The 288,358-nt window shown below is 38.5% G+C and overlaps 1 protein-coding gene across 1 annotated transcript; it reads right to left on the bottom strand.

Annotated features, from left to right (window-relative positions):
- Positions 1-56,899: 56,899 nt before the first annotated feature.
- Positions 56,900-226,586, bottom strand: fstl4 (follistatin-like 4). The gene is made up of 15 exons (XM_041051793.1): positions 226,437-226,586; positions 216,201-216,234; positions 166,662-166,904; positions 115,754-115,944; positions 112,130-112,250; positions 84,781-84,947; positions 81,407-81,527; positions 77,951-78,112; positions 74,201-74,335; positions 72,789-72,815; positions 71,340-71,458; positions 69,470-69,619; positions 64,017-64,124; positions 57,811-57,920; positions 56,900-57,602 (listed from the first exon to the last, which is right to left on the bottom strand). The coding sequence occupies exons 1-15, from the start codon at positions 226,584-226,586 to the stop codon at positions 56,900-56,902; spliced, it is 2,541 nt and encodes an 846-aa protein (XP_040907727.1).
- Between the last annotated feature and the right edge of the window lie 61,772 nt (positions 226,587-288,358).

The following is a 288,358-nucleotide window of genomic DNA, read 5'->3' as shown; positions in this document are numbered from 1 at the left end:
CATCAAACTCTAACCCAAAATGTTAAGAACAGAAAAAAAATAAAACAGTGCAATTTATCTGTAGAAAATAAACCATATATATTTAATATGACATGTAAATACACTATAATGGGCTTCAGTTGACTTGACATGTGCCTTTATGAAGTGGAAATGAAATACAGCTGTCTTTAATGTGAGTACCTGCTGCCTGTGACTAGCGAACTGTTGAAGAACAGGTTAATGTGCCAACACAGAGTTTCTCCTGTCAAACAATTTAGACTCAAGACTACTTCATTATCAGTGGCACTGAATAGACAGGATAACAGTTTAATGCATTAACATTGGCTGGATTGCTCACTATAAGCGTGACAAACCTACCCCTGCACCATTAGAAAATGAGGCTGGCAATATTATGGCTGTTGTACTTCCAATTTGGCTCTGTCATCAGTGAGCAAACATGAGTTACCTGCCCATCTTCCATTACTAATAATACACCAAGCAACAACATAGCACAGGAAGGTTGCATTTTCTACCCCTGTCAGTTAGTTCTTGTTGTCAACAAACTGTTTAGCAGCCACATATTATTAGATTTTTCATTTTGACAAATGCAATCTGTGGTAACACCTAGAAGATGCAAGATGTGTAGCTCGGTTTAGTGCAAAGTGATAATCCAGTTCTCTCTGAGCAACTTTCAAGTCTTTAAATACCTGTCAGAGCTGTTTGAGGGCAGGTGAGGGCTTCACTGTCTGACGGTGACGTCCAATCAGCTTATGTCTGTTTGCTGTAACATCAGCACAGAGCTCTACAATTAGCATGAGACCGATTGATAATGTGTGATAATGTGTGACATCTATTTCTGTTCCGCTATTTCTGTTCAGCTATTGAGTGTTATATTCACTAGATTAAATAAACATGAACCATCTGGCCCTCATGATAGTGATGCTTTGAAACCAATATCTAGCTGTCACACCTTTGTATAGAGGAGGTAAAAATGAAGTTTAATTAGTTTGCTCAGGTGCTGAAAATATACTCTTTAAAGCGGCACAGAAGATTTTAGCCTGCACTGAAAGTCACAGTTTTCCACTTTCTTTTCCTCGCTGACATGTTAAAAGACTCAGGGGTGTAATTGCAGCAGGATTCTCTTTGAAGATTACACCTGCTTATGCTGAGTGGTCTGAACTGAAACATGCGGATGAGATGATCTTGACAGGAAGACGCGCTACGGATTTTCTTAGCTGCTGCACAGCTATCCACAAACTAGTCAATTTCTGCCAGGGAGATGGAACAAGATTTTTCTTTTTGGCAGCTTTGAGTGCTTTTGTTGGAGAGCTTCTGACAAATTCACGGGTACTCAAGCACCACTTTATCCTCACTTTTTAGACATGGTTGTTGCAGCTGCTGTGGAGAGTTTCTGTCAAGAGACAACATCATCATTAATTATCTATAGTTTTTTTCTTCTTCTTTTTTCAGTAAAACTCTTTACTCTTCATATCCTGAAAAGATGAAAAGAAATGCAAGAAAATCTCAAGGTATTTGATGCTTCGTCTTCTCATTTCAGCTTATAACCCACAGTATATCCCTTTGAGCATCTTGGCACCGAGTGTGATGAACAAATAGGACTTTATAGAAGTGTTGAGAAAAACTATATTACACTTCCTCCACTTACTCATACCCAATTAAGTACTTTGCTTCTAATTAAAATGTTTTTTTTGTTGTTTTGTTTTGTTTTGTTTTGTTTTTTTACCTCATAGCTCTCATAAAATGAACAAAATTTTAAAAGTACACCTCTTTACCTCCCTCTATGCTGTTTCATTACATCCTTGTTTGGATCTAATTTCTCTTGATGCCACATGTACCTGAGGGTGACTTACTAGAAAGCATGAGTAGGTCAAGGCTTTCAATTTTTTCACAGACTTTCTGAGCTTACCCGCATCACCCTGCTCAAGTGAACTCTTTGGGGATATCTAAGTGCTACACCTCAGCGGGCCCAAAATGCAATACTTTTCACAAAATCCATTAGAGGACACGGCTCTCCTCTGCCTCCCTCTCCTAAGCTGTTCCACTCTTTTGCTGTTGTACCTTGTTCCTCTATCAGAACTGGTGAGATTAAATTTGAAAATGCATTTTATGATTTCTTTAACTCTCCAGTGGTGGCAGATGGGCAGTTTGCCGTGTCATAGAAGCATTTGAAAGTTGACAGTTCTATGTGACTAACAGCTGGTCTGACACTGATTAGTTCTGACATGTTATTATTTCTATGTGTGCTGTTGTTTGTTTTCTTACACTGTGTATCACATCTCTCTCTGACATGTAGCTCCAGTTCCATGGAAATTCAGTATGGACGTGAACAAGACGTCGACGTGCACTTTTAATTGCTTTTAATTGTTCTCCCCTGTCGCTAGGGCAAACAAAGCTAAAGTTAGCTCAGTTTGGACAAAAACGTGGCCAAGCATGATCCAGGCGATTCACAAACATAACACCCCTCTTAGGTTCTACATGGATCACTTGAGTGCCATATTTTATCAATCAAAACTCTAAATTTTGCTGAAAGGGGACCAGTTTTCAGCTATGCCTCTATACTTCTTCCCACTACTCATCTTTCTGCCTTTGCTTCTTCTGCATCTTCCTCAGATCTATTTTAATCTAAAATTGTATGACTCTAAACGAGTCCTTCCATCACCCACTAACACTTCAGCCCATTCCATTATAGAGGTGTATCACCAAGCAGCCATATCTAGTACCATTACAGAGGGCTGTGTGCAAATGTGCTAAATACTATTTATATACCAACCACAGGAAAAAAAAACAGATTGAGTTTAACGGAGTGTGGTGAAAGGTCAGTTTACTGATGTAATGTAAATCTGATGAAAGTATTTAACCTATAGACTTGTAGTCCCTTTGGGTCCATGTGCAAGAACCAGCAGCTGACCCTGCACAAAAAAACAGTATTGTGTTTGTTTACAAAAGCTCGAAATGCCATGTTTTTAAAGGCTGCCCCCCAAATGTTGATGATTCGACTCATCAGTCACAAGCCCCTGAGTCATGCCATTTTTCATTAGAATTATTGTGCTGTTTTTTTTTCCAAGCTTTTGCTATTTGTATACATAGCAATACAGGAAAACACTATAAACCTTTACAAATCAAATCATGTTTCAAAGTTACAACCAAAAAATGGATGATGGGTGGTAGAAATGAAGGTTGGTGTGACGCAGGGCAGCTTTACTCATTCCTGTTTGCTGCTCTGACAGTCTCTGCTCTGTCGATGAATTTTAGTGAAGCTGGCAAATTACTCCTGAACTGGACACTGGTACAATCTCCACTGCTGCCATCCAGTGTAATTGACTCTTTAGCTGACAGTGCTGTCAGGAGCCAACCAGGAGAGACCCTCCATGGTGAACTAGGATTTTATATCTGAACTATGACCAGGACTCACACTTTGAATTTCTCAGACTGTGGAAATCTGAACAAAGACTTTAAAATGTCAGTTTTACAGGTAAAACTTAGGTTGAAATAGTGGTTTGGGTATGCTGAGGATAAGATCTAAGTATTAATATTAAAAGTAAATACATTCGGTAAAAACAGGCTTGGAGTCATGAAGGAAGATTGTGCCTCAGGTACAGCTCTCGTGTTTCTTTATGTTCAGTAGTAAACCAGTGTTTATGAAATTTGATAGAAATCAGTTAATGTCAGTAAAATCCTAATCAGAGAATTGCTTGAAAGAATTAAGAAGAACAGAGTTAGCTAGAATAAGCTGTTATATTATCTGTGTCGTCCCTTCTAGTTTTCCATAATCCTGACTTTCAGACTGGGGTTTGTGTCCTGTCTCCTTTCAACGGTCAACATTGGTACCTTTTAACCAACACCACAATCTTTCTGAATCTTTTTACTACCCAAACCACATCATCATTCCCCGCTTGACAAAGGCTATTTTTGTGCAGCTCATGCAGCTCAGTCCATGTCTTTATAGCTCTTCCCCTTTAATTCAGTTGCGGAGTCTGTTTTAATTAAGGGCTTAACAAAGTTTATTATCATAATTATCCAAATCTTCTATGCAAAGAATTATGCTTCTACTAATGCTCAATCAACTAGCTTGCCGATGTGCAACAAAACGATCTCCCCTTACCTCTAAAAAAAAAAAAAAGTTCCAAAAAACTCCCCAAAAACTCTGCTTTCCTCTCTCCTGTCAGCAAGGTGGTGCAGACTGTCAGATTTGGAAACAGAGTTCCTGGAGACAGAGTTCATATTCTGCTGGCTGGTTATTGTTCTTTTGCGTACCCAGGTTCAGTGGGGCTGCAAAGGGGTGATCCTTGGCCAGAGTTCATGTAGCCCAGCTAGATCTCTCAACAACATCACCACAGACATCCTAGTTAAAATGTCATTTGCTAATTCCTTTCAATACTCATTTCCACCTGGTTGTCCCTGAAAGATTAACATGTCATTTATTGGGATGTGGAAGAAAAACTCAAAGATGATTCGCAAGGGTAAACAAAGAGAAAAGGAAGAGTGATGGGATAGGGAGGGGAAGATGGAAGTACAGTTTCCTCATTGATTACAAATCCATGGCAGCCCTATCTAGCTGAGATGTCTATACAGGAGACACTAAATTGCCAATCCCTCTGTTTTTGGTGTATTATGAGACATGATACATCATTACAGTCACTGTGCTGAGGAAGGGTCTGAACATGAATTAAAGTAATCAGAATTTATTTGTTGTGGAGGCATGTCTTCCTGACAAGCAAGAACAAGATGCGCTTGTCAAAAATATTCATTCCGCCAGGTTGACAAAAGTTGCATTATGCTTAGTTTTGTGAGGTAGGTGGATTGTGTTCAGTTACGATAAATGAGTATGGCACTTGCTAGGAGCTCTGTACTAATAAGAGTCAAAAGTGTTTCTTGTACCAAGGAAAGAGTGTTGGAAGTGTCAATAAAAAGAACATCATAACACAGCACATTAAAATGTATGATTTTCTGCTCTGAAAATAATGTCTTATAACTCAAAGAAAAGTGTCCAGCTGGGAAGCTCTGTTGTTGTCATATCCCTCTCACTCTCTCTCATTGTTTGTGGTCTGCCTCTCTGCTATCAGCTGCCCAATAAAGGCAATAATCTTAATTTTTGCAATTGCATAAATTGCCATTGCATTGCAAACACACTGTAGTAGAGCATTTAGCAGTACTGAATTAAAAAAAAATGGGAATAGCTCAAAATTCAGATCATCACCACCATGAATTCCTTTTTTAAAACTAGATTGGACTAGATTTGACTATTCTGTTTTAGGATGCTTCTTGTTCATCTACCTGTTTTTCCAAGTAGCTCTGAGTGTATGTATTAAATCCATCGTGTCTGCTCTTTCCTGCCTACGGAGCACACAGTAGACTGCTGTGTATAAAGACGCTCTCTTTCTGGATCACTGCGTATTGAAGAGGGATAAGCCAGAAGCCTCAGTAGTTCCAAATAGGTTTGGGCCAGTGCCACAGCAAAGCACATTTCAGTGTCTGCAGGAGTCTATAACTGCTATTTTTGAGTTTTAGCATAAGCGGAAAGCTTGCATATAAGCTTCTCAGACTGTAAATCCAGAAAGCCGCTTCAGGTTTCACATTACTGTAACCCCCTCTGGGTCTTTTTTTCTTTTATTGGTATTGATAAGTTTATCATTACCAATAAAAGAAAAATCCATTATTGATTTTTTGGCCTCCAAAAACAGCTGACTACTTGGTGTCTTGGTGTCGTCACCTGGCCTGTAAGGGTATAGACACTGATGATGTAAATGTAAAATCCCCTGATTCGAGTCTGACAGGGCACACTTTATTGCTCGGCATCCTCTCTCCATCCTTATTTTCTGTCACCTCTCTACTGTACTTCATTTAATAAAGTTCATAAAATACCAATAAATACTTTTAAAAAACTGTTTAATAGACAGTCATGACAAATTTTTGAACTGCACCGTTGAAACATCTGTAACTGACTGTTAATCGTTGATTGTAATTGCATAATATTTTACAATATATTCACTAAAATGTGAAGATATACATCATCTCAAGATGTTGTCATGATAACACCTCATAACGTTTCAGCTGAAACGGAGAGCAGTTCTGAGCAGTTGAACTTGATTGTATAGTGCTCTTAATGTTATTATAGGAAACTATAATTCAGCTCACTGATACACCGACTTGTGTTTAAATTGTCACTTAGCCATTGTCCCGTAAGCTGTTGCCTTGATGGAAAACATTTGTTGTGTGTGTAAGGCTGTGAGGGATAATGGATGCAATTTAGTTTCCATTTATTATAAATGGTTTTTGACAGGAACATTAGGTACAAGCCTAAAAAGTGACATTTTGAGATCTTACTAAAATATGACTTTTTTTGGCCGATTTTGACGCCTTACTATACTATGACCATTCTTATGACATTTTGAGGCCGAAAAAATTTTTGACTTTTTTTGTCCGATTCTGACGCCTTACTATACTATGATGTTTTTCATGACATTTTGAGGCCGAAAAAATTTTTGACTTTTTTTGCCCGAAAAAAACGCCATACTATACTATGACGTTTTTTTATGAAATTTTGAGGCCGAAAAAATTTTTGACTTTTTTTGCCAGAAAAAAACGGCATACTATACTATGACGTTTCTTTATGACATTTTGAAGTCAAAAAGAATTTTGACTTTTTTTGTCCGATTCTGACGCCTTATTATACTATGACGTTTTTTATGACATTTTGAGGTCAAAAAGAATTTTGACTTTTTTTGTCCGATTCTGACGCCTTACTATACTATGACGTTTTTTATGACATTTTGAGGTCGAAAAAATTTTTGACTTTTTTTGTCCGATTTTGACGCCTTACTATACTATGACGTTTTTTATGACATTTTGAGGCCGAAAAAAATGTTGACTTTTTTTGTCCGAAAAAAACGCCATACTATACTATGACGTTTTTTATGACATTTTGAGGTCGAAAAAATGTTTGACTTTTTTTGCCCGAAAAAAACGCCATACTATACTATGACGTTTTTTATGACATTTTGAGGTCGAAAAAGATTTTGACTTTTTTTGCCCGAAAAAATCGCCATACTATACTATGACGTTTTTTATGACATTTTGAGGTCGAAAAAAATTTTGACTTTTTTTGTCCGAAAAAAACGCCATACTATACTATGACGTTTTTTATGACATTTTTAGGTCGAAAAAAATTTTGACTTTTTTTGCCCGAAAAAAACGCCATACTATACTATGACGTTTTTTATGACATTTTGAGGTCGAAAAAAATTGTGACTTTTTTTGCCCGATTTTGACGCCTTACTATACTATGACGTTTTTTATGACATTTTGAGGTTAAAAAAATTTTTCACTTTTTTTGCCCGAAAAAAAGGCCATACTATACTATGACGTTTTTTATGACATTTTGAGGTCGTAAAAAATGTTGACTTTTTTTGTCCGATTTTGACGCCTTACTATACTATGACGTTTTTTATGACATTTTGAGGTCGAAAAAAATTTTGACTTTCTTTGCCCGAAAAAATCGCCATACTATACTATTACGTTTTTTATGACATTTTGAGGTCGAAAAAAATTTTGACTTTTTTTGCCCGAAAAAAACGCCATACTATACTATGACGTTTTTTATGACATTTTGAGGTTGAAAAAAATTGTGACTTTTTTTGCCCGATTTTGACGCCTTACTATACTATGACGTTTTTTATGACATTTTGAGGTCAAAAAATTTTTTGACTTTTTTTGCCCGAAAAAAAGGCCATACTATACTATGAAGTTTTTTATGACATTTTGAGGTCGTAAAAAATTTTGACTTTTTTTGTCCGATTTTGACGCCTTACTATACTATGACGTTTTTTATGACATTTTGAGGTAAAAAAATTTTTTGACTTTTTTTGCCCGAAAAAAACGCCATACTATACTATGACGTTTTTTATGACATTTTGAGGTCGAAAAAAATGTTGACTTTTTTTGCCCGATTTGACGTCTAATGACTTTTTGTTGCCGAAAAAAATTTTGACTTTTTTTGCCCGAAAAAAACGCCATACTATACTATGACGTTTTTTATGAAATTTTGAGGTCGAAAAAAATTTTGACTTTTTTTGTCGGAAAAAAACGCCATACTATACTATGACGTTTTTTATGACATTTTGAGGTCGAAAAAAATGTTGACTTTTTTTGCCCGAAAAAAAGGCCATACTATACTATGACGTTTTTTATGACTTTTTGTGGCCGAAATTTTTTTGACTTTTTTTGCCCGAAAAAAACGCCATACTATACTATGACGTTTTTTATGACATTTTGAGGTCGAAAAAAATGTTGACTTTTTTTGCCCGAAAAAAAGGCCATACTATACTACGACGTTTTTTATGACATTTTGAGGTCGAAAAAAATGTTGACTTTTTTTGCCCGAAAAAAACGCCATACTATACTATGACGTTTTTTATGACATTTTGAGGTCGAAAAAAATTTTGACTTTTTTTGCCCGAAAAAAACGCCATACTATACTATGACGTTTTTTATGACAATTTGAGGTCGAAAAAAATTTTGACTTTTTTTGCCCGAAAAAAACGCCATACTATACGATGACGTTTTTTATGACATTTTGAGGTCGAAAAAAATGTTGACTTTTTTTGCCCGATTTGACGTCTTATGACTTTTTGTTGCCGAAAAAAATTTTGACTTTTTTTGCCCGAAAAAAACGCCATACTATACTATGACGTTTTTTATGAAATTTTGAGGTCGAAAAAAATTTTGACTTTTTTTGTCGGAAAAAAACGCCATACTATACTATGACGTTTTTTATGACATTTTGAGGTTGAAAAAAAATTTTTGACTTTTTTTGCCCGAAAAGAAGGCCTTACTATACTATGACGTTTTTTATCACATTTTGAGGTCGAAATAAATTGTGACTTTTTTTGCTCGATTTTGACGCCTTACTATACTATGACGTTTTTTATGACATTTTGAGGTCTAAAAAAATTTTGACTTTTTTTGCTCGAAAAAATCGCCATACTATACTATGACGTTTTTTATGACATTTTGAGGTCGAAAAAAATTTTGACTTTTTTTACCCGAAAAAAACGCCATACTATACTATGACGTTTTTTATGACATTTTGAGGTCGAAAAAAATTTTTGACTTTTTTTGCCCGAAAAAAACGCCATACTATACTATGACGTTTTTTATGACATTTTGAGGTCGTAAAAAATTTTGACTTTTTTTGCCCGATTTTGACGTCTTACTATACTATGACGTTTTTTATGACATTTTGAGGTCAAAAAAATTTTGACTTTTTTTGCCCGAAAAAAACGCCATACTATACTATGACGTTTTTTATGACATTTTGAGGTCAAAAAAATTTTTGACTTTTTTTGCCCGAAAAAAACGCCATACTATACTATGACGTTTTTTATGAAATTTTGAGGTCGAAAAAAATTTTGACTTTTTTTGCCCGAAAAAAACGCCATACTATACTATGACGTTTTTTATGACATTTTGAGGTCGAAAAAAATGTTGACTTTTTTTGCCCGAAAAAATCGCCATACTATACTATGATGTTTTTTATGACATTTTGAGGTCGTAAAAAATTTTGACTTTTTTTGTCCGAAAAAAACGCCATACTATACTATGACGTTTTTTATGACATTTTGAGGTCGAAAAAAATTGTGACTTTTTTTGCCCGATTTTGACGCCTTACTATACTATGACGTTTTTCATGACATTTTGAGGTCGAAAAAAATTTTGACTTTTTTTGCCCGAAAAAATCGCCATACTATACTATGACGTTTTTTATGAAATTTTGAAGTCGAAAAAAATTTTGACTTTTTTTACCCGAAAAAAACGCCATACTATACTATGACGTTTTTTATGACATTTTGAGGTCGAAAAAAATGTTGACTTTTTTTGCCCGAAAAAATCGCCATACTATACTATGATGTTTTTTATGACATTTTGAGGTCAAAAAAATTTTGACTTTTTTTGCCCGAAAAAAACGCCATACTATACTATAACGTTTTTTATGACATTTTGAGGTCAAAAAAATTTTTGACTTTTTTTGCCCGAAAAAAACGCCATACTATACTATGACGTTTTTTATGACATTTTGAGGTCGAAAAAATTTTTGACTTTTTTTGCCCGAAAAAATCGCCATACTATACTATGACGTTTTTTATGACATTTTGAGGTCGAAAAAAATTGTGACTTTTTTTGCCCGATTTTGACGCCTTACTATACTATGACGTTTTTTATGACATTTTGAGGTCGAAAAAATTTATGACTTTTTTTTCCCGAAAAAAACGCCATACTATACTATGACGTTTTTTATGACTTTTTGTGGCCGAAATTTTTTTGACTTTTTTTGGCCGAAAAAAACGCCATACTATACTATGACGTTTTTAATGACATTTTGAGGTCGAAAAAAATTTTGACTTTTTTTGTCCGATTTTGACGCCTTACTATACTATGACGTTTTTTATGACATTTTGAGGTCGAAAAAATTTTTGACTTTTTTTGCCCGAAAAAATCGCCATACTATACTATGACGTTTTTTATGACATTTTGAGGTCGAAAAAAATTATGACTTTTTTTGCCCGATTTTGACGCCTTACTATACTATGACGTTTTTTATGACATTTTGAGGTCGTAAAAAATTTTGACTTTTTTTGTCCGATTTTGACGTCTTCCTATACTATGACGTTTTTTATGACATTTTGAGGTCGAAAAAAATGTTGACTTTTTTTGCCCGATTTTGACGCCTTACTATACTATGACGTTTTTTATGACATTTTGAGGTCGAAAAAAATGTTGACTTTTTTTGCCCGAAAAAAACGCCATACTATACTATGACGTTTTTTATGAAATTTTGAGGTTGAAAAATTTTTTGACTTTTTTTGTCCGAAAAAAACGCCATACTATACTATGACGTTTTTTATGACATTTTGAGGTCGAAAAAAATGTTGACTTTTTTTGCCCGATTTTGACGCCTTACTATACTATGACGTTTTTTATGACATTTTGAGGTCGAAAAAATTTATGACTTTTTTTTCCCGAAAAAAACGCCATACTATACTATGACGTTTTTTATGACTTTTTGTGGCCGAAATTTTTTTGACTTTTTTTGGCCGAAAAAAACGCCATACTATACTATGACGTTTTTAATGACATTTTGAGGTCGAAAAAAATTTTGACTTTTTTTGTCCGATTTTGACGCCTTACTATACTATGACGTTTTTTATGACATTTTGAGGTCGAAAAAATTTTTGACTTTTTTTGCCCGAAAAAATCGCCATACTATACTATGACGTTTTTTATGACATTTTGAGGTCGAAAAAAATTATGACTTTTTTTGCCCGATTTTGACGCCTTACTATACTATGACGTTTTTTATGACATTTTGAGGTCGTAAAAAATTTTGACTTTTTTTGTCCGATTTTGACGTCTTCCTATACTATGACGTTTTTTATGACATTTTGAGGTCGAAAAAAATGTTGACTTTTTTTGCCCGATTTTGACGCCTTACTATACTATGACGTTTTTTATGACATTTTGAGGTCGAAAAAAATGTTGACTTTTTTTGCCCGAAAAAAACGCCATACTATACTATGACGTTTTTTATGAAATTTTGAGGTTGAAAAATTTTTTGACTTTTTTTGTCCGAAAAAAACGCCATACTATACTATGACGTTTTTTATGACATTTTGAGGTCGAAAAAAATGTTGACTTTTTTTGCCCGAAAAAAACGCCATACTATACTATGACGTTTTTTATGACATTTTGAGGTCGAAAAAAATGTTGACTTTTTTTGCCCGATTTTGACGCCTTACTATACTATGACGTTTTTTATGACATTTTGAGGTCAAAAAATTTTTTGACTTTTTTTGCCCGAAAAAAACGCCATACTATACTATGACGTTTTTTATGACATTTTGAGGTCGAAAAAAATGTTGACTTTTTTGCCCAAAAAAAACGCCATACTATACTATGACGTTTTTTATGACATTTTGAGGTCGAAAAAAATGTTGACTTTTTTTGCCCGAAAAAATCGCCATACTATACTATGATGTTTTTTATGACATTTTGAGGTCAAAAAAATTTTGACTTTTTTTGCCCGAAAAAAACGCCATACTATACTATAACGTTTTTTATGACATTTTGAGGTCAAAAAATTTTTTGACTTTTTTTGCCCGAAAAAAACGCCATACTATACTATGACGTTTTTTATGACATTTTGAGGTCGAAAAAAATTGTGACTTTTTTTGCCCGATTTTGACGCCTTACTATACTATGACGTTTTTTATGACATTTTGAGGTCGAAAAAATTTATGACTTTTTTTTCCCGAAAAAAACGCCATACTATACTATGACGTTTTTTATGACTTTTTGTGGCCGAAATTTTTTTGACTTTTTTTGGCCGAAAAAAACGCCATACTATACTATGACGTTTTTAATGACATTTTGAGGTCGAAAAAAATTTTGACTTTTTTTGTCCGATTTTGACGCCTTACTATACTATGACGTTTTTTATGACATTTTGAGGTCGAAAAAATTTTTGACTTTTTTTGCCCGAAAAAATCGCCATACTATACTATGACGTTTTTTATGACATTTTGAGGTCGAAAAAAATTATGACTTTTTTTGCCCGATTTTGACGCCTTACTATACTATGACGTTTTTTATGACATTTTGAGGTCGTAAAAAATTTTGACTTTTTTTGTCCGATTTTGACGTCTTCCTATACTATGACGTTTTTTATGACATTTTGAGGTCGAAAAAAATGTTGACTTTTTTTGCCCGATTTTGACGCCTTACTATACTATGACGTTTTTTATGACATTTTGAGGTCAAAAAAAATTTTGACTTTTTTTGCCAGAAAAAATCGCCATACTATACTATGACGTTTTTTATGACATTTTGAGGTCAAAAATTTTTTTGACTTTTTTTGCCCGAAAAAAACGCCATACTATACTATGACGTTTTTTATGACATTTTGAGGTCGAAAAAAATTTTGACTTTTTTTGTCCGAAAAAAACGCCATACTATACTATGACGTTTTTTATGACATTTTGAGGTCGAAAAAAATTGTGACTTTTTTTGCCCGATTTTGACGCCTTACTATACTATGACGTTTTTCATGACATTTTGAGGTCGAAAAAAATTTTGACTTTTTTTGCCCGAAAAAATCGCCATACTATACTATGACGTTTTTTATGAAATTTTGAAGTCGAAAAAAATTTTGACTTTTTTTACCCGAAAAAAACGCCATACTATACTATGACGTTTTTTATGACATTTTGAGGTCGAAAAAAATGTTGACTTTTTTTGCCCGAAAAAATCGCCATACTATACTATGATGTTTTTTATGACATTTTGAGGTCAAAAAAATTTTGACTTTTTTTGCCCGAAAAAAACGCCATACTATACTATAACGTTTTTTATGACATTTTGAGGTCAAAAAAATTTTTGACTTTTTTTGCCCGAAAAAAACGCCATACTATACTATGACGTTTTTTATGACATTTTGAGGTCGAAAAAATTTTTGACTTTTTTTGCCCGAAAAAATCGCCATACTATACTATGACGTTTTTTATGACATTTTGAGGTCGAAAAAAAATGTGACTTTTTTTGCCCGATTTTGACGCCTTACTATACTATGACGTTTTTTATGACATTTTGAGGTCGAAAAAATTTATGACTTTTTTTTCCCGAAAAAAACGCCATACTATACTATGACGTTTTTTATGACTTTTTGTGGCCGAAATTTTTTTGACTTTTTTTGGCCGAAAAAAACGCCATACTATACTATGACGTTTTTAATGACATTTTGAGGTCGAAAAAAATTTTGACTTTTTTTGTCCGATTTTGACGCCTTACTATACTATGACGTTTTTTATGACATTTTGAGGTCGAAAAAATTTTTGACTTTTTTTGCCCGAAAAAATCGCCATACTATACTATGACGTTTTTTATGACATTTTGAGGTCGAAAAAAATTATGACTTTTTTTGCCCGATTTTGACGCCTTACTATACTATGACGTTTTTTATGACATTTTGAGGTCGTAAAAAATTTTGACTTTTTTTGTCCGATTTTGACGTCTTCCTATACTATGACGTTTTTTATGACATTTTGAGGTCGAAAAAAATGTTGACTTTTTTTGCCCGATTTTGACGCCTTACTATACTATGACGTTTTTTATGACATTTTGAGGTCGAAAAAAATTTTGACTTTTTTTGCCCGATTTTGACGTCTTACTATACTATGACGTTTTTTATGACATTTTGAGGTCAAAAAAATTTTGACTTTTTTTGCCCGAAAAAAACGCCATACTATACTATGACGTTTTTTATGACATTTTGAGGTCAAAAAAATTTTTGACTTTTTTTGCCCGAAAAAAACGCCATACTATACTATGACGTTTTTTATGAAATTTTGAGGTCGAAAAAAATTTTGACTTTTTTTGCCCGAAAAAAACGCCATACTATACTATGACGTTTTTTATGACATTTTGAGGTCGAAAAAAATGTTGACTTTTTTTGCCCGAAAAAATCGCCATACTATACTATGATGTTTTTTATGACATTTTGAGGTCGTAAAAAATTTTGACTTTTTTTGTCCGAAAAAAACGCCATACTATACTATGACGTTTTTTATGACATTTTGAGGTCGAAAAAAATTGTGACTTTTTTTGCCCGATTTTGACGCCTTACTATACTATGACGTTTTTCATGACATTTTGAGGTCGAAAAAAATTTTGACTTTTTTTGCCCGAAAAAATCGCCATACTATACTATGACGTTTTTTATGAAATTTTGAAGTCGAAAAAAATTTTGACTTTTTTTACCCGAAAAAAACGCCATACTATACTATGACGTTTTTTATGACATTTTGAGGTCGAAAAAAATGTTGACTTTTTTTGCCCGAAAAAATCGCCATACTATACTATGATGTTTTTTATGACATTTTGAGGTCAAAAAAATTTTGACTTTTTTTGCCCGAAAAAAACGCCATACTATACTATAACGTTTTTTATGACATTTTGAGGTCAAAAAAATTTTTGACTTTTTTTGCCCGAAAAAAACGCCATACTATACTATGACGTTTTTTATGACATTTTGAGGTCGAAAAAATTTTTGACTTTTTTTGCCCGAAAAAATCGCCATACTATACTATGACGTTTTTTATGACATTTTGAGGTCGAAAAAAATTGTGACTTTTTTTGCCCGATTTTGACGCCTTACTATACTATGACGTTTTTTATGACATTTTGAGGTCGAAAAAATTTATGACTTTTTTTTCCCGAAAAAAACGCCATACTATACTATGACGTTTTTTATGACTTTTTGTGGCCGAAATTTTTTTGACTTTTTTTGGCCGAAAAAAACGCCATACTATACTATGACGTTTTTAATGACATTTTGAGGTCGAAAAAAATTTTGACTTTTTTTGTCCGATTTTGACGCCTTACTATACTATGACGTTTTTTATGACATTTTGAGGTCGAAAAAATTTTTGACTTTTTTTGCCCGAAAAAATCGCCATACTATACTATGACGTTTTTTATGACATTTTGAGGTCGAAAAAAATTATGACTTTTTTTGCCCGATTTTGACGCCTTACTATACTATGACGTTTTTTATGACATTTTGAGGTCGTAAAAAATTTTGACTTTTTTTGTCCGATTTTGACGTCTTCCTATACTATGACGTTTTTTATGACATTTTGAGGTCGAAAAAAATGTTGACTTTTTTTGCCCGATTTTGACGCCTTACTATACTATGACGTTTTTTATGACATTTTGAGGTCGAAAAAAATGTTGACTTTTTTTGCCCGAAAAAAACGCCATACTATACTATGACGTTTTTTATGAAATTTTGAGGTTGAAAAATTTTTTGACTTTTTTTGTCCGAAAAAAACGCCATACTATACTATGACGTTTTTTATGACATTTTGAGGTCGAAAAAAATGTTGACTTTTTTTGCCCGATTTTGACGCCTTACTATACTATGACGTTTTTTATGACATTTTGAGGTCGAAAAAATTTATGACTTTTTTTTCCCGAAAAAAACGCCATACTATACTATGACGTTTTTTATGACTTTTTGTGGCCGAAATTTTTTTGACTTTTTTTGGCCGAAAAAAACGCCATACTATACTATGACGTTTTTAATGACATTTTGAGGTCGAAAAAAATTTTGACTTTTTTTGTCCGATTTTGACGCCTTACTATACTATGACGTTTTTTATGACATTTTGAGGTCGAAAAAATTTTTGACTTTTTTTGCCCGAAAAAATCGCCATACTATACTATGACGTTTTTTATGACATTTTGAGGTCGAAAAAAATTATGACTTTTTTTGCCCGATTTTGACGCCTTACTATACTATGACGTTTTTTATGACATTTTGAGGTCGTAAAAAATTTTGACTTTTTTTGTCCGATTTTGACGTCTTCCTATACTATGACGTTTTTTATGACATTTTGAGGTCGAAAAAAATGTTGACTTTTTTTGCCCGATTTTGACGCCTTACTATACTATGACGTTTTTTATGACATTTTGAGGTCGAAAAAAATGTTGACTTTTTTTGCCCGAAAAAAACGCCATACTATACTATGACGTTTTTTATGAAATTTTGAGGTTGAAAAATTTTTTGACTTTTTTTGTCCGAAAAAAACGCCATACTATACTATGACGTTTTTTATGACATTTTGAGGTCGAAAAAAATGTTGACTTTTTTTGCCCGAAAAAAACGCCATACTATACTATGACGTTTTTTATGACATTTTGAGGTCGAAAAAAATGTTGACTTTTTTTGCCCGATTTTGACGCCTTACTATACTATGACGTTTTTTATGACATTTTGAGGTCAAAAAATTTTTTGACTTTTTTTGCCCGAAAAAAACGCCATACTATACTATGACGTTTTTTATGACATTTTGAGGTCGAAAAAAATGTTGACTTTTTTGCCCAAAAAAAACGCCATACTATACTATGACGTTTTTTATGACATTTTGAGGTCGAAAAAAATGTTGACTTTTTTTGCCCGAAAAAATCGCCATACTATACTATGATGTTTTTTATGACATTTTGAGGTCAAAAAAATTTTGACTTTTTTTGCCCGAAAAAAACGCCATACTATACTATAACGTTTTTTATGACATTTTGAGGTCAAAAAATTTTTTGACTTTTTTTGCCCGAAAAAAACGCCATACTATACTATGACGTTTTTTATGACATTTTGAGGTCGAAAAAAATTGTGACTTTTTTTGCCCGATTTTGACGCCTTACTATACTATGACGTTTTTTATGACATTTTGAGGTCGAAAAAATTTATGACTTTTTTTTCCCGAAAAAAACGCCATACTATACTATGACGTTTTTTATGACTTTTTGTGGCCGAAATTTTTTTGACTTTTTTTGGCCGAAAAAAACGCCATACTATACTATGACGTTTTTAATGACATTTTGAGGTCGAAAAAAATTTTGACTTTTTTTGTCCGATTTTGACGCCTTACTATACTATGACGTTTTTTATGACATTTTGAGGTCGAAAAAATTTTTGACTTTTTTTGCCCGAAAAAATCGCCATACTATACTATGACGTTTTTTATGACATTTTGAGGTCGAAAAAAATTATGACTTTTTTTGCCCGATTTTGACGCCTTACTATACTATGACGTTTTTTATGACATTTTGAGGTCGTAAAAAATTTTGACTTTTTTTGTCCGATTTTGACGTCTTCCTATACTATGACGTTTTTTATGACATTTTGAGGTCGAAAAAAATGTTGACTTTTTTTGCCCGATTTTGACGCCTTACTATACTATGACGTTTTTTATGACATTTTGAGGTCAAAAAAAATTTTGACTTTTTTTGCCAGAAAAAATCGCCATACTATACTATGACGTTTTTTATGACATTTTGAGGTCAAAAATTTTTTTGACTTTTTTTGCCCGAAAAAAACGCCATACTATACTATGACGTTTTTTATGACATTTTGAGGTCGAAAAAAATTTTGACTTTTTTTGTCCGAAAAAAACGCCATACTATACTATGACGTTTTTTATGACATTTTGAGGTCGAAAAAAATTGTGACTTTTTTTGCCCGATTTTGACGCCTTACTATACTATGACGTTTTTCATGACATTTTGAGGTCGAAAAAAATTTTGACTTTTTTTGCCCGAAAAAATCGCCATACTATACTATGACGTTTTTTATGAAATTTTGAAGTCGAAAAAAATTTTGACTTTTTTTACCCGAAAAAAACGCCATACTATACTATGACGTTTTTTATGACATTTTGAGGTCGAAAAAAATGTTGACTTTTTTTGCCCGAAAAAATCGCCATACTATACTATGATGTTTTTTATGACATTTTGAGGTCAAAAAAATTTTGACTTTTTTTGCCCGAAAAAAACGCCATACTATACTATAACGTTTTTTATGACATTTTGAGGTCAAAAAAATTTTTGACTTTTTTTGCCCGAAAAAAACGCCATACTATACTATGACGTTTTTTATGACATTTTGAGGTCGAAAAAATTTTTGACTTTTTTTGCCCGAAAAAATCGCCATACTATACTATGACGTTTTTTATGACATTTTGAGGTCGAAAAAAAATGTGACTTTTTTTGCCCGATTTTGACGCCTTACTATACTATGACGTTTTTTATGACATTTTGAGGTCGAAAAAATTTATGACTTTTTTTTCCCGAAAAAAACGCCATACTATACTATGACGTTTTTTATGACTTTTTGTGGCCGAAATTTTTTTGACTTTTTTTGGCCGAAAAAAACGCCATACTATACTATGACGTTTTTAATGACATTTTGAGGTCGAAAAAAATTTTGACTTTTTTTGTCCGATTTTGACGCCTTACTATACTATGACGTTTTTTATGACATTTTGAGGTCGAAAAAATTTTTGACTTTTTTTGCCCGAAAAAATCGCCATACTATACTATGACGTTTTTTATGACATTTTGAGGTCGAAAAAAATTATGACTTTTTTTGCCCGATTTTGACGCCTTACTATACTATGACGTTTTTTATGACATTTTGAGGTCGTAAAAAATTTTGACTTTTTTTGTCCGATTTTGACGTCTTCCTATACTATGACGTTTTTTATGACATTTTGAGGTCGAAAAAAATGTTGACTTTTTTTGCCCGATTTTGACGCCTTACTATACTATGACGTTTTTTATGACATTTTGAGGTCGAAAAAAATGTTGACTTTTTTTGCCCGAAAAAAACGCCATACTATACTATGACGTTTTTTATGAAATTTTGAGGTTGAAAAATTTTTTGACTTTTTTTGTCCGAAAAAAACGCCATACTATACTATGACGTTTTTTATGACATTTTGAGGTCGAAAAAAATGTTGACTTTTTTTGCCCGAAAAAAACGCCATACTATACTATGACGTTTTTTATGACATTTTGAGGTCGAAAAAAATGTTGACTTTTTTTGCCCGATTTTGACGCCTTACTATACTATGACGTTTTTTATGACATTTTGAGGTCAAAAAATTTTTTGACTTTTTTTGCCCGAAAAAAACGCCATACTATACTATGACGTTTTTTATGACATTTTGAGGTCGAAAAAAATGTTGACTTTTTTGCCCAAAAAAAACGCCATACTATACTATGACGTTTTTTATGACATTTTGAGGTCGAAAAAAATGTTGACTTTTTTTGCCCGAAAAAATCGCCATACTATACTATGATGTTTTTTATGACATTTTGAGGTCAAAAAAATTTTGACTTTTTTTGCCCGAAAAAAACGCCATACTATACTATAACGTTTTTTATGACATTTTGAGGTCAAAAAAATTTTTGACTTTTTTTGCCCGAAAAAAACGCCATACTATACTATGACGTTTTTTATGACATTTTGAGGTCGAAAAAATTTTTGACTTTTTTTGCCCGAAAAAATCGCCATACTATACTATGACGTTTTTTATGACATTTTGAGGTCGAAAAAAATTGTGACTTTTTTTGCCCGATTTTGACGCCTTACTATACTATGACGTTTTTTATGACATTTTGAGGTCGAAAAAATTTATGACTTTTTTTTCCCGAAAAAAACGCCATACTATACTATGACGTTTTTTATGACTTTTTGTGGCCGAAATTTTTTTGACTTTTTTTGGCCGAAAAAAACGCCATACTATACTATGACGTTTTTAATGACATTTTGAGGTCGAAAAAAATTTTGACTTTTTTTGTCCGATTTTGACGCCTTACTATACTATGACGTTTTTTATGACATTTTGAGGTCGAAAAAATTTTTGACTTTTTTTGCCCGAAAAAATCGCCATACTATACTATGACGTTTTTTATGACATTTTGAGGTCGAAAAAAATTATGACTTTTTTTGCCCGATTTTGACGCCTTACTATACTATGACGTTTTTTATGACATTTTGAGGTCGTAAAAAATTTTGACTTTTTTTGTCCGATTTTGACGTCTTCCTATACTATGACGTTTTTTATGACATTTTGAGGTCGAAAAAAATGTTGACTTTTTTTGCCCGATTTTGACGCCTTACTATACTATGACGTTTTTTATGACATTTTGAGGTCGAAAAAAATGTTGACTTTTTTTGCCCGAAAAAAACGCCATACTATACTATGACGTTTTTTATGAAATTTTGAGGTTGAAAAATTTTTTGACTTTTTTTGTCCGAAAAAAACGCCATACTATACTATGACGTTTTTTATGACATTTTGAGGTCGAAAAAAATGTTGACTTTTTTTGCCCGAAAAAAACGCCATACTATACTATGACGTTTTTTATGACATTTTGAGGTCGAAAAAAATGTTGACTTTTTTTGCCCGATTTTGACGCCTTACTATACTATGACGTTTTTTATGACATTTTGAGGTCAAAAAATTTTTTGACTTTTTTTGCCCGAAAAAATCGCCATACTATACTATGACGTTTTTTATGACATTTTGAGGTCGAAAAAAATGTTGACTTTTTTGCCCAAAAAAAACGCCATACTATACTATGACGTTTTTTATGACATTTTGAGGTCGAAAAAAATGTTGACTTTTTTTGCCCGATTTTGACGCCTTACTATACTATCACGTTTTTTATGACATTTTGAGGTCGAAAAAAATTTTGACTTTTTTTGCCCGAAAAAAACGCCTTACTATACTATGACGTTTTTTATCACATTTTGAGGTCGAAATAAATTGTGACTTTTTTTGCCCGATTTTGACGCCTTACTATACTATGACGTTTTTTATGACATTTTGAGGTCGAAAAAATTTATGACTTTTTTTTCCCGAAAAAAACGCCATACTATACTATGACGTTTTTTATGACTTTTTGTGGCCGAAATTTTTTTGACTTTTTTTGTCCGAAAAAAACGCCATACTATACTATGACGTTTTTTGACATTTTGACGTCGAAAAAAATTTTGACTTTTTTTGCCCGAAAAAAAGGACATACTATACTATGACGTTTTTTATGACATTTTGAGGTCGAAAAAATTTTTGACTTTTTTTGCCCGAAAAAAATCGCCATACTATACTATGACGTTTTTTATGACATTTTGAGGTTGAAAAAAATTTGACTTTTTTTGCCAGAAAAAATCGCCATACTATACTATGACGTTTTTTATGACATTTTGAGGTTGAAAAAAATTTTGACTTTTTTTGCCCGAAAAAAATGCCATACTATACTATGACGTTTTTTATGACATTTTGAGGTCGAAAAAAATGTTGACTTTTTTTGCCCGATTTTGACGCCTTACTATACTATGACGTTTTTTATGACATTTTGAGGTCAAAAAAATTTTTGACTTTTTTTGCCCGAAAAAAACGCCATACTATACTATGACGTTTTTTATGACATTTTGAGGTCGAAAAAAATTTTTGACTTTTTTTGTCCGATTTTGACGCCTTACTATACTATGACGTTTTTTATGACATTTTGAGGTCGAAAAAAATTTTGACTTTTTTTGCCCCAAAAAAATGCCATACTATACTATGACGTTTTTTATGACATTTTGAGGTCGAAAAAAATGTTGACTTTTTTTGCCCGAAAAAATCGCCATACTATACTATGACGTTTTTTATGACATTTTGAAGTCGAAAACATTTTTGACTTTTTTTGCCAGAAAAAATCGCCATACTATACTATGACGTTTTTTATGACATTTTGAGGTTGAAAAAAATTTTGACTTTTTTTGCCCGAAAAAAATGCCATACTATACTATGACGTTTTTTATGACATTTTGAGGTCGAAAAAAATGTTGACTTTTTTTGCCCGATTTTGACGCCTTACTATACTATGACGTTTTTTATGACATTTTGAGGTCGAAAAAAATGTTGACTTTTTTTGCCCGAAAAAAACGCCATACTATACTATGACGTTTTTTATGAAATTTTGAGGTTGAAAAATTTTTTGACTTTTTTTGTCCGAAAAAAACGCCATACTATACTATGACGTTTTTTATGACATTTTGAGGTCGAAAAAAATGTTGACTTTTTTTGCCCGAAAAAAACGCCATACTATACTATGACGTTTTTTATGACATTTTGAGGTCGTAAAAAATTTTGACTTTTTTTGTCCGATTTTGACGCCTTACTATACTATGACGTTTTTTATGACATTTTGAGGTCGAAATAAATTTTGACTTTTTTTGCCCGAAAAAAAGGACATACTATACTATGACGTTTTTTATGACATTTTGAGGTTGAAAAAAATTTTTGACTTTTTTTGCCAGAAAAAATCGCCATACTATACTATGACGTTTTTTATGACATTTTGAGGTTGAAAAAAATTTTGACTTTTTTTGCCCGAAAAAAATGCCATACTATACTATGACGTTTTTTATGACATTTTGAGGTCGAAAAAAATGTTGACTTTTTTTGCCCGATTTTGACGCCTTACTATACTATGACGTTTTTTATGACATTTTGAGGTCAAAAAAATTTTTGACTTTTTTTGCCCGAAAAAAACGCCATACTATACTATGACGTTTTTTATGACATTTTGAGGTCGAAAAAAATTTTTGACTTTTTTTGTCCGATTTTGACGCCTTACTATACTATGACGTTTTTTATGACATTTTGAGGTCGAAAAAAATTTTGACTTTTTTTGCCCCAAAAAAATGCCATACTATACTATGACGTTTTTTATGACATTTTGAGGTCGAAAAAAATGTTGACTTTTTTTGCCCGAAAAAATCGCCATACTATACTATGACGTTTTTTATGACATTTTGAAGTCGAAAACATTTTTGACTTTTTTTGCCAGAAAAAATCGCCATACTATACTATGACGTTTTTTATGACATTTTGAGGTTGAAAAAAATTTTGACTTTTTTTGCCCGAAAAAAATGCCATACTATACTATGACGTTTTTTATGACATTTTGAGGTCGAAAAAAATGTTGACTTTTTTTGCCCGATTTTGACGCCTTACTATACTATGACGTTTTTTATGACATTTTGAGGTCGAAAAAAATGTTGACTTTTTTTGCCCGAAAAAAACGCCATACTATACTATGACGTTTTTTATGAAATTTTGAGGTTGAAAAATTTTTTGACTTTTTTTGTCCGAAAAAAACGCCATACTATACTATGACGTTTTTTATGACATTTTGAGGTCGAAAAAAATGTTGACTTTTTTTGCCCGAAAAAAACGCCATACTATACTATGACGTTTTTTATGACATTTTGAGGTCGAAAAAAATGTTGACTTTTTTTGCCCGAAAAAAATGCCATACTATACTATGACGTTTTTTATGACATTTTGAGGTCGAAAAAAATGTTGACTTTTTTTGCCCGATTTTGACGCCTTACTATACTATGACGTTTTTTATGACATTTTGAGGTCAAAAAAATTTTTGACTTTTTTTGTCCGAAAAAAACGCCATACTATACTATGACGTTTTTTATGACATTTTGAGGTCGAAAAAAATGTTGACTTTTTTTGCCCGATTTTGACGCCTTACTATACTATGACGTTTTTTATGACATTTTGAGGTCAAAAAAATTTTTGACTTTTTTTGCCCGAAAAAAACGCCATACTATACTATGACGTTTTTTATGACATTTTGAGGTCGAAAAAAATGTTGACTTTTTTTGCCCGAAAAAAACGCCATACTATACTATGACGTTTTTTATGACATTTTGAGGTCGAAAAAAATTGTGACTTTTTTTGCCCGAAAAAATCGCCATACTATACTATGACGTTTTTTATGACATTTTGAAGTCGAAAAAATTTTTGACTTTTTTTGCCAGAAAAAATCGCCATACTATACTGTGACGTTTTTTATGACATTTTGAGGTCGAAAAAAATTTTGACTTTTTTTGCCCGAAAAAAATGCCATACTATACTATGACGTTTTTTATGACATTTTGAGGTCGAAAAAAATGTTGACTTTTTTTGCCCGATTTTGACGCCTTACTATACTATGACGTTTTTTATGACATTTTGAGGTCAAAAAAATTTTTGACTTTTTTTGCCCGAAAAAAACGCCATACTATACTATGACGTTTTTTATGACATTTTGAGGTCGAAAAAAAATTTGACTTTTTTTGCCCGAAAAAAACGCCATACTATACTATGACGTTTTTTATGACATTTTGAAGTCGAAAAAAATGTTGACTTTTTTTGCCCGATTTTGACGCCTTACTATACTATGACGTTTTTTATGACATTTTGAGGTCGTAAAAAATTTTGACTTTTTTTGCCCGAAAAAAACGCCATACTATACTATGACGTTTTTTTATGACATTTTGAGGTCGAAAAAAATGTTGACTTTTTTTGCCCGAAAAAAACGCCATACTATACTATGACGTTTTTATGACATTTTGAGGTCGAAAAAATTTTTGACTTTTTTTGCCCGAAAAAATCGCCATACTATACTATGACGTTTTTTATGACATTTTGAGGTCGAAAAAAATGTTGACTTTTTTTGCCCGAAAAAATCGCCATACTATACTATGACGTTTTTTATGACATTTTGAAGTCGAAAAAATTTTTGACTTTTTTTGCCAGAAAAAATCGCCATACTATACTATGACGTTTTTTATGACATTTTGAGGTCGAAAAAAATTTTGACTTTTTTTGCCCGAAAAAAATGCCATACTATACTATGACGTTTTTTATGACATTTTGAGGTCGTAAAAAATTTTGACTTTTTTTGTCCGATTTTGACGCCTTACTATACTATGACGTTTTTTATGACATTTTGAGGTCGAAAAAAATTTTGACTTTTTTTGCCCGATTTTGACGTCTTACTATACTATGACGTTTTTTATGACATTTTGAGGTCGAAAAAAATTTTGACTTTTTTTGCCCCAAAAAAATGCCATACTATACTATGACGTTTTTTATGACATTTTGAGGTCGAAAAAAATGTTGACTTTTTTTGCCCGAAAAAATCGCCATACTATACTATGACGTTTTTTATGACATTTTGAAGTCGAAAACATTTTTGACTTTTTTTGCCAGAAAAAATCGCCATACTATACTATGACGTTTTTTATGACATTTTGAGGTTGAAAAAAATTTTGACTTTTTTTGCCCGAAAAAAATGCCATACTATACTATGACGTTTTTTATGACATTTTGAGGTCGAAAAAAATGTTGACTTTTTTTGCCCGATTTTGACGCCTTACTATACTATGACGTTTTTTATGACATTTTGAGGTCGAAAAAAATGTTGACTTTTTTTGCCCGAAAAAAACGCCATACTATACTATGACGTTTTTTATGAAATTTTGAGTTTGAAAAATTTTTTGACTTTTTTTGTCCGAAAAAAACGCCATACTATACTATGACGTTTTTTATGACATTTTGAGGTCGAAAACAATGTTGACTTTTTTTGCCCGAAAAAAACGCCATACTATACTATGACGTTTTTTATGACATTTTGAGGTCGAAAAAAATGTTGACTTTTTTTGCCCGAAAAAAATGCCATACTATACTATGACGTTTTTTATGACATTTTGAGGTCGAAAAAAATGTTGACTTTTTTTGCCCGATTTTGACGCCTTACTATACTATGACGTTTTTTATGACATTTTGAGGTCAAAAAAATTTTTGACTTTTTTTGTCCGAAAAAAACGCCATACTATACTATGACGTTTTTTATGACATTTTGAGGTCGAAAAAAATGTTGACTTTTTTGCCCAAAAAAAACGCCATACTATACTATGACGTTTTTTATGACATTTTGAGGTCGAAAAAAATGTTGACTTTTTTTGCCCGATTTTGACGCCTTACTATACTATGACGTTTTTTATGACATTTTGAGGTCAAAAAAATTTTTGACTTTTTTTGCCCGAAAAAAACGCCATACTATACTATGACGTTTTTTATGACATTTTGAGGTCGAAAAAAATGTTGACTTTTTTGCCCGAAAAAAACGCCATACTATACTATGACGTTTTTATGACATTTTGAGGTCGAAAAAATTTTTGACTTTTTTTGCCAGAAAAAATCGCCATACTATACTATGACGTTTTTTATGACATTTTGAGGTCGAAAAAAATTTTGACTTTTTTTGCCCGAAAAAAACGCCATACTATACTATGACGTTTTTTATGACATTTTGAGGTCGTAAAAAATTTTGACTTTTTTTGTCCGATTTTGACGCCTTACTATACTATGACGTTTTTTATGACATTTTGAGGTCGAAATAAATTTTGACTTTTTTTGCCCGAAAAAAAGGACATACTATACTATGACGTTTTTTATGACATTTTGAGGTCGAAAAAAATTTTGACTTTTTTTGCCCGAAAAAAACGCCATACTATACTATGACGTTTTTTATGACATTTTGAGGTCGAAAAAAATTTTGACTTTTTTTGCCCGAAAAAAACGCCATACTATACTATGACGTTTTTTATGACATTTTGAGGTCGAAAAAAATGTTGACTTTTTTTGCCCGATTTTGACGCCTTACTATACTATGACGTTTTTTATGACATTTTGAGGTCAAAAAATTTTTTGACTTTTTTTGCCCGAAAAAAACGCCATACTATACTATGACGTTTTTTATGACATTTTGAGGTCGAAAAAAATGTTGACTTTTTTTGCCCGATTTTGACGCCTTACTATACTATGACGTTTTTTATGACATTTTGAGGTCGAAAAAAATGTTGACTTTTTTTGCCCGAAAAAAACGCCATACTATACTATGACGTTTTTTATGAAATTTTGAGTTTGAAAAATTTTTTGACTTTTTTTGTCCGAAAAAAACGCCATACTATACTATGACGTTTTTTATGACATTTTGAGGTCGAAAAAAATGTTGACTTTTTTTGCCCGAAAAAAACGCCATACTATACTATGACGTTTTTTATGACATTTTGAGGTCGAAAAAAATGTTGACTTTTTTTGCCCGAAAAAAATGCCATACTATACTATGACGTTTTTTATGACATTTTGAGGTCGAAAAAAATGTTGACTTTTTTTGCCCGATTTTGACGCCTTACTATACTATGACGTTTTTTATGACATTTTGAGGTCAAAAAAATTTTTGACTTTTTTTGTCCGAAAAAAACGCCATACTATACTATGACGTTTTTTATGACATTTTGAGGTCGAAAAAAATGTTGACTTTTTTGCCCAAAAAAAACGCCATACTATACTATGACGTTTTTTATGACATTTTGAGGTCGAAAAAAATGTTGACTTTTTTTGCCCGATTTTGACGCCTTACTATACTATGACGTTTTTTATGACATTTTGAGGTCAAAAAAATTTTTGACTTTTTTTGCCCGAAAAAAACGCCATACTATACTATGACGTTTTTTATGACATTTTGAGGTCGAAAAAAATGTTGACTTTTTTGCCCGAAAAAAACGCCATACTATACTATGACGTTTTTATGACATTTTGAGGTCGAAAAAATTTTTGACTTTTTTTGCCAGAAAAAATCGCCATACTATACTATGACGTTTTTTATGACATTTTGAGGTCGAAAAAAATTTTGACTTTTTTTGCCCGAAAAAAACGCCATACTATACTATGACGTTTTTTATGACATTTTGAGGTCGTAAAAAATTTTGACTTTTTTTGTCCGATTTTGACGCCTTACTATACTATGACGTTTTTTATGACATTTTGAGGTCGAAATAAATTTTGACTTTTTTTGCCCGAAAAAAAGGACATACTATACTATGACGTTTTTTATGACATTTTGAGGTCGAAAAAAATTTTGACTTTTTTTGCCCGAAAAAAACGCCATACTATACTATGACGTTTTTTATGACATTTTGAGGTCGAAAAAAATTTTGACTTTTTTTGCCCGAAAAAAACGCCATACTATACTATGACGTTTTTTATGACATTTTGAGGTCGAAAAAAATGTTGACTTTTTTTGCCCGATTTTGACGCCTTACTATACTATGACGTTTTTTATGACATTTTGAGGTCAAAAAATTTTTTGACTTTTTTTGCCCGAAAAAAAACGCCATACTATACTATGACGTTTTTTATGACATTTTGAGGTCGAAAAAAATGTTGACTTTTTTTGCCCGATTTTGACGCCTTACTATACTATGACGTTTTTTATGACATTTTGAGGTAAAAAAAATCTTTGACTTTTTTTGCCCGAAAAAAACGCCATACTATACTATGACGTTTTTTATGACATTTTGAGGTCGAAAAAAATGTTGACTTTTTTGCCCGAAAAAAACGCCATACTATACTATGACGTTTTTTATGACATTTTGAGGTCGAAAAAAATGTTGACTTTTTTTGCCCGATTTTGACGCCTTACTATACTATGACGTTTTTTATGACATTTTGAGGTCAAAAAAATTTTTGACTTTTTTTGCCCGAAAAAAACGCCATACTATACTATGACGTTTTTTATGACATTTTGAGGTCGAAAAAAATTGTGACTTTTTTGCCCGATTTTGACGCCTTACTATACTATGACGTTTTTTATGACATTTTGAGGTCGAAAAAAATTTTGACTTTTTTCGCCCGAAAAAATCGCCATACTATACTATGACGTTTTTTATGACATTTTGAGGTCGAAAAAAATGTTGACTTTTTTTGCCCGATTTTGACGCCTTACTATACTATGACGTTTTTTATGACATTTTGAGGTCGAAAAAAATGTTGACTTTTTTTGCCCGAAAAAAACGCCATACTATACTATGACGTTTTTTATGACATTTTGAGGTCGAAAAAAATGTTGACTTTTTTTGCCCGATTTTGACGCCTTACTATACTATGACGTTTTTTATGACATTTTGAGGTCAAAAAAATTTTTGACTTTTTTTGTCCGAAAAAAACGCCATACTATACTATGACGTTTTTTATGACATTTTGAGGTCGAAAAAAATGTTGACTTTTTTGCCCAAAAAAAACGCCATACTATACTATGACGTTTTTTATGACATTTTGAGGTCGAAAAAAATGTTGACTTTTTTTGCCCGATTTTGACGCCTTACTATACTATGACGTTTTTTATGACATTTTGAGGTCAAAAAAATTTTTGACTTTTTTTGCCCGAAAAAAACGCCATACTATACTATGACGTTTTTTATGACATTTTGAGGTCAAAAAAATTTTTGACTTTTTTTGCCCGAAAAAAACGCCATACTATACTATGACGTTTTTTATGACATTTTGAGGTCGAAAAAAATTGTGACTTTTTTGCCCGATTTTGACGCCTTACTATACTATGACGTTTTTTATGACATTTTGAGGTCGAAAAAAATTTTGACTTTTTTTGCCCGAAAAAATCGCCATACTATACTATGACGTTTTTTATGACATTTTGAGGTCGAAAAAAATGTTGACTTTTTTTGCCCGAAAAAAACGCCATACTATACTATGACGTTTTTTATGAAATTTTGAGGTTGAAAAATTTTTTGACTTTTTTTGTCCGAAAAAAACGCCATACTATACTATGACGTTTTTTATGACATTTTGAGGTCGAAAAAAATGTTGACTTTTTTTGCCCGAAAAAAACGCCATACTATACTATGACGTTTTTTATGACATTTTGAGGTCGAAAAAAATGTTGACTTTTTTTGCCCGAAAAAAACGCCTTACTATACTATGACGTTTTTTATGACATTTTGAGGTCAAAAAATTTTTTGACTTTTTTTGCCCGATTTTGACGCCTTACTATACTATGACGTTTTTTATGACATTTTGAGGTCGAAAAAAATGTTGACTTTTTTTGCCCGAAAAAATCGCCATACTATACTATGACGTTTTTTATGACATTTTGAGGTCGAAAAAAATGTTGACTTTTTTGCCCAAAAAAAACGCCATACTATACTATGACGTTTTTTATGACATTTTGAGGTCGAAAAAATTTTTGACTTTTTTTGCCCGATTTTGACGCCTTACTATACTATCACGTTTTTTATGACATTTTGAGGTCGAAAAAAATTTTGACTTTTTTTGCCCGAAAAAAACGCCTTACTATACTATGACGTTTTTTATCACATTTTGAGGTCGAAATAAATTGTGACTTTTTTTGCTCGATTTTGACGCCTTACTATACTATGACGTTTTTTATGACATTTTGAGGTCGAAAAAAATTTTGACTTTTTTTGCCCGAAAAAATCGCCATACTATACTATGACGTTTTTTATGACATTTTGAGGTCGAAAAAAATTGTGACTTTTTTTGCCCGATTTTGACGCCTTACTATACTATGACGTTTTTTATGACATTTTGAGGTCGAAAAAATTTATGACTTTTTTTTCCCGAAAAAAACGCCATACTATACTATGACGTTTTTTATGACTTTTTGTGGCCGAAATTTTTTTGACTTTTTTTGGCCGAAAAAAACGCCATACTATACTATGACGTTTTTTATGAAATTTTGAGGTTGAAAAAATTTTTGAATTTTTTTGTCCGAAAAAAACGCCATACTATACTATGACGTTTTTTGACATTTTGACGTCGAAAAAAATTTTGACTTTTTTTGCCCGAAAAAAAGGACATACTATACTATGACGTTTTTTATGACATTTTGAGGTCGAAAAAATTTTTGACTTTTTTTGCCCGAAAAAAATCGCCATACTATACTATGACGTTTTTTATGACATTTTGAGGTTGAAAAAAATTTTTGACTTTTTTTGCCAGAAAAAATCGCCATACTATACTATGACGTTTTTTATGACATTTTGAGGTTGAAAAAAATTTTGACTTTTTTTGCCCGAAAAAAATGCCATACTATACTATGACGTTTTTTATGACATTTTGAGGTCGAAAAAAATGTTGACTTTTTTTGCCCGATTTTGACGCCTTACTATACTATGACGTTTTTTATGACATTTTGAGGTCAAAAAAATTTTTGACTTTTTTTGCCCGAAAAAAACGCCATACTATACTATGACGTTTTTTATGACATTTTGAGGTCGAAAAAAATTTTTGACTTTTTTTGTCCGATTTTGACGCCTTACTATACTATGACGTTTTTTATGACATTTTGAGGTCGAAAAAAATTTTGACTTTTTTTGCCCCAAAAAAATGCCATACTATACTATGACGTTTTTTATGACATTTTGAGGTCGAAAAAAATGTTGACTTTTTTTGCCCGAAAAAATCGCCATACTATACTATGACGTTTTTTATGACATTTTGAAGTCGAAAACATTTTTGACTTTTTTTGCCAGAAAAAATCGCCATACTATACTATGACGTTTTTTATGACATTTTGAGGTTGAAAAAAATTTTGACTTTTTTTGCCCGAAAAAAATGCCATACTATACTATGACGTTTTTTATGACATTTTGAGGTCGAAAAAAATGTTGACTTTTTTTGCCCGATTTTGACGCCTTACTATACTATGACGTTTTTTATGACATTTTGAGGTCGAAAAAAATGTTGACTTTTTTTGCCCGAAAAAAACGCCATACTATACTATGACGTTTTTTATGAAATTTTGAGGTTGAAAAATTTTTTGACTTTTTTTGTCCGAAAAAAACGCCATACTATACTATGACGTTTTTTATGACATTTTGAGGTCGAAAAAAATGTTGACTTTTTTTGCCCGAAAAAAACGCCATACTATACTATGACGTTTTTTATGACATTTTGAGGTCGAAAAAAATGTTGACTTTTTTTGCCCGAAAAAAATGCCATACTATACTATGACGTTTTTTATGACATTTTGAGGTCGAAAAAAATGTTGACTTTTTTTGCCCGATTTTGACGCCTTACTATACTATGACGTTTTTTATGACATTTTGAGGTCAAAAAAATTTTTGACTTTTTTTGTCCGAAAAAAACGCCATACTATACTATGACGTTTTTTATGACATTTTGAGGTCGAAAAAAATGTTGACTTTTTTGCCCGAAAAAAACGCCATACTATACTATGACGTTTTTTATGACATTTTGAGGTCGAAAAAAATGTTGACTTTTTTTGCCCGATTTTGACGCCTTACTATACTATGACGTTTTTTATGACATTTTGAGGTCAAAAAAATTTTTGACTTTTTTTGCCCGAAAAAAACGCCATACTATACTATGACGTTTTTTATGACATTTTGAGGTCGAAAAAAATGTTGACTTTTTTTGCCCGAAAAAAACGCCATACTATACTATGACGTTTTTTATGACATTTTGAGGTCGAAAAAAATTGTGACTTTTTTTGCCCGAAAAAATCGCCATACTATACTATGACGTTTTTTATGACATTTTGAAGTCGAAAAAATTTTTGACTTTTTTTGCCAGAAAAAATCGCCATACTATACTGTGACGTTTTTTATGACATTTTGAGGTCGAAAAAAATTTTGACTTTTTTTGCCCGAAAAAAATGCCATACTATACTATGACGTTTTTTATGACATTTTGAGGTCGAAAAAAATGTTGACTTTTTTTGCCCGATTTTGACGCCTTACTATACTATGACGTTTTTTATGACATTTTGAGGTCAAAAAAATTTTTGACTTTTTTTGCCCGAAAAAAACGCCATACTATACTATGACGTTTTTTATGACATTTTGAGGTCGAAAAAAAATTTGACTTTTTTTGCCCGAAAAAAACGCCATACTATACTATGACGTTTTTTATGACATTTTGAAGTCGAAAAAAATGTTGACTTTTTTTGCCCGATTTTGACGCCTTACTATACTATGACGTTTTTTATGACATTTTGAGGTCGTAAAAAATTTTGACTTTTTTTGCCCGAAAAAAACGCCATACTATACTATGACGTTTTTTTATGACATTTTGAGGTCGAAAAAAATGTTGACTTTTTTTGCCCGAAAAAAACGCCATACTATACTATGACGTTTTTATGACATTTTGAGGTCGAAAAAATTTTTGACTTTTTTTGCCCGAAAAAATCGCCATACTATACTATGACGTTTTTTATGACATTTTGAGGTCGAAAAAAATGTTGACTTTTTTTGCCCGAAAAAATCGCCATACTATACTATGACGTTTTTTATGACATTTTGAAGTCGAAAAAATTTTTGACTTTTTTTGCCAGAAAAAATCGCCATACTATACTATGACGTTTTTTATGACATTTTGAGGTCGAAAAAAATTTTGACTTTTTTTGCCCGAAAAAAATGCCATACTATACTATGACGTTTTTTATGACATTTTGAGGTCGTAAAAAATTTTGACTTTTTTTGTCCGATTTTGACGCCTTACTATACTATGACGTTTTTTATGACATTTTGAGGTCGAAAAAAATTTTGACTTTTTTTGCCCGATTTTGACGTCTTACTATACTATGACGTTTTTTATGACATTTTGAGGTCGAAAAAAATTTTGACTTTTTTTGCCCCAAAAAAATGCCATACTATACTATGACGTTTTTTATGACATTTTGAGGTCGAAAAAAATGTTGACTTTTTTTGCCCGAAAAAATCGCCATACTATACTATGACGTTTTTTATGACATTTTGAAGTCGAAAACATTTTTGACTTTTTTTGCCAGAAAAAATCGCCATACTATACTATGACGTTTTTTATGACATTTTGAGGTTGAAAAAAATTTTGACTTTTTTTGCCCGAAAAAAATGCCATACTATACTATGACGTTTTTTATGACATTTTGAGGTCGAAAAAAATGTTGACTTTTTTTGCCCGATTTTGACGCCTTACTATACTATGACGTTTTTTATGACATTTTGAGGTCGAAAAAAATGTTGACTTTTTTTGCCCGAAAAAAACGCCATACTATACTATGACGTTTTTTATGAAATTTTGAGTTTGAAAAATTTTTTGACTTTTTTTGTCCGAAAAAAACGCCATACTATACTATGACGTTTTTTATGACATTTTGAGGTCGAAAAAAATGTTGACTTTTTTTGCCCGAAAAAAAACGCCATACTATACTATGACGTTTTTTATGACATTTTGAGGTCGAAAAAAATGTTGACTTTTTTTGCCCGAAAAAAATGCCATACTATACTATGACGTTTTTTATGACATTTTGAGGTCGAAAAAAATGTTGACTTTTTTTGCCCGATTTTGACGCCTTACTATACTATGACGTTTTTTATGACATTTTGAGGTCAAAAAAATTTTTGACTTTTTTTGTCCGAAAAAAACGCCATACTATACTATGACGTTTTTTATGACATTTTGAGGTCGAAAAAAATGTTGACTTTTTTGCCCAAAAAAAACGCCATACTATACTATGACGTTTTTTATGACATTTTGAGGTCGAAAAAAATGTTGACTTTTTTTGCCCGATTTTGACGCCTTACTATACTATGACGTTTTTTATGACATTTTGAGGTCAAAAAAATTTTTGACTTTTTTTGCCCGAAAAAAACGCCATACTATACTATGACGTTTTTTATGACATTTTGAGGTCGAAATAAATTTTGACTTTTTTTGCCCGAAAAAAAGGACATACTATACTATGACGTTTTTTATGACATTTTGAGGTCAAAAAAATTTTTGACTTTTTTTGCCCGAAAAAAACGCCATACTATACTATGACGTTTTTTATGACATTTTGAGGTCGAAAAAAATTGTGACTTTTTTGCCCGATTTTGACGCCTTACTATACTATGACGTTTTTTATGACATTTTGAGGTCGAAAAAAATGTTGACTTTTTTTGCCCGAAAAAATCGCCATACTATACTATGACGTTTTTTATGACATTTTGAGGTCGAAAAAAATGTTGACTTTTTTTGCCCGAAAAAAACGCCATACTATACTATGACGTTTTTTATGACATTTTGAGGTCGAAAAAAATGTTGACTTTTTTTGCCCGAAAAAAACGCCATACTATACTATGACGTTTTTTATGAAATTTTGAGGTCGAAAAACTTTTTGACTTTTTTTGTCCGAAAAAAACGCCATACTATACTATGACGTTTTTTATCACATTTTGAGGTCGAAAAAATTTTTTGACTTTTTTTGCCCGAAAAAAACGCCATACTATACTATGACGTTTTTTATGACATTTTGAGGTCGAAAAAAATTGTGACTTTTTTTGCCCGAAAAAATCGCCATACTATACTATGACGTTTTTTATGACATTTTGAAGTCGAAAAAATTTTTGACTTTTTTTGCCAGAAAAAATCGCCATACTATACTGTGACGTTTTTTATGACATTTTGAGGTCGAAAAAAATTTTGACTTTTTTTGCCCGAAAAAAATGCCATACTATACTATGACGTTTTTTATGACATTTTGAGGTCGAAAAAAATGTTGACTTTTTTTGCCCGATTTTGACGCCTTACTATACTATGACGTTTTTTATGACATTTTGAGGTCAAAAAAATTTTTGACTTTTTTTGCCCGAAAAAAACGCCATACTATACTATGACGTTTTTTATGACATTTTGAGGTCGAAAAAAAATTTGACTTTTTTTGCCCGAAAAAAACGCCATACTATACTATGACGTTTTTTATGACATTTTGAGGTCGAAAAAAATGTTGACTTTTTTTGCCCGATTTTGACGCCTTACTATACTATGACGTTTTTTATGACATTTTGAGGTCGTAAAAAATTTTGACTTTTTTTGCCCGAAAAAAACGCCATACTATACTATGACGTTTTTTTATGACATTTTGAGGTCGAAAAAAATGTTGACTTTTTTTGCCCGAAAAAAACGCCATACTATACTATGACGTTTTTTATGACATTTTGAGGTCGAAAAAAATGTTGACTTTTTTTGCCCGAAAAAAACGCCATACTATACTATGACGTTTTTTATGACATTTTGAGGTCGAAAAAAATTTTGACTTTTTTTGCCCGAAAAAAACGCCATACTATACTATGACGTTTTTTATGACATTTTGAGGTTGAAAAAAATTTTGACTTTTTTTGCCCGAAAAAAATGCCATACTATACTATGACGTTTTTTATGACATTTTGAGGTCGAAAAAAATGTTGACTTTTTTTGCCCGATTTTGACGCCTTACTATACTATGACGTTTTTTATGACATTTTGAGGTCGAAAAAAATGTTGACTTTTTTTGCCCGAAAAAAACGCCATACTATACTATGACGTTTTTTATGAAATTTTGAGGTCGAAAAAAATGTTGACTTTTTTGCCCGAAAAAAACGCCATACTATACTATGACGTTTTTTATGACATTTTGAGGTCGAAAAAAATGTTGACTTTTTTTGCCCGATTTTGACGCCTTACTATACTATGACGTTTTTTATGACATTTTGAGGTCGTAAAAAATTTTGACTTTTTTTGCCCGAAAAAAACGCCATACTATACTATGACGTTTTTTTATGACATTTTGAGGTCGAAAAAAATGTTGACTTTTTTTGCCCGAAAAAAACGCCATACTATACTATGACGTTTTTATGACATTTTGAGGTCGAAAAAATTTTTGACTTTTTTTGCCCGAAAAAATCGCCATACTATACTATGACGTTTTTTATGACATTTTGAGGTCGAAAAAAATGTTGACTTTTTTTGCCCGAAAAAATCGCCATACTATACTATGACGTTTTTTATGACATTTTGAAGTCGAAAAAATTTTTGACTTTTTTTGCCAGAAAAAATCGCCATACTATACTATGACGTTTTTTATGACATTTTGAGGTCGAAAAAAATTTTGACTTTTTTTGCCCGAAAAAAATGCCATACTATACTATGACGTTTTTTATGACATTTTGAGGTCGTAAAAAATTTTGACTTTTTTTGTCCGATTTTGACGCCTTACTATACTATGACGTTTTTTATGACATTTTGAGGTCGAAAAAAATTTTGACTTTTTTTGCCCGATTTTGACGTCTTACTATACTATGACGTTTTTTATGACATTTTGAGGTCGAAAAAAATTTTGACTTTTTTTGCCCCAAAAAAATGCCATACTATACTATGACGTTTTTTATGACATTTTGAGGTCGAAAAAAATGTTGACTTTTTTTGCCCGAAAAAATCGCCATACTATACTATGACGTTTTTTATGACATTTTGAAGTCGAAAACATTTTTGACTTTTTTTGCCAGAAAAAATCGCCATACTATACTATGACGTTTTTTATGACATTTTGAGGTTGAAAAAAATTTTGACTTTTTTTGCCCGAAAAAAATGCCATACTATACTATGACGTTTTTTATGACATTTTGAGGTCGAAAAAAATGTTGACTTTTTTTGCCCGATTTTGACGCCTTACTATACTATGACGTTTTTTATGACATTTTGAGGTCGAAAAAAATGTTGACTTTTTTTGCCCGAAAAAAACGCCATACTATACTATGACGTTTTTTATGAAATTTTGAGTTTGAAAAATTTTTTGACTTTTTTTGTCCGAAAAAAACGCCATACTATACTATGACGTTTTTTATGACATTTTGAGGTCGAAAAAAATGTTGACTTTTTTTGCCCGAAAAAAACGCCATACTATACTATGACGTTTTTTATGACATTTTGAGGTCGAAAAAAATGTTGACTTTTTTTGCCCGAAAAAAATGCCATACTATACTATGACGTTTTTTATGACATTTTGAGGTCGAAAAAAATGTTGACTTTTTTTGCCCGATTTTGACGCCTTACTATACTATGACGTTTTTTATGACATTTTGAGGTCAAAAAAATTTTTGACTTTTTTTGTCCGAAAAAAACGCCATACTATACTATGACGTTTTTTATGACATTTTGAGGTCGAAAAAAATGTTGACTTTTTTGCCCAAAAAAAACGCCATACTATACTATGACGTTTTTTATGACATTTTGAGGTCGTGAAAAATTGTGACTTTTTTTGCCCGAAAAAAACGCCATACTATACTATGACGTTTTTTATGACTTTTTGAGGCCGAAAAAATTTTTTGACTTTTTTTGTCCGAAAAAAACGCCATACTATACTATGACGTTTTTTATGACATTTTGAGGCCGAAAAAAATTTTGACTTTTTTTGCCCGAAAAAAAGGACATACTATACTATGACGTTTTTTATGACATTTTGAGGTCGAAAAAAATGTTGACTTTTTTTGCCCGATTTTGACGTCTTACTATACTATGACGTTTTTTATGACATTTTGAGGTCAAAAAAATTTTGACTTTTTTTGCCCGAAAAAAACGCCATACTATACTATGACGTTTTTTATGACATTTTGAGGTCGACAAAATTTTTGACTTTTTTTGCCCGAAAAAAACGCCATACTATACTATGACGTTTTTTATGAAATTTTGAGGTCGAAAAAAATTTTGACTTTTTTTGTCCGAAAAAAACGCCATACTATACTATGACGTTTTTTATGACATTTTGAGGTCGAAAAAAATTTTGACTTTTTTTGTCCGATTTTGACGCCTTACTATACTATGACGTTTTTTATGACTTTTTGTGGCCGAAAAATTTTTTGACTTTTTTTGCCCGAAAAAAACGCCATACTATACTATGATGTTTTTTATGAAATTTTGAGGTCGAAAAAAATTTTGACTTTTTTTGTCCGAAAAAAAAGCCATACTATACTATGACGTTTTTTATGACATTTTGAGGTCGTAAAAAATTATGACTTTTTTTGTCCGATTTTGACGTCTTACTATACTATGACGTTTTTTATGACATTTTGAGGTCGTAAAAAATTTTGACTTTTTTTGTCCGATTTTGACGTCTTACTATACTATGACGTTTTTTATGACATTTTGAGGTCAAAAAAATTTTGAATTTTTTTGCCCGAAAAAAACGCCATACTATACTATGACGTTTTTTATGACATTTTGAGGTCAAAAAAATTTTTGACTTTTTTTGCCCGAAAAAAACGCCATACTATACTATGACGTTTTTTATGACATTTTGAGGTCGAAAAAAATGTTGACTTTTTTTGCCCGAAAAAATCGCCATACTATACTATGACGTTTTTTATGACATTTTGAGGTCGAAAAAATTTTTGACTTTTTTTGCCAGAAAAAATCGCCATACTATACTATGACGTTTTTTATGACATTTTGAGGTCGAAAAAAATTGTGACTTTTTTTGCCCGATTTTGACGCCTTAATATACTATGACGTTTTTTATGACATTTTGAGGTCGAAAAAATTTATGACTTTTTTTTCCCGAAAAAAACGCCATACTATACTATGACGTTTTTATGACATTTTGAGGTCGAAAAAATTTTTGACTTTTTTTGCCAGAAAAAATCGCCATACTATACTATGACGTTTTTTATGACATTTTGAGGTTGAAAAAAATTTTGACTTTTTTTGCCCGAAAAAAACGCCATACTATACTATGACGTTTTTTATGACATTTTGAGGTCGAAAAAAATGTTGACTTTTTTTGCCCGATTTTGACGCCTTACTATACTATGACGTTTTTTATGACATTTTGAGGTCGAAAAAAATGTTGACTTTTTTTGCCCGAAAAAAACGCCATACTATACTATGACGTTTTTTATGACATTTTGAGGTCGAAAAAAATGTTGACTTTTTTTGCCCGATTTTGACGCCTTACTATACTATGACGTTTTTTATGACATTTTGAGGTCAAAAAAATTTTTGACTTTTTTTGCCCGAAAAAAACGCCATACTATACTATGACGTTTTTTATGACATTTTGAGGTCGAAAAAAATTGTGACTTTTTTGCCCGATTTTGACGCCTTACTATACTATGACGTTTTTTATGACATTTTGAGGTCGAAAAAAATTTTGACTTTTTTTGCCCGAAAAAATCGCCATACTATACTATGACGTTTTTTATGACATTTTGAGGTCGAAAAAAATGTTGACTTTTTTTGCCCGAAAAAAACGCCATACTATACTATGACGTTTTTTATGACATTTTGAGGTCGAAAAAAATGTTGACTTTTTTTGCCCGAAAAAAACGCCATACTATACTATGACGTTTTTTATGACATTTTGAGGTCGAAAAAAATTGTGACTTTTTTTGCCCGAAAAAATCGCCATACTATACTATGACGTTTTTTATGACATTTTGAGGTCGAAAAAAATTTTGACTTTTTTTGCCCGAAAAAAACGCCATACTATACTATGACGTTTTTTATGACATTTTGAGGTTGAAAAAAATTTTGACTTTTTTTGCCCGAAAAAAACGCCATACTATACTATGACGTTTTTTATGACATTTTGAGGTCGAAAAAAATGTTGACTTTTTTTGCCCGATTTTGACGCCTTACTATACTATGACGTTTTTTATGACATTTTGAGGTCAAAAAAATTTTTGACTTTTTTTGCCCGAAAAAAACGCCATACTATACTATGACGTTTTTTATGACATTTTGAGGTCGAAAAAAATTTTGACTTTTTTTGCCCGAAAAAAACGCCATACTATACTATGACGTTTTTTATGACATTTTGAGGTCGTAAAAAATTTTGACTTTTTTTGTCCGATTTTGACGCCTTACTATACTATGACGTTTTTTATGACATTTTGAGGTCGTAAAAAATTTTGACTTTTTTTGTCCGAAAAAAACGCCATACTATACTATGACGTTTTTTTATGACATTTTGAGGTCGAAAAAAATGTTGACTTTTTTTGCCCGAAAAAAACGCCATACTATACTATGACGTTTTTTATGACATTTTGAGGTCGTGAAAAATTGTGACTTTTTTTGCCCGAAAAAAACGCCATACTATACTATGACGTTTTTTATGACTTTTTGAGGCCGAAAAAAATTTTTGACTTTTTTTGTCCGAAAAAAACGCCATACTATACTATGACGTTTTTTATGACATTTTGAGGCCGAAAAAAATTTTGACTTTTTTTGCCCGAAAAAAAGGACATACTATACTATGACGTTTTTTATGACATTTTGAGGTCGAAAAAAATGTTGACTTTTTTTGCCCGAAAAAAAGGCCATACTATACTATGACGTTTTTTATGACATTTTGAGGTCGAAAAAAATGTTGACTTTTTTTGCCCGATTTTGACGCCTTACTATACTATGACGTTTTTTATGACATTTTGAGGTCAAAAAAATTTTTGACTTTTTTTGCCCGAAAAAAACGCCATACTATACTATGACGTTTTTTATGACATTTTGAGGTCGAAAAAAATTTTGACTTTTTTTGCCCGAAAAAAACGCCATACTATACTATGACGTTTTTTATGACATTTTGAGGTCGTAAAAAATTTTGACTTTTTTTGTCCGATTTTGACGCCTTACTATACTATGACGTTTTTTATGACATTTTGAGGTCGTAAAAAATTTTGACTTTTTTTGTCCGAAAAAAACGCCATACTATACTATGACGTTTTTTTATGACATTTTGAGGTCGAAAAAAATGTTGACTTTTTTTGCCCGAAAAAAACGCCATACTATACTATGACGTTTTTTATGACATTTTGAGGTCGTGAAAAATTGTGACTTTTTTTGCCCGAAAAAAACGCCATACTATACTATGACGTTTTTTATGACTTTTTGAGGCCGAAAAAATTTTTTGACTTTTTTTGTCCGAAAAAAACGCCATACTATACTATGACGTTTTTTATGACATTTTGAGGCCGAAAAAAATTTTGACTTTTTTTGCCCGAAAAAAAGGACATACTATACTATGACGTTTTTTATGACATTTTGAGGTCGAAAAAAATGTTGACTTTTTTTGCCCGATTTTGACGTCTTACTATACTATGACGTTTTTTATGACATTTTGAGGTCAAAAAAATTTTGACTTTTTTTGCCCGAAAAAAACGCCATACTATACTATGACGTTTTTTATGACATTTTGAGGTCGACAAAATTTTTGACTTTTTTTGCCCGAAAAAAACGCCATACTATACTATGACGTTTTTTATGAAATTTTGAGGTCGAAAAAAATTTTGACTTTTTTTGTCCGAAAAAAACGCCATACTATACTATGACGTTTTTTATGACATTTTGAGGTCGAAAAAAATTTTGACTTTTTTTGCCCGAAAAAAACGCCATACTATACTATGACGTTTTTTTATGACATTTTGAGGTCGAAAAAAATTTTGACTTTTTTTGCCCAAAAAAAAGGCCATACTATACTATGACGTTTTTTATGACATTTTGAGGTCGAAAAAAATTTTGACTTTTTTTGTCCGAAAAAAACGCCATACTATACTATGACGTTTTTTATGACATTTTGAGGTCGAAAAAAATTTTGACTTTTTTTGCCCGAAAAAAACGCCATACTATACTATGACGTTTTTTATGACATTTTGAGGTCGAAAAAATTTTTTGACTTTTTTTGCCCGATTTTGACGCCTTACTATACTGTGACTTTTTTTTATGACATTTTGAGGAATTACTAAAATATCATGTTTTTTTTTCATATTTTGAAGCCCTACAGCTTTGTTTACTTTACTTGTTAACTAGCTGCCACTGGTCCTTTCTGTGTTATTTCAGGTAACCTAATGTCACCGTCCCCCACAGCTATTCTCTCAGCCAAGAAATTGCGCACACAGGCCAAGGAAAAAGATGATGCAAAATCCAAAAAAATTGAGGAGTTGACCAAAGTGAAGGAGGCCCTGATGGTAGAACAAAGAAACAATTTTTATTCTGTATTAAATGTGTTTTGAATGTGAGGGTTTTTGAAAAGCACTTCAATGTTATTGCTATATTGTTTCATGGCACATAGGTTGCTGTGTTTGTCTTAACAAAATGTTATATACTTTTATACTCTGTACTCCTAATTCTGTCACTGTTTGATGTCACAAGGAAGGGTGGATCCCAAAGTTGTCTACAACATTTATTACGTGATGAAAAAGTCTACAAATCTTTAGCAAACATTATTAGATATTTGTTAATGATGAATATGGTTCACTTTAGATTAAGGGACATAAGAACATATGCAAATGACGTTCCTAAGAGGTGAGTAAAAGGTCCGCTAATCATTTATAAACATTAACAAACATTTGTAAATAATGAATAGTCTTCACTTTGGATTAAGGGACATAATAACATCTGCAAATCATTTATAGATTTTTTCATGAATACCTCACAAAGCATCTGTTAAACATGAATAAACAAATGGTGGCACATTAACAGACATGTAAATAATGAATTGTCTTCACTTTAGATTAAGGGACATAATAACATCTGCAAATCATTTATAGATTTTTTTATGAATGCCCAACAAGTCATCGGTTAAACATGAATAAGCAAATGGTACAGTGGGGGTTTTTTTTAACACATCTACACTATTTCACCAATAATTTACTAATAAGATTGATCATGTTGAAAATTAGTTGATGATGAATAAATCATGTACAAACAATGTTGACACAGCACTTTTAATAAGGTTGAAATCATATATAAAAGTTGTACAACTTTAGGTATAAATGGTTTTATAATCATTTACAAATGTAAATGTTCATGAATTGTTAACTATCTACTAATATCTACTAATAGCTTATAAATGTCTTATAAAGGATCGTTATTCTAAATCCCTCTACCTCTACTGCTAAAAGGAAATTTAAAAAAAAACACACTTGCTGTTTTTCCTGTGATTTAACAGCTATTACTTATCCTTGCCTTGCACCCGTCTATAAAAACTTGTTATTGTGTAAGGAAGAGGGATTGCAGTCTCAGTGGTTACACAGGTTCACTGGTGCAAATTTCATCTATACTCCCATCAGTTGGCTCGAGGACTCAGTGTGAGGAGACCAGCGTCTGCCTGCAGCAGCTGAAGTGATGGATGTTTTCACGAGGAGATGCACACAGTGGCACAAGACAACATATCAATTATCCCTGTGCAGCTGTGGAGAATCAGGCGCAGGGGACCAGAAAAATCTTAAAGGAGGACAAGGAGTTTGTGCTTGTGCTTGGTGTCCAATTGAGGGCCAAACATAGAAAGCAGCACCTCTTAAAACACAGGTGGAACTTGATACTGGAATTCTCACCTGTTAAGTTGAACTGAATTTACAATAATATAAGCAGAAGAACTTAGAATGTACAAGTGTACAAGAGGTCACTGAGTGTATACTTGGATCTTTGGTCTCAGTTTTCTGCTGTGATAACACTCCCTTTATTAGCGTCCTCTACAGGGTGCAGCTACTGTACTGTCATTTGATGGTCCCTGTATCTGTGTAGGCAGTCACCGATTGTCTGAATTGCTCTCCCAGGCTCCCAGGTGATGTATTTTCTTGTAGCTTGGCATCTTTTGTTTTGTTTTTTCTTTTTAGCCTAGCAGGTAATGCTTGTCTGTCTGTCGGTTGGTCCATAACTTGTTTAAGCAGCCTGTATGCTGTAGCCTTGTAGATCCACGAGTATGGCTGTAGACTCTTGGTCTTGTTTTTTGGTGTAGGATTCTTTTTTTTTTATAGGTGTCTCTATTATTTTGTCCACCTTATTTATAGCAACTGGGGAGGCTAAATAGTAGAGACTCAATTTAGCAAACTAGATCCTACCAAAATTATACAGTTGAGGGCTGGATATTTGACACTCAGGCACACAGGTAAATTAAAGCCTTGCAATGCTGACGTCTCTTGTGGCATCTCTGATCTAATCGTTGTGGTTTTGCACAGGAATGTTTCATCAACCATGAGAAGAGGAAGATTGTACTATAGGCTTCCTCATGTCTTCCTCTATTTCATCACTGTTGTTTATTTATTTATTTTTTGATGACATTGATGACAGATTCCTTGCAGAACCTGCCAGGATTTCTGATACTCTGCACTGTGAGAAGCAGCTATAATGATGAGAACATCACGCCACAGCAACGATGCACACAAACTGACTGTCAAACTTCTCCCCATGTCTTGTTACTGTTTCACTGTTTTATTTTTGTTTGTTTTGTTTTTTCTTTTTTTTCCGGACACTGTGATACATGATGGGATGTTCTGGTGCTGTGTTCTCCACAATCAGCCTGAAGTATCAGACTTGATGCAGACCCCTGTTCCTTTTTTATTTTTGGTTAGTTGGTCTTCTGCTTTCATCCAGACTGAAATATCTCAACAGCTATTGGATAGATTACAATGACACGAACTTGACAGCATTGTCAGTGTGAGCATGTTAGCATGCTCATATTAGCATTTAGCTCAAAGCATCACTGTGTTTAAGTACAGCCTCAAACAGCCGCAAGCATGGCTGTAGACTTTTAGTCTTGTTCTGTAACAATGCCCTCTAGTCTCGGTTTTATTCTCAAAAGAAGTTTGGACCTTGGCTCGCTAAAGTTTAATCATAAGAACACACAGCTCCCGATACTTGCAACTACTTGTATTGTTATTCAGATGTTTTCCTGGTTGTCTGAGGAAAATCATATCCTTTGAGATTTTCCCACTTAGTTCACCAGACATCTTGTTTGTCAAAGAAGCCCGATATTTTAATAAAATTAAAACGCGTTCTCAGTGCACAAAAAGTAAGAAAGCACCACCACAAGAAAAATAACAATAGTTTGATGTAGAATCAGCAATGAGACTATTGTGATGTACTGGTGTTTAATTTGCATACACTCTACCCTAGATTTGATTTATTGTGAATAAAAAGTCATTTTCTGCTCCCAGAAAAATAAAACATTTCCAAGCTTCCTTATTTAATCAAAAGTAACATCTTTCCAGTCACCCAAATCTAATCGTAACATTAATCCTGCTTTAACCAAAACCATTTACTTGCTTAAACTTCACTGAAATTCAATCTTTGCATGTGTCAAGCAAGTGAAAGTGGCATGTCCAGTTCTTTCCAGTTTTTTTTAATCACATAATCTTTTAAAGACAGTAGTTAAATTAGTGATTACTTAATTACTTAAAACTTAATCCCAACACATAATCACTCTCAGAGTTTGTGTTTATTTAATGGTATTTTATGATCGTTGAGGTAACACTTGAGAATACAGCCAACCATTTACTGTGTAATTTGTTTGTATAAATCAGGAAACTAATAAAATCCTTATTATCTCCTGCTGGTGATTAAATGTAGGTACAGTGGAAGAGAACATGACCCCTGGGAACAAAGGACAATTAGGCATTTTAGAGGAAAGGAGTAATAAAACACAGAACAGAACTGAAGTTTGGAAAAACGGAGAACAACGTAAATGGGGAGGACAGTCAAGACTTTTTGATTCTTGCTTGCAGATCTTATTTTTTCAGTGTAATGAAAAGATTAGAAGTAGTAATAACAAGATTCCTCATTAATGATGAGTGTAGGAATTAGTGAACTCAAATGATATGATTTGAAGAGGGAATTATGGATAATTATTGTACAAAAACACTTATGAAATTATTTGTCCAGTGAAATAATTCGTATCAGAGTGTTTATAATAACAGGGGAATGGTCTTTTTTGCTGGCTAAACAAAAGAGGTCGATCAAAGTTCTGATCTTTATTGTTATTAAAAAGGATTTTTATTTAATGGATGTAAGTCCCCTTTATTATATTAATTATTGTTTGAGAGGGTAGGTCTGCAACTGCAACAAAGCCAGCACACAAAAGGAAAGGTGAAGCTGGAATACAAAGCTACATGGCTACTGAATGAATGAACAGCAGAGTTATGGCTCTACTGTGGAGATGGTATGAAAGAGCTGATGGACAGATGAAATGAGTGTTACCTGAGAAACGCTGAGTGGAACGAGCAGGTTGAGTTCTTCAGTTTTTTATTTGCGTCCCAAAAATCTCAGTTCGCTGTAACATTGAACTTTGGGGCCAAATGATCTCTGTGGCAGACCGGCTCTCAAAGGAAGCTCATGGTAGCAAATGGTGATGGTAAGTTGTGTTTGTGACTCACAGTACTGTGGGATTTGGTCTTCCTAGGTCTGCTGGGTCTTGTAAAAGGCCTGAAAAATCAAAGGTGGCAGGATCAGCGTCCTGGGGGGTCTGCTTTTGAGAAGGGCGCAGTTCTCTGGTGCTGGCCATTGCTTTCACTGTTTAAAATGACAGTCGCTAGTGGATTGTATCGGCTATGTCAGTTAGTTAGTGTCCTTTCTCCAAGAAGCCGGCTGTATTCTGTCAAAGAGTGTTCGTGAGTAAAAAAACCCTTTGTAACATCGTAGGAGAGTCAGTTCAACTTGTTATGTAGGGTTATGTTCGGGTTTTGAGCTCATTAAGCCCGTAGTTCTGACTTCCTAGGACCTCCTTTATCTGGATCAAATAGTTTATGAAAAATCAACAATCAGCTTTTCATGTTTTCTGCTGCTCAGGTTGGGAAAAATTAATTCGGGTAGCTCAATTAATGATAATGTTTGTTAGTTTTGTTTGTTAGTAGCTGCAACTAAGCACTACAGTATTTCTGGCTTCTCTCCAAGCATCAGGTGAACATATATCTAAACTGAATATTTGACTCGTAGTTATTCATAAGGTTAGTCACTTGCAAATGACGAAAGCTAAAATTAATGAAATTTATAAGGAAATTGAACCTCAATTTTTTATTTGTTTAGTTAGTGTTTTAGTGGATTCACCCAGTAAAATGACACTGTAAACCGTGGACTGGATTGTAAAGTGTTACCGCAGTTGTTTATGATAGCGCATCCCCATATTTCATCATGCCTTTCTGAGGTCAAACTAGCCCCCGTGATGAAAACATCACGAGTGTGTCTCTGCTTAAACGGGCCTGGTTTAGCTCCAGTCATGCTTTCACATGGATCTTGTTCATTAGCGGCATAAACAACCCAGATAAAGCAGCAGCAGTACTTCAATGTGAATGTCAACTTTGTTCTGTTGAGGGTGTCTGTTACCCTGACCTTTGTCTGATTTCCCTTACGACCGGATAGTTCTGTGCATATTAATTGTCTGGTTTTAAACTTCACTGGAGTATTAGATCTCTGTAGTAGCGCTGTATGTTGTTACTAATAAAATATTTATCCAAAGTTAAATTCTAAATTCTAAATTTTTTCTTTTTAATTTCTGTGACTTCTGACCGTTACTGGCAGAAACATGTATCAAACCGCACACATCTATTAAATCAGAGTGAGAAAAAACACATTTTATATTAGTATTTGACCCAGGTCTGCTTTCTAGTGGGTTTGCTGCTGGAGTTTTGCAACCTTGTTAGTTGGTGTGAGATTCACCCAAATGAGCCTGCTGAGGCAATTTAAGCTGGTGAGGGCACAGGGTGGATTCACACTCTCCCACACAGAAGAAGAAGCAGCAGACAACCAAGGTTATAATATTTAGTTCTTCTGTTAAGGTGACTGTGTGTGAGATATTTTGATTGTCTCATTTGACCAGGTTACACTGATTTGTGGTTTTCAGAACTCATTTTCAGTCCATGTTGTTTTGCATAATGTGTTTGTTTTTGCTTAATTATAAACTCTTTTTGTACCAGTAATTGTTCACTTTCCAGCACCATAATTCATACTGAAAAGGGACATTTTACTGTTTTACTTTCTTACTGTTTTAAGGTTGATTGAGTTTAAATGACAGCTGTTTGGATGCTATGTGAGTAGAATAAAAACTATTTAATTTCTGTTTTTCCCCTATTACAGCATTGCCAAAGGAACTGTAATTCTTCCTGAGGCTCAAATGAAACACTAAAACCTTTGTGCTGAGGGTCTTTCCCATCCCAACATGGAGAGTTTCACAGATTACTCCACTCTATCAGTACGGAAGCCAAGAACAGCTGCACTTGCAATTATTTTTTTTATGCTCTTATCCTGAGATCACAAGCTAATTGTTTAGTTATCTTTGGTTAACAAAGCTCGTTAACTTGTGATAACGGGTTAATTTATCTTGTTATCTCAAGAAAATGAGCTTTATTATCTCAAGATAACTAAATAATTAACCCAGGGCTTAATTTGTCCTGGGTCCTGTTCCTGCAGGATCCGGGACAAATTAAGCCTTCCAGATTAGGACCAGCACCGATTTGATTGGATCCGGCACCTCCCTTGTCACTACCAAAATCTATGAATAAATTTTGTGTAATATTTATTTCCTGTTGAAGTTACTCATAATGACTTGTTTGCGTATTTTAGGTGCTTTTTAAGTCTGATTTATAAACAGAGAGAGTGAGACGTCAGAGACACACATTGTGATGCATGCTGCCTGCTATGATAGTATAAACCGGGTGAAGGCGATCGATAGGCAGAACATGTCACTTAGTTTGGTTAGCCTGCTGCTTTTTGTGGTTGTAAACAGAACTTTTCACCCTAATTCAATCCCCCCTCCCCTGGAAAAAAAGGAGAGACAGAAGGAAAACAACTGGGGAGTGAAGGAGAAAGAGAGAGAGACAATTGCAAACCATAAAATAATTAACTTGTGATCTCGAGAGATTTCCATTAAAAATAATTGCAAGTTTGGCCCTTCCGTACTATCAGTCTGAGTTTCGATCACCCTAAGGAATAAGAAAAAGACTGACACTCAGTCTTTTTGTTATTCCTTAGGGTGATCAAAACTCAGGCAACTTTCACACTACAGATCCCAAATGTTTAAAATCTGAATCCAAATTATATTGTTCTTCTAAATTAAATGTGACCTACTTGCAAACCGAACTGCATTAATTGAGGCAGACCTTTTTCATCATTCTTTTATGGGCTTTTCCCTTCACAGTTTTAGCCACATTATTAGTGAGGCTCTAGGGAATGCAGGTCAGTTGTGTCACTGCTTTGGTCCAGACTGAGAGACTGAGACTGAGCGTAACCACTATCAATGGCATTATTATATTTTTTTTTTCCAAACCCCTCTCAGGATAAAATTTAATAACTTTGGTGATTCCCTGACATTTTATCCAGCACCACCAGGTCAAAATTTAAACTTGGTCATTTATGATTAATAACTGACATTTACAGCTGTGCTTTGTGTTTTGTGCTGCTTAGCAAATGTTACCATGCTAACATGATAAACTAAAATGGTGAACATAGTGAACATTATACCTATTGAACATCAGAAGATTAACACTGCCATCATGAACATGTTAGTGGAGGATGTTAGGCTGTAGATACTTAGTCTTGTTTATTTAGAGACCATTAATCTTAACGAGGTTTGTACCATGGCCATGTGACATTCTATCAGTGGTATTAGTCACAAATCCATTTGTCTGTGTGTCTTGTGTGGATTAGGTACCGGTTGTATATCAACAAAGCTGAGTGTGAGTGCTTCCAGGAAGCTTTCGAGAGGGATCTGGTTATTCAGTATAAATATGATGTGGCTTGAAAGGATTCTGGTTTAGCTTACTGGTTTATTAAATTGATTTGTCAGGGACCGTGGACAAAAAACATCCATCTCGTACAAAGAGATGTGTTGTACCAGATTTAGCCTCTAAATCATTTCCATTTGCAGTCCCTGGACAGGGAGATACAAACGCTAATACTGCGTTTGTATCTCCTGATGCAGCAATTGTGCTGCATCAGTTCCTTCAACAAGTCAGAGGTTGGAAAGGTGAAAATGCACTTGTTTCTCCAAGACACATACATAATCTTTACTCCGCTGAAGCGTAACTGTGTCGGTTAATGGTCTGTGCAAATAGCCTCGACAGAGTCTGATCCCTGATCATTTTGACTATTGATTGATTGTTGTGGGGTGAGGAAGCAGTGTGAGTGAGAGTCCATGAAGATGATCAAACTTTTGACACAGTTGTAGTTTATAAATGTGGTTGAGTTTGAGGACAGTTGTTAATCCTTATGCTGGTTCTGCCAACCCTGATTTCCATGTAGCAAAACCAACAAGGATTGGTCTGTGGCTTAGAGTGAACAAGTGACTGAAATCTTATCTGGATTTTCTGGATCTGGATACGACACACTTGAAATGATGTGTGAAAATAGGGCCAGCTGTGACTATCTCCCTCAAAGTTTTAATTTGGTGATGCTGAAATAACCGTTTGAATGAACTACTTTTACATCAATGCAATGAAAAGCAGTAACCAATTTGATTTCTATTCAGGGAGGTACCTTAATTCAGTCACAAATCATATTTGTTTGGCATAATTGAAAAGTGGTGGAAGTGATTGAGACTGTAGATACAAAAACAGCAAAGAAAGCACCTTTTCAATTCACTGTTGTCGGGTCATTGGTATTAGATTGTGAAAACTGATTTATTTCCACCAATTCAGTGGGGGAAATGATGACTTAAAGTGTGATTGTGTTGTGGCTGCAGTTTTCTACATATATTTCTCTAAGTTTTGAAGACTGGATGAAGGACAGTGTCTTCCTCTCTCTGTTCTGATTCATTGGAAATTGGAGCCAACATGAACAGGACGGAAACTGTCTGCGTGATCACATTCTCCTACTTCACTGATGTTTGGCTCCTGGAAGTCTTTTATTCCCTCTTTCACCCCCTTCTGTCACTCTGACACTGATGGAGAGTGTATTGACAGCGTCCCTCAGCAGTACAGTGTTGTAAATAATAGTCATGGATTGTTGGAGCGTGTTGAGAACAGAAACACAATAGACTGTAGGAGTGAAGGCCAGCTCGATGCCAACTCATCAGCGGACTGAGACCATAAATGACAACAGCTACGACACGGACAGGGACAGGGGATGAATGCCACGCCGCAGAAAGGGACTTGTCGCAAATATCGGGTAATTTTCCAGATGCTAAAATTGCCGTTGTCTCACCTTGTCTGCTACAACACTTTCAAGGTAGACTGACAAGTGTTAGGCGTGTGTTTTTCGAGGTCTTGTTTGAAGAGTGTGATTAAATATCATCATCTTTAGCTTGTAGAACATTTCAGGAGACCTGTTATACTTCAGAAAAATGTTAGATCAATAGATTCATACACAGCCGTATGCAAATGTTTCACAGGGAAAATTACATACATTGTTGATTTTTCTTTGTGGAGTGAACAGCAGTGAACACAACCCCTGCAGCAAAGAGACATTAAAAAAGAGCCTTTATTCAAATGTTAATGCAGTGTTATTTTTTAATGACCTAAAAAATAGGGGGAAAAAAATTAAACCGTAGCTGTAGCATGTTCCAAAGTCTGTTTGTTGCCAGCTAAGAGCCTTTCTATTCCTGATTTAGAAATTTTCACCCCTCTTCCTGCAGATCGCTTCAAGTTCCGAGATATTTTTAGGCTGTCGTCTTGCACACACGCCATGTTTAACATCTACCCACAGATTTTCAAGGATGTCAGAGGGCCACGAGGGCTGTTCAGAAAACCTTAAGCTTGAGTTTTTTTGAAGTGGATTTTTTAGGTTTGCTCTGGATCATTGGATCAATACTAAGCACCGACTTAGTATGGTGCCCAGTCTTTTACACGTGCCACAGAAAATTCTTTTCTATTTTTTACGTTTGTGAGATAAAAAGTAAAAGTACATTAACATTTGAGGAAAGACTTATTTTTAATGTCTGTAATCAGAACTGTGTGACTGGTGCATCGATTGACAGTTCAGCTTAATCTTCATACATCGCATCCTCATATCAGAAAATTATCTTTTAAATATTCTATTTCCAGCTTCTCAAACATGAGGACCTGCCACTTTTCTTTGTCATATATGGTAGTACATAAAATATTTTTGGGGTTTGGGACAAAACAAGTAATGGTAGAATTCACCATTGCTTGTTTTGTCCCAAACAATGGTAGAATTCACGTTGACCTCTGAGAAATTGTAATCAGCATTTTTTTTTTTACTCTTGACTTTCTGAGGTGTAATTTACTCAGTGACTTTTTAAGACACAGCAACATGACTGATTTTTACAATATATTTAATTAGATTTTTTCTTACAAAACAATTCCCTCATAAACCAGAACACACAAAATGCATAAAGAAAACTGTACAGTCAGTTTTGTAATGTCGGAACCTGTTCTAAACATGAACAATGTTATCTACAACAGTGGTTCCTATAAATGTCTATCACACCAAGCGGTTCAGCTCTGCAGCCCCTTATTTGGAGGGTTAAAGGAGAGGTACAGAAATAGTCGTGTGAAACTGAAGGTAGATCCAAACAAACAACATGAGCTAGCCAATAACGTAGTTATATCAGCAAGCGCAGGTGCGATCTCTTTGTTCTTGCTCTCCTTGGCTCTAGTAGCAATGTCATACTGCTGAATCGACCTTAAGGGATAAGCTGACAGACGTGACAATGAGAGGGCAGAAAAGTGACTTTTTCCACAAGCAAATGTAAACTGTAAGTGACTGTGAGAGATCACTGAGAGGTCAATGATAATCATGTCGAAGATCTATTTTCATTACATGCATGTCTCGGAGCTGTCAAATACTGTAGATTACTCATTTAGAGCCATTGGGGAGTGACTTTGGATGGGACAGTGATTTTTAGGAAGCGTCAGAGCCTGAATCTTTTCACAATAAGATGTTTTTTTTTCCATTGGTACAGTGAGAAAACTGGGCTACCAATTAGATAAATTCAGACAACATAAATGTTTGTCAAATATTATATTTCTCTCCTCAGTGCAACAGTGGTCTAGGAAACATGATCAATATCATTAAGTCATTGCCTTCAAAAAGTTCGTCAGACAGGCTTTCATGCCAGAACGGTTTTCATGGCAGATTAGCAGCAAATACCTAAATCACAAACACAAAGGACAAATCTGCTTCCCTCCTGTATGTACTTTTTTCTTTTTCTTACATGACTTGGTTTCTGTCCTATACATTGCATTGGGGAGTTACAGGCACAACTAAATATATTCGGGTAAGATGATTACTATTTGATTTGAGTTGCTGTTTGTTTGTGTACACATTTAAATTGGACTTGGACTTCTTGGTCTGTGGACAACCTAGGCTTTCAGAGATGAATGTGAGTGTAATATCACTTGATACTGACATGCCAAAAAAGATCAACAACTACAACATCCCAAAGGCTGTGAGTATTTGCGCAGCAATCAAATTTTTTTGGGTATCTCGGACAATATAAGTAAATATAAGTATTACACTTAAATAACAGGTTTAGCCTTATAAATCTGGCACACCTTAGATTGGATAAACTACTTGATCTAAATACTGAAGGTCTTGGTTCAAAACTGTGAAGTTGGTAAACTTAAATTAACAATATGATAAAAGTTGAACTGGGAGAATGTGATCCCTGAAAATGATGCAATCAGTTAGAGCGATGATGTGTCACTGATGGAGTTGGGACAATAAAAACACTTGTAGCTGTACAGTGCTATTACAGAGTGACGTTCCTCTTACCTCATAAACAATCTTTGGCTGAGTACAGACAGCGGCATGCAGAGAGTGCACAGTTCAACAACAGCCAGGTTTTATTCTGGCCAGTTACTCTGTTCAGCCATTTCATTTCATTGTCGTTTTAACTGGAGAAAGCAACAATCTGTATGCTAACAAGAATGCTAATGAGAAAGAGAGAGAAGAGGCAACAGATCTGTTACTGTTGATGGTTAGTGAATTTTGCCAATCATTGGTTTGACCAAATAAATTTTCACGTTCACACACTCACATTTTCAGTTGCGTTTGCAGTGAAATGCTGCACTGGGGAGCCTGGCTGTATTACGGAGAGCAGTGCTGCAACACTAGCAGAGTACACTCAAGAAAGGATCCAATCTAATCTGCTTTATTTTAGCCGATACTGATCCATCAAAACGTGCTTAGATTGACCCCGATTACAAATTCCTAAGATCAGCTTGGGTGATTTCTAAAGAAAATATTTTCCTGTTTTCATGCAGTGATTGAGCATTGGTGCTACTGTTTCTAAAGTACTTTACTTTTTAGTTGGTTTCATTTAGCAGCAACATGGCATTGTGTTGCTCTAGAATATAGACTACTTTTTTTTTTTAAGCTTCTAGCTGTTTTGTGCTTGCTAGAGAAGCTGTTGGACAGGCCATCTATTTGCTAAAACTGGCAAATTTTACAAATACATAGTGGGAAGTACGATTCCTTAATTTTCTAGTTTAAGCTTGACTTCTAAGTGATCTAAATGCGTATTTTAAGGAGAATCCAAATCTAGGCTACAAGAAGAAAAATAGCTCCCGATTTATGTTCTCATTTACATTATGAGAAAACAAAAATATCTATGGCAGATGAGAACTGAATATTATTAAATTCACTCAGTTTTCAGCTGTAGTTTGAGACCAGGAGGTACAGAGCAGGGCTATACAGCGTAAAATATATAAAAAAAGAGCCATTACCTCAGGACTGGCACCCATTTTAACCCAATGTCTAAGAGCCATCAAGTGTCTTGTCCCAGCTAAGTGTTCAAGTAAAGATCTCAGTACCGCTGTCAAGAGGCAGGAATGCTTAAGAGACACTATGGTCCCAGTAATTTCTAATAACATTATCACGTCAGCAGAGAAGCAGAAGCGCTATCTTGCTGCTAATGGTTCATCATTATGATGATTAGTGCAAATGGCCAAAGCAAATTACACAGAAGATGATAAAGTTCAACCACAGAGAGAAAATATCTGATATTTTGATTGATGAAGAGTTGCTGGTGTTTATTCAGATGCTGCCTCGACAGATAATACCGGGTTTTTCAAAAGTAGTAATGCAATTTTTGACAATGATAAACAAACCTGTACATTTTAGTAATTTAGCAATCAGTAAGTATTCCTGGAAACAGGAAAAATGTTTCATACACTACGTATTGCTAATTTTTATAAAAGTGTATCACTACTTTTGAAAGAGGCTGCTAGGTTTTGAGATACAGCATATTTTTTCCTGTGCGGTTGTGGTTGCAATCCAAATACAAATGACAAATGCAGAGAGGAGTTTCTCTCATGGACTAGAAGGAAACTAATAAAAAATATATTCTTTCTGTTACAGTCCTGTAAGTAAAGCTGTATAATTACCACATGGGAAGTATAAGTCTACCTGCCTTGGAGTTTGATCTTGACACACGGCTCTCTGGGAGTGATGTACAAATGCTCACAGCCAGTCAGATAGCGGAGTTGATGCGACTTTGGCGTGGCCTCAGCATGTGGGTCAGCGCAAACTGAAGTCATTACCCTGAGGGAATCTGCTAAGTGGCATTTTCAGGCTCCACAGCACAGAGTTGTGCTGCAGGCACACAATAACTGTGAGACACAGCGTGGGACAGATTATACCATTGCAAGAGACTGCAAGACGTACTGTTCATTTCTGGTTGGGCCTCCTCCGCGAGCGATCTGGCTCTTTGGATAGACAGTGTAAATAGAGGGTATAACATATGTGCATAAAGCCAACCACTGCCGGTAGTGGGGTGGGGGGGATAAAGAAAGCTTTCAGTGGGAGGATACGGTACGATACCATGACAAAGGCAAGTAAACAGATGATTTGGTAGCTTTTAAAAGGACTCAGAACACACATACACTAAAGGCAGACAGGACAGACAGACAGTTCGTGGTGATTATATGCAGCACTGGTGAAAACGACAAACATCGTAGAGATAAACAAAATTGGAAAGCTTTTTACTCTAAAAAAAGTGAGCATTGTGCATAGTTCATAGTTTGTTAATAACCCCTCTTCAGGTACCTATTTGCTGTGATAACATGGAAGGAAGTGCAATAATGTACAATTCTGTATAGTTAAGTGCACATAGATCACTGTTGCACTGAACGGCATTGACACTTTCTCCCAATAGAAATATCACAACAGGGTTTCTTAATGTTTTCTCAATTACTCTATTTTTAAGTGTACTTTTGTTACAATAAACCCAGGCATGTTTCCCTCTCGCTCAGTCCCAGGGTTGAGTCCACAACTTATGTTCATGTAAATCTTTATAATAGGTAATTTGGCCTGATCGTTCCTTTTTTTTCTCTCTTACCTCTTTCCCTAATCCTACGACTCCTGCTTTTTGTTTTTTTTTTTCCCACTCATACCTCGCCGACCCAGACAACTGTGTTCCCTCTCTTGATGTCTGACACCTCGCAGTGTGGCGTTCTCTGTTTTCCGTTCAGGACAAAGAGGGACTCGGCCGATGGCGTCACCAGGTACTGTCCGAACAACCCGCTTGAGACCACCACTCTGTTGGGGCCTCCCCAGGGCCAGGCTTGGGCAGCCAGGGGCTCCTTGAGGCTCCGGAGAACCTCAGTGTGGCCCGAGGACAGATCGGCAAATAGCAGGTCCGTGCCTGAGCCTGAGGTGGCCACCACCACATGCTGGTTGGACTCCGTGAAGGAGGGCTGGAAAACCAGATCAGAGACAGCTACAGGCTCGTCAATTTCCTGGTTCAGACCCAGCTCCCCCTGGAATGACACTGTCTGAACTATCAGCTTTGAGCTGAGTGGGTCAGGTGTCACAATGTAGCGGCCGTCTGGTGATACAAAGGGCTGACCTGTGACATTCAGGTTCGGACCGGTCACTGTGTCCGTCACGCTGTCGATGAGAAGCTGGGGCGGGGCTTGTAGGTGGCTCTTGCTCTGGCATTGGATGAAGTAGAAGCCGCTCAGATGCGTGTAAGCCATGCTGACTGGTATGCAGCTGTAGTTCTTGAGGCTGATGGTCTTGACACGGTGCAAGGTCTCCAGGTCAATCTTGTGTACCGCAGGTTCATTTTTGAGGAAGACAAAGGCAAACCTGAATCGGCAAAGTTCAAAGGAAAGGTTAATAGCCTTTCTAGATTTTTGTGGGCAGTGATTAATACCCATCTAGATTCTCATTAGAATTCTCATTTGCTCTTTTCTCCTTTACTCCAAAAGGACAGATGTGATGAGTGAGCAATGAGATCGCCTGTGTTTTAAGGTCAGAGGTGGCTGAATGTGTGCATGTGTGTGTGCTGCTTTACCTCACGTGAGTGATGATGAGGTTGGTTGGAGGAATGAAGAAGTCATTGACTCTCTGGAAAGTTGTGCGGATGGCATGATGTACTTCTCCCACACTGGCTTGAGGAATTACCTGTAGACAATGCATAGAACGGTGTGAATACCAAAACAAAGGTACAGGGTTTTCAGAGTTGCATGTCCCCCAGAGGGCAGAAGGAGAACTGAAGGGAAGGCAAAGATAGGGACATTGTGATATTATCCAGTGTCCAGTGCACGAACAGATGTCTATAAATCCACTTAGAAATAATACTCCTAGATACTAATAGATACTTCTTTAACTGCAGAACATGCCTGAGAATCCTCATGTTTTTAAGTTTCCTTCAGTATTAAAGTAAGTGACAGTTATCTGTACATCCATGGTTACACTGCAGAAAGGAACTACAAGTTGCTAATTCGGCATACTCTCCATTTCAGCAAATTGACAAAAAAAATGAGACTCAACTTGAACTCCACAGCAAAGTGACTCCATGGCACCGTTATACTTAGTTTACATCCTGCAAACCTCCCAAATTATAGAAACTTTACTTTCAAAACTTAATAGAACAATAGAATGGCTGGGTCTTAAAAGGCTGATTAATAATGATACAATTTATGTTAAAATAGTCAGTTTGGACAAGTCCTTCACCGTCCTTCATTGTAACATTGTCATTTGTAAGGTAATCAACATTTACAAAAAACAAAAATCAAAACTATATGAATGTCAGAAGGGAAAAGACTCAAAACAGTAAATAAGCCGAAATGTCAGGCTGACATTAGCTTGTCCCAGATGAACTGGTATTGGTAAATATGTCAATAAGTAACAAGAAGTTGTATTTCAGAAATGTCAAAGAAAAGTTAATTGATTGACGGTGTCTCAATTACATGTTATATATCAGCCTCAAAAAGCCAGTATTAGTGGGCCTACAGTTCAGTGTCCTCAAGATTCTACTTTATTAAAAACAAAAGAAAAAAAATCTCTAAGCTCTTTTACTGTAACACAGACTTCACTTTAAGTTACTTGTTTAAAAAAGGAAAACACAATTTTGGATGATATTAAGTTCTTGTCCTTGTGTGGTTTGAATGCATTTACTGCAAGTTGATTTGGGCAAGAGAGACCGTCAAATCAATGTAATGTGACTCTTGTTATAACCAAACCTGTGACCTTTTAGCTTCACTGGAATGCCCTGCTGCTGTTAGTCTCTGTAAATGAAATAAAGCCTCATATCTCAGGTCTTAACAGCTGTAGCTTGTCCAGGTGACATGCCCATATATCCTGGAACAGATAAACATCTATAGTATATGACTTGAGCTGATGAAAGGCGGCCCCGCCTCAGTGCTGTGATAAAGCATCTTATTCAGTAACGGTTGTCTTAGGAGCACACACCACAGTAAAAGCCCCATCTCTCATGTCACACACCTGGCACTGAATCAGCATGTTTGTGAAGTGCAGGGAGGAGTGCATCCACTTTTGATGGGCTCCCGACGCACAGCGTTGTCCCTGACACATGCTTCATCATGCATGCCTACACGATCAGGTCACAGTCAAGGACGAGCGAGGTGGTTTATGGGACCTGCACATGTGAGACTACACTTTTTTTTTTTAAAAAAGCAACCAGTCAACTTCTGCTCTGAAATGCTACATCTAGAGTAAATCCAGCTATTTTCCCTCTCATTTAAAACCTTCATATTCTCAGAGAAACATGGCTCTGTGAAGTGGTTCTAGGTTTAGACACCGGGGTAAATGATGCTAGAGAGCATATAGAATATTCTTTTAAAACGAAAGAACAGAGTGTAAAATCTGTTTTGATGTCTACACCTACACCACTAAAGCAGAACCTTCACCTGATGCCCAGTGGGGGGCCAGACTCCACACTCCTTTCTCAGAACCATCAAATGCAAGGAAATAAAAATAGCAGTTTTAAGTTGCCGAGTTGTTACCTCTGCTGCTGTGCTGCAATATATTTTTCCTGTATATTTTATCCTTTTTTAACAAAACAGATCAGCTTGTTTCTCAGTGCTTTCGAGACACGAAAAGAATTCTCGTTTAAAAGTCATTACAACTGTTGTAGAACACAATGACGGGAGTTAATGAGGTTCAATGTAGTATCGCTCATGTATTATTAGGCAGCTGCTGTGGTCTCCAGGGCTGCAGGTGCTCTCAACTTAATGCCACTGGCTTCCCTTTGTCATTGCTCATCCTTGGATTTCATATCCACACATTCAGCAATGAGACCCAATTGAGTTTTACTCTGCTCTTGCCTCGCTGGCTGTCCTAATACCTGAGGGGGATTTGGTTCTGACTGAGTAGCTTTTGCTTTTCAACAACATTCAGTCTCTAGAAGCCTTGAGTAGCTTTTTCCCTCTTTTAACTACAATACGTTCCTCAAATGCTTTTGATTTGTGTCATTTAGGAATTTCAATAAATCTTACAAGACACTTATTACATTATACATCATAACCACATGCAGAGCGTGTAACGTGGGTACAGAAATTGTTTTTTTTTTTAATATACTGTCAGAATTAGTCATCCTGTTACTCCTGGGGAGCAATAAAGCACATTATGGATTCTGTGGAAGACTCAGAAGCTTGTTACTAAGGATCATTGCTCAATGCAGAATTTTAATTTTAAATTAATTCTTCGTATGTTTTAATCCCTGAGGCATGTATCATAAATTGGTAAATGTATGCATGGTGATATACAGATTAGATATTCATAGCATGTATTTTGGATACCAGACAATGGTCTAAATTCAGTTTCAGGCTCTCCTTAACCTCACCCAGTACAGATAACTGTCAAGTACTAAAAGTTAATGAACAAGTCCTTCAAATTAGACAACTAAAAACATTGTTTGTAGCAGCCATCCAGAATGACAAATTTCCTGCTCTGATGCCCCTATAAGCAGAACTTTCAAAAAGCTTTGCAAAAGATTTCCAAACAATGGTTTGGATAAAGGACAACTATGACGTTTTGTTGGCCCATTCATCTGTATTTACTGTAAAACAATCACCAGCTTGATTTGAAAATGAGGCTGCAACAATGACGAACTTCCTGTACCTTAATGAACAGCTTCATCAGATACATTTGGGAACAGCACACAAACTGATTGCATCAAAATATTTCCAACCATACCCAGCCCTACCTGTAATGACTAAAATTTGGGTTGATACAGTGAGAACTAATTTACAAAAATAATGTCTTTATATGATACTTTACAAAACATAATGATACAATGATAATGAAGTGGTATTACAAAAGTAAAAAAGTGCCTTTTATGAAGCTATTTAAAATATTACACTGTAAAAGATGGAGATGATTTTCCATGTCTGAATTGAAAGTTTATAATTTCCTGCTGTGGCAAATTGTTGTTTTGCTTTAATTTATAATAATAATAATAATGATGATGATGATCATTCTTAAACATACATTCAGCAAACCTAATATAGAGATAAATGAGGAGAAAACAGATGGGAAAAACAGTAACCCCGTGAGTTAAATATCTTCATGGCACGTAGACACAGACTAGACTGACAGTCTGAAAGGCCATGTCTCTCTCAGCCCGGTAGAGATTCCTCCATTTGTCTTCTCTAATGAATTGACAATCACACTCCCTCTGATGTTTACACAGAGATATTGAGCCATCCTAAAATTTAGCTGCTTAAAAATACCACGCACACTGAGCTGAACGCACACCACCCACACAAATTGACATGCACAAACACAGACACACACTCATACACATGTATGATCCGCTGAAGCGAAGCGGTGCCTGTGGTAGTGACAGGCTGCTGCTGAACAGGTCAATTACTTTCGGTCCAAATGATAATGACATTATCAGGCCATTTATTTGTCGTGTGATCCACGTGGCCTCCAATCCATTATGCGGTCTCCCCGCAATTGCATTTTTGAGCGATTCATGCCCTGCTCTCTAATTATTCATTACTCCTGAACGACTGCGGGAAGAAGGGAAATGAATAAAATGAAAAACAAAAAAAAAAAGCAAAGCGTTTTCTGCCGTTCGGGCAGCAGCCATAAAAGGGAGAAATGTTATGCAAAGCTGCTTTCAGCACTCTGATTGTTTCAAATTATATGAGGAGAAAATTGTTTTGTCTGTGATGAAAACCATCTTTTCATAGAATTTTCTGCTTCATTTGAGACTATAACCTCAGACACAAGTTTAAAAACAACTCTGAAACAAATCCCCTGCTAGTACAAGTACACTCTATGAAGAAAAGGTTAAAAACTGAAGCACAGGCAAATGTATGTACGCACACACAAAGTCTGCTTGGCTACGCAGATTGTAAATCAGCAGAAAACTGTTACAACCCACACACAGGTGGTTGTCTTGTCACTACTTTTTGTTGCCAGAACATAGTGGCACCTTTAGATCTAAAACAATAAACCATCACTGTTAAAATTTCTCTTTAAAAAATCTGGAAATAATTGTGGAAATAATACAAAAACATGAGAAAGTGTTATTTATAGAACCATTTGACAAATGGCCGCAGCACCATTAGCAGCAACACAACCACTGATTAACTATTAAAAATTCACATGAAACGACTAGTGTTCAAAACCAATAACAGCACTGAACAAAATAATTTATGCATTCAAGTGATTTTCTGAATATAAAATTAGTCATTTCATTTCAAAGATCCTCCAAAGAATCATAAATTTGAGTGTATCATCCCCATAATGAGTAGACACAGAACATCCCCAAACAGTAAAGACTGAACACAACACCTCACACGATTATAATGGGATCCTTCCCTCCAATGGGACAAAGAAGAACAATAAACATGTTTGTGTCTATTACAGAGATTACAATGGGATCCCTTGGTGGCTTTACCAGTGGCACCGTCCTCCACTGCTGCGCAGGCAAACAGACACACATATAAATACTGGCCCCATAAAAACAGCATCATACCTCTCCCACGGGCACCAGCTCTGCTCCCTCTCCCTTCCCCTCCACCTCCCCGACCCTCTCTGAATCCTCCTCTCTCTTTGCTCGCCTCACCCAATCCCCCGAGGTGGATTAAATACAACCACACCTGTGATCATTTCTCATTTGTGAAGCCTCCAACACCACCGGTCCAAAGGGACGCCAGCTACAAGACAACAGCACCGCAGCTGTGAATTGCTGTTTTGCTGGTTTGGTAAATGCTCTAAAACATACAGAGATTAGATGTTGTCACGCAAATACTTATCACATATACAGGAACACAGGTACACAGAAGAGCTCAATTAGTTATGAGGTGCTCTTCTTCTTGCTCAGAGAACTTTCTTATATAGCCTATTCAGATTAATTCTCCCGGGAAGATAATTGCTCATCAGAGTTTACAGATACATAAAATACACAAACACATACACAGCAAAAGGAGGTGAATTGCGGTGTAAAAATGAGACTAACAAAGAAGGGCTATTTGTACTTTTAAAGCTGCTTCGGGTAAGATTTTATGTAAGATAATCACCCACCTTATTTAAAAATGATGCTGCAAGAACGATGAACTTCCTGTACCTTAATGAACATCTTCATCAGATACATAAAGTAACAGTAAAGGAAGTGACAAAATAAAACTCAAAACCACAACACAAAAATTACTTCCAAACAGTAACAAGCAAGCACTGAATTTATGTGAAAGTTGTCATAAGTTGTGATGAACTTAAAGAAAATTATCACCTGAATCTGTAGCACTTTGTTTCACTGAACTTTATAGCAAGTTTCAGCTCACAGTTTAGTTGTCCAGCTCCCAGCTGTACTGCTTTTTTTCAGTGAAAAAAACTGTAGAAAACCCACTGTAAAATACCTGCTCCACACCAAATGGTAAACAAGCACAGTTAGTGAGTAGCCACTGAACACAGGGTTTAGCAACGAACGAGCCAGATATTTCCTTCAGGAATCAGTAGATACTAAACACAGAGATAAAATAATAAGGAAATATTGGACTTGACTTCAAATGAATTATACCATTGATCTGTATCTGCTGGATGCGTAAATAAGCAGCTGTTTGCTAACAAGTTCACCATAACAACTTAAAAATGCCAATGTTGTAGTCACAACTCAATTCCACTGCCCCCAGGTAGCAAATAAAATCAGTTTGGCTTGTCTTTGTGGAGTTACCACTGCAAAAAAATTTAACTGCAATTACCCAAGACAGCTTGTTAGCATTTTTAAATCACAAACACACTTACCTGAAGTGTTGGGTGTGTTCTGTCCATATCTCCCCATGTCAGGACCCACACCTGGTCATGTGATTTGTCATAGAGCATCTTCACTGGAAAAGGATCTGTTGCTACTGCCTAGAGGAGAAAAGAAAGACAGAAAGGCAGTATTTTACAAATACTGATGTATTTGTAAAAACAAGAAAAACATGTCCAGTGTATGTTACACTGAACAGGTATTAACATATCAGAGGCATTCTTACAAGAACAAACCATTGCCGTTAGATAATAACAAACATTAACAAAATAATGATATATGTAAGATCAGTTTATTTTGCTGATAAACTAGAGGAATACTCTCCTCAATAGAGAGAGTCAGTCAATGTTATTGGGCATTATTAGCTTATCACAGATATATTAGTATTGGCTGGACATGTTTGAAGTTATTTAGAAAGTGTTGCCATTACTGTTTTTGTTCACTAGACTGCACTGAAGAATCAACAAGTCATATTTTTAAACTATAGAATGTAGCACTCAGTACATATCGTGGTCATAACAATTTCATAATCATCTTTAACAGCTGTTAGTGTTACGCTATGGACCAAACAAACTAACAGATGAAAGCAAAAACTGTGGACAGGCACAGACATATGCTTGAAAAATGGATATATAACAGACTTTCTCACCATATAGTGTGTGTATATCTTTGCATACACTGACATTTCATCCAAATAAACAAAATAAAAATAACTACAGGATTTAAGTTAAAAAGACAAGACAGGTAAACACATTCAAGTACATTGCTCTGTGTAAGATTTTGCATACATTCAACCAGGAGTTGTCAAGCTAGTTGTCCAAGATGGCTGAGCCGCTAAATAAAAATTTAGGAATACAGTAGTGACAGGATCTGCCCGTTCGCTGCCAAAAATAAAATCCACTCACAAGAAAGCAGATGAAAGTTTTGAGAGCATTAGATCAATGATAGTGGTTGTGATCTCGGGAATAACAGTCACGTGCTGCTTGGGACTTGTGTGTGCTTAAGGCATAGTTTTCTCCTCACAGACTACAATATTGCTCACGCGAACAGACATATTCTGCCCGCTAGTGCTGTGAAAGCGCGCACAAAAATAATAGCCGTGTTGTACGTGACTCCTCTGTATCTGCATGCGTGGATCTCATTTGCGTTTATGGATTTTGGCAGTGTAATGCCGTCATAGCAGAGACAATAGAAGGGAATGGAGAGGAGAAAAAAGGGAATGTGGAGACAGGAACGAGAGAGAGAGAGAGAGCTGGAGGGTGTTGGGCGTATTCAACCTCAGGTCTGCTGCAATGTCAACAACAAGGAATAACACAATCCATTACCCTGCTTCTGGCTGGGTGGACAGGGAGCTGCTGACACCCTCACCAGTGGAGCGAGACCACGAGCTCTGTGTTCAGTAATGGGAGGTCCAGCCCTCTGCTCTCCACTGGTCAGGCAAGTGTCAACTCAGCATGCGTGTATGTACTGTATGTGGAGATGGTGGGCTGCTTTTGTGTGAGTTTAGCTTCCTACATGATGGGAGCAGAAGGTAAAGCTGAGGTCAGGCCATTCAGAGGACTGGGCTCTGTGTCCACCTCTAACAGCCCAATGTACTGTGACTGTTCTGTTAAAGTTGGAATTATAGAACCAACATCAGTGTTGGTGTGAACTGAGACAACATGAGCAACCTTTTGAGTTCATAAAGGTTTTTACATTTGCTGTTTCTGAAAAGAGTTGTGTATTTGCTTTGTACGTTAAACGGAAAATAAACTGAGCAGTAACAGCTGGGAGTTAGGTCTTGATTTAATATCTGTTGACTGTATGATTGTTATTCAATGTTTTTTTTTTTATCTGGTTTTGGTTTGGTAAACTACAGAGAAAGTGAAAGTAGTCTCTCATTTTATTCTGCCGCTCTGCCCCAGAATCAATAATGGCTCATGCTGTATGATTACCGCAGTACCAGCAGGGGGGCACTTAATTTAATTTGTATTTTAATTCTAACATGCAGGATTTGTGTTTACCAACAGCCACCAAGTGGCATCTGTAAGTGAGGTGGTGCCCATGAAAATGCCTCTGGGATCCCCACTTACTGTACAATGGTGGTTCTTGATGTGTTATATTAAATGCCAAATTCACAAGAAGGCACAAATAATTAAAAAAATGTGTAGACTGCATTTCATTTCAAGTACATTAAATTCCCCCTAAAGCAACAAATCAATAAAACTGCACAATTTTTTAAGGGAGTCTGGGGCTGAGGATGAAGGAGTGTATTGCACGTACTGTTTACTGTTCATGTATTTGTTTGTATTCTGATCATGTCACAACAATGTCAAGAAAATATTCCAGTTCTCTTAATAATCTGAGTTTAGATACATATTAGATATACATTTACACATCTTGTTTCTTCTGCTGTGACCACTTCTTCCTTGGATTCAGATTCAGTAGAAAAGCAACTGAACTCTAAGACTAATGAGACCACCATAAGTTAATAGTGAAGCACTCTGACTACAGAAAGTCAACCAAAAATTTAAGGTGACTGACGTTAAAGGGTTTGATCTACTGTTTGACTGTCAGGTGATTTCATGGAGGTCCAGAGTAGATAAACCACAGCAATAAGAGATTTCTTTGTGACAACAGAAATAGAAATGTCATCCTTCAAACTAGAATATCTCTGTACTTCATAAAACAGAACACATTTTTGTAACTGCTTGCAAAAAGATTTTCATTTGAGCTCAGAGAAAAGATCAAGTATAACTGACGCCTACTTGACCACTTCATGCCGCCTCACATTGATTTACTGCAGCTCAGAATGAAACTACCATAGTAAGTTAACATGACTACATAACCAGAGGTTTTGTGCCATCTGGGTTTCTTTATAATTAGCCAATCTGCCATTTGTTTTCAGACTCAGTCAGACTTAGGTGGCACAGGTTTGGCAAATCAAAGTCAAGGTGAGATCCCGTTGTGGAGCAAGATAAACAAAGGTGCCATTTCCTCATGTGCAACAGCATGAAAACAAGGAAAGCCTTTATTGATGCAGCTTCTCCAAATATTTACGGCCTTCATCTAGTGTCTGGTGGTGTTCATGGCTGTGCCTGAAGAGTGAAGGTCCTTAATGCTTCAATATTATACTTGTTAAGGAAAGGATGCTTGCTGTCTGGACATCTTACATACTCCCTGTCCTCCTGTGTTTAGTTGCCTTAGTGAAGATGAAAAAAGCAGTATTCTGACTTTACCCTTAAAAAATAAAATCTGTTGTTTTGTTCATGCATTCCTTCTGTCAGTAGATGAAGAACATTCATTGCAGTCTGGTATCTTCTCTCTTGTTCTCAAAGCAATGGTTGAAAAGATGCTACAGATATGCTTTTAAGAAAAAGAGCCTTGAGATAACAGAGAAAGAGAAGAGAGAAAAATAGGATGGTGCATTAACCTCCTGCACCCCGAGGCCACAGAGGGTCTTCAAGTACGAGGGATGGGGGTAGGAAAGAGAAGGATAGGGCAATGAAGAGAAAGAATGCAGTTTTACAGCATTGGAAGGAGAAAGAGGGAGAAAGAGAGAGAAAGAGGCAGCTGGTGGACGGCAATACACAAAAGGTCATGGTCATGTACCTGAACTTTACATGTTGTGAGAGCATCTTTTGTGTCAGAATTTAGAGACGAATAAGTGACAGGACTGATAAAAGTGAAGTGGTAGGTAATTTCACTAGTTTTCAGACATGTCTCAGCAGAAATGTGTGTTTAAATATCTAACATTTCATTGCGTTTTTTAAAAAAATATTATGGTTACGTTACAGGTTTTCTATTGACATTTTTGCGCTGCTACCTGCTCAGTTGACCATCTAATCTCATTCTCTCTACTCAGACTTATTTCCCTTCCCCTCTCCCGTCCCCTTCTCCTGGAGTTAGGCCTATTTCCTCTCATCCTGTATCACTGTATAAATGATGCTGACCCTGGGAAGAACCCCTGAGGGATTCAGTCTCTAAACAGCCGTTACAGGCAAGATGAATGGCGAAGCAGCCAGCACCCACCTGGGCACCATATTGTTTCAAGCGCTTTAGGTGCATTTGATTTATTTTACCTTGCATGTGGTCTTCTTACATCGGTGGCAGATCACATTGCTGATGCTGTTTGACACATAGCCAAACACTGGTTACATGGAGGAATATTGACGAGATGTATATACTTAAAAATGTTAATGTGTTTTGTGTTTTTTCCTACTGTGATGGCCAAAATCATATCATTCTAAAAGGCTGATGCTGGAATTGTAGGTCCAATGCAAAAGGCAGTAATATAAGAAAGAATATAATGTCAGACCACAATGCTATTCTAACCCTGTTTGGATATGTACTGTAGTAAGCAAACTTGAACCAGTAACCCTGAAGTTACATTCATGCTTCACTGTTTGTACTTTCAAGCAATATGTTTCATTTTTACCAGAAAAGCCTTTAAGGATGAGGATTTACTGATGTGTAAATGTAACGCTACCTCGGATAAAGAGTTTGGCTGGGGTTGCAAGAGTATAAACTTAGTAAAATCCAATAGAGAGCAGAACAGAGCTGCTAACATTATCATAAACTCTGATACAGAAGCACACAGGACCAGCTCCCACGCAGCAAGGAATTACTACACAGTCGATGTGCCAGCTGTGAGCACAGTTCTAATGTAACCCATAACCTAATAAAATAATGTAGTTAGTTAACAATCGACTCTTTGGCTTTAAAAGTGATGCTAGGTTAAGACTGTTAGTTATGCTAATGCATGCACCTTACCTCGGAGCAGATAAAAACACTTTTGCTCTTGTGCTTTTGGTTTAAGACACGCTTAAAAAAAATAAAAAGAGAGAGAAAAAACTCCACCACTCTCTAAACTCTTTAAATGCTGAGTAACACTGTTACTAGAGCTCAGTGCACACTGCTTCATCATGCTGAGAAATTCACAGCTTGACAGGCATTTGATGACTAGTTATGGTTTCTAAGCTGAGACTGGGAAACCACTGTTTAATAAAATACTGAATGATAAATGGACTGCATTTCTATAGCCTTTTTATCCAAGGTGCTTTACACTTTGCCTATCATTCAGTGCCACCATGCACGGTGCTGGCCTGACCATCAGGAGAAAACTGGGGTTCACTGCCTTGCCTCAAGAACACTGTGACAAGAGGAGGACAGGGGGAGCCGGGGAAAGAAACAATGACCCTGTGATTAGTGGACATCCTGCTCTGCCTCCCAAGCCAGCCACCCAGAATAAAAGATATTTAAAAAATAAAATCTTAAATTTGAATTTTATTAATCAGCAATAATTGTGCATTTGCCCTTGAACTTACCCACATCTTCTTCCAGTTTACTAAAGTTTTCTGCAGAAGTTTTAAAATGTCATTCACTAACTTATAGATAGATCATTTCTGAAATTATCTGAAACTAATCTTTAGTGTGTTGTGACAGGCCTGATACCTGCTCCACCCACCTGCACCACCTTCTGTGCCTGAATATCAACGACCAGCAGTCGGCTCTGGAGGGGCTGCGTCACGTAGATGTACTTATCCCTGATGTTGACTGCTGAGGACCACACGCAGTGCTGGGGTGACACCCCCTCACCTTTAGGGCACATCTCCTCCTGTGAGGAACCAACAGAGAACAGAGGGGATGATGTGGGTGGAGAAGAGCAGCGGAGGGAGGAAAAGGTTGGCAGGATTTACTAGTGTGTCACAGATCATCAGTGAGGTGTTTTTTTTCCATTATCATCCATCACCAATGATTATTGCAGGGCAAAAATCCAAAATTGTGGGTGAACTATAAATGCATATTTTTTTTTAAGAATCAGAATCAGAATCAGAAAACTTTATTGTCAAGTATGTTACACATTCAAGGAATTTGCCATGGTGTTGTTGGTGCAAAAACAGAAGATAATAATAAAAATATAAAAAGAAAAAAGAAAGAAAGAAAGAATTAAGAGAAGGATAAAAAAGAAAGAAAGACAGTACTAAGAGAAGGACAATCGTTACAAATGATGTGCAAATCTGTACAATAATGCGCAAAACACAAAAACACAAAGTACGATCATTGAGGTAAAGTGTGTGAAGTGCAAAAAAAGAGGAATATTGCAGTCCACAGGAGTGTTAATATAACGCATACAGAGTTGTGAATTATGTAAATTATTTTAAATTAAGATTTTAAATTAACAACAGATTACAAGACACAATGAAGAGCTTTAAGACAATCAAAAATACACAATATAAGTAGACACTTGAACAGAAAAAAAATCTAAAATAAAATAAGACAGATTTAAAAGAACTATTAAAAATATAGCAGTTCCAACCATGATTCCCAGGCTTATCAAAGGTGCATACTGATGCCTTTTCCAGTGTGTTTCTTTCCAATAATAATTTCATTACTGATGCTCCTAATAATAGTCATTTCACTATTGAAACCAGTGTTTCTACTCATAAGGTAAAAATCACACTTTGCATCAGTTTGAAGCAGACATCAACAAGCTCATATACCACTGCTGACTCAAGTAACACATCACCTCCACAGGCCCCGCAGCCTGCTGTCTTTGCTGACTAAACATTTATGCACACACTCCCTCACACATATTACGTATGCTTTTATGTAATTACTAATGCACATGCACACACCCACAAGATTGTGTTTCAAGAGTTTCCACCTCCTCTCCACCTCACCAAAGTGGAGAAACTGCTGTTTACAGCAGGAACTGGCTAACACATGGCTTACTGGGTTTGTATTGATCTCTAATACAATTACAGGCTCCTGTAAAACCCAAATCCCTCAGAGGAACAAGCAACTTTTACCATTTAAAGCCCATTGCTCTGGGAGAAGGATGTTCTCCAGTGGATTAAAAACCTTGGGACGTGTAGTATAGACTCTATAGAGTCTACTGGTGCGAACTGTTGACTAATGGACACAAGTAATCCCATTATAATTAGTAAAGTGAGGAACCCCTCTGTGACACAGGGAATGGAGAAAGGATGGCCATTTTAGTTGTGATTTCTTTTCATGGTGAAACGGCAAAGAATAACTATAGAATAAAGCAGACATTCTTTTTTCCTTTTGAAGCACACAACTGGTACAGCTCAGTTCAGCTTGTTTGGATTATGGTACAACAACCTAAAAGACATATTACTTACTGGGAGTAAGTAATAGTGCTCTTACCTGATGTGATGGGTACATGCCACTGCTTATGTAAAGACATACACTAAGTGGCATTATTCTGCATTACACATAATTTGATTTTTAAAGGCATGTGCTTCGCAGTTGCAAACAGCACTATCCTGAAATCCATTTAGTGAAATAACCATGACATAAACGTTACTCACATAGGTAGCAACAATCCTCTCTGTCCGCTTCATATGTCTTCGTATCTCACATTCGCTGGGCTGGAGAACTGTGATGCCCTCATCAGAAAACACATAGAACATGTTCCCCACACTCAACCCTGAAAGACAAAACAAGTAAACAGAGGCTGTCGATAAAAAAAAAAACTTTTTAAAAATCAACAAATACAAATTAAAACAGCAGAAAATCCCACTCTCCTCTTATCTGACATTTGTGATGGACAATTCAATTTCCCTGCCGGAGGAGACACAGCAAGACTCTTGTTAGCATGCTCTCATGTTAACGGGGATGGGCAGTTTGTGGCTGCCAGCCATTTTGACAATGCCTACAAAGGACCCTGTCAGCAACATGTCCACAACATACTGCAGCAAGAGGCATCAAATTAAAGGCACTGTCTCTGTGAATAAACGTTTCACATTTTGTCTGCTTGTAAACAGGTGTAAACAGCTGCTGATGAGCTACCAGGGATCACAGTCTAACATTAAGGCATTTGGATGAGCAATTAACTATTACTGCTTTCAGGAATACATCACACGAAAAGAGACGATAAGCATAAGCACATATACACACTAGGCATTCATCAACATTTAGAAAATGCATCCATAGGCAAAAACTATGATGGTGATTGATTTGTTTACTGTTGCTTTTTGCACTATAACGCTGTCAGATAAAACACAGCGCACCACAGAAGGAGCGCTTCCCAACAGTTTGAAACTGTGTCAGAAAAACACAAAATATACATGTAGATGAAACACTGACAAATGCACGCAGACAGACACAAAATAAACACTTGCTCGCACGTAATAAACACACTGTGTTAATGAGGAAAAATAAGCTCTGAATGATGATAAATGCACACAAGTAATCCAAATGCTTCCACTGTGTTAAAAACCCCACTGGCTTCTTTTGGTTCTGTGGTAAACCTGATGTGGTGATATATGTATATTAAAGAGATCGTATTTGTATTACACTCTAAACCGCAGTGGATTTTCCAGTGCAGTAGTAAAACTGTACCATGCTTGTGTGGTAATAATATATACAGCATAAAGACAAGATGGATTTGTACACTGCTGAAAACCACAAAGTTATTTTTCTTGTAACCACTTCACTGGGTCTGTGGTGTTATTTGCAAAATACATAAAATTTCTGCTTGTGTGTAAATGCCCCCCGCCCCCTTAGGTGATCTGAAAAACAGATTAGAAAGCACATAACAAAAGGATGAAACACCTTGGGCATGCAAGGGAGAAAAGCAAGACTTGAAGAAAAATTTGCTGGAAAGAAAACAACTTTGTGATTCTTCTGGACAATATGGCAAACATCTTGGAAAGTGTAGATATCCAGCTGCAGGCAGCGAAGAGCTGCAAAACATGCTCGCCACATTTTCTTATTCACAAGAATACAAAGGCATTTTGTGAACTGTGATACATTACCTTCTTCTCTCCAAAGAATGTTTGCAACTGCAGAATCAGCCGCCGCGCAGTAGGAATGCAAAGTGGGGAAAAAAGAAAGAGGAAAAACATGAATTCACCTTAAGAAAAAAAGTGAACAAATCTTCCAAGAAACAGAGGAGGTGATTTCTCTTTTGCCATTTCAAAACAAAACATATTTGACAGCTACAAAATGTTCCTCACTGCTATTGACAGGACCATATTTCTTCTTAAATCCCTTGATTTAGAAGGAAATATGACTTGTCTTGAGAGAAGACAAGTAATTGATTATTCTGTTTAATTTCAGCTGGCCTGATAAGCTCTTTCTAGATAGGAATGGTTAACTTGCCAAAATGATGCAATCTAATGAAACTATCACAGAAACATAAAATATGTGATTTAACTGTCTAAAACTTAGCATTTCAGTTAGATCGCCACATAATGAGGCCTCTTACACTGCCCACAGTCAGAATAAACAATAGAGTGACTCATACTGATCCTCTTCCATTATGAAAATACAGAGAGAGATAACTCCAACTTCTGGATTGTCCTGTCAAATTGTGTTTTTTTTTGTTCACACCACATAAAGGATGAAAAGGTTTCTAAAAAAGTGATTGCACTTGTTTAATCTTTGTTTTTTGTCCTGTTCTCACTGTGTTCCTTCTTCTGTATTATAAAAGGAATAGACCTTAATAAACATGATACTGTATATATTTTTCTGCTCTTATGGGTGTCAGACCTGAATGCCTGTAGAGATTTAGACTGTGTACCTTATGCTGGGATCAGAACAAAATATTTCTGTCTTTTTAGATGTTCAGTGTTTCAGATCAACCCAGGGTGTGGTTAATTTCGTACAATGTTCCTGGAGGGGACAGCCATTGATAGCCACAGAGATTTGCCATATGTACAGCTGTGCATTGAAGAATGATGTTTGCTATGGGCCAGGGGTAAACAACACATCATAGCAGTAGTCAAACTTAAACAGAGAAGTAAAAAACAATCTTTTTTGTTTGTGGGATGTCATGAGGCCTTCCAGACGCTGCATTGGTTTTCTTCCACTCTGACACTATACAAGATTAAAAGAGCAAATGTCATGCCTGATGCTCACTTTTGTTCCTGATGCCTGACATCTGTAGGGTAAAGACATTATCAATCTGATATTGTGTAGTCTGATCTTGACATTAGTGAAAAAGATGCCAGGCTGTCAGATACAGTTAACGTAAAAGCTCCACTCTCCTCAGGAAATGTGCTGCACTGCCGCTTCACAGTTAATATGTTATTCAGCCATCTGCAGGCATGAGGAACCACCTCCCGGCCAATCATTTGACATGAAGCAGTTGAAGCAGTTGAAAAGTTACTGCGTTATTGTTAAAATCTCTACAGGAAAACGTGAAAGCTGGAAGTGTGTGACTTACGGGTCTTCTTGGCTGAGTCTTCAACAAACAGAGAAGAGATATCCTCGTCCACTCCAACTTCGTTCTTGGCAATGCATGTGTAGGCTCCAGTGTCCTCGTACCGGACACTGCCAATAAAGAGCTCGCTACCGTTTGCTACCAGAAGAAAGGAAACAAACAGAAAAGGAACAAGTGTTACTCTAACAGTTTATTAACAGCTTAATTAGAAAATCTTTATGAGGTACAATGCCATAAAGAAAATTCATTAAAAATGCATTAATAAGACAAGGCTTAACAACCAGCTTATCTGCTCTGGACTGGTCTAAACTTGTAAGGTTTAGTTCTTAAGTTATTTATTACTTTCATTAAAAAGCTGAACCCAAATCCATTTAAATTCAGTAAGCAGATTCAATACTGGATCTCTGGTGTAATACAATACTGTTGAACTTAAACCCTGGAAGTGTGTGGGAGTAATCTGACAGAAGACTCTCACACACTTAAAAAATGTACTGGTATATCTGTATGGATGTTGTGATCTGATGTCCAGCAGTCACTGATTCTCGGGAACCAAAACTGATGTTCATAACAAAACTAAGCAAAATGAATGAAAGGCAAATAAATAACAATGGACCCAAAATGGGTCCTAACAGGGCTGAGAAATGGATGTTATAGACACCTGAGAAAGTAAACAGCGGCAGGGCACACAAGTTTACCATGCTCTGCTTAGGGCACAGAGTGGGATTTATTTTGAGCTGGGTAAAAAAAAATGAATATGGAGGAATGAATATGATGCAAATATTACTTCATCTTGTGTCAGTAAGAAAGGTGAACAGAGAGAGATGAAGAGAAACTTGAAATGTAGTCATAATATGTGCTATCAGACTCTTTTTGTCACGACCTATATTTAACAACTGTCTCTGAAATGTGACGAAAGCACAATTTCAAATAAATGATTTTGATAAATTTTGATCCATAACTGCTGGATGTGTACAACTTCTTTGAGCTGTTCATATGAACTTTAAAGGTGATGATTTGTTAAAGTTGTGTTAACAATTTTTCACAATTCGTTAAAAAAAAAATGAAGGTTTAACTTCAGTACAAAAATTAATATTTGCATTTGTTACATTCAATAGCCTTTTTGTCTTTCAGTACATTTTCCCACCATGTACAATGCTGCATTGTTTGCCTCAAGTTGCAGCAGTGATGTCAGATAGTGGTGACAGGTGATGTTAAGACACAGAGGTCATCATCAGAGGCAGACTCTCTGATGGTTGCTGTAGCATCAAGCTCTGTGATGTACAGCTGCACTCTGATCCTTGAAGTACTACATACATCACACAACACCACATGCTCTGTAGCATGGTGGGAGCTGAATGATGTGTGTCACAGAGAAGCTTTTACAGACCATGTTGTATAAGAACATTAAAGGAAGCTTCAGTTTTCATCCCATTCTGTACATCTCTTGAAGTATCTATAGCATCTATGCTCTTCTACAACATCTAATGTTCACCCTCTTCTCTGTTAGTCCCTCTTTGCTGTTAGAGTTCTTCCATTTGCCTCACATCTATTTGCTACCTGTTATATCTTAAACCTAGCATACTGTAAGTGTTTGTATTCCTGCAGAACCAAATATTTACCAAACAGCAATAAAGCAAATACTCGCTCAATTTTATGTTGAAAATGATCTGTACCTTCTGATTTATGCCTACTGGGTCGTAAAATAACAAGACATTACAGAAAGCTTTTCGCATTAGCAAAATGTCTTTTGGATTCTGATAATAATTCTCTTATCGTGGGAAAAGTGTGTCATTCTTTGAAGAGAAAACTGCCTTGAAGCAGGCCTTCACAGGATGAGACACCAATTTAATTACTTCTAATACATAATCATGTTCAGATCAATTCTTATAGAAAACCACTGAATCAAATACTCATTAAATTAGACTTTATATCCTTATTTGCAGCCTTGTAGCAGTTCATAATGACAGGGGTTGGAGTGATTTTGTCTTAAATTATGTAATAATTAGTCTCCTTTATTGCTCCCCATGGGTGTTTTACTACAGCAGCAAAAAGGGCATGTGCCCAGGTCCCAAGAGTCAACAGGAGCCCCTGGCCTTAAAACAGCTATAATCACTATTTCAATATTAACAACAGACCACATGACTAATTTTATGTGAAAAGGGTCCCTCGCACCGACAAACCCATAGATAATTAAAATCTGACTCTGCAATTCCCTTTAGCTCGATGAAGGTTTAAAGCATCTTTCAGCTCATTGCTTTATTTTCCTGGCCCAAAACTGTTTTGGATCATTGTCACCAATCTCATAGAGTCATTTTCAGCTGCACCAGGCAGCTGTTTACATTGGAAAAAGCTCTAAAAACCTACTGTAAACTATCTGCCCAGCACAAAACAGCAGATAAGAACAGCAACTAGCTGCTGGATAAGAAAAAGGAAAAAGTTACATTAAGCTCACTGAAGAGCCACATATGCAGCTTACATCCATCCATTCCCCTTGATTAACGAGGGGTGTGATTATAGTGATTTATGCAATTGAAACTTGGCAGTAAAAAAAAAAAATATGATGATGAGCATTCTTCCCAAAATGCATTTGGGTCAGAAACTACAATGCCAAACGTCAATGTATCCCTGTAGATATGTTGGGACGTTTTCTCAATAACACACAAAGCAACAGGGAATATCTGGGATGGATCTAACACAGGCTCAAGTGGTTTCAGCACTGCAGACAGTTCCTGAACACGGTTTCATTTACTCAGCAACACAAAGAAGTGTCATTATTTCCTGTACAATTGTGGCTAGCGCTGATGCTCCTCACTGTCAGTATGGGACTGAGATTTTACAGAATTCAGCCAAAAAAAAAAAATTAGGATAAAGGCAAAACTTTGACAGTGCCGTTATCACATTCCTGACACATGACATGTGGAAACAAAATGGCAAATCTCACCTCCTCTGTGCTTTGATCTTTTGTTGATGGCTAGATGAAAATGACAATCTACACTACCTAAGTCACTTTTCTACTCTTTTCCTTTCTCTTTCCTTTTTTAATGGAAAAAAAGACGCAAATTATCATTGCAAGAAGGACTCCTGCCCCTTGTCATTTCCCACATTAGTTAGCAAATGTGGAACTGTAGCTACCACAGTGTTTATGTGTTGGTGAACCTTGCAGAACCTCCCTTGTTTGAGTGTTTGAGGGTTGATAACAGGCTATTACCACAGGTAATGACCCACACACAGCCAATAAACTCATCCTTAATGAGAACTAGGCCATAAAAAGAAAAGTCATGCTCCATTCTGCTCCTTCTCTCTGATACTGAGAGTGTGTCTTTTAAAACACTCTTATAGCCTGGATAAGTAGCTGCCATCTCCTGACACACAGTATATCTCATTTTTATTTCCATGCTTTTGATCTCCCTCACTCATAAAAAATGTTTATTTTGACAGAGGAGCAAAATGAAGCCAGTTGAAGAGGGTGACCACAAACTTTGTTTCATCACCTTGGTATGAAATGAAGCTAAATGGACATATCAACAAAATGTTACTGCTGACAAGTGACTTCTACTGACTTTTCAATAAAAAAGAAGTTTGTTTAACAGAACGATATTGATTTTCAAGCTGTTTTTATTGTCCACATGCATTGTCTTGGTTTATAGAGATTTCTGCAGTGTTGGCACACAACAAGATGTGACACACAGTATCTTCTAAAATGCATAATATGCTGACAGCACTTCCCAAAATAATGGAAAAACTCCTCTTCACCTATGAGAGACAGCTGCTTGGAGGATCTGGGCTGCAGGTCCATGCCGTTCTTCAGCCAGAGGAGTTTGGGATTTGGGATGCCGTCAGCGTGGCAGTGGAGGCTGGCAGATACGCCGGGCTCCTGGGCCTGCGTCTCCGGATAGACCAGGATCACTGGAGGGACTGGACGCACAAACACAAACAAAACCAAAGACACAAACAGGCAGAGAGGAGAGGGGCGAGTGAAAACATAATTACACACTGTTTCATGGTAGACCGTAATTCCTGGGGGAATACAGCACAAACACCCACACGCGCAGTGCGCATTGAAGACTTTGTCTCACCCCAGCATGGAATATATTCACACATAACAAGAATCCAGGAGCTCTGGGGCTGCTTTATTACAGCTCAAGTCCTGCATGAAATAGATGTTGGACGTATCTACCACTTACCGCCTCCTCCAGGGAGAAGACCACAAATGAATGTGGAGGAATCGAGGGGGAAGAAATGAAATATGAGGTAATAGTTTACATGAACAGGTAAGATGTCGTTTTCTGGTTAGGCTGCTGGTGCACGCTCTCAACCTTGAGGCTGCTGCCAGGTTTTGATGGTCCCTCCTTCGAGGAGCTCAATCATCTTTTCCATTCAACTTACAACCCTGCCCCTTAACCCTAATGCAATATTCATTTTACATCTGTTGCTTGCTTGAGCTTTTTCTTTCTTGAAGTCTGTCTTTCACCTTATTATTACTATTTTAAGTTTATTTTGCGTTTTTATTTTTTTATTAGTGGTGTAATGTAGCTAAGTATATTTACTCAAGTATTGTACTTGAATGAAAGTTTGAGGTACTTGTACTTTACTTATTTCCATGTAACTGTAGATAAAAAAACAACAACTTAAGTTTCTAAAAAAACAATAAAAAAAAATAAAAGACTAAATCTGTTATTTCCAACAATTTTGACTTGTGACCCCTTAAAAACAGTTGGGGCCATGTTTAAGAGCTCTGTGAATTTTCATCCTAACAGACAACTGCACTACACCTACAGAAATTCTTACTTTCTTCCCTTTTTAATATGTATGCACATAGCATTGCAGAAACATTCTTGAACAGCACTGATACCATATTTTAAGGCACCATAGTACCACAGATGGAGACTGCGACTGTGGCTACTCCACCGATACTGAAGCTGCAGCATCGTCATCCTTCTCATTACAGTATAAAAGGAAGCACGGGTGTTATTGCTTTAATAGCGCAACAGGATGCAAACCGCCCACTTAGTTTAATGTGGCACTTGGCTCCCCTTCATTCCACCTTATCTCACCTTGTGCTATCTCGCTTGATATACCTTAAATCCCCAACACAAACATTTGGTAATTGCGCTCTCCTGATAACTCACCCTTCAGGACCCTAGTCTGTCTCCATGACTCCCATCCCATCAATCCCTCTCCCTCTTTAGTTCAAGGTCTAAAATGCAGCTGCATTTCTTTTCACTTAGCATCTCAGAAAAGCAAAACAATCACTCTTATTTCCTCTCTTAACTGACAGAGGCTCAGTGGAATATTTTTTTTCCCCTCCTTTGTCTGTCACCCTCAGACAAAAGTGCAGAAATTAGGGAGGGTAGTGTCTTTGATTTGCTGTTACATGTGCAGGGCTTTTAAAATTCTTCCTCCACAGAGTTTCTTTGGAAAGATGCCTAGTAATACAAAGTGAAGGTAGGGGAGACGAAGGCCCTTATGCATATGATTAATATGCAAGACTGCGTGCTTTGAAAAGTTCAGTATTTTAGCTTAAGTTGCTTTTATCCGATGTATATAATCAAGTAAATATGCATCATGCAAACACAATTACTTTCATGCCTTATGTAAGTAATTATGTTATTTTCCATGACAAGAGAGTCACTTTGATGCAATGCTTTGACAGTTGTGTTCTGTGAAACACATGTATGAACAGCACTGCTTTATAGATACTTTATCCCGGGAAACAAATTGTTTTGACACGCAACTTCTGAAACACTGAAGCATAACTTCATTATAAAGGAAAGTCTAGATAATATGGAATTAAACAAGATAAACAAGTACTTGTTTGGATAAAACAAGGACTGACATGATTAACTGATTAGGTGAATGACATAAAATTAATATGCAACTGTTTTGATAATTGATTAATTTGTTTGTTAGACAGAACAATAGATTTCACTTTTTTCCTGACATTTAACAGACAAAACAATCAATTATTTAAGAAAACATTGGGCAGATTAATTAATAAAGAAAATAATTAGTTGCAGCCCCACACAAAACAGACTAATAAGAGACAGATAAAAAGATAATTTACAAAAAAAGGAACTGCCTTTGACGCTTAATCCTTATAAACTTTGGTTCTTGCCAAAGACTGAAAAACACAAGGCAATTTTGCATCTGTTACTAATTCTAAACCTGCAATTATATTAGTCACTTTCTGTTTAAATTATTCATTCAGCACATTAACACTGCAGCCCATTTGCCAATTCTAGCAATTCCCTTCGCATTAGTTTCACTGAATTAAAGGTAACAAATTGTCAAATGTGTCAAGGCAACATATAACAGCTGAAAAACTGTATCAGTAGAGAAGCCCCATGGTTCAGTTTTATATGAATGATGCTTTTTCTGCTGTTGCTCCTTGTCCTTGGAAAAGTCTCTCAGAAAGTCCCAGAGAGGTCACACTGAAACTCTTAAGTGTTTTCTTAATGTTATGACCTCGTATTTTGCAGTTTGTACATTTTTTGTTTTGTCTGTCTTCTTTTTTTATTTCTCCCTTTGCTAAACCACTTTAAATTAGTTACTGTTTACTTCCTTAACTTACTGTTTGTTCTTGTATGACCAGTAGTTGGAAACCACCCAAAAAAGAGGTACATTATTTGTATTTATGAAGAAAATTAACAAATAGAATTATAAATTTCTGTAAGCCCGATCTTTAGTATATTTACTATCACAATTACCACTAACATAAAATGTAAGTTGAGGGAGGCAAATGTTCTGTAAAATCTTTCTTTGCATGTGCACAAAAAAAATTCCATCAGATCCGCTGTTTTCTCTGTGGTGAAAAAAACAACAACAAACAATTCCTTGAAGCCATCTCTTCCATGTAAGAGACACATTGACTCGTACTTGAGCCTTTATGCTGGGGAGCTGTGATGGACAAAAAAAAGTGTGGGAACCACCTCTTATATGACAGTGCTTCACTTGATGTATTGGTGGTATCCTTTCCTGACATTTCAAGAGCAGGTTGGATTAATTGGTTTTGAGACTGATCTTTAACCAAAAGGCCCCAGGTTTGGATTGTCACTGAATCCTTACCATCCCTATCAATGGACCTGTTCTTCGCTGTAACCAGGGCGGCTAATATCCAAAAATCCCCTCACCGAGGAACCACAGAGTAGCACAAACAAAACTAAAGCATTTTGTCCCAAAATTGTAAGTAAGAAATGAGCCACTACTGACCATTCACCTGCAGCACATGTGTCTGATAGAGGTCTTCATAGCCATAGGCATGGCAACTGTAGTTCCCCATGTGAATGGTTGTCACCTTGGTGATGTACAGGGAGCCATCGTCCCCAAAGTCCTGTAATACAGGGAAGAGATGGAAGAGGAAAATTAAGTAAAGAATGGGGAGGCAGTGGTAGTGGTGAAAGAGCGCAAGAAGGAAGGGGGGGGGGGCAAATGATGGGATGGGAGAAAAACAGGAGGAGTAGGAGAGGGAAAAGTGGTGAAGAATGGGGTGCAGGAAAGAGCCACAGGGAGTGAGGGAGAAATGAAGATAGCTTGATAGAATACATAAGGATGCGTGGAGAGAGCAGGGAGAGGAGAGAGGAGGCACACAACAGCAGGGAGTGATGGGAAAAGACAAGAGAGAAAAAGAGTGATGTGAAAAGGAAGAGGGACCATGAATCAATGGTTTCCCTGTTGAGCTGCAGCAGACGTTGGGGAATTTGATCCTCTTCTCTCCCCTCATCACGCTGCCTCAGCCTGATAAATGGCAAGGGTTAAAAATATAAAGCCCATTAGGTTGATGAATGGAGCTGGTTGTTGTTGGTGCAGCATGCAGCAGTCACCAGGGGGTTCCAGCCACTGCTTAGGGTGGATTAAGGCATTAAATAGTTTGCTGTCCCACCAAGTGGCAGAGCAGATGTCCTGATGCAGCTCTGTCATGATGTGGAAATCACAAACGACTGCTTTCTTTCTGAGGGCCCAAGAAATTAATGTGACCTGACAGAGGGTGAAAAATGTGAAACAATTTATTTGTAAGATGGACGGCAGAGTTTAAGCAGACTTTTAAGTTCAGAATTTACAATTAAGGTGAACCATACAACTACACCAGGGAGGGCACTTAACACAGAATAGGCCGTTTGGGTTAAAAAGTATGACTGTAATATATCCGGAAATTTATGCCAGATATATTTTAGCTTAAAATCTTAACTGTTGTGGTTCCTGTGGGGGGGAAAAAGGGTATCTAGTGAGAGAAGTTGTTAACCTTTGAGTAAAAAAAAAAAAAAAAATTAAAAAATCTCTTAAATTATGTTATTTTGTTTTGATTCAAGGAAAATTATATTCTTTTGTAACGGAAAGAGCAGTGGCAGAATCATGGCGAGTGGCCGCACTGAAATTAATCAACTTAAATTGCTATGCTGCAATAGTAATCATCATTGCTTTTTCATAATACTCAGAACAGTACTGATGCAATAAAACCTGCATATACTTAAGAGCCACATTCATGTTGTGTACCAAGTGGTTGCAATGCACATGCAAATAAAACCTGCTGTGTAATAATGGTTTTTAATCAAATAAATATACATTATTCATTTAATTTCTGAATTAATGAGGATCAATTTCACCTCAGACATACAACCCTTTGTATTATACTGTGGCTTATACTTATACCGTGGCTACAGCAGTAGCCATAGTCTAAGTAGTTGCAGCAAAATGTATTGTTATTCCTTCTGTTCCTGTTTGTAGTTCTGCCTTTTTATTTTTCCTCTCCTGCAACTACACCTGCTGAAGCACGTCTGAACCCTGCAACACACAGAGTGCAGTTACTTTTTGGAGGAAACAGCTCTACTCAAAATGTTAAATACCCAGTTTTGATTGAGAGTTAAAAAAAAAAAAAAAGGGAGCAGGCACAGTGAAAACAGCGTAGTGGAGAAGACAGTGGACAGAGAAAGACAGATGGAAAACAAAGACCAGAAAGAGGATAAGAGAGAGCAGATAAATGAGACTGACTGTAATGGAGGCTGAGCTCTCAGGTTTAGGGGTTATGTGCCAGAGTGCAGAAAGATTTCAATCACTGTCAAATGAAACTTTGAAAACAAGCCTGTTTCCATTCAACACAGTTCAACAGAGGAAAATGGTGTGCTGAAAGGACCTTGACAGGAGAATGTCTCCTCCCTTTTCTTACCCAGTTTCCTCTTTGACCTACAGTACAGCTGACTTGAATAAAATGTTTAATGTAAAAAAAAAAAATAAGAAAAAGAAAAAAAAACTCCAAAGAGGAGAACCAGTCCTGTTAAATGAAACATGCAGTACAAGCTTATGAAATATAAATCCCAGCATCCACTTGGATGTTTATCTTCTGCCCTTTATGGACTTTGGGTAATTAATTTCAATGTCTACATTCTTATTCCTTAATGCTTGATTAAGTCTTACAAAGTCTCTCAAAATACTAAATATTTAATAAAACAGAAAGCTGTCCCAACTACCTAAATTGGCCAACTAGCCATTAGAACTTGGTATTTTCCTTTAAATATCCTATTTCTCTTGTTCTTTGCAGCCTACACAGAAGGTATTGAAATTATATATTCCTCACACAACAAAGTACTGAGGTTATCCCTATCATTCAATTAGGGATTTTGTTTGTTTCATCTTTGACTTGACTCTGTGAAAAGAAAGTCAAACACAGCCGGGGCTCCACTCTCCCTCCTCCACACGGATCACTGCGCTCTGTGGAAATTCATTATGCACGGTCAAGAGCCTGTGGGACCTCTGTTGCCATCACCTCTCCTTCAGGCTCCACCTTAACACACTTGACATTGTTTATCGGCTCATCATCGCAGCAGACCAACAAGGCCTCTCATTAACATGGAATTAGTGAATTGTGATCCGGTGGTGGGTAAAGCAAGGCCGGCGCTGTGCTGTCACCCGTGCAGATGTGTCTAAACAGGAGCATGGTCACACAGTTCATTAAGCACTGAGCAAGCTATAATTTTACTGTTTCATGGAGTGGTCTGGGGAGCACATTTTTCTTTGCTTCGTTCCTTAGATCCTTTTTTTCTTGCTACTATTTTTCTGCCACCTTTCCTTCGTCGAGTCCTCTTTTGCTTACTTTCCAGCTGGTTGATCGTCAGGATATACACGATGAGAGATTTTTTAAATCAGTAAAGTAAGATTCTCTGCATACCCCCAAATATCTCCTAACCTATTTTTATAAGTATTGTAAACACAGTGAAAATACAAAAAAGTGATGCTCAACTTGTAATGTTTCTTAAAGTCTGGTAAATAAACGGCTGTTAATGCTAATATTGCCTATGTAGCGATAGCAAAAACTTACCTATAGCATCTTTAACACTTTGATAGCAGCAATGCAATTTTCTAATCTTAAAAAGGTGTTCATAGACTGTTTTCAGAGAATGTCTGCCAACCTCTCTTAGTTCACTGCTGTAGTTTTGCAGCAAATTTATAGCCTTGTAAACCAACCAACCAACATGAGTTATTTGTAATTCAGTGCATGTGTTTTGTGAGATAAATAACCACATTCTGGAGCCATTGCCATCAACATCATCACCAATATCAACAAAAAACAGTATCAACCAAGACGCACTCACATTGATATCCTCCAAGTCCAAGAAGTTTAATATGATGCCGTTCCTCTTCCAAATGATTGGTGGGCGCAGCGTCCCCTGAATGGCACAGGTAAGCACGGCACTGAGGCCCACTGTTACCGTGGAGACACTAATGCGCTGGTCTTCCGCCAGGCTCAGCTGGACAACCTCTGTTAGAAAGAGGGTATGAAGGAAGATGATTGGTATTGGAGAGAGAGAGAGAGAGAGAGAGAGAGAGAGAGAGAGAGAGAGAGAGAGAGAGAGAGAATGGATGACAGAGAAGCAAAGAAGAGACGACAGTAAGAGGAAAAGATTGAGAAAAATGAGAAAATGGAGAAAGAAGGAGAAAAAAAAGGCAGCAGAGAAAATCACAAATCAGAATAAGGGTGCTGATGTAGTGAAACTGTAGCCAGGGTTAATACATTTCTAAGCATCCATCTCATTATTAGTGGACCAGGGAGGATAAACAGCTGTCCGGGAGTGAGGGATATCCAGTATGAAAAAAGACCACGTGTCAGAGGACACATAGCTAGCCAAATATCATTCTTCTCATTAAGGGAAATTTATGTTCATTGAAATGGCCATCCAATTCAATTCACCTTTACGGCAAATTAAGAATTATTCTTCACTGGTTCCCCTTGGCGCCATAAATAGTATCTGTCGCCAAGCCATGTGGCCAGGCACCAGATCTACACAGTCACAGTCGCAGTTACAGTCTGAAAACTTTGTCATGTACTGAACCTTTTCCTTGTCAGTGTGAACTTACACTGAGCCCAACATTTTTAGTGGGCCTTGCAATGTATACAATATGTACCATGAATTCTCACTATGACATTTATTTAATGACCTTTATTGCAGTACAACTTCACCTAATCCTTTGTTTTACTCCCATTTTTCTTTCCATTTTCCCTGTACACAATGTATAATTTTTCAAAAAAAAAAAAAAAAACCTTCAAATGTGGTATATGGGTATAAAATCAGATGAGAAGCATAAGTATGCCAATGGCAGTGAGATATTGTGTGAATGTGGAGCTCAGGCATGCCGGCACTAACATGATATATGTCAGTGTGCGACCCTGGGTCAATATTGGCTCAGGTACAGGATATACTTGGTTCAATAAATAAAGACACACAGACACCTGATAGAAATCTAAATGGAGCCAACCAAGCGTAACACTGAGCAAATCACATACACACACAGGGCATTTAATGGACTGATACTCTTAACTGCCTTTCCTTGCTTCATGACCTTTCATTACTGAAATATTACTGAAAAGAAAAGATACACCATTAAGGATCTAGATAGAACAAGAAAAAGAGCAAGGAAATTGAAAGCATTCAATATGTTAGGAAACTGAACATCCATAAATGAAAATGGTGTGATTTACAAAATAAATGCTAGTAAATTCAGTAAGCATCACTACAATAAACACTCTGATACTCATAAAGTACTGATTATTATGGTTTTTCAAAGAAAGTCAGCCATTCCCTTAAAAACAGAATTAGCCTCCATTTAAAAAATATAAAATTGGCATAGAACACAGTCATTGTGATGGCATCCTTCTACTTAGGTAGTTTCAGATGTTTTAAATATATTATGCTGATTTGGGTCTTATTTTGCCAGAAACTATAATACCTTGTTGTCTTGTTACTGTCAGACTTTAACACTGTCCTTCCACAGCAGGCGATGCTCATTTCTTTCAGCTCCTATAATTAGCAAGGCGGTGTAAAATTAACACATACAAAGCATGACATATCTGTCTGACAGGGAGATGCTCTCAGATCACAAATAAAGATACAGAGATGTTTCAGAATAAACTGCTCTCACGGTGTTGATATATTTTTGATGTGGTTTATTATCTACCACCAGCATGTTTGTGCTGAGAAACTTTTGGAAGTTTTCTGATTTGTGTCTCCTCACTAGGCACAACAGCTCTATCAAATCACAACCCAAAATGGTACACAAATATATTTGAACAAAAAGATTTAAACATAAACATAGACTTTTAAGACCTGCAGTGATGAAGCCAGTATCACAACAAATCTTCATTTGAACATTCACAGAGGACAATAACTCATTGTCCAAATAGACTTCAAATAGATGGCTAACGGATTTTGAAATGTTTGTGGGGAACTTCCTATCCAGATCCAGACTATAACAAACAGTGTTGTAAAAGACCCCTGGATATTAGCTGTCTGTTTCACGTAGCTCTCCAGGTGATAGATATATTCAGGCTGACAGCTCGGTCTGTCAGTGATATTTCAGAATGCCTTGGGTACAGTACACTGCCAGGTCCAGCAAAGTTATAATTCAGAACAGCAGTAATTTGGGTGGAAGAACAGGCTCTGAGTGCCATGTGGACAGATGAGGGATGAAGTGCATTGATCTGACATGGCTTGGAGGGGCGGTTTCAGGGTGGTACTTTGAATTTCAACAAGACTGCTGCTCAAATTGACTTTAATACAGTGCATGGAAGTGAGACTGGTGTGGTTTGCTGTCTTCATGCAGTAGTTGACTGTTCAGATGGACATGTAGTTCAACTTTATATTGATTCTTTTAAGGTAGAGAAGTAGGAATGCTTTAAAAGTCTGGTGGTGAGGTCTGTCTCTTCAAGTTCAGTCAGTGAGCAAGTAAAAACTGTAATTAATAGATTATGGCAGATAAAACACTACCTACTGTGAAGGATGGTTGGGCTTTTAACAGCTACCGCAGGTACAAATACGCAAGTGATGGTGCAATGAAGTTGGGATGGTAATCGCTGATTTGACACATGCCAAAAAACAGTGGAGGTAATTAATCACAGGCTTGCAATTAATTTAATTCCAGACTCAAGAAACTGATATTAAAAACTGTTTGTATGAAGCAAAAGAGATAAAGCAAATTAATTAACTATTAAAGGTATGAATCTTCTTGAGACTTTTGTCTACCTAATACTTACATTTTTGATGACTGACTCATGTGTGGCTTGGAAATACTTACTGGTGATTCTAGGACAGCACTTTGATGATTTGGTTTTAGAATGAATACTTTCATTTTACTTGGTTGTGCAACAGTACTGACAGCAGTGAAAAGATAACCTTCAGTCCAAAGCCCCTAATGCAGGGCTGTAACACTGCTGTCTACATACCAAATCAAACAGAAAATACTTGATCAAGTCAAAAGCTGTGTTTAGATATTTCGAACAGCAGTCAGCCAACCCCTCACGAGGTCACTCTGAACTTTCAAACTTTCTGCTGATGTATCAGCCCTCACTTTTAATGTCTAGCAGAAAGGCCATGATATAAAAATGTCTACCTTTGTGAAAGATGGACCAGTTGTGAAATTAATCTTGACACCATGAAATTAATCCTGATGCCATCCAAACACAACCCACTGGGATTATAGCTGTGAGACCAAGAGAGGACAGAAAAAAATGTTGTGGCTTTATATGTTATCAAAAATAGATATACAATATTTGTTAGAAAATTTGCTGATTGCAGTTGATGACATCTTTCCAGAGAAACTGGGTCTAGGACAGTTCCTATGGGACATTAAGGGAAATTTTAAAAGTCAAGATTTTCCTGTTGTACAGTTACAAACCACCTTCAGCTGATTCCTGGTTGATCTCTAAAATGTTAAAACAAACAGAAAACTTTACAAATAGTACATAATGATGCTCATACATTGCAACATTAATTCTATGGCTGGAGACAGAGCCCACTAATCAACACTTCTTTTATAAAGAGGAAACATGCCTCTCATTCATTAAATCTTAAGTGACCCGTAAATAGCTATTTATACTTAAAACCACATCTATTCCTGACTGATCAGAAGTTTTAGGGCATTTGACATTAGTTTGCATATGAAGGGTGATTGATAAGTTTGTGGCCTCAGGTAGAAGGAGATGAGTTATACAGCTCTCGTTACATGTTGAGTGATTATGCAGAAAGTCTTAAGTTGTGATAATTCTGTTTCAGGTAATTGAAAATTGCAAGTCAGCGCTGCAAGAGAAAATGGACAACACCGGTATTTGTACAGTTCTCTGCTTCCTTGGTCTCAGTGGCTTATCACCCAAAACAATCTGAGCTGGACCCAGAAAGTATTGTAAAAGTGTTTTATCTCAGCACTAGTAGCTACATCTGTGTTTAACTCAATCACAAAAGATTCTTTCCACTTTTAGAGCAGCTCTACATAAATGTGTCTTCACATCGTCCTGTGATCTGTCCAGTTCTCAGGTGACTCGGACAAACAGCATATCCACAGGCAGCGCCTGCTCTGCTCTGGCTGGCTGGGGAAGGTTGTCACGACATTATCTAGTTAATGATTCCTACAGCTTCCCCCCTTCTCCCAAAATAGCACCGATGTGTAAGTTAGTAATTGACTTTCTGGGGAATTCAAGTGCTCCACTGATCGATCAGCGCTGCTAACTGAGCTATGGACAGGCTGACAGGGCCAACGGGGAGGTTTCCTGTATCCAACTCTGGAGGGGTATACAGTACAGCATGAGTAAGTGAGGAAAAGAGGGAGCGAGAGAGATATTGGAGGAAAGACATAATGATAGAGACAAGGAGAGGTCTTAAACAACATAAAAATAGGGTGTGCGTGGACAAAGAAAAGACTGAAAAAGAGGAAGAAAACACGTAGTATGTAAAAGAGTATGAGCAAATGAAAGAAAGAGAGACTCGCAGGGCATAAAAGAAGTAGTAAAAGAGTGTGCGCGTGTGTGATAGGAGGAGAGACAAATTTGATTCAGAGCACGTAGACGATCTCCCAGGGAATAACTAATGTGGTGAGCTCAAGACTGCGGCTTAGAGTTGTCCCCTTCCACTTTTATGAGACCAGCCCCTCGTGAGCTGGAGTAAGACATCAAGCCACAAAGCAGAGGAGCAGAACACCATGACTTTTTTTTTAGAGGGTAAGCCAGATAACATCCTCACTGTAGACTAGAAGAGGGAAAGAGAGAGGTGGTGAGAGGCAGAGGGCAAGGAGTAAAAAGAGAGAGACAGATGGAAAGAGGGTTATAGGTGAAGGAGTGGGATGTGAGGAGCCATGTGAGCAGGGCAAAGAAGCAAGAAAACAAGATGACAGGCACCCAGTAAGCATAGATTGGGTGATTTGTGGGTCAAAAAATGTCAAGGCATCTAGTTCATCACTGGGATAAAGTGTTTTAGATGCCCTGGTTTCATTTAACCATAGTTTCAACAGCATTAAAATGACAGTATTTCACAATTACATGTAGTCATTGAAATGATGTTGAAATGACAACCGGGTTTCTCCTGGTTTACACCTACACATCTTTTCACTTGAAAATAACTAAATTCATGCTTAATGGCATAAAAGCTCTATTAACATTTAAGTGGCACAAATCCTGTGAATGAAGAAACATGTCATTAAATTACATTAAGTTGCTGCTCCTGACAGACAGTGAGTATTTAAAAAGAAAATAGAATACCACTTGACTCTTCTCATTGAATCTCCATGTATTGGAAGTTAACAGACTTCAAGGCAATATACTGTGCAACACATGGTCACTGTGACGTAAAATTATATTTATGGATATTTGTGATCCAAAGCAGACTAAGGCATTCTGCCTTCCCTACAGTGACTAACAAACTCAGAATGTGTTTTCCTTTGCATCTTACCAGAAATACAAAGGGAGGAAAATATTTAAAAATATAGATCTCTTGAGGTTAACAATCTTATATTATGACATTAATGTATGTACAGTATATTGTAATACACAGCAATAATTTTTGGGGGAGAAATTTAATAATTTCTTCCTCACCATCAATCCATTCTAGTCCAATATAAAACAGCTCCATGCTCTTTATACACAATCTGTGGTTATTGAGGATCGCTGAGTCACGTAGGGGGTGCAGAGGGAGGTCGATATAACATTTTGTGGGTGTTTGTGTGTTGATTGTTGTGTCTGTACAGAGGTGGAGGCGGAAATAATCAGACTAATAAGGCTGACAGAGAGCGAGACTGATCAACTTGAGCAAATGGTAAGAAAATACATGAAGATTAGTTCAAACTGCCCAGCCTGCAAATCTTTCACTGCGACATCAAGTTAGGAGGGTCAAAGCAAACAATTAGCTCACCTGAACTAGGTTGGCAGAAAGTCAGTAAAAATTTAATATACTCATGTTCTAATTTAACTGGCCTGACCCGTTGTTTCTTTATGAATTAAATGCATTTCCATCACCATTTACTGAAAACATATCTTTAGACAAAAACCTTCACATAAAGCATAAAGACATTTAAATATAATTTATATTCTTATTCTCAAACTTTGCTATTTTATAATTCACTAAAATAGTTTGATAGAGGCCAATCTCTAAAGCCTCTCTGTATTTAACTAAATATTTTATTGCTCTTCTTAGATCCGTGTCTCTGAAGTAATGCATGTGTGATAAAGTCAGCCACATTACTGAATATGGCAAATGTGCCTTTAGCAACAGACCCTGTAGCTATGGAAATCTCTTTATAAACCAGTCCCACGGCGTAAAACAGCACTCTGTATGTCAGGAAACATCTTGTCCTTAGCTCCCCTCAGATGACTCTCTCCATACAGACTCACCTACCAGTTGATTCATGTGTCGTCTCTAGCGAAACAACTGTGATCACTGTGATTGCATATTCACACTGTAGTCCGTGTCACTGACAATGAAACCACACATTTGGTTTTATCACAATCTGCAACTACCACCTCTGACAGATTGAGGTAGTCTATGTGAATGTAGAAGTTATTCAGTACCACTACTCTCATCTGCATTGGTTGTGACATAAGCTTTGGGAGAAAAATAATAATGTTGACCACACAAAAGATGTGAAAGTGCTGTGTACTAAGTTCTTGTTTAATTGTGAAAATGTATTATTTAATACAAATCTGCAACATATAAAAATTGAAAAAAAGAGTTTCTTCTTTGTGCCTACAAAGAGTATGGTTTTGTGAAGAATGTGAGGATTTCACAGGGCTGAGGAGTCTGTATTTTGCATACATTTTTTGTTTTTCAAAAGTTAAAGCAACTGGACTAAACTTGGATAGAAGGTTATTTTACATATATAGCAGTTGTTTCAGTAGTATTTCAGTGACTGTATACTATCCGCAGGCTTCATGTGAGATATCACCACAGTAATGGCTGCTTGTTTACTTCCACCTTCTTTTCTGGATGTGTGTGAGCCAATGTCATGCCTCTTACTACACCTGAGAGGATACACACACACACACACTGACGCATATACACGCAAACATGCACACACACAGCAAGAGCGACACGCTTACAAACACATGCTCTCTTGGTGAATGAAGTCTTCACTGCTTTGGGCTGGTGACAGTGACATTTCAAACACCCCACATTAGAAAACCAAAGTGCTTTCTCTCTCTCCCTGTCCCTCTTTGTCACACTGAATATCATCTGTGGTGAGGGGTCGTGTATCACTCATGTGACATGTACATCCTCCTCCCTTCATATGTCATGTATGCAGGGCACTCTTGATTATTCATATTTGACCCTCATGAAAAAAATATTCTCAGCTTCATTTGGTAAATTAAGATTCAGGCATTAATGATTAAGCTCACCACTAAGTGAAAAGCAGCTGCTACAGTAAGTGGGCTTGATTTGCCAGCCTTCGCACTTCCTACATGTTCCTGCAAAGCTGCCAAACTACTTAGCAATGGAGTCTTGAAGGCTTCAAAGCAACCTCATGCTGGTGTCATGCTTGCACTTTGGTAAGTCCTAAACTAAAACTGTGCTTTTTTAACAGGCAACAAAATGGATTTTCTCAATGATTGTTGCTATGCAACCACCAAAAAGTCATGACAACAGGCAATCTTAGACCACTGGGCAATGTAGCACAAAAGTAATGTCTGTGAGGCTGTGGATAAACGCAGAGTACACCTCCAATCACAAGGACACATGCTGGCATCTGTTATCATCTTTCATTGTGTTGTAATATTAGGAAAAATGTTTGGAAATCATTAGCAAGGTAAAGCTTCTTTGAACATTTGCTCATTTATGAATGTATCATATAATGTGTTTTTTGTGTGGACAAGGCTGAACTACGAGTGGATTATATGAATAAAGTCATATGGTAAATGGACTGGACTTACATGGTTTTCTATATTGAAGGACAAAGTGCTTTGCATTCACACATTCTCTCACACACACATAAAAAAAGAAAAAAATACTGGCAGTGGAGATGCCATGAAAGACACTTGCCTGCTCATTGGAAGCAGCTTGGAGAGTGTCTTGATCAATGATGCTTTGACATGTGGACATGTGGACAAGACCAACCCTGTGATAAGTGAAAGATGCGCTCTACTACCTCCAGATGAAAATACCACATGGGCATGTCTGTTTTTGTAGTTCATCAAATTAACCTTAAATTGTTCACAATGCAATCTTATACAAACTTTAAACAGTCCTCTTCACTGACATGCAAGATTTCCGACACTGGACTAATAAAACCATAGATATTAAAATGAGCTACCACTACCACTATATAAACTGTAAAACAAAATCTCTGCTGGCTGAATCTTACGCATATATTGTTACATCACCCGGTCCCAGGCTGATGCAGAGAATAACTCAACCTAAACACACTAAGTGTACACACAGTTTTATTTATACTGAGAATATTGTCTCTCCTTGAAATCACTGAAACTAACTGCACGCACCACTATGTGACTGCATGTGATAATGTCCTCTGTGACACACAATGACACCGGCAGGTTTGTACAGTCCATGTAGGGAGACCGGACTCCCACTGGGAACCCATAGTGCGTACAAACGATCTTGATGTGTCACTGTGTACTCAGTATGAGGGCTGCTCTCTGCAGGTGGGCTGCAGCTATTAGTAAATATATCATCCATATTTCAAACACACTGAATTAATGTCATGTTGTATATTACACTGTAGATGTACACCCATTTTCCAGGAAATCAATACCTATGCACTCTTAGTTAATTTTATGCATACACTGCATATCACTGTCATATATTGTACATAATGCTCATTTTGTGTCTCTCGCACACACACGCACACTCTTATGATCTCTTTTCTTCATCTCTATGTGCACACAAGCACTTTTTCTCTCTCTCTCTGTCTCACACACACACACACACACACACAAACTTGTGCTGGCGTGGTGATTATTCATGGGAGGGAGATGGGGATGAGCAATCAGCGGCCAGCTCATTAATCACACTGGATGGAGACCCTTAATCTCCTCCACAGGTACAGAGGAATCCTCCGCTGTCGCTCCTCATTGCTTCTGTAACTTCCCCTTCTTCTCTATCTCACTCTTCCTCCCACCACCTCATTTTCTCTCTGATGCTTTGTTTGCATCCTTGGCTATTTCTCTTTTTGTCCTTCGCAGCGCCTCTCACCCTCATGATACCTCTCTGACTCTGTGACTGCCTGTCAGTCTTCCTTTCCGTGTTACTCTTTCCTTTTCTCTCTGGTTTTCATCTGCCTCTATTTCTACCCTGTTGTTTTACTTAAAGTGCTTTCTTGCCTGGCAGTCTCCCAACTTACTAGTAAAGCCAAGATGCTGCTTCTTCTCCAGTGAGGTGCCTTAACTAGGCAGCGAACAAGCCTTGTTAGTATCACAAAGAGAAGACAGGGAACGAGCCAGTGGAGGAAGGGTATGGAGTAGGAGTGTGTGTGCAGGAAAGAGCATTTTAAAACAGTCTGTTCCAAGCTAAACCGTGATCAGCAGGTTGGCAGGAGATCTGGTTTTGCTTGCTCTCCCTCCTCAGCTGTATAAGTATTTAAAAAAATAAGGTTGAGGATACTTCACAGCAGCTGCACCCTTGCTTTGTGAAACTCTGGGTGTTTTGTGTTGGCTAGAAGTTGATGAGAACCTTTCATGCCGTTCTGCCACTAAATTAAAATAAAATAATAAGAGGTTAGTTTATGGTGAGTGCATGATAATTTGACAAAATTGCTACCTCTTTCTTTATGAAAAATGACCTCTGGCATTACCCAGAACAGAACACACAGTGTGAGAAGATGGACAGTTAAATTACAGCCCTGTCTTTTGAAAAATCACAGGTTTAAAAAGCCAACAAAAATTAAAATGCCTTCACAGGATTATAATAAGACATTTCTCCAGTTTACTGACTGATGTGAGGGCCACTTTTGGAGTTAATGCTTACAAAAAAAAGCTCTAAAAATAACCCTGCTGCTGTCAACAATATGTATTACTCAGGATATCTACCACAGTGCTTCTGGAACTGCACACTTTCCAGGCCATTTAAAGGGAACAATTGTCTCCCCTGCATTATTTAATGACCAATTTTGCAGGAACAGGCTGCTTACAACAGGACCCATTCCTAGGGAGGTTTTGCTGCTGGGCACTTGAGTGCACTGCAAGGTGACAGTGGATTTACAGAGGACGAGGTTCAATAATGAATCGGCATCAGTTTGGTAATGACAGGGCAGAGCTGTCTTTAAAGTTGTATTCAACCCCTAGGGGAGGGAGTAACGTTGGTAAAATGAACAGATTGATTGCCTGTTGGGCATGTTTACCTAAATGGAAGACCTCCAAATTTCACAGATACTGATACTTTTACTTTGTTACTATACATCCAGTTAGTTTGTTGCTTTATAATCGTGTCTGTAACTAGAGAGAATCAAAAACCGCAAAGTCCCTTTAATTAATACCAAGCCTGCAAATCGCCATGTCACATGATAATACAGTTAAAAGGAAAGTTAAACCAATATTGGCTATTAAACTTATTCCACTGCAAGTCATTTTTCCACAGCTTTTCCAATATTTCTAGTGTTATGACTCCTGAAGTTCAAACATGCTGTGACCCTCTGGCATTATTACATTGCATAGACTGAGATGAAAGTCTGTAGGCTGTCATGTTTTTCATGACATTTTTCTTTTAATAGAGCTACAGGAACACATCTGTGCTTTCTTTTTCAGTCTTTTGACTTGAAAATTCCTTCAAATTGAAATTTTATATGGTGTAACTCAGAAAATGTGACAGTGTATAACAATTAAATAAAGTCAGTGTGTTTTGACTTTCATTTTAAACTATTTTAGCTTGTGGCAACAAGCTAAAAACCAAATCTGACTATGAGCTACATGGGAACTATGTGTTAAAGCTAGTACCTGCTTCAAACTAGTATATATCATGATTGTATACAGAGGTTGAAATGATCCAGTTTGTTTTCTAAAATACATTAAACATTCTTAGTAGAGAAAAGGTGAATATTTCGTTTGCTTGCAAGCACAAACATGAAGAATCTTGTAGAACTTCACAGTCGGCTTCATGATCATTTAAAAATATGCAGTCTGACAAAAATGGAAAAAGAAGAATGGTACACACGCAGCATTTATAGAAATCAAGTTAAAGACACAGCTTAGATTAAATGTTATCTTCACACCCTTTGATTTGATAAAACTGAGGACATTTTAAATCTCAAAGGCCAAAAAAGTCATCCTGCTCTGAGGGGCTTAATGGAAACAAGCTGACAGTCTGGAGCTAATCTCCCATACTTCATTTGGCCGGATGAGACCCAATTCATTAAAGCGATACTCTCATCTGATAGAAGCATAAGATCTCTGACAATCTGGATAATCTTTCATCTTTATGGAAAGAAAAGACCCCTCACCCTCCCCTCTCTCTCCCCACCAGCTATGCCTCCTACTGTAAACTGCAAAGGCATTTTCTGACAGGGTTGGCTAAGTGGTCTTTCTTGTTTTAAAAGCCTTTCAGCCTTGTGGAAGAGGAGGGTAAGAGAGATTAGTAGCCGGCAGCACAACCCTATACTGCAGGAGTCACAGCTTGACCTGACCTGAGGGTTCGCCTTGATAGAGACAGAATGAACAATGATATGCTGAGAGAATGTATGTGTGTGTGTGTGTTTGGGTGAAAGCATGCTTGCAGGATTGCACGTGTTTAAATGCAATTGCCGGCATCAGGGAAGGATAAAATCTATGTTAGTTTTCTGATGTAGACAAATGCGCACGCTAACCAACAACTGTCTGATCAGAGCTGCAGAACAGAGGAGTAGAAAGACCAATAATTTCCTTTCATGTAGCTCCCATGAGGGCTGTTTGCCAGAGAAACCATCCAAGGTTAAAGAGGTCAATAGACCCTTGAATTCATACTGGTGAGAGCGTACCACTAGGTACTGTATTTTGAATTTGATTAGTTACAGTACAATTTGAAGAGGTTATGTGTTTTTCTTCATAGGGAAAGAGAGAGGTCAGTGTCTGACAAGACTAAACACGAGAAGAAAAACAGAAGCTAATGAGACTCTACACCTACAGAGACAAAAGAAACCGTGAGGAAATAACGCTCCCTTTTATTTAATCTAATGTGAAGCATTGGAGACAAGTTATTTGCTCTACTTCTGCACTGATAATATACCATAGCATTCCGTCAGAACTAATGAGTGCTGTTTTACAGTATGACAAATTGAAAACACTTTAAGGATAACAGTTCTGCGTGCTACTAGATATTTTAAGATCTCTAAGCAGCTTTTCTATAAAGTATCAAAACTAGGTTGCCCATGCTCATATGCGTTTAAATAATCCATTTGCCACTTAAGATTCCAGCGGTTTTTAAATCAGAGGCCATGGTACTAAAAACGCAGTTCATCTGTCCTCCCTTGGTGATAAGTATCACTTGGGTGAAAAATGGCACAGGTTTGGCTGTTTTCAACAAGAGCAAAAAAAAAACAACAATAAAAAACCAAAACAAAACAAGGTACACCTGTGTTGAATATGCAAAAACGGAGGTAGGTCATTTCTAGATGATGTTACGTTTGACCTTCATTTCTTCTTTTTATGTGAGTGAACCAAGGAAGGTTTGCTGAGAACACATTCTTTTTCAACAATCACAATTTCAACAATCACATGTCATATCCAGTTCTACATGTTCACACCTGAGAACTGTCAAGAACAATCAACATATTTCGCTGCACCAAATAAGATGGGTTTAGATGCCTTGCTGAACAGAATCTTGCCCAATTCAGGTACCTCACTAGATTTTGGTTATAATAAACAAGTTGATGCCTTTGGCCAGTTTGGTAAGTATCTGAGTCACTAAGGATCTCTGATGTAGCCACCTCTGCAACTGATGATACAGGCTGGGAGAAATGATAAGCAAGCCATACTGTCACTCTCTTAATACTGTGGGGGCTATTGCTTGAGTGTATGAGGCTATTATGGGTAGAGTTGCAATACGTGATTTTTCAGTAGAAAGTCTGTAGTATCTTCTGTCTGTAGTATATTTTTGCTATACAAAAAACAAAAACAAACAGCATTTTGTACTCTGTACTTGTGCTTTGCACTGTGAGAAATGTAACACAATATTAAACAAGCAAGAGAGCAAATATTCCTTTAAGAAAATGCCCTTCATAGTGTGTATCTGATATAAATACTAATAGGAGACCAAAAAAAAAAAAAAAATGTACTTGGCTCAGGTATTGGGACTCTTCATCATTTTATGACAAGGGCTTGACTTTTTAGAATTATGAATGAACATTTGTGGCCTAATGTAGTAGATTTATCAAATTTTCCATCAAGACAATTTCTGCACATCTCTGTGAGTTCCAGGAACACAGGCTCAGCTAATTTTACAGTAAGTACATGAGACAACTAGAAAATGTATATTTTGATTAAATAATTGCAACTCGAGTTAAAACCTCTGATTACAGGCATCGGTGTGTATGATGTAAAATATCACCAATGCCAACATGCTCTTGCTTTCGAATGCTGGCCCTCATTATACTAAAATCCTGAATACTACAAATACTTTTTGCAACTGACATTTTTTTCCTAATTAAGATAAGTTTATTGAAACTGATTTTGAGCAAAAAATATGTTTTCTTTGGTTAAGCCATATAGTATCAGTTGACCAGTATAAAATATCTTTTCTTCTTTTGCACCTTGGTAAAATGTGGGTTGATTAATCATCAAAAAAGCAAAATAAACAGGCATTGTAACATAGCACCATTATAACCAGTAACAAGGTTTTTAAAAAGCTGCTGATGAGTTGATGAAGTTGATTAATTGCTCCATATTTTCCCCTGGAGTACTCTCTCTCTCTCTTTCTCCACTGCGCAATAAATTATGGGAGAGTAAAGTTTGTCTACACCACGCATACACCACACTGCTAAATTATTATGGATCCTCCAAGCATGACAGGAGTTTTGAAAATAATTATGAAAGTTTCAGGCTAAATTCCTGCATGCTTAATGATTAAAACTGTATGTGGGCAGCACAGAGACTTGAGGGTAGAACTGTCTACCCAAAGTGAGAAGGACGTGGGTTTAATCCCCAACCGGGTCTTTTCCATAAGAATCTGACCTGAAGTAACAAGTGACCTGTGTGTTTGAAGAAGATAGCACGCCAATGTTTGTCACATACTGTCTTTCACCCCCACAATGTAGGTGTGAGCAATGTTTGTCCAGCAACTGCATGCTGAGTGACTAAGCAGAAGCTGTGCCATGGCTGATACAAAGCTTTTTGTTATGTCAATTCTGTAATCAGTGTGCACTATAGGATGTAAACAATGCAGTATCCGAGAAGGCATGACACCTCCGAATTTGTCTAGATGTTGACACTCCCTTTCATGGCTGATCTCTTCTGTCCCTCTGTCCAAATGTATGAAAACATAGACCCACACACTGTCCGCACAAACTGTGCTAAATAAGTGTTTTGATCATATCATAAATGTTTGTCTTGTGATGGACAAACAATACAATAAGCAGCATCTTTATACCAAAGTTACAGGCTGCAACAGCCAATCACAAAACAGATCACAAAACGTCTGATGTAACAGAGATGAAAACCAGTAACAATCACCTATGTCCACCTTAATTTTCTTTTCAAACTATGTAAAACAAATATTAGCATCATGTCACAAGCGACGGAAAATTTAGAGGTCAGACAGAGATAAGAACTGGATATGGCTGTGGTTCTAACTCCCAGCTGGTTTGAGCCTGATTGTCATAGCTGTGTTCCTGGCATTGAGCCATCAAACTCAAACACTTCTGAGTTCCCTTCTGGATTTCTGATGTGTAGTACAACATCAAATCAAGGTATTCTGCATGCGTCTACCTTGTACCTAGGATTTAGCCTGGCAAAAAAAACAAAAAAAACAGCATCATGTTGGAACAAAAAACAAAAAAAGCCTCTGAGCTTTAACCCTCAAGCCAGCTCAGTGTCTGTTGTTTGAGAAGACTGGGTTGAATAGGAGCTTGTTGCCACAGGAGATACTGTGTACTAACACTCTGCTGGGGGCATGCAACATTGAGCTGAGCCAGAGAATCAGACTGCACTCCTGAGAGTAAAGACTTTGGAGATATGGGATTACCTTCTTGTCTATCACCACCTTCTCTCTCCCTCTCTGTCTCTCTCTCTCGTGCAGAGTTGCACTTCAAAATGTTTGACTCTTTCAGCATTGTGAAGCTGTCAAAGCTGCACTTTCAAGGTCTACTGAACAAAAAACTCTGGATTTGGAAATTCTTTCAAAGCCACTAAATGATTCTGGCAGCTAGTGTGAGCGCTTATGCAGGTGTAATATAATTCTTTTTAACAGATCAGGAGGGCTCTGGTTCACCTATATGAAAACTATGCACTAGTCTTTCAGGTTTTATTTAGGTTGGTTTTCCAACTAATCACCTTCAACTCAACCATAACGGATCACACAGACACCACTTCTCAACTGATACTGATGTCAAATGTGATATGTGTAATTAATGTCAGTGATAAATGCCATTTGTGAAACTTTCCTTTTTGCAGTTTTGTTATGTTTGGCATTTCCCGTTCTGTTAGGCCAAGTGGTGTAATTTCAAGTAGTAGAAAAATGGAAATCGGCTACTGTTGTTGTTGCTGTCTTTAATGTAATTATTCTTTTATTCCACCACTTCTGATGGAAGTTTTGTATGACACACAAAGCAGCTTTCATTTCGTGGCTCAAATCAAAGTTATTAGTGCTCTGTCCTTTTCAAAATAGTTTTAACCTTCAGGATAAAAAAGTGCTCCTGAAGTGCACTTTTATTAATAGAGCAAATTTCATGGCTAGTAATTTGTCAGGCTGTAACTGAATCAGGATATTTAGAGTTGACTCAGAGTCTAGACTTCAGGCCGACAGATCGACTCCAACCTCAGTATTTTAATTTGTCAGGCTTGTGGCAAAGCTTCCACCCAGTTACAGTATAGTCAGCGCACCTGTAGAGCAGCTGCACCAAGTTCAACTCCTATAACAGCCTACAAGTGTCTCATAATTTACCTTGATGATGATTTAATGATGGCTCTGTTCATCATCTGTGAAAACATCTTGAATCGATTTTGAGTTTTGAGACAAAACTGTTTGTCCAAGTTTACAGTATGCTGTGCTGTTATCCTATATGAGTGTGTTTAAAACAATGCAAAAAAAAAAAAAGACTGCAGTGATTCAACAGAGAAAATACAAGTTGACTTGGGGGCATAACAAAATGATCATCATCACTGACGCCTAGGGGCTCCCCTAGTAATTTGTGCATCAGACTGCCTTGAAATCCTCCCTCTAAACGTCTCCTGATTTCAGAGTATCAACAATGAACACATGGAGAAAAGCACAGCCATTTGTTTTTTTTTTTTCTTGCAGATTTCTTTCACTACTAATGACGTGTTTGAGTACCTGCAATGTATCACAGAATATAAATTATTGGCTTTGTTTATTGCATCTGGACTCTTAGTCATAACAACAAACTTGACTCAGCAGGCCTGCTTGCTTGTTGAGAGTGAAAAATTGAACAAATTACACAAATTCACAACTGCAAACAGCCTAATGCTGCCAAATTCTTCTACAGTCTCTAAGGCACTGAAATATAACCTGACACTTCTTATTCAGTCAAGATGGAGTATGACTCATTCTTTTTTTTTTTTTTTGCTGGGTTACTGTTTCCCAGAATATGTGTAAAGTTTGTAAAAAAGGTAATGTACACAATCCTCTGTGTCCACTTCATCTCCCCCTCATCCTTCCTTTCCTCCCAGTCCCAGCTTTGTGGTTCAGCCTTACCCACTCCTCTTTTAATCCTCCCCTCTTCCTGTCTTCCTACCACGTTCCTGAGCTTGCTAATTCTAATCTCTCATACCGTCCACATCTTCTCCAAAGCCTTTACTGCTGCCCCAGACCCTTGTAAACATGTAATTGTGTATTACTTACTCTTGTTTTCTCTACTTTTCTCTTCTCGCCCTTCCTCCTCATGATCCCAGGTAAATCCTTAGCCTGATGCTCCCTTGCCCTAACTCTGTGCTCCTCTAGACCCAGCCAAACATGCAGAAACATATAATTATGCATCACCTGCTCCTCTAAATCTGTCCTTCTCCTTTCTCAACATTTCTGGCTTCCTCCCAAATCTAATTCTCTCCTTCCCCCCCGGTAAACACGTGTAAACAGGCAGCGTCACAAGGTTAACATTAGCATCTTTTTGCAGCTCCCCCACATTTGTAATCCTTACTCTGATCAAAAGACAATTTCACCCTTTTGAATATGCAGGGACTAAAATGTATAGCCCCTGAGGTGTTTGTTTGGGTTTCGGTTATATGAGATTCGGCTGTTTGTGAAATAAGAATTTCAGCTGGGAGCCACCACATCTAGTCAGCTGTACTTCCATTCTTTTCCTCCTCTGCCTCCTTCCACTCTCTTTCTTTAGAAGATCTCAGTGTTTGTTGTCTTGTCAAGTTCAGCTTAGTGACGTCAACACTGGCCTCTGTTCAGCTTCAAATGTACAAACGGAGGAGAAATCAACTCTTTCATTAAAAAATAACCTTATCACTACAACCAAGCCATCTGGACCAACTCGCTGATGATTTACACAGAACGGAACAGATGTTTACTTGAAGAAGACAACACTCCCTCTGAGTGCATCTATGGGATATATTATTTCTTACTCTCTCACACAGATACACTGCGATGGCAGAGTACCAAAAAGCTGAGGTTATCCAGCCAATGCCTCATAAATCTGCTACCATATTCTTTTCTTTTTCTCTGCAAAAAAGTCCCCTTTTCTTGCCCTTTTTCTGCTGTGTTTATCTCCTTTGTTCTGAGAGAACATTTTCAAAGCTGATGAAGGTGGATGCTGGAGGGGATTTCGTTGAGGAGATGAGAGGAGAGGAAGGAGGAAGAGTACCACTCCCATTGCAAGCACACACAACTGGCGAGGCAAACACACATCCACGCGGACACACACTTGTTTGAAATTGCAGAAGGGTGTTAAAATAAGAAAGAGAGGGGAGAAAGGGGGGGATTGTTCCACCAAAGAGGCAAGAGAAAGAGCAAATCAATGGAGGCATGATAATGAATTATTTCCTCGCCAGAGAGGGAGTTAGAGGAGAGAGATAAAAGCAGACCACATGCTGTGCCACTAACAGCTTGGGGGCAGCTGCCTGTGAATTATGGCACGTTGGAACACACTTGCCGCCCTCGGGACCCATTGGTTGCAAAGGAAAGAGAAAGGGGAAAAAATAGAAATAAGAAAGCCGCAAAGAGATGGAGGGACCAGAAAAGAAATGTTGGAAAGGGTAATAGGTCAAAGCAAAGCCCCTTGAGTCGCTGCGAAGCATGGATTTACATCTCTATGGCTAATTAGAGACATAAAGATGAAATTAAAGTGGTGGAAATGAAAGAAGGATAGATAGATGAGGGAAATGGAAAAGGCAGGGGTGGGGTAGGGTGGGGAGGGGTGGGGGGGCAGTGTTGGATGAGATTATTCAGCATGTGTAATTATGAGAGATATTAGATGTCTGGTAGAACAGTGAGTCTGTCACCAATGAGACGTCATGTCTTAATGATTCTGGATTACTCAACCAGTATGAGTCGTGGAGACGAATGAATTACAAGTGCAATTTGTACTTCATTGCACCATGTTTAACATACCCAAAGCAGACATTAGTCTAACTCCTCTCTTTGTTCTTCCTCAACAAAGACATCCTGCTGAGATTGTCCCAATTTAGGTGCTTGATTTAGATTAAGCCTTAACAACTTAAAAAAAAAAAAGAAAAAAAAGAAAAGAAAGCATTGTGGGACGTATATCAATATATATTTGAATATTCAAATATCCTGTTGGTGACTATATAACTGTTAAAATAAAAATTATGGGAAACATTAAGATCCAATCAGTGGATACAATCTGCTTGCGGCTGATTATTTTAAAGTTACTTTATTGTGCAAGAAGTACAATGATAACTTCAACTGAATTTATTTATTTATTTATTTTTAAAGAGTAAAAACTGTAACTCTTACAGTTTTATACATTATCCATCTGTGATGTGAAGTACCGTTTTCCTTCATTCACTGTTGTAATTTAGATTTTTGGGTGTGTTGACTTTGTTTCAACTTGCCTCAATCTACTTAATTTATTGATTCAGTATCTTTCCTAAGATTAGTTCACTATCCCTCAGAAAACATGTCTGAATTCAATACATCCAGGTGTTTTTATGTTTAGTTGGAGAGACTAAACACAGTAGTGCAATAAGAGTGACAGAGCAAATCTATAGCTGTAGAGCTATAATTGTGCCCCTTCATGAAACTATATTATCTTGCATTGTATTTGGTTTTGTGGGGCTGGTAACAAAACCTAAAGATTGTTGTATAAGATTTAGTCAGTTAAAATATTTTTTTTTCTTCTGCTATGACACTGATGTAAGATGTAAGACAAGAAGACAATTGAAAGACTTTGACATATTGACATAATAAGACAAGAAGACAACAAATTACACCTTTAGAAACAAGGTACATCACCAAAAGCTTTTCATTTCCTTCAGAGATTGTTTAGGGTGCATTTTTGATGTAATCAGCACCTTCGATTTCTGTGTAATTGGCTACTGGGAAAGAGAGCAACTGTCTCTCTGTATTTCAGGTTAATTTACTGATCCATATTAGCCCCTGCACAAACAAGCGAATGTCTTCTGTTAGTACAGGCTGTTAGTAAGGTTTGAGATACTGTCTGTTCACATGTTTGGCTGATGTCTGTACAGCAGCCGGTGCTATATTTGTCTGGTCAAAGTTTTACTGAGGAAGACTTAAAATCACTGTTTGCTAACATTCAGCCTTTCCAATAACCAAGAACATCAGCTGAATGGTATAATTTCAAATGCTAGGACATGACAGAGGCATCTGTGAACACTATGTGTAATAAGAAAGACAACTCTGGAGTTTGCACTCAAACTTCAGTTTCTGAAAAAATAATCACAACCAACAAAACAAAAAGAAAAAACATCAATTCAAAAACACAATATCTCATGGGTATAAGGAGAATAATTTTAATGTCTGACAGCCAGCAGTTGTTTATGCTTGAAAAACCCATTACAAAATGATCCGAGGGAAAACTACAGTCTGGGCCAATGCTCATTCCCAGGTGTTCCTTCCTTTATTATTAACACAACAACACAATGCTCTAGTATTTATTTTGGTCTATTTTTTTGTTAATATCTTTGCATGTACATAGACAAATATCTTTTTTCATAAATTCTCTTGAAGTTTGTTCCAGGTGTCAAGTCTGTAATTTTTCCATTTGTTTGTGAGCAGGTAAGTGTATTACCCAAAATGCTGATCTTCAGAAAAGCTGAATTATGACAAGGAGTACAGACTAGTCCATCACACTTTACCAACATATAAGAGCAAGGATCACATTTTTTTCCAGGTAAACAAGAATCCAGTAATGACTGCAACAAACTGTTATTTGTGTGATTTCCCCCAGAGACACACCACAAAGTATTTTTGTGACAAGACTCCACAAACAGTACATGCATCTAGTCTGGCAGATGTTTACAAAGCATGGATGTCTCTGTTGAGGGTTTCACTGAAGAGTGCTTCATTGTGCCTCAGATGCTGTGCACATGAAGTGTATTTCTAATAAAAATTAAAATAAATTGATGTCTCACCATCTCTATATATCCTTGAAGGACAGCACTCATATTTTTCATCTAGATACAGACAGTTCATTAGTGCTTCTTTTTGTGTTAAGGGCCTGAACAGACAAAGTCAACATGTCCTTCTCTGTTTCATTTTTGCCTTTTTTCTGCTCTCAGCTTCTTATGCTTCCCCATCGTATGTACTAAAGATGTCCACCTGACTGCAGTATTTGCACTCAGGGGTAATACAGGCCTGTATCTCACACCACATGTCGCATCCTTAATTGTTGTTTGTGTGCAGGATTCATATTGTTTACTTTACTGTACCTCTCCTTTACGATCACTATTCTGTATCTCCCCTTCTTTCCTTGATGATTTCATGTTTCTCTCCGCTCCCCTAGGGAATTAGCAGCATCAACTAAGTGTTGCACTAAATCAATGATTTGGAGATTAAACAGACAGCCACAGTTGCCATGACGACTCACAGGGCATCTCTCACCATTGTATTCAGAACAGACTGCTGGATGACCATGGGCTCCATGGTGTTATGTCAGTATGTGTGTTTGACTGTATGTGAAATGGATATGCATGTGTACACATGTGAGTCACTGTATGTGTGAGGTAATTATGCAGACCCCAGAAATTTAATTGGCTGCTGGCCAATTAAAAAAAAAATTTAAAAAAAATCTGTGTCTCTTTGAGTGCAGCATGGAAGAAGGGGGACCACAGCCAACAGCTAACAGTTGACAGCCCCTTACCTGTTAGCCAACAGTCCCTTACCTGTTACTGCAGCTACTGCAGACACTGGGTAATTACCCAAGAATAGAAGGGACACTTGGAAGGTGCCAGAAAGCCCCTTATACACTCCAGCAATTAGCTGTAAAGGTCCATTGAGCAGTAATGAGGCATCAGACACTAGCTAGGAGAGAGTGTGCAGTGAGGGGCGGAAGGAAAGGAAAGGAAAGGAAAGGAAAGGAAAGATAAAAGCAAAAGAGAAGTGCTGAAAGCAGGTGAGAGAAAAAGGTGTAAGGGGTGGTGAAAAGACAAGGATATGGCAGAGATAACGTGGACAGGAAACAATGGAAAGCAGAGAGGAGGAGAAGGTGGAGGGAATATTATTCTACGGGTGCAGAAGGAACCTCCAAGACCTCGCGTTCAAAGTCACTTTGTTGTTAAGAGCTTAGCTGGAGGTCTCTCACCCACTTGGCTGTCAGAGAACAACACACTCCCCTTGTAAAAGTGATATCTGATCTCAGCAAGATCATTTGTGCAGATTAAGGGCAAACTTGAGTAACATGAAAGATCAAGCCTTGACGGGAGCTGCCGGGCAGCAACACAAAGATATTATCTTGCTGCAGAGGCATCAGGGCTCTCTTCAGAGCTTCACTGGATACTTAAGAGGTGCAAAATGGAGCCAGAGCCCAGCAGGAAAAATATTTTAACCTATGTATGTTATGTACTGTTGTACATGATTGTAAAGAAATCTTTCGAGTATGATTTCAGTTTGGATATTGGAAAACTAAAGTGGAAAATTTGTGTTTCCATACAAGTTTCATCTCCACTGTCATAGCAACTCTGAATATTCCACTGATTACAGATGCACTTACCCATGTGTCTATTTTTGTCTGCATGCCTACTGTTTATGTGTGAATGTACATGGATGTTTTCATGTGGGTGTACCCAAGCTTATGCACTGCAAAGACACATCTATGTTCCAGAGGCATGGATAACATACACTCTGTGGAAACAAATTTATCTATATGTTGAAGAAACAATCTTCAACACATGAACCTGCTGACCTTTAACTGACCCTGGCTGCTCTTTTTCTGTCTATCATCAGCTGACCAATTACAACCTTCTCATTTTCTTTCCTCTATTTCCACTTTATCTCATTTTTAATTTCATTTCCCCTGCTGGGCTTTTCACTTCAGAAAGAAAAAGAGGCTCTTCTTCCTTCTTTCACCACTGGATTTTCTCTCCTTTTCTTCCCTCTGTGACCCTTCTCAGAATCCCTTCCTCTCACCATGATACTCTCCTTTCTACTCTTCCTCCATTTCATCCTCTCTTCTCCTCCTCATACACCTCCTCGTCTCCATCTCTGCTACTTCACTCTCTTGATTAATTAGTCAGACATGCTGAGTGGCCCTGGCAGTGCAGCCCAACATCTCCATATAATTCCAGTATTAACTGGAGTCACGGAAAACAAATAGACCCACGGTGGAGGAAGAATGTTGAGAAAAATGAATGGCCAAGTTTAGAAGAGAAGAACTGCATGTGCGAGAAAGCTGGAGGAATAATGGGAACAAGAGAAAACTTGGCTGGTCCTAATTAAATGCTCACCAACTGTGAGTGTAAATAACAAAAAACTAATGGCTCTGTTAATAATCACGACTCACAAAAACGAGGCCTACAACTGTATAGGTACATGCCGAACTATATCACTATTAAGTCCAATTAGCAAACTTAAATTTCATGAAAACAGCAACTTTCACTGCCATCAAAATATTTCCAGTGGTTTGTGTTTTGTGTTGTAGAAAAAAACTAGGAAACAGAAAAACAGATCACTCACTGAAAATGCAGTTAGATTGCTGTGCCAAAAGGGATAACTTTCAGACACAATATAAAAGTTGTAACCACAAACTTTTCAGACAATTATGTCATACGATGATGGCCAGCAAAGAGATAAAAGAAAGATTAAGAGTCTTCCTTTTCTGGCCTTCATTTTTCTTTTCATCTCTCCCTTTAAAACTTCCCCCCATCTTCCTGCTGTCTTTCTGCTGCTGCCCTACTGCTTTCTTCTCACATGTCATCTTTCTTCTGGTGTTTCCCTACTTTGCTCCCCTGTTACGCTCCCAGTTTGCTGGCTTAATGGCCCAGAGTCAATCAAAAAGATTTAGTAAAACAAGAAAGCCAATGGCCTGACGTAAGAGCGCGGCTCTGGGGCATTAGTTTGAATTCATGACCATCGTTGTTTATATGTATTCCGCTGGTTTCACGCTGATCTCTGCAGGATGTGGAGGGTCTCCAACAGTCCCAAAGTTTCTGCATTTAAGTCAAGAAAACTTTTTAAGTTTTTGACCATAATCACACTAAAGCCTTTAGTTTAAAGTAGTAAATTGGAGGAGTAATGGCCAATAACACCACAGTAGTAAGAGAATCCTGATGTGGATGTGTCACGAATTCTGCTATCTGTAGCTTTCCTAACACTGTTGTTTTCCAACCCTATCTGTGACCTCTATGTAGCCATGAGGACACACGGCCTACTAATGGTGTATGCAATGACTACAAGAACTGTACCAGCTGTGCTGAGCTGCAGGCACTGTGGAAAAGCCAGTATTATGAAGTCCAGCGCAGCTATCTCAGACGGTACATTTACAAAGAGGTTACTCACCATCAAATGCACATGCAGTCCATGTATCACTTCAGGGCAGCTTTATATATTACACATGTATTCACAAAGGAGCTCTGACCTTGTGTGACCGTGTATATTACATCTGCAGGCTACAGATATCTCTCAACGAGCTTGCTCACCTATCAGTTGCAGTGCTAACACACCGTTGTCTTTTCCTGAACAGTTAATGTGAATCATCTCGGCTACAGCAAGGGTGCCAACGTCCGCGAGGCAAATTCCTGCACATGTATTATTGTGTAATTATTGTTTACAGTGGTTCTAATTCGGATACAAAGGTCACGTGTACAAGCCTTCCACACTATAGTTGACACTATAATAAATGTTAGGAAACAGAAACGAGTGAAGCCATGCACCATTAAGAAACTACACAGCTGATTTAAAGCCATTATGCCGTTATCTCTGTGCTGCAATACGCTCTATGACAAAGAACAGGTTGATTACTCACACGCTGTAGCACAGAACAAGAGGTCGTTCTTTTCCTGGCTTTACTGAACTAAACCTCATCATCCAGAAATGCCAATGTTCTCTGTGTCGAGCTATTCATGTGTAGATCTCTTCTTTTTTACTTCTTTTTTTGCTTTTGGTTTGTTTGTTTTTAATAAAAATGGGTTTTGGACAGTTGGTGAAACAAAACAAGCAATCTGAAGATGTAACATGAGGCTCTGGGAATGCATGATTGGCATTTGTCACTAATTTCTAAAAGGAAAAGGTGGAAAAAAATGTAACAACATACAGTATAAAAAATAATTAAAACAATAATCGGTTACAGCTTGAGCAGAACACAGAATTTACAGATTAAATACCGTGAATGCAACTGTGAAGTCACTGACCTCTGACAAGCTCTAAAAATACAGCTTTTTTTTCCCAAGGCTTCAGATGAAATGCTTTTAAGCTCTCTTCTAAAGACATATTTGCTAAATGTACTCCAGCATTTTGTGACTATAACCCTACCCTGGACATTACTGGTTACTTATAAAGCTGATTATTTAGGAAGCAAAGATGATTCTGTGGTTGTACTGACTGGATTAGAACAACTTCTAAATGTCTGTAACACAAACATAAATGTGTTCTCCCAGTAATTGCCTGTAATCTTTGAGACTACATCACTAACAGTCAGTTAGCATTATTCTCTGATTATAATTATGAATACATACTCTTGGAGAAAGAAATAGGCGTTTAAGTACCATTTACTTAACAGAGGTGCCAAGGAGGCAGTTGAGAAATCAAAAAAGGTGCATAAAAACAACCTGCTGCGCTTGTAAAAGGTAGAACAAGGGGAGGGAAGAAAAATCAATAAGAATGCAATCATTTCAGGAGTATTTCGAAGCATATTCTCCTCTATTCAATTTGTGGTAAAAAATAAAAAATAGATCTGTGTGGCAACAGAACAGACCTTTGTAGACCGATGTGCTTGTCAAGGTTTATACGTTAAATAAAGCAAAGACAGCAGAAGGGGCGAACCAACAACCAGAGTTTCTTAACAGCACAAGTTCAGTGACTGTGGGAGCAACAATGGAGCTGGAGTTATCTTCTTGGGAAATGGCCAAAGGGTTTTTTATTCTTACATCAAAGCTGCAGAACAGGGAATAAAAAATATCAACAGGGGAGAACCATGAAAACTGAAGGAGAATTGCTGAGCACACTTTCTGCTGCTGTGCTTTGAGTTGTAGGGTCTCCAAAACATGACTAAAACTTGTCTTTCAAATGTTCGTCAGAGATCAGACAACTAGCTTGACAACAGAATTTCAACCAGGGAGAAATAATCTTCTCACATCATTTTGGTCTATTATTCGTATTCTATATGCCAAGCTTATGACCATATTGTAAGTTTCCACCCTGCTAAACACACCTGTGATTGCTGGCTGTTTCCCTTCCCAGACCGCTCACTGGGATGAGAACTGATTGCATCCCAACCAAACACACAACACTCACCTACAGTTCTACACAAACACACTTACATGCAAACTTGCACAATTCAACACCATCAACATTATCCAGAACACCAGATGCGCCACTCAAAATTAATTACTCCCCCTTGGTGTTGCCGTTCTGCAGCCCAACAGTTAACCTTGAGCATCATCTGATCAATAGCTTGTTTTATTGGTCCCAACCCACTCCTTCAACTGCTTGTCAAACATAAAATGCATTGACAAACCTGGCCTAAAACCTGCAGGCAGGCCTGTAGGTAGATAAGTACCAAGCAATTTGCTAACTGCCCATCTGGAAGGTGAGGGGAGTGTAACCAAATAATAGCAGGATGGTTCCCACTAAAACCAGTCATTAGGAGGCTAAATAAGTGGTGAGGCTTAACCGACCAGCACAGGCTGAAGGCACAGGCTTGGAAATGGCCACGTGCCACAGTTAACTGCTGGATTCATCGGGTTTATCAGATTTTATCACCATTTTGGATTTAGATCTTGGTTCTTTAAATGCAGTTTGAATCTGGATATGGATGAGAAAAAGTTTGAAAACAGAGTTGCAGAACGTTGACATTTTTCATGGTGATACTACAGTAACATTAGCGGTGGAATTCTGATTACTGGCCATAATAAGGTGGAACCTGCCTGTGCTCTCAGCTGCTGCTCAGCCTAAACCCCAAAGTCGATTATGGCTGTTCCAGATGCTATAATCATAGCTGGGTCTGGGCACATGGGCTTGTGTGCAATTATCAGTTTATCTTTGGCTGAAACACTTTTATCCTGATGTGTAGAGGCTGACTGGCTGGGAGGTCTCCAGGTTCTAAACAGTGGTGACAGTAGAATGTGCTTTTAGTTCTTAAAAGCATGGGTGACATATATATTGCACAGTTTGTCCACTAAAGCAAACTAATTGACTACAAGGTGTACAAGTGCTAAATGGGTATGTAGTATTAGCTGAAAATACAGATTGGCAGGTGGGGTTTAATGTACAATTATGAAGAACTTTAAAGGCAAACTGCACTGTGCTACATTTTAAAAGTAGATACACTATAAATAGGCTTTTAGCATGATAGATAGTTTTACAGGAATAAATAGTTTGAGGGAAAATTGACAAAAAAGAACATCGAGACTGAAACTAAAAGGGCAAAGTACGGACACAAACAAAGACTTACGGAAAGCTGTATAGAACTCATGCAGGCTGAGGTGTCCGTCGTTGTTGTAGTCGTCGTAACGCAGCAGGTCCTGCATGGTGCACTCCAACAGGCTGTCCTCCAGGTGCTCCTTCATGGAGATCTAACACACACAAAACATACAAACAAAATATGTTAAATCATATATCAGAACAAAAAAAAACACACACACATCACAAAAAAACTGTGTGGAGAAAGTGGTGATACAGGCAATTATCATACACAGCTGCAAAATTCTCACACCTTATAGCTGAATCAATTCTCTCTTGCCTTCATCTTTTTTTTACTCTCAGCTATCTTCTGTAAGATAGACCCACATTATGCACATTCGGTATAAATGTAAATCTGACATTTTGGAGATACCACACACATTTAACATTTCAGTATTCTTCTAATAGTATAGCCTTGGCACTATAAACAGCTGGGCTCAGCCTGTCTCCTTAGGTTACACAATGGGAGGAATCATAGAATTCTCTATGTAATTAAAACTGTACATTTACCTACTTTCTGTATTTTACATATTTGAGTTATTATATATTATCTAAATCGGACTTTCACTGCTCTGTTTTACAAGTAGATACAAAATAGTTCTCATAGAAGCTTTCAACTTTCGCTGTTTCATGTGGTAAATGAGTAATCAATGTGTTTCCAGCAAGAGCAAAAGTGATTTGAAATAAATTGCCTAGCTGAATATAATTAGCATTATAAATAATGCTTAGCAGTTTTTCATTCCACCAATAAACAGAATACGATTTCCTTCTGAAAGAAAATGCCTCATGTACATAAACACCTGAATCACAGAAAGTGGCTCTTTCTGAGATTAATTGCAGTCTGGGTTAAATATGCAATCTGTCATCTAAGTGCTGTTTCTGATTGCCTTCCATTTTAAGAATATCTCTACTATCTCTATCTTGCTGCCTCCACTTGTGCATACTGCACCTGAGTTAATTCAAAGATGCTCCCCTGGGAAGACACACCACTCTCTCCTCCATTGTTTGTCATTTATGAGCCCTCTCTTCCCCTTTAGTGGTGCGTCTTTCTCAGGGGAGCCATCTTTGAATAGGTGATGTTAAGCAGTTTTAGGAAGATAAACAGAAGATTCAGCTTCTGTTCCAAAATTCCAATTGCACTATATTCTGTAAAAGAAGCTTTTTTTCTATGAAACTGTTATGCATAACAGTTACTAAGAAAAGTGCTACACTCTAAATGCAGGTCTATTTTGCCAAAAGCTTGTGCTGGAAAACTGGATTCTGTGTTTAAGTGCTGGAAGAGCATTTAAACAGGATGCCTCACCTTATCTTTTCATTTGTGGTCATATCATTCAAAGACCTTGAGTCATCTAGCGTAAAACCTAGCTTCATTTAAAAACTGATTTTTTTTTTTTAATGTACTTGGTCTCATGTTCATTCATTGACAGAATGCAGGGTAAAGAAAACACTGATTTTCAATCACTTGTGTTATTGTCAATGAACAAAGCTAAAATCTCAGGCAGAAAACAACTCTGAGTCAGCAGCTCAGTCAGTGAGAGCCTTGCAGGCAGTTGGCATGTCAATATTAGATTTTACTCACCAAATGTGAGCAACGCAGGTCTATCAAAATCCACAGATAGATCAAACTGGACCGCTCATACTGCTGCTTCTCTACCATGAAACATGTAATGCTACAGCGTGTATCAGTAGCAATAACACTCTACAAAGATGTTTTTAATTTTCAATTTTTAGAAAGAGTCTGATTATTTGATGTCCCGTTTCACAGCATAAGTTGCCGAATTGTTTTTAGACCAAAATGTTAAGAAAAGGAGGTAAGGAATTATGAGGTAACTGCCATGTTTAATTCCTTCAGCTATGATTTGCAAGCTTAAAAATATAGCCCCCGTGCTTGTTCATCTCCCCCAATTGATTTTATATGGAGCTGCACATGTGACATGGCAGATGAAAGGATGTGACAAACTTTTTTTCTTCATGTTACTGCCTACAGCAGACCGCAGCCATGTGTTCACTGACTCATACTGATCTGTCCTTGGGCATTTGAATAATATATTTCAAACCCAAAGTACAGGACTTTACACTCCAAGCCCATCTGTGACTCTAGACACATCCCAAACTGGAGACCGTCTGGATGGCTGAATGAAATTCATCCGTTTTCCTTTGATTCCTAAAAGCATTATCTCCGTGAATTTATGAATTCTTGCAGAATACGAATGTCTTATCTAAAGACTTCCTGGCAACATGTCAGCATTAGTAATTGCCAGCTGTGATTGATCAAAATCTTTTGCTGGATCTTTAATGCAGCTCTGCCAGTAAAGGATTTTATTATTTATTTCTGCCGCTACAACTAGGCCAAAAATCACTCAATCTTTTTAATTTTAAAAGAGGACAAAGCACCTTGTCACTTACAACCGCAGTGAGGTGACAAAAGATTAATTACTGTGGCCCTTTAGAGACTATATTTAGCCTAAAAAGCTTGTTTTTCTTCTGCGTCACACTGTCCTTCAATATACACATAAAAAGAAAGAGCCACAGTACAATTAAAATATTACATATTAAGACTATGAAGCATGTGATGATTTACTCATCTCTCGTGCCCACTTCCTGACACCAGATGATGCCCACAATAATTTCATTTCCTCATCCTGCAAATATCAATGCCAGTCCCTTTCTACAGTCCCCACAGTGTTTCCCATCAGATCCTGGTGGGAAGATAACCTCAGTTAACATTTTTCATTGAATTTTTATTGTTCCAGCCACATGTCACACTTCATTATAGTTGGACCACATGAACAACATTCAGTAATATCTCTGGTGGAGAGATGCACAAAGAAAGAAGAAATCTGACTGACTGTTGTCCAATGTGTGCTGGGATAGGCTCACATTTTAAAGTGTAACAGATTTCAATAAATACAAGAAAGTTTTTCTGTCATTCCAAGAAATTAAACATTTTTTTTCATGATGACAGTAATACACTTGTAACATTCTTACGCCTAAACTGCAAATGTCTTGGACGAAGTTTGAAAACTGTATATTTGTTGATACCAGACAGAGTCTCTTCACACTCTCACATAATCAGACTTAAGGCAATAACTTTTCTTGGATTCAGAAAAACCTGTTCCAAATATAAATGGTATTTTTATAGACACTCGCTCAATAATCCTTGACAAAACCTTCACTTAGAGGTACAGTGCTGTGGACAAGTTTTAGGCACTATGAGAAAAGTGATGATGCTTTCAAAATAATATCATGGATGGTTTTTATTTATCAGTTACCTTTACATAAAGTGGAGTAAACAGAAAAGAAATTAATTATTTGGTGTGACCACCGTTTGCCTTGAGGTGAATGACTCAATGATATTGAGATCAGGGCTCTGTGCAGGACTCCTTGTTCTTCTTGTTGCTGAAGATAGTTCTTTATGACTCTAGCTGTATGTCATGCATTGTCATGCTGCAGAATGAATTTGGGACCAATCAGACATATCCCTGATGGTATTGTGTGATATTATATGCTCCAGGTATAATCCTCCCTTGTTTATACCTCCTCTTTCATCTTAACCATTTATCTGCCCATCCATACATTTATCTTAGCATTCAGACCATCTCACCTGGATACCCACCTTTTCCAGCTCATCGCTGACCAGCCGGCCGTCCAGGTTCACATCCAGGTATTTGAACATGGTATCCACCAGTGCTCTCTTCTCCTCCATGTCTCTCTGCTGGTTCTGCTCTCCAACCTTCGGCACTTTAGGTTGCATATCCAGCAGCATGCTCTTCAGCTTGTTGTACTCTGACATGGTGCATGCATTGACTACAGGAACAAACAGAGATATGGAAGAAAAGACTTTTGATTAACCTCAATTATATAAACCAATGCCTTTGGATTGTAGCTGTAAATTGGTTTATTGTGTTTGTGTGTTTTATAGAGGGAAGAGAGGAAGAGAGGGCAAGGGGGATAGATAATGTGTGTATTTGTGCATGCATGTGTGTGTCCTTGAGCGTTTACTCAATTAAAAATGTTAGTTTTTGTTTGCATAATTTGTCTGACAGCTTTTCAGTGCAGGGGGTCCAATTAATTACAAGTAATCCTTGAATCCACATGAAAACAAAAGGTAAATATCCTCATTTAGACCCTCTCAAGCTTCATGTCCTTCTTTGCTATGGGATTAGAGCTCATATTTCAAACCAGACTGGGCGTCTAGCTCCAGATTCTCTGCAAGGCTCTGCCTGATGAGGATGCGCAGAGGAAATGAGACACAACAAATTAATCACTGGCAGCACTCTGCATTTATTCTTCACACTTGAAATCAATAATTATGCAAAACAAGTCTGTCACATGCTGTGAGGGACGTGATACTAATGGAGAGCAGGCATGCAAATAAGTGCAAGAAACAGAGTGAGAAGACAAGGATTTCCTTTTCCTTTCTCTTGCGTCCCTCCTTTGCTATAGCGTCACCTGAGCCACATGACAGCACGCTGACGGGAGGGCGTGAGGGAGCGAGGAATGCGTGCAAGTGAGAAACATGGTGATGAGAAAGCAAAATATGAAACAAACTTTCACATGAATAAATCATTAGGTGACGTCCCCGCCCGATCACTGCAGAGCAGGAGACCCCCCTCTGAGAGTACATGGGAATGGATTTGCCTCGTAGCCAAATCTCCTCCAACAACTCAACAACTATCAAAATTAATGAATGCAAAATGAGGCGAGATGACAAACCTAAAAGAAAGACTCTAGAAGTTTAGTCTTGGTATATCCTTTTGGTCCTACACCCATAGCAGTGGGGAGTGGTGTCAGAGCATATCTACAGTTGTTAGCAAAACTGTCACTGCAGCGAATTCAGCAAGGGTTCAACTAGGCCACAACAGAAAGGCAATGTCTCCCGCTGTGGTACTCTATGTTAAAGTACATACATACATAAAAGATGCACATATTTTTATGCTTATGCATATGCACACACGCACCAACAAAGTGCTTCCTGTGGTGCACCATGTCTCTTCCTCTTAAAGGAAAGCTCAGGGTGACCTCAACAACTTCTAAAACTACGTGCTCTCTCTCAAGTGGTTGACAGTGGGACAGTGAGCAAGGCTTCAGTGAGGGGGGAAAAAAATAAAAACATGACATGTTTTCATTACACATAGTGCTCTTTGTGTATAAAAAATTACTTTCAGCTTGAAACTTTCAGATGCGTGACAAATTAAAGGAAAAACCAACATAAAGAGCAGTAGGAGCCACCACAGGCTTCCTGCGATCGCTTCCTAAATAATGACTTTGTCTATTTTGCTTCAAAAAGGGTTTGATGAACCGCATACAGGAACAAATGGCCGCATATATGAAATTATGAGACTAGAACTCATTGAGCTTAGGCTGAGGAATGCCTCTAATTTGTAGTATTGAGATTAGATAATCATGTACATATATCTAAGTGCTGGAATATTTTGCATGGTGGTGGACGTCAGTGCAGAAAACCATGAGTAGTGAAAGGAAGTCATCAATCCAACAGATCTCAGCTATCAATGCCACACATACGAGTGTGAACACTGGCGACCCTTCTACTTATTACAACACAAAGACTCACACCTACACATCAAAGACAATGTGCTCTCTTCTCTACAAGCTGGCAGTCAAGTCAAGGTCTAGGCTAAATCCCTGTTCAATGTTATTCCTGCGAGGGGAATGAGGCGTGAGAGGGATCAGACATGAGGGATCATCACGCAACTGTCATTCCTGTCCCTGTTCTGTAAGGACAGAAATAAATTTACACCCTCACGCCGATTTAGATCTTGTCATATATGGAGAGAACGATGCTCTCTTTGCTCAGACTTACTGTGTCCCCACAGTAATATATTCAGAAGGAAAATATTAAGATATGTGAAAGGAGATTCCACTGTTTTACATGTTAAATAATTATTTTTTAAAGGCACTTCAAAGGCTTGTGTAAGAGGAAACATATTCCACCAATGTTGCTCTACTGAGAGAGGTTGATTAAGGTCATGATTTCCTTTAGTGCCCTAATGACCTGTTCACTTCTCTAGGTACATCTTTTATCCTTTGTCTATGGTAAGAAAGTCAATGTTACACTTGAATCTCTGCTAGAGTGAGCGTCCTTTGATTCAGTCTTTCTCATTCTGCTGAGCGCAGCAGCTGCCGCAGTGGCAGAGAAATATCTGTCTGTATTACGGTGCATCCACCCTTGACTCTAACACTGTTTTATTGTTCTAGAGGGACTAGGACTCTCTTTATTGCCCGTTTGAAATGTTAGCTGCTTAAGTGAGTGATCCGAAGCTGCTCGCACCATGGATGCCCAATGTCCCGGAGATGGAGCTCCTCTCCAGCGTGCAGAGCATCCTCCAAGCTCACACTTTATAAATGTCAGGCAGGGGGAAACAAACAGAGAAGAAAGTCCCTGTCATGCTAAAGGGAATGGACTGAAGGAAAGGACAAAAAATCCCAGACATTTTCCTTGCTGAAAGGAAAAAAACACAATACATTCTGCTATAGAAAATTTAGCCTTCCTAAATGCAGTCCTAATGCTGCCACACTCTCAAGTGGTGAGAAATAAGGATATTATGCTGATGAACAACAAAAAAACATGGCCTGTTGATGATAGATTGTGGTGGAAGCCACCCTAAAATCTGTGGAAAAACCATTGCAAAGTGACATTCAGTATTTTGTCCATTTATTGGTTAAATGATACCAATGTGGAGTAGCTGCTCATTTGCACATCTTCCACATTTTTCTCTTTACTTTCTATTACAAGAACTATTTTCAGGGCTTGTAATATAAATGTTAGCAGAATAAACCAAAACATTAAATCTGGGAGAAAAAAAAGCTAAAAGATGATCTGCTCCTTTCAAAAATGTCTGGGTACTTTTTGGTTAAAATGCAAAACCAAGTGAGCCTTTAAAACTTGCAAGAGCGAGGAACGTTTCTCCTCACTAGAAATCATCCAGGTCTGATCTGACAAAAAGATTTCTTCATAGCAGAGCGTGACCCAGCGCTGGTAAGACATCAAAACGGATTTGTTGCTGGTCTACTTCAAGTGTTGTTCGCCAGAACAATCTGTTCAGAATTCCGGTGGAGAAATTCAAGCGGTAGAAAGCTGTCATACATCCACTGCAATTCAGATGTGTTTGAATCAAAATGAAAAAAAAAAGCTAAACATTCCTCCTGTACTTATTCGATGAGTTCTTGGCTCTGGGTAAAAGAGGCAGGGAGGGAAGGGAAATCCGAGGCATCAATCCTTTAGATGATGAAACCTCCCTACATTCCCTCCAGGATGTAAAAGTGTTCTGTGTTAAATTTATGTCTCCCTGACCTCCTCTGGCTGAAATGATGGGATTATTTACTGCCATGCTGTCTGTGTGCTGCTAATATGCAATGGTGATGGACCTCCCTTCCAGATAATTATGAATATGATGGACACTCTTTGCTCCTGAGGGCAGCAAGGTCTAAGAGAGCTGAGCCAATCTTGGAAGGGTGACACAAGTCACAGGAGAGCCTCATATTGCATAATCGCTGTTGGCAGCTGTTTAAATCGGCTTACTGTCGTCTATCCAGCATTTCTTCTGTGACCGCTGCGACTGAAAACACTTAAACCTTTAACTTTCTCCATTTTATTATTCACACTAAAGTTGCAGTCTGTTTAACTTAACAGGAAATGTACATAATTAAGTGTTTTGTATGGCAAAATGTGAAAAAGACTCTAGGCCGCTGAAAATACTTTTGCATAGCTAAAGGTTAATGAGTAATAAAAATTACATGGCAGACAGTTGACAGAACAGTTTTACGACTAATTATGAACTAATTGTTAAAATCATTTATCAAGCAAAAATGCCAAAGATATGCAGCTTATAGCTCCCCGAGTGTAACGTTGTGCTGCTTTTCTAAATATTTATATCATTGTAAATTGAATATCTTTAGGTTTTAGACTAATGGTTGGAAATAAACAAGCAATATCATGACATCTCTCCAACAGCTCTGACTGTAGGAGAGCTGTCAAAGAGCAGAAAAGTTACTGCAAATGAGGTAAAATTACAAATTGTAACACTGAAGAACATACATACACCATTTCTCGCAAATCCATCGCAGGTGTGCAGGTAATCTGAATCTAGCTCAGGAAAGGTGGACTCCACCAGTAACAATCAAACCTACTATGGATAGCTAGTTATGAATGTATATACATTCAGTGGCTTTTGTAGAAAAAATGCAAATAATGTCAAAAATGCGGTCTGAAATAATAAAAACCTTAAGGGCTTTAAAGTAATCCTTAGTTGTATCCTGTAATTCAGTTACAAGTGTATGTGTCAAAGAACACAGTAGCATTTATTACAACAAATTACAGTACAGTTGTATTTGACAGAAAGGTTTTTGCTGACCCTGATGGGCCAGATGAAGCAGCATGTGAGACATCCAAGCAGCATGTGAAACATTCTGCAGGAAGTGCAATAAAAACACCACAGACATATATTTCCATAAATGTGAAACCATGGCACAAACCCAGCCATTATTCAGAAACAGCTTGCGCAGCATCCGTCTACAAAGAACAGTAGGAGGAGGTTTGGGAGGTGGAGGGAGTTTGCAGCAACCTGGGTCAAAAGCAGCAGCAGCAGGAGCAGCAGCAGCATGAATGTCTCTGCACAGTAAGAGTATGAGCTGTCAAGTTAGACCTCATTGACTTTTTGAATGTGACTGGGGACTGCAGGAGTCAGCCGATAGGATCAGCTGTGAGCTGTCACAACTGACCGTGAATGAAATGCCATGGTCAGAGTGATGGATTAAACAACATTCTTGCTTTCTGAATACAGAGCTGTTGTTGGGAACTTGTTATTGAAAGCAAAGGCAGCACAAAGTGATGATTCATAGTTTAAAGTGTCTCCAACATTTCTCAGCTAATACATAACCCCCACTGATTTAAAATGACGCCTCTAGATATCCTGAGTACAGGCAAACTGTCTGCCAGTTTGCCTCACCATACATTCAGCAGAGTGGATCACTGTGTGCTCACGAAGCCTTATCAGAGTGTGTGCAGCTTGGCACCGACAAAATGAGAAACCCGTTGCAACACCAAAGTTAGTGGCAAAGCAGTGAAGCAGAAATAGTACAGTAGCATTCAGTCCCTGCCTGCGTGTCTGTCTGCAAGCCTATCGTCTAGAACGGGTGTCTTAAACTGCACATCAGCACTATACACATCAGCCCTATATCTCTTCCTCTCTCCTCCTCCGGATCCAACTCTCTTTCACTCTTACTTACTCACTCTCACAGAGAAGCCCGTCAGTCTGACGAAAAGTGAAACTTACAAAGACATGCAGAGTTTAGCAGCTACACGGGCTGCAGCGAATGCCCCGTTGCTCTCTTTGGTTTTAGTGCCTATTTGAATCAACAAAATACTTATTACTAGTATCAGTGTTATTGTTATTTTAGTAGTTAGTGTTATGAAAAAATCTGGTTCTCCATCACATTGTAACTGATTTACTGAGCAGGTACAGCAAGTTTTTAAATTTAACTGAGATGAAGGATGTAAGGCTGCATTTAGGTTTGGTTATGTTTTAAGTGAGTTGCACCTATTTGCAATTGCAATTGTTGTTGCTGTTTTGAAGAATTTTAGTGTTTATTTAAGTAGAGGTATTCATGCCCTAATTCTAGAAATTCCTTACTATTGGTTTCAATTTGTTGTATAACACGCTTTATCTCCAATAACTATCTCAGTCTCCTTGCATTGGATGTTTCTTGCCCGAATTAATATTGAGGAACACACACCTCACTGAGTGTTCCAACAGCAGGGGGTGGGGGGTGGGGGTGTTTTTAAATGGACCACTGCCAGTGTGTGGTGACATCATTAAAAAGTCAGACAGGACATGATGCTCATAACGGTTGTAAACAAACCCCAGAGTCAGAGCCAAACAGATTTGGAAGTGATGAGGAAGATTAACCTGTGGTGCTTAAGTGTGCGATGTACACACTGACAGTCCTACTTACAATAGTTGTGTGCACACTTTTGAGTGCAACATTACAGCAGGAACCATCAGGAACAAAGGACAAAAACTAATCATTTATATATTTAATGAATGAAACCAATAAAGAGGAGTCAACACTCCAAAGATACTTGCTGAAAAACTGTTGTACACCTGTGCCAACCCATAAAGTTGCAGTTTATATTGATGTCCGTCAGGACAGTATGTAGTGAAGACGTTGGAGGAATTTAATAAAAAGGTATTGCATGTTGTTACAGAACATTATGATGTTACAGCGAAGTGCCCTCTGCCCTCCAGGTGTTCCTGATATATCACATTCACAAGAATCGGATGGATGTAAGGTCAAAGCGACCTTGACCTTTGACCACCAAAATCTAATCAGTTGATTCTTGAGTCCAAGTGAACGTTTGTACAAAATTTGAAGAAATTCCCTCAAGGTGTTCCTGAGATATCACATTCAAGACAATGGGACAGACGGACAGATAGAATGATGGACAGACATGCCTATGTATGGACAACCCAAAAACAATGCCACAGCTATCGCTGGTGAGAGGGGCATGAAAACAAATTTCCTCCCATTTCCACTGGGCTTTTTAGCAGTATTGGAGAATGAAAAACATATTCAGTCTCATCCAACAGCTTCCATTAGCTTGATTCTCCCTTATTTGCCAACTATTTCCTACAGAAATGTACAATAACATAACTGCGGTCAATACAATTTATTATTTTCTCTACATTTTTTCATGCTCAATAACACAATATGTGGTTTTCCACGAACTGCGGCCCAGTCAAACAGAAAATCGCCTCGCACTTGCATGCGGTTTTGGCTGTAATAACAGAGGAATACTGCCTAATGGAGACTCAAGTGGCTTTTAGAGTCATGAACTACATGATGACCTGTATGAAACAAATAAAAGAGCAGAGTTTATTCAGTACAGGGTCAACAACAACAACACAAAGAATAAGCAGATCCTCAAAGGCAGAGATGGAATATAAATACAGTTGCACTTGCACCCTCAGCCCTGGTAAAGCGGATTTAGCCAAAGAAAATAATTACCAAGCCCCCTCCTGCTAATAGATTGAGACTGGGAACAAGCTCAGGCGTTGATTACATTTTTAGCATCCAGCCTCCTCTCTCCCCTACACCTGCAGTGTAAGTTACAGTAATCTCAAGGCCTTTCACAGCTCTTGCTGAGGCCTGCAAGCTGCTGCCTGATGATCCCACGAGTATACAGCTTTTAAATTGCCTGAATGTGGGGACTGGAGGAGATGGCCGCCTCTGGCAGTATGTGCCCTAACTGAACCCCACTGACGACAGAGAACCCTGGACTAACATCCAACATTACCCTGCCCAAATACTGCAGTGACCTTGTAGGGAAAGTTTCAGAGTCACAGAAAGAATGGCCAATTTTAAGTAGTTTTCAGTTAGTGGGAGGTACACTGAAATAAATAAACGCTTAACTCTTTCCGAACTTACCCACAGCCCCTTCCCCCACCTAATTTTCTCTCCCCTAACTCCCCCATGGCAACCATCTCCACCACTGGCTTTAAATCCCCAGTCAACTATAAAACGTGTCTTAGTAACAATGCCTCCTCCTCAACAGCATGTATTGCCACCTCCTCAACAGCAATTTCAGCCCATGTTGCATTAAAAGATGTTTCATCATATTTCTGCTGTTTCCCTTACTTGAAATGACCATTTTACAGATATTACAAGCAGCACTGTCATCATCTTTCTTCATGAAATGAAGCCACACTCTGGACTGTTTCTTCCTCTTACTTCATCCACCTTATGTTTTTGACACACTGCCAACCAGCTTTTCCAAAAATGTTTTCAGTTGCTTGTAAATGGATGTGCAGGAAATTGCCAATGGCTCACTTCTATCAGGTGATTTTTTTATGTCCTGTGTAGTTGAATGCATGGCCAGATGTGGGAGGGCTTCAGGGAAACTATCCACTGCCCCTGCTAACCCCCCACCTTCTACCCTCTGTCACCTCCAAGTTCATTAATTCTCTGTTAGCAACATGCACCCTGTGAGCACAACAGAAACTTAAAACTAAATCTAAGACCTGCCTTCCTTAATATTGTGTGTAGGTTTTGCAAATTCCATAGTAAACATAGTAGGCAAGTCAGATTTTCAATGCTAATACACATGGCTTGGACGTTGATATCACAGGACATAATTATAAAATGCAGCAATCAGAACCAAAGATCTAAAAACATTTAGACAATCAAATGACAAATTTTGTTCATCTTTTTAAGAGATAACCACACATCCTACACAGTACAGTAAGTGGAGTATGATGTAACTGCAGAAAACTTTCCACTTCTACAGAAATCTAAGAATAACTGAGGACCAAAAAGTAGCAGCAAGAATAAAGAAACTTCAAATGACAACTACCGCGGGTAAAATAATGAGGATGGATGATGTCCTCACAGTTTCACCGAGTATGATCAAGTAGTTGGCAGGTGAGAGTAACCCCCCCCTCCCCCAACGCCCCCCCCCCCCTCACATATGTATGTGAAGATCATTTCTGCAGAGTACTGACACTTGAAAAACAACACAAAAAGGAACAAGAGGAAGACGGGGATGTACGCTGAGAACACAGCTTTTATTCTTTCTGCTCAGTCAAAGAGAAAACAGTTCATCCCTTTTATCTGAGAGTTTTACCTTTCATCTAAATTCTGTCTGTGAATGTTTGCCTTAAGAAGACTCTTCATCTTTCACCTTTTTTTTTAAACTATAGGTTACAAATTTGCTTCAGTAGCAAAAGGCAAAGTATTTTGCGTGGGAGTCTTGTTTGACAGGGGTTTCTTTTTTTTGTTTTCTCACATTAATGTAGCAGCTTCAGCACCTAACTAAACATCAATTGGGGCTAAAAGAGCAATGATGACACTAAAGTATAATATCGTTCATTTTGTACTTTATCACACTTGAAATATATTTTTAGAAAATTCTTTGTCAAAGTGAGGAAAACTTCCCACATTTTTGCTGCTTAAAATCATAATTTGAATTAAAATGATAGTTAAATCATGCTATCAAATATTTCAATCAAATTTTGCTGCATGTGACTCCTCTTTTAATCAAAATATTCATTGTAGTAGCAGTCATTCCAAGAGTAAACATACGGCATAAAAGGGAAATTAATTTAGCCTCAGATGTTTTCCCAAGAGGCAAGATGAATTGGCTGGCAATATTTGAGTTTCCACAATCATGCAATACCATACCAATGGTGTTTTCATTACCATCAAATGAAGCAAACATAGGGAGCTAATTTCATCTTTGATGACAGCCCTCCATTATAATGCGTATGTTTCCCCCTGAGCTAATGAGAGACAGTGCAATCACTTGATAATATGGCCATTTATTTCGCTCACAATAATTTCAATACAGTCATTTGCTTGTTGGTACATAAAGGTAAAGATATTTTGTCCCCTCTTATCAGTCTTTAAGTTCATTACTAGGTCTAGGTCAACTGTTTGGGAACAGTTGATTGCACCTTCAATTGAAAGGCACATGTAGGGTAGACGTTTGTTCAGCTTTTTTGTGTGAGAGAGTCAAACTTATGAATATGGTGGTGAGTTGAATTTTACTGTTTGATATGTTATTGTATTCTACTTTGTCGAATGTTAATTTTTATAGAGTTTGTTCACTGGCTCAGCCCACTTACGTTTACCTTAACCAATGACATTTTTTACCTCTTAAACAGGCCTCCTTTGGACAATGCCTATTCTTTTACAATTAATCTGAATAAGCAACCATTTTTTTTATAGTTAATATAATGTCCGAATGGGTTGAGTGCAGTATATGGATGTCGCTATCCTGGACTGTAAAAACGTTGCCAATAAATCTAATCCACATATTAACATAAATTAGGTGATGTGGCCTAGCCTCAAAGGCTGTAAAAATAAATCTTCACCTTGAAAATTTCATGAGTTTTAGAACCTCCCATAGTTCAAATAGAAAAAATACTTTGTTGTCTACTGCCAATGTCCTTTGGTAGGAGCAAGTGGACCTGTCAAAAAACTGTTTTTACAGTGAGAAACTGTATTTTACAATGGCTAATGGAACATTAAAAAAGGACTGCATACCCAATCGTCTGCCCAAAGGAACTCTGGCACTAGTGGACTGATATTGACTCATTAAAGGTTTACAACTGAAGTCCTTCTCTCTGCCAGCAGGTAGGAATAGTAGCAGAGCAGGCCATTAACCAGAAAACAGAACTAATGAAGGGGGAAATTAACAAAACACAAACAAATAACACATGTATTTCTGAATTCCCTGTCTGGCCTCTGTTGATATGGCTTTCCCGTTTGCACGTCGCCTCCTCAGTTCATTATGTGTAGCTATCTGGGTCACACACATCTGCCACCGCTGGGGGAAGTCATCAAACCAAAAGAAAAAAAAAAAAAATAATAAAATAAAATAAAATACAAGTAACATGTTTTGTCAAAGTTGTAGTTTTCCATTAATAATGAGGTGACCTGGATGGACTGTGAGTTATTCAGACCTCTCTGCCTTCAGACTATTTATGGAAATGACCACAGTGCAAACGTAGAACAGGTCAATTTATCATTGGGGCTGGGCAGTTAAAAAACATGTACCCCATTTCAACTTTGTGTCCCTTCAGAGGATTGCTCCTAAAAAAGAATTGGTGACTTTTAGTCTGGCTGTGATATTTCTTTCTCTTTCTCTCCCCTTTCGTAACTGTGCTCTTCATGAATTCATACAGTGTAACAGACTATCAGGATTGAAGGGCTTTCCGACATAACAATTTCGTAACAGTGGGAGCCAGTTCTTCAGACGGCAGCTTGTCACCTGGAATGACATGTTTCAACAGCCTGGGATATACAGCTATTTAAATACCCATTGGCTTTTTGGCCCCTCAGGATCCAGGGCCAAACCTCCATTTCCCTTCACTCATGCCAAAGACTGTCACTCATCACACGCAAATCTGAGACGAACTGTCTCTGAGCTCCGATGTGTTGATTTATTTTATGACACGCCATGCCAAGCAATTCTCAAATAAATTGCCACTCTGGTCCAGTGATGTAGTGTTTTTCTCCTGTTTGACGGAATATATTCTAAGATACTTAAGATAGAGGAAAGAGAGAAACAGAAAGAGACAGTGGGCAAAGCTTTGTTCCCAAAGTAGATCTTCATTTTCAGTGCTACTGCAAATTACTGCTCATATCAGACTGAAATTAAAAAATTAAATCTATAAGCAGGCTTTTGTTTTTCACACTGATTGAAAAAAAACTGATTTCTTAGAGGAACAATGACAGTTTTGAAACCACCAAGAAAGTTAATTAGTGAGTGACATGCTCTAATTGCTACTATACAACCGTATGAGTGAATGACTAAATGTATAAATTAATGTGATGGTGTGCGAGTGGGTGATTGACTGAATCGGTGATGTACTTCATGTATAAAACAGATTTGCAAGTTCAGGTATACTTTGAACGAACAGCTTAGGAGACTGTAAAAGAAATGGGAGAATTAACCGGCAGAGTGTATTAAAATATGGGGAAGCAGTGGAGCAGATTTAGGCCAGTCGGTCACATGTACAGTACAGTATGTTGTAACAATGTGCACCCTGGAGTACTCCTGCTTGTAGCAGTGACTAATTTGAGAGCATTAGGGAAACACAGTTCATCACTGTACTTTCTTTAATTACCAAAGCCCCTGTCCTTGATGACTTATAGTGAATAAGTTCAGTTTCTCAAGAGTAATATCAGAGCAATAGCAAAGTTAAAGAGACAAATTCAGTCATATCAAGATTCTTGTGATTTCATTTTTGTACATAATTTGGACAGTCTGTCCAAACAGACGCAGACAAGTACATGGATCGTGAATGTGGAGGGAGTCAAAGGAAAGTGGAATCATATGTTTTCTATGATTCAAAAACAGTTATTATGCAAATTTGGCTTTAAGTTAATGATCTGAATTCTTCTTCTACCACTGGTTGCTGGATTTCAGGGATACAGTTATAGTACTTCAGTTCTCATTTTGGGATATTATACCAAACACACCAAGAGTAATTACGCTATGAATTCAATTCTCTCTGAACCTACAGTACAACTACAAGCAGTCTATCAAAAAATGTTCTCATTAAAATGGTTAGTGGCATGCAGTCCTTACAGTAGCTCACACTACTGAGGCAGGAAGCTGTCTTTGTTTTAGGAGCCGCTTTGGTGTTAGTATACGGAGGCATGACGTGCCTTTACAGCAAACTCTTGTGTCTCCGGAGCCTTTTCATCATCTGGAATAATTAATTAAAAGAGAGCAATTAATGAATAATGCAGAAAGAAAAGAAAAACAAAAATCCAAGCCATTACTTTCCCCAACAGTGGATTAACTGCCACCGTCTCTAGGGGGTGGAAGATGGAAGTAAATATCAACAATCATCTGTTCAAAACCTCACTAAGACAATAAGGCTGTCAACAAAATGCCATTTCCAATTAAATGTATTGGTTACTCATCTATACAGTACTGTATTTTGCATCACACCCATATTACATGATGTAAAGACAGTCATTTTGTCTGAGGACAGGTAAAAATTGGTACATTTTGTTTCCCTTCTACTTATTACAAATTTAAGGTCTGTGTCAGCTTTCCATTCTCAGCAGCATCCATCTTAATATTGGTTTAATTAAGTACCCAAAATTGCATTAAAGCGTGGAGCCAAATTTGATCTAATTCCCACTGTATCGTACACAGACAGACATTTATAGATTATGTTAATCCAGCACTCACTCTCAGTACTTGCGTGTTCTCAGCAGCTCTAATTAAATTAGTCTTAATCAGATAAGGTTTAGTTGCAGGTGTCAATAAAAATGAAAAGTCTACTTATTTTAGCTCAGTATTTTTGGTATTCTTGCTCAGTGATACTGTTCATTTATGCACTCAACTGAATAAACTGATGAACTAAATGTTACTATAGACTAAGACATACACCATTTCCTACTCTTTATACAGTCTTTGGTTAATCACATCAGTGTTGTGTAAGGTTTGGAAAAATCTTTCATTTCCTCTCATCAAATTTAAAATGCCTTAGTAGACAAGTGTCAGGTATTTTAATATGCTACATAAATCAAAGAAGGTAAGTTCACAGTTGGAGAGACTTAATATTTTAAGACTAGAGTTAAGACTTGTTAGATGAGGCAAAGGAAGTAAGAAAAAAAAAGTTGTTGAATTCAACAAAGTGAGAAAATCTTGCTGAAAATCTTGCTGACACCAGTTAAAACTTAATTGGCAGTACTCTGCCTCCTGAACCATATTTTACATGAGATGTGAAGTCAAATGTGCAATTTAGTTGCATATCAATTTAGCTTCCCGCTGAGAGGCCTCTCATTCTGCTAAATGAGTGGATGTGCCAACAGCTGTAGCTAAAGGGAAGCACGGTAACAACACAGTAGAAGATGTAGTTGAAACTCATTCGAAATGACAGACACAGGTGCCTAACACACACACAGCCAGGGCTGAGATCAAGAGGAGGTAATATTGTCAGTGCCAGGAAACAGGTGTTTCAGAACACGGAAGGTTAGATCAGGACAACTGAGACCACCAACAACAGGTGACCAAATGAGACTAATGAACCAACAGACCTCTTAAAACAACTATCTGTAACATTTTCAAGTCAGTAAACATCAGATTACCTTATATACCTTATATCCGTGGTGAAAGTGAGCAGGACAGTACATAGAGTTTTACAATTGTTACTTTAATGACCCATGGACACAGTTAATCAGCCTCCACCCCAAACGTGACACATTTTTATTTCTGTGTTCTCCCCGTGAAATAATCGTCTTCCACAGGAAGTAATGCAGGCTGACTGCATTTTCTTCAGAGTTCGGTTTTGGATGAATACAAGAGGAAGTGGTTATCAGCAGGAGAAGAGGGAGCCTTCATGGCCAGAAAGACTAAGATTTAGACTGGAGAACATGTCACTGTGTGGTACGGCCAAAATACTGGACTAACAAGTGATCTCTGGATGGAAAGTTCAGTTCAACAGTCCTGTGGAAATTATATATTCATCAGCACTACAACCCATATTAATAAAATAAAAATGGTTGTGTATAACATTTGAAATAAAACTGAACACATCTGTTCGATGCCATTTGAAGAGAAACACTAGAAAAGCAAGTTGTTCAAGCAAAGCTGTGGGAGCTAAAAAGGAGCCTTCTGTCTCTCCTGAAGTGAGTCCAACAGGACAAAAGAAAAATGATTTGTTTCATATGAAGTAGGCAGACAAAAGCTCCTTAGAAAACAGATGGGACCAGTGATTGAGGGTAACAACTGCTCAGGGTAAGACCTGCATGTCAGCCTGTTTGTGCTGTTAGCAGCCCTTATCATGGGTCTTTTATTATCTCCTCCCTGTGTAGCACCGTGTAAAACCTGCAGCATAATCTTACCTTAGAATCGCTTGATTCTGGGTTTGCATAAAGAATATTAATGTCCAGTTATAGATTATATGCAGCCTGAGATACTTATCTGACCTGGAATGAAGGAAAAAAAGAGAAATCTTTGGCTCTGTAATATACTGGCAGCTTTGATGTAATAAAAAAATAAATACAGTCTATATCCTTTAAAAACTCAAACTGGTTGCACACAACTTGTAGTAGAGTTGGATAAGTTAACTGAAAGCATTTCATTAACATTTACTCGTACTACTGTACTGTAACAGTGCAGGATGAATAGACTGGCTCTCTGGCTCTGAAACTACCCTCAAACTTTTTTTTTTTGGCCTCGAGCCACCTTTGCCTTCTCAACAAAGCTTACTGACATTAAAACTATAACCAAAACTAATACTTTCTGCCATCAAAAAAATGAAAAGTCACTCATTGCTGACGGCTTCCTGCCCCTCATCTCGGTTTTACTGAGCCTTAAAAGTCTATGTCTGTTTTCGCTCATTGACTATAAAACTCTATATGTTTCACATCACCTCCAACCATTTTTCAAAAATATAGATTTAGCTATTTTTTTGTTCCCTCGGAGTTTTTTTTCTGTTACATGGTCGCCATCTAGTTATACTGCTGTAAGCGGGGACTGTTTGAAATCTGAACAGTTTATGCACTCAAGGACAGTGAAACTGACAATCGAAGAATCAAACACAAAAGGCAAACTACAAAACAGTTCGCTGTTCTGCAGTACACCCCCATGTCTCCAATTCCTAAGTGTCCTTGAATGCACCATCAAGGACAGTTTGTTTACAGCAGAATCAAGGACTGGACCTTTAAACACCTGTTGCAATTTTCAGCACCTCACAAAAATTACAGCTCGAACCCCATTACCAGAGGGGAGGGTACACTTATGTCTGGTTAATATATTTTACAAGTGGGGGCCATATGATGTATTGCTGTGATGGTAAGTAGCATTAGTGGAGTGGTGTTAAGAGTGATTCGGCCTGAAAAACACCTTGGCTTTTATAAACAAACTGACCTAACACAGTCAAAGTGGGTGGAGAATGAAGGTTATAATAAAAACAAGGCTGCTGGTGCAAAACCACAGTCTGGCTCGGAAAGCCTGGACGGGAGAGCGAATGAGAAACAAGATTGTGGAGAGAAGGTTTTTCAGTTTAAATTCCCTGGACAGAGCAGGAAAAATTGGTTGGTTGCAGGACATAATAAGTAATACTCCCCCCTTTCTTCGACCAGTGCTGTCAAGGTGTCCTTGTGCAAGGCGCTTAACCACCCACCTGTTCCACTGGAGCTGTTTAGTGGAGTCGACTGAGATTGTACTGAGCACTTCCCAAGGGGGGGTGTAATGATAAATAAAGGTTAAAAAGAAAAATGATCCATGTTCAAAAGGCCACAAAGTCCAGAGATGCGAGTTTTTAAAGATGCAGATATTGCATTAAGATTACATCCCCCTCCCCATTCTGTGTCTACACTCAATTGCTCAACAACAATTTCTACTTTACCAAACTGTTAAATATTTAACTAAAACGTTATATTCACAGCTGGGATACATTTTGAACTACACTAATATTCAATTACCACAGACAAAAGTTAAGGTTTCCTCTAAAAGCATCAGTGGAGGACACACTGATACAAAACAAAACTGTACCTTTAAATAAATGCATAGTCGAAATGGAAATGAGCAACTGTGTTTACAGTTTTGGGAACTTGTGTGAGATGAGAGAGATAATAAATCAGCTTCTGTTTGTTTGCTTTTGCTGGAGTGCCACTTTAACAGATGAGGGACTGAAGATGGTAGAAATCAGACTTCTAAAAACACACACACACACACACACACACCTTTCACAGCCTTCTCTCTTTATCTGTCTCCTCCTGCCTCTAATTTCCACCGCTAAAACGTGTGTGATTTCTCTCTCCTCAGTGCAGCAGTGCTTGTCCATGATTGGGCATATGCCTGCAACTGCTGCTGCTACTGCAGCCACTTCATGATTTAATCAGGATGAGACACACTTTGACTTTGTCATTGTTTCTCTGTGTGATCCTCTCCTGCTGCTTTCCTTCCTGCGCCTCCCTCCTTGACTCCTTCCTCTCTCCCTCCCTCCACTATTTCTTCATCCTCTTGCCCCTTTCCAAAATTCCATCTGTGTGCTTTCGTACCAAGGCTGCTGGCAGAACCATTCTCAGTGGCTTCTTGTAAATAATTCAAGTCACTCACGTATGCATCACTGTACACAAGCACACACACAGACACAGATGCAAATTTTTATGCATGCGCACCATGAATGCAGATCCACTAACACACACATTCATGCACACTGCTCTAACCCTTGAGGGAATCACACAGATGTCTGGGCACCTGGTGATCCATTCTAAATGCTGCCAGTTGTCATGCCAAAGATCTAATTTACAGCTCAGGTAAACAGTTTCAATCTCACTTTGTTGGGGAAACTGACATCAATCTTGGGTTAATTGCTTGTTCTTTCCTCAAGGAGTCCAGCGACATATTTAGTGGCTGTGTTTTGGGCTCAAACACAACAGTGTGACTCTGGAAGGCGGAAATATTACTCGGCTTACAGTGACAACTCTCAGGAAACCAGACTACATTTATGTCATTCAATAATCTTTTTAGGGTCAGACTGAAAGACAACAACACAGACTGAGACATCTTGTGTAAAATGGTTAGATGTGATTAGATTGAATGGTGCAGCCGGTAGATGATGGCATACAAAAATAACAACTCTTTAATTTGCATATTTCTTCGATACTCATGAAAAACGTTTCCTAGCAACCTGTATTGTAGCTTCTCTATTGAATGGATATTGCTTGCTACTGGTCAGTTACGGTAGGAACCCCCTAAGCAGATATCAAAAGATGTCTGACTGAATAATGATGTGAGGCAAAATGGGAAATTCGATTTTCTCATTTGAAAATGATAACGTGTTGCAGCTATTGTACTAAATGGAAGGTAATTTTAAACTGCAAGTAACCAAAACCAATTTCCCTTTCTTAAACTACCACTGACCACTGTTCCCTTTTCCTCAATTAAGTGCTTGCTACTAAATTTTTTTATTGATTTTCCTTTTTTATTTCTCCCTTCAAAGGAGTAAATAAAGGGATGATAGCAATCATGTGTGCAAATTTCAAATTGGCTATTTGAAAAAATATATACCTGGATCTTTAACAATATGCCAGCTTTTGAGGCAAGTGGCCTTTCTCCTCTATGGTGAGGAAAGTTCAATGATACACAACTGGACACTTGTGGGGACATCTTACATTAAACATTAAGTACTGAATAGTAACGGGAAGTAAAAAACTAAAAGTAAATGTGGCCTTGAGTAAACTCTGTATACCATGCTCGTGTGGACAGCCATGCACTTTGTAAGTAGGCCATCTGCATCACATGTTCTTCGACAGTGCAAGAATCTAAATTTTAAATGTGGCATTGTGATTGATGAGCAGTATTCATGAATGCAAGGCTTCCCTCTTAAATTACCATATAATTGCCATGAATATATGCAGATTGATCTGGCCAAGAATCGCAGATCTAACGTCTTCCAAGGAAACATTAATACTAAATGTCATCAAATGGTGCTTTCAAGCTCATTTTCCATGCACAATTCAGGCTCAAGATTGTCAGCTATTAAAGCAAAGGGGGTACCTTTTGGCCCAGGAGGAACGTAGATAGCGGTAACTCTGAAAAGATGGCAGTGATAATGAGAGACTGAATTTCATTGACAGGTTAATGCTTTTCTTACACAGCTGCCTGTAGAACATAATCAGTGTCCATTCATGGTCACAGTTACACATGATTCGAGGGAAACCATGAGATTGTAAATCACTGTAAGTGAAAGAATGAAAACACTGCTTTATTATTTTATTTTGTAGTTACTCTGCATTATCTTAACAAGAATTATATGCCATTTTACTCTTTTTTTTGGAGTTGGTTCCATTTTATGTTATACATACTAGGGCACAATTTCTAATTAGTGCAGATTACAGTGAAAACAACAGTAGAAACATCTCTCTCACTAGATCACCAAATTACAAACAATCATAAATGTGAAAATGAGTCTTACTACTGCAAACTGACTTATCTCCTACGTGCGATCACAGAATGATGAGCCAATAAAGAAGGAAAAAAAGTGCAAAGTAAAGGAATACGTTTATTAGGAGCAATTAGAGTTTGAAGGCGAGAGTGGATAATGTGTGGCTCGGGTGTTTGATGGGGATTTGAGCTGCTTTTTGAAAAGTGTTCTGCCTTCAGTGGAGGATGGGATGTGACTTTGCAGTTTTACTAGAGTTAGAGGGTCATTTCACCACTGGGGACTGGGTGGTGTGACAGCAGGACTTTGGACTGATGGGAGGGCTAAGCTACCAGTGGTGACAGACCTAAAATAAGAGGGTGGCAATACATTACCAATAACCATTAGCAAGAGGGACTATTTACTTTTACAGCCTGACTTAAAAGGCACATTTTACGGGCTGATATGAAATCTGAATGGTAACTCTTTTATTTTGGCTCACTTTGAAAGGTGAAAACAATGCAACCAAAAGACTGTACTGAGTCACTATAAACTGCAGGTTTTTAGGTAAAAAGGTTCACATAAAAACATGAACTCAGGGCAGGCAGAGTTAAGAAGAAGTGCTGAAATTGAACTGAATGACACTTACATTCAGCTTTTCTGATTTGCTATTACAGAAAAGAGCTTGGACTAGTTCATCATGCTGGGCTGTGGTTGAGCGTTTAGAATCAGACTCTTGCCAGAGTTACAGATTGCTCATATGTCTTTCTCTATAATTGGGACAAAGAAATACATGTACTTTGATAAAGACAAAGTGAATTGGACTTGTCACAGCTGCCATCTTTCTCTGAATTCAGCCAACATTAGATGAGTAACAGATAAATTTGCCAAAGTTGCTTCACTTTTAAAATATCACACTCCAGAAGAAATATGGCTCTACAAGTAACATTAAACCAATACTATTACTGTACCCTGTCACTGCATAATGACTCTCCTCAAACAGTAATTATAATGAAAGTCTTTCAAATGTTACATTGGCCACACTCCGGAAATCAAAACAGCAGAAAGTGAGGCTGGGAAGAAGATAAAGCACAACTTTAAAAGTAATGTGTCTAAAATGAAAGTGAGTCATTTTCATTAATAAACAACAATGTGATCAAGAAAAACAGGCAAAATGACAATAAAATACGACGAGATGGTTTTAATATCAAGTGAACACACAAACGCCTACACACACCTGAACCAAAGGGAAACAAAGGCTTACAACATCAAAGCCAAGTCTCAGTGTTTTCATCATGTGGGGAGCCAGCTGCTATCCTGTAACACCACCACTATTCTTTGTTCATTGAAAGAGATGAGGAAGAAACTGGGAGGAATATTAAGACACCAGCATCCTTCAAAAAAATATCCATCTCACCAAGTCATTTTTGATGTAATGCCCAGAGAGAGTCGAGTGGGTAAGAGCCCTCCTCTGAAGGGGAAAAAAAAAGTTTCCCTGCTGACCCGAGGTTTAATTCTACCACAGCTTTGTCTTGTTGCTACTTTCCAAATGTCTGAATAAATAATACCAAACAAACATACAACTGGACACTAAAATATAGACGCACAGAAAAAAAATAATTCATGAAATTCAAGTAAAACTATATTGTTTAAGCTCAGAAAAAATCAAACATGTCTGGCAGATTTTTTTAAGAAACTTAAAAAGTGAATATTGGAGTCAGTAACTTGTTCTGACAGACATGTTAACAGTTCACAGAACAGCATCCACAAGTGATACCCTCATGCACAAATTTAGCTTCTATACCAGCACAAAGACAAGATGGAGAAGATGGAGACGCAACAACCATTAAAAACAAGAGTAGACCCTGGACAGATGATTTCAGGCCAGAAATAGTTTTTAATTTGGTAAATATAAATCGGTAATTCATGGTTTCAATTATATGTTAAGTTCTGATTCAAGCTCTTTCAAACTTATCTAAGGTAAGGGTAATACCATGCAGTGTGTAGGCATTTGCGACTCCTGTCTAGGATTAACTTAAGCACAGACTGTTGAACTAACTGAGTCTGTGGTGTAGGCATTGACTGCTTCCTAAATAACCATTGTTTTCTGTTAAAATTATAATCCTTAAGTTTTTCATTACATCAAACACTTTTTTGCTTTTTCCTCAGCAAGAGCCATTCATTGTATTTACATTCTATAATTATCTTTATATAGTAGTTGCCATTCTTAATGGGATTCTAACTGTGTAACCATGCACAGGAAACAATAAATGCATGTACCCCAACATTACTATTCATAATTGTATCTAATTGCTTGCTGTTTATGTATTGCTCTGTTTTATACAAAGATTAATATATAAATGTAAGTTACAAGCATACAAATAAACTTTCAGAAATTAGTTGCCTGGATTTACAATACAACCCCATAAAGCAAAAGAATAGTTTTTTAGAATAGTAGAATCCAGAGAAAAAATAACAATGGTTCACCTCCAGCTTTAAAGCACACAAATTGGATAATACATGACTCAGAAGAATAGTTCAGGAGGATAAATATAAAAAGTGGGATGTCTACAGTGTTTATAAACATTATTTACTGTCTTTATATCTTTGCTTCTCAGTGTAAATATGGAGTCACAAAATTTGGAAGTTGTAATGCCGCTGACATCAAGAAGAGGAATGTAAAACTGTTGCTGCATCTCCTCCGCCGAGTGTGAGCTATTGGCCAAACAGCGACACAAATCACACCAATGCAGCCCTTTGGGAAGCACACGTGTCACACAAACACGCACGCACGCACACACACACACCCACGCAGCATCTGAAAAAAGAAACAGCCCTTTGGAAAAGGCGCATACACAAACAAGCACTCTCTCTTTCTCGCTCTCTCTCACACACTCACATACAAAGCAAAGACTATCCAGAAGAACACTTTCCAAATATTGTCCCAGTACTCTATCAGTTTGCCAGCAGGTGTATCATGATGAACAGTGTTTGCCTAGTTGGAGGCCATCATCAGCTACCTGGGGAGGAGTTCAGAGCTCTGAGAGACTGCGTCCTGGAGTCCCACCTGCTCTTGGGGAAGGAACATCCTCAGGCGGAAACCACCACTGCCTCCTCTTTCACCGAAGCGGAAATCTATTCATCAGCTGCTGTAATGAGCTCAAGGCACTGACTCGCCTACTGTACATGTGGACCAGAGCACGCACACACACATGCACACACACACAGGTGTGAGTGGGTATGCATAGTGACAGTACGGTGCAGGGCATGGCTAAATCCACAGTTAGGCTGCATTCAAGTCAAGTCCATTTATTTCCATGCCACAGCTGGCCCTTTCTGCAATTTAGTCAGACTTGCTTGGAATATGGTCTGGATTGTGCAAGACAATGAGGCAACTTTTCATTGTTTTTTGCTTTTCTATCTGTTTTCTATTGCACATCAAATTAGGGGTAAAAGGCAAAAAAAAACCCAAAAAAAACAAAAACAAAAAACATACACAGTGAGACACCTTCAGGGTCTCTTTATATCGGGCCTCATAATACTCGCCAGATAGCTGTTTGTTTCTGCAACTGTATGCATGTTTAAAACACGATGAAAAAGAAAGGTGGAATGAAAAATCAAAGGAATGTCATAAGAAATACTTTGTTTTTATGGCCAAGGCTGTCTCAATTGGCTCATCTAAACTTACATCTCATTCAGAGAGTTCAAGACTGAAGACAAGGCAGTCTGCAAACAAAGGATCATTTTTAATGATGATAGTCTTTACGGGATGTGGGAGGACAGGTTGAGAAAGACAGATCAAAGGGGGATAACAGACAGATAAATAAGAGATCAATGGATGGTCAGATTTAAAGAAGGAAAGACAGAAAAGACATGTAACCTCAGGTAAAGAAAGACTGCCAAAGCATCCTCAAAAAGCACAATAAGGTAGGGGCCTCACAAAAAAGTCTTAAAGAAGATAACAATCATCTAGAGACTTCACATTATTCAGTCTGGACATTGGTCTTCAAAGAGTGTCCCTCCATGCTGTGAGACCTGAGGTCACTATCCTCACATAGGTTTCTTGTGTCAAGTGCGGCTCTGCATGTGGTGCTGAGGGCTTTTGAGGAGTAGGTCACATCCCACTCTGCAATGCTACTCCTCAGTCCTCCTCCCAGACAGGGGACAGACAGACACAGTGGCCCAGCATGGCTGATGGTGAGAGGTTATCCTCTGCATTGAGCATTAACTGGGCCTCAGGAACCATAACATTTTTGAGAGAAAATATTTTCAGTTGTACTGAATCTACTGAAAATCTTTTTATTTTCTGTGAGGTAGATTCAGTTTCCAAAGAGTTTTTTTCCCAGAGACAGCACTATAAAGAACATAAGATTACATAGAGTAGAAAGTGGTTACCAAAAAGATTTTCTCCTGTATTTAGCACTCATGGTAAACCCTCCACAGGGGTCTTGAACGACAGGCCGCACGGAGGCTGAATTGCAGATAAGCCCCATATCTCGGGACTCCTGCGGAGATAGATTGAATAAGATTACGCTGATGCTACATATGAAAAAGTCTTGGCCTAATTTGGGCCCACAAAGTAGAAAACTAAGCACTGCAAAGTGCATAGAAATCAAGTTAATGTGATCAATTCTTGAATTATCTTACACCCACCAGCAATTTTTTTTCTTTTCTATCTTTAATTTTGAGTGCCTCTAGAAGGTCCTTATGCTACATAGCTTAAATGCAATCTATTTGATCTAAACTGGAAAAATGGGATAGATTTCTTTGGCAGTGGTCTGCATACTTACTCTATTGCTCCTTTTTCTTTTCCTTCTATCTGCCTCTTGTGGTCTTGATAAATTGACATTTTAAAAGCAATGTTTCATACAATAATTTGCTACTTCAGAAGGGAAATTAGTATCCTTTACATAATGACAAGTTTGGCCTTTTGCAGTAATTGAGGCTTTGGGGAGGGTAATGGAGGAGTAAGGAAATGTAAGGTAGCAGCAAAGGCCTGGAAGACGAGGACCGCCAGCGGGTAAACATGGATGTAAACAATGTATGTTTCAACTTTTTAACGACGATCAGCTTTGAAAATGTTGTTTGAGGCTGTATGTAAATTTTGTTTATAAGAAAACTCCACATTACTCCTTTAAGTGTTAATTTATCTGTTTGTTAGACAATAAAATCTTGAGTATTTGTTTCATAGAGAACAGTAACTGAGTCAACAAGAGATTTTGACACAGCAAATGTAATATTTGTGACTTCTTCTTATTCAGTTTACAGAGCCAATAAACCTACCCCAAAATGTTTTTGTATTTCTGTGCAATAACAATTTACACTGTTACTTGCAGAGACAATGCCAAATCAGCAACCAAATGCTCTCCTAAACCTGATATAACAAGGTATACTGTATAAATGAACACATCACTGTGAGTGCAAACACAGAAACACCACATCTGCTGCTCTTCCCCACACTGATGAAAGCAGTCCATTCTGTATAGAGTATATGGTTTCTGTATTTGCTTCTCCCATATGCCAGGTATGCCTGAACAGATACAGTATTTGTGGAGTGATTGAAAAAAAAAGAAAAAAAAAAGAAAGGTGTTCCTTCTTTTTTGTCATTTGCATCTGTTCCCATGGCAACAAACCCACAGCAGTAAAGAGCATGTTTGCAGTTTGATATCTTCACAAGCAGACAACCATTTTATCATTGTTCTTAAACTCAGTCTCTTCACATAACACATGTACTAATTGTACATAATTACCATCTTACTGGTGTGAGGGAGAATGCAATTTCTGTGATGATTTGACAGATGCAAAAAGACGTTCCGAGTAGCTGGTATGTGTTTTTGTTTTCAGCAGTCACTCCTTTTAAGCATTTTCCGCCCACTTATCACAGCCCAGGTCGTAGCTGTGACAGAACTAGGCAATGTCGCTCAGGTGTCCTTCACCTCAACCACGTCTGTCCTAGGGGATTCCCAGGGTCTCCTCACATTAGGACATTCCCAAAACACCTCAGCATGAACATAACTTGACTCCTTTCAACCCAAAGGAGCTCTGGCTCAAGCCCTATCCCGAATAGTGAGTCCAGGCCAAGTGAAGGAAGCTTATTTTGGCTACTTGTATCCATAACGTTATTGTTTTGGTCACTACCTATAGCTCATAACCAGAATTGATGAACGAAACATAGGTCAGCAACATTCAGTCTGTTTGTCTTGTCCTACTTTGCTACAATGGTCTGGTAAAAAACCTGCATCACTGTAGACCCTGCATGTCCCCTCCCTTCATGAACATGACCCAGACAAAACCTTCACTTGAGGCCTCAATTTACTTCCAATCCAAGGGCTGCAATTTAGCAATCACTTAATGGGTGTTGAATCACTTTGTCTCCTCAATGAAAAAAAAAAAAAAAAAAAACAGTATAATTTTTCAATCTATATTTTTTAAATGTCATCCCTTGTTATCCATTTGTCACAGAGCTGTCAGAGCTTCCTCTCTGGCAAGCCTTTCCACTAAACTACATGTGCATCTCAATTAAAGTTTGAATACACGTTCTGCCTAAAGGACAGAGTCCAGTTGCAGCCCATGTATTCCACACTCTGCATTTGAGTATGGACAGTATGCATTTTATAAACTGTCTGCAGAATGCATTTGAATCATGTGCCGTCTTCATGACGACATGGGCAGAGCTAGGAAGTCATAAACACACACACAAACAACCGTAACTGTCATCAAGATGACTCAATGGCACTTTCCAAATCGACAGAATTAGGAAATAAAATGCTTTTATTTTTTCATCCTATGAGGTAAGAGCTCTGGATCTGCAAGCTAGCACATCTATAGTTCACACCAGCAGGGGAGCCGCACCATGAGGCACCATGAGACCAGGGTTCTCCGACAGCAGTCAAAGGCAGGGCTTTAGGATGCTCTTGGCTTGGCTCATTGAAGACCTGGAGCTAAAGGAGCTCCGCAGGGGTGGTGATGGGTTAGGAGACTGAAGAATCAGGGTGTCTTTAAATCTGCAGTGATGGCAGAGCCTTTCCTCATGAAAATGCTTTGTGAACATTGTTCCAGGTACAATATGAGCATCATATTAAATTTTCAGTGATGTTTTTTTTGAAGAAGAAGAAGATGTCTAAATATTAAGAAGAGCAAAAATGGAAATTTCATTAATTTAATAATAAAGTCTGCAAAAACTGAAGGGGACTGAATACTTTCTGAAAACACTGTATGAATTATCCAGGAACAGGTGTATCCACTGGGCCACCGTGACATCCCACAGTGTATCATATTGAATAGCTACTCTATGAGGACTGGAGTGCATTTAGCTTTACCTCTATTAGCTGTTTAGCCTAAGGAAGACAGAGTGCAGGCTGTCAGACAGAGCTGCACTTCCCACACTCACAAATCTGACAAATGTCAGCAGAATTTTAATGCAACCATGTCGCCATGTGGCTAGGCTTACCACAAGATTTGTATATCTAGGTTTTACTTTGGTTTGAGATTTCAGGGAGAAAAGGGTTGCTTCAAAGGTTGCGTCTGTATTTTATCACCTCCCAGAGTAATTGGTTTAGAAAATTAGTTTGTCCACAGCCCAGGTTTAATTGGAATTAAACACAAATATATGGAATGGTGCACCGCTCTTGCTGTTAGATTAGCTGGGTTTATAAATGTCTGCCAAGGTAATCGCATTAGAAAAATGTGTGTATTTGTGTAAGTGTGTGCAAGCATTAATATGTAGATGTGTACAAGAGTCCATCTCTGCTGGCTGTAGGTTCCTGTGTGTGCACATCAGTTTGGATTAACCCATTCCACATAAGGTCAGTGCTAACATGTAATTAGCTTTAGGACAGAGGACATCATCACCTAATTTTTCTTCATACCTGCTAATGTCTAGTCATGTCTATCGTGTGTGCTCTCTCAAGAGCTATGAAATATATTACCTGTTAATGTGAGATGAATTGCTCATTTAAGCCTCAGTCATGGACCAGGAAGCGAGTAAAAGCCTACAGAGTCGTCGTTTGGAGAGTATGTGATAAATTAATCATACCAGATGCTCATGTTTATTTCTGATGCCCCTACCTTCTTGTAAATCTCTAATTAACATGGTTGATCCTTGTGTGTTGCTAAATTAAATCAGAGAAGATCTAAGGGATGATTCACAGCCTGTTATTGATAATGGGCTTCAATTAATTGAGTGCACTTGAAGCATCAATCCTGCCTCAGTGGCAAGCACCTGTTTGAGTAATTAAGCATCTTGTGCAGTCACAGGCACAGCTCACCTACTGACTGCATCCAAGCTAAGGATTAAATATTCTGTGCAGTGCTGGGGATGGGAATCGAGAACCACTTCCAAACTGACCAAACCGTAGCTGGCATGTCAACAAGAAGGAATCATGGTGAGGAGGAAAAAATGGTCCAAAATGTGGCTTCATATCGCAGTGCTAGTTGTAATGTCTGTTAAATGATCATTTCAAGTAAGTCTGGAAAGGTTAGGGTTAAGGATAGTAACTGCAGTAACTGAGTGGGGGCTAGAGGCTTCTCTGTGCACAGCTACAGCATTTACCTACAGCCTGCATGTTCAGGGGACATCTATAAATTGTTGCTACAGAAAGTAACCTGGGTTACACTCGCCCCCTCAAAAAAGACTCTCTGCAAGCAAATTAGTCACACACAATGCAGCTTTTACACACCTGAGTCACATACATGCCTTTTTTTCTACTCTGTTGCTACACTGTTTTCAGAGTGCAGTTGTGTTCATATTTAAGCAGTCTTCAATGGAACTGATAAAGAATCAGACCAATAAGAAGGACTGATAATGGAAGAAGCCACTACCTATAGCAGTGCTAACACTGAGATTGCAGTAGAAATTTGCGAAAGTATCATGAAATACGCCAATGACTCCAAAAATGTCACTACTGATTTAACAATACACTGGTGCTCTCACAGAATACAAAATAACCAAACAATAAACCCAAGGAGAATAAAGCTAACGTTTACAGATAACACTACAGCAAACTGGAATTCAACTGGAATATATCAAAACTGCTCTGAACGGCAGCATGTTGTATTATTACACATTCATCTGTATTGTGCAGTTTCCTCACAGCCCAGTAGCAAATGCTTCTGAGGCCCGGTTCTAGTCAGCAGCCCACGGGCTGGAAACCTTTGAAGAAAGGCAGAAAAAAAGTTTTCTAATGCCTTTGAGTTCTACAATAGGGCTGTTCTGCAGGTTCACAGGCGTATTCACATTTGGTATAATAACTTAATACATGAGTGAAAGAGATATTTGAGGTTAATGTCAGTACTCTGTTCTCTGCAGCTGTGAACCATTTGGGGAAGCAACGCAGTGGCCTGAATCACCGTCACAAAGCTCAGGAGACAGAAAGTGTCTCTTTGTGTTAGACAGATTATTGCAGGCTCGTTGGATGATGGACTGAGATGTAACAGAGGGACAGTCATATTAAGCTGGGCTGGAGCACAGGGGAAAGGAAAGGCAAAGGGAGCACTCAATGCGCTGACTGACTGACTACAGAGAGCTGGACTTCAGGGTGTCAGGAGAAGAAAACAGGAAAGAACAATAAAGTCAGGAAAGAGGAGGAAAAGTAAAAGAAAAGCACTGTAAGTATGAAAATATAGAGCCTGAAATACTGTAGTAAAAGAGTAGACAGTGAATAAAGGGATGGCAGAGGTAGAGACCCACAGGAGAGAGTAAGTATAAAAAAAAAAAGGAAGAGAGATTTCTTAAGGCGGGTTGAAGAATTAGCAATACAAACATTTCTTGGAGGCAGAGCTGCTCTGAAGGCAGAAACAATCTCAATGGGTGTAGTGAGAAATTCAGTTTATCTGAATAAGTAATGTAAGACTGAAGCCTGATTAAAAAAAACACACAGGAAGACAGACCCAGAATAAATAAATGAAGAAACAAGTTGTTGTCATTTGACCAGAGATCTTACTTAACCACTGACGTTGGACTGCTTGTGATCCAAGATACTGCCCAGCACGGTTTAACTCTGTCTAATAAGACAAAGAGCACTAAGAAGAACTGAGACAGGATGGGTGGGTAAAGAGGAGAGAAAAAGAGAAAACGGAACATGGATGAGCAGGATGGGGCCTCAGGGATGGAGAGTGAAGTGGATGAGTGAATAACTAGTGAGGACAGAGGAAGGGAGGAGTGGGGAAGAGAGGAGGATAAAGGAGAGGAGCAGGGGGAAAGGAGGGGAGTGAGTGGAGGGCTTGGAGAGCTAGGTTGAGGCTCCAGGGACACACGAGTGAAGAGGCAGAGAGAGACACGGGTGTAGCTGCAGGGATGGTTGCTCCATTGCTCCGTTTGTACTAGAAAAGAAGGCAGTGATGGAAGTCACTGTGAGCTCTGGGGCCTAGACTCCAGTGTGTGTGTGTGTGTGTATGTGCGAGTGGGGGGCTTTGAGAGTTAGGTTCTAGGTAGGTTCTGTGTGTGCGTCAGTCATGGGAGGAAGAATGTATTTGCCCTGTCACTGCAGCTCCCAGGCCAACCACTCGTGCAGCGTTCCATGGCAAATGACCCTGCAGCAAAGAGCAGTCTTTGGGGTTTTTTCCATGTGGGTACGTGAGCTTTTGTGTTTGCATTTTCCCCAGACTAGCACTGTAGCTGCTCTTCAAACGCAATTACTGAAGCTGAAGTATGCAGTGTTTGTTTATTGTGAAAGTGACCTGCCACTCAGGATTTCAATTATCATCCTCTCTGCCTGTGAAGCTGCGCTTATACACAGAGTGCTACAGAGACACCAAGAAGAATAGCGTCATGTGTCTCACACAGATAAGGTAGCAAGCTCCAGCTCTGGCCACGATGGATATGACAACATCTAACTAGATAAAGGCACCATTAAAACATTTGAAGTGTTTCCGTGGAGTTCAGTTCAGTTCAGATTTCTATTGTCCCACAAGTGTTGCTGTTATCATCTGCCAGGGGATTTGCCATCATTGTCTGAGGTAACAATGAGCAATGGAAGAAAAAAATATGAGCAAAAGAACAAGATGAGGAAAAGAAGTTTGGTAGAAAGTATTAGACAGTATTGTCAAATATTGTTCAGATATTGTAGGGTCCAGAATGTGTGCTGTGCAGTTTTCTAAATCACCTAAAAGAGAGAACAAAACTTTCAGTTTCTCAATGCTGCTGGTGATATTAGGTTTTTTGTTTTGTTTTGTTTTTTTCAGTTTCCAACTGATGTTGATGTTTTGGAACAACACTGGGTAAAATGGTACAATTTCTAGTAACAAACTTCTTCTTCTACTAATATTTACTGTTGCCAATACAAAAAAATAGTATAACATAGTCATAAGACTGAATGATTGAATTAAAAAGCTGCGAGTGTCTCTCTTTTAATCAGATCCATGACTATACAAATACAAAAAAAAACTGCAAAACAATTGTGCCTTAAATTGTGTTAAGAATGTCATTTAAATGAAGTAAGTGAAGCAACACTTGTACAAACATGCAATGCGGTTCTAAGAATTGTATTTCTTGCCAGATGTTCCTGAGTTAAGGGCACCAGAGAAGTTTCATTGACATGGCTTGTGAACACTAAAAGCATCCCTCATTAAAACTGGGGACGACAACTGGCAGCCTTCTTGCACTAGAAGTAGGTCACATTTTCAAGAAATGGTAATGATGCCAATTAGCAGTTTAGCTATTAATTACACTCACACTCACTCACACACATGGGCGTGGATAAGCATGTGGGTTTGTGTTAAGTCTTAACCAAGGGTCTGCTGCAAACAAATTGCTTTGCCATGAATTGTGTGGAACAGCAGTAGTCATTTAGCGATTAAAGAATCATTTGTCACAGTAAGGTCACGGGTGTGACCACTTGAGCAGACAAATGTTCTATAAAATGGCCTTTAGTAAGACACGGAGCCTCTAATCATTTGCTCAAACAAATGCTTAAAATGCAGAAAATGAATGCAGATGAGTGAGCAGTGAAAGGAGAGAAGCAAACAAATTGCAGCATTAGTATCATGAGTAATAAGCAACCCTCTCCTTCCACCCAGTTGTAAGTAATTCACTTGAAGTGGAGTGACTAATTCATACGAAATAGTATCCATCACTGAAAAGATCTCACATTGCCATGCAATGCATAATGCAAATGTTTTGCATGATAATGAGCAAGGCCAGGGATCACACTTCAATTCCTCACATACTAAATATCTAATGTTACATGAAGAATGCACAAGATTTTGACTGTACAGGGAGAATGTAATTACAGCTGCAGAGTTGAGTCTCAAGCAGGCCTTCTAACAAAATAACGTTTTTAATCCACCCCCACTTTCTGTAATCCAAGAAATATAATTTTAGTTTCCATAATTGATTCGAATTGGATGATAAATTGTCTCTGTCTCTTACACTTTAACTGAAAGTTACTCAACTGTGAGCTGTGTCCCCTGCATATGGCACACCATAGGTTTGAAGCGGCAAAGACAAGTGGTCATCATATATTGGCATTTCAAATACAGTTAACCCATAATAATTACTTTAAATGGTGATTTTGGCTCCCTGACAAAGAGACCAGTTCTATTCATACAGCACTAAATTTCTACCCAAGAATGGGAAAAAGAAAAACTCTCCCCTTTATATACTGTCAAGTAATATTATTTGATGACAATTAACACATTCTTATAGCAGATACCTTTGCTCAAACGTGAGAATATATTTTTTAATACCATGACCAGTCATAGCTGTCAACAGTAATTAGACTCCAAATTTAGCAGTCTCAAACAACTAGAAACCACAAAGTTTCTGTGTAAAGAAAAGGGGAAAGAAAGGAAAAAAAAAATTAAAAAAGGCGTTACTGGTGCTCCAAATATTCATGTGTCAAGAATTTATAGATTATCCCTTCCAGATGTAATTAAAAAGAAAATTCAACATTTTTTGTCTTCAGTGGAGGTAAAAAATGTTTGCCAGCAAAAGAAACAAAAAACACTAAACTTACAAAAAACTTCACACAGCATTAGTACTCAAAGAAGAACTTTGTCTTCACTAAAATACTTTATGATGTTTTTGCCAGTCTCAATAGTCATTATGAATTGCTGGATGTTGTCAGAAAGTAGCAAGTAATTGCTTAGTTTTATTTTCTTCCATCATTGCAAGAAACAAAATATAAAACATTGATGTAATACTGTATGTAACAACATAAGATAATAAAGCTCAGCCCTCAGGTACAAACACTCAATCTAATTTAAGAGTATATTGTAAATAAGTAGCTGAATTGGCAGCATTGCTGTGAATCGTGCCAGCAGGCATAGGAACAGCACTGGGACCGTGACCAGATGGAGCCTTACCTCGAGAGAAAGCTACTGGTCCCTGCTAGCATCAGTGACACCTGTAACATAGGCGCTAAAACAAAAAGGTCAGCAGCATCCATCCATATTGCTCCTATTCTCAGAGGAAAGCACGTGGGATGAGCTTGAAAACAATAACACGGACTGATAACTTCCCTGAGGCAGCTGTTGGGGTCGTTACTCCCTTTGGGTCTAGGAATTAGAGCACTCTCCATAGTCAGCGACTTATGGTAGAACGGTGACTCGATGATGCAAATAGGCCCTGTGGTACTGAGATGCTGTACTTGCTAATAATGAGTGCCAAGGGCACAGTGTCTCTCAATATACTGAAGCTATATTAGCTTCTTGCATTGATGTGATGGAATGACCAGTAAATACCAGTAAATAAATCTGAATGTAGTATAGAAACATTGTGCCACTGGTTGCTTTCAAATAATTGCCAAATGTACATGAATGATTTTTAGAATTTGCAAACATGGCTACATATGTTGTTTACATTTTATTTTATTTTATTTTATTATTTTTTTTTTTTTGGGAAGTTGCCAGTAAAAATCAATACACAATATGTGCAGATTTTATTTTAAGGATTTTTATACCCACTCTGCATTTTTTGTTGACGGTAGTGTTTAGAGAGTGTCAGTAGTTCAAGTGCCTCAATCAAATGGAGGGCTATGCGAGACGTTGATCATTCAGTCAGCAAGGGAGTTGGCAAATCAGTTGCTACAGCACACTGAGGTGCACGAGTTGTCAATCTGGGTTCGTTCTTTGCCCTCTGGTCAAACTGTTGAGCTGGCAGAGTGGAAATTTATAATCTGACAGCTCACATTACACAGGACAGTGGAGGGACTGTTCAGCTATCTATTCCCAGAAAGATCAGAAGGAAACTGAGAGGCAGAGAGAAAAGGCAGGAAGAAGTGAGCGTGAGCTGACCTAAGAAACATGAAAAATGTACCCCGTTTAGACAAACTTCATGAGAGTGATTGAGTACCATTTAACTTCACTCCCTGTGTGATAACCTATGCCCAAGCACTGTCGCTGTGCATTAAAAGTGCTGACTGATTTTCTGTTATTGTAATCCGAAGCAGCCAATGATGACTAAGTGCATACTGGTTGAAGTTTTATCTCTGGGATAGTTCTGATTATAAAATTGATGTGCTTGATTATTCGATACTCTTAGTATCATTATAATTTTTCCTGGGCTCTCTTTGCTAAGAGCAATTCTGCAAGAAGTCCAATTCAAAGGAGAAGTGAAGTATTTTTGGCAATCTTCCCAAATTATAATTTTGTGGAATATGCTTTGGATGGGTTTTGTATATAGGGTATCATATAAGTTTTAAATGGTTAGTCAAAAAATACTGTAATGTAAGACATGGTGCTGCATATTGAACTCTCATTTCTGCTACAGTAACTGTAGTCCTGGTTCTGGTAACAAGTGGTGAGCAAGGTGACATTCATACCAACTCTCTCAGTGTCTTTCTTCTGCATTGGCATATTACATTAGAGGCAGAAGAACACAAAGCAACATATTGGAAATACAAATGTAACTATTGTCAAAATGAAAAATTGTGACAGCAAAGATCTTTGAAGACGCTGTGCTGGATTAAGAGTGAACACAGCCATACATGCATATTAGACTAAGAGCCTGTGTTTGTGTGTGTGTGTGGGTGTGTGTGTTTGTCAGGGATATACAGTAGGCAGGATTTTTTTTTCTCGCCAGGGTCACTTTGCCTTGAGGTGATGCTTGTATTTTTATTTTTTTATTTTTCCAGGCCCACACTCTACTTAAGCTCTGAACCAATTTAACACAGACTGGGGAATGTAGAGAGAAGCTTGACAGAGTCACTCAAATCCCCGTCTACACCATATTGGGGGCATAGTGAGAGAAATGAGGGTGAAATATAGAGTAGAAAAGTGGTGGTGGGGGGAGGGGGGTGATAGAGGGTTTGCTGGGAGAAAGAAACAGATCTGCATGGAGACAGAGAGGGAGCAATGTGTTTCTGCCTTGTGTAAAAGGCAGTTTACTACTAAGCAAGAGTCGCCTGGCAAACAGTAAATGCATTACTTGATTGCTGTCTAAAATGCTAATGCATTGAGAGACGTTAATAATCTCACTTGCTAGTAATTGGATTCTAGCTTTGACAAAAACACGTCTGATAAGCAAAGTTTTCAAAGTTGGGTCCAAAAGCACTGGCAGCCATATGTATTTTCCTTTTATGGAGCCATTAAACTGATGAAAGAATTGTGAAATGAAGGGGATGGGCCAAATGAATTCATTTGTCACTTTCTAATTTCTCAGTGTTTCAGAGGCATTTGCCAACAGCTTTTAAAAAGTGGTGTTATGAACAGTAATAAAAGCAGGCCGTGTAGATGAACAGCTCCAGAAATTATGCTGTACCACCTGTTAACTCAACAAGAGATGAGACAGAATGCCAAAATGGCTTCCCCTGAACACAGTCAACATTAGGGATCTGTTAATTACTTCAACAACAGAGAGAAACATGGAGAACGTGTGCAAGCATGTTAGAGAGACAGAAATAAATACAGAAATTGAATTCCAAATGGCACTGCAATTTCAATTTATTCGCTCCTATTTCAAATTTCAATTATCAATAAAGCTGTATGTGCCAGGCTGGCCAACATGCGTGAAAAGCTAAAGCCATGCAGCCGATCCAAGAGGCCCCATTGTGGTTCCATGGAGTACAGCTCACCCCTGAAAAGGCAAAGTGATGTGACAAGCATGTCAAAATCTCTTAAGCATGAATAAACATTCTCTTTCAGAAGAGATTATTTTGTTTTTGTCATGACAGAAGTGGTGTGTCTTCATTTGTGTGAGTGAGTGTACATCTGTGTGTGTAATTTGCTGTGCCTGCCTAAAGCAGAGTGTGCAGTTAGAGATGAGAAGGTGAATTAGGAAAAGATAAAATGAAAGCTTCTGCAATCTCAATTACATAAAACACTAAAAAAAACTTTAAATGCCTTTGAAAGGTGTTCATGCAACACAGCCTCACAAAATTGCCTATAAAATTCCCTTGTAATGGTCTGAACAGGAAATAAATTGCAGTCACTGGTAATTTTGCCGAGTTTATTTAGCCAAAGATGTTAGATTTCTTTTTTTCTTTTTTCTTTTTTTTAAATCTGTTGTAATTTGGGTTAATTCTTATCAATTGTGAAAAAACCAGAGCGGGAGCAAACCAACCAAGTAATACAAAAATGTTACTACTGTAGAAAAATGTACATCAGCCGAATACCCCTCACAGCACAGTGTTACTGTCAGGCTGACTTATCAGCCTGTTGTCATTTGCTTGCAGAATAGGAAAAGAAAAGGTGGAACTTGAACATAGATTCTGAGCTATAAAGAGGTATAAACAGGTAAACTCACTGATTTGCAGTCAGTCAGCCTGCCCTCTCAACAGTCTCACACCAAGGTCTGACCAGAGCCAACGATGTTGGATGTACCACAAAAACCAAAGGAGATAGTCAGCTATAGACTCTTAATGACAGCCAGCTGTCGGCACAGTGTCAGGGCCCTTAAAGCTGCACTGCTACACAGACCTTTCTACCTTTAGGGCTCCAATAAAGAAGTGTGCCCAGATTTGACATCTTGCTGCCAACAAGTGAAGCAGCTTTACTAATTTATTTTCAGCAAGTGAGGTTAGAGAAAGATTTCTGTGCAGCACTGTAGTGTGATAAATACAGCACACAAAAACTATTCTCTTTGCTTGTATGTCCATAGTGTGGGGCTTGTTAAGAAAGCAAAAAACTAAGGAATTATTTCTTTCAAAAGTTGTACTACTGAAGTTATATTTTTGCTTCAATTTTTCCTGAGACAGAGAACTTTTTTTGTTGTGTATCAAACACAAACAACATTTGTGCAGTACCATACACCATTAGTTACTAGTTTATTCTAACAGTAGCAAAAGCTTCAGAAAAATCATAACTCTAGTCCACATTATGCCTAAATACCACACCAGGTGCAGCCTTATTCAAGATGCCAGCTGTTGCCTTATCTGTGGCTGACAGGAAAGCACCATGTTTTTGGTGCAGTATCCTTGACGATGTCCCACTACCACAGCAGTGGGGGGACGTCAGTGGCCAAAGAGAGCTTTCTGTTTTCATAGGGGAGACTGATGTTTATGAGGCAGGGGACCAGAGCCGGACCAAGGGACATCTCTATCTGGGACAGGGCATTCATTTCATACAGCAAATATTTCTACCATAATGAATCAGTGGGGAGGAAATCAACTTAATGAGATAAGACCCACGTGACTGTTGAGGAGAGAAAATGAGGAGAAAGGTGTTGGAGGTAAAAAAAAATACAGCAAAAGAAAGATGGGGATAGTTGGACTGCTCGTTAATAAGCCCACTGTAACAAATACAGCCCTGTCAAGAGAGGCCTGGAGGGTGTTAGGTGTGTGTTTGTGGACGTGTCACACCTGGTAGCCCAAGCTGGCGTTAGTCCTTATTAACCTAACAGAGAGTTGGACAGCAACTTCTGGTCCAATGGTGCATTATGTGACCTGGACAACTTTACACCTTGCTGAAACAGTTTACATTAAATTGTAAGCATTTATAAAACATGTCGCTGTGATGTAGAGCTGAGTGGTATCGTTTCATAGGCTGCAGCAGAATGAATTAGAGCAATTTTTACATTAACTGAGGAATCTGCTCAATTCAAGCTGCCTCTAATCACACAATGAGTACAGATCAATCAAGAACTTTATTTGTCCCCTGGGGGGCAATTCAAGGCTGAACTATACAAGATGAACACGATGTCAGTTTACCCCAAACATATAAAAGGTGAACAAGAAGCACAGTGGGGAGTTTAGCTTTCTGTGGACCACTGACTCACTACTATAACCTGACAGGTCATATGTAAGTCTTGGCTTTCAACTCAAAAAAATCTTTTTTTCATTATGTAGTTTTGTTTATTATTGAGTTCCAAAAGTCCTCTTTTCCTAAAACATTTTTCCAAGTACTTGTGCTTAAAGTATAAATCAACTGTTTTCAACAATTTTCTAGAAATGAGAGTCTTCAAACAAGACAGAATAAGAAAAGCCTCTGCATCAGAATCCAGAAAAAATATCTCTAGAATTTCCAGGAAAGTATTGGTTTTCAGGTTAAAGTGTAATGTTGATTTAGGTTTTCTGGATTGAATAAATACCACCAGACACCCATTTTATTTAATCAAAACAGGATGTAGCGGAAGAGGTGTATTTTATAACAGCTCTCGGGTATGTGCATGAAAAGCATGCAAAAAATGTAGCCATTTTTAAGTCATTTAAATCGTACAAAGTATTGGCAAAGTGGAAATGAGTGGAGAAAAAAAAAAAGGGGGGGTTGATATATTTGCCACCTTCAAACGCATCTTGCTGTGACCCTATCCAGCGTCTGTGCACACAATTAAATCTGCCGTGCTGGAGCTCACACCAAATTTGATCCTCCTTATGAGAACCGTGTGTGTTTGTGTGACCGAGTTAATGGCCTCAGTCACAGAAGGGGGCAGAGGGCTAGCGAGCAATAAGATGGACGGCAGAGGCAGAGCGCTGCCACGGGCTGCCGAGAGGGCGGAGAGAGAAAGACGAGGGGGGCAGCTTTGATGACTAATGCAATAACCATGGCTGTCCTCGAACGGGCCCGGGTGATAAAGAGTAATCAGAATCGTTGAGGCAGCTCTCAAAGTGAGACACGTGGCAAACATGGACAGATGATGGATGGCTTAAAGAGAGGGATGGACAGAGGAAAACACAAAGGAATTCACAATCCCCAGATCACTGTACCTGGAATGTTTGTTGAAATGTGGCTAATCAACAATTTGGTGGTTTGTGGCTGGTTCAATGCAGCGGCTTCCAACTGTGAGGTCAGGAATCCTCCTTAAGGGGTCACAAGAAAAATCTAAGATGATTAACAGCAACAGAAACACACAAAAACAGATTTCTGCAAATTTTACTCCCTGGCTGAAATGGTCACAATCAGTTGACAATGTCAGCTGTGACATGGGGTTGCAAGTACACACTTTGTTAAGGGGTTATAAGGCAAAAAGGTTGGGAATAATGGACATGGAGAGCCTGGAAAGCCTCCCATCTGATCTGGGAGGCTAACAGTCTCAATTTAAGTATCACCAGTATGACACTCATCCCTAAATCAGTGGTCATAGTGGAACGGGACGCATGAAAGAACCCCCCTGCTGAGAGCCTTGCACGACCCAATGGAAACAGATGTCTCTTTAAACTGCCTTCACTGGGAGCTTCCTACTCATCAGGAAGATGAAAGTGATTAATCAACTGTTAGTTCTTTTTCAAATGGTTATAGAGGGAAGAGGTTGCAATCAAAGCCAGGGTCAGAACTGGGCTGACTTGCAGCCCAGCGCTCACCATAAAGAGGAGAGAGAAAACATCTATGCATGTAATACTAATTTCAAAAATTAGCAGAGTGATTGGTTGTGGACTTAAATGACCTTCCATAAATTGCAAGTTAATAAACTGCTTGCACAATGCCACAGTGTGTGTGTGTGTGTTTGCATTTTACCCTCCTCAGTTTCACTGTGTATTAGACTCTAGTAAAAATTACTCAACTTCTCTTTGAGAGACCAGACATACACATTTAAAAAATCAACTAAATACAATGAGACTAATACAGGAAAAGATGGGTAGTAAGAGACGAAATCCAAACCTTGGTCACTGGTGTCAAAGTCAAGACACCGAAGGCACAGCAGCTCTTACACCAACCCCACTAGATCACTTTGTGCTTTAGTACTGAACATAATCATAGGTTGTTTAACAGTGGTTTGACTAAAAGCCCAGTGCTGTCGAAAAGACAAAAGACAATTTACCAAATCAGCTAATAACATTGCATGTTCCAACGTGTTTCTGTTGCCAAATAATATCTTTAGTCCTGATTTTTCAGGACAATACAAATAGAGAAAAAAATATGATTAAGATTGATGGTTATGTCTGAAAAACAATCAGTCAATGGGTGGCACTGCCTGTCTATTGAAAGGTATTATCATTTTTTATGGCATCAGTTACTTGCTGAGAGGGATGTCATTTTTCACATTGTGGGGGGAAAAAAGTGACATCCTCAAGGAAAACCCATATTATGACTTTTGGCAATTACAATCTAAATGGGTTATTAGGTTTGAGTGCGGCTGGCCTATCAGTCTTTTTTACTGACAATCTGCCCCTTATGAAGCCATTTGCGGTCAAAAAACTTTTAACTTTGAAGCCGTTTATCAATTTGCCATTCTTGAGACAAAGTGGTGACTTTAACTTGTGTTACACATTCATAGTCTCTGTGCTGATTCTTTAGCAGTCTTTGTGGACTGGATAGCTTAAGCTAGCTCAGACTAATCTTGGCAGTGCTGCAAAGAACGTGGAATTTGACTCACTGAAAAGGTGCAATCATGAAAATCCCTTCATCCTATTTTGGTTCCTAAACAGCGCTGTGTCTCTTTACTGCTGTGTAATAGTTATTTGTGAATATGGCACTTTATAAGTGTTTCTTTTTCTTCCATTGTTATTAAAATGGTGTTGCATTATGTACACATATTGTTATGTTAATATGGAGTAAAGTACCAGCTAAACAGACTGAGTGTAAATACAAAGACACCAGTGACAGGTCAGTACAAAGAGCCCCATCCAGAGCTTTCTAGTCACCCTTTCTACCTTATACACAATCACCTCTCCTGCCTGTCACAAAAACCACAAAGCCATTGCCAGGCACTTTAGAGTTTGCCAGTCCTATCAGGTCAGAGGCAGGCTACAGGCTTCCTTCAAGCTGCATCAAAGAGAATATCTGGGCTCTCACAGATACCTGAGTGGTAGATTCCTTCACCTCTGTTACTATGTTTGCAGGTCTACAGTAGTTTGAACCATTAAACCGCCTCCCTTGTTTCTCCCCACTGCCTGAGGAAAAAATAAAATTAAAATTTAATTAAAATCATTAAAGCAAGGGAGAGCTGACCTCTCGCCTTGAAAAAAGTAAACTTTTTCTATAAAGTTCACATAAAAACCATTGATGTTGCAACAAACTATATATGTATGTGTGTTTGTGTGTGTGTGTGTGTGTGTAAAAGAAAAGCAAAATAATAATAAAATGAGTAAAACTTAATATTTAGACAGAACTATGCACAATTCACAAGAGTCAGTACCTAACACAGGCTGCCTATATGACATAGATAGAAAAAACTACATAAAAAACCACATGGCTTGGCTACTCTAAAATTTATTTAAAAACAAAACAAATCAAAACATATTCTTGGTTGTGTTTTAAGAACATGACCATAACTGGTAAGACCAATAACAGCCAAGAGAGTGGTACATTTGTCCAAACAGGTATATGGAAAGCCTTCATGCTGCAGTTTATTTGAAAGGACACTCGTCTCCTGCAAAGATCATAGTGTAAATAACTAAGATTGCAATTAGAGTGGAATTTGCAAGGCTCAGCAGCCACAGCGTGCAAATAATGTTTCAAATGAGAGAAGTGTGAACGACAAATGTTATTCTACAGCCTCAGGGCAGTAACAGAAAAAGACAAAGTCACCTTTTAGCTTAAAACATTTGGTCAGATGTCCTGAGTGACCTCGTGGTGGAACAGTGACAGAGGTGGTTGTCCGTGTGTGTCAAAGCTTTACGAATAAACAAAACCTCAAATCAGCTCTGTAAGTGGGAGCTTGTGAAGGGGGGTCAGCACAATAAAAATGTGAGTCCTCTTTCTTTTACCAGAGTGGAGTGTTTTGAACTGGCTGTGCACAGTGAATCACAATAATCCAGATATGATGAGACGAAAGCCTGCATAAGTACTTACCAAATCTGAGACTGTGAATTTGGCCATAGCCAAAGTTAAACATTTATTACTTATTTATTATTATTTTACACTTTGTTTATTACGTTTGTCAATTGATGTGACTGATAGTTTTTCTAGTCTTTTTTTTTTTTTTTTTTTACTTAACTTATAAATCTAAATATTACAAGACCTGCTAAATACTGACACAAACTGCATTCATAGGGCAATGAGAAAAAGGCAACAAGGTGGCTCATTCTGCAGTGGCCAATGTTTGGATGAGTTTCATAGTAACAAGAGAAGAGAAAACAAGAGAACGCAGAGGAATAAGGTCACCAACCGGCCAGCAGGGATGCTCGCATTAAGCTTAACCAATGCACTGCATCTCCAGTTTCTCCACTGTACTAAAAAAAACAAACAAACAAAAAAAAAAGATAATTGTGAATAATGACTCTAGCACAGCACTGTGCAATAATTACTTCCCATTTACAGACACACACATACGTACACAGGATTCCCGTGACATCTGACTGATTTCCAACATTTTCCATCTCCTGCTGGTTTTCATTCAGACATCTCGAGTTTAAGCCTAATGTGCCGACTGAACATCCCTAATGTGGATTAGCCATGCACGGTGGTGTCTGCCAGGAATCCTTCCCTCCCTAATGTGATATGACTAAAAGCGGTATATGCAGTGTTTGTTTGTGTGAGCATGTGTGTCTGTGTTTCTGCACAACGTTGACATAAAACCATGTACTCCAAATAACTATAGCTTTACTTCCTATTTTAACATCCGCACCCTGAGGGATTATAAATGGAATTTAATACAAGTCTGACCTGGAAAACAAAATTTAAGGAGGAGGAGATGCCAGTAGGTACACTGTGCAAATGCATGGATGTTTGTTGTATCTGAAAGTGACTGCCAACAACTCCCAGTCATTGTTAAAAATAAATAAATAAAATAAAGTTATGTTTTGTGTGTGTGAATAGTTAAAATTAGTAGTAGCTCTACCTGGCCCTGTTACCTTCCAATCGAAGTCATGATGAATTGGCTGGCCTGTTTGTTGGATAATAATGCTGACTGTTCATGCTGAGAGTGCACTTTTGCTAATGAGTGATAGCTGAGGAGTGAACATTTTAATGATTTACCATAGAGAACTGGTGATCCACAGTAACCTAGTGGTGATTTGTGAGTGCCAGGATATTGATGTGGTAGAGGCCGAACAGGGGAGGAGTATATCAGGTGTGCGTATGTGTATGTGGACACACTACATGGATTAACATGTATAAATATTTGCATGAGCACTGACTAAAAAAACTCGTTTATGAAACAGCTATTTAAATTCTTGGATGAAATCACAAAAAGACTGTCACGACTAGCCCTTAATTCTGGTTATGTCTGTTTGTTGTGTTCTTGTTTTATTTTGTAGCTCTAACCCTCTGTCTCTTTTCAGATTTACTTTCTGCCCTCCTGTGTTTCCCGCCTGTTTGATTACCTGGCCCCACCCTAATGTGTTGCACCTGTTTCCTATTGTCTCTCCACCCCCTCATGTATTTATGTTGTGCCTTCTCCTTTGTTCTCTGCCAGTTCGTCTTCGTCCTTTGTGTCAAGCGTTCCAGCAGTTTTTTCCTAGTGTGTTTCCAGTGATCATTGACCTAGCTTTCCCTTGTGTTTTTCTCGAGTATTGCCTGCCGATTTGGATACCTTTCCCTGATTATTCTGACTTACGGTGTACCGACCCTTGCCTGTTTATAAACCTGCCTTCACTCATCGTCCTCTGAGTCTGAGTCGTGTTGTGCATTTGAGTCCTTTGTCTGAGCCCGGCCTGACAGTACGAACTGGCCAATATGGACTCAGCCAACGCCGACCAGGTCCGCCTCGTCCTCCAGATCCAAGAGGACAAGATCTGCAACCAGGAGGAACAGATTAGTCTCCTGAGACACGAGATGAGGGAGATGGCGGACCGACAGGGGAGTGTCATGACTGCTGTCGGGGAACAACTCGCTCTTCTGAATGAACAGTTCCAGAGACTGCAAAGTCAAACTACTGCGGCAGCGGTGAGCCCAGCCAGTCCTCCAGTAGCATCCGCACCCGATCCTGCTCCTCCTCCTCACTACCCCGCATTACCGCTTCACCTCTCCCAACCAGAAAAGTTTTCCGGAGATTCCAGGGATTGCAGGGCGTTTCTTACTCAATGTGACCTGCATGTTGAGCTGCAAGCCGCAGCTTTCCCGACCGACAGAGCCAAGATAGCCTACGTCATTTCCCATCTCACCGGTAGAGCCGAAGCCTGGGCCACGGCGGAGTGGAATCGGAGATCCCCAGTGTGTTCCTTTTTCTCTCTGTTCTCAAAAACGTTCACACAGATCTTCCAACACATCACTCCAGGCCGAGAGGCGGCCCGTGCATTAGTCCGACTTAGACAAGGTAAGTGGCGGGTCGCCGATTACACCATTCAGTTCCGCACCTTAGCAGCAGAGAGCGGCTGGAATCAGTCGGCGATGTTTGACGCGTTCATTCATGCACTATCCGGCACAGTGAAAGATCAACTTGCTCCTTTAGAGCTTCCCGTGGATTTGGACTCTCTCATCGCCTTGGCAATCAAAATCGACAAAAGGCTAACGGAGAGAGACAGAAAAAGACTGTGAGTCCCCGCCTCACCAGAGGAGGCAGCACTCCAGTTCAGAGCCTTCCCTTTGGCGTCAGCAACCTGCCCCTCCAGCGCCCCCTGCCGTGTCGGAGGAACCCATGCAGCTGGGACGGACCCGGCTGACTCTGGAGGAGCGACAGCGCCGACTGCGGGAGGGGAGGTGCCTCTACTGCGGGCAGTTGGGGCATTTCCTGGCCACCTGCCCAGTAAAAGACCGGGCTCATCAGTGACGAAGAGGGCACTGGTGAGCCATACCACATGTACTGTTTGTCCCTCTCGTACATTGCCCCTTGTTACCCTCTCTTCTCCCTCTTTCTCTCTAAGACAGGCTGTGTTGGTGGATTCGGGGTCAGATGCTGGATTCATGGACTTTGACTTGGCTCTGAAACTGGGCCTAGCTAAGACACAACTCCCTGAACCCCTGGAAGGCAGTGCTCTGGATGGACGTTTACTCTGCCGGGTAACTCACAGGTCACAGCCAGTTGAACTTAACTTCCCCGACCACCACACAGAGACAATATGTTTTCATTTGTACAGAGCTCCTTCTCACCCCTTAATTCTAGGACACACCTGGTTGTTAAAACATAAGCCTGTAATTGATTGGGTTAAAGGGACTGTGTTTTCTTGGGGGAAGAATTGCAGTTGTTTTCCCAGGGAGAAGTGTGTTTCTTCAGAGTCTTTCAGTTCCATTCAGGCTCCCCAGGATTCCACCGAGACGGATTTTCCTGATCTGTCCCATGTGCCTCCCCATTATTGGGACCTTAAGGAGTCTGTGAATGTTCTCATTCATCCAGGTCATAGTTCTCTCTTTGAAAATTGAATCGAAGGCAACTGGACTTAAGTTTGTCTGGGAAGACGTTTCGCCTCTTATCCAAGGGGCTTCATCAGTTCGTACGCATCGGTCTATCTAGTCCGCACTAGTCTGACCAAGAAAGTGGAGTAGGACCCAGGTATTTAACCTCTTGTGGGTGGGTCCACCAAAGTACCTGTGAAAGTTTCACCTGACCATTGTTGTGGTCCCCAGTGAACGACAGTCGTCAGGCTTATGTGACCTAGTTTGTGTCTCATGTGAACGACAGTCGTTAGGGTCAGGTGAGTCCCTGGTGGATGACGCTCGTTGAGAGTCGTCTGAGGTTAAGTTGTTTACTCTCCTGGGTACACATGAAAGGGCTACATTGTAAATGGGGGATAGGTGGTGTCGCAGACCCCCTCCTCTGTTTAGTGATGGCTTCTCCACTTTCACATAGATGGCTTCTTTGACTCCTCTCTCAAACCATCTGTCCTCTCTGTCCAGGATTTTGACATTGCTGTCTCCAAAGGAGTGTGCTTTTTCCTTTAGATGTGAGTAGACAGCTGAGACTGGACCTGAAGAGTTAGCCCTTCTGTGCTGGGCCATGCGTTTGTTTAGAGGTTGTTTAGTTTCCCCAATATATAGGTCCTTGCATTCCTCACTGCATTTGACCGCATATATTAGGTTGCTTTTATGATTGTGTGGTATCTTGTCTTTGGGGTGAACCAGTTTCTGTCTGAGAGTGTTGCTGGGTTTGAAACATACAGGAATTTGATGTTTGTTAAAAATCCTCCTGAGTTTCTCTGAGACCCCAGACACGTATGGAATGACAATGTTTTTGCGTTTATCCTCCATTTCCTCAGCATCCTCCCTGTTGGTATTCTTTCTGGAGGGTGTTGTTTTGCCAAAAGACCAACTCGGATAGCCACAAGTTTTCAGAGCTCCCTTTATATGCTTATGTTCTTCCGCTTGGGCCCGAGTGGAGGTTGGTATGTTGTCAGCCCTGTGTTGCAAGGTTCTGATAACTCCCAGTTTGTGCTCCAGTGGATGATGTGAGTCAAAAAGTAGGTATTGATCAGTGTGTGGGCTTCCTGTATACCCCAATGTGGAGGCTCCTGTCCTCAACAAGGTGAACATCACAGTCCAGGAGTGGTAGGTGGTTGTTTTTGACATCTTCTCTTGTGAACTTGATGTTTTTGTCCACAGAGTTGATGTGTTCAGTGAAAGCTTGTAAATCTTGGGTTTTGATCTTCACCCATGTGTCATCCACATACCTAAACCAGTGGCTTGGAGGTGTACCTTTGAATGAGTTAAGGGCCTTTTGTTCTACCATTTCCATGTATAGATTAGCCACAATGGGGGACACTGGTGATCCCATAGCACAGCCGTGTTTTTGTCTGTAAAATTTGCTGTTAAACTGGAAATATGTGGTGTTGAGGCACAAATCCAGTTGGTGTTGAGGCACAAATCCAGTTGTCTTAACTGGACTTAAGACAAACTTAAGTCCAGTTGCCTTCGATTCAATTTTCAAAGAGAGACCTTAAGGAGGTGTTCAACAAGCCCAAAGCCACCTCCCTGCCTCCTCATCGTCCTTTCGACTGCGCCATTGACCTCCTCCCTGGAACCTCCCCTCCCAAGGGGAGATTCTACTCATTGTCTGAACCGGAGGTGCAGTCCATGAAGGAATACATTGACTTTTCTCTGGCGGCAGGGATCATTCGCCCTTCCTCATCTCCAGCCGGAGCTGGGTTTTTCTTCATCGACAAAAAGGACAGGACCCTTCGTCCCTGCATCGACTACCGAGGGTTGAACGCCATCACGATCAAGAACAGGTACCCCCTCCCTTTCATTTCCACTGCTTTCAAACTGTTGAGAGGAGCCAGAGTGTTTTCTAAGCTAGATCTACGTAATGCTTACCACCTGGTTCGGATTTTGAGGGGGATGAGTGGAAGACTGCTTTCAATACTCCTAGTGGTCACTACGAGTATCTGGTAATGCCATTTGGACTAACCAATGCTCCAGCTGTCTTCCAGGCTTTGGTGAATGATGTTCTCCGGGAGATGCTGAATGTGTATGTGTTTGTGTATCTGGATGACATCCTAATCTTCTCCACTGATGAGGTGACTCACACTCGACATGTTCGACAGGTCCTCCAACATCTTCTGGACAATCAATTGTATGTCAAGGCAGAGAAATGTGAATTTCATGTTTCCACAGTGTCGTTCCTGGGGTTCATCATCTCTGAGGGAGAGGTGCGGATGGACCCAGCTAAGGTCAGTGCTGTCGCTGAATGGCCAACCTCCATTAATAGGAAACAGGTCCAACGTTTCCTGGGGTTTGCTAACTTTTACAGGAAGTTCGTGAGGAATTTCAGCATGGTGGCAGCGCCTTTGCATGAACTGACTTCTCCTAAAGTTCCTTTTCAGTGGTCTACTAAGGCGGACAAGGCGTTCAAGAGACTCAAAGAGAGCTTCACCTCGGCACCCGTTCTGAGCCTCCCCGATCCTAAACGACAGTTTGTTGTGGAGGTGGACGCATCAGAAGTTGGTACTGGAGCCATCCTCTCCCAAAGGTCAGTGAGAGACAACAGACTCCATCCTTGTGCTTTTTTGTCTCACAAATTATCCCCAGCAGAGAGGAATTATGATGTGGGAGACAGGGAGTTGCTGGCCATCAAAGTGGCGCTGGAAGAGTGGAGACACTGGCTAGAGGGGGCCAAGCTACCATTCTTTGTGTGGACTGACCACACAAGGAATGGTGTGGTCCCCGATCCTAAACGACAGTTTGTTGTGGAGGTGGACGCATCAGATGTTGGTACTGGAGCCATCCTCTCCCAAAGGTCAGTGAGAGACAACAGACTTCATCCTTGTGCTTTTTTGTCTCACAAATTATCCCCAGCAGAGAGGAATTATGATGTGGGAGACAGGGAGTTGCTGGCCATCAAAGTGGCGCTGGAAGAGTGGAGACACTAGCTAGAGGGGGACAAGCTACCATTCCTTGTGTGGACTGACCACAAAAACCTAGAGTATATTCGGTCCGCCAAGAGGCTTAACGCCCGTCAAGCCAGGTGGGCCCTATTCTTCAACAGGTTTAATTTCACCCTGTCCTATCATCCTGGGTCGAAGAATACTTAGCCTGATGCTCTGTTTCGCCTGTTTGACCCGGACCCCAAACCTAGGGTTCCCACTACCATTCTGCCTTCCTCATGTGTGGTGGGGGCTGTCACCTGGGCGATAGAGCAACGAGTCAAACATGCCCTTGAAAGTGTTGATGTTCCGGGCGGGGTTCCCCCAAACCGGTTATTTGTTCCCTCTGGTTTACGTTCTCAGGTCGTCCATTGGGCACACACCTCCCGCATCTCCTGTCATCCTGGAATCAAGAGAACTATGTTCATCATCCAACAGCGCTTCTGGTGGCCGTCCATGGAGAGGGAGGTCAAGGAATATGTGTCCGCCTGTCCTGTCTGTGCCCGAAACAAAACATCCCGACACCCCTCGTCTGGTTTGCTGCAACCTCTTCCCGTGCCCAATCGTCCATGGTCTCATATTTCCCTTGATTTCGTCACAGGACTTCCTCCCTCAGACGGTAAATCCACTATCCTTACAGTTGTGGATCGTTTTTCTAAAATGGTACACTTCATTCCATTGCCCAAGCGGCAGAGGCCATTCTTTGTCATGTTTTTAGACTTCATGGTTTTCCCAGGGACGTGGTTTCCGACCGGGGGCCCCAGTTTGTCTCCCGTTTTTGGATGGAGTTTTGCTCACTGCTAGGAGCCACAGTCAGTCTTTCCTCTGGGTACCATCCTCAATCTAATGGACAGACCAAGCGTCTCAATCAGGAACTCGAAACGGGACTACAATGCCTTACCTCCCAGAACCCCACGTCATGGTGTAAGCATTTGATTTGGGTTGAACATGCCCACAACACACTGCCCTGCTCTTCTTCTGGTATGTCTCCTTTTCAGTGCGCCTACGGATACCAACCACCCCTGTTTCCAGCCCTGGAGAAGGAGATCAAGGTACCATCAGCTTGGGGTTTAGTGAGGCGTTACAGGCGCATCTGGAACAAGGCCAGTCAGATGTTATGGCATAGCTCTCAGCGTTACAAGAAGGCGGCAGATCGTCATAGAATCCCAGCCCCAACCTACAGACCTGGCCATCGAGTGTGGTTATCAACTAGAGACCTGCCCCTGAGAGTGGAGTCTTGGAAGCTGGCCCCTCGCTCGGCCCTTTCCCGGTTTCCAAGGTGATTAACCCACTGGCTGTTAGGCTGAAACTTCCTAGGACCATGAAGATTCACCCTACCTTTCTTGTAAGCCGAATCAAACCCACTCAAGAGAGCTCTTTAGTTCCCGCCTCCAAGCCCCCTCCTCCCCCCCAACTCATTGATGGAGAACCGGTCTATTCTGTTCGGCGGCTGCTGGCAGTGCGGTGGCGGGGTTGAGGTCTCCAGTACTTAGTGGACTGGGAGGGATATGGTCCAGAGGAGAGGTGCTGGGTCTCTTCTAGTAACATCTTGGATCCTGCCCTCATTCGGGACTTTCATAGAGACCACCCTGAAGAGCCTGGGCCGTCTGGAGTCGGCCCTAGAGGGGGGGGGGTACTGTCACGACTAGCCCTTAATTCTGGTTATGTCTGTTTGTTGTGTTCTTGTTTTATTTTGTAGCTCTAACCCTCTGTCTCTTTTCAGATTTACTTCCTGCCCTCCTGTGTTTCCCACCTGTTTGACTACCTGGCCCCACCCTAATGTGTTGCACCTGTTTCCTATTGTCTCTCCACCCCATCATGTATTTAAGTTGTGCCTTCTCCTTTGTTCTCTGCCAGTTCGTCTTCGTCCTTTGTGTCAAGCGTTCCAGCAGTTTTTTCCTAGTGTGTTTCCAGTGATCATTGACCTAGCTTTCCCTTGTGTTTTTCTCGAGTATTGCCTGCCGATTTGGATACCTTTCCCTGATTATTCTGACTTACGGTGTACCGACCCTTGCCTGTTTATAAACCTGCCTTCACTCATCGTCCTCTGAGTCTGAGTCGTGTTGTGCATTTGAGTCCTTTGTCTGAGCCCGGCCTGACAAAGACAAGCCAGATAAAGACATTTGCACACTACTCCCTCAATGTTCACCTTCTGAATGAAAACTCACCATTAAAACTCTCCAATTAGATTGATTATTAAATCAACTTTCAAGGTGCCACTATAAATGATTTAGATGCCAGTGTTTGTGAATAGGACCAACTGCCAAGTAAGTATGCTGACTTGAACTGAAAGGAGTGTGATTACAGCAGTGGAGTACACAGCTCCTGATATATACATATCTAAAAAAAAAAAAAAAAAAAAAAAAAAAATGCTTACTGAGTGCCAGCGTCACTGCTTAGCTATCATTTCCCAGACAAACTTGACCCTGTGCCACAGCCTTCAGTGCCAAACTACAAATGATTTCATTCTTTCATCTCAAATGAATAGGTGTCTGACAGAAGCAGCATGATTTCCACAGTGACTGATGCTTGCGACTAGAGCTTGACAGGTGCCAGCGTGTTACAAAACAATTCCTTTGTTTGTCTGTACAACTCTATTATTGTTTAAATGTTTCAACATCAAACTAAAGTCAAAGCCCCCACTTGCAGCCTTGAAATTGCTCAAAACTATGCCCCACAGGTATCAGAAAATCATCTGAGGGCAATTTTCACTCACAAAAAAGCATCCAGTGTGTTCACCTGCACCATACTCAGTGATGCAGTACGACTTCAAAGACATACAACCGCTGTGCAGCATCGCTGTCTTCTTCTTGTGGTATAGAAACAGCACTGCAAAAAAGTAAAAATCTTAACAACCTAACCTTACCCTGAATGTTTGTTTTGTTTTCTTAAGGCTTTCAGTTAATCTCAAATTCAGTAATTCAGTACTTTTATTCAATCATATGCAACTTTTTTTTTACTGAAACAGATGGGATTATTTCATTTCAGGATACTGGTGTTAAATAAATAAGGAAATCTTAATGAATTCATATGAATTAATATTAGATTTTTGCAGCTACAAAATTAAAGGTACAGTAAACAACATCTCAACTTCAATCTATCACCCGGTCCAATAACTGTGACACAACAGCATAATTACTGTGAAAAAACAAAGAAACAAACCATCACTAAGACAATTTCGCCTTTTCACATTTGGCAAGAAATGTGTTTGCCAAATAAATCAAGAGACCATAAAGCACAACTAAAATGCAATGCTTTCTAGGTTTTTGAGTCATGGTAAATGGCTAAAAAAAATGAAACAATGAAAAAACTGCCAAATGTTTTTTTTTTCTCTTCAGGAATAAGCCAAACCGAAAACAAATCACACACCTGGTGCAATTACACAGAGGGATAATAGCAATATTGTCTTTGGGACAAACCTGGTCTTCATTTTCACAACCACCTGACTAATCACATCATGGGGCTGGCATTCAGACTACTCCTCTGTAATTTGTCAATCAGAATTGTAACAGAATATACCAGTAAAATTGACTTTTTAAACCTTCTGCTGCTTTCAAATAACTAAACCTTTTTACAGTGTAGAGCAGCCCTCTGCAGTGTCAGTGTAAAAGTCAAGCGGTACCTTTGAAGAAGCAGTCTTTGCTGTGCACCACATAGATCCGTCTCCTCTCCAGGCAGGCGGTGCGGTAAACTTCACAGTGGTTCTCGTAGAACCTGCCGTCTGAGCCACACACCGGCACAAAGGAGGGCCGACATTTTTCCTGGCAAACGCACTCAGCACGGCCAGTTTCCGCCATCAGCACACATTGCCGACCCCGTCCACAGTAGGTCCTTCGACAGGGATCTTCATTTGGGTCGGAAAGGGCTGGAATAGCAAGGGAAGGGGGTTTATTTAGAAAAGAAGCAAGACTTAAAAAACAAGGTTCATGAACACTAACAAATAAAATTTAACATATTCCAACATTTTCCAATGTATCTCCTGCTTTACAGAAAATCACAACAAAGCTTAGATTGATCTTGATGTAAATAAATACTGCATTAGATATGAGTGTAGAATAAAACAAAAGGAAACATATCAATTACAACACAGTAACAAAAGGAGTTACACAGTATGCACCAGAAATAGAGAAAGCGTAAACTCGAGCCAAACACCTCCAGTCCCGATCACAGTTATAAGATGGTGCTAACAAGGAGAATCCTTTTATTATTTTTTTAAAAATACAATCCCTACAAATCAAACAGCCAGATGTCCTTATTAACACCTCTCAGCACCCGTTCACACATATGCACACATGCATATACAAACACACAAAAATATGCATACCTGAGCGCGTTGGTGCACTCAAGGGGCAAGCATAATTCACATCTTCTGCTACCTACTCTAGATGCGATAAACACACACATCTCTCTCTCTCTCACATACACACACTCATACTTCTATCTTTGTGAGGACACTCACTGTTTTAACGCATTCCCTAGCCCCTTGCCCTAACCTTGACCATCATAACTAAAAGCCTAACCTCAGCCCTAATCCTAACCTAATCCTAACCTGAACCCTAAAACCAAGTCTTAATTCTAAAACAGTCCTTTAAAGGTGTGTCAGAAAGTGAGGCCATGAAATGTCCTCACTCAAGGTCTATAACTCAAACTGCTCCTGACACAGACAGAAGTGCAAGTACACACACTGTTCACCATCATCATAAGCCATTGTTGTGCTAGTTCCTGCCCTACATACACACACACACACGCATGAATAAATGCACACTGCACACGCCAGCATTCCCATCATCACCACTCACTGCCTAGGACACCTTGCTTCTTCCCCCTGATTTAATCTATTTGCACTTAAAGCAACTCAAAAAGCTGCTGAACCAGCCAGATGCAGCACCTTGGATTGATCTTTCCTGACTCCATGAGCTTGACCAGGACCCCCCTCTCTTGTTGAGTTGTGATCTGAGGGCTGGATTTATGGGCCCATGTGCCTTGGGGTTATCACAGTGGAAACTACATGCTTACAAAAAAGTACAGACAGGGTATATGGTGCCTCTCAACCCCACCTGGCAAATGTCAATGGTAATAAATTAGACATTAAAACTGAGTTGAAAATTTTCCCTGAGTTTACACATTATTCATATGATCATAAAAAAACACGTTTTATAGTAACAAACATGAAGAACTCCTTTGTAGGCATCCATGTACTGATGAATTCACTGACAACTCCAGTTCAGTTTGACAGCTTTGTTTAAAAGCGTAAAGATTTATGCTATGTTAATACCTATTTGAGAACAATAGAGTTCGCAACTTCCTTAACCCTTGAACTACCACACTCTCCACGCTGTTACACAACTTACAAATGTTACAAAAGCATAACCGCCCCCCTCCCCCCCACGGCAACTGACCCAGTTGAGTTTACGCACAGTTTCATCATTTAAAAATTCAAGCGTTCTGCCTGACTTTTGTTTTTTTTTTAACCTTTGATGTTATCAAGCTCTGTTATTTGCCATGGAAACCAGGGCAAACATTAAGGAGATAACTGCTGGCTGCAGCATTGTGAGAAACACATTGCACAACAAGTCAATGTCAAGGTAGAAAGGAAAACAACACTATAAAATGCTGTAAGACCATAATTCTAACAGCTAAAAATAAAAGTACAAAACATCTAACGTCGCATGTAACATTATGTTTCAGTTATGGCACACTGTGAAGGCTGTTTTAACATTACAAGGAAATGAATACACATCCCCAAGTGACCTAGTGGCCATTGTGTTGATGCTGTTTGAAGGTTGAGTCGGTTGAGATGCTGAGAAGGGGTCAACTCAATTATCCCTCTGTGGAATGAGGCTAAACCACACTGGCTTAACTTAAAAGAGCCCAGTCTGGGCTTTTACAGTCAAACTGCTGAAAACAGAAATTGAATTTGCCTGGAGTATAATCATATCTAAACTCTCAGCATATTCAGTAACAGAGGTAATGTGCTGTTGTCGTAGGACAAAAGTCCCTTAATTACATAAAAGCGAATCCAGGGCCGACGCATGGAGGCACACAAACATACACACACACAAAAAAAGAAAAAAAAAACACACACACACTAATACACTAGCACCCTCCTACTCACTTTGCGGTGTCAGTGTGCAGGCAGGCATACACTCTTATGTTCTGTCCCTGTCTAATGCACAACATCTGTGCTTGCAAACACTGGCACACTGTGAAATAACACACACACAGATACTACAGAGAGGATTAATCCATACATCTGCTACTTAATCAACATGAGGATTAATTGATGGAAATTTTAATAATTGATTAACATGTAAATTTAAGTCATTCATTGTAAGATGAACTTCTTTGGGTTTCTGGACTGTTGATTGGACAAACCGAGCAATCTGAGGACATCATCTTTAGTACCCAGGAACCTGTGATGGGCATTTTTTTAAATTCCATTTGACATTTTATGGACTAGGCTTTCAATTAATCAATAAAAAATAAGTGATGGTAGACAAAAATAATATAAGTCCTACGTGCAGTCTGACCTGACTTGGAAGCACTGACTAGTCCTTTATCATAATTAATCTGCTAAAGGAAGCTGCGGGTTGGGGGTGTGCCAGGTAAATACCCCAAGGGGAGTGTAAGAAGTGAATAGAGGAGGAGGGGAGTAAGACAGACTCAATTCCTTTTTATCCAGTTTACTAATTGTTGTGCGTGTCTCGGGCATCTGTGGGAAATGCAAAATAGTCCTGCTCCCTTGCGACCTTGCTGTTCATGTCAAGGTCGGGGACGATTACAAGATCGTTTGTATTCTCCAAGCGTGGGAGATTAAACGCTTAGCTACAACCGTCCTGCGGCAGTTACCCACCGGTGGCTGTCTTTCCTCTTCTTCCTTCCCGTTTTCTCCCTCCCTCCCTCCCTCCCTCTTTGTTTTTTACAGCATCAGCTCCCTTGCTCCTTTCCCATTTTGCTCAGAGAAAAGAGTACATGAGCAGAAGCCACTCAAACAAGAGAAACAATAGCACATAAAAGTTGCATTGACAATACACAAGCTGTCTGACATTTAGCTAAATCTTTGCACTCGCGTTCATCCTCGCTGTAAGTCCTGTCTTTCATGCTCTCTTGGACCATGTTGGCTGCAATTGTAGCTTGTTTAAGAGGCTAAAAGTGTCATTTGATAATCCTCCCTGTCTAAGCTGCTGGCACAGTGCTTATAAATGGCTCTTATAAGTTTGGATGCTCTAAAGTGCCAAGACAATGCCAGGCTGACCATCCGGTGTCAAGCCTCTCATCCTGGCACTGGTTCTTTTTCTGGTCCTCTGTCTTTTTGTCTTCTTTATTTTCGTGTGCGTGTGTATCTGCTCTCTGTTTCCTCTGTTTCTTTGTCAATACCCGTCTGGTGCTCAGCTCTGCTGGGCTTCAGGGAAATTGAGAATGGGCATTGTCCACTATAATCAGAGATTTCCCGGGCATGTTTAGCAAGGAACACTGTCGATAACTGTATGGGAACATGAGGGATTTTTATAAAGTGTTAAGACCATTTCGCCTTATCTTTCTGACATTTTTCAACAGACAAAGATAAGTTTCCTCTTTCATTTCCTTTTATGCAAGCCTAAGTGGGTGAGAGCCTGCCTGCCTGCCTGCCTGCCTCCCTGACTGACTGACTGACTGACTGACTGACTGACTGCCTTTTCATTTGTCAGGAGAAGCTACAATCTTGTCAGTCTAAGCCCTTGCTATATCACTGTGATGAAGCCACTGGTAATTTGAATCCAGAACGTGGCATACAATCTGCATGAATGCAATCCCATATGCATTGTACAGCACACTCACATAAAGAACACAGCACACACACAGGCAGTAAGAAAGAGAGTCAGAATATGTAACTTCACTCTGGAAGCGAAATACTTATGTCCAAACCCTTGAGCCGTTTGGCAACTAAAATATGCCTCAATATATAGACTCTCAAGCTCTTTAAACCCCTTAAACATTTAAAAGCAATCACTGCAGACTTTATTTATGTTCTATTTAATCCAGCACCACAGAGGGGGAGTTTGTTGTTTTTGACACATTCCCCTCAGAGAGACAGAGGGACAATGCAGAGCGTCCTACTAATTAGACTGGAAGAACATTTGCCCTGCTGATGTGGGACTGGCTGCCTGCAGCACTTCTATGTTATAAACCAGCCTGAAACCACCATGGAAACAGAGGCTGCAGTCACAAATCCTTCAGGATATCAATATGTGACATTTACAGAAACTGAAAGTCCTTTTTTTTTTTTATTTTGCCAGCAGAAAGATTTTGTTGGATGGCATTCAGCCCCAAAAGTGTCCTTGTGTCATCTTTTCATTTAACTTGCGTGAGTACGGTTGTGTAGTTTGTGTATGCAAGCAAAGTGTGCATGTGTGTAAAGTACTTGAGTTTATGCATATGTGTTTTGCAGCCCAAGAAAAGCTCTGTCACATCTGCTGATCCTACAGATCATTCTATTTGCTCTGAAGCAGCTGTAGATAATTAAATTCTAAGACGCGCCGTCAAACACTGTCTCCTCAGAGCCGCACAGTCAGACAAAGCACTTCTGACATGCACGCTGAGCTGGAATATCAATGGACAACAGCAGCCCTTGGTGCTAGGTGAGATATGTCGCGGCATACATACAGATAAGAACAAACTGTCCATTTTGCTGCATTGTACCTAAAAATTATATCACTTCTCTAAGCAAACAGAGGATGGAAACTGGAATTCAAAAAAGATGGAATATACTACAGTTTTTTATTACCTGGATATTTGAGAAAATAATTCATTTGCACATCTGCCTCCTACTGCTTTTGGTCTAACATTAATGACACATTTGCTAAAATGATCTGAAAGACATCATTGTTATGATTTTTAGTCAGAAAGTAGCACATATTGAACAACTAACTGGACAACAAATATTTCTGGGAAACTTTTGCTAATTTAAGCTGCAAAGTGAAAAAAAATCTGACCGACCGACATGGTGAGTGGAGAGAAATGTGCAAATTGTTTGCAAGTTGTTTTTTTTTTTTTTTTCTCCCACGACTGTACATGATACTGGCTGTCCCAATTCCAGTCATAACTAGAACGGCAGTCAACAGAGCACCAGAGCACATACCTACGTCAAGGCCAAACAATCCCACACGTGTCTATCTAGCTCTCATAACAGGAAAATAAAAGGAAGTAGTCGGATAACACTGATACAACATAAACAACCTGAGACTGAAAGTAAACCTGACTTTGAAACATCCTTTCTTTTCCCTACTCACTCTGGACACTAGAGATGACGACAGCAACACCACTACATGAAGTAACTTGAGAAGGTAATTACATTTAATATTAACTCACTACCAGAGCCATTTTTCTCCATTAAGAGCTGCAAAGTACCGATTACCTCCATGACCTCTTTCTCACTGGCAGGTTAGCCAGTAGTTTGGTGTTCACTCCATATGACTGAGTAGATAGACACTGAAGCCATTTCAGTCACCTAATTTGAAGAATGGTATAAGTTGTTACCTGAATACAGAGAGCATACTGCTAATATCTATTATCCATGGGCTCCGTCACTTCATGGCACTCTCTGCTGCAAGCTTAAGCCAGCTTTCTCACACACAGAAACACACAGAAACACACATTGAGGTAAAATAGAGGAAATAGTTAACAATTATCCGATTTTGGGCAGTTTTACTGACAATGACAAAATCCACTGTCTGTTTTAAATGCTATTTCTGCCTGAACTAGTACCAGACAGCAATCAACATCCTCTTACGCCATTGTTTCCCGCGCACTTAAGGTGTACGCATGTAACACAGACATAAAACCGAACCCTGACAATTTTTTTAATCTTTATTGACATCATAAACAAAATGCTGGCAGTGGAAAACTTTTCACTGATTATTGAGGAGGCATGCTTGATGGTGTGTTTGTTTTTATGTGAGGACTCGCACAGGGTTATAACTGAGATAGGAGTTAATGTATGGCAACTGTATAAGTAAAATGTACGAAAACAGATTCAAATGCAGCGAGTGGTACGAGGTAAAAAAGCAGACAAATAATCAACTGAGTCTACTAAAGGGACAAACACATAGAACAGGAACTAAATTAAACTAATGAAGCAAAGGAACATTCAGAGATGATAAGCACAGATCAAAAAAAGCAGTAAACTGAGGATTGGGATGAAAAAAAGATGTGGAATTAAGACAAGTAAAAGACAGACAAAACAAATGCTGGAACATTAAGACCACTGACACAAATAAAAAGATTTTTACATGACACAGTAATTGTGTGGGGAAGAGAGAACAGAACATGGATATTCGAACTGTGCCTCAGACAAAATGCCACTGGGCTCATCTGGCTCGTTCAGCTGAAAGGCCTGTATTGATCTTCTGATTCTCGCGTATCTGCAGCTGTTCTACAGAGAGGTTCAGCTCTCTTCAGCAGCATATATTGTGTGTCTGTATGTTAAACACCTTGAGACTCCATTATGTGACCCTACACAGCACCTCACTCTAATTTAGCTTGTCTGATAAAACTTTTTCCTGCTGGATTGACTACAACACTCAAGGCCGTTTCCTTTATTCCTTCAATTCAGCTGACATTTTGCAACTACTAGTTCTTCAACCAGCAACTGTGAAGTGACAGATGAGCTGCTGTGATGCCTCATGCTGGCCATAAGTTACACCCCATTTTATACAAATATTTATTTGCATAAAATAATCCTTTTCATCTTTTTCAGGGTTGCAGTGGGGACTGAAGCCAATCTTAGGATTCACTGAGAAGAATGCACAAAAGCAACGCAAGCTGATTATCAATCCTAGTCATGAAATGCAAGAATGAAAAAAAAGTGTTTTATGCAAGACAACAGACAATTCTGATGCTGCGATGACGCAATATGTTTTCGCTGGGCAACCTGCAGTGCGACTGCCCACAGGGTATGAAAATGAGAGCAGAAAAATAACGGTGAAGTAAAATCGAAGGAGGCATATGGGCAAAAAGAGCTGGTGAACCATCTGGGAATACAAAGCTCTGACAACACGCAGAAAGTACTGTGAGATCAGACAGAGCTGGAATTCACACTCGGCAGCTGTCAGTCACATGGCCACATTGCTTACAGTATGAGAAGTATCTGTTTCTCACTGTGCGGGCTGCCCTCCCCAGGGGACTGAAAATTATTTGGGAGGGTGGCAGCGCTTCCTCTTGTGAGATAACAAATTTCTGATGCAGCCTCTGGGCTTTCCCCAGTAATTAAGTATGGAGAAAAGCTGGGAAAAGAGCAAGAAATAGCCATTGTTTGGTATAACAGTCTGACAGACCGGATGAGCTTAAGAGTCAGGGGTGCTCACAAGTTTAATAAAGGAGTTATTTTAATGCTGACACTGGAAGTCACAAGGAAATGCCCCCCCCCCCCCAAAGTGGGTTTCACTTAAGTGTTATTGCTACAGTTCTACAGATGGGGTACAGTACAGTTTCAAATGTTTTTGGTAAATATATCTTTAAAAAAAAGGTACATAATAAGGTCCATAACTTTTTTTTCCCCATGAAAAGACTTAATTTGATTCAGAGCCTAATTAAATTACATTTTAAGATGGATGTAAGAAGTGTGTTTTGAATCCATATTCATAGATCTAAACATTCATTCAACAGTAATCCACACTGAATACAAACTAACCTGAGTGTCATGCTTTGTTCATGAAAACAACTGAAAATTTTATGCAAGTGCGAGCTGCACACCATCTGCTCTGACTCCAGAGGGATCAAAGTTCTACAGTATGCACTGCCGTTTCTTACTTGACTTTGAGTAGGTGTGTATGCAAGTGTTTAGATGTCTACACGTGCCTGTAGTAGAAAAAGTGCACTTAAAAAAGGCCCACAAGCTGCCTGTGATTGATCTCTGACACTCAGAAAAGCTGGTTCACACCGTCTGCTATATTATTTTACCGCTGCTGCAGCTACAACTCAGGCTACAGCAATATAGGGCTTGAGCATCAGTCCTCTTCAGCTGCCACACTCATATTTTCACATTAATGCCAGCACAGCCAAGGATGAAATAAGCTCTCAAATGTATTTTTCTGCAGTAGATTTGAGCGAGCATGTGAGTGTCAGGAATATAATCTCTGCTCGAAGAGAGTCTATATTGTACAAATAGAAAATGTTTGAAAAGAAGAAACGTCCCTCCTGTGTCCTATACGCAAGTATTTTGAGTCATAATATCTCTGTCTTCAAAGCCTAAATTAAATTTTCATTTCTGTGTTTGTGTGCCTGTGTGAGAAAGAAAATGGATGGCGAATTCTGCTCTGTGCTCCTGTCTGTGTAAAAATGTTTGTTTTCCCTTATTAAAAAATATAGTTTTTCCATAGCTGTAAAAGCTTCCCGATGAGCTCCTGCTACACTCCATCCCTGTTTATTATCAACAACATCTTAATCCCTTCGATCCATCTTCACCCTCATCTTGCTCTCACAACCTCCTGCTATTTATCTCTCTATTTATACATCTCTCTACAGTGTATACTGTATATTTCTGCTGACACCACACCTGAACCTCCCTCTCTGGGAGAACAGAGACCAAGCACCCCCGATGGCCTCACTCCCACAGCCAAGATGACTAATGGGCCCCGCAGGGCGAGAGGCCGCAGAGGTGAGGCGCAAAGGTGAGAGAGAGAAGATCAAGAGGATATGTCGTCTCTTACGGCTTGTAAAAGCTTCGTCTGCTGGGTGGGCTTTGGCTGCTTAATGCTTCATCCACAGAGAGATAGTGTTGTGAATTAAATCCTTTGGGTCCAACTGGCCACAACAATATTCTTATTACTATTAACTGAGTTGTCAGATCGAGGAAAATGATCCTCTACACTGAAGGACTGAAGCACAGTTCCACTGATTGGGCTTTATATATGGGCTCAAACTAGGACCAACATTTTATATACATACATTATATATTTTATGTAAACATTTTTTTTCCATTGAATTTACAGAAAATTGCTGCTATATTGTGATATGCACTGTTATCTAGAAATTAAATGGCCTATATCTGAATATGAGACGGTGGTCTTATCGCACTGCCCTACCAATATGAATGTATTTCACAGGGACACTGGGGTCAGTGTTATCTTCATCTATAAGATGAAAAATACAATGAGACTGTGGTGGAAAAATATATTATGTTTGAGACCACCATTTGCATAAGATTAGGATTATCAAGGGGACTTCTGTCTCGGTAGACATGGAAGGTTCAACACAAGACAAAAATCTGCGATGATCTGTGCTATCATTACAAACACATTGTGCATCCTCCAGGTAATATTAGTCCTGTATGAATGGAGCTTTTCACTTCATCTCATCTCGAGCTTTGCACTTAAATAGACTGTTGAAGTAGTGGAGGATATATGCATGCCAAATTACTGTGTGCAAAATGTGTGCAGATATAGATGCAGTACATCCCTTATTGATTTTTTGATGCCTTTGTGCTTGCATAATGTATGATGAATATATCTCCATCTACAACTGCCAACTCTTTTCTTATTTATTCACATATTTTTTTTTATTTTTCAGCAAATATATTTGTAGTGCAAAAAAAAAAACAATGTTCATCAGGCAGTTGGTGTTTTGTCATTGAGATTTGAGATATATATACTGCAGCACAGCAAGATTGCAATACAGTGAAGGAATTTCAATTTACAGCAACACTGTCATCAGTGTGTAGATGTAGATACGCGGCTTACACTTGAAAACCTTGTCTGGACACTAAAGAGAGGCGATAAAATAAAAACAACCACAAGGAATGAGCTGCTGAGAAACCTGGCTGGTGTTCATACACAATTACTGAGGCAGCATTATTCTGATGGTAATGGTATTGGACTGTTCAATATACCTGACAGTTTATAAACAAGTGGGACTTGCTTGCTTGTTTGCACTTTACCTTGCTAGAGTATATGTTTACAGATCTGTGACACAGAACATTCAATTGCCTGCAGCTTTACCCTCTCAAGGACTCTTAAAGAGAAACAGCTTGGGAGGCCTTGTATAAATCAGCAACAATGTTGTTACCTTCAATTTTCCAATCATGTCTTGCTGAAACACGGGCATTGTAAAGGGTGTTCTGAACAGAGTAATACAAATTAAATATATATTTAACTGACTCTGCTTACGTTATGCAGATTGTTCCATATCTGTCTGCTCCTTATGTCTATTTTAATGGCACATGTAGAAGAAAGAGAAGACAAATCCAATTACATGAACGATGAGTCAGACCTAATACCACAAGGAGAATTAATCAGACTGATCCAATTAAGTAGAGATGGATTTAGCTTTGTAAAACAGAGGTGGGGATGTTGTGAAGTGATGTCAAGTGACAACAATGACTAATTTCAGGGAAATAAGGGAATTTAAGGAAAATTAACTTCCCATTGCCTTTGCGAACATAATGCTAGAATTGTTTTTAATATAGACGAGTTATGAAAGAGCCTGTGGAGAAGGTTTCCTGAGAAATAAATAAGATCCACTGAGATGTGGTTCTGATGACTCTAGGGACGGAATCCATACTATTTCCAGTGGAAAGAATGCCAGATAGTTGACAGAGAGACAGATGGGGAGAAAAAGAAGAAACCTGATCGAGACAAAACCATAGCGTAAGTGAGAGAGAGGATTCAACTTGGAAATGAAAGCCCTTCGGAAAGCTAGAGGGTATCCGGAGGGCTGCCTTTATCCTTAATCGACCAACTTTGTGAATCATACAATAAAGGTTAAAAAAAAATTGTGACCCACACTGTTAAAAGCTAAGACATGAACTAAAATCTGCCAAAGAGCCCTGAGCTTCCCCAAGTGTACCCCAAGCACCAAGGGTCTGGAGAAGGTACTGGTTTCTACTAACTGAATAACAGTGTATGTTACATAAGAATTTGTCATTTTATGGAATCATGGGGTGGGGAGAGCCTAAAAAAAAGCCTAGTGATAAAAAAAATAAACAAATAGATTGCTTTTGTTTTAAAGCCGAATTATTAACAACAGAAAATATGTCTTTTTTTTGGTTCTGTGGTCACCTATTCTCTGTTTTCATGAAAAAATTTTAAAAAACAAGTCATTGACCAAATATCAGTACACAAAAGTAACCCAAACAGAAAGAGAAGAGTTAAGATGATACATCTGCGACTGCACCAACACTGCTAAGACAGTGATATTTGATTCACTTGTGATGCTTTCCAAGTGAACAGTCATGTTTGTGACCAGCAGACGCTGATAAAAACAATGTGGAACCAGACAGGTAAAGACCGAGCCATAAATGGAACAGCCCAGAATTAGAACTACTGAATAAAACATAAACACTTCTTCCCACTTATACAACTGACAGGTCTAATGTTTAAGTGATGATTTGCCTCAAGGTACCCAAGAGGCATCATGGAGAAAAACAATCATATACATTTTTTTCTTTTTCGAATTAAATCATTGGTAGAAAAAAAAAACTAGACAAAACAAAAATAAGTAAAAAAGGAGCCGGGCACGCACACATGAATAAACATGTGCAAAAACAGACCAGACCAAACCACACAAAAAAAGAAAAGGAAGCTAATGAATAAATAAAACAGAACAACTGCCATCTAAAATAGCTCTGACCGAGCTGTGCCCAGAGAGAGACGTTCAGTGAGTGATCTCATCAGTGCTGCTGTCGGGTCTGCTCGGTGGTCAGGAGACCCGGTGCGGTGTTGACAGCTGGCTGTCATGACTCCAGGAGTCAGGGTAGACAGAAGGACAGGAGGAAGACGGAGACAGTGAACAAAGGAAAGGGAGCAGGGAGGTGGCAGGAGAAGAATGAGAGGAGGTGTCTGAGGAAGAAGGAGTGAAGAAAAAGCAGGAAAAAGAGGTAGAGAGGGAGGTGTGGGTGGACAAGAAGAAAAAGAAAAGTGAACTCTTGACCTTGATGGATTTGGGCCAGGAGCCTAATTCCCTGCTGCGTGAATCGAGTAGGGTCCATATTGTCAGTTCAGCTTTTTATTTCTCTCTAAATCAGAGAATGGGACACATGCCCTGTCTATCACAGTACTGTGAATTTTTTTTTGAGGTAGATTTGGATTGAGACACAAAATAAAGCTTTTTTCCTTATAATTATAACAATATATAATACAGAGGTTTGTGTAACCTTGGTTGAGGCATGCTTTAGATAGTACTGTTTGTTTTCACCTCACACCAACCTCTTTGAAGGTAAAAGATTATTGACTGTAAATAAGCGCCATGCATCTAGATGTTTTTTGCTGAAATACTTGCGGTAAACAGTATTTCTGTTAGTGTGTTATGTGGTATTAGTTCAATGGCTAAGAACTAGAAAGTGAAGCTAGTGTAATGTTACTTTATTTTCCAATGAAAAGAGACTAAATAACCTGAGCTCTGAAATTACATATTAAATACTCTGAATATTAGTTATAGTTTCAGCAGTCTACTATTAACAATGTTGCTCACTTCTTGATGGCTTCCTGTAACCTGGATTTGACTTCTTAAGACGATAACCTCAGTACTGAATTTGCCATATCATGAAAAGAAGAAGAAAATAAAGTGAAGTGGGGGTGAGGAGATCACAGATATGAGAGAGAGGAGGGGTGTAAGAAGAGGGACACAGGCGAGAGGTGGAAGAAAGGTGGATGAATATCAGAGAGAGAGAGACAAGAGGGCGACAGACAAAAAGAGGGATGGTGTGAGAGATGGAAGAGAAGAGGGCAGAGGACAAACAGAGAAAGGATGGAGAGAGAGAGAGCAGAGGAAATCAGACGGGCAGAAAGCGGGATGGGGGTTGGGTGACTGGAGGGCAGCTGGTGAAATGAGTGGAGGCCAAGCATCTGAGGGACCACCATTGAGCGGTCAGTGTGTGAGTGTGTGTGTGTGTTTGTGTGTGTGTGGGTGGGTGTTCTGACCATATTTGAGAGTATGAGGCACAATGTGGTGAAAGAGAGAGAGAGAGACAGTGAGTGGGGACAAGAGAGTTTGAGAGAGTGAGAGAGAGAAAAAAAATGGGAAATATGAAAAGAGAGAGAGGTGAACAGAGACAGAGAGCGAGGTGGATCTGGGCCAGTGTGTTGAGGATTAGGGATTTAGGGCTTGTTGGAACAGACAGTGTGTTTACAGGAGTCCAGAAATATGTCTCTTGCCTGGAGATGTGGGTATTCTACGAATCCAAGTTGGATTTAGATTTAGCAGTTAAATCTGAAGGAGGGAATATGTTTTAACACAAGCAGCAAACTCCATCACTTGTTGTTGGGTGTGGTGGAAATGCCAAGGGCATTGTTTGTGCTGACTTGAAACTGCACACAAGAGTGTGACTAAGCTCACACAGGGAATACACTAGTTGCTTTGAGATTTTTTTTTTTTTTTGCTGTAGACATTTATCCATATTCACCAAAGGAGAAAATATACCAAACACAACACAGAATACACAAAGCAAACTTAAGAAAAAAAAAGCATGAAAGACTATGGCTTTAACTTGTGCTTTGCTGTTTTTTGGATACTGAAATGTGGATGAAACCTGTTTCTTTCAAACCTGGTGCTTGTGTGGTAAGTTCACAGAGGGGGCAAGATGGGAACACTCAGCTTCAATCAGATCACAATCCATAATAGATGGCCATGTAAATATCTTATGAAGGCGAGCCATGGAGAAAATGACTGTACTAAGGAACACACACACATATACAGACGGACACACACATGCACACACAAAGAACCACAAAGAGCAGACATCCTTCACTGTCATGCAGAGAAAAAAAGTGTAATAGAGTGTATTTATCTAATATTCATGCACATCTTAATGGACCTTTTGTGTGAATGCTTTCTTGTTTTTGCCATTGTATGTGTACGTGCCCAACAAACACTGGGCTGCTTGTAAAGACCTGAGTTTGCTTCTATGGTCTTACTTTATTAGTGTTGATATGAAAAAGTAAATATTGTTGGCAATACAACAATAAAACATACCAGTGTGAACTGAGCAAACTGGCTAGCACTTTGTTGGATACTGCAATTGGAGGAACTCATCAATGCACGCCTACACAAAGGATCTGCCTGCATCCTGGAGAAGTTTACTTGCATTATTAAGGTAACATCACCCTACAAATAACTGCCAACTGTTCTGTGGCAGCCATTTAAAACTCTTTAAAACCCTGCAGCGATTTCTATACTAGAATAAACCTTACTGTCCATATACATACCCTGTTTTCCTAATTCACTTCAGTGTGACTTTTGACTGAGTTGTGATATAATATGATATCAAAATGTTCAAGTTTAGATCAATGTTTAAACTATAGATTTAAATAGACTTAGTCTAGGCTAAAGTGCCACAGTGAGTTTTAGGAATTTTGCTTTCTCCATAAAACTTTGTAAAAGTTTTGTAATAATTCTGTTCGGCTTCACTTTAGTTTATTATGAAGCAGTCGATGATGGTAAATGATTTGTAGCACATACTCACCAAAAATTACTGTAAAAGCAAAAAACCGTCATTAATACAGTATAGTATATCTCAGTGTTTGATGAATACCTAGAGGCACTGTAAAGCTCATTTTCAATTGCATCAAAATTTATTGTTTTTGCCAATTAGACACAGTCTAAGACAAAATAATTTGCTCTAATTAGGAGGAGATATCATTTTCAGTAATTGTTTATGTGCATTAGGAGGAGAGGGAGAAAAGATCAGCAAGATCTGTCAGCTGTGCACAGCTGCAAAAAGGAGGTTAATTCAATTAGAAATCAGTTGGACCTCATATGCTTACACATATGCTACCAGTAAATCTGTAGTATATTCTTTCACTTTCCCTCTGCTGTTTGCATTTCTTGTCTTCCTTTGTGTCTTTCTCTGTTAATTAAGGCAACGACATCATACATGCACAATTTAAATGTTTAAATGACACATGCGCACTGAAACACACAGTACATCTCTTCACTCACAAGCCCATTACTTCATAACATGGATGTTTGGCTGCTTTTGAGAGTCTGTTCTTTGCCGTCTGGGTGGTGATGATCTTATGAGTGCAGATGCAGCGCAAAGCCCTGCAACGCACCACAGGGGAGCACTAAAAGCAAACCCTCACCCTGTTGATCATCAATAATTCAGCAGAAATCAGGGTTAGAATAAGTGCAGCGTCGAACGACACATCACAGTGTGCAGAAGAGACGACAGTCTCCGCCATCATAAAGTTTGCATAAGGCCCCAAGCCTCCCCGTTAGCTGCTGTCCACAAGGCTGAACATTAGCTCCATTACGTTGAAAAAAGGAAGGATTATGGGAGGAGAATGGCGGGAGAAAGTGGCAGTGAGTCATCAACCATTCTGGGTCTCTACTGAGACCAACCTGGCATGGAGAAAATGGAGCTGGACGCCGCCGTAGCGGGTATGGGAGGCCATCAGCGACTGGCGGCCCAGCTGGCTGACTGGACTGCTAGGCTACTGGGAACACAGTCAGCCATGTCTGTATGGAGCCAAACTTTAGAATCAGAAAGGGAAGGAGGGTGTAGGGAAAAGATGAGTCTGAGAACAATGGAGATATGGTAAAGGAAAATAGAGTGATAAAAACAATGGGAAAGAAGAGAAATAACTCACAAAGAGTGACGCAATTACTGTATGTCCTGAATATCTACTCATCCCACTCAAGACATTTTTCGCTCTTTGTACATGACTTTCAAAAGACACAAGTGAGATAAAAAAAACAAAACATTGACATTTGACATCCTTGTGTGTCAAACCATGTTGTGGAAGTGACACTGTTGGGGTCATTCTCTGTCTGAGCTGCCTCGATTGAGTGACAAGCTGGCGGGTGACTTCAGATTTGTTGTTGTGATATCACACATTTACAAAGTCAGCACACCTTTAACCAAGATTTTTCCATCTATGGAGCCAAATCCAAAATGCTTCCACACCTTACTTCATTGAATGTTTGGTGTACTGATAATCTGTTCAGCACAGCCAGCTGGTTTAGTTGATTCTGCATCAACAAAGAGAAGAACAATAGCCTAATTTACGAATTGACATCAGATATAATAGATCAGAGTGACAGTGGATATTCAGCCCCCGACTCGAGTGTAAGGAACAGCCTATTGCTCTTGTATGCCGTGAATGAGTTAGGATTTTTTGGTCAAACATACAGTGAATTTTTAGTTTGAACAGATTTTCAGTTTCAGTGTCAACTAAACAGTGACAGCTTCATTACATAGATAGGGTAAGTAGTAAAATTAACTAGCCATGTGGCTGTAGCGCTCCTTCAAGTTTTGGGATATTGCCTTGCAGAGCACATGCCAAAATGTAGGCATTAAGCATCAGAGCAGACAATAAACAGGAGACAAGAGAAGTTTTGCTGCAGATCATGGGAGTGTACGATCATGAAAAACTCACTTCATATATACCAGTCCAAGATTTTCAGCCTTCAAACAGCCTGGCTTGTCAGCTATGTTCTCAAGGCAAATTATAGCAAGTAAAATAAAAAAAAAATGCAGAATTTGAACAAGAAAGTTTAAATCAAACTGGATTTGAGTTCACCTCTGCAGTGATTTGCATTAAACAGGTGACGGAGATTTGCATTTTTATGGAGTGCCCATGGCCTTCTTTTGCCCTTAACTCTCTTTGAGGTAAGACAGGAGATAGGGATGTTAATTATGGACCACAAAGACCACAATGGGGATGATCTCAATGGCTTTATTGTGTTATCCCAGATAGGTTTTAATTGAATTATGGACATGATGGTGAACACCAATGGGAAGGAGAATGCTGAACACGGTGTTCCCTTTTTAAACAATCAAATTAACCTTATCAATTATATTAACAAAGTTTAGGGTCTTTTCAGAACAATGCAATCATTTCTGATTCCATGTACAGGACAAAATTGTTTGTGTGCCAAGGTCAATACAATGAGATCACCATTCAAGGTCATGGGTGTTAGCATCATAATGCAAAAACTGATGTACAAATGGAAAATGATCAAATAATACAGCTTACGGTATTAAAAGGGTAATTTTAACAAGTCTGTATGCAAACTGAATGAAAAAATATTTTAAGAACACTGATGCATACAGAGCTCATACTGAAGTCCTTTTCCTTCAAACACCAGACCAATAATACTGGAGACTGCTATAACTACAGTAAAGCACTGTTTCTTATTATTTCTCAAATAGGCCTAAAATATAGATTGATATTATGTCTTTGATGATGAAATAGATAAAAAAAACAACTATACTTTGCATGTAGTGAAAGTTTTTGATATGTGTAAAACAATTTCTCTCTATTGCCAACTGGATGCTTTGAAAAGTAACTCATCAAAAATAAATAAATAAATAAATCTGTATAAACACTTCAATCATTCAGAAAAGTTTTACAGCTTCAAGCCACTTAAAGCATTTGGTCATACTCTATTTATCTGACAAATTTGTTCCGATAACTGTTATTAATATTCATTAGTGCAACTTTGTAGCTAGCAAGGCTTCAAAACTGACAGCAGTGAGTAGATCCACTTCCCTGCTTCAATTTCTTTCAGTGCTTTCATCTAATATTACTTGTCATTTTCATAGGTTGATGTCTTTTCAGCTGTTTGGGGGGTAAAAAGCGTCCTCAGAGGAAATCTGGCACAGCAATGCAAATAAATTAGAGGATCGCCTGAAGGTACCAAATTAGAAAAGCATTTAATTTTCACAAATGCTGTCAGATGATGATTCTTTGTATATTCTGCAAATCAAATTTAAAAATACAAAAGGGAGAAAAGAAAAGGAAATTATTTCCAGTCACTGTACTCTGACTGCACTGTACGTACAGCTTTCAGGGCCTGGGGATCATACACTTTATATCAACACACCATCATACATGTTTGTATATAAACACACATAAATACTTAAACACAGAAAAACAGATATAAACAAAAACAATGACACATATTAAGACTACAAAACACAGGCAAAAACACAAATGCCCCCCACCACCACCACCACACACACACACACACGAGGCACTCATAAACATACAGAGAATACATAAATACATGCAAAGACTTTCATTTCTGGGTCCCTGGCAGAGACAGAGACAGGAGTCCCAGAGGACAGCGGTGGGAGAAAAGAAAGAGGTTTACAGGAGTAAACAACACGATCACACGACACTTTTAATAATGTCCCTTTTCTCTCTCGCCTCCTCACATAGTCTAGAATATCTTGCTCATTCTAAATTCATATGTCCCCGTGCTTGTTGTTTTTGTGCCTTCGTGCGTCTTTTCCTCTCCAATAGTCACTGCTTTCCCTACTCACTTTCTGTCTTTCTCTCTTTTAATTCACCTAACAGAAAAACGCCGTCACTGCCAAAGAAATATAGTGGAATATAGTGGAACACAGTCATGCATGCATAAAGACATTAATTGTTTTTCTCTCTGTTCATCATCAGTTGACAATACTAACAGCATGAGAGGGAGATTGCTCATGGCGGTGAGAAATGACTTGGTGTTGAAATCAAAGTGTCATGATACTCAATTGAAATCAGGAGGTAAAAGAATGATAGCTGTTAATTGATGGTGACAGTTTGATTCACTGTCTTGCAGGTAGTGCAGCAGGTTAAGAAATTCTGTAACTGCGAGAATAAAATCACAAGTATCTGACATTCACATACACACACTGTTGCACACTAATAAATCTATCTTCTGTTCTTGCCCTGTTCAAATCACACAATCCTCACAGTGCTACCTTCTTTTTGACGCTCTCACCTGATGGCAAAGGAGAATGTAGATTTTTAAAATGCACATATTTGTCCATTAGTCCATTCTTCAAGTGCCTTGCTTTAGCAACACAATGGCTTCAACCTATTTTTTGTATACTATGGTAATTATTTAAAGCTTAAGTCTAGAAAATGAAAAAACAAAACAAAACATGAAACCTAAACTAGGACTAACTATTCACCAGCTACTGTAATTTTACCCAAAATACTTAGCACCTGTCTATTTCACAAGGAATTTTCATAAGCATAATTCTCAAATTTACTTTGCAAGTCATTTTCCTTGAGCTGCTCATTGTGTACAGATTCAATAAGCAAGAGAGTCAACCACTTTCCTTTGAGTAGTACATCCTATGACAGAGCTAAGTCAATACTGAGATTGATATTTTAGGGATTAACCAGAGAGGAAGTAAGGTTCAGTTGCTCAAAGACTCTTAGAGAGAACTGAGGGCTGCTGATGGACACATGGGGGACTGACATTAACATTTAGGTTACATGATGGTTTATCTAGCTTTAAACAGACTGGTTTGCCATTTTGTTTCACTTTATTTTTCAGTCTATAATAATGCTCACGTTGCCTGATATCCGTTTGTCACTTTCATTTGACAAAGAAGTTGTGGTAGCTAGCTATAGCAGAACTTATATTACCTTGAATCACTTCTGATTCCTCACACAGAGTTATTGAAAACATCCATCACATATAAAGACAGGCTTATTCTGTTCTGAAAACCTGCACAATTCACAATTTGGGGATTAAGTGATGTTCTTTTTCAGAGTGGGTGAGTGAGTGGGGTTCATTGCCTTGCTCAAGGACACCTGGCTGTTGATAGCTGCTTTTTGGTTATGGTAGGGACAAAACCTGTAACCTCTCAGTTATGGGATAGTCTCTGCACTAGGCCACCCTGACACCTCATTAATCAGAAGGGCACATAAGGAGGGAGACAGACATATCTGAGCCTGCTCTCTGAAAATACTGACACACAAGCAATTTGAATGATCAATGTGAGCCGTACAGTTCCCAGCAATCCACATATTCACAGACCCACAAGTAAATCCACAGTGCATCTGCTCGCTCTCTCAAACTATATCAGTCCACTCAGCAAAACTATACACATATAAAGTATAATGTACATAATCTCAATACAGGCTCATAAATTCACACGCTATACATTAAAAATGCATAGCTACAACTTTCTTCTCTCTTCAGCATTATATGAAAAGGTGCCTCATATTCATGCAAGAACACAAAATTTCATTACCTAATTGCATTAAGACACCCACACGTGAATCTCTCTCTGTGGCTTTTTATTAACCTGCAAAGTTACACATTTGCAGGAACATATAATTGGAATGTTCAATTACACACATACAAGCACACACTCTCTGTGCTCATAACGACTTTCTCTCCAACAATATACATTTCTTTTTTTTTTTTTGCTGGCTGACTTGTGTTTTGCAATACAATGGCCCAGACATCCATGGAGAATAATTAAGTGACTCCGAGCACTTTTGCTCCTCATAATGGCTAATCTAAAGATCATTAGTAACAGTATACGCTTGACTTGTGTTATTTATTATGCTGTTCTGTTTCCTATTAAAAATTCGGGCTCAATCGTGATTGATACTGAGGTGCCTCCATGCATGCGTGTGTCCACACAGGCTCACTGGTAACAGACAGCATGTGTGATTTCCGCCAGTCAAGAATCTCACTCGCGGATGAAATTGCTTTCATGTCGTGGTTAGCCATCATCATTGGCACATTATGAAACCTCCAGGTTGAGTTTCACCCACAGGAAGGAAAACAACTTTCCTTCCCACGGTGGGGACGTTTATCTACAGTGCTGCTAGAAAATGTGCTTTAGTGTTTTTGTTACTACATTTATGGGCACTCAATAATTCTCAGAAATATGGTCCCTGTGCAAGCTCTGTTTTCGTCCACTAAACTGCTAATAGTTTACTTTTTCAAAGCACTCACTATTTCCAGATCATCACTGGACTACGATATAGGTCTTCCATCTCTTTTGATGATCCTTTTGAAATGCTGCTGGACTGCGTGTCAAAGAGTTTTGAGTGTTTAAGGAAAGTAGTGTACAATGTTATCACATTTGGTATTGGGATGATTAGAAAGGGCTTGAACAAACATCACTGAGATTTGACTGTTTCACCACACAGCTGATACATACTGTGTATGCACTTTTTGAAAAAGAGTTAGATCCATTAAATGGTATAAAACACATTTTTTTTGTTATGTTACTGATTTAAACAGTGCAGGCTTCTAGGGATGTATAGATTTCTATGTTATTGGATTGCAATGATGCTGATACTTTTATTTATTTATTTAGGTTGTTAAAAGAAATCTTGTTTAACACTGGACGACTAGATAGTGATGGCTACCGATACTGAACAAACATAACAGTGCCAACTGCAAAAACTCAAACAATGCGAAATTGAAGTAAAAAGGCATCATATCATCCAATTGCTGGGATGTTTTTTTTTTTAAATGCCCTTTCAAGAAATGACTTGATGGGGGAAAAAAGGGGAAAAAAACTCACAGAAGTAGTGCCAAATTACTATTCTAAAAGGAACTCACCTTTATCACCTGCAGTATTTTAACAATCCCACTGCAGAGGAGGGAAGAGAGAAACTACAATAACAGCAGACATTCTCAAAAACTGTAAATGGCCAACCAATCAAATCACCCTGACATTTCATGCTTATACTCCTTCCCTGATCCATAGAGCCACCCACTGTATGAAAGCCAATGGAGATGGATGGGTCTGTCTGTCCCTGAACAATATAGGATGCAGTCAACCATACAACTAGTGATAAAAGCCAATGTTATCACCCTTCAGACTTTTCCCCTGGGTGAAGCTTTGCAGTGCTGACTTCTCTTTCACATCCAAGACAACCCCAATCAGCTTTTCATATACCCTAAAAATCCACCACTTTCCCCAGCAAATTCTGTGTTAAATGATGACGATATGGACAAAATGTCAAAGGGCAGAGGTGGTTTGTCACTTTCAAAATACAGTATAAAGTAGTCACTTTAGCTACTGCGACAAAAAGAATATGCCACATTCACTGCATTTATGCACGCATAAATGCTGAACTTCCTGAATGAAAATAGCTGGCTGAGATAATTTCTCACACGTCTGTGTGTCGAGTGTGTCATCCTCTTCTCATGTGAGTTCACTGCAACTTTGTCAACTGAATTCTCACTGGAAACAGAAATATGACGCCATTTGTACTTTGCTTTTGCTTGAAGAAAACAAGTTCTTGAGACTCTTTGTGCTCTATGATGGCGAGATCTTATTTCGCTCAGCATATATGCCATTCTGTGCTGGACCATCACTCGATCAGGTCACAACCACTTCTTCAACTAATGTATCGGTCTTTCACTTCAGCTACAGCAGCTGTGTACCCATTGACCTGCAACTTCACTACATGTCATGAACTTTCTGTCATTTTGAAAGGAAAGAGATTCATGGAAAAACATTATTATCTCTGTGCAGTGTACGTGTAGCCAATGAGTGAGTGAGGCTGGATTGGACTGAAATAGAAGTAGTGTATCTAGGTATATTTTTGTGTACATATAAATGTCTGGTACAAACTGAGGATATGATTTGATTTTTTATGCAAGAGCAAAGTCTACATGGACGTATAGACTTTTTTTCCCCTACTGTGAAACTGGGTCACAGTGGGAGTCTTTTATAAATGATGGTAATACTGTACAAGCTGACTCTAGCTGTTTGAATGTGAATGGCAGCGTTTTTAAAAAGCCATCTTTCAAGGAAGGAAGTGTTAAACTGGTTAAACTGGAATGGCTGGAGTAAGTTTTACACCGAATTCCAACCAGCTAATGTTCAAACTACAACAGGTGGCGTGGTTGAAAATTTGGTTAAACCCCTCTGCTGAGGAGTAGTTGCACTAACCCGTACAAGACATGCATTTAAAGAGGAGAAACACATACAGCATAAGGCATTCACTCTGTTAGACCATATGCAACAATCAGTATTTCCCATTAATTACCTCGACTGTGGCAGCCCGCCATAGTCTAATTTGTCCCACCACAGTTTCATAATGAACTGAAAATATTTTTACAGTTGTCGGTGTTTCTCATACACTGATTTATTTGTGGTGGCCTGCCACATTATCAACAGTGACCGCCACATATAGATTTTCTATTTTTTTACTATTTCAAGTGGATAAAATCTTATTTTATTGTAGAGCTGTATGCAGCGCATTGATTCGCTCAGCCCCTCCTCACCCTACTGTTTCTCTCTCTCTCTCTCTCTGTCACACACACACACACACACACACACACACACACACACACACACACACACACACACACACACACACACACACACACACACACACACACAAATACATTAACAACGGACCCGTCTGTCAAATAGTCGGACTGGCCACTGAGAGGACCGGAAGAAATCCCGCTGCATTGGTGGCTGGTGGACTGTCAAAAAAATTCATAAAGTTTTTCTCTGTGTGCCTATCATTAGGGGTGCACATGAGAGCGTGCTACGTGAGCATGCGGGGACTAAGCTCACTGACCAATCACAATATGTAATCAACTTTCACCGACCCAACCTGCGTCGATGAAGGTTTGCTATTTGTTAGGCACAATGTGAAGCAATAGAGCTGTATATATTGTTCAGTTATGAATATACACAAAGTACTTAAAACAGTAACAGTGGAACACCTTATATACTTCTTTATTTCATAATACCCTGCTACCACCACAGGTAGAATCTAATTCTGTGGGAAACACTGAACCAGCATTGAGGGGAAACTAACTTCTATCTTAGCAACTTTCAGTTATTGGCAAACAAGTACAAAACTGTCTCCATCTGGATTGCCCCTTGCTAAGCCATATGACAGACAGTGTTTACCAGTCTCCACTGTTTGCCATACAGTAAGCTGTTGGTACACTTGATAGTTTGTTTTCATGCTCCACAAGCTGTCATTTGAGGTCAGCATGTGCCTTTTTCACGGGAAAAATTTCAGTGTAGGGAAACCACGCCCATCCATTACTGTCCACACCTGACCAGTCTCCTGGGCTGAACTAGGTAAAGAGAAAAGAGTGCAGTTTGTTCTGTTGGTTTAGATTTCTGTCACTTTAATCTCATTCCACTTTAACTTTACCAAAGGAGGCTTTTATTAATATCCCAAACTTCTCTGCTGTTTTTATATTCTATCCACACTACATTTGTTGTTCAGCATATGACATTTTGAGTGCTGCTGAATAAGTACAATTTCTGATCTTGTACTTTTTAACATAATGAATCATGTGGTTTTGTTCTGTTTCACCTGGAAGACATTTGAAAAACAAAGCATGTGTGAAACTGCAAAATGAGCAGATACTTTGGTGCCGTATGTGAAATATACCCTCTGGATTCAACGAGTTGATCAGAATACAGATTAAATTAGTGTAAAAATAGAGGAAAAAGTCGCTGGTGAGGAGCATCTGTAATGCACATAAATTGCCATATTACACTCAGTGTGATTAACTTTTCAGAGAGATATGCGATTTCCACTGCTTTAGGAAGGTTACATTCACATATGTTACCGGGGGGGATAAAAGAACAGAGGGCAACCAGGAGCAGTAAGCCTGAGGCAGGTAGACACAAATGTGTTGCTCAAGGACACCTCTATGAGTGATGAAAAATGGACTGAAGCAAGATTTGTTTTTTCTGTTTTGTTACTTTCTACAGTTAAAGGATGTGACACCGCGACCAATACTGTACTGTAACTACAAAATAGAGCAAGAATCACTGTGATCAGAGGAAAGTACCAACATTTTTTGGAACCCGAATGACTGTAAGCAAATAAGACGTTTGGGGCAGTTATTGTGTTATTTGTTGAAACTGTTTTACACTCGAAAAGGTAGACAGGGTCAAACCATAACAAAGGCCACAACTGGAGGAAAACACTCTATTGCCCTACGTGGTAATAAGGCAACTCATGCTAATATCTATTTGGCAACATACTGTCTCATGTTTCCATATAAACATGCACACTGTACAGAAGTAAAGAAAGCGAGTGCTGATATTTCAATATACACTGTTATTAGACGGAAAGACATTCAACTTGTTTTGAAACAATCCTTTCGAGGGGAAAAGAGGTAATGTGAACTGACTTCAAAAGCTAAGGCCAGTATGGTTCCCTCGAGTGAAAGCCCATCTTTCTATATCTACTGATGTAGCCAATTAAGATGCACAACACAGCAGGGAGTATATGTTTGCAGTATCGACTGTCTGAACCCTACAGCTTTAACCCTCACACTCCTAACTAATAAGTCATTTAATTGTGGGTCATATAATAAAACACTGAAGTTAGCACTACAATTGCAGATATTTCTCTGGATACATGTGTCTAGGGTCCTAATAAACTGTGTGAAATATGAAAAGGCATCCAATTAAAATGAAAGCACTGGAAATGAATACCATGTACTGTGTAATTGAGCTTTATAGTATCTCCATTTTCATGTGATATACTGTATTTCTATTCTGATCTTCTCCCTTTTGCCTGCCATTCCATTAAAAACAAATAGTTAAGGAATTATAAAAACAATTTCTAATTTACCAAGAGGTAATTGTATTGTATCAATACTCAGTGAGGCTGGGCATATTTAGAAAAAAAAAGAACCCTTTCAAGTGTTTGTTTTAGCCACTCCTTCTCTTCTCATTCCTCACCATGGCTAGCTGTACACCTGATAATGAAACCCTGCAATAAGTAATACTGTGTAAGCAGACTGAGAAGAGCTGGAAATACAAATATGATCAGCACTGAAATTGATTATAGGTGGGAAATGGGCCAGTTTCAAGCACCACTGAAGCCAAACATTGCCAGGAAAATACACAGTTCAAAGAAAATCATGATTAAATGACAGCTTACAGCAAACATTTGAACACTGAGATAATATGCACACTAGTTAAGACTTGTTAGCCAGTAGCATACATGGCACCAAATGGCAGATCTTTCATTTGACTTCAATGATTCATTTTTCACCAGAGAACGCCACTAATTCATCACAGGGAGATCACATGAATCCCCTCAATTCCTATCACTTTTCCCTTTAACTCTTGCACTTGATGTTGTACAAACATAGAGCGCTCTTTGCAAAACCTTCATTCCCTTTGGCTTCTGGTTCAACTGGCTGAACTGAAACAAGGAAAAACATTTACAACCATTTGATGCCTCCAGGTATTTCAGGTGATCAAAGGTGAGCCAACAGTGCTGCTGCACCACAGGAACCCCAGCCATTATCATTATTAGTCCCTCTGTCATCAGGATTTGACCATCATCACAGGTGATCCATCATCTTCAATCAAGTCTTATGATTGCTGCTGATTAGAGGTGAAACCAGCCAATCAGCTACTTTTAGAAATCAAGGTAGCCACAATTGTGTGGGCTTGTGCCTCCCTTGACCTCAAAAATATTCACCCTCTCAAGAGTGCTCCTAGAGAAGATACCATACTGACAGTGAAAACACTTTTCTTCTATTTTTCTAAAGACAGGCTGTTTCACACAGCAGTGATAACAGCAGCCAGCCACATATTTGTCCTTCAAGCCAGAACTGAGGAGAGGACTTTGGATAAGACAGAGACAGTGGCAGAGAATGAGAGAGAGATGCAGGAAGATTGAGAGACGGAAAGTGACGACGAAAGCAATTAATGAAAACAAAGCCCCAATTCCCTGATGCCTTTTAATGGTCCACTCTCTTGATATGTCGCTGCCTTGCCATGCTGTGCATGCTCTCCCCAGCTGCCATCACGGCTATAAATATCACTTATCAAACTAACTGACTGCTCTCTTGAGAGAGAGGAGAGAGCGAGAGAGCGAGAGAGAGAATAAAGGGGACCAAAAATATTGGCGCAGGTATGATTGCTTGCCAAGACAAATGGCATCAATCAACTTTAGCTGAGCTCCATATTCATCTGCGATTGGACTCCAGCCATGCATACACAGGGAGGGAGGGAAGGAAGATGATAGCTGGTCTGGTTTGGTCATGTGTGCTCTGTAAGCCTCCAGCCACCATCTCTGACTCTATAAAACAGCTCATTTTCCACTATCATTAAGCATTGATTTTAATGTCACAATCACTTCTAGCTGACCATAGCCTGCCGATTCTACCTCACACATTAATTTTTGCACATTTGCATTATCAATATTTTTTCTATTCTATTACTGTGTGTTTACTATTATTAATGTTACTATTTTATCATTGTTTTTAAATCTTTTTATTTATTTATTTACTACCTGTTTCCTAACTGCGTGTTGTGCAACTATAACAAAGCAATTTCCCTGTGGACATCAATAAAGTTTTTCTGATTCTGAATTATATAAACAGTGGCAGGGTGTTGATTTTAACACTCTCAAAAGTTAAATTAACATTGATGGTTGAGCTGTGTAGCAGAGCCCTTGCTGTGCTGATCAATGGGAGTGGTGAGAGCCAGAGGCATGGTCTGTGTTGCACAGGCATATACTGTACGTGTTAATGTGTGTGTGAGTGAAACTTTGCTCTTCAGCACACACGGAGGCAGCGAGAGTGTGCTTGCACAGACATTCAGTAAGGGTTGGACATCTTTTTCTGGGAGATGTGTCACTCCATTACCTGTAGCTACAGAGCAGCGCTTGGTCTCCAGCTTGTCTCCCAGTGTGAACAAAGTCTGTCTGCACAGGCACCTGCCCTGGCCTCCCCAGCATGGCTCAGCATGGCACAGCATGGCACAGCAGGACCTGGCAATGCTGCTGGGCCCTGAAGGTAAGCATGCCTCTGCATGAGCCTAGAGATAAACCCAGCTGTAAATCTGACTTCAACCTCTGCATCACAGATGGCCATCAGTGGGGGTTTGAGCCCCACCCATGGTTCTGCTCCCTCCTCTTCTGTAGCTGTCCATCTCACTTTTGTACCACAAAAAAATATTCAACAGTGATGTCCTGTCTTGTTCTGCAGCTTCTCTGCACACCATGGTTTATATATTTCTACAGCTGAATTAATCTCTCTGCTCATATTAGCTCCTTTCCTGACATAAATTCATCAGAAGCAAATGGCAAAGTAAAAAGGAAAGAAATATTTATATAAACATACCTCCCTGCTGTCTTGTCAACTAAGTTTGTGCCTTATCCTGAACCAAATCAAGAGAAGACAGACAAAGAAACAATATGACAAGATTGGCTTTGTCTAGTTCACAGCAGGAGTCATATGAATTCTACAACCAAGCACTGTGGAAACTCTGCAGTATAAGAGAGAGGCTATGACAGATACAATCTCACAAGCTGACTGCAAATGGTGCATCAGGATTACACAAAAAAACCCCACAAACATTAGAACTTGGCCCATAGGTGGTCTTTAAAGCGAATACACCATGATTATTTGACAGTTAAATGGCTGATAAAATGAATGATATATCTGCCTGTATTAATTTCACACTTAACCACATATGCAATTACACAAAATAATTTACATTTGAATAAACCTATTAGATTTCTACCAGTGAATATAAAGTATGTGTTATGTACCTTTGTAAATGCTTTTTGGAAGCCCTGTATAATAACTAGAGAGTCCTGCAGATAGCAGTGTTAATGTGTGTGACTCAGAAAGAATTACTGTTACAGTAATGTTATTCTATTCTTATTGCTTTGTTTTGATTGCTGTTTCTCAGACTTTGAAAATTACATTTACCCCAGTATCTCTGTTTTTTATGGGTTTTATTACCTCTAAACTCTCCACAGAAGAAGTCTCATGAAGAGGAATGGAAAAATGGGAGTGAGTACTTTGGAAGTACTGCGCTGAGATTTAGCTAGGCTGAAGTTACCTTGGGCACTGAATGAGCCATACCTCATTCATTCTCCTTGCCTGGAAGATTCACTATAAACTTCAGAGTCTTTAAGGTGCCTTTGGGGGTTAACCTCTGAGTTAGGTGAGAGTATGTTGTGGACCAAATCCAATAGAGATCAATACGGCTTGGCAATAGAGCTGAAGCAAGCAGTGAGCTGTTCTCTGTTCTCATCTGAGGCCAGGCTGCCACAATCATCACTGACCCAGTGAAGGGGTTTTCAAGTGCTACGACTTGAGGAACGAATAATCATGGCAAAAATATTCTGAGCTAGCTTTTTATTAGTGCATAATGCTTGCCAGTCTTTCAATTATGTTTGCCAGCTCTTCAGTTTCAAACATTTCTGCTGCACCATGGTCCATCCCTGTTACCACTTTCCACATGTTTTGTATGTGTTTGGTCTGGGTCTGTTTTTCTTCAGCATACTATTTACTTTACTATACTTTTGGCCATGTTAGGTACAACTGATGCACCTTACTTAAAAGACCAGTTAACGAGCAAGTATCTATTAAACTTCCTGATGTGCATAGACTAACAAAAATGCACAGAGAGCAGAAAATAAAGTGGCAATAACAGGCAGGCATGCAGGATAGCTGAGCAATGTATCCCAGGTCCTCTTCTTTTAACTCATCACATAGGGTTTCCGAGTGGTATTACTGTTGGTGCCACTGTCGCAAAGCCCCGATCACTGGCAGGGTCTTCAGTGCTATGATAAAGACAGAGTAAAATACCCACTTGTTTACCTGCCTGAAGATCATTCTTGTTTTACCTGGGTTTCTATCACTCTCCCTACTCTCTTTTCGCAGCCCTGTTTCCCCACTCTATTCGATCTGGATGCCGTAGAACATGAAACAGGATGCCATACAAGTCGTGCAAGAGTGGAATCTATCAGCGAAAAACATGCGGTGGGGCACAAGTCCATAATTCTCTGTTACCCATCTAAATAACACTGAGATATGCCATTAATGATGCATGAACGTAATTACATTTCTCAGAGCATTTTGCCTAATATGCCAAATGAATGGGGAAGGAGAGTGATGAGAACACAGCAGGCGTTAATTGGTCTCATCCATGAGCAAAAAGAGCTTCTATTTTGCAGAGAGGCAATGTTATTGCTTCAATTTGATACAAGTTCAGAAAGGTGCAAATAAATTACTTCAAATGCATTTTGGCTCTCTGACTTAATAGAGGTCACAATTTAATGTGTCTTCCCAATGCAGGAAAAAAAGGGAGAATCATTAAGTCTTTTAACTCTGTCACACTCTGAGTGGAGTGTAGCCTGCAGAAAGTAGTGCTTCCTTTAAATTGAAGAGTTTTTGAGTCCGTGATAACAGCATGGGATGACCATCGGATGTCAAAAACCTGCAATGTACATGGCCGTTAATTTGTTGCTGGAGGGATGGTACAAAGGCTGGCCAGTAACCAGAAAGTAGCACTCTGCACTGACAGGAAGTTGTGATCAAACGGGCTTACATTATAGGATACCATTGGATCTATAGTATTAAGTAAGTGCCATAATATGAATTGTCAAAAGATTTCTTGTACCTGCACGTGAAACCCACAACACCAGTCTGAACAACAAATAAATAACAAGTAACAAATAAATTTGCATGGCATGTTTAGATTGCTTCTTTTCAGTTACTGGCAACAGAAAAGATGTCTTGTGTGATGTCACATTTTGGTCAAAGTGACCCCCCCCCCCCCCCCCCCATTCATTTCTGCCATGTTTTACAGAGACAAATTAAATGCCTGATGCACATTAAGGACAAAAGACAAAAGTGCTGGATAGTAAAATATATAACACACCCTGTGGCATCATGGTTTTCCACCAAAAACCTTCATTCGTCTGTAGTCTGTTGACACCACGCTTGATACAGCTTGGCATAACTCCCCTTAGAACTTACGAGAGATGCATATATTTTTAATCATTTCAGCAGCCTGTCTCCATACATGTGGGCTCACACACATACACAATTGCATACTGTGAAACACACACAAGGAGACCAGACAGCAACATTTCCATGCATGAACAATTATATCTTCCACAAGAACAGAGATTAGAAGACCGGAACCCTTAACCTATGCAGACAGGTGTTTAAATATTTAATATTTCCCTAAAATCTCTGTATTGGCATCAGACTAAACAATATAACTGTACAGATTAGCTATTCTCACCAAGCACACAATGCAGACAGAAACTGAGGGGAAAAAAAAGGGAGAAAAGCAGTACGAGATAAAATGTGAATGTGAACCATTTTATATTTTTTGATAATTTTGGGTGTTTACTGGATAAAAAAAAGAAAAAAAAGAAGAAGAACAAATTAAAAAACCTTGGCTCTGGCAGCTTTCACACTGGTGTGTGCAGTGCAGCGTGCAGAATATGTCCTTGAAGGTGATATGTATGCTATGTAAACACACTGACAGGTGACATATTAAAATAAAAAAACTGAAAGAAAAACAGAGCAGATGCACATGTTTCCATAAAGATCACAAGGACTCAATCTATGGTTTTTAAGTCTGAAAATGATGCTAATAATTCCATGACCTTGACAGTCACCGGATCTCAACATGACTGAACACCTACGGATAATTTTGGCCAAACATTTTAGATAGCACTCTTCACCACCATCATTGGTGACACCAAATGGGGGTAGATGTTTTGGAGGAATGGCGTTCATCATTTTGGATTTGTAAAATCTATGTCATGCTAACTCAAGGGATGCCTTACTAACACACTTCACCCTTCTACAGATACTACTGTTATTTGCTTATTTATGTGAAGAACTGAGCCAAACGCTGAAAGACGGATGAAAAAAATGTCACACTAACCCAAACAGCTGGTTTGACTGGAGGAAGGACTAAATCAGGTTGGAAAGGGAGGATGTCAGCTGTGTGATCTCACCCTGCAAACCATTCTCTGAGAGACATCACATCACTATCTGTGGATAAATGCTGAGTGCTCTGGGTATCTGTTAAACTCAGCACATTTAAAGCATTTATTGGCAGCTTCCATGCCTCCTTTAATCAGGATCTCTTTTAATGATCCCTAAAAATTAAACTGACTTCTGTGAAATTAAGCTCTATATGTTTGAGAATGGCTGAGAGGAGTGAGGTGGCAACAATGGCAGACTGGGAGAGTGGACTGCAACTGCGAGCTACAGACAACAAAACAAGAGGTTGATTGTCTACAGTAGCTGGTGTTACTATGAATGCATATGCTATCATCAAAGCCATCTGAAAATGATGGTAAACTGTGATTAAGGTCAGCGCTCTGAAACACCTACTCTGAATAATAAAGGCCTGTCTAATACAGTTTCTTACTGTTCGGCAACGTGGGTACAGTTTTGCGTTGGTACAAACCCTTAGTAGATGACTTTCATTCCTACAGCTGGTCATTATGCTATCCATTTATAATAGATGCAAATTAGACCGTCTGCTGGTACCAAAGTACTGCTTGTCATCAAATTATTGAGGTAAAACACAGGAGATGGATTGCACAATGTCCAAGGAAGAAAATTAAAGTACATTTTACTCAGGTGCATGATTGAGAAATATACTTTCATGTACTAATTATTGTTTTAAATGTTCTCCAAGGAGCAGGTGGATCTGGTTTGCAATGGTAATGAGTGCTAGAAAATTCACGCAAACACTCCTAATCAGAAAACCAGAATTACTGATACTTACAGTATGTAAAAGTTGTTTTAGTATGGTTTAGCTAGCCAACTCCTGTGGAACGGTTTTGTGAATGTAGATTATGTTCTGACCTGGTTTATAAAAAAAAAAAAGAAAAAAAATCTACATTTATAAAATATTAAACAAGACAGCAATGGCCAGGCCTTTCATCATCTGAAAATTAAATTCCCAGGCTTATGCATTGAAATGATTTGATCTAAGATAGGTAAAAACACTGTTAACCCAGTATTGAAAGGAGACTCTTAGAGACCTGAAAAACTTAAAAGTGAGTTGCAGTTTGCTTATCAAGATCTGAGACTTGATTTAGTGTCTCAAAAGCTGTAAGAACAGTTCTGTATCCAAGTAATGTTGAAAAGAAAATTTAAAACTGTAATAAAATAAAGAGTTCACAGCACAACTTCAATATATAGGATTGCTGGAATACAGGCTGGAGCTGTTCTGCCTTTAAAAACTTATTTCAAAAGCAATTTCTCTAAACCTACAACTGAACTTAAATGAGCCACTGGTGCTTTCAGGAACAGAAAAACATGCAAGGAGCTGGCCTGCAGGTGTGACTCTGACATTAATTTTTCTTTAATTAGTTTTTATCAGAAAGCAAAGTTGGTCTGATTACTCTGATCCCTGCCCTCATTCAATCATCTGAGAAACTTGTTATCATCGCCTCCCCCTCAGAATGACAGCTGAATTATCACTTAGCTCACTGAGAGACAGCTCATTCTAACACGTCAAAATAACCATGCTAGCCACAGCCGGCTCTATCTGATTTCACACTATACTTGCTGCTCCTGCTTAGTATGGCAAGTTGCAATTTCATTACGAATCTCTATCTCACTCTCTCTCTTGCTTCTCACTGATGTCCTTAACCAATGACACCCTAACTCATTCATCGCCCTATTTCTGTGGTCCTGAGGTTTCATTGCTGATGCAGTCAGGGTGAAGAGCCTCTCCTTCAGCGGCCAGGCCGTCGCTCACACACCTGGGAGTCTGCCCCACTATTACGCATGCTATTTGCACAAATTGCTCCATTTGTGTTTGAATATGAAATGCAAAACCCGAATATGACTGGAGACCGTGTCTATCCCCTGAGAGAGCAGTTGAGATGTGAGGGATATTTTATTCTTCAATGAGAGCGCCTCTTCATCCCATATTTGTCATTAGCTGTAAGTGAAGTTTGAGGAATTTTAAGTGTGAAATTCTCTGGAAAACCAAAAAACCCAATTGCTAATGCCAGATTGTTATTGTTCAGAGGAGTTCAACTGGCCTTTTGGAAGTGACAGGAAAAAATAACACCTTAATGACATGAAGGAGCGCACAGAGCACTCAAGTTAATGACATGCCTGTAATACTACATGTGCTGCATTTCTTTTCAGTACATTAATAAACCAAGACAGGTGAATTGGTGGCCTTCATAATTTCTTCTCTTAATTCTTAAATGTTCAGGTATTGGCTCTTAATTTTGTTACTTACATACATGGGCAATTGAGCTGCATAACTGCATCTATTTTGAAGCAATCAAGTCACATGACTGCGACAAATATCTTTCACTTTAATGAGTCCAAGCCTAGAAAAAGTATGAAAATGAGTTACTGAATTTTGTATGTAATACATAACACTGAAATACAGTGATAATGAAATTGACCCCTGCTTATAATATAAGATTTTGGGTGCACATAAAATTATGAGTTGTTGCGCCTTAATGATGGCACCCCAGTGGAAGTTATATAAAAGTTAGTTGGGAGCCCTATTCTTTACTATGGAAAATGTACAGATATCAGAAAACAAGCATTATCAATATCATGACATGGCCCTAAAGCAATTCACCCAGCCCTACTAAAATCTATGATAGATGTTGATAACACTGTTGAATACATACTTGTCGTCACACAGACGTGCTGAACACAATGTATCTCTGAAGTGAAAACTTGGGTAACAAGGCTATTGTTGATGAAATGGCCAGTAAACACAGAGGCCGGATTAAATGGGGAAAAAAATGATTTCCCTTGCTGTTGGCAACAGTCAGTGGAGTCCACCCTATAATATCCCAGCTGTTGCCCTCTATATTTACTTAAGTACCATCAGCACACACTCAAATGTTTGTATAGTGCACTAAGATGTTAATGGTTGTTAAGGATCTGTTCTCACTGTTGTCTGTTGCCGATGCTGTTGTTTTTACTGCATATAATGTTAATAGCTGAATACTGTAAATACATTTAGCACATACGACACATAGGATATTCATTTTCACCGCTGTCTGATGCTTCTACTGTTGTTTTTACTAGATATAATGTAAATGGATTTTTAATATCTCTGTTGTTTTTGTACGATTGCTGAGTGGGGTGACCTCTGTATTCTGTGTGCAACACTGGGAGTGCCAAACAATTTCGTAGAGCCTGTAGAATGACAATAAACATTCATTCATTATTGATTTCAATGTTGGAACACAAGCTTCTCATCAGCAGACATCTTTCATCTTTTACAACCAATTTTTGAATGCAGCACAGGGGAGGAAAGGAAGGCAACACATATATATATGGTAGAGGTGCAAGAGGAGCACAAGAAAAAAATTCTGAAGGCACTACTGTACAGATGTGCGTTTATATACACATCCTCTAGGTATATGTGTGTTGATATAGTATATCCATGCATGGTAGCCCTTATGAGGTGTGATCATAGATACGGGGGAATACACATCATCCAAAAGACAGTTGTTAGTGCAAATCATTCTTCTAAACAAACTGATTACCCCGTTACATTTTTAATCACAAGGCTGGATACTATATCAAAAAAGTGCATTGCATGACAAAACATAAGGGAAATTCAAGAAGATTAATATCCCTCAGAGTGGCAGAGTGGTGACGCATTACAGCACACCACTGTCAGAAAGATGGCAGTAAAAAATAGATATGATAGTGTAGACAGTGAAAGATAAAGTGGAGGGCAAGGAGAGGAAAACTGAAACGTCTCACGAATCCCACCCTGGACTTTGACGTGCAACACATTTCCTGCCACAGCTGTCTGTTCTGAGCTTCTGAAAAAAAAAAAAAAAAAAAAAAACCCACGAAGACCTCGGAATAATGTACCCCACACTGAAACCAAAGAACAGCTGGCTTTGTTTGGCAACAAACACGGGAAAACCTCCAGGCAATGATAGTGATGGCAGCAGCTTCTTTTAATACTATGATAAAATGTGAGAACAGTGTTTCCCCACAGATTTGAAATGAATTTGGATCCCACAGACCCAAAACAAAAATAGAAAAATGACGACATTTGATTCTGCTGCAGTTCAGTACATTTAACAAAATTCTATATTATTACTTGGTCATAAATTAAACTGCATTACTTTAAATTGAATCCCTGGACTTCAAGGCCAACCGGCATAGCTTTGTCACCTGTGTTAGGAGAGTGTAAATCATCTGCTTAATAATGTGCTTGGTCACAAGATAGCTCATCAGCAAAACAGGAGAACTCAAGCCAGACCTTTTAGACCAATTCTGACCTCCTCTGCCCGGTGAGGTGGGAGTTTTAATTATGAGGGAAAACTTAATATGAGGTGATTTAACTGTCTCACATCATAATTAACCCAGTGATACTGGCAATATACCATAAATGACCTAAGACTTTTGGCCTATCCTCCACTCCATCAGAAGCCACGACCTTATCACATTACATATGCATGATTCTAGTCACCTTTTTGAACACCAGCACAATCCTGGACTCACTCTCAGAAAAACAGAATTGGAAAGGAAAAAAAAAAAAATCTGCTTGTTATATTTGCTATTTTTGCCACTGCTGTATTGCTCTCTCCCTTGGTAGCTAGTTGCCCGAGCCATTTTACATTTACATTTGTTGAATAATAAATTATTCAGTGATTTAATTGTGGCAAATATTTCTGAGAACAAGCAACCAACCTGCCTAGCCACGGGTGCCATTGTCTCACTTACTTGTTTTTAAATTACATCCACGATAGGATTCTCATTAATCTTCATGTATTTCAAAAGGCTTCAAGGATCATAACACATTTTAAAAATAGATTCCTGTATATATGCTATGACAATGATCAGACAATCCTGCGTGTCTATGAGGTTATTTCTGGAGACTCTTCTCTGTGGGATATGGGTATACAGTAGTTTGTTGAGATCACAATGTCTGTCACAGCAGCTGCAGTTCTGTAATGTGCTGTCTTGTCGCTGACAAAAAAAAAGGAGTGGATGTGGACAAAGAGCTTCAGAGAAATCTCAAATTGCATATTGAATTCTAAAAGCACACCCTCAAAGGCAGAACCCTGGCAGCGCCTGCTCACTCAGGCTGCCAAAACCCAGACAATGGTAATTGCTTGTCATATTTAGGAAATTATGTAGGAAATACAAATGCCATATTAAAACCTTTTTTAAATTCTATTCAAGCCCATTTCATTCATTTCCATCACGCTCTATCCTGTCAAGGTGCACTGGTGTTATCGCCTTCTCGGTTCCTAACTGACTCACCGCTTTTAATGTTGTCTCCTTTATTTTATCTGAGCCCCAAGCTTTCCGCCCTACACCTGAGCATTTCAAATTCAATTTTTGTCATTTGAAGGTCTTTCTTCCAAACTGGCAAATCATCCATTTCAAAAACAGTGATACTACCTCTTACAAACTGCTGAAAAGCAATATGAGAATACAACTCACTGATGGGACTGTAGCTTACAGATGGGGCGTAAAGGGTACTATGATACACCAATAAGTCTTCCAAAAGATCTTCCATACTTGCTGCCCAGGCAGCTTTTTCTGATGCACACTGTGCAGTATGTGATAATACTTTAGACTAAGGGTAATAACAATCTTGCCCAGTTAAATACCATGGATAGGTAGTTTTCAGCAACATTCCATCCAGAATTTTTAATATCAAATATCTCTTCACTGAAGGCTTGAAAGGTGGCTGGCCATCATTGGGAGTTCACTCACAAACTGAGCTTGAGGGTTCATCTTTGACCTTGGGACTAACAGTTTAACAAAACCACAAGGCCCACTTCCTCTATGATTCCACAGCAAAGCCTTAAGATGCTGGTACACTCTAAAGCAGCTATCCATGTGAGCATCAGAGAAGAAGACGGAGGCAGAGAAGTGAATGATGCTGCAAATGTCATTTGAGAACTTTTATCAACCTATTGATTCGTCTTACCATATGAGTATACAGAAATGAAATCAAGCTGACCGTGGCTGATGTTCTCTATGAGAAAGAAACTAGTTGTAGCAGCCAGCCCTCAAGCACAAAGGTGAGTTTTTGATAGTAAAAACAATTTTAGGCCAAGCATCACTTAAATGATATACAGAGCCAGAGAAGACTTATGCTTTTACAGTTAACCAGTATATGAAATGCAAATTTGCCACTGCGACAATGAACAGTTTTCCAGATCATCAGAGTGAACCCACAGAGAAAGACACGGCTGCACATACAGGAGCAGAACCAGGAGCACAGTGACAGGCTGGTGAGAGGCCACACACAGAAGCAGAAACACAAGGGACTGACTTCAGTGACCCTGCTCAAAAGGTCCACAAACAAATATGATTAATGTGGGGCTCTGCATGCTGAAGTCATTCAGCTGCTGGTAGAGAGCCCGGCACCACAAATAAAAGCCGAGGGTAGAAAGAGGGTTGAAGATGATTTCTGCAATTGCAGCTTTAATACTGAATTTCCTGAATAACACAAATACAAATACACACACACACATAAATATATGTATATATTTTTTTGTATATATAAAGAACAGGATTCCAAGAAAAATATCAGCATGTTTTGAGTTAACTCACTGACAGTAAATACCTTTACATACACACAAGAAACCAGGCTACTCTGAGAAACCAGGTTACACAAATCAGAAATCAGGAGTTTATATGCACTGTGGTTACTGTAAACGTGTGTATACATGCAGGAGGTCAGTAAACAGACTTCTCTATTACTCACAGCCTCATTTTGGAGGCATCCCTGACTTATTTTATCTGTAGCAGAGATACAATACTTTCTTGCCGTGTATGTGTGTGATGAAGGGTTGACAGCACAATGAGAAGACACACTCTGTAGTGAGAGCACAGCTTTTCCTTATCGCATGAATGTGCTTGAATTTAGCAGAAAGTGGAGACTGACTTTTTGTGACATTCAGAGGCAACTTTGTCACTTTTACTCAGACTTTGGATCTAACTATTTTGAATATAAAGATTGGTCTCCAAAAAGGTAACTGCAGTAAGCTGACTGTAAACCATCTACTTCAGTGTATAAACACACTGAATGCTGAACAGTTTATTTGTAGTTACTACTGCCCTTCCCCTGAGCATCAATCAATCTTTAATTTACTTTCTGCCTTGTAGCAATTGTCTCTTTAAATGACCCGCTGCCTACAAATTTTACAGTCCACTACATGGTGGCCACAATATCATGCAGTTCGTGCTAGGGCTACCATACCACTCACTTATGGTTCAAATTCATATTCACTATTGTGATGGTTATGCAACAAAGAGCAAAGAGCTAAATGTTTCTTTTTTTTTCACTGAGAGAGTTATGAAAATAAAAATGCATTAGTAAAAACTACAACAAAAACACAAATTCACAAGTAAATAGCCTCTTTATCACTTTATTCAAGTGCAAATTGGACACTTTAGCTGTAAAACTACTCCATCAGGATAGGCACTTCTGTGTTTTATAATTGTCTGATCCAATTTGTGATTCTAGAAGAGAAGGCCATCTCTTCTGATGCCTACATTGTTGGAAATAATACTAATGGTAAACTGTTTGCTCAGAGTCTTTACGTCACTTTAGAAAGGGATGTGATCAACTGTTTAGAGGAAAATTATGAGAATTGGACACAATCAATTAGCTTAGGGACATTTGACAAATCACAAATATCTCTCACAAATAAATATTATATGACTACTAAAATAGTATACATTTAAGAAGGACATCTGAGTTATAGGAAAGTATTTAAGAGTGAATGTGTTTACTCAGTCATAGAAATGTGACGTGACAGCGGCTTATTAATATTTCCACTTCCCTAGGGGTATGCAAATACATCTTGTCCTCTGCAAAGTGTAAAAGAAGACCTTGCTGGTTGAGCTCTAAATCACAGTAACGTATCCTAAAACTCCTGTATGTATGTGTATGTATGTAAATGTGTGTGTGTGTGTGTGTGTGTGTGTGTGTGTGTGTGTGTGTGTGTGTGTGTGTGTGTGTGTGTGTGTGTGTGTGTGTGTGTGTGTGTGCGTGCTTGTATGTGGGTGTGTTGGAGGTGGCGACGAGGGCAGGCGCAGGAGCTGAGAGACTGGAAAAGAAAAGAGCTGAGTGCAGAGGCATATAATCTGAATTCAAAAGCAATCATTTTTGTTCTCAGCTCATAAAGCCGTCTGCTGTTGATGGGTAAGGCAGTAAAAATCAGGAGGATGAAGGTAAAGAATGGATCCGAAGGGTTCACAGTGATGCTTACACACACAATGCCGTCTGGTATCATCCAGGGGTTGACCTCCAGTGAGTGACACGTAAAGCGTAAGCAGTATTACAGATGATTATAGTAATTAGATTACATGAAATGATAAATAGCTGATGCAGTGGTTCGCACTGTGGTTTCACAGCAAGAAGGTTCTGGGTTCAGACCTGCCGGACATGGCCTTTTTTTGTTGAGTTTACATATTCTCCCTGTCCCTGCAGGTGCTTCAGTGTGTCCAAAGACATGCAGGTTTCATTCACCCATAGCTGTGAATGTGAGCATTAATGGTTGTTTGTCTCTATGTGATAGACCCGCACCTTTCCCCTATTGTGAGTCTTTATATTACCCCAGGGTCCCTTGTATTTGCCCACGGGGTAATATAAAGACTCACAATGACATACAAGAGAGACAGAGAGAGAGACAAATCACTAACAGTACTTTTTCTATGTCAGGACTCTGAACATAACCACTGATTAAGTCTGAAAGAGTGTAAATTTATCACTATAGTTTAAAGATAGAAAAGCGTTTTAGAAAAAAAAATGGGGGTCAGAATGTTTGCTGAAAATTCAACCTGTGGAACATGTACTCCCTTTAGAGGTATGCAAATAGCTGTCACATTAGCCATTTTCCTGTGCTGAACAGAAAAGCATTATAATGCAGTGATATATCTCAGGCTCATTAAAGATCAAAAGGAAGTCGTGAGGATGCTCTCACACCGCCTAATCAATGTCTGCCTTTGTCTGTTGATTCTCTGTATGACTTTCTCCACCTAACCTCTGTCTGTTTGCGGTCTCTTTTTCTTCATTCCCGCATGTGTGTGCGCACATTTGTGTGTGTCCAAGTAGGCCCACTGGTGCAGCTTGGCCCAGGCACAGTTAAGTGTTATTCAGAGTGCCACTGTCAGTCCTTCTTAGTCCCTGGAGAGACTGTGTGCCCTCCTTAAGCCCTTCAGTGGTGTCTCAAGGCACGCTCAACATCGAGCTTACACTACCACTACAATCCCCTTTTGTCTTTGACTTTCAGACTTTCTGGCAAAACTGATCGCACCGTGAAACTTTGGCTGCATGTGAATTAGATTAGAAAGGAAATGAGCCACAACTTCCAGCCAGATCAAATTTAGGTTCTTGACAATGTGAAAATTGTTAGATTTATGGTGCAAATCATAACTTTCCTTTAAGATATTCTAATTTTGTAACTATGCCTATGAAGGTGGGTCTGATTTTAGCAAAGCCTTTTTCATTTTACTATTTTGATTAAGACCTCAATGACTCAATGAACTTTTCGCTTGGTAATCTTTATTGCTCTACAGTTTAATAAAATCACATTTCACAGAGATTTACGATGTGACTGAGATAGTGACTTACAACTTTCAGCGGTGAAAATTTATTCTTTTTTTCCCCCCATTTTAATTATGCAGGATGTCTCTGGGAGAATAATCTACATATCACAGTATCTCACATATGAAGGTTCCCCAAACTGGTTGCAAATCGAAATCTTTTGCCTATGAAGTGTGAATATACAGCAGAGAACATGCATGAGCAGGAAGTTCTTTGATATAAAGCATACTCAGACTGATTAAATACCTCAGAGCGAGAAACATTTGTAAATGAAGAGATTAAACTTAACATTGAGACCTACAGTAGAATATAATACGTTGCATTAGATTCCAGTATTGTTTTCATTTATTGCCAACTTGGCGAGACCCCTCACAAAAGCAGCTACAGAAAAATCTATCAACTATTTCAGTCCAAAATGAACCATATTACGGAGTATCTTATATATATTACTACTGCTGATGCTTATGCAAGTACATACATGGTACTTGTTTGCACAATCCCAAGGTTTCTGACGATCCCAGGGCTTCACATTAGGTATTTATAGCTCAACCCCAAGGCTCTTGCAGTTGGAATCGCAATTGGACCCTCTTTGCTTTAAATCTGTCAGGTCAGACCTACTTCTTCTATCTTGACCATTTGTACATCAGATCGGTTTGGGGCCTTGAGAGTTTTGAAATATACATGTGTGTGTGTATTTTATATAAGGTCATGCTTTAGACACATATGGATGGATTATTTTTTTGTCAGATTTTCGGTCCAGCTACACTGCTACATGAATGTGGGTTAGACTTGACTACACTGATATTGCTAAGACTTTTGTTTTCCTATCATGATACATAATTTTCACTGTTCATTGGCTATTCTTTCCAAATATACAATATATATATAATATCTATTCCAAATAATACTTTCACTAGCACACTTCTATGTATCAAAGCTTTGCAAAACATTCTTTAAAAACATTTTATTCTTACAACATACACATCCAACGTTTGTCAACGTCTTTTATTAAACTGAGTTTGGGACTATTAATTTATATTTTACACAGCTCTGTAACTTTTAATCTCCTGTTAAATCTGTATTGTTCAATTTTAGCATTTTTCAACTTTATTTAATTCCTTTAAATCATAAATCATAAATCATTTTGAATTGCCTTGTGTTTGAAAGACGCTACACAAATAATAACTTAGATAAGACAAAATACCTTGACAACAGAACAGCTTTTCATCTTTTGTCTTACTGTGACTGCCTGGCTGTAACTCAGAAAAGTATAAGAGTTTGATCATCACTGCTAAACACACCACAATCACGTTTACATCCACAGCTGTCATACAACAGTTGCCTGCTGTTGAAGACATTAGCTGTTCTATTATATTAACAACTGGCCAACGGCCATCTTAACCTCACAAGAGCATTCATCATCATCACCAGCTGTGTTCCTCACATCACATCAGTGAGATTTTTCCCCAACTTCTTACTTCACATGCCATCAATTAATTGCTTTTCCCAAATTTTAATGTTCACACCACAAGTTTGTCTTTCCACAATTTCTGTGTTTACTCTGGATATGGCAGATAAATGTCTGTTGCACGTAAGCAGGGGAAACTTTTAACACTGAGGGAAAAAAACAACCGCAAGGCTTTTTGGCACCTTGCACCCCAAGTGTGCTTTCTCTCTCCCTGTTTTAATCCTGCCTTCCATACCTGTGCAATTTTCTGCTATGCACCGTTACCCCTTCCACCTATTCTTTTCCCCTTTCAGCATGTTATAACTCAGCTATGAGAAAGCAGAGTGACTGTAGAGGTATCTGCAATTTCTGGGCAGGATGTTAGTCAGTGCACCCACACAGTTAAAGCAATGCTTTGTGACTGGTCAATGACGACAGATACTGCACAGGTGAAAAATCAAAATACGCCTACTTTCTTTGTCATTACTGCAAAGTCGCTCCCTTGTGCTTCTGCTTTCCCTTCTCCATTTCTCTCCAAACCTCTTCGTTTTGTATCTCTTTCTCTCAGGTTCACCCTCTGACACAAACACACTGTCCACCAAAGTAGAGATAGCCACGCCATCAGTTGATTTAATTTAGTATTACAAAGCTACAAAATATTCCCTTGTTTTGTATTGGCAATGGACTGGATACAGAAAATATGCAGAAGTCTACATGACAATAGGTCAAAGCATTCCAAACAAAAGACAATAAAAACATCTAATTTGACTGAGTAATGAAGCCAAGAGATGACTTTCGAGCTATTGTATTATGCTGCTGCACACCCCCCCCCCCCCCCCCCCCCCCCTTATCTTTGCCTCTAAAGGTTTCTTCCACTCTCTTCTCTCCTCTGATTTTTCTCCTCCCAGCTTCCTCCCCAGTCATTTGCTGCTTATTAGAGAGTCTCTCTGTCAACCTTGTCCCATCTAATTTTCACCCAATTACAATCTAAATGAACCACAGGACTGCTTAACTTGCTTTGCCTCTTCCCATTGTTTAATTTGTGATGGTAACAAACTCTGATTAGGCCTCCGCAAAGGTTCATAAATTAAGCACTCAAGGCCAAATTAATCACCATTCCCTGGGAAGATAAATGGGCAATATTCATTTTTTTCCATATGGATCCCACTGACAACAATAACACACTGTGAAAAGAGGAACACTCAATGAAAATGACTGCATATTTTCCACAGTGTGAGGTTTTGACCAGGGATGGTTTGTGCATCACCAACCAGTAAAATGTCATTTACTGAGAATTTACTTAAAATCATATGCAATGTTTGCAGCAAAGCAGTTTCCACTTCAGCATCTGCCTTCCAGAGGTAAAACTGGGCCAATTTGATTAATGTCATCCTTTCAATGTGAGAAGCGTAGACGGCACAATAAAGGGTTTGCCAAAGAGGGAGCGGATGACTGAAAAGGAGAGTGAAAATAAGGGATAGAAAAAAAATGGAAGGATAGTGGCTTGAGGTAAAGCAAAAGATAAAGACACAATATAGGAAGCGAGAAAGAGGGGGAAAGAGAACATAAACTGAAATAATAAAAAATCGAAAGTGGGAGAAGCACCCAGCCAACAGCAGTGAAAACAGACAATCCCAAAGAGGTGCACTGATCGTCATCCAAGGAAAAGGAGAACAAAACAAGAAAATGAAATGCAATTGCCTGATTTTGACAGTGGATCTAGTTTGGCATACAAACAGGCAGCAGATAATTAGTCTCAAGAGGGAAATCAGCACAGACAAAGTGGGGGAAAAAGCTCACAATATTAAAAGCAGCCGTCCTCAAATGACAGGGCAAACATATTACAGGCCTGTGGGCTGGTAGAGATTTTCACTCTTCCCACACTTTACCACTACATCACTTTTATCTCTGGTAAATCTATGGCATAATATTTATTCCTGAAAACATCAGATATTAAAGCCTCAAGAGGCTTACATCATTTAGTTGATGTGTGCAACATAAACAGCAGAAATTAAATCCAAATCAATATGCCCTCTACTTCTCATGTAGTTAAATATAATCTAAAACTTATTTGAACCTGTAGCAGTAGCTACTGCATGGGAGGCACAGTGTAGGAGCTATCAGTCAATGTAGTCTGCAGTTAATATTTTCTTATATCCACGGCCGATGAAGTTGCTCACAGTAGAGACTATAGCTCTACTAGGAGGCTCCCAGCTACAAAAAAAATCATTAAACTATATAACTATGTACCACAAAAGTGCTAGGGAAAAAAAGAAAATCAATCTATGAAAACAATGAGACTGAAAATTGCCAGTTAAAGCCTATTAAGCCATAGCCCCACCACCTCACCACTAGAAGATTCCCAAACCTGTAAAAGCCAAATAAAAAAAAAAAAAAAAAAGCCAAAAACTCATCTACAAGTTTTCAGACAATGTCATCATATGTTCACAAATCAGACAGACAAGACACTACCACCATGAAATACCACAGTGTCTTGCTGATTCCCCAGTTGTGAATATTTTTTTGTTATTAATAGTATGTCCTGTCTGCAGTGCTGAAGAACATTTCACTGAACAATACACCTTATCTTGGTAGATGCTGGTATCTAGACATGCACAAAGAAAGGAAAACCAAATATTGTTTACACACAACATGCAGAGAAAAAAAAACATTTATCCCAGACAGACAACAACTGCACATTAACAGATGGTAAACTGTACTGGAGATACATTTAATAATATAGAATCAACAAGAGACAGCCTATGTATTTCCTGTTTACATATAAACTATTCATAGAAAGATCCATTTTTAGACCACATAGAACACAAAAAATGGAAATCTTAAATCCTTTTAGATGCTTTAATATATAATGATCTTAACAGTAAGAAGAGATTGCATTCTTACTATAACACTTTCATCTTCTAAACCTGACAGAGGCTACTCCAGCCAAAGCCGTTTTGTGTCATAGTTTATGATATTATAGCTCAGTCAATTACTCTCTAAGTGTTGATGAATTCATTCACTTGACACTTATGCATTTCTCGCTGACCTGAAAGTCATAATATGGCAAAAAGAAAAAAACAAAAACTTGGCTGTTGTTCCTTGCTGATGCCTCTAACACAATTGCCATACACGTCATTAACACAGTCAAACACACTGGTGATGTAAATAAGTGACTGTCAGCCACAATCACGTCCCGTTATCACCTTGTCCATTGTAATGACTCATTGCGAGAACTGACTCACATCAGTGAGCAGGAAGTGATCCAGTGAACCAGATAAATGAAGATGACAACAGTGTCCTAACAGAGAAAAAGGCCTGAAAAGTTGTTGGTTTAAATACCCTGTGCAGTGTTTGGACAAACCTAGATGGTGACAAAAAATGTGACTTTCTCATCCTTTGACAGCAGTCAAGGGGCTCTAGAGACACCTTAACCCTAATTACTGTTGATCAGTGGTCATAAGTATGAATGGTTGTGCAGGGCAGTTTCTAGACAAACCGCCACATTCACAGCACAAGGGAAAACCATATAAACACAGGAAGAACCTAAAAACAGTACAGAAAGAATCCAGTCAAGCATTAGGCATTTCTACTCTGCACAAATCCAGAGCAAAATGACTTTGTCCCTTGGACTTTAAGCTCTGGAGACAAACATTAGTCCCAGTGTATGTAAATCCAAAGCCATGACCTTCAGTCCTTTAGTTTTCCCCTTCTGGTGTTCCCATCAACTTCCTGTGAGTGCATACTGAATAGGTTTTCTGTTATTATGTGTTTTTCTCTACTGTTCAACCAAAAGTGTCTGCACATTTACTGGGCTACTGCAAAATACTTGCAGCAATACACACACACACACATATATATATATCTTCATCCTGCCATCCTGGTGCACAGCTACCTTTCATCCGCCTACCCCATCAATGCTGGTGTCCTTTTTTTTTGTACATGCACATATATCAGTATCAACATCTAGGAGGAGAGGCAGAGCTAGAAAAAGCTAGAAAAGGAAATGTCACTGATGGACCTATATACATATGTAACACAATAGGGGTGGGTGGCGAGGGGGGGGGGGGGGGGGGGTATACTTGATTTAATTTTATTGTAACAGTACAACCAAAAGGGAAATATTTCTATATCCTATGGCCTGTTGGCCTCTTAAGTGGAATTCCAAATGATGGAGTCAAGGGGTTTAGATGATGCTGCTGAAATAAAACTCAGAAAGACTGACTGACATGTGACGTGCATTGTTTCTGGAAATATGAGTCATGATATACATATACAAAAAGTAAGAAAAATTTCAATAAATCACAATCTTGAATGGCAATACTTGCAGAATTGCAATTCTTAAAAAAAAAAAAAAAAAAAAATCACATACATATGCAATCTGCATGCAAGTATCATAATAGCACTGAACCATGAGATAAGCATATCATCCCTACCCTATAACCCAATGTTAAAAAGACATCAACTAACAATCATTCACAAATAGAAAGAAAAGAAAAAGGATGGATGGATGGATGAGTGGATGCCGAATAATGAAAAAGAACAAAAGAAATCCTCTAGGTCATGTTTAGGTCGAACAGAAACAGGCACAGAGAAAGAGCGATTTACTCTGGAAATGAAGACAACACATCATAATGGGCCTAAAGCTTATAGAGGAACTCACTTGTCAAATAGGGAGCAGTCAGCTCTGGAAATATTGCTGTTACAGTAACTTACACACAAAATGCTCAGTCTCACAGTCACGCACTACAATACAGAAAAATACACAAAACAGCAGGCCAAGAAAAACACATGTGAACGCTTAGGCTGTAGAGTAAAAAAAAAAAAAAACTTTATGTGTGGTGCCAATACAGCTACATGACAACACCTTTTACAACAACTCAGGCAGCCACTCAGACTGATACAAAACAATTGAATTACTAGATGGAAAGGCAACCAGGAGTGAAAAAGCAAAGGATACAAAACAAATATTGCTGTTTGCCAGAAATGAAATGCTGAAACCAACTTTTCTGCAACAACATGCACCTGTATCAACTAAGAACTGAATCTCTCCCCTGGCCCCAAGATTACATTTAATACTAAACTGAAATTCAGTTTCATCATCACCTGTAGTGGGCATTTATGTACACCTGGCACTTGAATAAAAATACAAGAAAAAAAAAAAAAAAAGACAGAAAAATACCCAGCTCTAGACCGTGGATTGCAGCAGAGACAAATATGAATCAGTAGAATTTCTATGGTGAAAAATCAATAGCTGAGCCAGATAAAAAAAAAATTACCAAACATGCTTCAGAGTAACACATTCAAACACTAAGTTTTTAGCTAAATACTTCAACAACAACATCCCTGGGCCTACAACTACTACTGAGAAGAGTAGTACTATCAAACTTTTAGACTGATTCAACTCCATTATTTGTACTGGTTTCGTAATTCTGGCTGTGACAGCTGTAGCTCAGATAGTAGAGCGGATTAGCCATTAATGGTTGGTTTAGTGGTACTATACAATGCTCCTTCCCCCTAATAAAGTCTCAACAGCCACACTTACACCTGCTCCACAAGGAGGACGCAGAGTGAGCTGCACATGAGCCGAGCAGCAGCTGAAGTTCTCCGCAGGATGCATTCAGACACAGTATTGAATTGTAGGTCACCTGCGTTTTGGAAATGTTCACAGGCCCACACAAAATCACTGTAGCTAAGTGCGTAAAATGCAGGATAATAGAATTGTAGAGCACACTTGAGGTCACATTTATCTGCATACAGCATCAGTAAAACAAAAGCTGCTACATGGCCTGAACAGACAGCTGGATTGATTAAAACAGACGCATACCTGTTCTGTCACATGTGCATGAGACAGACGACTGAAAAACGCAGGTGAAACACTTTCTGTGTAAACATGCCGTTATCGGGGGGTTCATAGTCAAGAATATGAATGATCTTATTTATAAAGGCATCAATTGTCTGAACAATCACTGTGAACAGCCTACGAGGCTCAAGCCAAACAAACATTACTTCATTCTTTCTGAGGTCCCCTGTCATCATTTTTGACAGGGGACTGAAGATGGTTGACAGCAGAATAATTACTCACATGACAAATATATTTTCCAACTTATAGACAGGTTGTCACTTGGAATGAGTCATGTCAGGTGCTTCTACTTTTTGGTCTGTTGAGTCGATGAGAATGGCAGGACATGGTGGACTTGAGTTTCACAGTATTCCTGAAAAATCCTCCTTTTTTAAAACTACACTACTATTTCCTCTCAGATTGTGTCAAATGCAACTGAATAGACAAGTCTAATGTCTGCTTGTTCCACAACTGGTTGGCAGATTATCTCTTGGCATCCACGGACAAGTGAAATGCTTTCAAAATTTTAAATCTGAAATGTTTTCACACACTCCTTTTGAGGACAGCACAGCACAGCAATGAATGTGATGCAGTAACAAGTGGGATTTTTCAGTTTTATCATCATCAGAGCTCTCCTCTATAACAGGCTGCATGGTCCATTTTATGGGAGCCATTTAGATTTGAATTACTTCCCAGCAGCATTTCCCAGTAATCAGAAAACCAAAGTGTATGCCATAATAACAGTAGAAGAAAAAAAAAGATTTTGTCATGGAGTACAACACGGCATATTTTGAAAAATGCTGTTTGCTTTGAACACAGTAAGTGTACTCACATTGATCGATGTTCCCGTCTGCTTTCCCCTTCTCCTGCAAACAGAGAGCACACACAAAGAGTGGTTATTACAGGCTCGGAGGAGTGAGACAAAAAAAAAAAAACAAAAAGAGCCCTTTCTGCAGCTTTTTGCAGACCATTCGTTAGTGTGCCTTTTCCTCTTTTCTGGGCTCAGAGAAGGACAACGACAGAAAACAAAGGTGAACAGATGGAAAGAGAATGAAAAAGAGAAACAGAGCAGGAGTGAGAGAGAACGGATGATGGATGACAGGAGAGAAACGAGAACACCTTTGCAAAGGCGGATCCCACAGTCAATTCAATCACCCAATTGGAATTACACTTGCCAAATGGGTGCAAGATGGCAGGTGTCACCATATTGTGCTGGAATGTTTATCAGGATGTCAAACCACTGATAACACGAGGATAAAGTCTGACTTATTTATCAGTCCTATCTGTGAGTATGATATTGGCAATGCAGTTTCAAATTTATCAAAATAAATGTCACTTTCATTCATTGCTTTCCAACTACTCTTCTTGTTAAGTAGTGTTTAGATGAAGAAAAAGAGGACAATCATATCCAGAGGTGAGGTATATAAATAGGATTATTAAAAACAAATTTGCTGTATTAAGAGCTACAGTACAGATACCTGAAAGTGCTGAGGATAAGAAGTAAAGAAAGTGTCCTGCAGCATCACAAAGTAGGAACAGAGGCAGAAGAAGATGTGAGACCAAATTCTGGTCCATGTGCATACTATCATATCACAAGGGATGAACACCTTACGTGGCGGACAACAGGAATTAAGATATTAAAGTATACATATAAACGTAACAGGGGAGTGGGATAAACAAAATGCAGTCACGCGTGAATTAATGATGTGAATGGAAAATGTTTGGTCTGTGAAAGTTTTGGATGGTTGTGAACTGATATTCACTGCAACTCACAGGTTATGTTTTATTTTTGTTTTTACCTCTAGTAGGAATCCAGCTGACCTGTGTATCACAGTGTATTTGTGTACCGAAGGTGCAGGGATTTTAGTGTGCATTGTGTGCTTGTTAGCTACTGATCACCTGTGCTTGTTACAGCACTAGGAATGTCGCTCTGCATAAATGTATGTAAACTTGAAATGCAATTTAACGTACACTAGCAAAAGAAAGGATCGACATGCCGTTTAAAAATAGAACAGAAGCAGGTCTTCCAATGCAACACTGCTTCTAAAGAAGCCAATATGAGGCAGCAATTGAAGTGTTGTGACATTTTGCATTCTTGTCCCTCAGTGTAGATGTCACTGGTAATGAGGCTCAGTGATAAAACATGTGTGTCTGCGAGGCCCTCTTGCCTTCCCAGGAGACTGAGAGCCTCACAAGAAACACAGCAGTTTTAGTGCCTCCTGTCATTGCTTCCTCCTTTGTCTCCACATCTCTATCCCCTCTCTCTTTCTGCCATCTGTCCATCTTAATTGCAGACGTGCTTCCTCATGATGGCAGGATAAAATTGAGTGTACTCATCAGCACCGCCTTCCATCATCTCGAGTGCTGCTGTTTGATCAATTGATTAGAGAATCAAACCAAGCATAGAGGTGAAAGAAAGGCTGTGTGCTTCTTTCTAAAAATACTGTCCTCTCTTTACCATGACTCTCCAGGGTTTGTTTTGTCACTTTCCTTTACACATGCAGCATATGGGGACTTCTATGGTGTAAAATAATAGCAGAATGCAACTACAGGAAGGCCACTTGATAAGGCAAAGTCAACACTAACATTCACCCACAGATGATCAGGAGACAGTTTGTATTTTTCTCTGAAGTGTTGTCTGTCACTTTCAGTGGGCGAAGAAATGTACATAAGTACCAACAGAATTTTACTTCAGCAAATAGGGCAAAGCCACTGGGTTTCAAATAGCTGGAATCTGATGTTATTTGCTACCATATTTTCTCTTTGTGATAGAGGCTGATTAGATGGGTGAATTTCTACACAGAGCGCTTGCCCAGCAGGCAGGATTATGTGTTAAGATTATGAGATCAGTAGGGATGCTGAGTGATATATACACAATAGGGCAGACAGCAGATTCAATATGTTTTAACCTCTTGAGCCTCAGCCTGTATTTGCTTGACTTTCGCTCCCTGTATTTCCAGGCTTACTGCATACTCACTACATGTTTTCAGGACATGAGGCTACTCAGAAATTCCATCTATGGGCTTTTAACCAAAAAAAAAAAAATCAAAAATTGCACCATTTGTGTCCAGAGGGTTGATGGGGATTTAACGACCTTAACCTCTGAGCAGGAAGTCACATGCAATGAAGACAAAATGTGCCAGCTGTGTTCTTTACAACTAATTTCTACATAACATTTGAAAGACAATGCAAGAAGGCAAGAGCATTACTGCACTCATGCCATGGCCACCTAGCACAGGAGTTAGGGCAGGGTGATCTTGTTTTCAAAGACTGTTTGCCCACTTTATTGGGTTTTGTGGTAGCAACAGAGTTTAAGTGTACAAGCTCAAGACTGTTAGAGCTTCTCAAAAAAGTTAGTACAAACAAATCTCTGAGTGCTACATGCCTCCATCTCGGATGCCATTTAAGCACCCACGCAAAATAAGAACCGTTGACACTGCTGCCATAGAGACTGACATTTTGTGGGAATGCATCTGAACAGCAGGGCAATTCAAGCCAAGCTGTGTCTGTTACGAATTCTGCTTGAATATGCCATTTCCCCGCTCTCTCATATGCGTTGCTATGCAGGCACTTTTCATTCAAGGACCCATATGTTTATATGTACCCACTTTCTGTCTCTCCATCTTTCTCTGGCTCTCAATTCCAGTCAACAACAAAACTCTCTGCTAGAATTAGATGTCTGTATGCCAACTCAGCACTGCAGCTTCAATATATTTGTTAAGCAACAGCCTCAGATATAGTCTGATACAAAGAGCATAATAAAACTTTGACCTGTTAAACATACTGCCTGATCATGACAAAAAGGGAGGATGAGGGGAAAAAAAAGTTGAATCCATAAGTGAATGTGCTTTCACAAGAGTTCATCTATACGCATTCAATAATTATTCCTTAATGCCTCTTGCTTAAAAGAACCTGTCTCATCTAACAGCAATTCATCAGTGTACCAACAACCTACTTAATGAGCTAAATGAAAAGGAACCAAAAGGGAAAAAAACATTAGCAATAAGTGGAAATGCTTTCACAGGAATAACTGTGATGAGTCCTAAAACAGAACTTCTCAGCATCATTAACTGGAGTGGTTTCGTGTTCCAGTGATACTCAGTGGCACGATCTGTGCTCTAAATTTTTTTTATTTATTCACATCAGTCCATCTAAAGACAAAGTCATAAAACAACAGCTTTGCTAAGTTTTAGATTTTTATACCCTACTTGATATAGCACTTGTGAATTATTGGGCTAATCACCTATAGAAGGAACAATTTGCTACTGCCATGCAACCGAAGCTACGTTCATAATTTACCTCAACAACTAATAACAATAAATCACTGGTGTAAATGCAGTTTTAATATCTTAGAGACAAGTGTAACTACATTGAGTGTAAACAGTAAAATTACAGTTAAATTACAAACAAGTCGGTGCAAGTCTATTTATTTGGTTGTGTTGTATCAGCATGATTCTATTTAGAGTACTACTAGACATTAGGGATGGGAATCTCCATCCCTCAAAAGAAATAAGAACACTATATTTTGGCTCTTACTCCAGGATAATGTGCACAAAACCACTCTCTCGTGAAATATACCCACTCAGCTCCTTAATGAGGGTTATTGTCTAAGAGAAAACACAGAGAAAGGTGTGTGAGAGAATGTAGCTTTCTAATTTATTTTTTACAATGTATAAAAAATTCTAAAATTATTTATTTTACTGTATCAAGTTATTCAACTAAAAGCAACTTACAGTCATTTTCCTGAAAATAATACAATGAAAGTTTAATTTACTGACCAACATCAATGGTTAAATGCTAAATGTGTGTTCTGGAGCAAAGGGGTGAAAAGGGAAAAAAAAAAAGTGTTCCACTGTGTTGTTAATGTTGCGTTTCCAGCAGTGGATAACAACCTCTCTGCTGCAACACTATCACGGCAGAAAATCATTATTACCCAGAATGCTGTACAGGCAGAGAGTTTTTGAAATGAAACAGACTGTGGACTACAGCTGGTTGAATAATTTTTTTCAAACTAATAATAATTGATATTTACATTTGATACCATTAACAAGTAGAGAAACATATTAAACATATTTGTTGGACGTCAAGGATACATACTATGTATTTTGGTGAGTAACACTGAATCTAAACATAACTTGCTTGTTTACAAAAAAAACACCACAGGCACAGGCAGTTTTGGTGACAAACAACAATGCTGACCTTCAAAAGCAAACAATAATCATAATGTCTAGACTTGGTCGCAATGAGCTTAGGACAAAATCTGCTGTTATTAATCAGCTATGTTCTTTGTTTTCCAAGTTCAGACAAAGTGGGCGTCACAGCAAAGACATCTGGGAAGCTTTATGCTCATGTCTGCTGCCTTAATGCTTGGTTATGACATGTCACCTCATGGCCCCCCAGTTTCACCCTTTGTTCTCTCTCAAGGCGCTCCCCATTTATATATCTCTCATCTAACCTATTTGTACGCTATGCTTAATATTTTCTGCTCTGCCTGCTCCTCATCTTTCATCCCATCACCACTTCTTCTGCATTGTTTTATGGATATACCAATTGGAGTACATAAAACACCAAAAATATAATCCTCCAATATCCAATGCATTGCTTCACCAACCACAAGTATGAAAACAGTTAATTTATCAACAACAATTTCCTGTGTCCACCTTTATTACATGGTAACTGCCACACTTTAGGCTATCATGGCCCCAGTGTACACTACACAATGCTGTGCCCCAATACAGTGTTCTGTAACAAGTAGAAATGTGTCACATTACAGGAGCCAGAACTGGCACACGCACACACAGCCCCAGACACAGAATGTAAAGTTTTATTGGTTCATATTATGGTAACCACTGCATATGTTCTGTCTACCTGAGAGGTTTTTTTCCAGCTTTGAGCAGAAATTATCAAGAGACAGTCTGAAAAATCATGAAGCAACCCTCTGGGGAGTGCAATGTAATAAAAAGCAAAGCTTTATGGGCGTAAGTCATAATCAAAATGTAAATGTAATGAGGTAGCCCCACTCCCGAAAATTAAAACACAAGAGAAGCGCCTGTCATCATGGTGAGAAGGCTATTTGCTCTTTTTTTCCCCCATTTTCATTGTTCCTGCAGTTATTCCTTTTTACTCCTAAATCAGGGGTTTTCAACCAGTGGTTCGAGGCTCCCTGGTGGTCCATGAGGGCATTGCAGATGGTCCCTGACCATGCTTCACTATGGGAATCACTTTTTAAACTTCTTTTAAACATATTTCAAATTATTGTATGTGAATAATCAAATTCATGCAAATATTCAGAAAAGCCAAGGCGACTTAAACAGTGCCCATCCTGTCTATCCATGGTATGAAGTGCAATGGCTGTGCCACAGAGCGGTGCTAGCCCATGTGGTTGAACTACATGGTGCGATACATGATTTCTTATTTAGGCAGAACTAAACTGAACTGGCTTTTAACTTCAGTGACACTGGTTAACTAAACTGGCCTCTCTCACTAATGTTTTTGCAGAGCTTAACAAGTCGAACCGCTCCATACAGGGAAGGGATGCAGACGTCTTGCAAGTGCTTGAAAAACTGAAAGCAAATGTTTAAAGAAAAAAGAAAAGGTGAAGAGGGTGGCTCAGAGTGATGACCTGGTTAAGTTTTCATCATCTGAAGAATATTCTGACAGCACTGACATTATAGGGAGCCATTTGAGAAAGGTTGTGCTTCGATTCCTAAAGTACTTCTCTGACTCTGACGAGTGGTGTTGTGACAGCAAATGGATCCTGCTCCCATTCAGTGATGATGCAGCAACAGGGTCAAGCTTAACTACTGCAAAAGAGGATCAGCTCATTGAGATGTCCACAGACTTTGTCAACAGCCACGCGTATGACACGCAACCCCTTGTGAAGTTCTGAATAAGCTGTCAGGCAGAATTTCCAAAGCAGAATTTACTACCTATCTCTGTGAGAGCGTTTTTTCCACTTTGGTATACCTGAAGAATAAGCACAGTGCAAGGGAGGCAGAGAGCGCTAACAGGTAAGGAATAAACCTAATCTCAACCTTTTCCCACACCCCACAACAGTGGTCCTCAGGTTGCTTCTCAGGCAGAATAGTGGTCCCTGGGTCACAATCAATTGAAAAACCTTTCCTAAGCCCTTCTTCCTATGTGGTTCTTTCAAAATCATTTAACTACTCCACTCTTTTCCCTCTTCATAGAAGCCACTCCCAAAACCAAATCATACCAAGTATGCAGCACATAAAAACCCTACAAGCTCATCGGTGTTGGCTGTCCGTATGCTGTGACACCTAACACCAATGCAAGAATCCAGGACAACGGCTGCTGCAGCATCTGCCACAGTGCATCATCCCTGGTACACCTGAACCACCACTCAGTTAAATATTAAGACAGTGTTTATGCATTGGTGTGTAGGTGTGACTAAAACACTTCTTTTAGTGCCAACAAAGTTACATAAATTGTGAAAGAAATCTGATTATACCAAAGCTGTGAGCAATCTTGTACTGCAACCAAGATGGACCCTAGGAAGTTGACAATAAGTTAAAAGGCTTTCCTCTTTACTTTTTTGCATGATTTCTTAGTCTTTTTTCAGTCTGTTACACCCCTAACAGAGTCTACTGTTTCTCCGTTTACATGTTTTGTATTGTTTCGGGGGGATTTTAGTCATAGACAAAAAAAAGCATTACTTATTCATTCCCAAAGGCTTTCAGAATGCATCCTGCATAATCATGTGAATTCACGGATTTGCATGTTGCACTCCAGGGTCGACTTTAAATTCTGGCATCAATCGACAACTTTTTAAGTTCCAATTCTGGCCAGATACATTGAGGGAGGGGTGCATGGGAATTTGTTTTCTGCATCAAGGGATCTCTGAGGACAGAGCCACCAGGGCTAAATGACATTCCACAGCCAACTGCCAACTTGGCAAAGCCCAAAGTGAGTCAGACTTAGAACAGACCACGGGGTGTACATGCTTCATTTCACAAAGAATTAGGACGACCGCAGGGCTGTGTGGTATGTGTCTATCTGTGCGTATGTCTTTTTGACAGTCTGTTAGGGCTTTATGGTTCCTTTGTGCAGACAACATTTGTTATAAGGTCCATTCTTGCTGGCAAGAACCTGTTTGCTTGCTGGGCTTTCCCTTTAACCCATGAACTTCTCATGTGCTATCATGATAGATGCAACCAACAGGCTCGTTCAGAAATCTGCCCAAAAGGTGCTATATGTAAGTTTTTGTTATTGCTACATAGCCAACGTCAGCATTAACAGCCGTTTACTTACCAGTCTAGAAGATACATTACAAGTTCAGCATCAAACTTTATTCCTTTACAGGCTACTTCTTCACCCTCTCATGTTGGACTGGAGGCAGACAAGAACCTACAATTACTCACAATTGCAAAATGGTATTACAAGACAAGACGGGCAGGGCTTGCTTTTTAGTGTGCTAATTTCAGTAGAAGAAAATAAGTGATAGAAAAAGAAGCAAAAAGGGTTATAACTCTCATTTCTTTCCACTGCTTTACACAGATGTTGGCAAACAAAGGAATTAAGTTTGATACTGAACTTGCAAAGTTTTTAGTAAGTAAACAGATGTTAATGCTAATGTTGGCTGTGCAGTGATAGCAAATGCTTAAATATAGTACCGATTATCTCAAACTGTTGTAAATTAATGAACAAACAAAGGCTCAGTTTAAAATGAAGCACACACAGAAAACAGGAGATGTAAGGCAACCAGCATGCTGTACTTAATGGTAACCATTGACAAAAGTACAGTAAAGATCAAATTTAACAGAGCAGAGTTAGTTAGCATGCATCTCCCTCTGTGCATTCATCCACCATCGTTCTTATATTAAACTAAATATTCAGACTACACCCCACATCATTTCTGGAGTAGTAAATACCTACTTAATATATATCATGCAGAATAACACAATACCATTTTGTTCACATTCATGTGTGGATATTTTCCATTCTTTACTTGTCAGTTTTGAATGGCTATTGTTCTGTTACATTCCCAGAACACTGGCTCTGGACCATGCTTGGGAGACCCCTATGTCTACGTTAATTTAGCCTGGCTCAAAACAACTAGCTGGCAGTGCTGACAAGCCTTCACAGACACCCGCAGAGAGATATCTCAGACACAAACGAGAGATTTATTTCCCTTCTGCTGTAAACACAACTCAGGGGCACGGTGACTACTGATATATCATGAGCTTCTCAAAACAAGTAGGGCCAACAAACAGTAATCTTAGCCACTTGAAACAGCACGGCTTCAACTAAACACCAGCACTTCCCACACACACCAGGAGAGTCACTCTAATAACGTTACATGTACCCACACAGCAGCTCTCAAAACCAAACCAATGCTGATCTTAGCACAAACTGGGAATGTACCTACTCTTTTAAGTACATGAAATCTATTGGCTATGGTTTAACTGAAACACAGCAACAGAGTTACATTAAAGCATGTTACAGTAGATATAATATTAAATCTACTCTAATTAATTACACTCAGCAGCTTCTCACTGAAGACAGTCTTCTATCAGCCAGTGTGGGTACAAACTTGTGAAAACCTCTAATCTGAACACAGGGCTTTGGTATAACTTAATAATCCCACTGAACATTTATGCTGTTCACCCCAGCTCAGATATCAGGCCATTTGTTTGTTTGTTTTCATACTGGAACATAAAAAAATAATACTGACAGTTTTAGGGTCATTATAAAAATGATAACGAGCCTGGCTTTTTTAGCTAGTTAGCTAGCTTAATGTGTCTGACTTTTTTTTTAAGCTAGTTAGCTAGTCTGCTGGACCTCAGGCAGACTAAGTGAACACATAGTTGACCTAGCTAGTTTTGACGTTTGATTTTTTTTAGCATTCAGGAGAGATTTAGCGAAAGTTACTAACGTTATAGCACTTATGACTGGAAACACCGACTTGGTATTTTATGGCAGACACCTCAAATAATCAGGCAACTTACCCGCTATCCGGTCTTCTTGGAAGCTAGTTAGTAACAAGGCATTTGTAGTTCGAAAAAAGGTCCATTGACGAGCGCACTTCCAATAGAAGCACCTTACCAATTTAATCCAACTCATGTGTCCGAACCAAATAAAACATGCGTATAATGAGGACAGGAGATAACTAAACAGCCCATTTCCGTTACGCTCGTCACCAACCTAAACTGTCAACATTTCAACAGATTGACGACTCCACCAATGGTGTTTAGAATCAATGACCTAGGTATCCGCCCAGTGGCACGGCAGACCAATCAACATCTTTTCACCACCTAAATTGACATACCTGAAGTCTTTTTAAATCTATCAGCCAATCAGAAACCGCGCATCTGTTCATGTCGCCCACGTTTGTTTTATTGACAGGTGAAGTCATCCAGTAGTAAGTCTGCACCATGAAAACACTCCAGCCAATAGCAGATCGCCCAGTGTATGGCGGCGTTAAATAATGAGAAAACCGTTTCTGAACATTTTCAGGGTTATTAAAGTAATAATTTATCTCTGTTATTGTAATTTGTCGGCATCTTTTGAACATATTTGGTATAGCATTCACAAATAGCATCATCTTTGAGTCACTTTTGGCTTTCAACCTAAAATTTGGTACAGTAATCTTATCCGTCCTGATACATCCTGTGAATTTCAGCTTGATTATTGTAATTTCATATTGTGGACGAATGCGCTGTATTTGAAAAAGGAAAAACGAGAAAAGAAGAAAACAGAGTGTTTGCTTTGGGCTTGCAACAGTTCTAACAGTGGTATTCAAATTATAAGCCATTTAAAGTGGGCATATCAATAGATTGGAATGCGCAGGTTGACTTTTCCCATGCCACGGGAAATATCAAGACAAGACAGTACTGTTTCACAGTAACAAAACTAAACAGACAATGTGTTGACTCACTTAATTTTTCTGTGTAAACCTGATTTGATTTATGCTTGGTATGATTGATTTATATCTCCATAAGTGTTTCTCTGGCTTAATAGAGAGTGAAGGTGATGGCCTCAGTAGGAAGCAGAGAACAGTCAGTGTGTTTGTTTGGGTGTGTGAGTGGGAGTTGCGCAAGATATTTACCATGGAATGTGGTTCCTGGGAGGAGGTACGTGACATGCTGGCTCTGTCCACGCTTCCTCGCCTGCTGCCCTTGTGCCCTTCAGCCAGCCAGCACCCTGAGGTTCCCAGCAGAGTGGCCACAGCCACAGCCCAAACACCCAGGCTGCCCATGAGTGTCTACCTGAATGGAAAAATAAAAACATAATTCATTCAAAGTCCTCACACTGTATACAAAACATATTACACATCTCTATAGTCCTCTTCATATTCACCTGGGTTTAAAGGGAATGGCAGTTTTTACTTCTCCATACTGTGCCTGAGCACAGTGAAGCTTACATATAATCTTCTTTAAATATTTTAGTGTTGTGCATAGACAATGTCCTGTTGTGTATGATTTTGTAACTTTAACTGTAAATCTTTACACCTTAGCTGTGATCTCAATCTGTCATAATCCTAATTGTATGCAAATGCATTCTGATGCCTTCATTTACTTGGATTTTATTGTGGGTCTCACAGCACACCATCATCACCTTCACAGTGTTATCCACAGTGGAGATAAACACAGATGAGTTAAACTCAAATAAGACCATTATTTGATTAGGAGTATATGTCACTGTAACCACTACAGTGCACAGACTTTGTTATATAAAGGTCTGCCAGATAAGGCAGACAGAAAACAAATTTTCCCAAATCAGAGTTCTGAGAGAGTCTTATTTCAGTAGCTATTTCCAGGCATGAGATGACAGAAGATGATGTCTTGACCCAACAAAGGCAAATATGGACAGGCTTAAATATGATATCAACAACTTGGTATTAATAGCATCTTTAAGAGATACAGTTTCATCTTTCAGTGCTTCCAGTAAGAATTCATAAATACTGTGCTGTTTATAGATATCTATATTTCAAGAGTGTGTTCAGTACATGTAGAGACGAATACCTTAAATAATGTTCGTGCATGCACAGACAGACACACAATGGAACAAACACTGTACACTCACATACACTCATCATGCCTTCACACGCACATGTACACACAGCGTAATACAGCTACGTAAACATCAAAGCCCACACTGATGGGAATAATTGTCTGTATTACAAAGGACACAGAAAATCTTTTGATGTCAACAAAGAGACAACCTTCTGATGTTGCAAATGGTGGAGTGTGGCATGGGAGCTTAAAATATAAACTCTGAAGATCAGTTTCACTGTTGTGACACATACACACTCACTCACTCACACACACATACATACATACAGAAACATGTCCAAAAGAAAAAGACCACACACGCAAAGCATCACCACTGCGTTATTGTGGAAAGCAAGTAGTGGCACGGAAACATTTTTATTTATTTATTTATTTATTTATTTATTTTCAAATGACTACTTCCTCCTAAATTATATAAAAAACAGCAAGCAGGCATTTAATAATTTAAACATTAAATGTGTTTTAAATGATACTGCTTTGGAATGACTGAGCCAGAGAGCTGTTCATTTCAACTGGAAGAAAATCACTAAATTATCAGCACTCTCTGAGAGTCACAGTCACATCAAAACAACACTGTCCCCTTTATACAAATAGTATTTATTGCAGGTTCTGTATTGTACTGGGTTTGTATTGCATTGCACTAGTGTTTCTGTTATTGTGTCCATCCCTTGTTTCCATCCTAGCGTCTGATGCCCTCCAGAAGAACTTGGCATTTTGCACTGATGAGAAACATTTATTGGAGTCCATCAAAGCATTGACTTCTTGTCTGGTCTTATCAGCTGATGTAGGTCTTTATGGCTGGACTATGTGACACGGCAGTTTGTTGTGTGTGTTATTGTACTTTCAGGTAATGTGTTTATTGTTTTTACTGTGGTCTTATACTTTATTATGTGACTTTATTGTGTGTTTTACTGCAGAACCAGTCTGAAAACAAATTTCCCTCAGGGGGCCATAAAGTTTCCAATTGAACTGAAACAAGGGCACAAAAACATGCAATGCATGTCAAACAGCGCAGGCGTTTATGGTGTTAAATGTCTGCAGCAGTTCTTCACTAGAATTTTGAATACAAGGGTTACAACGGTGCCGTGATTCTCCTTGACCTGTTATGCCCCGGTCCTGCTGGCTGAAATTTTACTCCCTGCTTTAAATATCTATTTTTGCTTTTTTCAACAAATAAATAAACACACATTTTGAAGGATTTGACCATAATTGATTTTACATTCATTTGCACCATTCCTCAACTGTAATAAAAGGTGACAATGAGAAAATTGTTCTTGCAGTGTGATGCAGGAAAAAAAAAACTTTCTTTATCCAAACCACCAGTTTTGTTTTAAAATATCCTATACTTTAGTGAAAGCAGCTATAACACAAAGTAAAAATACTCTAATTAAAGACCTGCATTCACAATACTACTGAAGTAAATAAATGCTGCCTTAAATTGTTTTATTTATTTATTTTGGACAGTTGGGGGCAGTGGAACAAGCTGTAAACACAACACTAAAATAGTGAACATGTCAGCAAACAGTTGCCTATTTACACATGCAGGACATATGGAGCAACATGCGCAGCATTAATTTGAAGAGTGCGTCTGGCCACCTTATTAATATTCTTTGAACATTTACTCTCCTTTCAGCTCTGTTTTTGTTCTCCATCAACTCTGCAGAAAAATATCTGGCTCTTGAGCTGATAAATGCTCCACTACGTTCACCAGCTCGTCGGCGCCTTTGTCTGCCTTTTATTTGGTGCTGAGCAGGTAGCGTACAATGAGTTTATTAGAACCTTTTCACTGAAAACAGCTGCATGCTGCGTCTGGAAATTAGCTTGATGAAAGCATAGTGGTGAGCCAGAAAGCCAACACAATGATCCAAAATCCACTAAATGCTGCACAGCACTGGGGATAACCAGAGAGTCAGGTGACAATTCCTGGAGGGTCTGTCACTATGACTAACCCCTTTCCCATTACACATAGTCTTTGATCCACTGTTAATATGAAAACACAGATTTGTGCATCATTAAGTAAAAATATATGAGTATTATCAGGAAAATGTGCTCTGTATCAACAACAGAGCATGCAGGAGGAACTGCCAGTGTCAGTGTCGTAGTATTGTACTGTACCTTGAATACTGCATTACTGCATCATATGTTATATGTTCACTATACTGTGTATTCTGTATACCCTGCCATACTCTGAGCTTTTATCTGCATCTACGCTGTCTTTTTCAACAAATGGAGCCAGCTAAGCTATCTGACCGTGAGAGGTGAGGCTGAAAGATGGGGAAAACAGATAGTAAGTGACCTTTGAGTTAAGATTATTTGTCTCATGCTGTTTCCGACTGGTCAAAAATTGACTTTCAGGCTCAAATGCTTGTTATAGGTTTTTAAAATTAAAGTAACAACTAACAAGAAGTGTTAAACATGTAGTGGAGAAATAGGTAAAATATTTGTAGCATAAAGTTGAAATACCCAAGTGCAAGCAACTCAGAAATGTACTTGAGTACTTGAGTAAATATCCTCAGTTACCTTCCACCTCTGCTAACGACATGCAAAAGTCCTGTCAGTGTAAACATCACTCGACAAGGAACCACCAACATCATTCTGCTAGCCAGCCTGCAGCTAATGGGCCCTCATAGATGAGAACTCACCCTTGTGAAATTAAACACCAAATGAGATCTGCCAGTCACTGTCTTAATGTGCTGCCTGCCCCCCTGGCATTGTCCTCCACACACAGCTACACACATTCATACATGAGTACACATAGGCATGGACACACACACACATACACACACACACACACACACACACACACACACACACACACACACACACACACACACACACACACACACAAACACTGACACACACACAAACACAAGACTGGTGGTGTGGAATGAATGGTCCATTTTGAAATTCATCAGGAAGGAGAAAGTCTAAGAGGAAGCCATTATTTGACCAGCATATTAAAAAGCTTAAAGAGACATACTCTTTAAAATCACTGCACCCTTAGGCAGCTTTGTTCAGATCAGACTTGTTTAGTGAGGGACTTCCATTATATAAACAGACTAAATGTACTGAAAACTCAACGCCATCTACTCACACCCCAGCCACCGTCTCTCCCTATCTCTCATGTTTGTTTTTTCACCAGTATTGTAAAGTAAAGCCACTAAAGTATTGTTAGGTGCCTAAAGCGTTCTGTAGAGCTGCCTGCAGCTGGTCTCTCTCGCTTTTCAGTCGCATACTTTCTGATAGGAAATTTCATACTCATTTTCTTTATATATGTTTTGGAGAAATTGGTTTGAAGGCTTTTTAAATTAGGAACTGAACCAGCCAGTTATTAGTTGAATCACAAGCTTGTAATAATAGATTTGAAAAAGGTGAAAAATTAAAAAAGGGGAGAATACAAGACCAGAGGGAATGGACTATTCATCCCATACATCATAGCAATGCACTTTTGCAGGGTTTACCAAGGACTGCGGACTTGTATTAAAAGAGACTTGAAGAAAAATGAACCTCTGCTTTAAACTGCTACAGCTATTTAGAAAAAGAAATGAAAAACTTAACTCGTGAACTTGATTTTGAGTTCTTGTGGTTATTTGTGATGCTGGCAGTCCAGGAACTGAAGCTTTCTTTATATTCCTACTATAACTACTGAAGGAAACAGTCAGCTAAATGCCTATAATGAGCAGTGCTCAGGTACAGTAAAGAGCCATCTGTTAGGCATCACATTTTAAAATGAGGCATTTGGAGGAAGGCCTCTGAGATGCATCAGCTTAATTCAACCATGCACTGCTATTTCTAAGGTATAGCGTGTGCTAGGTCTAAACATTAATTTTCAACTTCTTTATTTTGAACGGCTGAAAAAAAAAATCTTAATGAATATATGGATTGATACATAAAAGGTGTTTATCCCGATATTCTCTCAAAATATTTTATCTCTAACCAGACTCACAATCCCCTGAACAGCTTCACACTGCCTTCATTTGTCAAAGAACTTTCTTCACTGTGAAAAATTGCTTTTAATAAGGTTGAGTGATTACTTCTATTAATTTGAGAATCAACACACAATTTGGTGAACTTTCATCTGCAGTACTTTTCAAGAAAATGTAATTACATACATGCAAAACAGACACCAAGAGACCAATTTGAACCAAATTAGATCCAATTATGACCCTGACCCAGGGGGAGTTAGTCTCTCTTCCGGTACAAAATGAAAATTGCAATGATTATATGATTACCTCTGGATCCTCCTAAACATTCAACACGAAATATCTTTCTCCTCCAGTGTGGAAAAACTACAAACACATCTGGCTCTGCTCAGAGAAGCACACACAAACTGTCAGGCTGTAGCTAATGGTGATATGTGTCGGTAATATCATGTATGGATCCTAGAGAGCATAATGTTCCACGGCATTGATGTAGACTAATGTCTCTTGTTTCTTTTGTGGCAAGCATTTTCTCATTTACAATTTTCAGTGTTTTTGCAGGCTGTAGATCAAATCATCTATTGATTAATTTGATCCTAACCTATGGGCAAGATTCCCCTCTGCAAGCCACTATACACTATATACTAGTGTTGAGGCAGTAAGTCCTCAAATAAATGCTGAAGGACATCAGTTGGGTTCCGTAGTTCAGTATCTTCATGTTTGAGTATTGAGTATAGTCAATTTAGTCATTTTTCATGTGCAAGCTCACTACATTCTCAAAAACCTGACACAGCAAGAGAGTCCAGACATGATTGAGGCAGCAGTCATGCTGATGCTGGTAACAAAAACAGTACATTCTCGATAAGTTGATAGTGATCAATATGTTGGTGAACAACTTGATTCCAGATATTGTTTTACATCTACAGTCTTCCAGATTTAGACCTGGCAGCTCATGGCATCAGAAAGTTTGGGACAAAGTTGTAAAACAAAACCAAGGTTTCAGTGAGTACAGTGAAAAATCTGGCTAAATTAGCCTGACTAAATGGACATGTTTGTCAAAAGACTAAGACTACAGCCAAATGTGAAACTGGCATGTAATTGAACACTGCATGCGGCCCCACAGCTTATCTGTCTCTCTGTAATGGTAGCAAGGGGAAGGCCTCTGGCTGAGCTCTGAAACAAATTCAAGTGATCAGTCGGAGCTCTCTCTTCCTGCTTTCTGTCCCAGCTCTGCGCTCCAGGTAGGTTTGCTGTCACAGTTACAAATGACACATTCAGTTCCAGTACGACAATCAGTCCCCACTCAGCATGCTCCCTCCCTGCAAGTTGCTGAGTATTTAAAAAGATTCCAAAGGAGGGCGGGAGTGACAGAAAAAATAACATCTGCGAAAGCTGCACACCACATGCTGAAACTGTAAGGTTTGTAGTTCACCACCCTGAAGTGAGATCTTTTGCATATGAAGCACTGTATTGAGTTAATTTTACTACCATGACACATACAGATTTTATTTTAAATTCTCTCTGCATACTTACATCTTAGAAAATATTTCTCAGTTAATAAGAGGAGCCCTGCTTTTGAAAGAGTTATGCTTTTTTTCAGCTGGGTTAACCTGATACCCTTTAAAGGTAGAAGGTAAAAAAAATTCTGCTGTCTATCATTTTTTGGAAAAGTACATAGCTTTTTTTTCCCCAAATGGTGTATGCCCCATTTTGGAACAAACCCCTCTACATGTTGTTACTCTGAGTGCTGCCTCAAACTGATTCTCCTCTTCAGTAAATCTCTGCTCTCATCCTGCATGCACCGGCCTGTGTCCCTGCTCTCATGTTTCAAACAGCCCCTTACTCAGACAGATGTCTATGCAGCATGAAATAGAGCCACCGAGGGGATCGCCTTTGCCCAAAATGTTTTCATGATGCTCGGATGCAACAGCAACTCACTCATCTATGTGTCATTCTTGTTCCTGTGTGGTTGGAAAAGATACTGAAAACTCCAAGGGTGTCAATCTGTCTGTCAGGCATGCATCAGGATCACATGTTCTAACCCTAGTTATCTTCTAGACACTCCAGGTGAACAGGATACGCATCCTTTCAGGGTTTTTTCTTTTTTTCCAATGTTTTTTTTTTTTTTATGACACGTAATGTGATAAATCTCAGGATGCTCTGGAGTGGTGTTTCCCAAAGAGGATTTACACAGCACAGTCAGCTGGAAAGATAAGGTTATGAACTGTCATTCACTGTAATGTAAAAGGCTCATAAGCACTGCCCCTTGGAAAGGAGGAAGGGAGTTGGCAGCGCACCAGTTAAAAGCTGACCTAGAGACAGCTCATGGTTAAAACAATTTAAATTGTTAGATAGGCAAGTAGGAACTAATTAAAAAAGAAAAGATCTAATTAGTGATGACTGTTAGCAGTGGAAGCAAGAAAGGGACTAGGGAACAGATATTCTTGCCTTTATCTGCATGGTAAGGTTTAACTAATTCCAGCAGTATTCCTGAAAGGTTGAAACCAGTGGCTGTGTCACAGGCCCACACTGCTGATCTCTGTCACATGGCACGTGTCATGAATTTATTCTAGTCATGAGCTGTAAATCCTCAAAGGCAAGTCTCACTGCGTAAAAACTGTACATACAGAATCACGGGTCAAATCTGACAGACCACAAAAAATTTTTGGTGATTTTACCCACAAATAATGTTTAATGCATGTTATAAGGTTATATTTCTATGTAGCATGAGCAAGGTTTCACAGCACAACTTCTTTTACGGGTCAATCTAGAGAGCCGTGACGTGATGCTGTCAGCGTCTTTAATTCTTCTCCAACTCGTGGAATGGATTATCATGTAAATGTAGAACATGTACAGCATAAATTTCTGGTGTCTATGCTCCGACCTCAAAGCTCCCTTGTATGGCACCCTAGGGGAAGATAGACTGAGAGCCTACAGGTGGATGCTGGGGTAGAGTTGGGGCTTTTGAAATGCTGCAGTGGCGACAGCAGCGGCATAGCTTTCAGGTGAGTGGTGTGAGCAGGCGTGCAGCCAAAGACTGAGCGGAGCACTGACAGCTTAAGTACACCACCATGATTAAAAGGATGTGTTGGATATGTGTTGCAGTGAGATAAGTACGTCATGTGAGCGTAGCAGAGTACTACAGTTGGGCTGCCTGAACAAGCTTGCACGGTTTGCATCATATTTGAATTTTTTTTTTAAATCTCAATCTAAGTTGGAACTGTAGTTTTTAGCAAACATGTCTCGAACAGGAATACACAGTGCATTTGTTTTTGATTTTTTTCTGCCACTGATTTTATGAAGTAGTGAGTATTCAAGCAGCAGAACTGTGTATGTGGGACTGACTACAAATTAACTACAGTATGTGTGTTCATGATAATGGAGGAGCGTGTCACCCAGTGCAGCGGTGAGGCTCAGTGATGTATTTTTAATAGTTTTTGGACTACAATCCAGGTCTATGGCACAAAGGAGCATGATATATCAGGCTCTGGAATACTTGTAGTTTGGCTTAAACAAAACACTGATACGTTCCTTTAATTTATTCAGATTTGCAAGCTAAGGACATCTTATCTGCAATAGCCTTGCATACATAAATCTGTTTGATGGGAAATTAGGTGAAAAGTGGGGGGGGGGGTTGAAAATTAAGAAAAGGGTATAAAGGTCTAGCAATTTGTAGAAGAAAAAAGACTAAATAAAACTATAACACTGGGCATAAGCCAGAGAGGCACACAAAAGACAGGAAATAGTGAGCAGAACAAATAATGTGAGTAACAATAAGGATGCCATTAAAGCAATTACAATGTGACGAAAAACATATGGCAGCATTGATAGAAAAGGTAATGTATTCATTTTGCAGAGAAACAACCACACATGTGCCTTTTCAGATTGTGCTAACTGTAACCTTAGAGAGAAAAAGATTGAGTCGGCCTCCCAGAAAAGGCAAGGGGACCTTGGAAATAACACAATACAGGTTGTGTTGCTTTAGCAAGACCACATATCCTTATCAGCTTGGCTTCTTCTGCGTTACCTCAGAATTAATTATTGCCTGACACTGTCTTTTTGCCACTCTCTGTCTCTGTAGAGGAGACAGAGCTTCAGGCTGTTAGGTAGTAATAAGACCCCATCTCGAGACAAGAGAGAGAAAGAGAATGAATAGGAGGCTCCCTCTTTCTGTGTCATACTCTATTCTCTTCCTCCCCTTCTTTACCTTTCTTACTCAACAGTGATATTGACTTTTGGCTTTTTCTCTGACAAGTTTCCTTGACCAGATCCATAGCCCTTGGGTGTTAAAGCCCACATCCTGCTTGTCAGGTGTGGCTGAAAGAGGCACACACACTGCAAGTGACTTGTTAAATCCAGAAATCCCCTGCAGGCTGTATGACAAAGGACATCAGGAGGATCTGCAGCGCCATGACAGGGTGGTCTGCCTGGCTAACAGGACTGCATCTGCTAATTATAGAGCAGTGGCAAAGCACTAGCAAATAACACGAAAGAGGTCTGCATTGGTAATGAAGAGAAAAACGCCTTCTAAAGCATAAATAGCTCTCTGGAGGCACTTTGTGGTGAAAAATGTGGTGTGTATAAATCATCATCACTGACTGAAGAACCACTAGAACCCGTAACTACTTGTGTGTTGTTGTTTGAAGCCTCGCTCACGGCTGCAGCAGCCAGAAATCAATGCATGTGAAGAGGCAGTAAAATATACAGCCCCGTCTCCTAAAAATTATGTAAACAGCAAAAGCAAACAAGTTCTGAACAAAACATAATTGCAGCCAGATTATGTTTCCTATTAACATAATGAGGATATGTTGTCAATTTATGTATTTGGCAAGTCGCAAATGCATTGATGCTGAACATATCAGTAAAATGTTCACTGACAACATATTTGTTTTCTGCTAAAATAGCCCATTCTGCACTACAACATCCACATGTAATGACAACAGGATTATTAAACTTTAGAATGGATTTGTTAAGGCACTCACAGGACTTGGTTAAAGTCAGGGAAGGATCGTGGTCTGGTTTGTTACAGAAAAAAGTTCACAGTGACTTCAGACACAACGTGTTTATATACATGTAATCAAAACCATGATCTTTCCCTAACCAACATGCTTTTGTTACCTAAACCAAACCATAGACTCCGGTCCCTGCCCCTGAATATAATCCAGCCAGTGATTACATATCTGCTATTGCAGATTAGTAGTGTAGAAACATAATTTCTAGGCAACAAGGTAGCTAATATAACATTCTGAAATGTCAGTGTACCTAAATGCCTGGCTGTTGGTTTCAAGAAAACAAATTATCTCTACAGATTTAAAGTTAATACATTTCCACCCCAAGCATTTAGGTATTCAGCAGTTAGTCATGAAGTTATGAATGTTCACAGAGGGGTTTGTCTGTTGGTGTGTCTTTGTTGAGTTTGTTGAGAGGCTGTCACACTTGCCATGTGTTTGCCATGTTCTTTTCTATTGCAGCTCCACCAAAGCTTCACCTTCACATTGATTCAGAAGTGAGATTTTCTAGTTCCTACTAGCAGCAGAGGTGTTTGCAAAAGGTAAACTCAAAATAGTAAATTCAAAGCTTGCTTCAGAACCATTAAACTTTCATCACTGCCTTCTGAACTTTTTTTGCTTAGTTTGCTTTGGTTTCATGTTCCCCACAAAACCCAACACTGTGGCACAAAGTGTATAATAATATGTAGAAACAGTGGCTTAATTTGTTCAGAGCAAACACTGATATGGCTTTTTTGAAATTAGTGTGGTATTGATTTCTTCCATTTGCTAAGCATCTGATCATTTCAGTCAGTGGCAAAATAGTCCCATGATCCTGATCAGATTTTTTTGTGCTTTGACAACACGTCACATGGAGCTGGAAGTTAATTCTTGAGGAGCAGCAGGTGTGACAAAATAATCTCAACTCAAGATCCTCTAAATAGCATTTTCAGGGCTTTCAACCACTTTTTTTTTTTACTGTCAGATCTGTTATGTCAGGTGATCAAAACAGATCATATTCATCTTCATATACTGTTTCATACATTGCCTTAGCAACAAGCCATTTTCATTTCACAGGAAGTCAATCACGAATGGGTGATACTTAACCTCAGACTTTCTCCACTTGACTTGTTGAATGTTTTCAGTGAACAGGAGAAACTAGACAATGGGCTGCCTGCTACCGTGTGTACTACTGTACATTTCAAGACAGACTTTCTAAGTGTGAGATAACAACATAACTCTGCATGAAAGAACCACTGTTGGGGAGTTTCAACCAAGGGAAGGGGGAGTGACCGCAGAAAAGGGACAGGCAGATGGCTGACTAAATTCACAGCAGAAAACAGATATGCCAGGTGACCTTTCTGTAACCCCTCTACACATTTCTCCCTTTCTGCTGATCTTTCGTCAGTTTCCTGCATTCAGGCAAAGGAGGCAGTGAACACTGTTTGCTCAGAGCTGCGCAGCTGATGCTCTGAGCTCAGCTGCTGTGTTCATATGGGATGCAGCAGTAAAGGTCATTTCTAGAAGTTCAACATTAGTGATCAGAATTTCAAGTGAACCATGTTGCCCACATTTTACGGCCCCCGCACTCTACAGGGAGTGCAGGGGATCTATCAGGTGAGCTGACAGACACTGTAATGTGTCTCTGGAATAACGAAGAACAGAGTCTAATGGAGCAAGTTCCTGGTCCTCCTCAGTTTCAGTGTCATTCATATTAAGTGCTTCCCATTGTCATAGGCCTCATGTTAATCAGAGTTATATTTCTCGGGGCATGAGAGTGTATGAGTGTCGGTGTGCCCTCGCTAAACCCATGAGGAAGAGTTTCATCAGTTCAATTTAAAACTAATCTTGTCAGCCCCATCGGAAGTGTGTGTGAGTGAGTGCATGGTGAAAGAGTCAGCCTATAAGAGTGTGACTCACCATCTGTAATGCATTTTTGCCTTTGTTTGGAGTATGGCTCATTATATTTCTTTGGAAAATTTGCAAAGCCAAACAAATCAAAGTCACCAGGCATAAAAAAAAAAGAAGGGGAGGAAGAGGGTTTGGTTTACCCGAGGGGATAGCTTTGTTGTCTGGAAATAAATCCTGCTCCTGATTAGACAAGCTCTGCATGGGGTTTGGGCGATGTGATGCCAAGAATTTAAACTGTTCACGAATGGGACATTATGATTGATGCGAAAAATTCAATTTATTCTAATTAAATGTTACATGCAATTGTCACCCAGGACTGTTCATGTGTGGACTGTTTAGAGCCTGCAGTGCCTACCTCGAATTCATAAAAAGGACTGGTTAACAACTACGCTATGTAAAGGAGAAAAAAAGAACCACTGTTAATTTTTTTCATCTGCGTTTGGCTGAACCTCCATCTATCCATCCATCCATCCATCCATCCATCCATCTATCTATCGCTGTAATGATAGTTTATGTGTTCTGGGTGTTTTAAACAAACCTTGCATTAAAGATTTTGTGAAAAAAGCACTGTTCAAAAAAAAAAAGCACTGTAAATTGTGGCTGTTTTCACAGCCACAATTTACTATGAAAGCTCGTACGGAAGCAACAGTTGGAACCATCAAAATGCCCCTGTCCTGCAGCTTATTTCCTTTCTAACAGACGTAAATCAACATAACGTAAAACACAACTTCACGTTGAACGTTTGAAAAAAATTCTTTGGGAGTGCAAACCAGCTTTGAAATATTCTTTTTCATTTGGACCAATACTACAACAACAGTGCAGTAAGAAAGCAGTAGCATACAGGATAGCTGATAGCTGCACATGTGGGTGTTGCTTTCACTTGTTTTGTATCAAAAGTGCAAGTAGGCAGTGAATATTTTCGTGCATCTATGTGCCACTCTCAGGCTTCCCTCTTTTCCAGTATTTAGGAAGATGAACAGCAGGGAAGTCAAGTCGGAAGAGAGACTGTGCTTTTCCCAAAACAACCTGTGTTCACCCTCCCATGTAAGCAAGAATTCTCTCATTTGAAATGTCCTGGAGCAAGACACAGAAACGCAACCCGCCATTCTGTCACTGAATCCGACCTCTGGCATTCAGGGAGCGACGGAAAGAGAATTTCTCTACTCGGATCGATAAAGTATCACATTCATCATATTATCAAATTGATTTGAGACCAAACTGGGAGGTAAGGTTACTTCTTATGGGCATATATTATTTTCAGCAATATTTGTCTGGTTCCTTAATATATAAACTGTATCTGTCCATGATTAAACATCAACATTGCAAGCAACTCTTACAAAAACTACTGGCAACTCAAAATCCAGTTATTCCTTGAGAGTTTAACAACCACAAAACAACAGCAACATTGACAGTTTATTTGAAAGGAAAAACTGGCTGCTTCTTTATATTTTGGTAATGTCACTCAAATAGTCAATTACATGGTTATGCTGACATATTTAAATCCAGTCTGGAGACTTGCTTAAATAGACTGCCAGACTAAGAATAAATAGTCCATTGATGCAAGACCTGTGGGGGCATGTGGAAACTCTTGCTCAGCCTGGTTACACAACAGCAGAATAGACCTTTTTTTGTCATCCTTGAAATTTTTACTTTATCCAACTAGCACGCATGACATACTGCACACATGCATTTACATACATATGCTGCTTCAAGCTGGTTCTGGCTTTTGCAGGGTTTAAGTGCTTAGCGGGGAGAGGACATACTCCAGAAGGGTAGTTAAACTCTCATGACTCAAATGTTACAGTGAACATTTTTTGTGTGCATATGTGAGTGTGTATGTGTACATACACTAGTGTGGCTACATGCCACTGTGTCTTCAGTATCAATTTTTTAAGTGTGTGAGTCATCCCACTATTAGGCTGTCTCTGAAGCACAACAACCAGCCATAATCTGCTGGACACCGCGCTGTAATGGCTCTCTGTGAGACAGCTAATAAGTTACACACCAGATTGCAAACTGCAATAAGCCCGACTGAGTCACTATTCTGGGCTACATCATTATTTCTCAGCCCATTGACTGTGACCCCAGGGTGGGCTGCAGAACTGCTCTGAAGGGTTGAGGACATGATGTGGCCCCTAAAAAACCTGCAGATGTAGTTGTAATTTAGAAAAACCTGAAAACTGACTTTGTCTGTGATTTCAGAGCCACAGTCACTATTGTTTATATATATATACATTTGGTGTTCTGGTCATGTAAAGCTCCTGTTCTTTCTTTAATTGTATCTAAATTGTGGTTGACTAAATTCTGTGGTGACAAGAAGAGGCTTCATCCCTGTTCTACTGCCTGGGATGATTTTAATTCACAGGTTTACTGAGTCAGCTATGAGAAACACAATAAGCCCAACTGTTGAATCCAAGGCCAATGAATCCATGAACACAAATTTTTAGAACTTCTTCAGCCAGAAATTGTATGTCACACGTTGTGTCTCTATGATTTCTTGTTTGTATTCCCTTGCAAAGAATGACCTGGCTAATTTCTGAAGGCTGTATATCACTGTAAATCACGAGTTCAGACCGGGGATCCCAGTGTAAACACATCCAGCTGAGAACCGCTGCCATTAATATTCTCATTCAAGAAAGATATCGATCCAGGTCTCTACATGTGCTTGCATGTGCGCTCGTTGTATGCGTGTGCGAGCTCGGGGGGCAGTTGGCCCGCTTAAAGCCGAAGGGCTAAGGATTTACAACCAGTCTTTCACAGATAGCAAAGTGATGAATGGCCATAATTCTGTTGCTGGATGTTGGCTCCATATCTGGTTCCAGGTAGAGAGGAAATCCAACCCGGAGAAAGGCAAGGAGGGAAAGCAAGGATTGGAGTATGGGAGCAGGAGGTCGGAGCGTTTTCAGCACCGCGGAGAGCTCCGGCGCAATATACGCTATATCACGGCAGCGTGCGCGCCGACCAATCCTCATTTCCCACTCTGCTGGCCGTCACGGAGGCTTTGCTGCCGCTGTGCCAGCTCTCTGGTGACACTGATAGGATTTTCCCTTGAGAGAGAGCTGAAGCAGCTCATTTAACACAATCAGACAAGAAAATCTCATGTTGTTTAGAAATTTCTCCCCCCACTCATTCTTGAGAGTTTTTTGCATGCCGGCGAGTAGAAGAAGGGTGTGTGTGTGTGTGAAGTCTTCCCTGCGTCCTGACAGAGAAATTGGCTGACGGCAGAAGGAGGACCGGCTGAGGAGGGGTGGAAGGTTGGGGGTGTTGGGACCGGGAAGCCATGCCCAGAGAGCACGTCGAGGAAAGTGCGTGTCTCACGGTGTTATCATTTCAGTCCCTCTGCTGCTTGAGCAAACCTGGCGCATCCGGACAGAGGAGTCCTGCTGAAGCCATTTATCAAACACTGCCCTGTTGTTTTCGAGCAGGTAGAGCCGCTGCACACTTATATGAGGTTACCAAAGCTGGCATCTGGTCATATTGAATGATTAATCACACCCCGTGTTGCGCCAGACAATAGACGACATACCAGGCAGTGTAGTTAAACACTGTCACAGATTGTCATTGACATCGCCCTGCGCTATGAGGCTGCACCTCACACATACTGTATCTGTCAGGCTGTACATTCTGGAGCTCTCACTCTCTTATGGATGCATTTCTCCCCAGCTACTCACAAACTAATTCAAAATTAAAGCTCGCCACTGCCATCCTCTTTACAGTTTCCATTCACACTCACACTCCTAACGCAAAGAGTGACACATGAAGCAGCGCCATGCACCCATAACAACAAAACTTGTAAAAAACAAAAAAATAAAAAATAATAATAAAATAACCAAGACGCCTTTAGGCAACCTTTGAGCCCTTATTCCATATTAGTAAACATAGCTTCTACCTTACCTTACCTGGTATTCTGAGGCAAGAGGACAGAAAGAAAGGAAATTCGAGCAAATATGCCACAGATTTCCTCGCAGCAACGCGTCCAAACTGCGCTCCTTTAGTTCCACTCCTCTCCTCCGGCTCGGCAGGGTTTAAAGGGTTCAGATAAATTGTGGACTGGTGTATCAGCGGCAGCTGTGTCAGTAGCGACGGGTAGCGCGTCCCCAGCTCTCAGCAGCGGTTTGCCATCCTCCGGCTCCTCCGGCTGGTTTCCTCTCAGCGCTCCGCTCCTGCTCTGCCCTATTTCAACTCCTCTCACTCCGCTCCCCTCCTGACGTCAGCCGCTGCACGCCAAATGCGGTGAGGCTGCAACTGCAGATTCATCGCACTGGAAAGCGACACCTGTGTGTGCAGGCGTGCATGTGTCAGTGTGTCTCTGCGTGTTCAGACATTAGTGAGGACCAAATTCCCTGACAGGGACAAAGACAGTGGGAGAAAAAGAAAATTTTGTTTGCAGATGTTTTTAGTTCATTCTTACTTCATCCTCCTTAATTTAAGGATGTGCACCTGTTTGCGTTGATTAGTGTAAACTGGATTAAGTAATAGATTAAAGGTTTTGGCTAAAATTGAATGTAGTTGGGATAGCTTTTAAATTAGGGTTTAGGCAATGTATTGCGTCTATGTGGGCACAGTACATACAATACCTATTTAACAAGGCTCAAAATGCAAAATAAAGCCAAGAAATTTTAATTTTCAACGCAAATCAGTTTGCTATAAGAATTAAATAAACAGTTTTCCATTCAGTGCTGTGAAAAACATTGTTAGATATTTACATTTGTTTAAAATTCTGAATTTGCTATAAAAAAAGTACTTGTCATAACCAAAAACAGAACATTTTAATGCAAATTGTATCATATTAAATACCATTAGCCTGCACGTTAACACTCAATGTGTTGTGTATTCAAAGAGCCAAGATGAAGATGAAAATCGAAGTGAGATTCAAAGAGGAGAACATGGTGACAGATGAAGGGGATGCTGCTGTTTTCTGAGTTCATCCAGCAAGAACGTCAAACAGTCAGACGTTGTCAAAAGTATCATGAGCATATTTTCTTTTGCTTTTCACAGTTTGTTTTCCACTCAGACCCTGCAGAGCTGCCGTATGCAGTGACTGCCGGCTATGTGACAAACACTTGCAGCATCACTGACTAATCAACAAGGCAGTGATGATGTACACAGAGGCGTTAGAAGCGCAGAGGACAGGTAGGTAATATCGGAATCACTTTCACAGATGAGCAAGTTTACAGAGAATTACCTGGTTATACAATTTTATTGCAGTTATAGTGAATCATTTGGGACGTTCCCATATCCTTGTGACTTCAATTCAGAACATTTATCCAGAAATGGGCATCAAACATACTCTCCCTCTTCCTCTCCTCATCCCTTAGCATTAAAGTGGGACGTGGGATAAGTGCGCATGGCACAATTAGGCCTACATACTGTATTCTAAAAAGACACGAGAATGGTGGCGCCCCCATCAAAGTTGCATGTGGCACTAAAACATTTATGCTTGATGTAACATTTATCAAGACAATGAAAAAAAAAAGTCTGTTGGAAAAAAAAATACGAAGCAAAGTAAAAGAAATGAATAGGGCGGGGGAATAAAGTGAATAAGAGAAAAGTAAAGAAGGGAACTTTAGTCATGAAGTTGCAATACTTGATTCTTTTCAGTGCTATAGGCTTCAAGTGAAAGAACGAAAGAAAGAAAGGACACCAGGATCTCCATTCAGTCTATCAGCGTCACAGACTACAGTAAAAAGTGATTTGTGATAAAATGGAAGTCTTATCATGTTGTTTTTTTAATCCCTTCCTTTACTAAATAAAACATCTTTTCATTTGTCATTGACAAAGGAAAGAATTGTAGTTGGTTTCAGGAGTATTTAAAGTGTTCTTATGGGATTTCTACTTAATTGGACAAATTACAAAGGCTGGCAGGGAGGTTAGAGAGAAGAAAGTCAATTAAAGTGGAGGCAGGGTGTTGATGTGGGCCAAGCAAAGACGGAGATAGATGTGCATCCAGAGACATACCAGTCAAAAATAGTTTTGCTAGATGTAAAACATAAAACATAAAAAAGTAACACATTATTTTAGGCTGAATAATTTAATTTCTCAATAGTAACTTTGTGAAATGCTCTTTCAATAAATATGTATTTTTATTAATGATTAATATTTTAGTAAGTGGCCACTAAACAGTATAATGCACAACCAGAAAAGGCTATGTTTTCTGAAGTCATCGTATGTCTTTAGCACTAAGGTGCTGACAGGTTGCTACTATATACATTTTCAGTTTTTGGTTGCTAAAGTGTCATATAGTTGCTTTTCTGTGGTTGCTGTGTTGGTGGGATGTTGCTAGTTAAGTGTTAGGGTGTGGTTACTAGGGCATTATTTTTTAGTATATTGCTCATTTACGCTGCCAGCTGTGAGTAGCTCCTCTATTTCCACATTAAAAGCACACTAAAAAGTCAACTAAATTTAGCACAATTTATACACTAAAGAACAACTTTACAATTCATGTATTTCACACACGTTCACACTTTAACGCATGTTTTTCTTAATGACACCTTCTTTACACCTTAGAACTTTTTCACAAGGACAACTTGAGAACACACACATAGACACATACAAGGTGAAAACAAAAACATTCCTTAAACCGTCTCTGGGCCATTGCGGTGGAAATGTTCAGATCCATATTATTGACAAATGCATATCAAATCTATTCATAAAACCAACAGCTCTCTGGGCAATGCAGAGACTCAGACTCAGATCTCAGACTGCTATAGGCATACCCTGAGTGGCAAATCAATCACACCTAAATGCTGCAAATATGAATCGACCCTCAAGGGGCTCATCTAGACATCAGCCCGTGCATTGCATTGCAAGAGGTACATCATGTGCATTTTGCCCACAGCTACACCCATGGCTGAGCAAACTGAGTTTCAGACTAGCATGTGGGGGCTGAGCAGCTACAGCAGTCATCATTATCTCTGCCATCATTTGCTCAGGAGTGTTAGTACTAGCAGTCATACGTCAGAAACATAACATCTTCTCCCCTCAACCTTAAAGGCACTCAGGCATGTGTCAGCACTAAAAGGTCTCTCTCACCTAGCTGCCCCACTCCAACCCCCAACCCCCCGAGACAGAAACACCAGGAGATAGAATCATAACTCTTCTTTATGTCCTTTCCCTCCAGCTCACCACTGCAAGTATTGATGTTATTTACACACATACACACATATGTCTACATCGCTTACAGTAGAAGAGACTCTCATGCTGCACCTACCACGGTCAGTTTCTAAACATTTTGCTAAGTGTGCTTAAGTTCATATGAATATATGTAAATCTGATTTTGAATGCAGTGAAGGGAAGTCAACTCCACAAGTAGCCTATTGATCACACAGTGGTGTTGCCAAACAAGAACGCTGATGATTTAAAATTTCTTGCTTTCTGCAAGGTGCTCACGGCAGCTACAGAATAGTTAGGGTTCATATGATTGAAGTATGGTTGCTAACTGTAATAGGACAAAAACTGTGGTCTCCCTCATGGAAGTCTGATGTGCTACACAGTCTTTCTTCACTTCAAATTTTCTGCCTTGTTACATAAAGGATTCACTACTTCCTGCACTGGGGATGCCCTAAGGGTTAGGACAAGAACTGCAAAGTTTCCTGTTCGTGTTTGTCCAAGAGTCTTTGTTCCCCATTTCTCTTGCCCCTAATTTTCTGTCATCTCTCTGCTGTAGCTATCAAAGAACAGCATTAAAACAACAACCCCAAAACACCTGACATGTTTTCCAAAGAATTTTATTAAGCAAAAAATATTTCTTTAAATTCAGTTTTTAGGTATATGAAAATAAGAAATATTTTCTTCAGTTTCAAACACACACACAACTCTGGAATGATGTCATCAGAATGAAGATGTAAAAAAATAAAAGTGAGCAAAAATTTTGAAAAGTCAGCAACAAAATTGAAAAGGTCTCTCAAAATTCAGCTGTGCTGAGTTTCTCTCTCTTCCTTACACTTTTTATCTCTTTTTTGGTAGTACACTTTAAAGTGTCATATAAATCCAACTTATTATCATTATTATTATTATTATTACACAAGTCCCAGTAGGATTGGTGAGCAGAATTATACAGTACATCTAGGGTCGAGTAGAATTTTTGCTGTACAACTTGCTGGAAAATCAGTGAAGTGTACAATATGGCTCATGAATCTGCAGGAGTAAGCCCAGCAGCTCCCTCCTTTGTAAATAATAGTCCTGTCTCTAGCCCCAGCTTACAAGGGACTCTTCCTCTACTCTGCTTTAGTTTCTGAAAATTGAAAATGAAAGCATTTTTTTGACATTTCAAACTTGAAATATTTTCTTTTGGTGTCACACAAACTCAAACAAGCAGCCGCACACAGTAAAACCACTTTGTGCGCCCACATATGGCAACACCAATGACACACAAATGTACCCGCTCAAACTATTCTCTGCCGGTACAAACTAGCACACATGTGCACACATGCACTTACACAAACACGCAAAGACATAAATAACAGTTACTTCATCCTGTACTCTATTGAATAGAGCTGTCAGAGAAACCTTTACTGTATCAGCTGTAGTGCTGTCGTTCAATGAAACAACCTGCCGCTGGAGAGAGAGAGAGAGGCAGCTCAGCCAAAGTGTTGCACTAGCTTCACTTTGTAGCCTCCAGTCATGAGGCTTCTCATGGACAAACCAGGGCCTTTGATTTGTTATGCAGCCTCTCTCTCTCTCTCTCTCTCTCACACACACACACACACACACACAAACAGAGAAATGCATGCATGCACCCACATACACAGAAACATGCTCAGGCACTTGTACAAAACTACATTTCTCACTCACGGTCCCACGCTGGTGCCCACACACACACACACACACACACACACACACACACACACACACACACACACACACACACACACACACACACACACACACACACACACAAACACACACACACACACACACACACACACACACACACACACACACACACACACACACCTTGTATAATGGTCTTTGTTTCCATCTCCTGCCCAGCTACAATTTGATGGCAGCGCAGCCGCCAGGTTCCCCAGATGACCATTGAGATAGAGCTAACAGATGAAAGCAGCAGTAAGACGCTGGCGGTAATGGTGCTACAGCTCCGGCTTACAGCCCATATTTCTCCCTGATGGCTCTGCTGCCCTGACTCCCTCTGACACCTGCAGGAGTGAGCTGCTTGGAGGTGTTGTTAGTATTAGAGAGGAAGAAAGAGGAGCTAGTATAAAACATGAACACACATGCACACATGCCTAAAAAAACATACATACAGGAGTTTATCGACTCGCAAAGACCTTTCTTGACTCAGGTCATTTCCTAATCCCTCTCCTTGCCATCTTTAACTTCAGTATATGCATAATACCCTTTTCAGCGGTTGATACACTTCCAGTTCATGTAGTTTTGCATTTTAATTATCTGTGTGATGGAAGCAAGCAACTGTGCACTTACATAATAATAAAGTTGGGTGCAAACATAGCCAAATGCATTTACAAAACCTGAAAAAGTAAAACATTTTAATGACAGACTAAGTGCAAATGGCAGACCAGAGCCAACCATATTCAAAAAAAGTTTGCTTGTTTGGTCTTTTGTTGGTAATACTCCCTAAAAAGCAAAAGGGAGGGTTTTGTATTCTGTTGTCTACATTTCTTTTCCGAGTGCAGGGGAGGACCTTTTACATTTACAACAAATTTTATATTTCATATCCATCCTCCCCTTGTGAGATTTATTGTAAAAAGCAAGAAAGAAATGAAAATAATTATTCAATAAGAAGTTGTGTTTGGTCGTATGCAGAAAGTCTCATCTATCAGAGTGTCATTTTCTTCATCCCAATCTAACTGATTGGGATGAAGAAAATGACACGAAATGACAAGAAAAGCTAACAGAAGCAATGAAGCCGCTAACAGAAGCAATATGTCAGTTTAGAGAAACAGAACAGTTGTTCGTGATTAAAAGTTTTTGTGTTTTTTTCAGTGTATCATTTTTCACAAACCTAGAGCATCTTTCTTCTGCATCATAACAGAAAACAGACCTATGAAAGACACAGACAACCACTCTTCTACTAAAATCATGATTTGTAAAGATTCAGGACAGCACTGACAAACAATATTGTCCTGCCACAGGGGGGCGTCAGACCAGAAAACTCTTACGTGTTGCTTGAGAGGGCAATTGCAAAAGATGTATTTTGTCATTTAATTTGAAGAACTTGCTGCTCCTGCACACTGGTGAGCAGCAGACCTTACTCATTCACTGAATGTGACTAATTTGCTTTTAGATTTTAATGATGCAGCTTTTAGCAGCTGCCAAGGGGAAACTGTCCCCCTGTGAGTCTCTAACCAGATTATTAGCCTGATACATATCTAATGTCATGCTCCAAAATAATCTTCGCTAAATTCAGATTTTTCATTGAGAAGAAAAAAAAAATGAACTTGTGCCCCTCAGCAGCCACAGAGCTTCACCTGTGCCTATTTTGCTAATTTAACAACAGTGATAACAACTGTTAATTCAGTAGCTGTTCATTCAAAAATGGAGAGTGGTCAGTAAATGGGACCCACTGTGTTATGTACAGTACAATATCAACATTTTTATCTATCAGATAGACAAGTTATGAATGGCTGAATCTTATTTTCCCTTAAAAACAAAACCTCAAAACTTTCCCCTCAGTATCTGAAGTAGCCTAAAATGCTTCAGCTACTGAATGGCTCTCACAACAACAATATGAGCTGGCAAGCCCGAATATGCACCCCAAACACATTCATGGATCTCAAACACAGTCTTTACCCAAAGTGAGTTACGATCTCTCTCTGTTTCTTTATATGACTATGCGTCATCATATGTCACTCTTGTTTCTGAGCATTTCTCTCTCTCATCAGCTATTTCTGTTTAGTTTAATCTAGTTAGCCAATGGCCACCTCACTCCTTTTCCTGTGCTGTATGACAAACTATAAATATGTGTATTTGCTGTTTGGCAAGAGTCACACTTTACCATAAATGAAATCAAAGTCTTACTTAGGGACAGATGAAAGATGGCTAAATGCTTTCATCTTTCTTGATTATGCTCTCTGTGCGTTTTTAACAGTATTAAATGATACCCTTTTTTATATGTGGAAAAAAGGAGAGAGAAGTTCCATCTAGTGAGCTGAGCATCAGTCAGCTGACACTCTTTTACCATCATGTTCCACATGTGTTATCCCGTTTCGGCATTTAGATGTGTTCAGCCCCCATTAACCCAGAAAGGCTGTTCATCCTTATTTGTTATGTTGCCTCTTTTACGTGTTGATTTTAGGCTGTTTTCTCTCTATGTAAAGCCAGCAAATACAAATCACCTCCAGTAGTTTGAAACTATGTCATTTTATGGAGTTTCTTTCTTTACAGTGCACATTTCCAGTCTTTACATTACTTTGCTGATTAATTACCATCAATATAATGGAAATCTGGCAGATTTTCCTCATCTTCATCTGCTGTTCATGGACATGTTGATGTTAAGAGAAACTCATTTCATTCAACACTACTCTTGGATGTGTTATTGGAATGTGATTACAAAAACAGAACCTGTGACTCACCATCGCACCATTTGCTAGTGGGAAAACAAAGTAAGAAATCACCACCTAGCATTCAGTAATAAAATGAATTTCCCAGTGAAATATATTTTCAAAAAAAGCACCACAGTCCTCAAGGGCAGTTGCCATAACAGGGTCACTATTAAGATTATGAGTCCCAGTGGAGTCTGACTGTGTTCCTGTCATTTAGCAGCGTAATTCCCTGACAGGGACGATCTGTCTGAGAGGATTTGGCACATTAAAAAAGTTAGATCATAATCCCAGACAGTGAGGGCAGAGCATGGTAGAGGATGACAAACACAAATAATAGACATAGCAGTCAGGGGCTGATGGTGAGGATTTCCAAGGGAAACCAATGTGTAGCGTCAGTGTGGGTATGTGGACAAATATGGATTTATTTCTTTTCTTTTGAGATGGTTTTAAAAACCTTTTCCACTACATATACGTGCATAAATGCTGTTTTGTGTGCTTTGTGTTTATGAAAAACTGTATTCTGTTACTAATAAGTGGATACAACAAATGAAATAATTTCTCACTTTTGATGCAAAGCACATTTAAATATATCTAATATGAAAACATAGTTTCATGCTTTTTTTTGCTAAACATTGCCATTACAACTGGACAAACTCCATTAGCTGATGAAGTTCATGCAACACGACTGAAAGCTTCAGAACAGCCACTTAATAAGCCTTTCTCAACTGCTGCTTCTTAGGTCAAGAATGAACTGCATGCATTTTATCAGGAACACCTGTAAACCTGTTTACTCATGCTAGTATCCAATCATCCAATCAAATGTCAGCAGTGCAGTGCATAAAATCATGCAGATACAGCTCAGGAGCTACAGTTAATGTTCACAACAAACATCACAATGGAGGAAAAAAATGTGACTTTGACTGTGGCGTGATTGTTGGTGCCAGACAGGCTGGTTTGAGTATTTCTGAAACTGCTGATCTCTTGGGATTTTTTTCTTCCCACAACAGTCTCTAGAGTTTTTCCTCAGAGTGGAGCCAAAAAACAAAAAACATCCAGTGAGCAGCAGTTCTGCAGACAGAAACGTCTTGTTGATGAGAGAGGTCAGAGGAAGATAGCCAGACTTGTTTGGAGCTGACAGAAAAGCTTCAATACCTCAGATGACCACTCTTTACAACAACGGTGAGCAGAAAAGCATCTCAGAATGCAGCAAATGAGCTACAACAGCAGAAGATCACATCTAGTTCCACTCCTGTCAGCCAACAACAGAAATCCAAGGTTGCAGTGGGAACAGACTCACCAAAACCGGACAGTTGAAGAGTGGAAAAACTTAAGCTGGTCTAATGAATCTGGATTTCTGCTGAGGGTGAAGATGACAAGGTCAGCATTTGGCATCAACAGCATGATTCCATGAAGTCAACTTGCTTTGTGTCAACAGTCCAGGCTACTGGTGCTGTAATGGTGTGGGGATTGTTTTCTGGCTCACTTTGGACCCCTTAATACCAATCAGTCATCATCTGAATGCCACAGCTTATCTGAGTATTGACCATCATCCCTTTTTGGCCACAATTTACCATCTTATAATGGCTGCTTCCAGCATGACAATGCACCAAGTCACAAAGCAAAAGTTGTTTCCTCTCAGTTGCTCTTTTAATTGTCCTTCAGTGGCCTCCCTAGTCTCCACACCTGAATCCAGCAGAACACCTTTGGGATGTGGTAGAATAGGAGACTCGCAGCGTGAATGTGTGGCCAACAAATCTGCAGAAATGATGTGGTGCAATCGTGTCAACCTGGACCAGAATATGTGCTAAGTGATTGTATATGTTACTTCTGTAAATATGTCAGTGCTGGATTGTTGGATTTCTGGATTCAATTAAAGCTTTTAAAACATATTTGCACATTCCTTAAACTTTCAAGTGTGACGATCATCTCAGCTTTTACTTCAGTTGAGAAAGAGCACTTTGTTTTGTTACATATTGTCACTGATGTGGGCCCACAAACTACTATATACAACATTCTATAAAAAGTTAAACAACATGAAATGTAAACTTACAGCCACCGAGTTTCTTGCTCTTCGGAGCAGCAGATGAAAAGCTCCCTGTCCCTGGTGGCCTCTCAGTCTGTGACTTCTCTGGGTTTGTGTCAGACCAAGATCAGTCCTAATGAGCGCTGACCAAAACACACAGCACACTGCTGACTGGTTCAAAGAAACAAAATACTCACAATGCTGGATTTTCCATGTAACCAACTGTGAGCTGTGATCTCTTAATTATTTCACTTATCGAATCTGCTTCATTCATAATCGCAGCATGTAATGATGGGGAGGAGAGAGGCCATGGGAGGGTTTTTAAGCCTTGAGATAACTAATTTGATTGCACAGGGGGTTGTGCCTTTCAAAACAAAGGACTCAGAAGGGAAAATAAAACTGAAGTAGTGATAAATGCAGTGAAAGAGTTATGAAAGTGTAAATGAATAATCCCTGCTGCAGGCTAAAACAAACAGAATAAAGAGCCGACAGTACAACAAGGATTAAAATTAAGAAAGGCCAAGAGTCAACGGGGCCCGGTAGGCTCATAAGGGATCAAATGTTCAGACAGATAACTAGAGACCAGCCTGTGCAAAGCCTTGAAAGAAATCAATGAAATGCTAAAATCAATTCTCAAACCGGACAAACAGGCAGCCAGTTTTTATGAGCTTTGAAGTAGTTCTGCTGCCTCATTTTGACACAGTTCCAGTGTTTAGGGAGCTTATTACCAAAAGCTGAGGTTCTCTTTCTAAAATAATGATGTTTAATAATCTTAATATACCTTATTCACTGGACTGCAGAATCTCTAAGAGAATGGGGTCAGCTCAAAGCCAGTACGTGCTTGCCAACATGAGGCTTAGAGCCAGGATCTCCAGCTGCAGCATATACAGGCTTCAACATTGGCAGCAAAGCTTTTAGGAACTGGAAGGAAACCCAGTTCATGATAGAAAACTTTAACTTTCCCTTTAAAGGCTATAAATAACGACGGAGCTGCCGCATCCTCTACAGTAACAGATTGCAGCAACAACTGCGTTTTAATGCACTGTAACTTCTGACTTGTCATGTGAGAAACAGGCCTTGTTAATTTATATCTTTAATAAATTAAGCTCTACAAGGAGAAATATGGAGAGTTTGAGAAAAAAGTTTGCGGAAAAAAGTTTGACTTTGGGAACAAACCTAAAGGATCCATCACCCCAGCCGCCTTGCATACATGCAGAGATGCTGAATAATGATAAATGATGATAAATTCCATAAACCGTTTCTGAAACATCAACAAGAAGCCCAAAAACCTCTTCCTGCTCACCGTTACTGAGCTTTTACCTCACCACTGCATTTTATTTTTAGTAGATACTGTAGCTGATAAAGCTCATAGAGGGCAAATTTACAATGTGAGCAAAGACCACATTAAGTGAAAATATTTTCATCCACAGAAGAAACATGGTAATAATTAACAACAAACTATAACACAACAAAGACTGGTGTTAGGAACAGTGTAATGTCTGTGTAATGTGTGAATAATAGTGGCCAGTATTTTGCCACATAGGCAGATAAGACTGTGGTGCTTGTACATCCTGCTGTTAGGAGTAGTATTTTTTTGTCTTGTAGTACATCACGATTTTCCTTTTTGTAATTGCTGCTCTGATTTGCACATCAAACTACAAATTAAGCAAAGAAAAAAGGGGAGGTGGATGTTTTGTTCTTTCACTCCTACACACATGAGACTTCTTGGTTTTTATTCTCTTACATTCACTCCATGATTCGCTGGGGAATGTGGCTGTTCTACTATTTCATATGTGCTTTGTTTTAGATATGCAAATAAAACCCTTTTAACTGCAATCGCAATATTTATACTATCTCTGGGTATATAATCCAGTTTACCCCCCAATCCCCCCACCCCCCAGACTGTGGAGAGACCCGAACAATTTAACCGAGAGGAGTGAGAGATCAGGAGCAGCGGCAGTGAGGGATTATAAACGACTGGTGGCCCTGCCAAAGCCCAGAGCCCGATCAATACTGTAGATGTGAATCTTAGTCATTATGGTTGACCGAGAGCCAGCTTGGCACAGAAGGATCGGGCTCTGCAATGATCCTCATTAGTTGTTGTCACTCTCTCTGTGTAATTAATATGCTAAAATGAAAAGCAACTGTTCCGCTTTGACTTGTCGTTTCAATATCATTTGCAAGATCTTCTGAAAAAGGCCAAATTACATTCGATTTCTTCACTGTGATGCCACGTACAGCCTAAACATCTCTGTTTGTTCTGTGTCTGCAGTGTGTTTATTTTGCAGCCCATTTAATGTTCGACAAGATATACATTTGATAATTGTTCCTTTCTGGAGGGACTTGGGTTTTAGGAGGTAAAATGTGAGTTTGAAAATGTAAAGTGGACACAAAAACAGAGTCATAAAAACAGCCTGCTGTAACTTGGCTTGCAGCACAAAGACACTTACCAGCTCAAAAACAATGATGGCACCAGATGACAGTGCCATGAAAAAGGTGACGTTTCATAAGGCCCAAATTAAGAGCATCATATTAAAACTTGTCTAAAGGTAAATTTAAGTTGGGTAGTGAAGTAACTCCTCTGCACCACAGGGATACTGTGTTTATACAGACTGGGTCCACATTAACTAACTACACACCCACATTGGTGTTTTTAATCACTCATGATTACACCTCCAGTCTAGGTTGAAGGTGGATGGATCTATGATGGGTATTAAAACTACGCGTACTAATAACAATTGGGGTATAACAGGGTGAGTTACCTTAATTGGTCCACAAATCATTCTGCCTTTGTAGGTGGACTATGGGTGTGCAGGTCAGTGAAAATCCATACTACAATGTGAGCTACATGTCATTTTGAAGATCTTACAAGTAAAGCAAAAAAAATAAAAGATTAATTTTTTTCCTCCAACAAGTCTTATTTTTAAACTTTACTTCCATCCAAACATCTTTAAACATCTTTTGGGGTTTTTTTTATACTGATATCAGGGAGAAATGTAACACACTGTTCTGATTAGAGGGATGCTTTTTTGGTTTCTTAGACTGTACTTTCTTGATGCTACGTAGCACAGCCTGTCAGTACTTTATCCGCTGCTGAGCAAATGTAAACATTAACAGTTGCATGTAAATGCCATATCCCATCTACACAACTTAGGAAAATATCAAATATCACAGATGAAATATGCAAATAGACAAAGATACTAGCGTGACACATCTTGTAGTGCTTACTGTTTCGTGATGTCTGCAAGTGCTTTTTCACATTATAATATTGTGAATAATGAATAAGATTTTTTATGCATTTGTGCTGTTTGTGATTAGGAAAGCAGGGAGCATATAAACAACTCATTTTGAATACCACCTTAACAGAAATGGGCTTTTATCTGGAATATTTTGTGCAGGTAAACAAGTCCGATGTCATCATCTCTGTCAGCTTCTCAGATTTTGGTTGCACCACGTTGTCTGTTCTCTGTCGCTATTTCAGGAACAAAGGCAGACCTCCATGAAAGAAGTAGAAGATGGAGTGACATAGAAAGAGAAAGTGAGACAGAGAGAGTATGTGCATGTGTACATCACGCCTTTGTGTCCCCCGCTCGCACATGTACTTATGTGTGTTTCTATTCTCGTCTTGAATTTTTGAACAAGGTTGCTGCTCTGCTATCCTTGTACGCATGAGACACATTTTGGGTATAATGTCACAGCGTCTGTCCGAGCTCATCTATCATGCTTGCCGGTTGCCATGATACGTTCCATAAAGCCTGCAATTGTTTATGAGGATCATTTCACTCTGACTTCTGTTAAGAAACGATCTCAGGATTCACTTGATGTGCAACATTTTAGGAATCTTTCCCAAGAACTGATGAGCAGTTAAAGAGACCCTCCTGTTAACTTTATGTTGATTCTTACAGTCTCTGCAACAATTAGAAAATCTGACCTCATGTATCCATCAGCAGCGGGCATCTTGTCAAAAGTGTCCTTGAGGTTCAGAGCCTCTAACAGAATGTAAAAAAAAAAAAAAGATTCCTGCAAATGTAAAAAGAAGAGTCACACCATCTTTTGAAAAATCCATTTCACAGCATCTCAGCCGAAAAGTCCTTCTTTAATCGCCTCTCCCTCCACTTCATTTATATCCCTCCCTCCATTAATGAAGCACATTTAATAGGTTAATTTAATTTAAGGATCGGCACTTTCACTCATATTGAAATGGTCAGTCTATTACAAAGAAGGAGAAGGTGTGCAGTCAGTGTATTATCCATTGTGCTGTAAAATGGAGGATTTCATCAAATACCAGTGATTGGTAATCCTCTGAAAATGACCCTTCGTCCCTCCGTGGCAGGGTACTTCTGTCACTCTGACAGACTGAAAGGCCAGTGACACCTTCCCCACATACACACATATAAATACACTCCCTATACATTGATACTGGCTACACTGATTCCCTGATCATATCGATTATGTGGAAGGTCTGCCTTTGCTCCTGACTGGATTTCATACCTCACAGCTGCACAGATCCCTTGACTTAAGGACATATATCACAGATGAAGGCACAATATTGCTGCACAGATACACAGACACACAGGCATACGCACATGCACGCACGCACGCGCACACGCATGTAGAATTACTCCTCTGGAAACAGATACAACATGGCTAATTGTTTTTGGTTTTAATTTCTAAAAAAAGACGTCCCGCCTTCTCCCACACATCACAAACACGCACACTACTGTCCCTCCAAGCAGTAACAAACTGCAGTGTATTCAAGAAGAGAGAGACAGATGAGAAGTCATCCATGGCGCTCTCTCCCTCCATCAATGAAAGTATACAATCCCATCAAGAGGTGGGGATTGGGGGTGGGGGTGGGGGTTATGGGGCTGCAGCTTTATAACGCTCAGACAGAATCAGCAGCAACCTGTATTACATGTCTCACTTCTCTCGTGTATCTGGGAAGTAAAGAAGAGCAGAGGGCAACAGAGGCGAGGCAGCTCTTTAAATCTAACACAAGTTATTTGGGCTTTATTGGAGATTGGACAAAGGCCTGTGTGAGAGGTTTTTCCAGCACCTGTCCTGCCCTTAGCTCAGTGCTGTGTTATAGCTTTATACCACGTGCTGCAGAAGGCCGTGCACTGTGTCATATAAAAGGTACATCCCTGGGAGTGTGACAAAATGCAGGAGCCATGGAGGAACATGATTTTTTTTTTTTTTTTTTGTAACTAGGACTGAAATTCTAGCACATTTTGTGGAGGCAGTGATAAAAGTATGTGTTATTACTCTCACGTTGCCCTGAAAGAGACAGAGAAGAAAAATGTGAGGGGACATTTCTTTTAGAAAAAATGAAAAGAAGTGCACATTCAACCATCTTTCCAACAAACTAAGTTGAAGTATGAAGAAAACTGAATGCAGCCTGTATCCCACATTTCCTCAACCTATCACCAGAATAAGAGAGAATTAAGAATTACATCTAATTTTCCTAATCAAGGCTCATTTGGAATAACACAGACAATTTCTATTGTTCATACACAACACTGGCATATGTTATCATAGGCATATGCATATGCCTATTTATTTATACCTCCAATACACGGAACAACAATATCACTCATTTGGAGTCAATGTTTCTGTCCGCCTAAAAAATGTAGATCCAATGTTCACTATCCTTTTAGCTTTGTTTTGGTCTTCAACAACTCTTGAGAAAAAATATCTGCCTCTTTAGCTCCTGGATGTTCAACTTTCTTCAAAAACTAGTTGCTAAAAACTTTGATCTCTTGGTTTGTTTGGTGCTGGGCAGGCAGTGTGCAGTGGATTTATTAGGACTTTTTGCCTGAAGACAGCTGCCTGATGCTGCTGGACACAGGTTTGATGCAAGGGCTGAGACCAGACCTTGTGGTAAATGTGCCAAGATGCTATAAAGCTCAGTAGAACAAACTAGTAACTAGTAGGTACTTTCTCATTACACATATTCAGTTGATTGCTTTGTGGTACAAAATCAGATCAAACAATCCTAACACAAGCTTTTTCTGTATCACACCACCATAAATGTTACTTTGGTGGAGCTTTAAGTTGTTAATCTTGAATAGCTACATTGAGTTTATGCGTATGTGAGACTGTTGCTAAATAAACCAAAAACTTTCTGCAAAAAACTTCACTTGGAGATACAAGGTTTTCATTGGTGCACAGAGAACTTATTTAATTGTTATTTAGACACTATTTGTTGGAACAAAAAAAAAAAAAGAAGACATCCGCTCATACCATATCTCTTTAAGACGGTCATGAATCATGATTGCTTTATACAAAATTATATGACAGCAATCAATGTCATTTTGCTGATGGATAACCTGAGTGAAAGAGGAAACTCTCATCTCCAGAAGGCAATAACATTAAAACTAAAGTCGTTAAGTTGTGATAAATGACAAGACAGTGAAATGCTCAGGAAGGCGTTCACATGCCAGCTCTCCTGCCTCTCGCACTGATTCCCCCCAGTAGTAGGGTTTATTTGCAGAGTAAAGCAGCCAGCTGGCTCTCTCGATACGGCTCTAAACCTGTGTCAGCTGCAGAGATGACATAAATCTCCGCGGCCAGTCTTTGAGGTAATAGGAACCAGAGACAAGTCCAACAGGTGAAGCATTACTGGTGAGAGACTGATCCATAGGGAGTTGTTTTTTAGCTGGCAGTAAACATTGACTCACAGGGGAGGAGAGGAGAGAAGATAACAAAACCACCATTCATGTCCTCAGGTAGAGAAAAAGAGGAAGGATGGGTGGAGGGAGGGCAGACAAAGTGTGAGAGGGGAAGTTAAAAAATGAGGGTGGCGAGGCCAAAATAGAGAGAAAAAATTATTTTACTCATTTCCATCAAAAGGTAAAGGGGCGGACTAAATAAAGGAAGAAAGAGTAAAGAGAGAGGGTTACAGACACAGACCTTTAGAGAACAGGTGTTTTATTGCTTTTCAACCAGACACAGAGGAAGATAGCATATGACAGAAAAGAATGAAAAACAAACAACTCTGAAATTGACTGTATGCAACTTGAAGACTGTGAACTTTAACTTTAACTCAACCAAGTGACCAAACACTGCTGGATAAAGAAATGTCTTTATACTTCTCCAGGGAGGGTCTGATTCAGGGGTTTTCAGAGGATTACACTGTGGCCACCCCAGCCCCAACTTGAGCCCAATTGTTTTAGCCGATATTTATTTACATTTTAGTAAATTGGAATCACTTAAAGTATGTCAAATTAACTAATATCAGTCCCCCCTTTGCAATGTAACAATGGATGTACTGAGAACTGTCACTGGTTTACTCTGACACTGAAGATAACTACGCAGGCAACTTCTGGAGTTATAAATAGCTTCTTTTTTCAATGATTCCCAAGCAGATTTATGAATGTTTATTCATGATGGACAGGGAGATAATGATATCCTTGGGAAGTGTAAGTCCCACTGAATTTAAGAATATGTGTATCAAGTCTGTGTGTTCAGATCTGACTGAGTTATGACTCTAGGACAGACAACAAATTTTCATGAAAATCATGAGACTAAGGGCTTAAAAGTAGCCTGCCTTAATTATCTAAAAGTGCTGTGAGTCACAGCTGCTATTGCAACTCCAACTGTTGACCAAAGTGAGCCAAATCAATGGGCCAAACTACAATAACTAACTTCCTGTTGTTTTGCACCTGTCCATTTCACATCATACAGTATTGTTGTAATGTTGAGGAAAATATAAAAGAGGAAACACAGATGACATTATGAGACAGATTTTGAAGTATTGCTGTAGCTACAAAGAAGATAACGAAACCTGAGGTGCTTTATAGCTTTTCTGCTGGATATGATCCAATAAAAAGGAAACAGAGATATAACGTAAAAGAGCACAGATATTATGTCTTGACAGGTTCACTGAAACTTTGACACTTTACAGCTCACATTAAAATGTACCTCTTGTGTGCGTACTGAAATCTGATTTCTCATTCCCTCGACCGTCATGCACATTACATCCTCATAATATTTACATCCTTTAAAATTGACAGTAAACACCTTGTCTCTCCTGTTCCCCATCTGCAAGCACCCTGACAATCCAAGCTGCCTGTTTGAGGTGTGCGATCCCTTTTAGATCCACAAAGAAAACTCCATGTTTACATCACTCCTATATGTTGCTTGGACACACATTGCTTTACTCTTTGATGTTAAATTTGCCAACTGTGTCACTGACAACCTCCTGAGATTGTTAAGATGATTGGATCCTTACTGTGTCCTGGGTGTATCTACACTTTGATTTCATGCATTTCTTCACTTTGCGATTACAATCCATCATCTCTTCCAATGCAAATTACATTGTAAAGTGTGACACCCTTCTTGTTCAGACTTGATTAAAGGTGTGACCTATTTGAATTGGCCTGTGATTGACCATAAAGAAACAGGAGATACAGTTGAATGAAAATAATTCATGTAAACAACAATTAAGATTGCTTTCACTCCAGCAAGGGTATCAAGATTCAGGAGACCAAAGTTTATTTAAAGACAATATAGTTATATAAAAAGTTAATGACATAAAAAGTAATTTGGCTGTTTTGCTCAAGGCAGATGGGAAATGTCATTATTTTTTACATTAGTTTTGGTCAAACTGAAACTTTAACCCGACACATAAAAGCTCAGAAAATCACCACAGTTATTACGATATGTTGTTCAGGGACAATGAGTATCTGTACCAAAGTTCACTGCAATCCAATTGTTGGAGATATTTCAGTCTGGACTAAACACTGCCATCTCTACAGTCTTACTGTTAGCATGGCTAAAAAAAGAAAAAAAAAACAGTTTAAAGGGAATGTTTCAAGGGAATAGGGGCAATGGGAGGGCATGGTGTAAAAAAAAAAAAAACATCCACAAACAGAACATGAAATGCTCCACAGAATGGATACAAATGCAGATACTGCACAGGGAAAAGACTTTGTTTGCCTTTGGCCTGAGATTGTGTTTGTGTATGCAGAGGAACATTAATCAGTTGTCAGAGAAATTGTAGCCTACAGTGTGAAACTCTATCTACAATTAGTAGACAGTACACAAGGAATAATTGCTTCTTTTAGGCCCGAACTCATCAGGTGAATTTAGATAAAAAAATAACAGTCCCTTATTGATCAGTTGAGGGAGATATGTAACCAAAGGGAGAGAGCAAGATTAATGAGGGACTGAGGCAAGTAAAGCATGTGCTGTGAAAAAAATGAAGGATGCTGTATGCAGACACTTAAAAAAAAAAAAGGCATACAAGCTGAGTTCAGGTAGAAAGTAACTGACATAGAAAGTAATTTATCATTGCGATGAGTGATTTTCTAACATCCAATCGTAGTTGCACAGATGACTTCCTTCAACCACAAAATGATGGAATTATGGCCTGAAATGGTCACCGCTTGGCTCGGAAATCACCCAGCTCCCCAGCTCTCCATGCAGCAGGGTATTTCTGATGCTGGAAACTGTTTGTGGGAGTCACTGTAGCATGGGATGACCTTGGGATGTAAAGTATCGCATCATTTCCTCTACACCAATGAGATGGGATGGTGCCCACCTAAGCTCAACTGGTGTCCTTCAGCACTCCCTCTTCTACCATGACAAACTCCCCCGGCCGCTGGATATTCAGTGCTCCAAAGTGACCTTACAGCCTGTTTGGCAGCACAGTATCATTGTGGTCCCAAACACAATCAGTGAGTTCTTTCAGGCTCCTGCTGCAAACATAAAAACTATCCTCATTGGAATATTTATGTATTGACACTGAGAGCACTTCCTACACAAGAAAGATTTACAGGGGTCAAGCCAATGTGACCTCTGTTAGTGTCTTCTTGTAAATGCTGCATCTAATTGTTTTCACTCTGTGCTTCAGATCCATTTCTCTAAAAGCGGCCCTTGATGCTGTCTTTGATGTGCATGAAGTGGGACAGATGGGGCAAATTCAGGACATAGCCAACACATTGATAAAACAGATGAGGTAAGAATTAACTCTGCAGCTGAAGATAATGTGAAAAAATGACAATAAAAAATTACAAAATCAAATTCTATGACAGACTGATTCACAAACAGATATGCATGTGATGTACAGATGGGAGAGCAGGAACAAAGGCACTTTTTCTATGAAACAGTTCTCTTGCAGCGCATTCATTTGACATCATGTACCGCAAAACATCTTTAAATGGGCAACAAGTGCAATTTTTGCTGCCAATCAACACTACATGTGGTAAATGCTACAAATTAAAATGTAAAATTTACTAACATTTTATGTTCATAAAGTGAATGTAGGCAAATATCGTGATATAGCATTGAATGGAACTCAACATTAGTACTTAGAAATGGAAGTCTTCAAAAGTCTGGACATTTTTCTCATTCGCTATGATGTTGAATATCGGTGATAGGTTTTCTGGAGGACAGTGAAGTGCTTGGTTTATACCACTTAACATTACATTCAGTCGCTCTGCATTCAATCTTAAAGCTGATTCATGATCTGGGTGTCTTCAGAGAGAACTTTATCAACATTATATCAGATCAACAAAAGCCTGCTTGACAGTTTCATCATAACCTTGAGATTTTCATCAGACGTGTTGATGATCAAATCCAGCAAGTCCAAACATGCCGGATAAATTTGAGCATGGAAATTCATTCTTGACCTTTTTTACCAGTATATGTGTCATCATTCATGACTGAATAAATACCAGGAAAAAGAGAACATCAACAGTTGTTCTGAGCACCAGAACAAGCAGCAACAGCATCGGCTGAGAAGGAGTCAGGATCATCAACCAGGAGTGATCAAGATCAAGGAAAGCTCTCACCACAGGTGCCACAGACCATCTATGAGCAGAATCGGTGTGTATAGCCAGATATGTTCACTGAATGAACAGTGAGATGCAATGCAAAGAATCAGAAGCTATTCAGTGGACACTGGAGCTTCAACAGTTTTGTTGCACATACTGTTCTCACAAGGTCAAAATTGAGCTGCCATGTTCGCATAGCCTACACACAAGCTTTATCAGTTATGTAAAAATGTACTTGCGGACAATGTGAGGTTTGTTAATTACCAGAAGCTGGTGACTGGAAAAAATTATAATTAAAAACATTAATATATATGATATAGGTCTATAAAAAAGAGAGAGCTATAAGCAATGTGAAAACTGGGTTTGCACAAATGCTTGTTTTCTCATAAACAGGCCTACAGGGGATCATATAGAACATGCACATGTGTGTTGGGAGAACCGTACACTTTGCAGCTATTTTCACAGAGGAGGTAGTATGTGTCAATATGTGCATTTTCAGATGGAGAAATCCTGTGTATATAACATAGTGCGAAGGAAGATAGATCGTGTTCAGTCTTCAGGCAGCACAGAGAGGATTTGGATCCTTTTACACTGTTTATTTTAAGAGCACGCTTCCATCAATTACAGTCCCAGGGCTAAGATAAGATTAAGCAACTCACTGACTGACTTTCTAATGCAGAACTTCGAACAAAACAGCTACACTTGTAGCTCCCTGCAAAAAGGATCGATATCTGAATCAGATGAAGAATCACTTTATTCTTGCAGAGTGCCGGGAAGCGGGATGGATTTGTCTTTGTAACATCAGTACAGGAATGCTTTGACAACTCATAAGACAAATACACACAGACAAACTAGGTATGAGGGCACATGCTCATATTGAGTGTAAAGGTGCAAAACATACATCATATATATGCAACTGATTATGCACAGCCATCAAAATAAATGTTAGGGTCAGTGTTTCTACATGCATTAAAGCAGCACGGTAACACATAACAGGACTGCAGAACGAGCTAAAAGCACATAGTAAACAGGAAATTACGATCACCAAACATGAACAGTGTTACAGAGTCTAAAGAGACGATTCAAGACGTATGAAGTCTTAGGTTCCTCAGACTTGCACAGACGTTGAGAGTCTGACTCTTCCCTTCAGCGAGCTTTCCTATTACTCCAGTCTGGTCTCAGGGCCACTTAGCTCTAATTACTGCACCCTAACGGCAGGGCCAATCACTAGCAGGTTAATTGTTTGATCCCTGCCATATGTACAGTCTGTCGTCATGTTAATCTACCTCTCCACACATACATGAGCCCACCACGCAGTGTCTCTCATGGCCCCGTTGCTCCTGTCAGCAAGAGCAGTTTGTGTTGGTACAGAGCAGGGAAGTGTGTCAAGGTGAGTCTTGACTGAAGCCAAATCTATAGTGTGCTGCAAAATATCCACTAGAAATAAGAATAAATCAACAACAATTTTCTTCACAATTTTCACAGGCCTGAAGTTGTTGTGGAATTGAGCGGAAGGATTCTTTCTAAAAATGCGTGGGTATAAAATGTGTAAACCTTTCAGCTAGCATAAGCAGTAAAAGTGTGGTCTGCAGTGTTGTATAGCCTATTGGGTCCACAGGCTTGTAGTTTTGAGTTTCTTATGACAGATAATTTACACTGACTGAGAGAGTCAATAAATGTGACCAATTAAAAAAAAAAAAAAAGAAACTATTCTGCCATTAAAAAAAGTTTCTGAAAAAGTTGGGGAACATGCTGTACCATGTTTTTTGCTTAAAACCTTAAACCTGGGTGTGTGTCTGTGTGTCTGTGTGCCTGTGTGTGTGCGTGTGCTTGTGTGTGTGTGTGTTTGTGACCAGCTGGCAAATATAGGTCTGATGTTCATTCTCCTTTTGGCCCTGTTTTAATTTCCACCAACTCCTGAGGGAAATATCTGGTTGTTTAGCTGCTAAATGCTCCACTGTGCTCACCAGCTAATTGCTAAGTTTGTCTGTGTACTTTTTGGCACTGGGCAGGTAGTGTCCAGTTGGCTGATCAGAGTGTTTGCGTTCAGACAGCTGCCTGCTGCATCTGGAAGCAACGCTGATGAGAGAAATGAGAGTGAATCAAAACTGAAATGTTGTAGGGTGTGAAAACCAAAACAATAAGCTGAAAGACAATAAAACGATTTGTGGCTTTGTCACTATGAGCATGCCACTCCCCCTTTAGGGACACAAACCTAAAGTAATACCTCACAGTATAAACTCCAAGTATAATTAAGAAAACACCACCTTTCATACACATCTCCTTCCATCTGTCATAAATTACAGTAGATTTGATGAAAGCAGATCATAATTTTCACCTTGATGTCTCCAGAACGATTATATCAAGCAAGTGCGTTAATGTGCCAACCAAACATACAATGATCTGTTGAAGAATTGTCCCTACTTGTTGTTAAAAACTAAAAAGGTATTTTGCTCTGTTCGGAGCAACAAAAATGCAAAGATACTGTGTCCTTGTGTCCTAAGATTGTGTGGTTGTTTGAAAGGGTCATTCATATCATTTGAAAAATAGATCACACACACTTACACACCCCCACGCACACATCTCGCCCATACACAGTATTCCAAATAGCCTTGCCTTGATGGAAAACAGCACATCCGGGGGAAAAGGACAGATATTACACGGATCATTAGCCACAAATATAAAAGGGAGCATCACAGCAGCCTAATGATGCTTTGATAAGCTCTGTTCTGGAAGTAAACATAATCTGTTGACTTTCAATTCTTTTGTCACACCACCAATGATAGTTGAGGCAGAATGAAGCATTCTGCTGTAAATGGACTGCTGTCGTGCGGAGCAAGGCAATGTGGGAACCCTCTTGAAGAAAATAGGAGCTGGTGGGAAAGAGTTCAACATGTAAATACCTTTTTTTAATGTAACATTTTCTAGGTGACGAACTCACCCATGTGTCCACAGCTGCTTCTCCTCTGGCTTGACATAAATGCTTGCTGTCTTCCAGCCTTTCCATTACTGTTGATCACTGGGTCACTGTGACGCATAAGGCCGCCTGACAGGACCAGCAGTATTTACCAGTCAAAATTTACAGACACCTGCGAATTAGTGCTGCATCACAGCGATGCCAGCAGAAATTCTCCTCACTCTTTATACGAGGTAAAACACACACACACACACACACACACACTCAAAAACAGGCCCATTAAGTCTGAATGTGCAAAGTCCAACCAAAGTCAAGGCTTTCAAGATGCTGTTATCTTAAGACGTGTCAGTTTATCCCATCAGTGCTTTGTGCACTCATTTATGACCACCAAAATAGTTTGCTTTACATATCCATAAATTTTGATGATGAAGCTGGAGTCGTCATGACAAAACTGCCACAATTAACTGAGGATCATAACTGCATTACTGCAGAACAAAAGCAAATACACTTCTGGTTCTTATCATGAACTAAAATATATCTAGCTGTTCTGGTTAAATACACTGTGGTCTATCTCTGTTGGTGCTTAATGATGAAACAAAAGTGTGATTTGAGGTGCCCTTCAGCAAGACCCGTACCCAGCTGATACTTAGTGGCCAGCAGTAAAACGCTGCGGCCATAGTGCCCCACCCTGGTGCATTTTTAACTGAAGCTTGACTGAATGAGCGAGATGCTATTCCCTGAAAGAGCATAATGCTGATACCTTGAATAAATAATTGGAGATGTGCTATTGGAAAATGACTAGTTTGGCCACAGAGAATTGAGGTCATAAAGCATCAACCACATTACTTGTAGGGACGATAGTTGTCATCATTTATTCCTCTCTTTTATCAGAATATGAGACAAAAAAATTGAAACTTTTGGAGGAGGCTCTGTACGCAAGGCCGGACATCAACTGTTGTGCCTCTTGACAATGATGCAAACATATATATGAATCCACATATAACTGGATCCCTCTTCACCTCATTACTCAAAATACAAATCATCCTCAGGATAATTTAAATGCATCGGGAAAACTGCCTTGTGGTGAGAGGATGCTTGCATTACGAGAGGGTCAACTAAGCCATTGCCGGTTCCTCTATATTCATTTCCTTTATAATTGCTAAAATCCTCAACAGCATTTAGAAAGCAATCCTCGCCCAGAGCTGTGTTTACTTTGCACACAATCTGGAAAGTTTATTGAGCAGAGAGGAGGGACAGGAATACTGACAGGCCTGCTTCATATTCAGTTCTCTCTGCTGCATTTGGAGGGGCCTTATGAATCCTAATGTAGCAGTAAAAGGGCCCATGTGCATGTAAAATGAGCGACGTTATTACGTGGAGGTGTGGCCAACAATACATGTATTGATCCACACAACTGCTAATAAAGTCTATATGGTGTTAATAGCTCCGTGAATCCATTTGTTGGAGGTTTACCCTCTGAAATGTGTAATTTAATGCAATTATACACTGCTGCAATGATGCACACAAATCTGTTGGGTGGTGAGCCATGGTCAGCATACTTATGATTCATCAACAGTAGCAATAGTGAGATAGTGTAAAAATTCATGGTCATGCATAATACTTCCTTAGTCTTTGTTTCCAGCAACAGAAGTGACAGCAGCTAGGTTTCTGTCACCACTGCTCTATTTGTTTTGATGAGACTGAAGAAGTTTCCATAGTTACATCATGGGATTAAATAAATAAAAAAAACAACAAAAAAAAAACATTCAACATTTGAACATTTTTGTGTGTACATATGCATGTACAGCTTTCCACATCTGAACAACTAATGACCTTAATGTGCAGATCTCTCAGAAGATTTGCACCTCAATGAATGAGATTCTTACATTATGTTAGGATCGTGAGAAATGAGTCAAACTGATTAGCTCAATTTACATTCAACCTCTAAGCAGTGGTGGTGCAGATGGATGGATCATATAACTTGCATAAATTATTTCCCTTAGTCATTTTCCCAACAATATAACACATAAACAAAAAACAGAAAGTGTAAATATTTCACAAGCTAAAGGATTGATCAAGAGATCTCACTGTGACCTACAGGTCCAAGACCTGCTCCCCGTTAGCATACAGGAGTCCTCGTAGAACTCACAAATTCACCTGCAATTTGTGAGTGACAGCCTCTGTGAAACTTCACACTGTTCCCATTTGCAAACTGTGTGTAAGCACTGCTCACAAATCATTTTTGTGAAATGGGCCCCACTGTAACAAGGATGTTGTTTCTGGAAAGACATGTTCAATGCCATTTTTCAGTACTACATTAGAAATTCCATTCACCTTCATTGTATTTAGGCAGAGGTAGAAATCTCAGTTAGACATCTTAAAAACTGAGAAAAATGAAATCAGAGTTATCTCTGTAGATCGTACCAGACTACAGTGAGTAGGGCAAGGGACATATATAACATATAACTGTCATCAATAGATAGTAAATTCTGTGCATTACAATTTGCAGATTGTTGGTGCAAGTTATCTCACAAAGTAGGACGCCTTTCATTCCCCATATATCTGTCCAAAGTCAAAGCTGTAGCCCTGCACCGCCTCACTGCTCGGTGTATGCCTCAGTTAACCTGGACTGTGTTGTACACGCCCTAAGGCATACTGTCAAAAAACCTTGCCTGATGACAACCTGACAACTCCATCCATCTTATTTACCCGCTGGACAGCGCAGATCTGCCGTGGCAATCAATAACGCTCACAATTAGTTTCCCTCCTGGGGGTGGAGGCAGAGGTAGGTACACGAGAGGGGTGCGGTGGGGGGAGTACAGGGCTGGCCCGCGTTCCCTGTCACAGCTGGACAGAGTGTACGTGTGGCCCGAGTCCACGCCAGCCACATGTCCTGACATTAGCGAGCATCTCTTGGGAGGTGATGACATTTCCATATGTCCAGTAGAAAAGAGGGAAAAGTGTGTGTGACACTGTTCGTCAGCAAGCATGCATGTCGGCGAGTGTGTGTTTTCTCCGTTATGTGTGAGCACTCATGTGCATTGTTTTGTTTTTCACCTTGGCTTGGTGACCTGGAAAATCTCCTCCAAAGGGCAGTGAGACGCTGAGAAGGACTCTCTGGAGGAAGCTGATGGATCTATATCAAGCCGTAAAAATAGATAACTGTCATTCATCATCGGGGTGTCTAGAAGTTAACCCTGACCAACAGGGCTTAGCCACACAGAGCAGCCACGGAGCATACAAGTCCCAGCATGCTTCAGTGTCATTTGGATGCCCTTAGCAACCTGGAATGACTGCAGATGGGTGATTGATATCAGGTTTCCTCTTTGCGATTATCTTTTTATGTGATAAAATAGATTAGATCAGGAACAATATAAGGAGAAAAAAATCGAATAATAAAGACATATTGCCTGGATTCAAGTGATTTATTAACCCGAGGAGGTGATATATGCCATATATGACCTGTCATTCATAAGTGACTGAGATGAAATGAATGAAAAACTATTTTTTCGTCCTTTATTTGGCCCTTATGGAAAAGACACGTGATTTGTCTTTCTTCTTATTTTATCAAGAGTTTACTCTCTTTATATATATGTATGTATTTATTATTCTTTTTTTTCCTTTTAATATGCTAAATAATAATTAATAATGATTGTTTTCTACCTGTTGCGGTTATTCTTAAATCTGCGTCTGTCTTGTGAATCTGACTTTGGAAAAGCACTTTCTGCTTTAGCTTAAAAAGTGCTATATAAAAAATGAATTATTATCATTATTATTATTTTTATTTGAGGACTGTTACAAAGAAAAAAACAATTAAAATAGATTAACATTTTTTAAATAATGGTACAACCTAACATGAATAAGCTGACTAAATCCCACTTTTGCAACATTAGATTTAACTCCAATGAGCATACCAAGCATTGTGGAGATTTGACATTTACCAAGTGTCAACTTTTTCACATTACAAACCTTTTATCTGTTATGCTGCCTCTTTGCTTTGATTAAATTACATGGATTAGTTTCTTTCCAACGGGCTGAGTGTTCAGGTGAAAGTTGAATTATACAATATCTCTACAAAATTAAAACTTTAAATACTTTTAATACTTAAAAAATCTTTTTTGTTGGAACCTGCAGCTAAGGTGCAGTCATTCAAATTGAAGACCACTGTACTTCTCCTAAGTAAAGGCGAAAACTTAAATGGATTGCTGCTGAAGGTCAACAAATGAGTTTTCCTTTTTGGAGTAATCAGAAATACCTTGGATATCTTCCCTTTTCCCTTATCTCTCTACTCAGGTTTCAGTATCACACACTGGACTCAGTTACCCATCACGATGCCTTCACTGCAAACCAATTACCTTTCTTCAACCTCTCCCAGTGAGTACTCCCACTTCTAAACTTATCCAAATGCTTATCTGGCAGAAGTACTTACAACACATCAAAAAAGCCACATTTCCTCTTTTATGTTGTTAGAAATTATTAATGTTGCTAAACCCTTTTAAAATCCTAAGAGAATGGCAAATACATATTCCATTTCCCTAGGGGGCAGCGAAGAAAGTCTGCACAAGCAAGTTGTTCTGCAGGAATACTGCACCACGGTGAAAAATGTATTAACTCAGCATTACAACAAAACGCTAAACAAATATGAGATATACCCTCTCCTTTAATAAATGAGGCTTCAGCAATCAGAAACCTGAGGAAAAATATTCCTCAAAGCAGTGGAAAACTTCAGGCAGGAGTAAAAATGTGCTGTTTTGTAGTATTTAAGAAAGAAGTCTAATTTATCCATGTTCACCATGAAAAAACATGTCTTCTCGTCTCCCTTTCAGCACCTAATAAAAGAAGAATAAAAGACTGCCGAAAAAGTGGAATAATCCGTGAAAATGCCTGAAGGATATAACCTAAAAACTGAGGCTGTGTCATTTTAACTGTACAACTTGTATATCTCATCAACCTGGATGTCCTTGAAGGTTAAGACAGGGGTCTCAGCAGCCTGCGGCACCATTAAATCACTGTGTGTCAGCGTTAAACTTTGATCATGACAAATAATGGTGTTTTCATGTGAGCCCATGCATTGGACATCAATAAAGCCTAATGGCGTGTCAGCCCTATTAATGGATTACTGCACAGAGCTCATAAAAACACAATATCCCATCAAGTCTAAAGGCCCTAATGATCCCATAGAGTCTAGTAAAGTCACTGTAGGTCCCGTCCCCTGATGGATATCAGCTCTTGGTCCATTTTATCTTACTGCTGTTTAAGAGAACAGAGGATGTAAAGGGATGATGAGCCAGTATGATTACCTGCTGTGGTATGCAAGATATGAGACTCCCTGTGTAGTCTTACGTGTAGTAAAATATTGTACTGAATATTAAACTGGCAGTAAGGGTGAAGAAAAATGTTGGTTTATGTGGAGAGGAATGTAGGTTTTAGAGCCACTATGTGTAGTGGTTGTAGGGTCTTCCAAACATAATTAACTGCATAATTTTTGTTTGTAAAATAAATACATAAATAACAATGTTCAGACTTTAAACAAGTCGGCTCTGTCTGAATTGTGCTTTAATTGTATTTCCCCGTTTTCACTGACTCTGTGATATGGAGCGCTGGTGAGCTACGTGTGCACTTATAGAACCTTAGGTCTCTCCAGGTAACTTCTATTTCCCCTTGTCTCATTACTGAATATGAGAATCCTGCTGTGCCGAATGGCAACTGCTTTGAGCGAAAGGTTTAGAGTGGAGATGGCTTTGCTGAGTGTGTGTTCCTGAAAAGCAGAAGATGACTCTTTGTTCAACTTGTTTAATGTTGGCTTTCCTTTTAACAGTCTCCATCCACACCAGAAACTTGTAGGAGAAAATAGCCCAAGCTGACCAATCACAGTCTTTCAGTCTCCTCACGGTATCTCCGTAGCCATGCACAGCTATAAATCTCCCTTTTCACCCTCCTTGTGAATCTCCCTGACAGGTAAAAACATCCTCAGGCCAACAGTGAAGTTAGTAGTGACAAAAGGGAACCCGGGGAAAAAAGAAAGAAAACACTCGATAAACATTTTAATTTCTGTATGTATGTCTAAAAAAAGCTTCATTTGTAGATGATGCATGCATTGATGTGTGTGTACGACACCAGCATGACAAGGCTGTTTAAACCCTCTTAGCATTGCACGCCGTGGAGCTTAATGTTCTTAGAAGTCTGATCTGAAATTAGCTCATTTATTCATATGACAGCGATGTTTCTATGCCGGGAAATACTGTTCACGCTCAGCTTAAAGTTGTCTTCATATATCTGTGTGGTATCCTGTTATTTTTTATCATTAGTTTTTGCCTTTGGACAGCTGCAGCTCTAACTGTAGTCTCTGTTTAGAGGTGGACTTCATCATTGATCATTTTCTCAGGCTTTTCACGCCTTCAGATATTTTTGTCACCTTTTGAAGTAAGGTAGTATGAAATATCACAGACTCATCCTCCTTATCACATCCTGCAGGTCACATTCAAGTCCTTCTGTGGATAATTGCAGCCCAGAAATTTGATGATGGTCGTTCAGAGATCTGTTCCAGCGTGATGAATGTGATGGCATCTCTTCCAGTAGATTAAGCAACGTAATGTTTGCCTTTAATTTTTTGCCTGAGTCATATTTACATATTTATGCTTGCTTAAAAAAAATCCCGTTAGATTTGACATGAGCTGGTCATGCTTTAAAATGTGACTTGATGCCAGTTGGTCGTTGTATAGAAGTCAGGTAACAAACATGTTCTTAGGCAATGCCACCACTTTTAAACCAAATTCCCAAACTCACACACAGTGATGTGGACAGAAAGGTAAGATTAATTTCTAATCACAAAGCACTGGACATTGGGTATGGCTATATGACTTCTCCACCAGAATTTCTACTCTATACAGGTATCAAATGACAGGCAAAGACACTATGAATACCAGTATTAATACAATAGAAATCAAAGTCATGAGCTGCATCAGCTCCACGAGGCCGTCAGTGCTCAGCATAGCTCGGTATTAGTGCACTCCATTTCCTCTGCCACTGCCGCCACACACTGTCTCTCTCTGCCTCCCCTGCTCAGGAGTAACTATGCTCCAGGCGGCTAACACACCTGACACCACTCTGCTTATTATCCAGCAGGAAACGTAAATGCAAAAGAAATACTAACCCCAACCGCACCCCCTAACATCGTCAGGCTTCTACAAATAAACATTATTTCCATATCATCGTTTACCCACCTAGAAATAGTAAACAAGCTTTTTACACTGGCAAACCAATGCAAATGGCTTTTTCCTTTAGTTCCCATAAAAACTGGCTGGGTGCTATGGTTAAGGTTTGTTTACGTTTAGAAACAAACATGACTTGATAATGTTCAGATAAACATTGTGGTTTAGTTTAAAATGACTATTTCATGGAGATTAGGGGACCTTCATCACTGGGGTTACAGACTGATGCTGTCATCCCTCTTAGGACTCATTAAGGCATTCAGACTTACCCCTTTGTAACTTGTCCACGTTTGGTTGAATACTGGGAAGATAGCTTTCACTGGTTTTCTTTTATTTCTGACTGAAAGATACAGGTGGATTACAAACAGTTTTTTATTTGGTTGCTGTGAAGTTGCTCTGTTGCTATTTTTTGTCTGCCAGCACTAAAACAGTGGCTAGATGAAATTACTTTGCTATGATAGAACTGGCTCTGGTGAAAAAGTTAAATAAGATCTGGGGACCTTTTTAAAGTGGTCTGGATAAAGATATGGACTCTAAACCCCAACTTAGAGTCCTGTGTTACTTTAACACATTGCTGGCTTATTTTCCTTTGTTTGTTTTGTCATGTTCCTGTTTTTATTTTTGTAGGAGAGGATGCAAGGAGAGATCTACAATCTGATACACTTGATATAGAAACTTTGAATGACCATTAATAAAATTGTTTAAAACAGTTTTTTTCCCATTTGCCCACCTGTGTCGATCTGCTTGTTTGGTGTAATTGGCTTGCACAGCTTTACCCACCAAGAGGTCAAATCCTTTTATCACTCCCTATGATTACAACCTTATCTCATCGTTATTAATTTAGCCAGAAACACCAAGCTGCCGCTCTCCCTCCTTAGGTCTCATTGCTACTGTTGCTACTGTTACCCTGGTGTTGTGTCTCATGTAGAGATCCCGACCGGGGATTTGAACTGATGTCGGTAAATGTTAGCCTAAATGACAATTAGCATTGTCCTGATGGTGTCTGTGTAGTCTTCATACACAGGGCCTCGAGCCAGAGTGGTAAACATGGGTTATGATAACTTCCCTTGTGCTTGTTTCTCAGGGAGCCACAGAGGAGGCAGTTTCATTCAGTCACCAGTGTCAGCTAATTATTTCAGGCCCCCTGTTGTTCAACACGTTCAGTCTCTCCAAGGCCGCCCCCCCACTCCCCCCACTGTGCAGCTCTTCGAAATCTTCCCTGGCTCATTCTCATTAGAGATGGCTGCTACGCTTCCCATCATATGTATCTCTTCAAGCCCTCTCTCTTTCTCCCACTCCTTCTTTATTTCTGCGTGTTTGTTTCTCTCTCTCGGCTTTCTTAGAGTGCCTCTCTAAACACTCTGTTAAATAAAGATTCCACTCAAGGCAGAACAAACCCTAAATTCATTCATGCACAAGCCTGACTAATGCCTGCACGGCCACATGCTCATAAACACACACACACACACACACACACACACACACAAATAAACAGGCCTTCATTAACACGCACACGAATGCACACACACATGGACAGAAGTTCGTATGCAGCCTGAGCGATTCTTGTTGTATTTCACAGGCACATTCCCCACTGCAGGTTCATTAAAGACAGAGTGTGTTTACAATGTTGTTTTTGCTAAATAATCCAGTGACACTTTATGTTTTAACATAAATAACGCTCTGCCTAATGAAAAAAACTCATTTACGTTTTTGTTGCGAAGCTCAAATGCTGCTAATCATTTTTCTTCTCAAAGCTCATTATTCAAAAAATTAAATCTTTAATTTATTAATGAAGATAGCAAATAACCAAGAAATGCATACTCCATTTTCTTAGAATTGCTGGCGATGAAAGCACTGTTTGTAATACAGAAAGGGATGCATAATAATTAGACTGTGTATTAAATATTGTAATGCTGCCTATGGCTGAGTGCCTGGAGCCTTGTCTGTTTGCTACAGGGTTCATCCATTTCTTTCCAAATGTTATATAGAGCGCTAGAGTCAGTACGTGGTTAGCCTAGTTGAACAGGTGGAAACACCTGCACTGTGCAGCTCTGTTTGGAGACATGAGACTGATCATTCTCATTTCATTCTTTGAATAAGAAGTAAGTGAGCATTATTCTGAAATGTTTGCATAAAGATGAATATCTAAAATGCAAATGGCACTTTTTTTTTGCTGGAATTTTATTTGCATTTTCTATGAAACATGGTCAAGAGAGCAGCAGCGCTAAGCCTTCAATCTACACAGAGAGTGGGACAGTCTGAACGGCAGATGAGTTATTCAAATCAACAGCAGCTCCTGAAGGATTGATCAGCTGCAGCCGCTGAGTCTTTGAGCTCAGTGAGAGACACTAGTTGTGAGACTTCCTGCCAGCTTTTCCATGGAGAGGTTTCAGAGAACATAAAAGCTTTTTTTCTCATGTTGAACCATCAGGGACGGTAAGATTAACAGAAGTATTTTGAGGCTGTAAATGTTTTGTTTACTTTTGTGTTGCTCTTTTTTCTTTCTTTCTTTTTCTTGGAACAAAGAAAACTGAAGGGAGATGTGTAGTTTTAACATTGTCCTGCTCTTCTTCTCTTCCTGGGTATAATATAGCCACTAATATATCCTAAAGATAATGTTCTTAAATCAAGTTATTCAAGTTACTCATTTTAGTCATTAAACTTCCAAACTGGTATGGTATTTCAAGTCTGTCCAGAATGTTTCTTAAGACTCCTGATTAAATGATTTGCTTTAATGTAGTCCATAACCAAAGATGAAAGCTTTTGATGGAAAGGCCACATGTCAGTCTTTGTCTGTTTCCAAGGTGATGGTAAATGTAAGGAAGGAATGAGGGCTGATAATAACAAGCAAAATGTCAGCTGTCAGCTGCCATGTTAACCACAGTTGTTTCCGTTTCACATGGGAGATTCACTTTCCATACTCAGTGTGGCACACACACACACACACACACACACACACACACACACACACACACACACACACATATATATATATATATATATATATATATATATATATATATATATATATGCATGTATGTATATATGATGACCCAAAAGTCTTTCATGACCTTTGGGAATAAGATATTTGCCAAAACAAATTTCAATAGTACAAATACAAGTTCATTCACAGGACTGTTCCCACAGAGCACTTTTATTGTTATCATATTTACTGTGTGTGTTCAAAATGTAATATAAAACAACAAGGGTTGTACCCAGATGTCAACAATACTGAAGATCTTTCTGAGTGTGAAGGCAGGAGCTGGGAAAACTGGCAGCTAAGGTCATGTCATGACTCATATTTAATGGTCCAAAAGAAAAAAAAATTCACTGCCTCAAACCAAAAAGACCATCATAAATCTGTGGAGGGCCGTTGATCAATGCCAATGACTCAGCAACTGCAAATATTCTGATGCCTGCCATTCACCACTCAGTGTCCAATCCAAGGTATATTTAGGAACAATCTTTACACTGATTTCAATACGAAGATACTCTCATCATAGACACTGATCACATCAGATTATCAAATCTAAATCCCTTCAAATGAATCATTGCATCTTTTAGTTTTAGCTTTCTTAAATTTTAGATAAGAAAAGTTAGAGCGCAAATTCACTACTTACTCGCAGCTAGATGACTACCTGTAAATAGCTCTTTGCTGATAAAATAAGAGAAAGGAGATAATGAAAAATTTGACAGGGATTTGCTGGTTTTGAGCTTTCTCAACGTGGAATCAGATCCCAAATGAAACTGGAATCTTAAAGTCTTGCATTAATTGGTCTCTTTCATTTACTGTGAAAAAGATTGATAGTGGCTGATATTGCAAGGCATACTTTTGTTTCCATCAAACTGAATATGTGTTTGGATTAATGGAATATGCGTGAATATGTGTTTGGATTAAAGGAATTTTGGAAGAATTCGGTTGGTGGTCAGTGTAAAAATACACTTAGATACTTTCTAATTAATAATAACCTAGTACCTTACCATTTGGGGGTGGTAGCTACAGTGAATGAAGGCACCAAATGCTACTGAGCATGAATCCATCCACCCATCTGTCATCACTCTTGCCACTAACAGTATCTGGATCAGAGTTGTGATGACAACAAGTACATCACATTTCGCCATGGCACTCACAGGCCACCTGGGAGATGTAGTCCCTTCAGCATCTCTTGGTTCTGCCTCAAGGTCTCCTCCCAGTTTGTCATATGCCTGAGTAGCCAGAGTAGCTGAGTTGTTTGGGACACTTTACTAGATTTTCCACTCACCTGAACTGAATCTGCTCAATGCAGAGTACCAGCCAGCCAGCAGAGAAACACCCTTTTAGCTGCTTGTATGCCTGAGGTCATCCTCTCAGTCATTACCAGGAGCTTGTGACCACACAGGTGATGAGGTAGGAGCAGGGGCAGGACTATGACTGACCTGCTTCTGTATGGGCTCTCTTGAAGGTGAGCCCGCAGGCAGCATCACGTTAGGTCTGATTAGCTTCTGTTCAAAGAGATTGCTTCAGATATATGCCACACACTCACTCTCTCTCCCTCCCTGTCTCCGTGTTATGAAAGCCATAGGGGTCTTTGCCATAATTCATGTGAATAAATGGAATGTTTAAACGAGGCGATATTTGATTTAGTGTAGATGGAGGTTTCTGCAGAACAGATAACGTCGTCTGCAGGCGTTCTCTCACGATCATCATTCATCATTACACGGCTCTTTACGACAGAACATATTCCAGGGGACAAAACAAGATGTGCATTTAGAGATTAAGGCAGAGTGTTTGCTGTTATCTTGAAAAAAAAAAAAAAAAGCCTAAAAAAAATTCTGAAGGAATATTCATCTGAAGGAAATTAAATGTCTGTATCCACCAAATTCTTTCTTGTACCTCCATCAGCACACAGACTGTATTATATGATTACCATAAAAATGTGATTTGGTTTAACACAGAGAAGAGCAGGTTATGAAAAAATATGAAGTCGCTGTTTAAAGTCCCTGTGAATAACAAACAGGCTGATTTCCAACAGGTTACATATCAGCGATGCTAATTATTAGGCCTCTTTAATGGCCTTTTTTTAAGATTATGTTTTTGGCCTTGTGTCTTTTGATAATCAGTATAGAGAGAGAGAGAGAAGGGAAACATTGGGAGAAAGAGGTATGTAACATGCAATAAAGGTCCCCCAGCCAGGAGTCAAACCATGGATTTAAGGTCACATGGAGTCTCTAATCTCTAATCATTAGGCCACTGTAATATACTCGAGCAAAATATGCTTTTAAATGCATGTGCAGACCATAAAGCAACACACAAGTAGCAGAGAGCTGCTATCCCGTGAGAAAGCAACCGTGCAGCTTTATGTGCGCAGTAGATCACAGGTTGAGCTGGTGTGCATCCTGTCCTTCCACACAGCAGTTGGTGCTAACAGATGAAAACAACGCATCGCATGCACACACACGCAAACACACTCAGACATCTTGTTACATCTTACACATTCCAAGCTCAAACTGTCACAATGCTTCCTTATGATATTTTATTCATGGCAACATGGAGCAGGATCTTAAGCACCATTTAGACCCTTAAGTAAAACAAATAAAACAACTTTATTTTATGGATAGGTAATTTCCTAATATTTTCTTTGTAAGTTTCCAGGAAAGAACAATGCAGGGAAAAATGCAGTGCAGAGGAAGAAACTGAGAAGAAACTCAATAGACCACAAAGCAATACTCTCTTTATTTTAATACCTTTCTCTGTGTCAGAACTCTTACTTTTATAATGCTTTTTCCAATGATCTCTGTATCTGCAGTACATATAATAGTGAACGCAACAAGTCCAAACATGCTCCTGTCGAACATCACTCTGCAAAGTGCAGCGAACTCAAGATGCAAATGAGAAATATCAGAAATAAATGAGGCAGTTCAGGGGAAAGTAGGTACTGACATCTCATAGAGTAACAAAATAAATCCCAAAACCCACTGACCAGATTGATGACATTATACTGAGCCACAGGGTGGAAATTTTCCAGTACAAGCTCACACTCATATTTTAAAAACTGTGCCCTAAAGTACCATAATGTAAAGCATGTATTATGCACCAGCATATGACTTGACACACAGCACATGTATTTTTTTTTATCTTTGCATAGGAGAAGGTAAAACCACAAAAGAGAATACGCTGAAAGTACAGAACAAGACAAACAACTGTGAGAAAGCATCTAAAAGCCTAAGAGCATGTGAAGGAGGGAGTGCAGTGCCTCACATACAGAAAGTGCATTATAGTCTGGAATGACATGCATCTATAACTATTTGTTCTCTCCCTCAGTGTGTTTGCTGCTGAGAGACTCACACTAGATACTATAGTGCGAAACACACACAAACTGAAATGCACGCAAAAGCACAAAAACATAGCAACAGATACAGACATGCTAAAACAAATCACACACATGGGGGCACATCAGAACATAAGCACACACAAACACAAAGGGAGGGACAGAAAGACAGTCTGAAATAGTTTTTCACACACACACACACACACACACACACACACACACACACACACACACACACACACACACACACACACACACACACACACACACACACACACACACACACTCCCTCTCTCTCCTTAAGCGCTAACTGACTCAGACAGGCTGTGTAACAGCCTGCCTGCTCCCAGCCAAAGCTCATCTTGCCCGAGCTGCTCGCTCACCTCTAAATGAGGGCTGTCAAGTGGAGCCATAGTGACGCCTGCCACCTCTAATTGGCAGTGCATTAACAATCAAATCAGGCTAATTAGCCAGAGCATGGCAACGAGGAATAATATTCTCACTGTGTGATTGTGGCACATGGCTACTCTGCCGCCGCTGTCCAATTTGCATATTCTAATTTTCTGGGAACAATAGAAGAAAATTAGAAGACTAGAAGAGCAAGAGAAGAAGAGAACTAAGTGGAAGCAACAGGAAGTGAGACAAAGCAAACTCAGCTAAGACTATCACAACCCAGGTCGGGGGTTTGTTCGCTTTCAATTTACCCAGTTTTACAATTTAGAACGGCAATACCTTTTTTACTTCTGATGGAAACAGCACGAAAACAGCAAATGTGTTAAAATCATTCTTCCACTTTCTCACTTGCACACTAACTTACATATTTAACCCCAGCGTGGGCACATCATGACAGAATTCACATGAAATACAAGGCTACAAGATGCAGTATCTACTTGTACATGCTCTCCACGGCTGGCACTTTAGATACAGTTGAAGAAAATGAGCACCACAGCAAACATCAAGTGGTATCATAATGAATCCAAAGATAAGGGAGCTAGCCACACATGTAACAGTTGCCTGCTTTAGCTTTTAGGGTGAGCAAGTGTGGGTATCCGGATTAAGGAGAAGGCACATTTATTCACTGATAATTTGCTGATGTGGGTCCATGACACCTCAAGAAGGCTCTAAGAATAAGGGGATCTTCCAGCTCAGTGTTAAAGTTGCCAGATCAGGCTAAGCTTCACTGCCATCAACTCCACATTCAGTGTGTTGCTAACAAAACTAAAAGAGTCACTTAAAGGCTCTGCACACCCACACAAGTGTTTTCAGTTAGTCCAGTTGATTAGGTGTCCATCTGTGTTTCACCTTTTCAGTCACTTCTGTATTAATATGTAATAATATTAACAATGGCCCTCATCTCCTCAAGTGTCCCCTTAAACCATGAGAGTGACCCAGCATGCACAATACCAGGACCTTGGTTATTTAAATTATTTATTTTATTATTCAAAATTGTGCTCATCCTACTGTGAGATGTCAAAATGTCTGTGTATTTACCATCAGGCATATTAAACATCAGATCGGGGTGTTTCCCAGTTGTAATTACAACTTAGATGTTGACTTGAACAGTAGTTAGTAGTTGAAAACCGATAGTTATGGTAACCCACAATTTAACATAAATGTGGTTTTGGGTCAAAGTTGATCATCAACACGCCTACTCGCTCACCAGTCAATTCTCCAGACAGTTACCTCCTCTGTTCACATGTGGGCTCAGTCTCCTCTGGGTAATGTCTAGAAGAGTTCATGGTTACAGTGCATGTGTGAAAGCTGTAATTCCAGCTGGTTCTACCAACGTGGCTTGAACATCAACTGAACACTCGTTTTTCTCTGACTCACACACTTACACCGAGGATCCATTTTTGTTCCCTACTGAAGTAAGTAAAATGTATTCAAGTATATGCTGATAAACAAATTAACACAAGCCAAATTCAGAATTTAATTTTAGTTTATTAATCATATAAAACTACCAAACAACATGAGACCAAGCTGCTGTAATTCTACCCAGTACTACCCAATTATACTAAACAACTGGTACTTGGGAAAAAAAAAACTGAACTAGACCTATTAACAAAATTCAAGACTAGTTTTAAAATATGAAAAAGCTTCTCGAGTTGTTCTTAAGTACAACTTGACAAAATTTACAAGTTAAGACAATAGCTGCTGTAATTATGTAAAAACAAGATTCACTTCTCATTATCATTGTGACAAATGATACACAGGCCATAAGATAAAGAGATTGAGGCCATTTTATCCGAGTCCTGCATTAATTCCACCCACATCCAGAACATCAGCAAGTTTGGAGTGCCTTGCATAACCTATTCCAAATCACTTGAAAGAAGCATTGATTGGCCACACTAGATAAAAAGTTCATCCTTAAACAGGCTCAGGGGAGCCGTGGCATCGGGTTTGGAAAGTGGTATCAGCCCGAAGACGGTCGAGCAGAGAGCAGAATGAGTAATGAACAGAGAAAAGACATTAGAATGAGTAACAGGGTAGTCTACAGTCAGTGTGCGCAAGCTTCAGATGAGTGACCCCTTCGCAGTGAAAGTCGCTGTGTGTGTGTGCGAGCGTGTGCAATGCAGATGTATCCACAAAATTTCAATTTCAGTCTCACCTGTGTGTCTGTTTCAATGCGTGTGTGTTTGTCTAGTACTTCTACCTTTGGACACTGAGAGTGAATATATTATTGACTGGTCCTCACTTTGTCCATTGAACAGCTGTTTTCAAGGGTAAAGGGTCAGTTCGCTCAAATTCCAAAAGAAATTTTCTCACTTACTTCTCATGGCACGTAGATAGCTCTGGCTTCATTTACCTAGGTGTTGAGATACACTGATCTGTTGATTGAGAGATTAAGGCCTCAGGTGACATCACCAGAGGCATTTAATCACATTTCAGTCAAGAGCCACGAAAGGCTTTATAAAAGGTTTTCACATATGTAGCAGTACTCCTCAAGACCTGTTTTTCTTCAAGGTTAGAATTAGCATTAGATTAAGGTTTGAGCTAGAGAGCAGGGGAAGCACTATACCAGTCAAAATAGAAATTCACGTGTGTTTGTGTGTGTGGATGTGACGTGAGTGGATGTGACGCAGAGATGTGTGCATCTTTACAGGGACAGTTACGGCGATGGAAATGCTGATGCAGCTTTACACTCCCCCTGTCGCATTTACCCAGTGCCAGCACACATTAGTTATACTTGGTGATTCATAAACACACATACACACAGAGACACTCGTGAATACACACACAACCTCTCTAAGACATTTACAACGAATGGACGAATGAGACGAATGGACACATCCTGTAAGCACGCACCAATTCCAATACTTATGTGATACACTCCTACGCAAACACACGCTCACTAACACATCCATATTTGCTAATGTACAATATGCCGCATACACACACAGATTACAAGCACACACAAACACATTAATTATACCAGGCATCTCACAGTGCCCCAAGATGGATGTGGTGTTTGCATTTGTGGTTGACGTTATGTGGGACATTTTCTGCCCTCCATTTTATTCGTGTTTGGCCTGTAAACTGTGAGTGGCTGTGCTTTCAAATGAGTAATTAGAGAGCTGTAATGCAGTGCTTTGTTTTATTTGTTTTCCCCTAAAGAGTCTGGTAAAGAACTGAGGGTGAATGAAAAGGAGGGGGAAAGAGGAGGCATGATGGGGTAAAATCAGCAGATTAGATAGATAGATAGAGATGGTTGTTAGCAGCACTTAAGCAGTCTAGCCGTGTCACACTGTGAGCACTTATGTTTTACTCAACAAAGAACTGCTTGCTTTTCTCAGCTTCTTATGCTCCCTAAACATTCTCTGCCTGGAATGACAGATTAGGTTTCCTATAGTATTTTGAAAAAAAAAACAGAAAAAAAAAAAACAGCCCTGACTTACCATTTGCTCATCAAGTCATTATGGCTGACATGCAGTGCATAGCAAACAGCTCCCTATTCACACATTGAGCACATAGGGAACAAATTTAGCATTCATTTGGAGTTGTGTTTCTGGTGATTTGATGAATTTGACTCCAGTATTTACAATCCTTCTCTACTCTGTTCTGGTTTTGCAGTCTTTAGCAGTTAGATGCTTGGTGTCAATCACGATACAGGAAATTCATTAAAACCAATGTGATGTCAAAAATACTAGTGTGACCTACAAGGGTTTAAAGTGGCTATAATCAATTATTTTTATGTTATCAGTGGATCACATGGCTACTTGTATGTAAAAGGTGTTGCTTGTTGTAACAAAGAGAACTGTCACCCAACTCTCCTCAGCACTGTTTAAGCCACAGCAGAAGGCTGTTTACAGCTAAAAAGTTCCAAAAGGTTGATATACTCACTATTGTTGTAATTTCACAACCAGCTGGTTGGTTGCTGAATGTGTAAATAGGCAACTTGTTGCTAACAGTTTCACTATATCCAGGTGATGATATGTCAGTGTTGTCTTCACAACTTGTTTCCACTGCTGGATGGTGGATAAGCAGGTTTGCATCCTGTGTAGAAGTTTATGAACATTCTCTATGCCCCATATCATATTCATATATATAAAGTATAAAATATTAAGGTAATTTGTAAGACATAAGGCTTTTACTATTACTTCCTGCTGTTTTAAATGTCATGTCCAATTGGTCTATAATTTTCACTTTACAGTACCATATACTGCAGCAAGAAACATGCCATAAATCTCTTACAAGACAGAATATTAGAATTAATGCTGTTGCTGAACTTAATTGAACTGATGTTAAAATATGACAAGTCTGTCTACTGAGACAGATTGATTTACATTATACACAGACACAGAACACTACAGTCTGGCTACACTCTCGACATTGAGGCTGCATTCACCTCCCTTTATGTCTCCACCGCACTTGTCTCATATTCAGAGTTGATAGAGCTGTGAATGAGTATCGTCTGGCTGACAGGCAGCATAAGCTGAACTTCATTGTGTACTCTCTTCTCCAAACCAAGGCCTCACCGCTTGAGCTGAAAGCATATAAGATCATAATTGTTTGTGTCGTATTATGCAATCAGTGTGCCATTCTGAGAAATGACAGCATAAATTAAGCTGTCAAAACAGTTTCACGAGTGTCCAGATGCAACCATGCCTGCTAGCATACACATTACAATAATGACTGAATCCATTTTTATGTGATAATATTCGCAGAAAATAAAGATGCAATGTATCGGTGGAATGAGATGATGAGGTAGCAATTGAGCTGATAGAAACGTGTGTGTCTCTACTGTTGAGTAGACTGACATTACAGTGCTGTGTAGTAAACATAGTGTTTTGTGGGTAAAACAGTAGAACCAGTTTTTCCAAAAAACAAAAACCCTGAAGTACCAGTTCATTTTTAAGCTTTAATCCACTGACTCCCAGCTGGTCTGGGAAATTATCTCCTAGACATCAGGCCAACATTGGACATAAAAACACTAGATTCTGTCTCTCAGCAGATTCAAACCCAGAGTCTTCTTGCTGTGAGGAGACAGCAAGAAGACTTTTTTAACCACTGTGTTCTGTGTCAGTTTTAATTCACAAAGTGAAAATGAAAACAACAAAAGAACTACTGGGACTTGAATGAGCTTGATTTAAAAAGAAGCAGTGTAAAAGGAGAGCAAGTTGGGCTGAACCAACATTTTAAAAACATTAAAAAAAAAACGGAAAACCTGTTCAGTTACTACTACTTCAGGCTTCAGGCAACATAACATGTCAGGCCTGCTTAATAAACAGAGCGATACTACATACAACATCTTCACTTTCACTGTGGGCTGTGAAATAATAGCAAAACACCATCTGAGCAGCTGTCAAAAGCTGAAAAAAGACTGAGAGTCACAAAGATCCTAAAAACACGTGTATGATCAATATATCAGATCCGTTCAGTCCAATGACATTTAGAAAGTCTAGAAGGGACATATAATGAAATTATTTTATCTCATTCATGTGAGTGGCAAGTCAACAGGAAGTTAGTCACCTCAACAAGAGTAAGTGTACGCGTAAGGAAGCCTGTGGAATTTTTTTTGTATCCAGTGACTGTGTCAAATGATTTTAATAGGATATAATGGAATTAATTAAAATGATATGCAAATCCAAGTTAAAAGTGTTGTTCTGAAAATTCTCAACGTCAAAATAAAGCATTTTTTGCAGAATGAACCCGAGGTACAATTTTTAACTGTGATCCATAATTTGGGAATCACTGCTTTAAAAGATACATGCATCCATATTTCAAACCACCCCATAATCTGAATACAGTCAATCACCACAATTGTACAAGTCACATAAGAATATGAGATGACAAATAGTATCTTCATCACTGGATATGGGGAACATTTATTTTGTCTTTACAATATTATCAGCTCTGTTTATATTAGATGTAACTGTAAAATAAGGGAAATATGGCTTGTGGCACTACAGCAGATGAGATCATGGAACAAACTATCATACGCTGAATCGTTTTTATTTTGCTACCAATTGTCATGACAGATCTACTAATCTACCACCTATACACACACATAGATACATACACACAGTACACACACCTTACCCTCTTTAATTTGCACACACTTTACCCCGACATACAAATTGAAAATGTGTTTACCATCATTACCAACGCTCGCCTGTGCCTTGGTATGCTCGTCAGCACAATTAGCAACATGAGAGTAATCACAGCTCTTTGCCTCAGCCAGCGCAGCTGTGAGCTGATAGAACACTGAAGACAATTAACAACACCTAAATCCAATTAGCAGACAATGAAAAGTAACACAACCTGATGGTGCTAGTTAGCCACACTGGAGCTCACTGCTGACGACATGTTTGAAGACATATAAAAGGTGGGACGGGGCAACGAGGTGGAAGGTAGGACTGGTGAGGGAGGGATGAATAAGCAGGGGCATGGAGGTCGCTGCAGTAGTGGGCAGGTTATTTTCAACATTTTTATGCACAAATACATAAAGAAAATACACATCTTATCAGCCTCAACCAAAAGGTGAGGTTGTAACCAACAAAAGGACTGTGCGCTCCAGCTTGCCTCAACACAGACCTAATGGTTCAAATAAAATTCTGGTGCTGGCTATAATTGTGTAAAGTCCTGTCCACACACAGGATGGAATGAACTGAAATTTAAAAGCCACTTCTAAGCCGGAGGTTTAAATTCCCCGTTTTTAATTAGAACTTCTACTCCAAACAAAACACTGCTTCCACCGAAAAGGTTATGTGAGCCAAATTTGGCTTCTTTAACACCTTAAATACATTTTAGATTTAAGTGCAACTTCATATTGCATTGTATTTTCACCTTCAACACTTCTGCCGTCATCACATCGCATTAAGAGGAGGCAGTCACAGAGAAGAGTGCTGCTTACAGCCCATTACACAATGTCAGGAAATTAAAATCCTCACAGTTCAAACAAACTGTAAATCTTGTTGCCATTTGGGGCCCCAAATTTAACTTTAACACAACTTCATTTCTTTTCATTCATTATTTGTTTGAAAGTTAAGGTAGGCATAAGCCAGTGGTGATTAATCATCACTTAACACTTAACTCTGCTCTAAACCTGAATTTGTGTGATGCAGCAATGTAATTAGTAGTTTTTTCCACACTGACTGCAAAGAATTGCTAATCAGTATAGGTGCACAAGACACAATATAGCATGTTGGAGAGGTATAACAAGCCTAATATAACTAGCTGTGGCTACCTATCACCAGTTAGGAGATTAAGACATTCAAATGAGACAAAAAGAAAAAGAAAGACCTTCAAAAAGCGCCAGGACACAGACAAATTGATATCAGACGAATGTGTGGAAATGAGGCAACTCAATTTCCATGTGCAGGTTTCTGTGAGACACTGTCTCAGCTAAGGTGTTTTGGTAGCTAGATGGTGCTGTGGTTGGTCGGATGACAGAGTGAAAACTGAAACAAGGAAGAGGGGAAGGGAGAGGATGGGAGGGAAGGTGACAGAGATCAGAAAAGAGGAAGGAAATGTGTGAGCAAGATGAAAACAAAGGACTAGAAAAAGAACGAGAAGTGATTTAAGTGGAAGGGCAAGAAAGAAAAGAGCAAGATAGAGGGGAGAATACAAGAGGACAAGAGCGGTGTGGACCAAGAAAAGGTGGACAGATAATTAGCTAGGAAGAGCAAAATTCAGTGATTCAATGGATGAGGAGGAGAGGGGTTAAAGGGATTGTAAGGGGTTTGGGATAATGAGCTGCAGTCTGGAGGGCAGTTCCTTTATTATCATCATCTAGTGGAGAAAGGTGGATCTTATGAATAGTTAAACTTTATTACTTCAGAAGTTTATTTTGGAAATTCAGACCAGATTTTAAAATAAAGAAAATACCATAGATTGTGGTAGAAAAGTGATAAATATCACAACGAAGTATAACATTTTGAGATTTGGGTTTGTCAGTCTAAGACTGCACCTAAAGAGACTTGTTGTACAGTAAAAACAACTGAACCAAATGCTCCCTTCATTACACACCAGCACACACACACACACAACCAATAAATACAAAGAGTTGTTTAGAAGCATAGAGAAACATGCTACTGTGGGGGACATAAGGAAAAACATACAGTATACTTACTCAGCAGCACTAAACTTTGTCAAAGCTGCATTAATGAATTTTTGGACAATCGGTGGCAGTACAACTTCAAAGCAAGCTGACAGACACATATCCCTGTGTTAGCAAGAAACTGCCTATTTACACGTCCGTAGCACACATAAAGCAACCTTAGCTTTTATTTAATAGTTTTTTTCTGGCAATTTGGAGTTGCAAGTCTGATATTCACTCTCCTTTTAGCTCTGTTTTGGTCTTCACCAACTCCTGAAAAAGACATTTGTGCTCTTTAGCTCCACTAAATGTTTCAAACTTTATGTGCAACTGGGCAGGTGGAGCACTAACACAATCAATGAGCCATATGAAACTATAATGACCTAAAAGAGGCTAAAAAGCTCAACATTGCAGAGCTTGGTCCTGAGCAACACCTTAACAAACTGATTATATCAAATATTTCTTTATATAGAATAGTAATTAATAACACTAGGGCCAGGTGTATGGAAAATCTCACACAAAGTAACATACTAGATCATTTCATTCAAGTGCTGAATTTGAGTGTTTGACTTGGTAATAGCTAAATACTAAAAATACTAATTTATTAAGAGAGCTGTGTTGCACAAATGTGTGCTGCGCTTTTCATTGAGTTTTCAACCACAATCTGTGTGTATTCAGCGTCTTATGTTCTCAGACAGCAGCTCATTATGCAGTCAGCTCCTGGTCTGCCCTGGGACTGAACCTCCAACAAGCCCTTACCAGTGAAGGAGAGCTCACAGCCGCACTTCATGATCACTGCACTCAGAAAAGAAATCATAATTTTGGGATCTTGATCACAAAG

This window comes from Toxotes jaculatrix, chromosome 12 (assembly GCF_017976425.1).
Source record: "Toxotes jaculatrix isolate fToxJac2 chromosome 12, fToxJac2.pri, whole genome shotgun sequence".
Classification (NCBI taxonomy): domain Eukaryota; kingdom Metazoa; phylum Chordata; class Actinopteri; family Toxotidae; genus Toxotes; species Toxotes jaculatrix.
Note: the sequence above shows the minus strand (reverse complement) of the source record. Positions and strands in the feature narration are given on the sequence as shown.

Coding starts and splice junctions, on each gene's coding strand:
- fstl4 (XM_041051793.1), bottom strand. CDS start 226,586: ATGGGCAGCCTGGGTGTTTGGGCTGTGGCTGTGGCCACTCTGCTGGGA. Junction 115,945..166,661: donor CAAAGACTGCTTCTTCAAAG/GTACCGCTTGAC, acceptor TTGTTCCTGTAG/TCAATGCATGCACCATGTCA. Junction 69,620..71,339: donor AGAGGATTGTTGCTACCTAT/GTGAGTAACGTT, acceptor GGTTCCTCACAG/GAGGAGATGTGCCCTAAAGG.